This window comes from Balaenoptera borealis (assembly GCF_965194805.1).
Source record: "Balaenoptera borealis genome assembly, chromosome: 2".
NCBI classification, from domain to species: Eukaryota; Metazoa; Chordata; class Mammalia; order Artiodactyla; family Balaenopteridae; genus Balaenoptera; species Balaenoptera borealis.
This window is the reverse complement of record NC_138867.1, coordinates 172,683,504-172,959,493: the sequence shown is the minus strand read 5'-3', so window position 1 is coordinate 172,959,493 and position 275,990 is coordinate 172,683,504. Positions and strand designations below refer to the sequence as shown.

The window sequence follows — 275,990 nt, the reverse complement described above, 5'->3', positions numbered from 1 at the left end:
TGGGCATAAGGACCCCAGCTCCGGAGTCTTTACCTTCTTATTGCCCGGCAGGGCCACACGAGACTCCTTTCCCTTCTTTCTGTCCTCCATCCCCCAAACAAATGTTTGTTAAGCACCTATGTGGCAGGTACTGCTGTTCTAAATACTGGGGCACAGCCATGGCCAAGCGGTCCCCCATTCTTGCCCTCAGGGGCCTTACACTCTGGTGGTTTCAAATCTTCCGCAGCTTCTGGCCTGCTCCTGCTGTGACCAGAGTTCCATGTGACTGTTCTCTGCACCCCATTATTGCTCTGTAATGAGAACCTGTGTCATTTGTGTCCTTGGTCATGGGTGTCCTTGCTCCTGTGAGGGTGTCTCAGGTCTATGGGGTAGTGTGGGGATGTGGACATCTCCACTCCTGAGGAATTCTGTCGCCCCTGCCTCTACCCCTGGGCTGGCTGGGGGTCCTGGCAGGCCAGATAGTGTGGGCAGCTGGGGGCCTCCCCTAGCAGGTAGGCCCCAGGGGGGGTGTGGCCAATCCCTTGATGTGGCCTGAGGACACCCCTCCCCCCTCCCTTGTACCCGCCAGCACTGCATCCACCAGCATCAACGCCATGGCTGCCGTCACTGTGGAGGACCTCATCAAACCTCGGCTGCCGAGTCTGACCCCCCGGAGACTTGTCATCATCTCCAAGGGGCTGTGTGAGTTGGGGGGACCTGGGTGGGGGGCCAGGGCAGCCTCTCCCCGCTGACAGTGCCGTCCCCATCCACTACAGCGCTCATCTACGGCTCGGCCTGTCTCACTGTGGCAGCTCTGTCCTCCCTGCTGGGGGGCGGTGTTCTCGAGGTGAGCCCCGCCCCCCACCCTGCCCTAATCTCCCCAAGAGGTGAGGCAACATCCACGTTGAAATGAGGCTCCGAGAAGGTTATACATGTCAGCGGCAGAACTGAGTTCTGACTGATGCCACAGGCAGGATACTTCCTGCAGCCACCTGGCCAGAAGCGGGGCGGGGGTGGGGGGTGGGGTGGGGGACAGCTAGGAGGGGGAGTGGTGGCCTGGGGGCAAGAAGGGCCTCCTCCTGGCCTGGAGGTGGAACCAAGTTTGTCAAGAGAGAGAATCAGCATCTTTGGGAGAGAGGCAGGCACAAGGAGTCCCCTCCCCTTTGGGGAGTCCCCTCCCCTTTAGGGCACAGAGGAGTCTCAAGGTCCACAGTAGAATTCCCGAGGTCTTCCTTTCCCAGCGGGTAAACTGAGGACAGGAAAGGTGGGAGAGCTCTGCTCTCAGTCTCAACCCCACCCACTCTCCCAGGGCTCCTTCACCATCATGGGAGTCATCAGCGGCCCCCTCCTAGGAGCCTTCATCCTGGGAATGTTCCTCCCCGCCTGCAATACGCTGGTGAGTGGGGGTGAGCGAGGTGAGGGGCTGGGAGTACCCTCCACTGACACTGGGTCCCCCATCAGGGCGTCCTGTCCGGGCTGGCGGTGGGCTTGGCGCTGTCGCTGTGGGTGGCCGTGGGTGCCACTCTGTACCCGCCTAGCGCACAGTCCATGGGGGTCCTGCCTTCATCGGCCGCCGGCTGTGCTGTGCCCTCGGCCAACGCCTCTGGCCTCCTAGACCCGCTTCTCGCCGCCAACGCCTCCAGCAGGGCCTCCAGGTGAGCGAGCAGGTCTGAGCGGGAGGCGTGGCCAGGGAGGGGTCCTTCTGCTGAGTCCCGATAGAGAGGAGGAGCGGGGAGCAGGAAGAAGTGAGGGAATGGCATTCCCAGCAGAGGGGAAAGAAAGTGCAAAGGCTCTGAGACCAGGGTTCAGTTTAATCTTTTTTTTTTTTTTTTTGGCTGCGTTGGGTCTTCGTTGCTGCGGGCAGCTTTCTCTAGTTGTGGCGAGCGGGGGCTACTCTTCGTTGCGGTGCGCGGGCTTCTCGTGGCGGTGGCTTCTCTTGCTGCAGAGCATGGGCTCTAGGTGCGTGGGCTTCAGGAGTTGTGGCTCGCGGGCTTAGTTGCTCCACGGCATGTGGGATCTTCCCGGACCAGGGATCGAACCCGTGTGCCCTGCATTGGCAGGCGGATTCTTAACCACTGCGCCACCAGGGAAGTCCCCCAGGGTTCAGTTTAGTGCATTCCAACTATGGTGAGGTTGGCGTGGATTTAATGGGAGGAGTAAGGATAGGAGATGAGGTCCAGCCAGAGGAATCTGATTCTTTTCTTTCCAAATTGAGATATCATTTACAGACCATAAAATTAGCCGTTTAAAAGGGGTTTTTAGTATATTCCCCTGGTTATACAATCATCACCACTAACTGAAGAACATTTTCATTACCTCAAAAACAAAAACAAGCAAAACAAAAATAGACCACAAAATAAAACTCTGTACACTTTAGCAGTCACTCCCCATTTCCACCTCCCTCTAGCCCCTGGCAACCACTAATCCAGTTTCTGTCGCTATGGATTTGCCTATTCTGGACATTTCATATGAATGAAATTGTACACTATATGGCCTGTTGTCTCTGACTTCCTTCACTCAGCGTGTTTTTAAGGTTCATCCACACTGTAGTGTGTATCAGTGCTTCATTCCTTTTATGGCTGAGTAATATTTCACTGTATGGGTGGATCAATTTTATTTATCCTTTTTTTTTTAACATCTTTATTGGAGTATAATTGCTTTACAATGGTGTGTTAGTTTCTGCTTTATAACAAAGTGAATCAGTTATACATCAGTTGACGGACATTTAGTGATTGTGAACAGTGCTGCTATGAACATTTGTGTACAAGTATTGGTGTAGACATATGTTTTCATTTCTCTTGATATATACCTAGGAGTGGAATTGCTGGATCATATGGTAATTCTATGTTTAACTTTTTGAGGAACCACCAGACTGTTTTCCACAGTGACTTCATCATTTTACATTCCCACCAGCAATGTATGAGTGTTCCAATTTCTCCACATCCTCTCCAATACTTGTTATTTTCACCTTTTAAAAATTCTAGCCATCCTACTGGGTATGAAGTGATATGTCATTGTGGTTTGATTTGTGTTTCCCTAATGACTAATGATGTTGACCATCTTTTCATGTGCTTACTGGCCATATTTATATCTTCTTTGGAGAAATGTCTACTCAGATCCCTTGCTCATTTTTAAACTGGGCCATTTGTCTCTTCATTGTTGAGTTGTAAGTTATATATTCTTTATATCTTTATAATTCTGGGTATTAGATCCTTATCAGATGTATGATGTGCAAATATTTTCTCTCATTCTGTGTGTTGTCTTTCATTCTATTGACAGTATCCTTTGATATACAAAAGTTTTCCATTTTGATGAAGTCCAGTTCATCTATGTTTTCTTTGTTTTGTTTTGTTTGGCTGTGCTACGTGGTTTTTAGGATCTTAGTTCCCTGACCAGGGATTGAACCCCCCGCCCCACCCTCAGCAGTGAAAGCAAGGAGTCCTAACCACTGGACCGCCAGGGAATTCCCTCTGTGTTTTCTTTGGTTGCTTGTGCTTTTGCTATCATATCTAAGAAACTATTGCCAAATCCAAGGTCCTAAAGATTCACAGCTGTTTTCTTCTTAGAGCTTAATTTGGTTTGATTCTGAGGGCAATAGGGGTCCATGCAGGGTGATGAGCAGTAGCAGGAGGTGATCTGAGTTATATATATATTTTTTTTAATGAGGCTTAAGTTACTGTTTCTTTTCTTTTTTTTTTTTTTTATTTATTTGTGGCTGCGTTGGGTCTTCGTCTCTGCGCGAGGGCTTTCTCTAGTTGCGGCGAGCGGGGGCCACTCTTCATCGCGGTGCGCGGGCCTCTCACTATCGCGGCCTCTCTTGTTGCGGAGCACAGGCTCCAGACGCGCAGGCTCAGTAGTTGTGGCTCACGGGCCCAGTTGCTCCGTGGCATGTGGGATCCTCCCAGACCAGGGCTCAAACCCGTGTCCCCTGCATTGGCAGGCAGATTCTCAACCACTGCGCCACCAGGGAAGCCCTGAGTTACATTTTAGTAACGCTCCCTCTGCTTGTGTGTACAGAATGCCTGAGGGTGCTGGTGGGATAGCAGCAGGGAAGGAGAACTGGCACACGTCCAGATGAGCGATAACGGAGGACTGGGCTGGGTCGTGGGAGTGGAGACGGGAAGAAGCAAATGGACTGGGAGTGGATTTTAGACTCATGCTCATCTCTCCCTCCTCCAGCCTCGAAATGGACCCTGATCAACACACCTTGGCTGACAGCTTCTACGGCATTTCCTATCTCTATTATGGTGCCCTGGGCACACTGAGCACCGTGCTATGTGGAGCCCTCGTCAGCTGCCTGACGGGTAAGGAGGGCGTGTGGCATCCTTAGAGGTCATCCTGACCATCCCTCTGCCTCTAGGACCCACCAGACAGGGAGGGAAGGAAGGATCCTTCTGCCAGCCAAGTGGCCATTGCGTGCTAGCCGCATCTACACCCTTTGTGCTGCGTCACCTTCAGGACAACCCTCCACCTCGTGGCACTTGTCCTATTTTGCAAAGGCAGAAACAGAGGCATCCCCTATCCACCTCTCTATTCCCTCTTCGCCCCCAGAAATTAAGTCTTTGCTAGAGGATGTCGGGTAGGGCCACGAGACGCTGTCCCTGGTGCTGATATATCTTCTCATCAAGGCCTTAGCAACTCTGCGCTCCTCCAGGAATTCTGAAGCCCATGGAGAAGTGGAAAGAGATCAAAAGAAATCAATAGTGATAATAGGACCTGTTCTCACTTCCTGAGTCTCAGACTTTACATTCACCCGGCCTTTATTGAGTCTTTCTCTGTTGGGCAATATTCTAGACGATAGGGACATAGGAGTGAACGGAACCATGGGCCAGACCCTCCTGGCCATCCACTGTTGTTCTATTACAACCCCTCACTGTATAGATGAGAAAACTGAAGCCCAGAGAGGGGCAGAGGCTTGCCAGTGTCCCCAGTGGGTCACTATCGGATCTCGGATTGGAAACCATCAGAGCTCTCCCTTCCCCTCCCCAGGGCCTGGTCTCCAGTCCCCGCCCCCCACCCCTCGCTAAATAATTCCATTTTCTCTCTGCCCCCTCAGGCCCCACCAAGCGCAGTGCCCTGGGTCCTGGTCTGCTGTGGTGGGACCTCACACGGCAGACGGCATCTGTGGCCCCTAAGGAAGAAGTGGCCACCCTGGATGACAGCTTGATGAAGGTCAGTCTCAGGGCTGTGCTCCCAGAGTTGGGGGAGGGGCAGTGAAGTGGCTTCGGGTGCTCTGTGTGTGGCCATAACTCAGGGAAGTGACAGGGTGAGTCACCATCTTTGTCTTTCTCAACTTCTCCTTACCTCCAGTGGAAAGGCTCAGTTGGGAGCTAATGTGTCTTCAACACTTTCTATTACCCCCTTTAACAAGCACTGAGCAGAATTCATTTTCATTGTATCTGTTTTTACAATTACTTCCAATCTATGGCAAGTGAAACTGGTTTGTCTTTTGGTGTTGATACAAAGTGTCTCCTGAAAATAAAATTGCTAAATTCAAAAGTGAGTCAACTTAGGAAAAATCTTACATAAGAAACACCACAGGGAGTAGACCAACCTTGGCCAAAGCCGTGTGGTTGCTATTGGAATGTCCTGAGTTTGAGAAACATTGTCCCTGGGGGGTCTGATCCAGGCCTGCTCTTGCTTTGGATTCCCTGTTTCATTCCCTTGTTTATTAAGCACTTGCTGTGTACCCAGACCCGTACTGGCAGGAGCAGAAGAAAGCTAAACCAAGAAAGGAATAGGATCTAAGCGGGTGGTGAAGAGTAGGAAGAAAATAAAGCAGAATACTATGATGGGGACGGCCTCTTGGAAGAGGTGACATTAATAGAGTCCAGAATGAGAAGGAGACAGCCACAGGGAAATCTGAGGGAAGGACATTCTTGGTGGAGGGCACAGCAGGTGCAAAGGGTCTGAGGCCAAAGCAGACTCAACGGTGAGGGCTGGGGAGGGAGGGGATTTGGCTTAAGTGTTTTAAAGCTCCCTCCAGCTGCTGTGGGAAAATATTTATTTTCTTGAAGAACAATATCCATGGAAGCACTGATGGCCTGGGCTGGTGACACGGGCGTGGGGGAGAGAAGTGGATGGAGGTTTTGGAGGCAGAAGGGACAGGACTGACCTATGCACTGGACAAGGGGATATTGTGCAACTCTGCCCAGGTTCTGTCCTCCCAGGCCCTCTGTCCCCAACTGGAGGATATCTGAGCTGACACAGCGGAAGTGGTCTTCATGACAGGGTCTTTCTTCTCTCCTCCCCCCAGGGTGCTGAAGAATTGCCCCCCGGAGCCAAGAGGCCTCCTGACTTCCTGCTCACTGACGAGGACCATCAGCTCTTCCTTGGTCAGAAGGAGATGAATGGAGCTGGCTCCAGGACCCCAGGCAGTGAACATGACAAAGGTCTTGACCTGCGAGAGACAGACCTCTGAGACAGTCAGGGACTGACCGCCTGGGATGGAACCCCAGGGGAGCCAATCCCAGGCCATGAGCCGATGGTCTTGGGCTCCTATTGGCTAGGCCACATCATATGCAAATAAGCTTGGGACTGCACGTCCCTGCCCTATGGGAAGAGGTGAAGCCCCACCTCCAGAAAGTCATTTTATCCTGCCTCCTCCTTCCAGCTGGACCCAAGTCTTAGATGCTGCACCCCTGCCCACTCCCCCAAAACAAGGCCAGATATTTCTCTACCTACAAGAGAAAGATGTTGGAGTCCCCTCTGGACAACATGGGAAATCCCCAGGCCCAACACTGGGGTCTGAGAAAGACCCCAGTTCTTCCCTGGGAAGTATCTGAACCTTAGCAATGATTTTGGAGGTCCTCAGGCCCAACCCCTTGTGCCCACTTCACAGGTAGGGAAACCAAGGCCTGGAAAGGGGCATTGACTTGGCCGAGGTCACAGAACAAACCAGAGACTCATCGAGAGTTGGACACCAGCTCTCCCTCCTTCATCCCTTCCCTGTTTTCCTCCCTTTGGAGGGACAGACGTCACATGGCCTCTGATCTTGTGAGGAGGAGGGGAGGAGAAAGGAGGAATAATGTTTTCAGCCTTCCTTCTGTGCCTGGACACTTTACCCATCTCATCCACTAAGGACCACGAGCCCACTTTACAGAGGAAGAAACTGAGGCTCAGCGAGGTTGCCTGAGGTCGCACAGTGAGTCGGGTCAGGGCAGGGACAGACCTGGGTGCTGCGTGATGCTGAGGCTCCGTTGACGATGTGTTGCTGGTATACAGGCGAGCTCACGCACCAGAGACGCGTCTGACCCTTGGTTGGAGACTTCATCCACGCACATCAAGTAAATGGACTCTTGATGTTCTGTCTTCTCTGAAAAATCATTCTGGCTGTCACCCTAGATCTCCTCAGTCAGATCTGAGTGCAAATCTCTTTATCACTATCCCCGAGCCTATGATGAATAAACCTGAGTATTTAAAGCATCGGAGCAAGGTGATCACTCCCACGCTAGGGTGCATTACACTGCCTTCCCAGACACACAGCTTCTCTCCCCTCCTGACTCCCTCCCAAAGCATCCCCTCCTCACTGCCCTTTGTACACTGTCCCTGCACCAGCCCTTGGGGTTTCTGTGACCCTGAGAGCTGGCTGTACCCACCTTTGCCCACAACTGCCATGGCTCCCATGACCTCCAGGGAAGCGTCCCCTGCTCACCTGGCAGTTGGGGCCCTTATACTAGGTTCAATAGGGTAGCCCCAAAATTCATGTCTACCTGGAAACTCAGAATGTAAGCTTCTTTGAAAATAGGGTCTTGGCAGGTGTGCTTGGTCAAGTTAAGATTAGGCCATACCGGGACTTCCCTGGTGGCGCAGTGGTTGAGAATCCGCCTGCCAGTGCAGGGGACACGGGTTCAAGCCCTGATCCGGGAAGATCCCACATGCCGCAGAGCAACTAAGCCCGTGCACCACAACTACTAAGCCTGCACTCTAGTACCCGCAAGCCGCAACTACTGAGCCCACGTGCCACAACTTCTGAAGCCTGCATGCCTAGAGCCTGTGCTCCGCAACAAAGAGAAGACACCACAATGAGAGGCCCGCACACCACAATGAAGAGTAGCCCCCGCTCGCCGCAACTAGAGAAAGCCCGCGCACAGCAACGAAGACCCAACGCAGCCAAAAAAAAACAAATTAATTAAAAATAAAAATTAGGTCATACTGATTAGAATGGGCCCTGAATCTAATGACTGTGTCCTTAGTAGAAGAGGAGAAAAGACACAGACACACAGGGAGAAAACCACGTGCACAAAGAGGCAGAGATGAGTAACGTACCTACAAGCCAAGGGATGCCAAGGATTGCTGGAGTCACCAGAAGCTGGAAGTGAGGCAGGGGAGGGATTCTATCCTAGGGCCTTCAGAGGAAACACGACCCTGCCAACATCTTGATTTCGAACTTCGGGCCTCCAGTACTGCGAGAAAATTAATTTCTATTGTGTTAAGCTGTGGCAGCCTCAGGAAATGAATATACCCCTCCTGATCTGGCCTCTCTTGACCACTCAGAGACCTGGCCCTCTGTGCAGGCTGTTTTATGGAGACCTTTAGATTTGGACTTAAAAATGACCATCACAGGACTTCCCTGGTGGCACAGTGGTTGACAATCTGCCGGCCAATGCAGGGGACACGGGTTCGAGCCCTGGTCTGGGAAGATCCCACATGCCGTGGAGCAACTAGGCCCGTGAGCCACAACTACTGAGCCTGCGCATCTGGAGCTTGTGCTCCGCAACAAGAGAGGCCATGACAGTGAGAGGCCCGCACACCGCGACGAAGAGTGGCCCCCGCTCGCTGCAACTAGAGAAAGCCCTCGCACAGCCACGAAGACCCAACACAGCCAAAAAAAAAAAAAAAAAAAAAATGACCATCACAAATTTTAAATCAATGACTGAGTAAGGTGGGACCCAGACTTTCGGCTGGTTGATGGTCCTTCCTCAAAGCACAGTTGGGGGTGGGGCAGGGAGCAGGGCTGAGGCTTCCCAGTGCAGGCAGAACAAGCTGGTCTGGCTGCTGTTTTAGAGATCCAGCCATGTTGTCGTGTGTATCGGTAGTTCATCACTTACTATTGCTGAGTAGTACTCCACTATATGGATGGACCACCGTCTGTTCATCCATTCACTAACATTCATGTTATTTCCAGCTTTGGGCTATTACAAATAAAGTTGCTAAAAACATTAGTGTACATGTTTTTGTGTGAACTTACATTTCTCTTGGGTCAATTCTTAGGAATGAAATGACTGGATCCAACGGTAGGTGTATGTTTATTTTAGAAATTGTCAAACTGTTTTCCAAAGTAGTTGACTCATTTTACACTGTCACAAACAATATATGAGTTCCAACTGCTCAACATCCTTGACAGAACTTACATGGTCCATCCTTTTAATTTTGGCCATTCTAGTGTGTGTGGGGTAGTATCTCAATGTGGTATTGATTTATATTTTTCTGATGACTGAAGATTTTGAACATCTTTTCGCTTGCTTGTTATCTATCCATATAGTTTTGACCAAGTGTCATTCAAACCTTTTGCCCAATTCTTAACTGGGTTCTTTATTTTCTTATTGTTGCAAGAATTATTTTTGTATTCTGGATACAAGTTCTTCATTGGTTATAAGCATTGCCAATATTTTCTCCCAAATTGTGTCTTGCCCCTTTAGTTGCTTAATACTGCCTTTGAAATATCAGAATTGTAGTTTTGATTTCCGAAAAATTATAATTTTTTCTTTTCCTCTTTGTGGCAAAAATTACATAAAATAAAAGTCATGATTTTAACCATTTTTTAAATTAATTAATTTATTTTTATATTTATTTTTGGCTGTGTTGGGTCTTTGTTTCTGTGCGAGGACTTTCTCAAGTTGCGGCAAGCGGGGGCCACTCTTCATCGCGGTGCGCCGGCCTCTCACTGTTGCGGCCCCTCCCGTTGCGGAGCACAGGCTCCAGACGCGCAGGCTCAGAAGTTGTGGCTCACGGGCCTAGTTGCTCCGCGGCATGTGGGATCTTCCCAGACCAGGGCTCGAACCCGTGTGCCCTGCATTGGCAGGCAGATTCTCGACCACTGCACCACCAGGGAAGCCCCCATTTTTAAGTGTATAGTTCAGTGGCATTAAGTACATTCACATTGTTGTACAATCACCACCATCCATCTCCAGAACTTTTTACTCATCTGACACTGAAATTCTATACCCATAAATACTAATTCCCAATTCTCCTCTCCCACCAGCCCCTGGTAGCCATCATTCTATTTTATTTTTTGGCTGTGCCATGAAGCTTGCAGGATCTTAGTTCCCCAACCAGGGATCAATCCCGGGCCCCCTGCAGTGGAAGCTTGGAGTTCTAACCACTGGACCGCCAGGGAATTTCCTCACCATTCTATTTTCTTTGTCTATGAATTTGACTATTCTATGGAGCTCATATAAGTGAATCATACATTATTTGTCTTTTTGTGTCTGGCTTATTTCATTTAGCATAATGTCTTCAAAGTTCATTCATGCTGAAGCAGCTGTCAGAATTTCCTTCCATTTAGAGGCTGATTAATATTCCACTGTATGTATATACCACATTTGTTTATCCATTCATCCATCAATAGACTTTTGGATTGTTTCCACCTTTGGGCTATTGTGAATGATACTGCTGTGACTATTGATGTCAAAATATCTGTTCTATATTTGCTTTCAATTCTTTTGGGATTATACCCAGAAGTGGAAAACTGGATCATATGGTAATTTGGTTTAAATTTTTAAATATTGTTTTACATTCCTGTTTTAAATACTATTTAATTTTTAAAATACTGTTTTACATTCCCACCAAATATTAACAGACATAAAGAGAGAAATTGGCAGTAACATAATAATAGTAGGGGATTTTAACACCCCACTTACATCACTGGACAGGTTATCCAATAGAAAATTAATAAGGAAACACTGGCCTTAAATGACACACTAGATCAAATGTGTGTCACACACTAGGACTCCATATATATATATATGGAACATTCCATCCAAAAGCAGCAGAATACACATTTTTTCCAAGTGTGCATGGAAAATTCTCCAGGATAGATTACATGTTAGGCCACAAAACAAGTCCCAGTAAATTTAAGAAAACTGAAATCATGTCAAGCATCTTTTCTGACCACAACACTGTGAGACTAGAAAGCAACTACAAGAAAAAAAAAGAACTGCAAAAAACCACAAACACATGGAGGCTAAACAATATGTTACTAAACAACCAATGGGTCACTGAGGAAATCAAAGAAGAAATTTTAAAATACCTGACAAATAAAAATGAAAACACAATGATCCAAAATCTACGGGATGCAGGAAAAGCAGTTCTAAGAGGGGAGTTTATAGAGATAAAAGCCTATCTCAGGAAACAAGAAAAAGTCAAATAAACAACCTAACTTTACAGGTAAAGGAACTAGAAAAAGAAGAACAAACAAAACCCAAAGTTAGAAGAAGGAAAGAAATTGTAAAGATCAGAGCAGAAATAAATGAAACAGAGACCAAAAAAGCAATAGAAAAGATCAATGAAATTAAGAGCTTGGTTTTGAAAATATAAGCAAAATCAATAAAACTTTAGCCAGACTCATGAAGAAAAGAAGAGAGAGGGCCCAAATCAATAAAATCAGAGATGAAAAAGAAGTTATAACTGACACCACAGAAATACAAAGGATCATAAGATTACTACAAACAATTATACCTCAGTAAAATGGACAACCTGGAAGACATGGGTAAACTCCTAGAAATGTAAAATCTACCAAGACTGAACAAGGAAGAAACAGAAAACATCAACAGATCAATTACCAATAATGAAATTGAATCAGTAATAATAATAATAATAATAAAAACTCCAACAAACAAAAGTGTAGGACCAGATGCCTTCACAGGTGAATTCTACCAAACATTTAGAGAAGAGTTAACACCTATCCTTCTCAAAGTATTCCGAAAAATTTCAGAGGAAAGAATGCTTCCGAACTCATTCTATGAGGTTGGCATCATCCTAATACCCCAACCAGATTAAGATATCACACAAAAAAGAAAATTACAGGCCAATATCACTGATGAACATAGATGCAAAAATCCTCAACAAAAAACTAGTAAACCAAATTCAACGATATGTTAAAAGGATCATACACAATGATCAAGTGGGATTTATCCCAGGGATGCAAGTTTGGTTCAATGTCCACAAATCAATCAATGTAATACACCATATTAACAAACTGAAGAATAAAAATCATATGATCATCTCAATAGATGAAGAAAAAGCTTTTGACAAAATTCAACATCCACTTATAGTAAAAATTCTCCGTGAAGTGAGTATAGAGAGAATATACCTCAACATAATAAAAGCCATATATGATAAGCCCACAGCTAACAACATACTCAATGGTAAAAAGCTGAAAGCATTTCCTCTAAGATCAAGAGCAAGACAAGTATGTCCATTCTCGCTACTTTTATTCTACATAGTATTGGAAGTCCTAGCCACAGCAATCAGATAAGAAAAAAAAAATAAAAGAAATCCAAGTTGGAAAGGAAGAAACAAAAACTGTCACTGTTTGCAGATGACATAATACTCTACATAGAAAATCCTAAAGATGCAAACCAAAAAGTTGCTGGAGCTAATCAATGAATTAGGTAAAGTTGCAGGATATAAAATTAATATACAGAAATCTGTTGCATTTCTATACACTAATAACAAACTATCCAAAAGAGAAATTAAGAAAACAATCCTATTTACCATCACATCAAAAAGAATAAAATAACTAGGAATAAATCTAACTAAGGCTATAAAAGACCTGTACTCAAAAAACTATGACACTGATGAAAGACATTGAAGATGACAAAAACAGATGGAAAGATACACCGTGTTCATGGATTGGAAGAAATTATATTGTTAAAATGACCATACTACCCAAGGCTATCTACAGATTCAATACAACCCGTATCAAAATACCAATAGCATTTTTCATAAAACTAGAACAAATAATTCTAAAATTTGTATAAAAATGCAGAAGACCCTGAATAACAAAAGCAATCTTGAGTAAGAACAGAGCTGGAGGTATCACACTTCCTGACTTCAGGCTATACTACAAAGCTGCAGTAATAAAAACTGTATGGTACTGGCCACAAAAACAGATACATAGATCAATGGAACAGAATAAAGAGCCCAGAAAAACCCCACACATTTATGATCAATTAATCTACAACAAAGGAAGCAAGAATATACAATGGGGAAAAGACAGTCTCTTCAATGAGTGGTGCTGGGAAAATTGGACAGCTACATGTGAAAGAATGAAATTAGGGGCTTCCCTGGTGGTACAGTGGTTAAGAATCTGCCTGCCAATGCAGGGGACACGGGTTCGAGCCCTGGTCCAAAAAGATCCCACATGCCACGGAGCACCACAACAACTGAGCCTGTGCTCTAGAGCCTGCGAGCCACAACTGCTGAGCCTGCATGCCACAACTACTGAAGCCTGTGCTCCTAGAGCCCATGCTCCACAACAAGAGAAGCCACTGTAATGAGAAGCCCACGCACTGCAATGAAGAGTAGCCCCTGCTCGCTGCAACTAGAGAAAAGTCCGTGTGCAGCTACCAAGACCCAACACAGCCAATAATAATAATAATAATAATAATGAATAAAGAATGAAATTAGAATATTTTCTCATGCCATATACAAAAGTAAACTCAAAATAGATTAAAGGCCTAAATTTAAGACTGGAAGCCACAAAATTCCTAGAAGAAAACACAGACAGGACACTCTTTGACATAAATCATAGCAATACTTTTTTGGATCTGTCTCCTAAGGCAAAAGAAACAAAAGCAAATATAGACAAATGGGACCTAATTAAACTTAAAAGTTTTTGCACAGCAAAAGAAACCACTGACAAAATGAAATGACAACCTACTGCATGAGAGAAAATATTTGCAAATGATATGACTGATAAGGGGTTAGTATCCAAAATATACAAAGAGCTCATAAAACTCAATATCAAAAAAAAGACCCAATCAAAAAATGGGCAGCTGACCTGAATAGACATTTTTCCACAGAAGACATACAAATGGCCCCAACAGGCACACAAAAAGATGCTCAAGATGGCTAATCATCAGAGAAATGCAAAGCAAAGCCACGTAGAGATATCACCTCATACCTGTCAGAATGGCTATCATCAAAAAGAACACAAATAACAAATGTCAGAGAGGATATGAAGCAAATGGAACCCTTGTACACCATTGGTGGAACGTAAATTGGTGCAGCCACTATGAAAAACAGTGTGGAGGTTTCTCAAAAAACTAAAAATATAACTACCATATGACCCAGCAATTCCACTGCTGGGTATATATCCAAAGAAGACACAAACACTAATTCAAAAAGATACATGCACCCCAATGTTCATAGTAGCACTATTTACAATAGCTAAGACATGGAAGCAACCTAAATGTCCATCAACAGATGAATGGATAAAGAAGATGTGGTGTATATATACAATGGAATATACTCAGCCATTAAAAAGAATGAAATTTTGCCATTTGCAATAACATGGATGGACCTGGAGGGTATTATGCTTAGTGAAGTAAGTTAGACAGAGATAGACAAATACTGTATGCTATCACTTATATGTAGAATCTAAAAAATAAAACAAGTGAATGAATGAATATAATGAAACAGAAAGATAGTCACAGATATGGAGAACAAACTAGTGGTTACCACTGGGGGGAGGGAATGGGGAGGGGCAAGATAGGGGTAGACAGTTAAGAGGTACAAACTAATATGTATAAAATAAAATAAGGGGCTTCCCTGGTGGCGCAGTGGTTGAGAGTCTGCCTGCCAGTGCAGGGGACACGGGTTCGGGCCCTGGTCTGGGAGGATCCCACATGCCGCAGAGCGACTGGGCCCGTGAGCCACAACTACTGAGCCTGCGCGTCTGGGGCCTGTGCTCCGCAACAGGAGAGGCTGCAATAGTGAGAGGCCCACGCACCGCGATGAAGAGTGGCCCCTGCTCACCGCAACTGGAGAAAGCCCTCGCACAGAAATGAAGACCCAACGCAGCCAAAAATAAATAAATAAATTTAAAAAATAAAAAATAAACTACAAGGATATATTGTATCACAGGGAATATAGCAATATTTTATAGTAATTTAAATGGAGTATAATCTGTAAAAATTTTGAATCACTATGTTGTACACCTGAAACCAATATAATATCGTAAATCAACTATACCCCAATAAGAAAAAAAAGAAATGCAACTGATTTTTGGGTGTTGATTTGCGTCCTGCAAAGTTGTGTTCTGAAACTTTGATAAAATGGTTTATTAGTTCTAACAGTTTTTTACGGAATCTTCAGGGTTTTCTACATATGAGATCATGTCATCTGCCAAAAGAGATAATTTTATTTCTTCCTTTTCAATTTGGATACCTTTGATTTCTTTTTCATGCCTAATTGCTTTGGCTAGAACTTCCAATACTATGTCGATAAAAGTGGCAAAAGCAGACATCCTTGTCTTATTCCTAATAGTAGAGGAAAAGCTTTCAGTCTTTCACCATTGAGTATGATGTGAGCTGTGGGTTTTTCATACATGGTCTTTATTATATTAAGGTAGTTTCCTTCTATTCTTAGTTTGTTGAGTGTTTTTATAACAAAAGTGTGTTGAATTTCATCAAATGCTTTTTTTTCTGCATCATTTGAGGCAATCATGGTTTTTTTTCATTCAGTTTGTTAATGTGGGGCTTCCCTGGTGGTGCAGTGGTTGAGAATCCGCCTGCCAGTGCAGGGGACACGGGTTCGAGCCCTGGTCTGGGAGGATCCCACATGCCGCAGAGTAGCTGGGCCCGTGCACCACAACTGCTGGGCCTGCGCTCCGGGACCCGTGAGCCACAACTCCTGAAGCCCGGGTGCCTAGAGCCCATGCTCTGCAGCAAGAGGGGCCACCGCGATGGGAGGCCCAGGCACCACAATGAAGAGTGGTCCCCGCTCGCTGCAGCTGGAGAGGGCCCACGCGCAGCAACAAAGACCCAACGCAGCCAAAAATAAATAAATAAAATAAATAAATTTTAAAAGAAATTTGTTAATGTGATATATTACATTGATATTTTTGTATGTTGAACTATCCTTGTATTCCAGGAGTAAATCCTGCTTGGTCATGGTGTTTAATTTTTTAATGTGCTGCTGAAATCAATTTGGTAGTATACCATTGAGAATTTTTGCATCAATATTCATAAGAGATATTGGTCTGTAGTGTTCTTTTTTTCTATAGTGTCTTTGTCTGGCTTTGGTATCAAGGTAATGTAATTTTTTTTTTTTTTGATGTTGATGCCTTTTGTGTTCACTCTAAGAAATTTTTGCTCAATTTAAGATCACTAAGGCATTCTCCTTTGTTTCCTTCTAGAAACTACATTTTTTTAAGAGTTAAACTTTTTGTATGAAAAGTTTTCCCATTTCTAATCCCTAGTGAACTACCTTGGCATCTTTTTTTTTTTTTTTTTTTGGCCATGCCCTTCAGCATGTGGGATCTTAGTTCCCCCACCGGGGACCAAACCCGCACCCCCTGCAGTGGAAGCACGGAGTCTTATACACTGGACCATCAGGGAAGTCCCACTGGCATCTTTTTCAAAAAAACAAAAAAAAATCAAGGAGCCAAAATATGGGTGGGGTTATTTCTGGATTCTCTATTTTGGCCAACTGGTCTATTTCTCTATCCCCCAGTTTTGCATCCTCAGCATTACAGGTATTTGGGACTGGACCATTCTTTGTGGCAAGGACTGTCCTGTGCATTGTCGGATATTTAACAGCATCCTTGCCCTTGACTCACCAGATGCCAGGAGCACATCCCCGCCGCACCCCCTCCTCAGTCTTGACAACCAGAAATGTCTCCAGACGTTTCCCAGTATCCCCTGAAGGTGCAAAACCGCCCCTGGGTGAGAACTTCTGGTGTATGCCTATACCAGTACCACCTGTCTTTTTCTTTTTTTGGCTGCATTGCGCAGCATGTGGGATCTTAGTTCCCTGACCAGGGATCGAACTCGTGCCTCCTGCAATGGAAGCACTGAATCTTAACCACTGGACCACCGGGGAAGTCTCCCAGTCCCACCTGTCTTGATTACCATAACTTTATAGTAAGCCTCAGCAAGGCTCAGGGACTCCGAACCTTTGAATGATGCTACTCAACCCTTGTCCAAGGAAATGGGCCAGTGTATGTGGAGAACACAACAGGGCTCAGAAAAGCCATTGAGATTAAAGGAAAAAAAAAAAAAAAAGTAAGAAAATCCAGGTGGTCATCTTGAGAACCTGGCATCCAGGACATGGTGTTTTCAGACGACAGAAAACTAGGCAGGTGATAAAAAGATCAGGGTGGGGCTGCCCAGGACTCAGGTGACAGGAAGAAAAAGGAAGTTGCCCAGTGATATCAATAGTCAGGTCTCACTTAGATTAAAAAATAAAAAAATTAAAAGAGAGAGAGAGAGAGAGAGTTAGTCTGTGCCAGAATTTCTCAGCCTTGGCACTGTGGACATTTTGGGCTGAATACTCCTATGGATTGTAGGGTGTTAAGCAGCACCCTGGCCTTCACTCACTAGAGATCAATAACACCTTCTCCCCCCGCCCCCGCCCCCCGCCGCCCAGTTGTGACAACCAAAGATGTCTCCAGACGTTGCCAGTGTCTGGGGGGGAGCACGGACTCATCCCTGGTTAAGCATGACTATTCTATGCCTCCAAAGAGTCAAGATGATATATGTAAGGTTTCCTTTCCCATAGTGTATATTTGATTTTTAAAGTGAGTAATTTTTATAATCAGAAGAATATTTTGAAATGGTTCACATTTCTTGAGCATACACTATGTGCCAAGCAGTTTACTCACGGTAGAATATTGATGTTTATTTAGCAATGACTCAGTAGTAAGCACTTTTTTTGGTAATTATTTTATTGATTTTTTTAAATCAATAGACTATATTTTAGAGCAGATTTAGGTTTATAGAAAAATTGAGCAGAAATTTCAGAGAGCTTCCATACATCCCACTCTCCCTCAGTTTCCCCTATATTTAACTTTTTTTTTTTTTTTTTGGCCGTGCCGCACGGCTTGTGGGGTATTACTTCCCCAGCCAGTGACTGAACCTGGGCCCTTGGCAGTGAGAGTGAGGAGTCCTAACCACTGGACTACCAGGGAATTCCCTATTTAACTTTCATTAGAACAACTGATTGTGCCAATGTTACAATTGCTGAGTGAATATCGATACATTATTATTAACTCTGAGGTCCACAGTTTACATTAGAGTTGACTCTTTGTGTTGTGCATTTCATGGGTTTGATAAAAGCATCATGTCATCTCTCCATCATTACAGTATCAGACAGAATAGTTTTACTGCACTAAAAATCCTCTGTGTTCCACCTATATTGGACTTGCCTTTAGTCTCTTCATTAGGTTCTATCCATTTTTGTTTGCTTATTCTTTTCGATTTTCTCTAGACGATTGTATCATCTGGTCTCAGTTCTTTTTCTTATCTTATTGCATTAACTAGCACTTCTGCATCAGTATTAAATATTAGCCATGACTGTTAGCAGCCATACCTTGTTCTGGAATATGTCACCTCTTCTGTTTCACCATCCAACACAATGCACATGTTTCCTTTCTAATGACGACCTTTGATCAGACTAATTTCTTCCTATTCCCCATTTACTAAAAACTTTTTAAAAGATTGGAAGTGGTTGCTGAATGTTATCCAATGTTTTTCCAGCACGGTGAGATGATCATTTGATATTTTTCTCCTTTCATCTCTTCATTGAGTAAATGAGGTTTTCTGAGGCTGAATTTTTCTTGCCTCCTTGAAATAATACCTTGCACGCCCCTGGTATGTTGTCCTTTAAAAAGCAGCTGAACTCAATTTGCTAATATTTTATTTAGCATTTTTGCATGCACCCAGGCTCCTGACCCCTTCCTGGCATCTCCATAGCCTGCAGCTGAGCTGCGTCCCACAGGGTACATGGGAGGAGGTACATTGTACATGCTCGGAACATCTGCATGAGTTCAACCCGGTGACTCCAAGCCAGCAGCTCCCTAGCCTCGCTCCCAGAACTGCTCCTCCCCCCCAGCGACCCTGATGCACCCTGGCACCCTAGGAAGCAACCTAGCCTTCTGTTCCTCCTCACCATCTACACCCCCACTCCTGCTGACTTGTTCTCTTAAATGGGGGAAGGGACAGGCCACACAGCTCCCCGCCCCCCTACACACACACCCCAGGGCTGAAGGCGTGTCTCAGTCTCCCCTGCTGATCTTGGCATCTGCAGCTGAGGCCAAGACAGAGGACCCAAATTCTTGTTTGTTCTGGTGCGGTGGGAGAGTTGTCAAGAAGCCAGACTGAGCAGAAGACAGGACCTGGGACAGGAAGTAGGTAAGTTTCCACTGGCGTGGTCACACCTACCTCTTCGCCAGGTCAACTACTTGTGTTACCTTCAGGTTCAGCTGGGTTCAGGTGCACCTGGGGCACAACAGTGCAAGGATGGAGGATCCACCCTTAATTCTGTCCTCCCCAGCGCCAGGTCTCAGACTGGGACTGGGACCTGGGATGCCCCCTAAACCAGAAGCTCCTCAGGAGGCAGCTCACCTCACAGGTCACCACCCACCACACAGTATAGAATCCTGATGAAATTTGCTGCGCAGTCTGCCGCCCCTCTCTGGGTCATCCACATCATTCCCTCCAAATCCTGACCTGACAATGAGTCAGTCAAAGAACAGGTCAAACTCACAGTAGCCCAGCAACACAAAGCCCCTACATAATGAAAAAAGAAAAAAGATCTAAAGAGGGAAAGATTTTCTTTTCCTTTTAAAAAAACTGAATCCTGGATCACATTATTCACATTACCATGAAATCTACTTTTTTCCTTTAAGAGTAAATCATAGGGGCTTCCCTGGTGGCACAGTGGTTAAGAATCTGCCTGCCAATGCAGGGGACACAGGATTGAGCCCTGGTCCAGGAAGATCCCACATGCCGCGGAGCAACTAAGTCTGTGCACCGCAACTACTGAGCCTGAGCTCTGGACCCCACGAGCCACAACTATTGAGCCCACACGCCACAACTACTGAAGCCCGCATGCCCTAGAGCCTGTGCTCCGCAACAAGAGAAGCCACTGCAATGACAAGCCAACGCACCACAACGGAGAGTAGCCCCCGCTCGCCGCAACTAGAGAAAGCCTGTGTGCGGCAACGAAGACCCAATGCAGCCAAAAATAAATAAATAAAATAAATAAAAATAATAATAAAAAAATTATTTTTTTTAAAAAAGAGTAAATCATAGAAATGTTTCATGAGCAGTAATTGTAAATCTTATTCATCTTTTGATTTATAAAAACTTTGGCTTTTTTGGTTACCTTTTATCACACCATATTAGATTTAAAGAGCCAGATTGTTCTGGAAGCCTTGTTACAACAATTTATAGCCCCTCACAGTTACCGTGTTTGATGAAATCAAGAAAAACACAATCAGGGGAGAAATATGAACTTCTCTCTCACCCACTCCCAGCACCCATTGGTCCCCTGATCCCTGTCATTCAAGCTCTGAACCAGCCCCTCTGTCTCTCGTCCCAGCACTCTGTCCTCTACCCTGCCCTCCCCCCACTCCCGAGGGATCTAACACCTACTTCTCTCCCCAGCTCACACACCCTCCATAGATCTTTATTGCCTTGGAACAAAATCTGTCCGACCCCCCTGCTCTCCCTCCTTCCTCCCCTCTTCATCCCGGCCCACAGAGAGGTGGTGAGGACTCTGAATGTAAGGCCAGGGTAGGGTTCAAATCCTGACTTTGCTGTTTACTAGTTAAAGTGACTGGGCAGCTCAGTTTTCCAGAAGCTTCAGTTTTCTGGTGCATAAAAATGGGTGCATGTTCGAAGGGCAGTGTAAAAGCACTGCCCTTGACCGGAGCCATTGCCAGGGTGACCGCAGGGTCTGAGGGGACCCCAGCCCAGGGTTGTTGGTAAAGGTCCATGTTTGATGTAGGGAAAGAGGCACCAGATTGGCCATTATCGGGGCAAAGTGAAAACACACCCGAGGTGTGCAAGGACAGCGGGGAGCCCACAGATTGCATCTATCAGGGAGAAGGGTCAACCCCAGAAAGCAAACAGTGACTTTGTGTCCTCGAGGGGGCTGGTCACATGTTAACGCCTGGTCCCCACCCCAGCCCATTCGGTCATTGACATCCACACGAAGGTGCAGCATATTTGCTGAATTCAGCCCTTGTTCAAACATTTGTTTTCAAGACAAGACGCCTGCAGGGGCCTCATGCCCTTTAGCCAGGGTCGGAGCCCACAGCCGAGGTGGAGGAGGAGCAAGGCACAGGGCCCGGGCTTCACGAGGCTGCACGTGGCTGGACCCATGGGCTTCTCTCCAGGTCTGAGTCTTGCGGCCAGTAGTCCTGTGGTAGGTGAACACGCACCATTCAGAGCCACAGACTCAGGACCTAGAGCTCTCGCCATAAAAAGGAATGAAGTACTGATAGACACTGCAACATGGATGAACCTTTAAACGTCATGCTCAGTGAAAGAAGCCAATCACAAAAAACCACAGGGCGTGTGATTCCATTCATATGAAATGTCCAGAACAGGCAAATCTATACAAACAGAAAGCAGATTGGTGGTTGCCAGGGGCTGCAGAAGGGGGTACGGGGAGAGATTACTAATGGGGCCTGGGTTTCTTTTGGGGTCGTGAAAATATTCTGGAATTAGATAGAGGTGAGGGTTGCACAACATCATGAATGTATTAAATGTCACTGAATTTTACATTGCAATTGGTGAATTTGATGTCATGTGAATTTCACCTCAATAAACAAAAATAAACAAAATAATTTGATTTAAAAAAAAGAATCACAGGGACTTCCCTAGTGGTCCAGTGGCTAAGGTTCCGTGCTCCCAATGCAAGGGGCCCAGTTTCAACACCTGGTCAGGGAACTAGATCCCACATGCCACAACTAAGACCCGCCGCAGCCAAATAAAAAGAATCACAGCCAGCATGGAGAAGTTTGGGGGTTCCTCAACAAATTAAACATAGAATTATCACATGATCCAGCAACACATTTCTGGGTACATACCCAAAAGAATTGAAAGCAAATATCAAACAGATTCTTGCACATTCATGGTCATAGCAGCATTATTCAGAATAGCCAAAAGGGGGAAGCAACCCAGGTGTCCACAGACGGATGAATGGATAAACAACATGCAGTATATCATACAGTGGAATATTAGCCACCCTTAAAAAGGAAGGAAATTCTGACACATGCTACAACATGGATGAACCTCGAGGACATTATGCTACGTATAATAAGCCAATACCAAAAGGATAAATACTCTAAGATTCCACTAATATGAGGTCCCTAGAGTAATCAGATTTATAGAGACAGAAAGTAGAATGGGGGTTGCCAGGGGCTGTAGGGGAGGAAATGGGGAGTTAGCGTTTAACGGGGACAGAGTTGCAGTTTGGGATGATTCAAAATATCTGTGGATGGATAGTGGTGATGGTTTTGCCCAACAGTGTGAATGTACTTAATGTGCCACTGAACTATACACTTAAAAATGGTTAAAATGATACATTTTTTGTTATGTATATTTTAGCCCAATGTAAGAAAAAAAAAGAATCTAGAGTTTTTAAGTGTCAGATTCCTAGAATTTGGGGACTTTAGGGGTAAAAACCTTTCCCTCTAACCACACTCCAGGCTCTGACCATGGCAGGCAGCACCAGCTGTCTGTTGCACCCTCTCCCAGTGGCCTGGGCAGACCTGTCAGGAACTCTGGTTGAACAATGCTAGGTATGTTGGGTTACTGGCTCCTCGTAACCAGGGAGACACACACCATGGGGACCTGTGAGCATCTCAGCCAGAGTTCGAGAAGGGCCTTGTTCTTATATTTGGGTTCAAGGAGGTGTAGTTTTGGGATTTCCCTGGTGGTCCAGTGGTTAAGACTCCATGCTTCCAGTGCAGGGGCCGTGGGTTCAATCCCTGGTTGGGGAACTAAGATCCCACACTCCGTGTGGCACGGCCAAAAAAAAAAAAAAAATTATAACAAGGAGGTGTAGTTTTGCTCTGAATCGGGCACAGACAGAAAGTGGAACAATTCTCTATTTGGGCCTCTTGATTTTTTTTAAATTAATTACTTTATTTTATTTTATTTATTTTATTTTTAGCTGCGTTGGGGCTTCGTTGCTGTGCGCGGGCTTTTCGCTGGTTGCGGAGAGTGGGGCCACTCCTCGTTGCGGTGCGCGGGCTTCTCACTGCGGTGGCTTCACTTGTTGTGGAGCACAGGCTCTAGGCACGCGGGCTTCAGTAGTTGTGGCACGTGGGCTCAGTAGTTGTGGCTCGCAGGCTCTAGAGCACAGGCTCAGTAGTTGTGGCGCACGGGATTAGTTGCTCCGCGGCATGTGGGATCTTCCCAGACCACGGATCGAACCCATGTCCCCTTCATTGACAGGCGGATTCTTAACCACTGCGCCACCAGGGAAGCCCATGGGCCTCTTGATTTTTATCTAGGAGACAGGACGAAAGGCACGAGGCTACTGCTAGTAAGCGTGAGACATGATGGCTGCTCCTGGTAGCCAGGGTGTGTGACTTCTGGCCATAGTTTTGGTTTGCACAGCGTTCTTGTTTTTGTCTGTGCTCAGACATGATTATGAAGAGGTATTTTTTTAATAGATCTTTATTGGAGTATAATTGCTTCACAATACTGTGTTAGTTTCTGTTGTACAACAATGTGAATCAGCCATATGCATACATATGTCCCCATATCCCCACAGGTCACAACAAGTTGCAAAATAGTACAGAGTTGAGTACCCACCACCCAGCTACCTCCAATAGTAACATCTTAGGTAACTTTAGTACATTATCCAAACCAGGAAACTGAGGTTGGCACAGCACAATTAACTAGACTTCAGGCGGTGGGACTCGATTTCAGGCCTCTTGTTTCTATCTTGCTGCTCACAGAATGGCCTCACTTGAGGTTCTGTGACATTGTTGCTAGCCAAGCTGGTAGAGCCAGATCAACTTGCAGCTAACAGCAGTCAGGCTGTGTTTTCTTCTCAGTCCCTCCTTTTGACTAATACACATGAAGTCAGGGTGTGGGACAGTAGTCCATGATATCCAGCACCTCACCCTGCCGAGATCTTGCTGTTCAAGAGGTTATCCAGAAAACGTTGTTGGATGGAGTTAACCCTTCCTGCTCTTTTGTTTGCAGTTGTTGGATCATCTGACAAGACAATTGGCTCTGCAGCAGAATTTAAGACTCTGGACGGGCTATGTTGGCTAACTGCACCATAGCAACACCCAGAAACAAACCCTTTGTTAGTCCTTCTTTTTTCTTAATTAATTTATTTATCTATTTTTGGCTGCGTTGCGTCTTCGTTGCTGCACGTGGGCTTTCTGTAGTTGTGGCGAGCGGGGGCTACTCTTCATTGCGGTGCGCGGGCTTCTCATTGCGGTGGCTTCTCTTGTTGCGGAACGCGGGCTCTAGCCGCGTGGGCTTCAGTAGTTGTGGCGCACGGGCTTAGCTGCTCCGCGGCATGTGGGATCTTCCCGGACCAGGGCTCGAACCTGTGTCCCCTGCATTGGCAGGCGGATTCCCAACCACTGCGCCACCAGGGAAGTCCTCTTTAATAGTCCTTATATTAGCACTATATTAGCTTATTAGGCCCTATATTAGCTATCTACTGATGCGTAACAAATGACCCTAAAACTTAGCAGCAGAAAACAACATTTATCTCACGGTTTCTGTGGGTTAGGAATCTGGGAGTGGCTTAGCTGGCATTGACCTTAAAAATAAAACAGCCAGTTATTTTACCAGCAAAATGGGTTTATGCAGGAATAGCAGAGAATTGCAATTCGGGGCAAGCATGCCATAGCAAAAACTGTAGGCAAGTCCAGCAAACAAAGGATAGGAATGCTATGTTTGGAGAAAAGGGGGAAGTTGGGAGGGGTTGCTTTGAAGGAAAGTCCATTGGAGGACAGTAAGAGTTCAGGGCAGTGATGGCTTCCGGTTGGCTAAGTTGTGACAGTTCCCACTGGCTGGGCTATTGCTGGGCAAGAAGAAAACTCCCTTCTTCCTGCTGGGGCAGTAAAGTAGAGACACTTTCCTGCTGGGAATGCAAGGTAGGTCTCTTCCTGTTGGGATGTGTAATTGACATCAAGTGACAGTGCATGAAAACTCCCCCTTCTGGCCTCCTGACTCCATTTTAAATGAAGTTTCCTTTATTCAGTTTCACACTGGGTACTTGTGGCTTAAGGTCTCTTATGAGGCTGCAGCCAGGGTTGAGGTCAGTTCAAGGCTCCACTGGGGTTAGAGGATCCACTTCCATACTCACTCGCTCCACAGGGCTGCCTCATGACACAGCAGCTGGCTTCCACTAGGATAAGTGTTCCAAGAGAGAACACCCAAGATGGAAGGCACGTTCTGGTCTTTTTTTTTTTTTCCTTAAACACATGGACGTATTTTTCTTATGTAACAAGAAGCCCAGAATCCAGAACTAGTCAGCTCCAGATGCCCTTTCACCTACTCCATGATACCTCAGACTTTTTCTTTTTTGGCTGCCCCATCTTTAGTGTGTCCTCTTTATCCCCAGGCTTGTTGCCTTCTGATTGCAAAATGGCTGCTGCATTGTCCACGTATCACATCTACATTCAAGACAAAAATGCATCTCCCCAGGACTTCCCTAGTGGTCCAGTGGTTAAGAATCCGCCTTCCAATGCAGGGGATGTGGGTTTGATCCCTGGTCTGGGAACTAAGATCCCACATGCCGTGGGGCAAGTAAGCCCACACGCTGCAACTACTGAGCCCACGTGCTCTGGAGCCCATGGGCCACAACTAGATAGAAGCCCAGGCACCACAACGAAAGATCCCGCGTGTTGCAATGAAGATCCCACATGCCACAACTAAGACCCAATGCAGCCAAATATAAATAAATAAATATTTATAAATAAATATATTTTTTTAAATGCATCTCCCTTTTATCAGGATAGAAAAAGCTTTCCTAGAAATCCCCACAGCATACTTCCAGACATGGCCATCCTTACTGCAAAGGAGGCTAGGAATTTGGGGCATAGGAACCCATGGTCTACAAAACCTAATCTTGGAAGTGACATCTCATCACTTTTGCTGTGTGATATTCATTAAATGCAAGTAAGGGAATTCCCTGGTGGTCCAGTGGTTAGGACTCTGCGCTTCCACTGCAGAGGGTCCGGGTTCGATCCCTGGTGAGGGAACTAAGATCCTGCAAACCGTGCAGTATGGCCCCCCCCCCAAAAAATAGCAAGTTAATAAGTCCGGCCCGCTCCAAAGGGAGGGATTTACACAAAGGCATAAAATACCAGATGGTGGGGGATCACTGGGGACAATCTTGAAAGCCTCCCCTTATGGGCCCCAAAGCCAGGAGCCTAGATGACCAAATCCAGGCAAAGGAAACATGCCCCCAATTCAACCTGGGGTCTGTTCTAGAGATCCAAGCCGCTTTTTCTTTTTTCTGGTCACAGGCTGTTCTGCTTGACCTGCAGTATTATCTTGTGTAGCAGGAAGTGTTTGCCAGTAGCATAGACTGCCCTGGGCTGGCTACGACGAGGAAATTGACACTGGCGAAGGAATTTAAACGGGTCTGTGGGACTTCTAGAGCAGAAGCTGGACCTCCTAAGAAGCAGTAATACAGAAAAGGAGAGGTTGAATGGGAACACAAGTACTGTTTACCACAGCAGGCGTGAATCAAACATCAGTCTCTTAAGGGGAGAGCTTTTCTGAGCAGAACGGGGTGTCTCTAAGAGGAACACATTATTATACGTGAGATAACCCAAATATTTGTCTCTACTCTTGATGGGCTGGGTTTGCTGATACAGTTGTAATGACCTCAGCAGAAGCCTTTTGTTGACCTTAGATCAAGATCCAATTTTTACAAAATGATGTTTGGGATTAAGTAGGTGAGGAAAGTGTACATAGTAGGAGGGGCCTATAGAAGGAAATCTACTATATTGGTTTCCTGAGACCGCTGTAACAAAGTTCCACAAATTGGGTGGCTTAAACTGACAGATATTTATTTTGACTTTCTCAGTTTGAAATCAAGGCATCGGCAAGTTGGACCCTTCTGGAGACTCAGAGAGAAAACTGTTCCGTGCCACTCTCCTGGCTTCTGGAGGCTGCCTGCAGTCCTTGGAGTTCCTTGCCTTAGAGCAGCGTCACTCCAACCTCTGCCTCTGTCCTCACGTGGCCTTCTCCCTCTGTATGTCTGTGTCCAAATTGTCCTCTTCTCATAAGGACACCATCATTGCCTTACAGCCCACCTTAATCAAATATGACCTCATTGTAACTTGATTGTATCTGCAAAGAACCTATTTCCAAATAAGGTCGCATTCACAGGTACCAGGGGCTAGGATTTGAATAGGTAGTTTGGGGAGACACAAGTCAACCCTCAACACCTATCTTCTGAATTGTTTAGAAGCATAGCTATTACGTTTTTGTCAGCAGGATCAGGTGGGGAATGAAGATGCAGCAATCAGCTATTATCCGGAAGAGTAGCTGCAGTCTGTGAAACACACACAACAGAGATTTTTTCTTGTTTAAGAGGCAGAAGAAAACCATAGGAGGTCTCTAGTCCAGGATGAAGATGAGAAAGAGCATACTGAGAAAACTTTTAGGCATTTAATAGAGGGTGCCAACATACGATAATACGCAAGATGAACAGGGGGAAAGAAAAGTAAAAAAATGACTGTGGAATCAGAAAATTAATCTTGTCTTCTCGGGAGGAAGTCATCCACAGCTGACGGTTATGTGGTGGGGGGTAGGGGGTGTCAACCTTTAAAATAGCCAGTTATTTTACTAGTGAAATGAGTTTACTAGGGAATGGCAGAGGAATTGCAATTCAGCACGTGCAAGCTATGGCAAATCATACGCAAGTCCAGAGAACAAAGGAGAACATTACTTTACAGAGGAAAGTGGGAAGTTGGTGGGGGAGCGCTGCTTTGAAGGAAAGTCCACTGGAGGAAAGCAAGAAATCAGGGTGGTGACAGTGGTGAGTTGTGGTAGTTTCTCATTGGCTGGGCTGTTGCTGGGCAAAGAAAAAATCTTCCTTCCTCTTGCTGGGGTAGTAGTCTTCTTCCTGCCCAGGAGTGTAAAGTAAGCTGCAACAGAAGGTATGCCTGTGAGAGGGAGAGCTCCCCCTTCAGGGCTTCCTGACTCCATTTTAAATGAGATTTCCCTCTTAATTTTCACAGGGACTTGTCTGTCTACTGCAGCTGTAGGTTTCTAGAGCGTGCCAAGAATCCTCGGTTTAAGGTCTCCCAATGGAATGGATATCCAGTGGTCAGGATAGGATGAACTAACTGTTTTTAATTGGGAAACACAGATCACAGAGCCTGATGAAACTCTTTCCATCAAGACTCAGGGCAGGGACTTCCCTGGCAGTCCACTGGTTAAGACTCCATGCTCCCAGTGCAGGGGTCACGGGTTCGATCCCTGGTTGGGGACCTAAGATCCTGCATGCCGCGCTGCACGGCCAAAAAATAAATTAGAAAAAAAAAAGATTCAAGGGCAAATTTCCTCTCATGACTTTTTCAGAACACTGTCTCTTGAGGTTTCAGGTGATGCTGGGATTGCTTACTGGACAATGTGGAAAAGCAGCTTGCAGTGTCAGTGATACTGTGTGGGCATCCTCCGAGTCGCCTGCAGTATTTAGTCACGTTAGCCTGTGACAGGGTAGACTTCAGGACTGGGAGTGGAACCATCAAATGCATGTCAGACTACTATTTACTCACAATGAGATAACTTGAGGGGTTTGATTTTTAGTGCCAACAAGGCTATTGGCAAGTTTAGACCTTGGAAGATGGGAGATTTCTGAGATCTTTGCTATGTCTTGTTTTAGAATTCCATTAGTTGTTGAAGTCACAATATCCTGGCTCCATTGGGCTAAGTGAAATTTATCAGGAAATGAATCCACCTGTTTCTTTTCTTTTTTAATGTGGTGCCTAGGAAGTATTAAACCCAATCAGTGGCCCACCTTACCTTTATTTCTAACGGACAGCACAGCTCTATAAGATCGCCCCTGAGTCAGGATAATTCTTTTATTTTTTATTTTTTGGCTGCATAAGGTCTTCGTTGTGGCACGCAGTATCTTCGTTGTGGAGCATGGGCTTCTCTCTAGTTGCAGCATGCAGGCTTCTCTCTAGTTGTGGCGTGCGGGTTTTCTCTCTCTAGTTGAGGCGCTCAGGCTCAGTAGTTGTGGCGCACGGGCTTAGTTGCCCCGCAGCATGTGGGATCTTAGTTCCCCGACCAGGGATCAAACCGCATCCCCTGCCCTGAAAGGTGGATTCTGTACCACTGGGCCACCAGGGGAGTCCTGAGTCGGGATAATTCTTTAACATGGGGAGGCAACTGTGGATTCTCCTTCTTTGAGGAGGGAAGGAGGGTGGCAGGGTTTAGAGTGTCACGGTGATGGAGAGTGACACGTGAAGGGGAAAACAGGAATATGTCACAGGAGCTGAGAATGCTGAGTGTTTTCTATCTGAAGCGCAGTCTGCAGGCATGGGGTCCAATTAGCTGAGCGGAGACCCCAGAACCCAGTCACTGAAGCTTCCACAAATCCTGCTGCTGCTGCCCTAGTTCTTACACAAGGTTACTGAATCCTGGCTACTGAATCCAATGAAAGATTGAAATAAACAATGGTGCTGGACGACTCCCATGTGACTGAGTCAAGATCCCTACTGCCTCTCCAGCCCTTTCACTGAACAAAAAGAGAAAAGAATTTGTGGATCTAGAATCCAAGAAACAAATACTTTTGCAGCTGCTTTTTGTAGCAATCTTTGTGCTTCTGCATGGCCATGCTTCTTGTAACCTGAAAAGTATACAATCATTGAAAAGATATTTATCTTAGCACATTTTACATCAGTGCAACCAACGGAGGAATATGGCTCTCTTTTTGTCACTTTTTTAAAAAAATCCTAAATTTGGTAAATGAAAAACCTCTCCTAACAGTTCGGAATTAATTAAAATTTGGAGAATTCTAGACAAACTTTTTTTTAAAATATTTATTTATTTATTTATTTTTGGCTGTGTCGGGTCCTAGTTTCGGCATGTGGGATCTTTCGTTGCAGCGCACAGGCTTCTCTCTAATTGTGGGGGGCTTCTCTGTAGTTCTGGTGCACAGGCTCAGTAGTTGCAGCACAGGCTTAGTTGCCCTGCACGGGCTCCTCTCTAGTTGTGGTGCACGGGCTTAGTTGTCCTGCGGCCTGTGGGATCTTAGCTCGCCAACCAGGGATCGAACCTGCGTCCCCTGCATTGGAAGACGGATTCTTAACCACCGGGCCACCAGGGAAGTCCCCAAGAATTCTAGACAAACTTGATGATACTTTTGTCCTTGCTTCTATAGGTGAAGGAACAAATATCTGTGTTAACCAATGGCAATCTCAGGATGCCCAACGAGAGTTGAGGCATAAAAGACATCTTCAGAGTTGTCTTATTCTGAATTTGGAGACTGAATTTGGGAAAGGTAAAATCATGATGGTTGCTGGAGAAAGGATTTAAGTCATAAAGACAAGAAATATTTTCCCGGCAATAAACAATGGTTATGAGGGACTTAATTTTTTTCAAAAGTAAGGGATCTTTTCAAAAAACAATTTGGGAACATTTCAAAAAGCATAAGAGTTAACAATATTTGGGGGACAAAAGGCAATGTCTGTGCATCTTAACATGAAGTAACAGCCACTTTACAGGGAAAAAAAAGACCCAAATTTGAATTTTCCTCATTGTGTACATTATTCATTAACAATTTGCAGTGCAGTATTTGTTAATATAGCTCTCTATGTGTGTATTTAGGCATACAGGGGTATATGAATATACAAATATATAATAGAGAAATAAAATTTATCATTGTATCAGATAAAACCGTGTGTGTCACATAAAATTTGCCTGCAGACTTCTATAGCCCACTCTCAACACGGGGCACATCTTCCAGCCAAGGTTAGGATCATAATTTTTGGTATGACTTCCTGACTGTGAGTCCCAGGAGACCAGGGACTGTGTCTGTCTCATTCACTGCTGCGCTCCCAGCACAGGCACAGAGTAGACCCTCAATACTTACTTGAGAATGTGAGCATCTAAGAGCTATAGAATGTCAGAACAATAGAAGTCAAGAGTTCTCAGAAATGGGAGCCATGCCCTGTGGCCTGGGAGGTGGCAGAAGTCTCCTTGTAGAAGACTTAACTTGTTCTGGAACGATTCACTTGACCTGCACCCCTCAGATATGTCAACAGACATAAGAGGCTCCCGCCCTCAGGAAGATGTGACAAGCCTGGCTCTTTTTTTAAATTAAAAAAAAAAAAATTTTTTTTTCTTTTTAAAGCCTGGTTCTTTACCAGTAGAAGCTTAACTAGGTGTTGCCTTTGGCACTTTCACCCCTCACCCCATACTGAACAACAATAAATGTTTATGCTGAGCTCCTTCTTCTTGGTGACAAATATTCCAGGTGAAGGGGTTCCATCCTCCAGACAACATAGCCATAGGGGAGACTGAAAATAAACAGGTAAACCAACAAAGCAAGTTGATGCTACGAAGGAAATAAAGAGGGCTGGGGGCGGGGCACCAACTATTGATCCTTGGGGAAGTCAGGGAGGTCTTTCTCAGGAAGGGATATTTGAGCCAAGGCCTGAAAGAAGTGAAGGAGTCGTCCGTGCGAAAAGCTGCGGGCAGAGGGAACAGCACAGGCAAATTCCCTGAGGCAGGGCTGTGTCTGGCAATTGGGAGAAAGGAGGCTGGTGTGGCTGGAGCTGAGAGAGAGTGGGGAAGAGGAGGGAGATGAGATGGGAAGGTGGGGTGAGTCCTGCAGGGCAGGGGGACCCACTCAAGGCTTGAGAGCAGGGGAGGTAAACGATCCGACTCAGTTGCCAGCAGTGTCACTGGGATTGCCTTTTGGAGTATGGACTCCGCGGTCAACCCGTCCTGCCTAAACTGCCCCTAAATCCATGCCCTGCTTCTCTCCGTACAGCCAGGCCCAGTATAATCATTCTCAGGCCCCTAGTACTACCATTTTTACAGATGAGGACACTGAGGCTTAGTAAGTGCAGAAAATCTAAAGTATAGGTGCCTAGGACAAACTGGTCCCCAAAACCTAATTGTTGAATAAAATAAAAGAGCAAGGTGTGTGCGGGGGTGGATAGCAATCCAGGAGGAGGGATTCTGAGTCCTTCGATTACACTTTGGTCAAATTCAACTTCTGGTCTCTCTGAGCCTGTTTCCCCACCTGGACAGCGCGGAGTGTTTTAACTTCTCTGTCCCTTTCTTCTGCTCCCTCCCACTTCAACTTCGCAGGAGGGAGGCAGAGAATGTGGACTAGGAGAGCGTCTTCAAACCACAAAGCGATGTTGAAGGGCCTGACTCTCCCTCAGGCGAAGCGCGTCTAACCACGCGCGGACCGCGGGTTCTGGCGCGCCCTGGCGGCCAAGCAACTCCTGACTGACGCCACCAGACCCACACGTGAAACCGAGGACTCCATTTTTCATCTGGGCAACGGCCATCTTGGTAGAGACAATAGTCCAGATTGTAGTTTCTGTTCTCCTCTCCTGACTAGATAACGTATGAAGTGAGCGCAAGGGATGAGGGTTTATAAAATATTCTCTTCTTTAAGACAAAAAGAAACGGCTAACGCCCTTGTCTTGGACTGGAGCAGCACCTCCTCTACCAAGATGGCGACGGAGCCGAGACGTAATCAGCACGCGCCCCCCTGGGGCTTAGCGCGCAAGCCCTGCGGTGACGGCACGGAGGTGCGACCGGGCCGGCGCCGGGGGAAGGAGGTAGGAGCGGCAGCGGCACGGGCGGAGCCGGGGGGCGGGGGACGGGTGGGCCCAGTGGGGCTGCTGGGCCTGGGACCACCTCCCCGGGAGGGTTGGAGATGGGGTGCTCGGAGACGGAGGCGCTTTTGACCACCGTCTCCAGGGCTCCCGCAGGGGCTGTGCCCATTTCCCGGAGCGGACGATTGAGACCCAGAGGGACAGCGTCGTGCTCGAGGCCACCTATCTCCGGTCCTGCTCCTGAGCAGCTTACAGGCCTGGGGGTGACAGAGCTGGGTACGGACGTCCCTGGCCTCTTGCAGTGGGATCAGGGCTGGGGAGAGGGACGACGGACTGGGGGAGCCTAGAAGGGGTAGCGGGAGGACTTCTTGGAGGAGGCAGCGTTGAGTTTCATCTTTTATTCTCTTTCTTACTTTCACATCCAATCAACCACGAAGGTCTTGATTCCCCCCTAAGTGTACCCACTGCTTAGCCAAAGCCACTCCTTAGACCCCCTGTTTGAGCTCCATGCTTCTGTCTCAATCCTCCAGTTCACCTCCTTACCAACCCCAGAGGGCTCTGACTCTCTCCGCACCTTCCCATCACCCTGGAATACAAATCCCCTCTTCCCAGCCTGCCTCCCCCACACCCCTGGGGGCTTGGATCTCCCCACTCCCTTAAGTCTTTCCTTTGATGTCTCCTTCAGGAAGCCCTTTGACACCCTCTCCCCATCCCTCCCCAGGCTGGGTCAGAAGCCCCCTCCCGACTTCCTCAGCGTCCATATGGCCCCATCACAGCTCTGATCTGGAGTTACCACTCTTATTGTCTATCTCCCAACCAGCCTGGGAGTCCCATTCTGTCAGGAAGCCCATCAGCACTGCCTCTTTCCCCAGCATCCCACACATACTAGGTGTACAGTGCGTGTTTACTGAATGACAAAGTGTATGTGTGTGAGTGTTTATCAGAGGAGAGAAGCTGTCTGTATTAGGCTCTGGCTGCCATAACAAAATACCACCGACTGGGTGGCTTAAGCAACAGATTTATTTGCTCACAATTGTGGAGGCTGGGAAGTCTAAGATCAGAGTGCCAGCCAGTTTGGTTCCAGGTGCAGGCTTTCCTCCTGACTTGCAGATGCGCACCTCCTCACTGTGTCCTCACATGGTGGAGAGAGCAAGCTCTGGTAACTTTTTCTCTTCTTATAGGGACACTAGCTCTACTAGATTAGGGCCCCACTCTTAAGACCTTATTTAACATTTATCACCTCCTCACTGGCCCTCTCTTTTTTTTTTTTTTTTTTTTAAGGATAAGGTACTGTTTTTAAAAGTTAGTTTATTTATATTTTGGCTGCATTGGGTCTTCGTTGCTGCGCGTGAGCTTTCTCTAGTTGTGGCGAGCGGGGGCTACTGTTTGTTGCGGTGCACGGGCTTCTCATTGCTGTGGCTTCTCTTGTTGTGGAGCACAGGCACTAGGCGCGCGGGCTTCAGTAGTTGTGGCACGCGGGCTCAGTAGTTGTGGCTCACAGGCTCTAGAGCACAGGCTCAGTAGCTGTGGTGCACAGGCTTAGTTGCTCCGCGGCATCTAAGAGGGATCTTCCCGGACCAGGGATCGAACCTGTATCCCCTGCATTGGCAGGCGGATTCTTAACCACCGCGCCACCAGGGAAGTCCCAGCCTTGTCTCTAAATACAGTCATATTGAGGGTTAGGGCTTCGACATATAAATTTTGGAGGGACATAAATATTCAGTCCTGGCCTGCAGAGGGGGTCAGAAAAGCCCTATCAGGCTTTGGGATGGAATTGGGGGTCTTAAGCAACACGAGGAGGAGGAGATGCTGGGGCTGAGTCTCTGTGAGTGGGTAGGTTTTCACAGGAGGAGGGGACAGAGGAGGGTGTATCAGGTGAAGGCATAGCAAGAGCAAAGGCTCAGAGGCTGGAGAGGGAAGTGAGTGGGAAGAGAAGTGAGAAGCTGAGTTTGGACACAACACAGAGTGTGAAGTAAATACTGAGGGAACCCTGGAAATAGATGCTTGTTCATTCATTTGCGCAAAACATTTTTTGAGCCCCTACTCTGCAGGGCACTGACTGAAGCAGTCCCAGCCCTGCCCTCATAGAGCTCCCAGCCTGGTGGGGAAGATGGACATTTGTCGAATAATCCTGTAAGTGAACATAGATAGCAACCTAAACAAGTACCTCAGAGAGAAGTTTATGGTCTGAGAGTCAGGGGGTGTGTCAGGGAAGGCTTCCTGAAGGTGGCAACACCTGAGCTGAGCCCTGAAGTTTAAATAGGAATTAACTGGGTAAAAAGAGGAGCAAAAGTGGTGGGCAGAGCAAGTGCAAAGGCCCTGAGGTGGGAACATGCTTTGTAGGCTTGAAAAAAGGCAAGGAGGTTGGTGTGGCTGCTGCTGAGAGAGTGAGGGGGAGATGGAGAGAGAGGTGGCATGTGGGGAGTTTCCTCACCTGACACTTAGACTGTGACCGCCACCCACTTTTTAGTGCTCTTCTGGGGAATCCAGGTGAGGTTTTCTGTTGGGTACATTGTAGATGCTCAGTAATGAATGCTTGATTCAGGGGGCCCAGGAGCAGCTGGGAGAAGTACAGGATCAGGCTGGCATATCCAGCCCCGCCGTGGCAGCTCTTGCATCCTGTGTAGGGAGGGACTGGAATCAACCCCACTTCTCAGATGAGGAAACTGAGGCTTAGGGGAGCATTTCAGCCACGATTGCAGAGCCAGGACTCAACGCTGAGTCTCCTGGGTCCATTAATCTCCCTTACTTTGCCCTGCTCTGCCCCATGGGATTCGCCCCCCAGTCTCAGCCTGGAGGAACTGCCTCTCTGTGTCACGTTAGGGGCACCAGTGGCCTCAGAGACCTGATGCATTGATGTTCCCTGAGAGGCCAGCTGGGACCCTGTGGTGGGGCAATGGTTAGGAGGACGAAGTTGGGACTGAGGGGCTGGGCCTCGGTTGGAATCCGGGCCCCTCCACTAACCCACTCTGTGGCCCTGAGCATGTCACTTACCCTCTCAAGGCCTCAGATTTTTCATCGGTAAAATGGGGAGAAAAGTACCTGGCCTTGCTACTGCCGGGGGATGACATAGTTTAGACTACATCAGTCAGTCAGCATTCCGGTTATTATTGCCCGGCTCCATCTGACTCCAAACCCCTGGCTTTGCCCATTGCACCATCGTAATTCCCTCAGCCCCTCGCCCACCCACATGACAGCATAAATCAGAATGTGTTCATGCCCTGCTCAGAGCCGCCTAACAGTTCCCTGGTGCCCAGAGAATAAAATCCTTGCTCTTTCTCATACCTTCTTGTCAGCCTCACACCCTCCCACTCACTCTCTTCCCTCCCCTTCCCCCTCGCTCACCCACACCGGATTCAGTTGCCTCCATGCAGCCTGTAGCGCATGGCCTCGTTCCTGCCACAGGGTCTTTGCACATCCTGTGCCCTCTGCCCAGAAGTCTCAACCCTTCATCCCCACCAAGCTGCCTCCAACCCATCCTTCAGGTCTCAGCTTGGCTGTCACCTGCCAGGGTTGTGAGAATTCACAAGACGCTATATGTAAAGCATTTAGCCCAGCGTGCATGACTGCTGCAAACAGGAGCTGATAGGGCTCAGAGATGGGAGCCCCCTCCCCCATAAGCCACACAGCTAGGAGGTTGGTGGTGGGGGGTTGCCTGGTGGTCCTGAGTCAGGATGGCCCTACATTCTTTCCCCTTCATTCTCGATGCTGGGCCTACTTCTCCAAGGTTCAGCAAGGGACTGAGCTGAAGATTCTCAGTGGGGAGAGGACAACCAGGAGTGAGGGACATCAGCCCATTTCCCAGATGAGGAAAACTGAGGCCCAGAGAGCTGAAGGCTTGCCCTGACTGCACAGTGCTTATGTCCTCAGTCAGTACTCTGGAGGTGGGGTGATCTTAATTTCTTGGCTTCCCTTCCTCACCTGAAAGGCAGGCTTTGGAGGTGAGACTCCAGGCTCAGCCCTGTGCAACTTAGCCAGGTACCTTGACTTACCCACCTTCAAAAGGGAATAAGGGCAGTCCCCGTGTTTAAGGCTTTGAGAGCATTCGATGTAGTTGGGCCATATAAAATGCTTAGTAAGGGACCGGGTGTGGGGAGGGTGGCACCTCCCATTTGGTGTCATCATTTCCCCAGCACCCAGTATGGGACTCACACAGACCAGATGCCCACTGGACAGCAGCTTTACGATTGTTATAAAATCTCCTGGCTGTGCGAGCCTGGGCTGGATCACTGGGAACAGTTCATGGCAGCTGCTTACCCAGGGGGAGGGGGATTCGGCCTCAGGGCTGTGGGGCCGGGACACTGAGGCCTCATAGCCGGCAGAGTGGGAGGGTCCACACACAGACTGGCCCGTGGGGATCTAGAGCAACATGACTTGTAAGAGCTGAAAAGTAGAAACAACCCACGTGTCCATCATGGACAGATGGATAAACAAAATGTGGCCCATCCCTACAATGGAATATTATTCAGACATAAAAAGGAATGAAGCACTGACATGTTCAAACATGGATGAACCTCGAAAACATGATGCTGAGTGAAAGAAGTCCAGAATAGGCAAATCCATAGAGACAGAAATTAGGTTAGTGGTTGCTGGGGGAGGGGAGGTGGGGAGGGACTGCTCATGGGGATGGGTCTCCTTTGTGGGTGATGGAAATGTTCTGGAACTAGATAGAGGTAATGGTTGCACAACATTGTGAATGTGCTAAATACCACTGAACTGTGCACTTTAAGATGGTTCATTTTGTATTATGTAAAATTCACTTCAGTAGATTTTTTTTTTTAAAAGAGAGATGAATAAATCCAAAGCCCTTGTTTTATAGCCAGAGCTATTGAGGCCCCAAGGGGGTCGTAGCTGCACAGGTGTGAGTCTGGGGCTGCCGAGGGTGGATGCCCCAGAGTCACTGGTCCCTGCCCTCCACTCACAGCGTTCTGAGGGATGCCCAAGAAGTTCCAGGGCGAGAACACTAAATCGGCAGCGGCCCGGGCACGGAGGGCTGAGGCCAAGGCAGCAGCTGATGCCAGGAAGCAGAAGGAGTTGGAGGATGCCTACTGGAAGGATGAGGACAAACACGTCATGAGGAAGGAGCAGCGCAAGGTGGGTGCGCCCTGGGCTCTGCGCCCCACCCGTGGGCAAGGTGGCTGGGCAACACGGTAGAAGGTGGTGAGAAGCCCCTGGGTCTTTGGCCTGAAGGGTGAGGAGTCATTGGACATGGAGCAAGGGCAAGGAGGGAGACAGAAACAGAGGCAAAGGCTCGTGCAAAGGCCCTGGGGTGGCCAGGACTTGCCACATTTAGGGAACGGCAACCCCTCCACGAGCTTGTTTCTCTCCTTCGTGTGATGCCAGGGTTGGTCTAGACTGGTAGGACCTCACTCTGGAGCGATTCTGCACCCAGGGGACACTTGACAACATCTGGAGACATTCTTGGTTGTCACAACTGGCAGCTGGAGGGTGCTACTGGGCAGCTGGTGGGCAGAGGCCCAGGATACTGCTCAACACCTGGCAGCGCACAGGATGGCCCCACAGCAGAGTGAGCCAGCCGGGCTTCAGCAGTGCCGAGGCTGACACGTGCTGATAGATCCTGTTTCTGACCTGCTGACCTGGGGCCTGCAGGCATTTCCGGGTGTTTATAAAAACACAAAAGAGGGCAAGGATGGTTGACTGTCTCCTGTGGGGCCGCAGCGCCACACACACAGTGGGTGCTTAATTGGTGTCTGGGAGTGGTTTAGGGCTGATGCTGACCCTCTTGGCCCAGTAGGTGGCACCAGAAACCATTCTTAGCCTCTTCTAGTCCCCTGGGCTGGTGGGAGGCTCCAGCTGGGACTGTTAAAGGTTCTGGAATAGCAGTGGTGACACACCATCCCTGCATGCCCAGTTCAGGGGGCGCCTGGGCACTTTTGTGAGTTTTTCCCATTGTCTTTCTGTGCAGGTCTGGATCCTGCCTTGTTTTTAGTTGGAATTGAATATCCCTGGTTGCCTCCCCTCAGCGCCCCCAATGTTGCACTGGGTCCATGGAGGTCTTTAAATTTTCTTTTTGACTGCCAACATTTTGACAATATAGGAAAGTTGAAAACCCAAAAGGAAAACTAATGTCTGCCAGGGATCCATTATCTAGACAGAAAAGCCAGAGACTTTTCCACAGTCCCAGAGGCAGCAGCCCAGCCCAGGGCCCCAGGAGCCCTCCCAGGCCTGCATCTTGGGCCTCGGTGTCATCCCCATCCTCTAAATGAGGAAACCAAGGCACAGACAAGGCAGGAAGTCCAGGTCACGGGGCTGTGAGGAGGGGCTGAAGCCAGGCTGGCGCTAGCTGAAGCCAGGGATCTGCCTTCTGGTTTGTGATGAGGTTTGACTAATAGCCTTGCAAGCGTCCATGCCCCAGGGGTGTGGCCCAGGGAGCGTTTGCCTGTCCACTCACCTGTGTAGCACACACCTGGAAGAATGCACAGGGCAGAGGTCCGACAGGCAATAGGGGCCAGACAGGCTCTCAAAGCTACTCGACCCTGTCGCTGTAGCACAAAGCCACCATGTGCAAATAGGCTAAAACTTTACCAAAACAGGTGGAGGGCCAGAGTTTGCCGACCCCTGCTCTCTAGAACATTCCCAGCCCCCATGCCCCTCCCAGGCAGTCCCCCCTCCTGAGTGTTTTACCTGGAGCTATTGATGGTTCTCCTTCCCCATGGGGTGGTTTTCTGGGTTTTGTTTATCCCTCTTTCTGCTGATGGGTGAGGGGGGCCCACAGTCTACACAGCATACCCGGTCCCTCTTTCTTTCCTTATGTGACAGCTGCTTTAAAAAGATACTGTTTTTATGAAAAAGAAACAAATCCACATTTGTTCCAAAACACTAAAAAAAACCCAGCACCTCCCGCCCATGTGACACCAAAGGCTCTTCTCACCCAATGCCATACCCTAAAGGCCATGTCCTCCATTAAATGGGATCGCACAGCCAGATTTCTGCCAGCCGCCAGGCATCAGCCTTGGGCTGGGCCGTAATTCATCGCCTCGCCCAGAGGTTGGCATTTCATTTCCATTTGTTCCATATTAAGCAACTCGGCAATGAGCACCTGACTCTCTGGGTTCCATCTCAATTATTTAGGAGGCTCATTTTTGATGGCTCCAGAATATTCTGTCCGCAGCCTCATCCTTCACCCATCACCAGATGCTGCCAATTGCTAATTGGCCTTTTTAAAAAACTGCGAGCGTCTTTTTCAGAAAAGTCTGCTGAATGTCAAAGTATAAACGCTCATGTTCACGCCTCAGTCCCATGTCCCTAGAGACTAATGGCCCCATTCTGCATGTCCTTCCTGAGATTGGAGCCTTCTGGAATTCATTCACTCATTCATCCAGCACACTTTTACTTAAGCACCTACTGTGTGCTGGGCCAGGGCCTGCCTCCTGCCTCAGGGACTAACCAGATAATCGAAAGACTAGAAAACAGGGATTTGTGGAACACAGGAAAGAGCCGTGTGGTAGAGCAGGACAGGGAGCTAGGAGCTCAGGATGAGCCAGAGTTAATCAGGAAAGGAGGCCGGCAGTGGTGCTCCAGCAGGGTAGAACAGCTAGTGCAAAGGCCGTGAGGCAAGGCCGTGCTGTGGACAGGGTGAACGTGGGCTGTACACGCACCATGCAGTGGTCGGGGAGCCTCAGGAGGACATTACTTCTGACCGATGGGGTAACTGAGACTCAGAGCACGATGGCGCTACCCCAGGCGTCTGACCACAGACATGGGATCCTAGCAGCTGTGCCCAAACAGCCTTGATCTTTAACCGCCACCATCCCTGCCGCCCCCCCCCCCCACGGCTTCTTTCCTATCATGCAGGCAGGTTGGAGGTCAGAGGCCCAGTACGTGTCCTCAGGAACCCCTTTTCTGGGGCACTTAGCCCTGTCACGGGGGGTACTGCAGGCATAGGGACCGTCCCTGAGGCCTGGCGGGCAGATGGCAGAGTTGCAGGCAGTGAGTGGGCAGGTGGGAGTGCCTGCAGTGCAGGGCCCTTTGGGGGTGCTGGGCGGGAGGCGGCAGAATATTCCAAGCCTACGGCCGCACAGCCACACTGCACTACAAAGGAACCAGAGCCTCGCTCTGTCCCTGGAGCAGTGGAGGGGCAGCGGCCAAGGACAAGTCCTACAGGCCACATGTCCCCTCGACCAGCTGGCATCCGGGCCTCCCTGGGGAACCAAGGTGGGATCAGTCCCAGCCCCTGTGACGCTCAGCTGGGAACACTTCGATGGTGCCTCCCAAGGTCTCCTGGCTCATAAAGGCAGAAGCACTGTCCCAGCTGGCAAATGGGTCCAGACCCCAGTGGCTCCTGTCACCTTTGGAATCCAGTACAAACCCCTCCCTATGCCCTTGAGGCTCCCCGTGGTACCACCTCTGCCCTCCCCACGTCTTTGTCCTCAACACTTCTCCTCCTCCCTCCAGCCACACCAGCCTCTGTGCTGTTCCTCTGTCATGCTAGGTGGTTCCTGCCTCAGGACCTTTGCACCCACCGTTCCCACCACTAAGGACTCTCCTCTTCCCCAGCTCTTTTCCTGGCTGGCTCCTCCTCCAGCCCAGGTATCACTTTTTCTTCAAGAGCCACCCACCCACTGCCTTGGCCAAGGTTTCCTGTTGTTCCCTAGTCATATAGGATCGGAGCCCCCAGGTAGGCTCATCGTGCTCCCATCCGTGTCCCCTGCGCCCATCACGGGGTCTAGCACACAGCAAGGCCTCCATCCACACTGGTTGAGATGTAAACTGGACCCCATGCCGGTGGGACGGGGTCCACTCCTGACTCCCAATCCCCCAGGAGGAGAAGGAGAAGCGGCGCCTGGAGCAGCTGGAGCGCAAGAAGGAGGCACAGCGGCTGCTGGAGGAGGAGGACTCGAGGCTTAAGGGCAGCAAGGCCCCGCGAGTGGCCACCTCCAGCAAGGTCACCCGTGCCCAGATTGAGGAGACGCTCCGCCGAGACCATCAGCACAAGGAAGCCCCGGACACAGGTGGGGGCCTCGGCCCACTCTGGAGCTGCCCTTTTACCTGATAAACAATAGGCAGTGGGCCTACCCCCTGGACTGAGTCCAGACCCCCTCCTCACCTCCAGAGAAGCTGCCTGGGCTCTGCAAGGTGAAGGGTGGGTGGGCGGTGTCTCGGCAGGCCTGGCTCTGAGCACGGACGCCATAGGCACACACGTGTGTAATTACTCTGCACCTGACCCTGGCTTGTCTCCCCGGGGTCCCCACAGCTGATGTGGTGCGCCGAGGTGAGGAGGCAGCAGCCACGTATGGAGGTGCCTCCTGAGTAGTGGGCTGCAGGGAAGTTAGTTTGGGGACTGGGCGGGCAGGACTGGCCCATCCCGAAGGCAGGACTGGGCGGGGAGCTCAAGTTGCGTTTCCATCCTCCCCCATCCTTCTCTGCCTGCCTGCCTCCCTCCCGTTCTCCCCTGCTTCTTCCCCTGTGGTGTCTCTCATCTCCATGGAACTCTGCGTCTCTGCTTATTTCTCTCTGTTTCTGGTATGTCTCTGTCCCCCGGCCGCTCCCGCCCCCAGCCGAGAAAGCCAAGAGCCACTTGGAAGTGCCGTTGGAGGAGAATGTGAACCGCCGCTTGCTGGAGGAGGGCAGCGTGGAGGCGCGCACCATCGAGGATGCCATCGCAGTGCTCAGGTACGGGGCAAGGCCTAGGTCTTTGGGGTGGGGCTTGGGGCCCGGAGGGGAGCTTGAGCCTCTGGGGGCGGGGCGGGCCACGCCCCAGCCCCAGCCCCCCCCTTGACGCCTGTGTCTTTACCAGCGTGGCGGAGGAGGCGGCAGACAGACACCCTGAGCGCAGAATGCGGGCGGCATTCACTGCCTTCGAGGAGGCGCAGCTGCCGCGGCTCAAGCAAGAAAACCCCAACATGCGGCTGTCACAGCTGAAGCAGATGCTCAAGAAGGAGTGGCTGCGTTCGCCGGACAACCCCATGAATCAGCGCGCCGTGCCCTTCAACACCCCCAAGTGAGCCTGGAACTGGGGGAGACGCCCCGTGGGCGGTCAGGGTCACGACCCCACACGCCCTTCCGCTGGGTCAGCTCCGAGGGTTACAGAGATGTCTGGGGGTCACGGCGCGTGCCCTGGGGGCTAGGAGGCATCACTGGCCACACCTCCCACCCGAGGGTCCCTGCTCCAGTGACACCCCTCGCCCTTCCCGCACGCGCCAGTGTCCTGGGGCTGAGTGCCCAATAAAGGCAGTCGTTGAGGCAGAGTGTGCATTTGAAGTCTACGTGATGGGGTGGGTGGTGGGAAAGAAGGGCTGGAATGAGGTGGAATGCACAGGCCACAGCCAGAGAAGGGGCCCCCAACCGCGCTCCTGTCCTAGCAGGCTAGCTGAGAGCTGTGCTCGGCTCCCGGCTGGGCCAGTTATCCAGTGAGAGACCTGTACCATCATCCCCGGAAGCCTTGCTGGGGGTAGCTCAGAGAGGTTGAGGCACTGGCTCCAGGTCACACAGCACTTCAGAGGCGGAACTAGAGGAGAGCTGGAGGCGAGTTGTTGGCACCCTGAGATTCTGGTTCAGAGTCAGCAGCCAGGTCACATACTGTGCTTGGGGTCAGGAGATGCAGGCTGCTCTGCTGTTATTCCAACACGGGAGGCATCTGGAATAACAGGGCAGGCTTCCTGGTGGAGGATTTCTTTAGAGCAGGCCTTAGTGGAAGATGAGTCAGTTTCCATCGCAGAGGCAGGGCACTGGACAGGCAAGGGCTTGGAGGCTGGAGTGAGCAGGTGGATCCGGGTAGAAAGGAGTATCCCATCGGAGGCCGAATATCTGGGAAGGGCTGGGTGAGAACTCAACTTGGTTCTGGCTTCCTAGAGCTTAGTTGGCCTCAGGGAGTCAGTAGAGAGGAAGGGTAGCTGGGAGATGGGCCCAAGTGTCTGAGGTGGGGTCCACGCATTTACCAGCCCACTGCCATGGGCTCCCATCCAAGTGACACCCTCCCTGCACTCACAAGCCTGCCCCTGCACCTCTGGCCCCTATCCCCCCTCACTCTCCACCAGGCCCCCAGCTCTGGCCCCACTATCTCCTTGTTCCCAACTTCTCCAGCACAACAGACTTGTTCCCTCTCAGGCCTATGCCAAGAACTCTATTCTCCCAGGTGTCAAGTCTCAGATGCAGATCCTCACAGATGTCCCCAACTCTGTGGGGTCATGGCTGAGCCTAAGGGAGCCAGGCTCTGCCCAGAAGTAGGGAGGTAAAAGTCTTCATGGAGGGAGGGCCTTGAAGGATGGGAGTTCTCCACACAGACAAGGGACAGAAAAGGCTGAAGGGACCACACATGCAAAGGCCTGGAGGTCACAACTTCTGTTCAAGGGGGGGGGGGCATTAATAATTGGGTACAGCTGAAGTGCAGTATGGCAGGTACCTGAAACAATGGTAGCTGACATAAAAAACTAACCAACATATATTGAGCACTGGCTTAGTTTGGGGATTTCCCCAGGAACCAACTCTGAGACAAGGACTAGGGGGCATGTGAGGGATCTAGGATGGACCCCAGGAAGACCCCGTGGGGGTTGAGGGAAGTGAGACAGACGGAAGGAGCCCTACAGGGGGTGCCAATGAGCTGAACCCTCACCAGGGAGGACTGTGAGAAAAATCCATTGTGAGATGCTGTGCGAAGCATCCACTGGATGCTGGGCCCTGGCCTAGCACATGGTAATGTCATTTCACTGAGCCCTGGGGACAGCCCTGTGTTATATTGATCTTCTTTCTGGATGGGAAAACTAAGTCATCTGCCTGTGTCACATAGCCAGGAAGCACCCAGACTGTTGGTGAGCCAGCGGGGTGGAGGTGGGGCCCGGAATTGGGGCTTGGGATGTCAGCTGAATAACGGGTGGAGGAGCCCAGATGGCTCCCCACAAGTGGAGCCATTTGAGCTCCCCCTCTTACCTCTGGGGGCCTTAGGCCAGGGCCTTAATGGGTCTGAGCCTGTTTCCGCCTATATAAAACAGGACTGAAACAGTATCTAACCCTAGGCCATCTCGAGAATCAACGAGATGGTGCCTAGGAAGGCCAGATGCTGAAGAAGAGCTTGGCAAAGGAACCTCCTGCATGGCCACGTTGGGGTATTTGTGGCCGGCGATTAGGGAAGGTCGGGGACCAATGGTGATTAACTGGAGGGAAGAAGCCAGCGGAGCGTGCAGGGCCTTGGACGCCACGCTGAAGAATGGGGCGACGAATGGGACTTCACCCACTTCATGGCGACGGGGAGCCATGGCAGGTGTGTGAGCAGAGAGTAGGAAGAGCACCGGAGCTGCGCGTGGCAAGCTCTGCTGGGGACTTGTAGGGGGACGGCTGGTAGGCCAGAGAATGAAGGTAAAACTCAGGACAGGTGCTGAGAGGGCCGCCTTCATTCCTCACACATAAAGACGACGGTAATAACGACTGTTCTGTTTCAAAGAAAATCCTCTTCTGACGCTTTCTGGCCTCATCCCCGCGGAATCCCAGGCTGGCGCATGCGTGCGGGCAGCAGGGAATCCCCGGCTTCGCCGCAGTGCGCGGGAGGGGGCGTGAGACGGGAGTTCCGTGCGCTCCCAGCCCTCCCCGCGCGCGTTGCCTTGACGACCAGGCGGTGCCGCGGGGACGCCGGACACTCACTGCGCCTGCGCGGGGGTTGTCTCAACGGCGCCAGGGCTTTCCCGTCGTGCGCGAGTCGGGGAGGGAAAGCCGCGCCCGGCACGCATGCGTGGACCCTCGCCCGACCCCCGCCCTGTGGGCCAGGGAATCCTCACCTGCCGCAGTGCGCACTGGGGGCGGGGCGGGGAAACCGGCTCAAACTGGAGTGGGGTTCGCTGAAGCTTGGGCTGGGGAGGGAGCGAGCGCGGGGTCTTCCCCAGGTTCCCGCTCCGGCCCTCGCCGTCGCCTTGGCAACCGGGCGCGCCGGCCGCAGTGCGGGGGCGGCGGCAGCCTCGGGGAAGCCGGGCGGCTCTGCGCCTGCGTGGGGCTCCGCGCCTGAGGCTGGGGTTTCCCTTCGTGCGCCTGAGGGATCGATGCGAGGGGCGGTGTGTGGGGAGGACTGGAGAAGGTGGGCGCCAGGGAAGGGGGTGAGCGCGGAGAGAGGGGCTGTGGGATAGGGGAGGATTGTGGTGGAAAGAGGAGGCGGAGTGGGTGCCGAAGAAGGTAGGGGGAAACGGGAAAGGGTGGGGGTGGTGGGGAGAGGGGTACCGGAGGAGATCGGAGGAGGGGGTAATGAGGGAGAGAGTAGAGGGAGGGGGACAATAGAGGAAAAGGAAGGAAGGGAGGAGGAAGTTGGGGAGCAGTTAAAGGACACGGACAATATGAGGGAAACAAAGAGAAGCTTATTGAAGGGAACACGGTGGGGTGTAGAGGTGACTGGGGGAGAGGACGGACACCTTCAGGACAAAGCAAACCCCAGGTTTGCTGAGCCAGGAAATCCAAGTCTAAGATTTCCAGATTTAGGAAAAAAAAAAAAGGTACGGGACACACCAGTTAAACTTGACTTTCAGTTAAGCAATGAATAATTTTTAAGTATGTCTCATTCCGTGCACTGTTTTTACTGGCAACCCTAATCTTGGTCGGACCACTTCCCTCTCCTCCCTGCCCTCCCCCGCCCCTCCCCCCTCCGCCTGTCCCTTGAGCCTTTCTGAAAGCCGCTGGGACCCCTCAGATGATGCCTTTGTCTCTCACCTCCCTGGTGCCCCACAGCCCTGCATACTGGTGCCCTCCCATGCCATCTCCCATCCTCCTGGCTTCGAACACCACCTTGAGGTGGAGTCCTGGCCAGGCAGTGAAATGCTCAAAGGCATGGCTCCCACAGCACCTTCAGGTTCTCCTACGGGCGCTCGCGCTCTCTCTCTCTCTCTCCCGCCCCCCAGCCCCCCATAGCCCCTCCAAACCCTCTGCCTTGGGGCCTGGCCCTGCTGAGGTGACATAATGTCTCCGCCCATGCCAGCTGCCATCACCTCCTTCTCCCTGAACTTCCTGGGCTCCTTACTCTCAGCCTGCGACCCAGGAAGCTCCTACTCCAGACTCCCCCTCAATCTCTGGGCACATAAGCATATAGTAGATACTCGGAAAAACATTGGAGGGTAGTTTTATGGAGGCAAGTACTGGGGGGAGTACTTGATTTTTCAACACAGGCAGCTGCATTTTTCATCCCTTAGGGGCACACACCCTCTCCAAGCTTTTGTACCCTCCAGCAAAGCAATTATCCTTTTATCCTCCCCTTTGGTTTCAAGAAGTATAAGATAATAAAACATTATGGGAAAGCTAATAACGGGAAAGGTCAGCCCCTGAGAGCCCCTGGAGCTGGGCTGCCCCTCACTGCCTCCCCCTCTCCCCACTTCTCATCTTTGCTTTTCATATTTATTTCCCACTGGAACAAGTCGCACCTCCCGCCTGGCTTCTGCTTAACAGGCCAGAAACTCGGCCCCATGGATCATTTTTCCCAGGAGCATGTTATTCTGGTAACGGGCTAAGCAGTCCTCAGATGGGGAACATTTGAGCCCGATTGTGCTTTTAGTTTCAATGTCCTAGGCGACGCCCCTGCAGAATCAGGCCCTGCATCTTTTGTGCCATGTCCTAGGGGTGCTTTCTGGGGCAGCTCACTGGGCAGAGGGTGATGCCGTCCCTTTATTTGGAGCTGGGTAGCTCCTGGGGTGGTGCTGGATCAGAGTTGGCCCCCTCCTCTCATCAGCCAGGCCCAAGTTGCACCGGGGGCCCCCATTCCCCTGGGGGAAACAGAAGGTGAATAAGTGAACAGACCGCTCCCACCAGGAATGAGGACAGTAACCTAGGATGATGTTGCCAGATAAGGAACGACTCTAGGCAGGAGGTGACATTGGACCGGGCTTCTGAAAGACAGTAAGAGTTGAGGAGAGCCAGGAAAGGGTGATCCTGGAAGAAGGAACAGCAGATGCAAACGCCCCGAGGCTGGACAGGGTGACAGCTGACAGGCTGGGGTAAAGGGCCCCCACGTGGGGGCCGGACCACGTGGCCCTTTCAGGAGGGGGCGAGTCAGGATCCTCCTCTTGGTTCAAGCAGGAGATTGCCTGTAATGTGGGGCAGGACGTGACCAGTCAGTCACATGGGTGAGGATGGAATTCTGTGGCTGCATCACAGAGAAGGGACTGTGGGGAGACACTGGGGACACATGAGCTGCGGGACTGGGAGGGGACGTTCTGGGGGACCCACAGGGCAATTGTGGGTGTTCAAGGGCGGGGGACACCCCAAATGATGCGTGCCCTGCCACCACTGGCTCGCGACTCTCCCTCACACGGGCCTCAGCCTCCCACCAAGGGCTGGAAGCCACCCCCAGGGAGGTGTTGGGTGAGGCCCCTCCTCTGTCGAGTCCCCGCTGTTCCCGCAGCCCTCCCCCTCTCTGCCTCCACAATGCAGACCCCAGAGGCCCCCTGCCGCTTTGTTCTCTTTCCCTCCACACATGGTCACGGTCACGCTGGCGGCTCCCTCTGAGCGCGGCTTACACACATAATGGGAGGGGGGAGAAAGCGTTCCCAGTCGCCCCCGCATCCGCCCCCGCGGTCCGCCTCCCCCAGCCCAGCCCGCACCGCGGAATCCCCGCCTCAGGACCCCGCCCGGGAGAGCATTACCTTTCGCGAGATGCTCGGGGTGGGGAAGGGGGAGGGCTATTTTTAGAATGAATGGAAGAAAAGAGGGGAAAAAAATCAAAACAAAAAAAAAGGATGGAGGCTTGTAGAAGCCTTCTGGCTCCCAAGAGGAAAGCCCCCTCACCCCAGGCCAAGGCAGAAAGGGGTGGGGGCTGTTTCAGAGACGGGGCGGGCGGAGCAGCGGGGGCAGAAGGCGAAGAGGGAGAAGACAGTGGTCTGGGAGGGCGCCGCGCTTCCTGGAGGTAAGGGGGAGAGCTGGAGGAGACCAGGAAGACGTAGCCGGCAGCCCTACAGACTCCTGAGAGCTGTAGGGACCCCAGAGGTGGGCGCTGTCCAATCCAGACACTCCGACAAACAGACTCGGAGAGGGGCCTGGGCAGAGCCAAGGTCATTGGGGGGCTGAGCCCTAGACTCAGTCTCCCATCCCCTAGTGACCCAGACCTCGGGAGCCGCATTGTTCTAATTTGGCAGAGTGACCTTCACAAACCCTGCCATCCAGGCCTCTGCGGTTCATGTTCGGCGGGGTCCCGGAATCGTGCGGGAAGAGAGCGGATATCAGGATATCACTATGCAACAATAACACGGAGAAGTTTTCTGTGGTTTGTTTTCTGACCACCCCGGGTCCCTCCTCCCTCACTGGGACCTTCCAGCCCGGGCAATATCACCAGCTGCTCGAAACCCCCGGGTTCCCCCTGTAACTCCAGGCCCACTCAGGGTATGTGTGTGTGGGGAGGTTAATTGCCTTCTGTCTCCCTGGCCTCTGCTCCTTCCCCGGACCCCGGGAGCGGCCCCCAGAGTGAGGGGGGCAGCCGTATTCTGTGCTGCTGGGTCTCTGGGCCTTGGCCAGAGGCTCCCCCTGTCTGGGTCTCAGTTTCCCCATCTATGAAATGAGCGCCGCGGGGTAGCAGCGGCAGAGGGTCCTCCCGGCTCTTTGAGCATCCTAGGAGATTTGCTGGCACGCCCCTGCGAGGAGGGGGCTTGCGCGAGACCAGAACGGGGATTCCCGCCCCCCACTTCTAGAGCAGCGTGGCGGGGGAGGGGGTCGCGCGGCGGCAGCCTCCGGCTGCCTCTCCCTCTGCGCGGTCGGCGCCCCCTCCCCGGGCGGCAGGGCGGGGCCCAGAACGGCGGGGAGGGGGTCAGCTCTGCGGCGGCGCGCGCACACCCTCCCGGCTCACACGCCCTTGCCCGGCGGTGCACTTGTCTTCGCGCTCGGGCCAGGCGCGGGGGCTCCAGCTGCTGCGGCCGACTCCGGCCGGTGAGTAGGCAGTAGGGGGGTGGGTTACAGGGTGGAGGTCTCAGCGGCGCTCCCCTTCTCCTCGGTGGGAGTATAGGTCTGGGTTTGCCCGACTCGGGGAATTCAAAGGGGGAGCTGCGGGAGGGAAGGAAACCCCTTCCATTCTCCCCCAACACCAAGACCCGAGTCAGCTTCAGGGCCCCCAACCCCTGGAGAAGGGGGCTTCCGCTCCCGGAATTTGGGATGCGGAGACATCCTCCCACGGAGGAGAGGGTGGAGACATGGGCACCCTCCTGCGCCGCCCTCAGTGTGTGTGTGTGGGGGGGAGGACTGGTCCCACTGCCCCTCCCCATTACCTCCCCCTCCCCCAAGGCCTTTCTCTCCCAGTGTGTGGCAGGGATTCCCCCGGCCGGCCTTGCTGCAGAGTGGAAGGGAACCCCCTCCTGCCAGCCTACTGTGCGTCTGAGCGCTTGCTCTTTGGAGCTCACGCTCTTCTCTCTTCCCTAAGCTTCTTCTCCTACCCCCACCCCCATTGACAGGGAGAGAGGCCCAGAGAGGGCTAGCACTTAGCCAAGGTCATGCAGCTGGGCAGGAGCAGAGCCGGGTTTGTGGCTCACTAACCTCAGAACCCAGCGGATGGTGTCAGCTCTAGGGTCCTCCGCTCCCTGCATTTAACCACAGGTGTGAGGGCCCTGTCTGGGGGACCCTGGAACTGGAGGAGGCTTTCTCTCACTCTCCCCAAATCTCTCCGCCCTGCTAGAGGCCCAGACAGGAGTGAATGGAGAAGCCCCACCACCACCACCACCTGGCTCCTTCCTTTTGGCTCCGAGGTCCCTCATGCCCCCTAGCCCCCCTCCCCAAGCCTGACCAAGACCTTGAAGGAAATCCCTGGGGCGTGGGGGGAATTCCAGATGGGCAAGCTGAGCATCGTGAGCCCGTGGAATAATGTCCAGTCTGATTCAACCACCTGCTGGTTGACCTTCTACCATCCCCCTGCCCTACCAGGGCCAGAGTCAACTCCCAAGTCCCCCTGGCTAGAACAGGCAGCCCCTGAGCCATGCAGGCGGCCATTGGCTCCCACCCCAGACGCTGGCAAAAGAAAGGACAGCTGTGATGTTCACAGCCAGCTGAGTTTTCCCTTCAGTCCCATTCTGGGGTCTCCCCCACCCCTCTGCAACATGGGGCTGCCCTGTGTCCCCTTCTGCCCTCTCCTCCAGGGCAAGACCTGGGTACTGTGGTCATATGGGGATTCTGGAGACAGCCCTGTATAGACAGCGAATACTGTGAGGGAGCTACAGTTCCCAGGGCAGCTGCAAAAAGGGGAGGATTTAGGGACGGCCAAGAATAGAGCCAGAGGTTCCTGACTCCTTTATCCTCACACCAGCACATCCTAGCCTCACCCACCCAGCTCTCCCTGTGGTGAAGGAATTGGTGGGGGCGAGGGGGGGGAGAGGAAGACAGGGAGCAGCCTGAGGAAAGGCAGATAGAGCCTTCAGTGTCAGGGGAAGGAGGGGGGCCTCCAGGGAGGGGGCCTGGTATGGGAGGAATGTATCAGCAGAGGTTCACCAAGGGGCATGCGGGAGGCAACAGGGCTCCACTGGACAAACAACGCCACTGATCCTGAGTTTCCCTAAAACTTACAAGGTAACCCAGCTGGTCAGAGTGTAGATCTGTTCTAAAGACCATTGCCGTCTGGGAGCTGTCCGCCGCCTGCCCTCCTGGGGCCCTACTCCACCCCACAACCCATGTCTGGTCCTTACAGGTCAGGGGGGAAAGAAAAGCGGCCACAACCCCCTGCCAGCCAAGTGGTAGCCCAGCGGGACTGAAGGGGACAGGCCGTTTGGTGGTGCCTCATCAGGAAGACCCCTGCACCCGAGGGAGGGTGAGTGAATCGCAAACTCAGGTCACATTTGGGGGTCGGGGGCAGGGGGCCAGGAGTTGGATAGAAAAACTGGTGACTTAAGATAAAAGTGCCAGCCTTTGAAACAATACTAATAATTTAATAATTATTATTATTATAATGACTATGCATTCTAGAGCCCCCCAGAGAGTCACTATCCACTTTCTTTGATCACTGGTGGTGGGGAACCTGCTCAGAGAGGCTCAGTGATCCACCCAGAGTCACACAGCCAGAAGGAGGGAGTTGAACTGGGTTGGAGGGACCCTAACCCCCACAGTCTCCACCACCCAGATCCCGTGGCCTCACTCCCTGGGGACAACCCTTGGGGAGCACCTCCTTTGCTTCTTCTTTCTCCTGCAAATGTTGATGGACATTCTGGCGTCGGCAGTGAGCTGCCGATGTGGAGAGGACAGAAGTGCCAGTCCCAGATGTGTGGGATCATTTAGTCAAGCAACAAAGACTAAGCAGTTGTGGTATGCCGGGCCCGGGACTGGGCACTGGGAACACAGCAAGCACTGAGGCAGGGCCAAATATGCCCTTGTGATATGTGCTGGGAGGAAAATAAAACATGGAGATGTATTAGAGAATGACTGGGGCATAGGGGAGGCTCCTGTAGTTGGGCAGAGGGACCTCTCCAGGGAGCTGACCGTGAGCTAAGACCTGAAAGAGGAGGAGTAGCCAGCCAGGCAAGAGCTGGGAGAGCAGCATACCAGGCAGAGGGAACAGCATGTGCAAAGGTCCTGAGGCGGAAAGAAGCTTGGCATGTCTGAGGAACAGTGAGGAGGCTGGTGTGGCTGGAACAGAATGAGCAAGGAGGAAAGTGAGGGCAGGGGTGTCTGCAGGCAGGGGCTGAGGTGAAGGAGTGGACTGCAGAACACTGGGGAGCCATGGAGTGTGTGTGAGCAGGGGAGAGATATAGTCTGATTTATGATTCTCAAAAGCCCCTGTGGCTTCCGTGGAGAACAGGGACTATTGGGGCAGGAGTGGAAGTGACAGAAGGCCAGAGGGGAGGCCAAAGGGGCATCTGAGTAGTCAGCTGGGCCAGGACCAGGGTGGGGTCTCAGGGATGGAGAAGAGTGGGCAGATTCTGGGACTGAGCTGGCCATGGAGGAAGAACTGTTTGTGGCCAGGTTTCTGCCTCATGCTGAGGGACCATGGGGAGGGAAGGAGGGATTCACTGTGCCTGGGGAAATCTAGGAAGGCATCCTGGAGGAGGTGTTCTTGCTCTTTGAGCTGGGTCTTGAAAGGTAAATAGGAGTTTGCCAGTGGCCAATTGGAGCCATGTCCGGGATCTATTCATACAGACGCCGTGCAGGCCACGGGGAGCCACTGAGCACTAGGAATTAGCAGCAACATGATCATATTTTAGCAAGGAAAGACCCCTCCGGGGGCCTAGCAGAGACTGGACTGGAGCCCGAGAGGTCAGGAAGGAGCTTTTGAAATGGTCCAGGTCATGATCAGGCCAGTAGCAACTGGGAGCATCCAGTCAGCCATCACAGTATGCCTGGCACGTTTAATGGGGATTAGCTCCCTAGCCCCTCCCCCTGCCCTTGGAGGGTCCTCGTTGCCCTGCTGAGGAAACTGAGGTTCAGAGAGGGACAGTCGGTTGTCCATGACCACTGTATGAGTTTCCAGGGGTTGCTGTAATAAATGACTACAAACTGGGTGGCTTAAAACAACAGGAATATATTCTCTCACATTTTGGAGGCCAGCAGTCTGAAATCCAGGTGTTGGCGGGGCCACACTCCCTCTGGAGGCTCTGGGAGAAGTCTCTTCCAGCCTCTGGTGGCACCAGATGTTCCTTGGCTTGTGGCTGCATCACTCCAGTCTCTGCCTTTGTCTTCATGTGGTCTTCTGCCCAGTGTGTGTGTCTGTGTCTTCTCACTTGGTCTTCTTATAAGAACACCAGTCATCGGATTAGCACCCACCCTAATCCAGTATGCCCTCACCTTAATTTAACTGCATCTTCAAAGACCAATAACGTGGCCAAATAAGGTCACATTCTGAGGTCCTGGATGAACTGGAATCTGGGAGAGATACTGTTCAAACCAGAACAGCCATGCAGCAGGGTGCTGTGCTTGACCATCGAGCCTTTGCCCCAGGGCTTATGCCAAGGCAGGGGCCGTAGGGATGGGGACAGAGGGGTGGCCTGGAGCGAATTTAGGTGGACAGGCCTGGGGTCCCATTGGATGTGGGGGACTCTGGGGAGGAAGAGTTAGTCTGGAGCCTTCCAGATCGAGAGTGAGGAGGGAGGGAGGAGAAGTTAAGTGTCTGGAGCAGGGATGCCGCTGCCAGCTGAATGAAAAAGGCAGCCCCAGGGCAGGTCCCCTGGTGGATGTGGCAGGGTCTCCCAGACCTCAGCTGCTTGTGGGAACTCCGTGCTAATGACAAAGCCGATTCCCTGCCTGCGTGTCACCCCCCAGGCTCCCACCTCCTCCTTCAGAGTAGGGACTGAGGGCCCCTCACTGGGCTGCCCGCGGCGAGGACCAGGGCATGCCAGGCCCAGTCCCTTTCCACCCCTCCCTGGCCTCATTTCTGCTGTGAACCATCTGCAAGGGCCAGTTGTGTATATTTATTGATTCAAGGTCTTATCTTGCCCACTGGCCTGAAGCCATGAGTTTGGGGGATTTTGTGTGACTTTGTCCACAAGTATCCCCCGCTTGGGGTGCAAACCCTGCCTACAGGAGGTGCTCAGTAAATGCCGATAGAATAAATGAAGCTTCTCCAGGTCCCTGAATACTGGAGAGCCCAGGAACAAGCCCTCTGTGATGCCTGCCCCAGCTCCCCCCACCGCCCCCCCCGACCTTCCTGTCCCCTTCCTGCCCTCATAGTTCACAGGACACTAGGGGGCTTAACCCTCCATGAGTTCCTCTCTGCTCGGAGTCCTCCCACACACAGCCCTGTGAGTGGGACCCCTGCCCGCCTCTGTGACTCGCCCCACCCTGTTTACTCCTTCTCTCCAGCCCCACTGGTCTCCCTTCTCTTCCTCCAACACACCCTCCTCTGTCTCACCTCAGTGCCTTTGCCCTTGCAGTGCCCTCTGCCTGGTGTACCCTTCTCCAGCTCTTCTGGGGTGGCCCCTTGGCCCCTTTCAAATGTTCTCTTTTCCGAGAGGCCTCCCCTGACCATTGTAGTTAAAGGCTCCCCATCCCCGTTCCTATTTTTCTCAACTTCATGGGATCCTTTTCCAATGCTTTTGTATGGAAGCCTCAGTAGTCCTTTACGTGGAGAGGTTTGTTCCGTTTCTCTAGAAGATCAGCTCCAAGAGGAGCAGGTTTGTATCTGTCTCAGACTCTGCATCCCCAGCACCAGACTTAGAGAAGGAGCTCAGTCGGTATATGAATGAATGGGTGGGTGAATGAATGAATGAATGGGTGGATGAATGAATGAATGAATGAGAGAGTGAGTGAATACCTTCCCCACTCTGCCATCCCCACACTCAAAGGGGACTCAGGGTCCCGCCTCCTTCCAGGCAGTCATTGGTTAGACCCAGGATGGGTCTGAGATTTCTGTGAATGCGCAGCTTGTGGGTGAGGGGGGAGGTGGCCAGTTTGCCCCTCCTCAGGCCACTGCCTCTGGGTCCTTCAGTTCCTGGGAGGTTCTCCCAGGTCTCCTGCACCCAGACCCATGGCAACTGCCCTGAACTTGTGGCCCAGCCCTCGGGCCTCTGGAGGAGGGGCTTTGTGTTTAGCCTCCACCCCCTCACTGGTCTGTAGGTCATTTTCTGGGGCTGAGTCCTGAGGGCCTCCCAGCTGAAGTTCATTTGCATGTTCCTCTGGTCCCTTCCAGCTGACTGTGGGCTGTTGAGAGGCTGTCTGGAATGGAGACTCAGGTATATCCCACCCAGAGCTCCACTTTCATCCACCCCCTACCTTTGTCCACCAATGCCAGCCTTGTCTCAGGGGGGTGAGATTCAAGCAGATAGCATGGCCAGCTTGGGCAGGAGGTGATCGGTCACCAGATTGACTATCAGCTCCTTGAAGAAGGTCCCTGATCCCTCAGGGCAGGTGAGCCCAAAAGGGAAATAGGGATGTTTCCAGAGAGAGAAGGTAGATGCAGAGCCTACAGGGCCTGGGTAGGGGGGGAGGGCTGGAGAAGCCTCTGGGGGCTTGTGGCCCATGCTTTTGTGAATTTCTGGATGTTTACCTGTTGGACTTGAATTCAGAAAGCATCAGATGCTGCAGGGACCCCACAGCAGTCTGTGCAGGCCAGGGTCAACCCGTAGGCACGGTGAGAATGCTTCTCGTCGGGCAGGGACCCATACGGGGGCAGGCTCAGGCTGTCAGGGGATAGGGCATTGAATGCGGCACAAGGATGTGTGCCAGACCCCGAGAGAGATGTGGGCGGCTCCATCACTGTTGTGCTTTAGGAAGAGCCCCCAGTGGCCCAGGCAAGGGAACAGCAAGTGCAAAGGCCTGGAATGAGCTGCGGGGAGTCTGAGGAGGCCTGGGATGGGGGGGCTGGTGAGTGGATGAGTGGGATGCAGGATGGAGCATGGTTGAGAATGCGTCCCTTTAGGGGTCCCACAACCCCACTCCTGGAGCCCCTGTGGATACAGCAGGGTATGGGTGGTCCCCAGGCCTCTACTTCCCACCTATCACAGACCTGTGCACTGTCACCATGGCTAGGCCTTCTTCAGGGTGTCCCCGACAGCCTGGGCTAAAGAACAGGCTCTCGAGAGGAGGGAACAGGAGTCCCATCTGCTGACCCCTGGCCATCACCTGGCTGTGCTCAGCCTCGCCACCATCACTGGCCCATGACACTACCCCCTGCCCAAGCAGCTGTCTGCTCATGTATTCATTCAGCCCAGCTATTTTCTGGGTACCGCAGAAGAAACAAAACAGATCAGCTGCCCTCAGGCAGTGATGAGCAATCAGATGTTCCTGACCTGGTCCAAAGCTCAGGGCCAGGAATAAAACAGATGGGGGACTGGGAGAGAGATGGGGGGAAGCTGCTACCCCCAGGAGCCCCTGGGCTGGGGAGGGCAGAGCCAGACTCAGTGACCCAGGTGACAGGGTGACAGGGTGGGGACAGGGTGAGGCTGAGGTAGTGAGGCTGCCTGGGAAAGGAGGAGGTAAGGGCTCCCCACTTTCCAGTCCCCACGGCTCCTCTGAGCTGCCATTAACATTGAATGAATGTTGCCCAAGGCCATCCTCAGTGCCAGGGGAAAGGGGAACCGTTTGTGGGACCCCCAAAATAGTCTCCTGCTGTTCTGCCATCCTGGCATTGGTTTGGGGAGTTAGGACTGGGGGAGGGGTCTAAGTCTGAGTGGGCTCTCTCCTTCCAAAGAAGATGAACTTTGCCCCAGCAGGCACCCCCTCCACCCCTGGAAGCCCCCATACCCAACTCCGAGGCATCTTCTACTTGCCAACATCCTGCTTCCCACCCCAAGACTCCCCCACACGGAGAGGACTTTGATGAGGTCATTTCAGGAGGGAGATGTCCAGTCACTTTACAAAGTTGTCCCCTCAGCAAGTGCGTGGTGTGATCAGCCCCCAGGCTCGCAAATGTTGAGAGGTGGCTGGAGTTTGGGGACCTGATTTTGGAAAAGGGGTGGTTAGTTCTCAAAGGCTGTCGAGGTCGGGAGTTTTCGTTTCGCTAAGGTCCTCTCCACGGCGCGGGGCAAGGGTGAGTTTGAGGAGGCTCGCTGGGGAGCGAAGGGGGAACCCGGGAAATGAGGGATCTTTAAATAGAGGCGGGGCTTGCGGGGTCGCCGGGGGCGGTGCCAACCCGGGCTCGGCCAATCGGCTGCGCCGCCGGCGTCGCACCGCCCCCTCCTCTCCCTGCCCGGGCGGGCGCTCGCCCCCCAGCCGAGCCCGTGGGCAGGGCGGCGGGGGATGCGCACGCTGCCACCGCCCCCGGCCCCACAGACCCGGGGCCTCGCGGCCGCCCGCTGCTGCCGGCCCCGCCCGCGACCCCGGCCCCGGCCCCTGCCTGGGGGTCCGCGGCCGCGCGGGACCCTCTCCCCTCCAGCCTCGTCCGGCTGCCCAAGACGAGCCCCGCAGGTACTGAGTGGGATGGGCAGGGGCACCCAGGGCGGCATGTCCCGGAGTGAGATGCGGTTTGGGGCAGGGGCTAGGAGGGTTTCCGTGGGGTCCGCAACCCAGGGGATACGGCGACGGGGGCAATGTGTGTATGTGCACTGCCCGAGTGAGTAAAGATTCACGGACCCCCATCCTGGAGGGGGAGGGTACTGGGTTCACTTTGGCGGGGGCAGAGCAGTGAGTCTCCAAACTCCATACATACGGTGGGGGAGCTCTCGGGGTGGAGGCAGTGACCCAGGACTGACTTGGTAATGGGAGGAAGGAGACCCTCACCACTGGCCCCTGTATCCAGCCATTAGGGGCAGCACGGCAGGGGTCGGAAAGCCGGGTCCCCCAGCTCTCCCTGGACAGAGGTCGGGTACCCAGCACAGTGCACTGCTTGGGCTGTCCTGGAGGGTGGGGCCACACATGTGAGCGCTGAAGGCTGGGGGTGAGCCAGAGATGCTGATGGAGATGCATCAGAGTGGAGGGCACTGGGGACAGCAGGCTAGGGCAGGCTAATTGCACCCTGTTGGCTGCTGGCAGGTTCCTGACGGGTGGTGATGGGGGGAATGCCTAAGGGATGGGGCAGTCAGCCAACGACTTGCTGCACCCACTGTCGGGCAGCCCATGGGGTGGAAGGACGAACAGATCCTGTCCACCCTGCAGAGCTAGGGCCCCAAGAGTGCTGGTGGAGGTGTGTCCTAGGGTCCTACCCCACCCTCCGCAGGGACACACAACCCACAATTCACCCACATATCCTAGAAGGTTCTACCATGTGCTGCTCTGGCCATGGTTCCTGGGAGCAGTGGGGTGGGCATTTGCCCCAAGGAGGCTCTGCCTTGGAGACTGATGGGCAGGGGTCACGTTCTCCTGGTCCAGCTCTGAAGGACAGATCACGGTGTTCGGTAGTGTCACCACAACAGGCGTACCCATGGCTGAGTGCTAAGCATTTTCCACATGAGATCTCACTCCATTGTGGCCACCGACCCTGCTGGGATGGCACCGAGACACCCCTTTACTAAAGAGGTAGATGAGGAAGTGGCAGTGACTTCGTCCTGGCTGGAACACCCAAAGGTCCCTCTGCAATCAACCCATCATTTGTAAAAGAGTTCACTCGAGGGCCTTTCAGGTCTGGCCATTTTCTTTCTCTTCCTGTTGGGTGGGACAGTTCGGAGGAGTCAGCCTCCTTGCTCCCTGCTCTCTGCACACCTTCCCCCACTCCTCAAGAGCCCTCCTGGGTCCCCCCGGCCCTGCTCGGCCTACAGGTTTCCCACAGCATCTCGTGGGATGGTACACGAAGGCGGGGTTTTGCTCATCCCCTCACCCCAGCATTCAAGGAACAGAGGTCTTGTGCCCCAGACATATTAGACAATTTGGGGAATTCCAGGAACCCTCAAAACCAAATGCAGCCCATAGGATGTTTGTTGCTTTTTAGAGGAACTCCTTGGAGAACCCAGGGCCTTCACCCAGAAAAACACACCCTTTCATGGATATCCAAACCTTGGCTGGGGTTTCACAGGGACTTCTGGTTCTTTGGGAAATCTCTGAGGGTCCCGGGGACCCCAGCTTTAGGCCCAGGTTGCATTGAGGGAGGGGAAGGTGAATCTGGGGAGGGGTGTGATCTCTTGTCCCCACGGCCCTATGGTCCCACCCAGTCTTTAGAAACGGGCTGCCCCCTTCTCCTGCGGGATTGCAGGCAGGCCACTCTGTCCTTCCATTTCCTATGAGGTCGTGGGAGGGGTGGGACAGTCACCATGCCTGTGTCCTGAGCTCTGTGGCCCCTCAAGGACAGGGCCAGGCTGGCTCCCTTTCCAAACAGCCGCTCATCAAGAGGGACCCAGGCAGATCCTGCCATCCACTGCCCCCAGACTGCACTAACTTAGTCCCTGCCTTTCCTGGCTGTGTGACCTTGGGCAAAGTGCTGAACCTCTCTGAACCTTGTCTCCCCTCTGTAGAATGGGAATAAGAATGCCACCTGCCTTGATGAGTGGCAATAGGGATTAAATGTGGTAATTCTCATCAAGGTCTTGGCCGGCAATAAGCAATAGGTCCGCATTAACAACATAGGCACTAAGAAGGGCCTCCCAGAAGCCACCTGCCGCCTGTTCACATGCCCTACCCCACCCCCTCCCTGCCCAGGGCACGTTAGGACACGGCTGCCAGGCAAGGAGGAGCATGGTGGAAACACGGCTGAATTTGGCCTGTGTGTTGGGCGGCTGAGTCACATCCCCAAATTGCATCTTCATCGGTGCATTTTGGAAGGTCGTTTGCACCGCTCCCACCCGCTTCCAGTCCTGACTTCCAGGCCACCACCTCTCCTGCCTTTGCTCCCCAAGCCCTGGGCAGGGACCTTCTGCACCTTCAGGAGGGAAGATGGGAGGGGTGCCTGAGGTTTCCTTGTGTCTTGGGCGAGGGCAGGGTCTGGGGCCGCTGTGTGTGTCCTGGTGGCAAGCTCTTAGCCCTGCCTAGCAGCTGACAGCCCTTCAGGTGGCAAGCAGGGGCTCTAGCCCAGAGGAGAGTGGCACCTGAGTGCTTGTGAGGACGAAGAGAGAGGTCAGGGCCAAGGTCAGCCTTATAAACTGTGAAGTGCTGGGCCTGCAGGAGATCAGCCCATATAATCTGTGATATCCTGGGACCACATGGGGCCAGCTCTTATAAACTGTGAAGCGTCAGGTCACAGGTGGCCACAGCCTGGTTGGTGAGATGGATGGAAGTGGGACACATTCTAAGACTCATGTTTCTTGTGTTCCTACCATGTGCTGGCACCCTCGTCTGGGGACATGTAGTGAGTGGGACAGATACTGCCTGGGGCAGGGCGCGGCCACAGGCACAGGTGGTTCTGCAATGCATGCGGTGGTGCCCTGGCCAAGGTCACCCATGTCCCGCCTGGCAACATGGCTCATCTTGGCGTGTCCTGATGTGACACTTTCTGAGCCTGTCACCCCCAGGAACATGGCTTCAGGACCAGGGAGGTGTCCTGTCTGTGCATGCAGCCCCCTCTCCCGGGACCCCAGCACATGCCAGCTTGGCCTTTTCCAAGGGGACAACACTTGGCCCACAGCCCACCACTGCGTGGCTTCTTGGGAGAATCCCACAAGGCAGCCTGGTCCAGAATCTGCCTTGTAAGGAGATGGTCCCTTCACCACATGGTACCTCAGTTTCCCCATCTGTACAACTGGCCAAATCCCAAGACCCTCTTCTTGGGGGTGTTGTGAGGATTAAGGAGAAAAATCTGTGCGAAGGACAGAGCCTGGCGTGTAGTAGGTGTTCAGTAAACTCAGGTTGTGGTGGCAGCAGGGGGTGCCTGCAGGGGTGGGGAGTGAGAGAGTGGGCTGGGGGGGGCGGGTGGCAGGGAAGGATCTGGCAAGTTGGGACCCAGGGGATCGGACTCCAGGCAGCCTCATCATGTGCGTGTCATCGTCTTCAAGGTCCTTGCTCTTTCATGTGACGCCACGGGACACTGCCCTGTGCAGGAGCAGGGGGCAGATCAGACAGTCTCCTCCTTGGTAGCCAGTTTCCTTGGTGGGGAAACTGAGTCTGGCCCGAGGTCACAGGACCAGGCCAAGCACGCCTCCCAAGACCCTGTAGAATCAATTCTGGGATTTTAGAGTTAAATCCTGGATTGCTGCTTTGGTCCTGCAATGTGTTTGGAGATCACGGACCTCCCTCCATCTAAGCAGGAGGGAGCTGAGGGTCTCATAGCCACGGCCATGGTCCCCAATTTCCCCCTGGCCGTATCCCGTGACTATGTAAGTGTGTTCAGGCCTTTGGACAGCTCTACGGGAGGAACTGGAGTAGAGTGAGATTAACTTGTCCAAGAGCCTGAAGGTCAGAAGGAGACAAGCCTGGATTGGAACCACCTCCCGGCTGCTCATTTACACGGCCTCTAGTCCTCCCAGGCAAACCAGCCAGCAGATTCCATCTTGAGGCGTTCAGAAGTGTTTATTCAATGCCATCTGTGTGCTAGGCATTGTTCTAGGTACCTGGAGACACAGAAAAGTCAGTGGGCAAAGGTCTGGTAGGAGGGTGTTCCAGGCAGAGGGCACAGCAGGTGCAAAGGCCCTGAGGCAGGACCAAGCTTGCTGGGATCTGGTAATGGGGAGGCCACCGTGGCTGGAAGGGAGTGACTCTGGGGAAAGTGAGAAGGATAAGGTGGGTGAGAGCCAGACCACGGAGGCCTCCTGGACACAGTGAGAAGTTGAGTTTTTATGCAATGGCACTGGAGAGCCATGGGGAGGTTTGGAGCAGAGGAGGGACATAGGCTGACTTGCAGATTTCTGGAGTGGCCAATCCACGTGTCAGCCGCAATCGGTTCCTGGCCCCTCCAGCCTCAGAATGTGCTGGGGTGGGGTCCGTAGCCCTCTGGTCAGTTGCTGAGGCCCTGACATGACCGTGTCCCCCATGCCCTGCAGGTCAGTGCGGGAGCCCAGGTGCTGAGCCATGCCGGGCCCCGGGCGGCCGGCAGCAAGCCCAACCCCAGCACCCACATAGTCATGAACAGCCACAGACACAATGGCTTCGGGGGACGGCCACTGGGTGGCGGGCTGGGTGCCCTGGGCCGAGACCCTCTGGACCCCGAGGCTGGCCACCCGCCACAGCCTCCGAATGGCCCAGGCATCCAGGTGGTGGTAGCCAAGAGTGAGCCGGCCCAGCCCTCACCCGGCAGCCCCCGGGGGCAGCCCCAGGACCAGGAAGAAGAGGAAGATGAGGAGGAGGATGAGGCGGGTAGGCAGAGGGGCTCAGGGAAGCCCCCCAGCGTTGGCCACCGTCTGGGCCACCGGCGGGCGCTCTTTGAGAAGCGGAAGCGTCTCAGTGACTACGCTCTCATCTTCGGCATGTTCGGCATTGTGGTCATGGTGACGGAGACGGAGCTGTCCTGGGGGGTCTACAGCAAGGTAGGCGTGGCCCTTGCCCCTGGCACCCCAGGGAGGCCCTGCTGGTCCCACTGGGCTCCCCGAGACTCCTTGGGCATGGGGTGGGGGGCCACATCAGCCCTAGGAGAGGGAGGGGGGTGGGGGATGCTGAGGGGTCCCTGGAGGTGGGAAGGTGGGGGGCCCTGGGCCTCCTGTTGTGTCCACCCCGTGGGGGCAGCAGGAAGGCTGCAGGTGGGCCCAGAAGGCTCCAGCCCATTCCCTCTGCCCTGCAACAAGAGGCTGCACCTTGGCTGAAGGTGGGGATGGGGCTGCCTCCCAAGGTCAAGGGGGGGGCGCATGGGGGAGCCCCAGAGAAGGGCTGCGCCGAGGAGCAGGGAAAGAGCTTTCCCTTTTTCAAGAGCGGTCAGGACCAGGTTACATGGGTCCCCAAGTGGATGTGAGGACAGAGGGAGATGAGAGCCATGTCAGCCTGTAAACTGGGAAGTGCTACGTCTGCATGAGGTCAGTTTTTGTAAACTGTAAAGTGCTGTACCCATGTGAAGCCAGGCATTATAAGCTGAAGTGCTGGGCCCACCTTGCCCTCAGCCCAGGCCTAAGGAGTAAGGCCCAGAGCTTCACTTTCTGAGTGAAGCCACCAGGTGGGGGGTCAGGAGGGCTGCCTGCCCCGACAGTGTCTGTCCTGCCCTCTCTCTTTGTCCAGGAGTCCCTGTACTCATTTGCACTCAAATGCCTCATCAGCCTCTCCACGGTCATCCTGCTGGGCCTGGTCGTCCTCTACCACGCCCGAGAGATCCAGGTCAGTGCCCAGTGGGGTTGGGGCAGCTCCCCTCCCCGCAGCCACCTGGGACCCCAGCCCACCTGGGACCCCAGCCCTCTAAGACATAAAAGGATCAATAGCCTCTTTATAGTGAAAAAAAAAAAGGACTTCTGTGGAGACACACTGTTTAGATCACTCTAAATTTCCTTGGAATGCATATCTTCATTTTAATTTTCATTGATTCTTTGGTAAAGAAGACCAACAGTGAAGGAGCAGGAGGTGGGCTGGGGTTCTGGTGCACATGGGTTGTTTTCACAGCCCTGGGTCTTCTGAGGTTTTGCAGCCATGGGGTCCAGTGTTTGTAGCACCAGGTTCCTTTTCCTAGTCCATCGGACCCTGTGTTTGAAGGATTTATCATGTGCCAGAGAGTTTATTCTCCTATTTCAAGGGTTGATCAAAACCTGGTCAGGCTCCTGGAGAGCCCAGTTCAGGGCCTGTCAGGCAGGCGTTACCACAGCAGGCTGGCACCAAGGCCTGGGGACACCAAAAGGTGTCAGATGTGGCTCTTGAGTCTGGCCTTTGACCCCTGACCTCAGGGAGCCACGGTATGGCAGGAGATGGGTGTAGGAAAATCCTACCTGGGTCGCACTGTATGCAGACCTGTCAGGGGACACCCAGGGTCTGGCACACAGGAGGGGTCCTTGATCTGGCTGGGGGTTGGGGGAGGGGGACTGTGACCCCTGAACTAAAGGAAGCAGTTCTGAAGATACAGCTGTGGACAACAGTCTGGCAGTTCCTTAAACAGATAAACATGGAGTTACCATATGACCCAGCAATTCCCCTCCTAGTTACACACCCAAGAGAAACAACAACCTACATCCACACAAAAACTGTACATGTATGTTCATAGCAGCATTATTCACAATCGCCAAAAAGTGGAAACAACCCAAATGTCCACTGACTGATGTATGGATAAACAGAATGTGGTCCATCCATACAATGGAATACTATTCAGCCAAATGAAAAAAGAATGAAGCGCTGTGTGTTTGTAGCACCACAGCTGAGTGGCTGAAACAACAGGAATGTATTCTCTCACAGTTCTGGAGGCTGGAAGTCCAAGACCAGGTGCTGGCAGGGTTGGTTTCTCCTGAGGCTCTCTCCTTGGCTTGCAGACGGCCACCTTCTCATTGTGTCCTCACATGGCCTTTGCTCTGTGCTCACACATCCCTGGTATCTCTTCCTCTTCTTATAAAATGACACCAGTCCTGTAGGATTGGGACCCCACTCCTATGACCTCATTTAATCTTAATTATGTCTTTAAAGGCCCTATTTCCAAATACAGTCATACTGGGGGCTAGGGCTTCAACGGATGAATTTTGAGGGGGCAAAGTTCAGTCCATAACACTCCACCCTCTGGCCCACCTTGCAAATCCTTGTCCTTCTCCCATGCAAAATGCACTCATCCCATCCCAACAGCCCCCAAAGTCTTAACTCATTCCAGCGTCAACTCTAAGTCCAAAGTCTCATTTAAATATCGTCTAAATCAGACATGGGTGAGATTCGAGGTACTGTTCCCCCTGAGACAAAATTTTCCTCCAACTGTGACCAGACAAGTTGTGTGCTTCCAAAATACAATGGTGGAATAAGCATAGGATAGACATTCCTGTTCCAGAAGGGAGAAATATGAAAGAAGAAAGGGGTGACAGGTCCTACACTTCTCTCAGACCTAACCAGGCAAATTCCGTTAGATTTGAAGGCTGGAGAATGATCTTCCTCGGCTCAACGCCCCACCTTCCAGGCCCACTGTGGCGGCAGCATTGCCTCGTCGGCCCTGAGTGGTGGCCTTTTGTGACTGCCTTCTTTCACTCAGCTTAATGTTTTCAAGGTCCGTCTACATTGTAGCATGTGTCAATGCTTCATTCCTCTTTATGGCTGAGTAATGTTGCATTGTGTGGAAGGACCACATTTTGTTGATCCATTCATCCATTGATGGACACTTGGGTTGTTTCCACTTTGGGTGCCTGTGAACACCGCTGCTGTGACTGCGTGCACACAAGGACGTGTTGGAACGACTGTTTTCATCTCTCTCGCCTATATACCTATGAATGAGATGGCTGGGTCATTGGTAACTCTGTGTTTGACTTTTGGGGGAACATCTGTGCCACGTTTAGCTTGAGTTGTGGCCGACCCTGAGAACTAGGGAGTTTTGCCTTTGAGGCCATATTTCTTGTAAAAGCCGACGGGGTTTTCGGCCGGGATCTTGCTCCGGGGCCTGGTCTCGTGTCCGAGGCCCACCTCATCCCGCCCGCCTGACCTCTGCAGCTGTTCATGGTGGACAACGGGGCAGACGACTGGCGCATCGCCATGACGTGCGAGCGCGTCTTCCTCATCTCCCTGGAGCTGGCCGTGTGCGCCATCCACCCGGTGCCCGGCCACTACCGCTTCACGTGGACAGCGCGGCTAGCCTTCACGTACGCGCCGGCAGCGGCCGAGGCCGACGTGGACGTGCTGCTGTCTGTGCCCATGTTCCTGCGTCTCTACCTGCTGGGCCGCGTCATGCTGCTGCACAGCAGGATCTTCACGGACGCCTCCAGCCGCAGCATCGGCGCCCTCAACAAGATCACCTTCAACACGCGCTTCGTCATGAAGACGCTCATGACCATCTGCCCGGGCACCGTGCTCCTTGTCTTCAGCATCTCCTCCTGGATCATCGCCGCCTGGACCGTGCGGGTCTGTGAGAGGTGCGCCCCTGACCCCCTGACCCCTGATCCCAGTGACCCTCATGCCCACCCACGACTTTAGTGACCCCAGGGCTCTCCCAGCCGTCACTCTGTCCCCATGACTTCTGACCCTGGTGAACCCCATGCCTACCCACGACTTCAGACATCCAAGGCCTCCCCCCAGCCATCACTCTATCCCCATGATTCTGACCCTGGTGACACCCCCCCCATACCCAGTTCCTGGCCTCAGTGACAGTCCCTCAAGTGCAGCTCCCTCATCCCTGGGACTCCAGCCCTGTGTCCCCACTCCCCTCCAGCCCCTACCCCGCACCCCTCTAGGACCCCACCCCTCTTCCTCCTCCCCCTCCCCCAGGGGCCCCTCCACTGGCCCAACCTCTGGCCCAGGGTGGCGGAGGCAGCAGGAACAGGGACCCCCCCATCCACCTATCCCCCCCCCACAATTTAACCTGCTCTCCTTCTCCCCTCTGCCCGCCCCACCGGACTGTAGGGAAAGCATGTGAGTCCTACCCTCAGCCGAGCTATGTGTGCAGAGCTGCCAGCTGCCCTGCCCGCCAGGAATTTAAGATCAGCTGCCACCAGGGGAGGGAGTGGGGAGGTGAGGCGGGTGGCTGGGACCTGCCCAGAGCCCACAGGGCCCTGGGGAGAGCCTGTCCCAGTGCAGCCAGGCACGTGGGTGTGGGGTCAAGCCCAGGATAGCGGGGGGCAGGCCACTCTTGGGCTGTGTGCACTTGGCATCCCTGGGGTCCTTGTCACCAAGGCGGGGGCAGTGGTGGGGAGAAGAGGGGAGATGAGCTTACTTAGCTCTGGTGCTTTGTCGGGGCAGCTGGCCCCAGGGGGCTCAGACAGCTCCTTCGGAGGGTTAAGTGGGTCTGGGGTGAACGAGAAAACCGTCCAAGCTTTTAAGACCCCCGTAAGGGGTCTGTTCTGAACAGCCTTGGAAGGTGCAGGGCCATCAACCCGACTTATATATGAGGACACTGAGGCTCTGAGGGGCAAAGGGACATCCCTGAGGGCCTAATTCCTGATTGTCTCCAGAAACCCCCAGGGGTTCCAGGAGAAGGAGGGGCCCCACTGGACCTCTCAGGGCATGGGGGTGCCTTGTCTGGGAAGGGGTCTCTCCTGCCTTGTCCCTAGCTGGGGCTGGGACTGGGCTTTCTGGGAGGTTCCTTGGCTGGACCTGCCCCCAGATCCCCAGTCCTCACCCCTTCAAACGCCCCCTCCATGACCCCTGCCTCAGCCTGATGTCGGGCTGATGGGGGTGAGGGCCTAGCTCTTTCTGTCATCAAGGTTTACTGTCTGAGGATCACACAGGGGCTCCTTGGACCCCTAATGTGCCCCCGTGCCAGTTCCCACAGACCTCAGGACTGAGATCTGGGGAGTGGGAGAGGGTGCCTTGCATCAGGCATCCCTGGGGTCCAGGCTGGGTCACTGCAGGGGTGCCTGGGAAGGGTGGGGAATAGGGCAGGGCCCGGGGGGGGCAGCCAATCCTAAATTCTGAGCCCTCTGACACTGCTTGATGCCCTCTCGCCTGCCTCGCTCCACCCCTGTGGCTCTGTCCCACCCCACCTCCTGCATGCCCCCCACTCCCTGGTCCTGGGTGGTCCTGTAGCACCCACCATAGCTCCAGCTGGACCTGGAGCCTCCCCCGATGGCTGATGGGTTCCCCACTCCTCCTGCCTCCTGGGTGTGGAGCCCTGGTCTCCTGAGAGAGACACTAGAAGCTGGTGCAGCTTGGGGCTCACATGCCTCAGTGAAAGATGGGGTTCAGTCCCTGGTCCCCCTTGTCCAGCAAGCAGCCCGGAAGTCCAGGCTGAAGGGGCCTGGAATGGCACCCGACCCTCCAGTGGGGCAGGGACTCTCAAAGCCCAGACCTGCTGGGAAGGCCTCCAACCCTCCTTCCCACCTTTTGGGTTTCCATCTCCTCCTTATCTTGAGCCCCTGACCCCAGCCCCGTCTGCCTGGAACAGCCCTACCCGCCAGCTCCCCCTGCCCTGCCCCTGCGGCCTGGGAAGGAGGGAGTCAGCTGGAAAGGGCTTCCTGACCTCCCAGAGCCGGAGGGGCTTTGCAGGTAGGGGGCTGAGCTGGAGCAGAACCTTGAGCCATCCCCAGACCCAGAGAACCAATCCCTTAGTCCCCCAGCCTGGGCTGACCAGAGGTAGAACCAGTTCATAGCCTGTGTGGCCAGGGTCCCAGGCCCGGCTTTGATTGGGACAAAATCATGTCCTTGCAAAGCCTTGGGGTCTGTACCCCTGAATAACAAAAGTTGAGTCCCAGGCCTCTCCCCAGTGCCAAGCAAGCTGCCCCTTCCCTCCTGACTGCCAGGAGAACCCCAGGCCCGAGGTTGGGGCAACTGCCCTCCACATATTGACTTGCCTAATACTCCCAAGCCCCAGGGTGTGGTCCTCCAGGCTCCTGTCTCCCCGTAGGGTCCTCCTCCCTCCTTGGGACCTTGCTGGCTGGGGAAGTTCTTCCTGGGGTCTGACCTGAATCCTCACCTCTACTTCCTGCCGCTTCTGGTGCCCGTGGCCACCCGCGTTCGCATCTGTCTGTGTGTCTGTCTTTGGGAGGGGGATTGTGTGCACATGCGTGAACACGTGTGCATGCCCCCTCATGTGCGCACGCTCATGTGCGTCACCCACACGTGGACCCCTCTCTGCCCAATAACCAGCAGCTTGGGGGTCAGGTGAAAGGAGAAGGTTGGAAGGGATGCTGGGAAGGAGTGGTTGCCCTGTGCCCTGTGGTACCCTCAGGAGGACCACAGGGCTGCCCCCGGCACTAACCATCCCCCCACCCTGCCCTATAGCGGTGCCCTGGACACTTTGAGCCTCCAGAGTGATCAGCTCCCTGCAGTCAAGGCCCCCATGCAGCCAGGTGGACCCAGGGCCCTGCCTTCCTGGGGGTGTGATGAAGGCAGAGGGACCAGTGTGGATTGACTGGGCCCTCCCTGGCTCCCCCCATCCCCCAGGTATCACGACAAGCAGGAAGTGACCAGCAACTTCCTGGGAGCCATGTGGCTCATCTCCATCACCTTCCTCTCCATCGGCTACGGCGACATGGTGCCCCACACCTACTGCGGGAAGGGCGTGTGCCTGCTCACTGGCATCATGGTAAGGGCGAGGGCCCGTGCACAGCCCCACTGATGGGGAGCTCACGCCGTCTCAAGGTGGACCCGCTCAGAGTTCCTCCCTGTGTCAGCCCACCCCTCCGCCACCCTGCTCCTTCCCTCTGATGTGACACAGAAGACACCCTCAGGCTTCCCGGGGACATCTCCTCTTGGGTTCTTCCAGCCCTAGATATGTAGCTTCCACTGTATTCTCCAGTCCAGATCCTGTGGTCCACTCTGAACCAAGAGTCATTTTTGCCCCTTTATGCTTCGCAGCCTGCTTAATTCACAGCCCTTGGATCCAGGGCAACGGGCTTGATGCCTCTGTGCCTCGGTTTCCGCCACTCCCCCTGCTTGTTGCAAGGACTGAGTCTGTTCATTTATGTGAAATGCCTAGAGCCATGAATGCCTCGGATACCCAGTCAATACCCTCTGAGCCCTGCCATCACGACCCAATTCTCCATCCTTCCCTGACTACTGGGGTGTCCTGAGCACCCCACTGAGCCCCTGGGGTGTAAGGTTTATCTCTTGTGACTCCTGTGGGCCCAGGCAGCACCCCTTCTTCCCTGAAGACTTCTCAAGTCCGCCTGCTTGTATGGGCAAACTTTGGCGTCTGGTGCCTTCTCTTTATCCTGATTTGATCATTAGATTCCCTGCCCATCCCCTCCTTCTGGAACCTTCTTTCTCTCCAAGTTTCTTTCATCTCCACAAGTGCTTTTCCATGTTTTGAATTATGAATTGTTCAACATACAGTAGGGAACTCCTCTCCCCAGCCCCCAATTAGCATGTTCATTTTGATGCCGAAAACTCGGCATCTGTCCACTGGTGCTAAATCAAATCTTGGAGTCAGAGTTTGGGGTGAAGTAGGAAAAAATAGCTGTATTGCTTTGCCAGGCAAAGGGGGACACAGCAGGCTCATGCCCCTCAAAACTGTGTGTCCCAACCCAGGAGGATTTGGTGAGGAGTTTTTTTTTGTTTGTTTGTTTTAAATTTATTTATTTATTCATTTATTTTTGGCTGTGTTGGGTCTTCGTTTCTGTGCGAGGGCTTTCTCTAGTTGTGGCAAGCGGGGGCCACTCTTCATCGCTGTGCGCGGGCCTCTCACTATCGCGGCCTCTCTTGTTGCGGAGCACAGGCTCCAGACGCGCAAGCTCAGTAGTTGTGGCTCACGGGCCTAGTTGCTCCGCGGCATGTGGGATCTTCCAGACCAGGGCCCGAACCTGTGTGCCCTGCATTAGCAGGCAGATTCTCAACCACTGCGCCACCAGGGAAGCCCTGGTGAGGACTTTTATACAATGGTTCATGGACGGAAATGCTGATAAGGCTCAGAGTGTGTGCAGGGCCTGCATTCCTTTAATCTGGCCTCAGGTGATCTCCTGATGAGCTTCTGTGGTTCTTGAGGTTATCAAACTTATGACCTTCTCTCTGGAATGAAGACTGCTTCATCAAATAGTTCATCTTCCATTTGCTGGGGGCCGTAGTTCTGCAGAAGAGCTCAAAGATACTCTTATGTGTATCCCTTAAGGTGGAACCAGGACCCTGCCCCAAGGCTGCACTATGGTTTCTTGGCTACTCCTCCCTTGTCTCTGCATCCCTTCCCTTCCCTTCCCTGATTAGCAACTGTTCGAAAGGCTTCTGTTGCCCAGGAGCCCCACAGGGTCCTGCTCGGTTTCAATTTGTGAAAAAAATCAATGAACACCCACAAGCCAAAGGAAGTCAACCAACCCGATTCCCCCCAGGGTCCGCCCCAGGCCACTTCCTTTTCTTCGTAGAGAGATGCTTTTGTTCTTGCAAAAGTACTATGCCATCCCCACGGTGGTTTCTTTTCCTCCTGCAGAGGGAAGGGCTGTCTTTCCATTGGCTCCTCCCAGCCCCCTTCACTGCATGTAGACTGACCCCGTTGTCACCATCTCCCGAGGCCCATGGCTCTCTCCCCCCTTCACCTCTTGTCCCCTCCTCTTTGGACACAAGCTGGGGGTCCACGTCCTCCTCTGGCCCCCACCGGGGCCTCGCTTCTCCTGGCCAAGCTGACCTAGACCCTCTCTCAGTTAAAAGGCATTATGCCTGTTTGCTTACGTTATTTTTTGAGATTGGAAGGGAAAAAAACTAAAGATCGGCCACAATCCACTCCCCTACCCCCACCCCCGGCAAATGAACTTTACAAACGAAAAAAGAAGAGCTCTCAGATAAGATGATGGCTTTAAACCCAGAAAACCTGCAGCGAAACAGAAAAGCCATGTTCTCTTCTCTGGGATGAGCCTCCTTCCAGAAAATTAGTTCCGTGTTTACCCTGTGGCTCATTCCAGGCCCTCGCCCTGGCACGTGCAGGAATGTTTACACCCAGGGATGTTTTTGCTTTTCTCTGTCACCACACAGCCAGGTATCACACAAAGCCACACGTTGGTCTTTACTCTCTCTCTCTCTCTCTCTCTGTTTTTTTTTTTGGCTGCACCGCATGGCTTGTGGGATCTTAGTTCCCTGACCAAGGATCGAACCTGGGCCCTCGGCAGTGACAGCTCAGAGTCCTAACCACTGGACCACCAGGGAATTCCCCACACATTGGTCTTTTAAGCCACTTTCTAATTCTTCTGTTAGACCTCTCCTCTTCTACCCTTGCCCAAGTGTGTCCCCTCCCAGTCACTGCCCCACGGACTCACCCCCTTCCAATAGCTTATAAAGCACACATTTGCTCATTCTTGAACTTCAAGGCATCCCAGCATGGCCTCCTCTGAACTCAGTGTCTTTTGCTGGATGTGGCATCCATGCTATTGTGCAGAGTCATTGGCTGATCCTTTTCCTGGAGGCATAGTATTCCACATGGAGGTTTCCAGTATGTTTCTTTGCCCCAGTTGACAGGGCTTTTCTTGAACACGGACTCCTGAGTCTTCCCAAGACCTTCGTCCTGGCCAGGAACGCATGATGGGGTCTCCTCAGGGGGCGACTTTGTGCCCACCCTTCCGCATAAATGTTTCCTTCCAGCCGGAAGAAAAACTAGCCATTCCCCTGGCCCTCAGAGGCTGAGCCCAGGTCTCTTCCTTCCTTCCACCCTGGATGCAGTAGCTGCAGGAGGAAGCAGCAGGTGGATGAGGTGCCAAAGACAGCCTCCAGCGCAGGTGGGGAGCCGCCTTCTGGCCCCCTCATTGGCCCCTGCCACCTGCTCCACACCACTCCTGGGGCTGATGACACCTGGATGTCCTGGGCTCCCCGGCTCCTGATTCTCAGTGGCAGAAGGTCCCCCTTCCCTCCCTCCTTCTGCATCACTTTTCACTGCCCCCCACCCCTACCTCTCAGCCTTGCTGTCCCCCTCGGGTCCTCACTCCTGCCCTTTTGTCTCTCAAGTGGCCCCCCAAGTGGGCAAGCAAATCCTCTCTGGCCTCCTTCCCTAGCCGGGAGACTGGCTGCCATTCAGAACATACTGGGGAGGGTGGTTGCTAGAGCAGGGAACCCATCACGGGGGAGATGTCCCCCCACTTTACTTCCCCGCATCCTGGGACCAATACTTTGCCTTTTTCCTCCTGCAGATGCCCCACCACAGGCAGCTGGCCTGACCCTTCTTTCTCGCCACCCTTCTGACCCTACCAGCTGAGTCCCCATTACTGGTCAGCAACATGTCAGCTGGGTCTCTGTCCCCATCATCCAGACCCCAAAGCCTGGATGGAAATGCTTCCAAATCCTCCCACCTCCGTGGGCCTCAGCCCCAAATGTACATGCAGATCCTGCCTGTTTCTTGTCCTTTTTCTTATCTCCAAGCCTCACTTTCCCCGTCTGCCCAATGGGGTTAAGAGTGGTCCTACCTCCCGCAGTTGCTGGGGATCAAATGAACTAATCTATGGCACAGGCTCCCTGGACGTTTGATGGATATTAAGCAAGTGGGGTTGGGAGTCAGTGAACTCAGAAGATGGGATTTGCCAACGCTGCAGGCTTGGAGGGCAAATGTGAGGGGGAGGAACCAGGAGGGCTTCCTGGAGGAAGGAGGGTATCCTACTTGCAACCCATACGAGGTGGACCCTGACGTGCCCCCTTGCCCTCTTCATGCAGGGGGCTGGCTGCACGGCGCTCGTGGTGGCCGTGGTGGCCCGGAAGCTGGAGCTCACCAAGGCAGAGAAACACGTGCACAACTTCATGATGGACACTCAACTCACCAAGCGGGTAAGGACGCCAGCCCCGTCACAGCCACCTCGCCTCCTGGTCCTCAAGGGCAGACCCTCCTCACCTTCTGCACACGTGCCCACGGGTCATGCCACGCTGCCTGTGTGTGCCCAGCCTGCCCTGGGCTGTGCCACCACGTGAGCACCCTTAAGCTGTGCACAGGTGTCCACTTCTGTGCCCAGTCACAGCCCAGTCACGGGCCCCTCAGCAGGAGGCAGGGATTCGTGGTGAGGCAGCCAGATGCAGCTTATAAGCCGGATGAACTCAGCAGGTCAGCTTCTCTGTGTCTCTGTTTCCTCACATATAAAATGAGAGAGATAACCGGCGTGTGTAGATTCACTGAGTTAACATTTGCATAGAAAGGGTACAGAAAGGGTCTGGCCCATGGTGAGTGATGTGTGTTAGGCAGACACATGCGCGCACACACACACAGCACAGATGTGGATGTGTAAACATGGTCCTGACCTACAGTCCCAGGACCCCAGAGGGGCATTTCCAGGAGTTTCTGGAGGTTTCCAGAGCCTTCCATAGTTTTGTGGTACTCTAAGGAACTGTTCTTTCTCTGGCCTCAGGTAAAAAACGCCGCTGCTAATGTTCTCAGGGAGACGTGGCTCATCTACAAACACACCAGGCTGGTGAAAAAGCCAGACCACGCCCGGGTTCGGAAACACCAGCGTAAGTTCCTCCAAGCCATCCATCAGTAAGTCCAACACCTTTCCCACTTGCATTTCTGTGTCCACCTGGCACGGAGGCAGCCCTGGCCCACGGGGAGGAGGCTGCAGACTAGGCCAGACAGCTCGTCATGGCCACATCATGGCCATTCCCATGCCAGGTGGTCAGTTGGTTGGGGCCTGCAGCTTCTGTGCTGGGTGGGATAGTGGGTTGGTCGGAGGGAGGCAGGTGATGGGCCCAGCACTTGTCCAGAACAGTCACCTCTGATAAATCATGCAAACCACCCAACATAGTGGCAGGTAGCATATTTTATTCTCTGGAATAGCCAAAATGACTCTCCCCTTGGACACTGAAGCAATTTCCCCTTTTTGCTTTGGCTTCCAGGAAGCTCAGAATTAAATCTGTGGCCTGATTCATGTGATCATGTGGGATAATTAGAGATTACTTAATTTTCTCTGTTGTCCCTTTTTCCTGAGAATTATTTAATCAAGTCGTTCTCATCTTGGCTGCTCACTGGAGTCACGTGGGGGTGCTTTTTAAAATCCCACAGGCTGGGAATTCCCTGGTGGTCCAGTGGTTAGGACTCCATGCTTTCACTGCTGAGGGTGCTGGTTTGATCCCTGGTTGGGGAACTGAGATCTCGGAAGCTGCACAGCATGGCTGAAAATTAAAAAAAATAAAATAAAATGCCACAGGCCATACCCAACACCAGTTACAGTAGAGTGTGGGATACAACCTGAGCTCAAGTTTAAGTTCCTCAGGTGAGTCCAATGTGCAGCCAGAGTTGGCAGACTTTTTCTGTAAAGGGCCAGATATTAATTATTTCAGTCTTTGTGGGCCAAAATGTCTCTGTCACAGCTACTCTCAACTCTGCTGTTGTAGCAGGAAGACAGCAAGGATGAATGGGTGTAATTATGCCTCTTCTCCAGGAATGGAGTGTGGATCAAACAATTGGGGTGACCAGGTGATTTGCCTGCACCTGCCTGTCACACAGTATTTTCTGAAAATGGGAACTGTTATTGTTGCTGTTATTACCACCCTCAATATGTTCATTTGGTCATTCCACAAGCATTTCCTGCACCAGCTGGTGTGCCAGGCATGGGGGACACAGACATGGCTCTGCTCTGGACCTTGCCCCAAGGGATGTCCCAGAAGGTTCTTTGGGAGAAGTCGGAGGGTAGGAATTGAGGAGAGTTAGGTCTGTGGAGAAGGCACCTGCTCTGTGAGTTACCCGTGTCCCTTTGTTCTGGGGAAGGACTATCTCGCTCACCCTTAGGTCCCCCTGAACACCTCCAAAAAAATAGTGGCCTTATGAGAACAGCTGATGAAATCAAGCAAGTTTGAACTAGGGCCTGAAGGGTGGATGTGATTTGGGTAGGAAACCGAGAGGTGGGCAGGCATACCAGGGAACGTGCACAGTTTGGGCAAAAGCGGGGAGGTGGGAATGAGCACAGTGCCAGGGAGACCAGAGGTACCACCTGCAGGTATGAGGGAGCCACGGCATCTTCTTGAGCTGGAGAGTCCCCATGATGGGAATGCAGTATGAGCAGCCAGTGAAAAGGAAACAGTGGTCTTGGAGAGGACAGACTGAGGAACACAGCATAGGTTTGGGAAGTGTACACATTTCCTAGGGCTACTTTAACAAAAGTACCACAAACTGGGAGGTTTAAAACAGAATTTATGATCTCACTGCTCTGGAGGCCAGAAGTCCAAAATCAAGGTGTCGGCAGGGCCGTTCTCCCTCTGAAGGCATTAGGGGAAGATCTGTTCCAGGCCTCTCTCCTAGCTTTTTTTTTTTTTTTTTAAATTTATTTATTTATGGCTGTGTGGGGTCTTCGTTTCTGTGCGAGGGCTTTCTCTAGTTGTGGCAAGCGGGGGCCACTCTTCATCGCGGTGCGCGGGCCTCTCACTATCGCGGCCTCTCTTGTTGCGGAGCACAGGCTCCAGATGCGCAGGCTCAGTAGTTGTGGCTCACAGGCCCAGTTGCTCCGTGGCATGTGGGATCTTCCCAGACCAGGGCTCGAACCCCTGTCCCCTGCATTGGCAGGCAGACTCTCAACCACTGCGCCACCAGGGAAGCCCCTCTCCTAGCTTTTGGTAGCCTCAGATGCTCCTTGGCTTATAGAAGCATTGCTCCAATCCTCCATCTTCATATGATGTTGTCCCTGTGTCTTCACATTGTCCTCCCTCTGTATGTGTCTGTCCAAATTTCCCCCTTTTTATAAGGACACCAGTTATCTTAACCTAGTTAAATTTGGAAAGACCCTATTTCCAAAGAAGGTCACGTTCTGAGGTTCTGGGGGTTAGGACTTCAATATATCTTCTGGGAGGACACCATTCAACCTGTAACAGGAAGGTTCCAGAGGTGCCAAGGATGACTTGCCCAGGGCAGGCATGTCAGTGGCTCCTTAGCAAGCCTCCGCCAACTTCCAGGGCTGTGGGTGTCTGTATCCACCTCCACTTCTCCAGACCGAGGGCTGGGTCCTCTCAGGGTCCTGGCAACACCCAGCATGGGTGGGCCCCAAGGGGCCTCTCCGAGCATCTATCACATGTGGGCGAGGCCCTGGGAGAGGGTTGAGTTTGGACCAGTGAGGAGGAGAGGAGAGTCCCACCTGGAAAGGTCTCCCTGGGCTGGTTTAGCTACAGAAGGGGTGGAGAGAAGGGGTGAGGACAACACCCCCCAACCCCATAGGCAGCTGTCCAGGGGGCCAAGGTCTCAGAGGCTGAGTGGCAGACGCAGGTGCAAATCCTGCTAGGATGCCAATGGGCACTGGCTTTGCCCCTCTGAGCCTTGACTTCCCCTTCGGGAAATGGTATGGGCATAGTTTTCTGGACTAAATGCCACCTCCAGGGCCAGGAGCTTGGCACAGGCTGGCATACAGTGGGGCTGCAGGGCTGGAGGCAGCTGCATTTGCTGTGAGGCACTGCTGGAGGGAGGGGGCAGAGGGAGGACGCATCCCTGAGGGCTGGTACCACCCCCTCAGAGGCTGGACCTCTCCCTAGAGCAAGGGCAGCTGCCCCTCCGCCGTCCAGGGCCCCCAGCCTGGCCCTGGGGTGGCGCACGTGGGAGGGTTGGGCATGGGCTGCCCAGGTGTGCTGAGGTTAAAATTGCCTTGTGGTTTCTCCCTGCTCCGCCGGGTCCTGCCAGAGCTCAGAAGTAAGTCTCTTCCTGGGGGTTAGTGCATGTGGGCACTGTGGGTGGTGGCTGAACCGCCCTCCAGGCCCTGCTGCCCCCTGCATGCCAGGAGGGAACGGGCTGCAAGGGGGCTAACCTCCAACTTGCCCCTCATCCCCCACTGCATATCCCACAAGGTGACTCTGGATGGGGTGGGTGCATGGAGGACCCCTGACCCCACTGCAGCCTCTGCACAACCCCACCTGCCCACCTGTCCCCCAGGCTCCGGAGTGTGAAGATTGAGCAAGGGAAGCTGAATGACCAGACCAACACGCTCGCAGACCTGGCCAAGGTGAGCAGGGCAGGGTGAGGTGGGGCAGCCCCCTGGGCCAGAAGGAGTTGGTTAGGCCCTCAGAGGAGGATGAGGGGTGTTCAGTAAAGGACAAGGCCCAGCTCCTGCCAGGGAGGGAGGGAGGGACAGGGCTGGTGCCCATAGTATAGACAGGTGACCCAGGCAAGTGATGCAGGGCAGGCAGGGACCAGCCACCAGGGAATACGAGCCCTGTCTGCAGGGGTCCACTGTGACCAGAGGCTCCAGTTGTTAGAGTGATGCCAGAAATCTACATCTGTGTGTAAAATCTTTACTTTTTAACATTGGCAGCTATTTTATCAGCCTTTTTTTTTTTAAATTTCTTGGCCACGCCGTGCGGCGTGTGGGATCTTAGTTCCCTGACCAGGGTTCGAACACACGTCCCCTGCAGTGGAAGTGTGGAGTCTTAACCACTGGACCACCAGGGAAGTCCCAATTTTTGTCAGCCTTTTTTTTTTTTTTTGGCAGCTATTTTACATTTTTAATTAATAGCTAATACAAAGTTTTAATAAGAATATGTAATTAGTGGGCTAAATTGGTGAAGTGGTACTTTCGTATTTAGAAATGTCATCTACATACAAGCTCTAAAATCTAAGAGAAAAACAAATTTCTTTTGCTAGGGTTATAAGTTCAAATTATAGCATCGGAGGAGAAAGCTTATTTGTATAGCAATTAAACATCTTTCAGGAAATTAAAGTTGATTGCAAGAGCTCTGTAAGATCGGTGTGTGTTATAAATGGATCTATTTGTTGGTTCTAATGTCAGGTCCCATCCAATTTCCCGCTTTTTATTCATCCATTAGAAGATACGTCAACTGACTCAACTTCAGTTGGGCAAGCTCTTAGAATATTTGTCACACTCTTCTGAACTCCCTTTTGCCCTTTCATAAATAGTTCATGTGTGAACTATGCTCATTGGCTCCATCTCCTAATCAATTAATCAATCTGAGCCTAATTTAATATTATCTTTAGAAAATGTTAAGTCCTCTCCTATTTTACTACTTATACTCATCACATTTTGGACTCGCTCTCTTCGCCATTAGCAAGAGAATGCAATTTAATTAAATACTAACGGGGGACTTCCCTGGAGGTACAGTGGTTAGGACTCTGCGCTTCCACTGCAGGGGGCAGGGGTTCAATCCCTGGTTGGGGAACTAAGATCCCTCATGCTGCACAGAGTGGCCAAAAAAAATAATAATTATAATAATTTAATACTAACCTATATAAACTTAATTTGAAAGGGAACATTACAGAGGAAAAAACATATTCTAGAACCCTGAAGAAATAATTCAATCGTTAGTACAAAGAACATAATCCTAAGAGCATGTAGAAATCCTTGGCCAACTAATTTGATGTCATATGAGATTACAGCTCCAAATACATATCGAATGCCTTTGAAAAATTCAGGTACTAGATATTATAGTTTGGATTATCCATATCACACTTCCTTCATTAGTACAGATGATTAAAATGTGAATTTATAAAAGTTATTTAAACCTTATAATTACAGCAGTATACTCCTCTCAAAATACATTTAATGAAGGCTTCTTCCAAGTAAGTCTTTCACTGGATTGGATTATAGGGTTTCTAATTTTTTTTAATTTAACGAGGTTAAAATGTTTTCCAATATTAAATTTTAATGCTTTCCGAGGTTGCTGATTTAATTTATATCTCTCCAACAAAAACAAAATATATATTCTAATAAAAATTTAAACCTCAGAGAGGGCCAAAAAAAGAACCATCCAAGGGCTGGTGCCTCCAGATGTTACTCTCTGGCCCGGGGGACTTTGTGACCCCTTGAGGCGGGCTGGGGTGAGGGTCTGCGGCCCTACGGGGGTGGAGCGTGGAGGGTGGGGGGTGGGGGGCGGGCAGAGGCATTTGTTCACCCTCGGATGGGGTTGGCCTACAGTAACAGGAAACGGTGGAAGGCACGGCTCAGGTAAAGGCTTGCGGACCGGAAGGGAGAGGCTGCAGGTACAGTGCGGAAAGAAGGAGCTGTGGGGTGGATGACCTGTCTCCCTCCCACAGATCGAGAGGTTGGAGTGGGGTAGGGTGTGGCACAGCCCCTTCAGCCCTCGCATCTGACGCCCACGACGGGCGGTGAGCTGCGGTCCGTCTGGGGGTCTAGCCTGCGCGGAGCTGGGCTGAGACTCGGAACGGTGGTCTAGCGCCACCTGGTGGCTAGAGCGGCATTTGCACCTAGGGCTGTTTTGCGTGTCCCGCCTACCCCCTGCAACTCCCGGGCCCATCTGGACTGTGGCAGAACCAGCCCCTGCTTGCTGGGTTGTGGGGATCAGTCGAGGTGGCAGGGATGCCCCACCACCTGCTGTAATGTAATTATTGTGTCTGTCGTGTTGCCCGGTCTGTGACAGGGTCAGATTCTTGGGGTCACCTCTCCCCACCCAGACTTCTATCCCCTCCCCAGTCGAATGTGGAAAGCAGGGATAGTTCACAACCGAGCCTCCTCCCCTCGACCGTGTCCCCAGCCTGGAGCAACACCAGTCCAGAATCACCCAAGACCACCCTCTGGCTTTACAGGCCACGCGGCTAGTTCATCCCCTCATGGCAACTCTGGTCACATCCGCTGGGCCCCAAGACCTCCCTTGACATTCCCCTGGACTGCTGGCCCCGAGCCTGGCACTCAAGACCTGTGTCTCCGCTCCCCTCGCCTATTCTCCCAGCACTCCCTGGGGCCCAGCAAGATACCTTCGGTTGGGTTGGGGGTGCGCTCACAGTTGCTCCTCACTTGGGTCCAATTAGTGGGCCCCCACCCAACCGGGGCTGGTCTGCCATCTCTCTGCAACCACCCCTCCCTCTCTCTCACCTGGCCTCTCCTCTCTCCCACCCTCCCTGTCTCTGACAGACCCAGAATGTCATGTACAACCTCATGTCCGAGCTGCACGCCCAGCACGAGGAGCTTGAGGCCCGCCTGGCTGCCCTTGAAAGCCGCCTGGATGCATTGGGCGCCTCCCTGCAGGCCTTGCCGGGTCTCATCGCCCAAGCCATACGCCCGCCTCCACCACCCCTGCCTCCCCGGCCTGGCTCCGGCCCACTGGACCAGGTGGCTCGGAGTCCCCCACACCGACGGCCACCCACGGCCCCTTCAGACTGCGGGTGACGGCTCTGCCTGCCACCAGACTCCTCAATCTTGGCCATCGTGTGGCCGCCACCTCCACGCCACCCAGGAAGCCCTGTACAGTGGCGCCTCTTGGAGTTCAAGGAGCTGAAACCAAGTTGGGCTGATTGAACTGGGGCCCGCCAGACTGTCCAGGCAGAGGGCAGGGCCGTGCGGCAGGCAAGGGCAGGGGCGGGCCACCACCGGCTTCCTCCCTGATTGGAGCTGGGAGAGCCCGGAGCTTCCTCTGGTCCTCTGCCACCCTCAACCCCTGGCTCTCCCCAGGCTCCCGGTGGGTGCGGAGCAGCCAGGAGAGGGGTCCTTGCCAGTTCCAAATAAAGCAGGACCCACCCACTTGCTGCCTGTTGTGCGTGGCTGGGGGACACTCATAATCACAACATGGGAAGTAGATACCCAGCCCTGGGGTTCCAGACCGGATGTGGGGTCAAGGTGAGCCCATCCCCATCCTAGGCAGGTTGTCTCCCAGGCCTGAACTCAATCAGAGACACCTCCCTGAGGACGTCTGCGCCAGTCCCACCTGACACCGATTGAGGGACCCTGCAGAGAGCATGGCCCAGCCCTGGCCTACAGGAGGCAGTGGAGAGTCAGGACGTCCTTCCAGCTGGCTTTGCTGGAGCACCCACTAGGGGCCAGCGGAGCTGTGGGTCATGGTCCAGTGGGGGAAGTGACATGAGTGAGGAGGGCCATTAAGTCTTAGGCGGACATGGATTGAGCACCTGCTGTATACAGGCAATGTAATGTAAATTATCACGCTGACTCTTCACCAGAACCTGACCAGGGTAGGATGGGGAGACTCAGAGAAGTCAAGCCACCTGCCTGGGGCTACAGAGTGAGGAGGGGTGAGCCAGGATTTAAACTCAGGGGTCCATAGGCCAAAGGGAAGAATGGACTTGGTGGAGGGCACTCCATGGGGAGAGGAGTGGTGTGATCCTGGGGTTTGAGGGGCCCCTCTGGGGCAGGATGGAGGGGAAGGTTCTAGACGTAAGTAGAATCAAAAGGTCCCTCCAGGCCTTGAGCTCAGAGTGCTGGAGTCAGGTGGGGGCGGCAGGCAGATGCTGGGCCCTGGGTGGAGAGGGAGGCTAATCTGGGTCCAGCTGAGAGCCCAGACTCTGGCACCCTCCGATAAGGCCATGGGCCACCTGACTGGAAGTGATAGGTGGGGCACAAGAGCAAGAAGGGTCTGGGGAGGTGTCAGTGGGCTGTGGTCAGACGTGAGTTCGAGTCCTGACTCTGACACCGGTGGATGCCCGTAGGCAGTGGCTGCCCCTCTAGGGGCCGCAGTTTCCTCTTCTGTAGGATCGGGTGCCGAAAACAGGGCACGGTGCTCACGCTTGGGAGCACCCAGTCTGACGGAGGAGGCGTAGTAAACACACAGCAGTCACAAACACAGCGACCAGAGCCGTAAAGAAATAAGTCCAGAGCATGACTCTAGTGACATTTGGGCGTGGGTGAGTGGGAGAGCAGATGTGGGGAAGGGCGTTCCTAGCAGCGACAGCCAGTGCAAAGGCCAAGAAGCAAGACTTGGTGTGTTTGCGGAACAACCAGATGGAGGCTGGGGCGGCGCCTGGTCCAAAGGTGCCGTGTACGGGACGAATGAGTCCACACGACAGAGCCCGGTGGCTGCCTCCGCTCCGCGCCAGCCACAACCGCCCCAGCCCGCCTCTGACTCAAAAAAACAGGGCCCGCCCCGCCCTGGGGGTAGCAAAGTCAGCCGCGCGGACACGCGGGCGGCACGTCCCCGGAGGCCCGAGCGCGTCACGGGGCTGACGCGGAGGACCAGGAAGTCCGCCAGCTACGCGCCGGCCGGGACCCGGCGGCGCCCGCACAAAGTTCTCAGAAGCAAGAGAACGCTCGGGGGGCGCCCGGCGCGGCGGAGACCAACGCTGAGACCAGGGAGGGCTGCAGACGCGCCCCAGCTGTGCGCCTGGTGGCCGGGTGCCCGGCGGGCCCGCGCCAGGTGTGGCAGCCCCGCCGTGCGCCCCGGCCCGAGCCATGCGCCCGGGGGGCGTGCGCAGCTTCGCGCTGGAGCTGGCCCGGGACCCGGGCGGCGCGTACCGCGGTGGGGAGCGCCTGTGCGGCCGGGTGCTGCTGGAGACGGCGTCGCCGCTGCGGGTGACAGCTCTCGAGGTGGCGGCGCGCGGCGGGGCGGTCACCCACTGGCTCGAGGGCCGAAGCGTGGGTGTAAATGCGGTGTCCAGCGACTACGCGGCCGCCGAGACATACCTGCGGCGGCGGCAGCTGCTGCTCCGAGGTGAGCCGCTCATCCCCCCCCCCCCACCCCGAGCCAGGATCCCCCGGGACCCTCTACCCAGGTCTGGGCGCCCCTCTCCAAAGCCAGCCTTTCGACTTAGAGGCTGTGTGGTCGGGTGACCCTTCTCAAGAGGTGGAGACCTCCTCCTCAGGGTGTGGACCCTCCTACAGGGTGGGACACCCACCCACCTACCCCCCTCCAAAACCCTCTTTTCCAGGAACTCCTCCTAGGGTCTGGGCGCGCCCCCCCCCCAAGAGCCGGGACGCCCTCGACCTAGAGGCTATGCTGTGGGGAGCCCCCCCCCCATATGGAGTCTGGGGGATCCCTTGGTGGAACTGGGAGTTCCTCCTCTCTGGACTCTAGGATGCCACGTTAGCCCCAGGCCTGGTGTCTCTGATTCCCAGAGAAGGCCCCTGTCTCACGCCCTGCCAGTGCCCCTTACCAGTTTTTACAGGAAGGGTTGTTCGCTGGGTTGGGGGTTCTGGTGGTGTTTGCAGGTGAGCGGGTGGGACTGCATCCCAGGCAGGGAGAAGACTTGGGGTGGGGTCAGATCAGACTGGGAGTCTTAGGTGTTGGGCATGTCCCTACCTTGCTCTGAACCTCAGTCCCCCACCCTCAGGCCATACAGCCAGTCGGGAGCAGAACAGGGCCAACAGAAAGAGTAAGTCTGTGCCCCAGCACTGTGCTATGTGGCTGAGGAGGGTGTTGGTCTCTCTGGGCTGCCCTGGCCACCTCCTCTTGGGGAAGGCAGACCTCACCATACCCATCTGCAAGATGGGTGGAAGCAGGAAGCAGCTCGAACCTGGCTCCCCCCCGCAGCCCCCTTTTTTCCAGCAGTGCACACACTAGATGCTTTGCCTACAGGCTTGCAAACTTGTCCCAACGGCCCCCAGGTGTGGGGGCCTGAGCAGCTGTGGAAACCGAGGCATAGCCGGCAAGGGGTGAGGCAGGAAGGGGCCCTGTAGTCACTTCCCTTTCCCTGTGACTCGAGGGAAATTGGGGCTGGTCTCACCCTACAGTCCTCCTGGTCCCACTCACTGGTAGCTTCCTTAAGATACTGGAGGGGTGAAGCTTGTGGAGTTGCTTTGTGACCTCTAGTGAGGCCCTGCCCCTCTCTGGGCCTCTGGGGACCCATCTGTGAAACGGACTGAGGGCACTGGCTCAGAATGAGCCTTCCTGGGACTACCCTGGCCGTCCAGTGGTTAAGACTCTGGGCTTCCACTGCAGGGGGCGTGGGTTCCATCCCTGGTTGGGGAACTAAGATACCTCGAGCCGAGTGCGGTGTGGCCAAAAAAAAAAAACCAAACCAAACAAAAAACCCAAAAGAGCCTTCCCATCCCCCCAGGGTCACTCCATTTCCCACCTCCTCCTGGGCTTATAGCCTCCTGTCCTCTTTCTAGGCTCTATTTGGCCCCTTATTTCAGCCCCAGAGCCCCCTCCTCCGGGTACCCCCCCCCCCCAGGGTGATCACTCAGTGGACAGCCTCTACCCCTCTCTTCCGGCCTGCCCTTACCCCTATCACTGATTGGTTGTGTCCGTTTATGGCTGCCGCCCGCTGGGTGTGCCTTGGCCTCAGGGGGTCCCGGTGTGGCCTGAGCCAGACTCAAAGGGGATGGCCAAACTAGGGGGTGGGTTCAAGCAGCAGTGCATCCCTCTGTCACCAGAGGGCGCAGGCGCTCCGCAAATTGCGATCAGTCAGCTCCCAACTAGGAAACCGTTGCATGTGGTTCTTCTCCGAGGAGACTGAGGTCCACAGACGGTTTACCGCCCCAAGGGCACACCGCAGCCTTGAATCCGGGGATTCCGTGAGCTTCCCCGGTACTCGGCTCTGTCTGTGAGAGGAAGAGTTAGGCCTAGAGGACAAGTAGGAGTTTGCGGAGGCGGGGGAGGGAGGGCAGGTGCTGAAGGTTTGGAAAGGAACGTCGGGGCAAAAGCGCTGAGGCGCAGCCGACTGGCAGTGTCAGGAGCGGGCTGATGACTCGGGAGAGAGGCTCTGGGAGGGGTCGAGTAGGGGCTACACCGTGATTCATGCACAACCCTCTGAGGTCGGGAATGATTTTCTTCTGGCTCTACAAACGTGGAGACTCAGGCTCCAAATGGTTGTCACTAGCCCGGGTCAGCCAGCTGAGCGGGTTTCAAATCAGAGGAGGGGGCAGTAGGCGCCCGAGTGGAGGGAGGCCCCATCCACTTCTTCCTCCCTCCCCCATTGCACAGGGCGCGGGAAACTGAGGCCCGAGGTAGTTAGTCCTAGGCTCTCAGGGCCTCGATTGGGGCCTGGCTGTTAACACACCCTTCCAGCTCGGGCTGGACGTGCATCGAGTCACGTCTGCAAGTAGCTGGCCGGTTGATGATTAAACCGACGGCAGAATGCTCTTGCTGGATGACCTCAGGCCCGAGTCCTCCAGGCCTCAGTTCTTCCTCTTGACCCCCGGAGTCTGAGAGATACTTGCTCTGTCCCGCAGTGCTTTAGTCTCACCCCAGGGTGCACTAGGGTAAAGGGCAGCGGGTCGCGAGCCTGGGCTGTTGTTATTTTGCTCCACGCGTGGGCGGAGCCACGCCTCTCGGCGCGCCATTGGCGTATTCCTCTCCGGGGGCGGGACCTGCGTCTCGCCCCGCCCCTCCCTGCCGTATAAATGCGGCGCCGGCGCAGGCAGTGAGGAGTTTCTGGCCTGATCAGCGAGTGCGCCTGCGCGCGCCTGGTGGGTTCGCGTTCTCAGGCTGCAGCGTCCGCACCTCGCGCCTCCGCGTCGCGGGTTCGAAGCCAGGGACCGCGCGCCGCGAGTTCGTATCCCAGCCGCGATGCTGTTCGACAAGGTGAAGGCGTTGGTGGTGCAACTGGATGGTGCGAACGCGGGCGCCGAGCCCGTGTTCAGCGGCGGCCAGGCGGTGGCCGGCCGGGTGCTGCTGGAGCTGGCGGGCTCGGCGCGCGTGGGCGCCCTGAAGCTGCGCGCGCGGGGTCGCGCCCACGTACACTGGACCGAGTCGCGCAGCGCAGGCTCGAGCACCGCGTACACGCAGAGCTACAGCGAGCGCGTAGAGGTTGTGAGCCACCGTGCCACACTACTCGCGCCAGGTACCACCTGGGGACCCCTGCACGGCGCGTGCTGCGCGCTCCGGGAGCCCCTCACAGCCACTGAGCCTCCCCTTCTTGCTCCTACCTGCAGACACCGGAGAGATGACAACGCTGCCTCCTGGACGCCATGAGTTCCCATTCAGCTTCCAGCTGCCACCGTAAGTCAAATGGGGTGGAGGATTGCAGGGGAGTCCCTAAGTCTGCAGCCCCTTCCAGGTTTGGGACTCCACTGCTCGGTATCTGGGGACCTCCGAGCCGCAAGACTGTCTCCCGGGGGGGCCCCCCAGGAGTGCCTCGTGTTTCTCATCCCTGTACGTCTTTGGGAATCTCCCACCCGGTTGTCTGTGGATCTCACCCACTGAAGCCCCTTTCCTCCACCCCCAGGACGCTAGTGACTTCATTTGAAGGCAAACATGGCAGCGTCCGATACTGCATCAAAGCCACCCTGCACCGGCCCTGGGTCCCTGCCCGCCGGGCAAGGAAGGTGTTTACTGTTATCGAGCCTGTGGACATCAACACACCGGCTCTGCTGGTGAGCTGCTGCCCTTGGGGAGGTGGGATGGGAGCACCACAGGCAGGGTCCTGGCTATTTGGTGACTGGCTCCTCACTCCCTTCTCAAAGTGGGGGTCACAGCTGAGCCCTGGCAGGGAGGGAGGCAGTGGGGGAGGTAGGCATGGGAATGCCTGTGGAGTCCAGTGGAGCCAGGTGCAAGTCCCAGGGGCACCAGTTGGCTGTGTGTTTCTGGATGAGTGTCTCGCCTTCTCTGAGCCTCCTGTGCCTCCTCCATGAAATGGGACACAGTCAGAGCTTGCAATAATAATGGCTTACTAAGCACTCATTACGCACTAAGTGCTTGGCTTGTTTGCTTGTTTTCAGCTTAATGAGGTGGGTTATATTCCTGGATCCATTTTACAAATAGTTTCTAGAATGTTAAAAAGAAACCAGGATACTAGGCCCTGCCCCAAATCCTCCTTCAGCTGAGGGTGGTTTAGAAGCTTCACGGGGTCTGTGGTTGGCACAGTGGGATGCATTTCATGTCCTTTCCCTCCACCCCACCAGGCCCCTCAAGCGGGAGCTCGGGAGAAGATCGCCCGATCCTGGTACAGTAACCGTGGCCTTGTCTCCCTCTCAGCCAAGATCGACCGCAAGGGCTATACACCAGGTAGCAGGTGGGAGGGGCTGGATTGGGAAGAAGGCCCATGTCAGGGTTGCAGGTGGGGAAACTGAGGCCCTGCCATCCCACCCTACAGGTGAGGTGATCCCCGTCTTCGCTGAGATCGACAACGGCTCCACGCGCCCAGTGCTGCCGCGGGCGGCCGTGGTCCAGACACAGACCTTCATGGCGCGAGGTGCCCGCAAACAGAAACGAGCAGTGGTGGCTAGTCTCTCAGGGGAGCCTGTGGGCCCCGGGCGGCGGGCACTGTGGCAGGGCCGGGCGCTGCGGATCCCTCCTGTGGGTCCCTCTATTCTGCACTGCCGCGTGCTACATGTGGACTACACGCTCAAGGTAGAGTATCCTCGGGGGCTGGGGTGGCTGCGTCTGCTCTGTCCTCCAAGCTGGGGGTCCCCCCGCCCCCCATCAAGGCCTCCTGTAGAAGGAGGGTGTGGCCGAGGCTGCCTGGGCACCCTCTGTCATGGCTCCTTCCTCCAGGTCTGCGTGGACATCCCGGGCTCATCCAAGCTGCTCTTGGAGCTGCCGCTGGTCATCGGCACCATCCCTTTGCATCCTTTCGGCAGCCGCTCGTCCAGCGTGGGCAGCCATGCCAGCTTCCTGCTGGACTGGGGACTGGGGGTCCTGCCAGAGCGACCTGAAGGTGAGCTCTCCATCCTGCTGTGGGGGGCATGGGTGGGCAGGGAGGCAGGTGCCTGGCTGACTCCCTCCCCCAGCCTTGAAGCCCCCATCTGTGAAAGTGCTCAGTAACAGTCGTTGGGAGTATGAAATCCCCCAGGATCCCAATCCAAGGGCACACAGCCCAGCAGCCCCAGAACTGGCACAAGCCAGCTCCCAGCCATCGTCCCCAATTCTGGGGCTCCCCGCCTCCTTTACCAGCCTCACCCACCCCGTCTCTCGATTCCAGCACCTCCCGAGTACTCAGATGTGGTGGCCGACGAGGAGGTGGCAGCCATGGAGCAGAGCCCCTTCCGACTACTGCAGGACACTGACGTGGGTGTTGAAGGCCCCTTCTTTGCCTACATCCAGGAGTTCCGCTACCGCCCACCACCCCTGTACTCTGAGGTGAGCTTAGGGGGTTCAAGAAGCCCCTGTGGCTCTCCAGGCCCTGAGAGCCAAGATGAGGGTGGAGAGCCACAGATGAGTTTTAAGTAATGATGGAACTCCTATACATCCCCATACAGGTGCAAGGGCCTGAACCCACCTTGCACCTTAGTCTGTTCCTAGGTGTCACCCCCGGCCAAGTGGGGGAGTGGAGATGAGGAGGGTGGGGAGGGGTGTTTCTGAGCCTCCAGGGCCTCCTGAGACTTGATGGGATCATTTCCGCCCCCCCGCAGGAGGATCCAAACCCACCCTCAGAGGCCATGAGGCCCCGCTGCATGACCTGCTGAGTGGCAAGTGGAAACTTCAAGGGATGAGGCTGTACACGTGCTTCCAGCCAGCGTGGACATGAGCGAGGAGTGGCTGGATCGAGAGCAGACCAGCCTGACTGCGCTGAAGTTGGGGAAACCGAGTCTCAGAACGGGGCAGGGCCATTCCAACATCACACAGAGTAGAGGAAGAGACTCCCAGTCTGGAGTCTGACATATCTGGACTGGTTCTCATAAGGTATCAAATGCCCACCATAAGATCCGAGAGACTGTTCAACCTGTCTGTGCCAGCCTGTGGTCCCCCAGAAGCCTCCAGTCTGGGAGAGACAGAGCCAGACATAAATACTTCCAGGCCCATAGGACCAGAGGAAGGGACCAAGAGCTGGGAGAGTCCAAAGGGGGAGCAGGAAGGCTTCCTGGAGGAAAGGGCATTTTAGCTGAGGCTTTGGTGCATGAATAAGAGCTCGGAGGGCAGGCAAGCAAGCGGAAGGAAAAGTCGAAGAAGGTCAGAGCTGAGTGATGTTTGGAGACTGCCCCCTTCATCTTAGAACTGGGGCTCAGAGAGCAAGTGCCTCAGTCGAGGCCACACTGCAAGGTCCGGCAGGCGAGAGGGCCCAGGAATGAGGCATTCAGGGAAGCAGGTCATCAGAGCTGTGTGGGGCAACAGGGCAACAGGGGCAGCGACTCCAGCCTTTGAAACCTTTGGAAGCCAGAGATTCCTGGCCCAGGCTAGGCTGCCTGGGGGCCCCTCCAGACACTCCAGGACGTGAGAGCTGCCTGGGTATTGTATGGCCCGAGAAACCCAGGTTCAGAGTGGGACAGACAAGACCGGCTCCATCACTTGCAAAATGAAGATGTGGGGCCCCTTGTTCAAGAATTCAGAATTTCAAGATGGTGACAGCAGAACATTAAACCAGGCTGCGGGGACAGAGGTCAGCCTGGGGTGACACAGCAGGGCCAGTGTGCTTCTTCTGGGCACCCCCTGTGTCCTGGAGGGACAAAACATAATGGGGCAGCTGGACAAGCCCCCAAGTGCAGAGTCCCAGCCCGGGCTGAGGCAGGACCCTCACCTGGGACTCTACATTTCCGTTAAGCCTTAAATTGTTCTCTTTTGTACAGTTATTTTTTAAAAATAAAAGCACGGAGGAAGAGACTGGGCTTAGTGGTTTATTGCCCTCAGGTGCTGAGGAACCTGGGGTGGCCTTGTCCTCCGTCTTGAGTCTGGATCTCAGATGGAATTCCAGGCTGAGGAAGGTTGAGGGGCCCATTGTCCAGAAGGTGAAGGTGAGGCCCAGGGACACATAGGGAGACAGCTCAGGCTGGCGCCGGATGCTTTCCCCTCGTGCAGTAGCAGAGGTTGGGAGCGTGGCCGGTGGAGGGCAGGCAGGGGCCTCACCTGTCCTCACAGAATGGAGATGAGGGGACAGAGGGGTGCCAAAGGCAGGAGGAGCCTGCCTGTCTATGCAGTCTGGGCTGGTTTTGCTTTTACTGTGGTTCAATTCATATACCATTTGAAAGTGTACAATTCCTTAGCATTCCTTTTCAGTGTTGGGGCACCATCACCTCTAGCTAGTTCTAGAACATTTTCATCAGCCCCTAAGGAGATCCTGTCCCCATTAGCAGTCCCTGTTCCCCGTCCCTTAGTGCCAGGCAACCACTAATCTGCTTTCTGTCTCTGGATTTGCCTGTTCTGGATATTTCATGTAGATGGGATCATAGGATACGCGGCTTTTTGTGTCTGGCTTCTTTCGCTTAGCATATTTGGAGGTTCAACCACTTTTGTTGCAGCATGACTCAGTGCTTCAATCCTTTTTATGGCCAAATAATATTCCATTGTGTAGATGAACCACATTTTATTTATCCAGTCATACCCTGTTGATGGACATTTGGGTCGTTTCCACCTCCTAGGGGTTGTGGCTCATGCTGCTGTGGTCGTGCTTGTACGAAGGTTTGTTTGAGTACTCACAGGGCTTTAAGGCAGCCCTAGCGGCGTGGAGGTAGTCATTTTTCTGGAGTTGCAGGTGGAGAAAGTGAGACCAACGGAATGAGGTAACTCGCCCAGGGTCTCACAGTAGGGACTGATGGAGCTGCCACTCAAAACTGCCCCTGGAACTCTGGAATCCATACCCTACAGGCCATGTGACACCCATGTGACACTCCCTGGCAGCCTGGGCTCCACCCCAGACCCTAGGCCACACCCCATTTGGGCGGGGCCCAATTATACCACCCTCTGATAGCCCTGGCTGTGCCTACCAGCCTGCCCAAGGTAGTGAAAATTAACTAGCAGCCCAGAGTGGCCATGGGCAGGGCTGAGGGGCAGGGACAAGGGGTGGACACTGGGAGCTCTGGGGTCAGGCCTTTGCTCTCTGTGTGATGATGGGCCGGTCACTTGTTTCTGAGCCTCAGTTTCTCCATCTGAGACTCTGGAACACCTCCTCTCCACCAGTCTAAATTTGGGCCCTGATTCCCAGTGATTCCTAGTCGTGGGGTTCACCCAGCCTTCCCAGTCCAGCAGCATCCACCCTGGGCCGCTGATACGCCATCAAGCTTGGAGCTTCTCAGACTTGGGGTTCCTTGGGGCCTGGCAGCAGAGAGGAGATGTTCCCTTAACACAGTCACCCAGATCCAAGATGGCAGCCTCAGGAGGGGCTGAGTTTCCCCTCAGCTGGATCGTGGGAGACACAAGATCCCAGTTTCCGGATCCATGTTCCCAAACTAAGAAGAGTCTTAGGTGTTTATTGCATTAGCGGATGCGGGTACAGTTCTATGAAAGGTTCCCCCAGGGGGCTTGGGAGGACAAGCCACCTCATGACCCCAGGACTCCAGCGTCTGCAACTATCTGGAACCTGATCCCTAAAGGAGGCAGATTTTCTGCTTCAGATAAATGACAACCAGGATGGAGCTGGCCCAGGCAGCCCAGAATTTGGGGAACTCCCTGAACATAGAGAGGGGCCCACAGAGTATAGAGAAGGGTGGCCAAATATTCTTCTAAGATAAAATCCCTCCCCTCCTTGGTCCCCTAAGACCACCCACCCACCTCTCCCTCCAGCTCCCCCTCCATCCCTGGCTGCTACTCAAACACCCCAAGCCGGTTCCCACCTCAGAGCCTTCGCACATGCGGTTCCCTCTGCTGAAAGGCTCTTCCCTATAGCTGGCTCCTCTTTACCCACCAGCCTTATCTTATCAGGGACACCCCAACCTAAAGTCACCACCCCTCATCACTCCCTCCCCCATCCCCCTGTCCTACTGTTTTCATAGCCTTCGTCAGTCTCTGAAATTCGTATTTAGATATTCACTTGTTTGTCTGAGACCCTGAGGGTGGGGCTGGGTCAGGGCTGTGTCCCTGGACCCAGCACACAGCAGGTGTGAGTGACTGGAGGGGACTTCCCATCTACTCTGGTGTGAACAAAGACTCTGATGGGGGTGGGAGTGTCACTGCCTCACGCTTTTTCCCAGGACCCCCTAGAATCAGACCTGTCACCCGTTCAGAGTCAATGCCAGTTCTCTGTCTCTCACCACTGTCTTTCTGTCTCTGCCTCTCTCACCATCTTTGCCTCCCCCATCTCCGCCTCACGTTGCTCTCTCACTGTCTCTTTAGCTGTTTCTCTGTCACTGTCTCTCGTATCCTCTATCTCCTCCTGTCTCTGACTTACCATCTCTGCATCTCTGTCTCTCTCGCTCACCATCTCTCTTGGTCACCATCTCTCCGTCTCTCTCAGTCTCTGACTCTTTCACTGTCTCTGTCTCCTGCCCTGGCCGGGCCAAGCCTGGGGCATCGGGTGACAGGCAGGCAGGGCGCCTGCTGCTTGTTTTCTACCCTCACTGGCAGCAAGCCCAGCCGGGCTGCTGTTCAGGAATCCTCCAGCCGCCCTGCTCCAGCCACCAGGCTCAGCCACCACCAGCCTCTCCTCCCAGCACATTCTGTCCTGAGCAGGGAGTGCTGGGGCCTGGCGAGCGGGCGGGCAGATGTGTTCCTGCCCGGCTCCAGTTACAGGACAGCCTGTCCTGGTGGCCCTGCTCCCCACCAGCGCTGCCCCCTGACGCCTCCCCTCCTTGCTCTGGGCTTAGATCTTCCTGAATGGGACCCTCTGCCAGCTCATCCCCACCTCAGGAACTTTGCACCTGCTGAGTCTTCCACCTGGAGCTCCTCTCCCCAGGACGTCTCCCTTGTAGACCTCCCTGTCCCTAGACCAGAGAGTCTCCTCAGTCGGATCTTAGTTCCCCGACCAGGGATCGAACCCGTACCCCCTGCAGTGGAAGCTTGTGGAGTCTTAACCACTGAACCAGCAGGAAGTCCCATATTTATACGTTTGATTTACATGTCTGTTACCCCAGGGCCCCACTATATCCGCAGCACCGGGCACACGCAGTAGGTGCTTGGTGACTATTTTAGAATTGAAGTCTGCCCGAGCCTCCCAGGCTCACACACACGGCTCCCCAACCCCTCAGCCTGCCTGATCTACCCCAGCCTCTGCCTCCTCCTGACCCTGCCGCCCCCCTGCTGTTTCCCATGCCCTCACCGCCCCACCAGGAATCTCCCAGCCCTCCCACCTTTGCCCAGGTAGTTCCCTGCACCACCAGATGCACCTTTGTCCAGCAAGGGGCTGGGTCTGTCTTTTAAGCCTGCTGGGCTCTACACACAGGGCCAGCCATGATGCACACACACGTGCAGAGACACAGAAATGGGCCCGCGAACTCGGGCACACGCAACCCAGAAACCACTAACACAGACCCACATGCCCTCTAACGCCTGTCCAAACAGGTACGACGGCAATGACCGTGCTCATCCCAGCGCTGGGCGCCCATGGCTTGAGGGTCTGTGGGGTGTTCACGTGTGGAGTCCCCCAACTCTGAGGAGGTTATGGCCTCTTTACAGGTGGGGACAGGACGTGGGATTTGAAGCCATGCCAAGGTGTACGCAGTCTTGTCCACACGCGCCTCTGCCCTCGCGCCTCCAACCCGGGAGTCATCCCCCACCTTGTTTTTGATGTTCGGGGAAGGCCAGGAAAGCCCCCAGAAAGCATCAGGCTGGGCAAGGGGCCCAGGAGGAAGTGGTGACTCAGCTGGTGGCCATCAGTGCCTGCCCACGTTGTGCTGCCCCGTCTCGGGGGGAATCACAGAGAGCAACAAGAAAAGATGGGGGAAGGAGGTGCGTGGTAAACAGGACCTCTGAATGGTGGGGGGGGGGTGGGGAGTGCCTGGATGGCCCCTCTGTGCTCCAACACCTCAGCCATGCTGAGCCCAATTCACAGGTGGGGAAACTGAGGCAAAGAGAACAGGTGATTTGGCCCAAGGCCCCCCAGCCAGGATGGAGCAGGCAGGGGATCCCTAAGTCCTTGGTAAAAGGGTCTTGAGGGCACCTACTCTCCCTGAACACCTTTTGGTGGGCAAAAGGAACCAGGTCGGACTTCCCCGGTGGCCAGTGGTTAGGAATCCACCTGCCAATGCAGGGGACACGGGTTCGATCCCTGGTCAGGGAGGATCCCACATGCTGTGGAGCAACTAAGCCCATGAGCCACAACTACTGAAGCCCACGCACCTAGAGCCCGTGCTCCGCAACAAGAGAAGCCACCGCAGTGAGAAGCCCGCGCACCGCAATGAAGAGCGGCCCCGGCTCGCTGCAACTAGAGACAGCCCTCGTGCAGCAACGAAGACCCAACATAGCCAAAAATAAATAAATACATAAAAGAAGAGAAAAGGAGCCAGGTCCACTTCCTGCTTCCAGATGTGGACATGGGACCAGGTCTGGCCAATTAGACCTTTTTCTTACCACAGACCCAGGGACTGGTTCAGGGATGGGCATGTGACTCTGGCTGGGCCAATCACTGTGGGAGTTTGGGGACTCCCTGGAGGTGATGTTAGCGACCATCTTTGCCACCATGACAAGGACAGCAGAACAGAGTCCAGAGGCATTATGGTGGAGTCCACAAATACCCGCCACCCTGTGAAGTCAGGGTGGGGCCAGAGGGAAGGATGAGGGCTGAAGGGTCCTGGGAGGGCTTCCAGGAGGAGAGGACACTGGAGTTGGGGCTTTGATGGATGAAGAGGAGTTCACTGGGGAACTAGAGAAGAGCATTCCAGGCAGAGGGAACAGCCTGTGCAACCCAGCAGACAAAAGAGAGCCAAGCATGTCCTCAGTCATCCCAGTGGCTCTGTGGGGCTGGAGCATAGAGGGGACAGCTGCAGATGTGTTTGTTTATTTGCTCCTGGGCTGGGTCCTCCCCCACCTTCACCAACCCCCAGAGGGTGAGACCAGTTCTGCTTCGTCAGCTGCTGAAGCTTCATTAATGTTTGTGACGTAGGTGGCCCTCCTTTTGGAGACACAGAGGATGGGATGGGTAGAGTGGGTGGTGAATGGGGGGATTGGATTCACGGGGCAGGAGAGCCTGGGGTTGCATGGGCGTGGCCTCAGGAGCCAGGAGGAGCTGGGCCACAGTCCAGGCAGAAAGGGGCAATTCTCTGTCTGTGAATCCTGGACCCCGGGAATGGTGCTCCAGAGGGAGGCAGGCTAGATAGAGCTCAGGGTCTGGACTCCAGGCACCACCTCTTCCTTCCTGTGTGAACTTGGGCTAGTGGCTGTACCTCTCTGAACCTCAGTTTCCTGATCTGGAGTCTGACCACACTGTAGGACAGGGTCAGTACTGGGGTACAGAGGGGGTGCAGGATCTGTGGGGCTAGATGCGGGGGAGGGGTGCTGAGGCAGTAGGGGAAGGGCTGGGCCTGTCCAGAACATTCCATCAACAGTTCCCAGACTCTTTGAAAACAGGAAGCCAGCTCTCAAGGGAGCCCCCAGCAGTGCTTCCTGAGCCTCCTAGTGACTCAGTCTGGGGGGTGTACTCACACACATGTGTGTTTGCAGGCGGCCTGGAAATAGGTGGAGCCACCAGTGTGTGCATGTGTTTGTGTGTCTGCCTTGTCTGCGGAGTTGCCCAGAGGCGCATGCACACAAGCGTTATGTACTTGAAGGTGGTACACATCTCAGTCAATTCAGGAAGCAGATGCGGGCTGGTTGGTGTATTTGCAAGTCTGGGTCCAGCTGTTAGGCTTGGGTGTCTGTCAGCAGTGGGTACTGGTGTGCCCTGGTAAGCACTAACTGGAATATACTGGCTTGTGCAGGCTTGTGCCAGTACGGGCTGACAGATAGGAGCCTATGCGACACCCCCAGGACTCTGAATCCCCAGGTAAGCCCTGATTCAGCTGCCAGTGGTCACTCTAGATTCCATCTCTTCCCTGCTCCAAACCCACTGTGGCTCCTCCTGGTCCCCAAGGCCCTGCATAGCCCCTGTGACTGCTCCGCCCTCCTTTCCTTTCATCTGCCCCTCACACGTCAGCTCCTGGCTCACCTGCCTCCTTGCTGTTCCTGGAGACTGCCAAATATGTTCCTGCCTCAGGGCCTTTGCACCTGCTATGCCAACTGCCAGCCTGCTCTTCCTTCCCCTCCTCTCCATCTCTCAGGCCTCAGGACACTGGCCTTGGGCAAGACACCCGTCTCCTGATTCTGTTGCAACTGTCTTCCTCTCCTTCCCTAAGTCCTGACCACAGGCCCCAGCTTTGGCCACTTCTCTGCATCTTAGGATGGATGAGTGGCCTCACTCTGTAAGCCTCAGTTTATTTTCCTGTAGCCTGGGGCCAATCTTGGTGTGGCCTCACTCACCCAGAGTCACCCGGAAAGTGGAAAAGCCTGGATTCAAACCTGGGCTAGCCTGATCTCATAGGCTTTGTCCTTTCCCATATTAAGTGGGAGACAACCGAGGGTCCAGGACAGTCTAGGGTTACTCAGCCACAGGGACCAAATGGGGCCAAACTGGGGCTTCCTGCAGGTCATGTTCCTGGGATGCCTTTTTCTTGCTCTCAAACTTCTACTCATCCTTCAAAACCCCATCTCCAATGCCCCTTTTCTCTAACCCAGTTCTGACCTCACAGGCTGAGGGCATTTACATCTGGCCATGCCTATCCCCTCCAGACAGGTCAGGGCTGAGGCCTCTCAGGAGCCTAGCATCACCCAGACAGGTATGCAGAACCATGTTTCTCACATGCCAACTTCCTGGAGCTGGCTCAGGCCCCCCTGCCATGCCTGATTCCCAGGAGGTGCCTCCTGCTGGCTTATCACTCTCAGGACCTGCCAAACTCTGTGGTTTAGAAGGGCAGGCAAGACTTTTCCATTCCACCCAGAGGCCCACGTGTTCTGGAAACTCCCTTGCCCAGGCCTTCAACCCCCCTGGCCTTGGCTCACATCAGCTCCGCGCCAGGCTGATTTATCTGTGAAATGGACCCGAAACGTTAGTGCAGTGGGGGTTTTTTGCTGGTGTCTCAGTGCCCCAGCCCCAGGGCAGCCATGGGAGCTATGAAACAAGGCTCAGATCCCGTCCCTTATACACCCTCCCCAAAGCCTGTGACGTCCCATGTGGGCCGGCCCCCACAGCCTCCATCACAACAGATTCAGTCCCACCTCAGGACCTTTGCACTTGCTGTTACTTCTATCCAGAGAGCCCTTCCCTCACTCCTCCCAAGATGCTCACCTTCTCCTCCAGGTCTAAGTTCAAACATCCCTTTCTCTCAGGCCCCTCGGCCTCCTTGACCGAAGCTGCGCTGCCTCATTCCCTCTCTCAGCCCTTCCCTTGTGCTTCTGACAATTCATAATTATGACGTATTGGTGAGTTCATGGTCATCTTCCGCCTCCCCTCTGTAATGGGAGCTCTGAGAGGGCAGGGCTACAGCATGCAGTGAGTGTCCAGTGAACACGCAGTAACAAAGGAGAGTGCAGGAACCTAGAGCATGTCCTCCTAAAGGAGAGCCCCCAGCCTCACCCTGGCCTCCAGCTCCCTGTTGCCGCCCCCCCGCAGAGCCTGCTTGGTGTTTGCGGCGGTGGGGGGGAGTGAAGCAGAAGGTCCTGCTCAGTTATTCACACACTGGCCTCTCATAAAACCCTCCCCATCATGATCCGGAGCCCCCTTTCCTTCCAGACTCCAGGCCTAGAAAGGCCCTTATTTTGAACTCCTCAGCCCATAGCACAAGTGGGAAATCCAGGTCAGGAGAGGTTCCGCCCCCACGTCCAGGCTGAGTGTGCCCTCCCTCTGCTCATAGTCTGGCCATACCTTACCATCACCTTCCAGAGGAAGTCCAGCTCCTCGGTGCAGGGTTCAAGGTCCTGCCCGAGTGTACCAAGATCCTTCTTTTTTCCTTTGCCTAATTCTCAGTCACCGTTTTGGTCTCATCTTGGTTGCATTTCCCAGTATTGACTGTTGACACAGTCTCGGGACACATTAACTGCTGTCAGAGACCAAATAGTCACTGCACCCAGAGTGTCATCACATCACGCTTAATGTGACTCGTACAAAGTAAAGAGATGCTTTGCATGGTATACAAACATCGTGGACCATTGAACTCGCTGTTTGCACAGTATATGAACACCATGGACCACTGACTACTAACAGGATACTAAGCATAGCATAAGGAACAGCCACTGCCTGAGAGTTTAGATCAGGAGTCAACAAACTTTTTCTATAAGTGGCCAGATTATAAATATTCTCAGCTCTGCAGGCCATACAGTGTCTGTTGCAACTAGTCAATTCAGCTCACTTGAAAGCAGCCACAAACAATACTCAAATGAGTGAGCATGGCTGTAACCCAATAAAACTTTATTTGTGGACACTAAAATTTGAATTTCATGTAGTTTTCATGGGTCACAACATGGTCTTCTTTTGGTATGTTTTCAATCATGGAAAAGTGTGGAAGCTGTTTCTAGGTCTGGCCAGAGCTGCAGTTTGCCAGCACCTTGGTGAGGCGCTAGATGGTTAACAAAGTATCAGGATTCATTGTTTACAAAGTATCAGAACTCTGCTTAAAGTGCTTCCAGATCTCCAGCTAAGAAATATTAGGGCAGGTTGATGACTAACAGTGTCTGACCATTGACAAGTTAACAGGTATCAGGACTGGATATTTACAAAGTAGAAGTACAAAGCAGCCGGGATGGCTAATGGGGTGTCAGGATCTGGGTTTAATTTGGACCCAGCCACTGGTCCCAGCACCGTACTGACCAGATGGGGCACTGCTACCCATTCTCAGAACACTGTTTACCAAGTATCCAGTGACGGGGCTGGCGGCAGGGTATCGAGTCACAGGGCAGTCACACTGAGACTCGGGCACTGTGACAACTCTAGACACCAGCTGTTTACAGTGACATGAGACTGGCTGTTTACAGGAGACCAGCCACCCTACTTCCGGATGCCGGAATCCAGATAGTGGGATGGGCTCCTCCTGCTTGCAGAGGGCCCTGGTTCTGGGGACTCCTCTCCTTCAGCTGCTTCCAGCACCAGGAGTGAGAGTGAGGAAAGTGCCTCTGACCCAGGTGAGGTGGGGCTTTTGCTCATTCAAGCCCCACCACGCCTCAGGCTGGGATCTTTGGAGGCAGGAATTGAGCACTGAAGGCAGTGGGTCCCATGGTACCACTTGGATTCTCCATCTGCCCATCCCTGGCTGTGCCACTTCAGGGACATCGATTAACCTCTCTGGGCCTCCGCTTCCTTATCTGTAAAATGGGCACAATGATGGATCAGCATTGCCCGACAAAATACAGGACATCCAGTTAACTTTGACTTTCAGATAAACAATAAAAAAAAATTTTTTTTGTATAAATTTAGACCATGCATCATTTGGGGATATACTTATGCTAAAAAAATGTATTGGTTGCTTATCTGAAATTTGAAGTTAACTGGGTGCCTAGATAGATGTTTATTTGCTAAATCTGACACACACACACCCTTTTTTTTTTTTGGCTGTGCCACATGGCTTGTGGGATCTTTGTTCCCCGACCAGTGATTGAACACAGGGCCATGGCAGTGAAAGCGCCGAGTCCTAACCACTGGACAACCAGGGAATTCCCTGACCCCACTTTGATGAAGCCTCAATCACAGGAGGTTGTGAAGATCCTGAGGGGGATCCCAGGCACAGAGAAAGTGGTACCACTGACGGTTCACCATCCTTGTCTCTCCCAGGAGCTCATGGGGATGGGTAAGTTCTGACAATTGGCTCATAAACACATCTGTCTCTGAGGACCAGAGGCTGGGTAACAAGAATAGTGCCCTTATTCAAGAGTTTTCACTAGAACCATTAGCAAGAGGCTCGGGACCACAGGGGTTCCACAGGAGGGCAGGGGGTCTGAGTTTCTTCATTCACAGTGTGTCCCCAGAACCCAGAGTTTGGCCCGGTGCCCTGCAGGGCTCGGTAAAGAGTTACTGAGTGAATGGCAGATGAGATTCAATAAGTAGTTATGAATTCAGTGATTGATCCCATCACTCTTTATTGAATACTTACTGTATGCCAGGCACCCCAATTCTTGCCTGCCCAGGACTCCCCATCAACGAAGGAGATGGATATTAACCCAGTCATCACCATAAATGCAAAATTATAACTTGGACAGGACCTGCCAAAGGAAGACCCCCCCCTCCCCCCAGTGCTTGGACCCCCAGCATGGAGTCCAGGAGGGCTTTCTGGAGGATGTGATGGAGACCTGGAGGGGGAGATCTGTAAGTGTAAACAGAGGACAGAAAGTTCCAGGCAGAGGGTACAGCATGTGCAAAGGTCCCAGGGTGGGAGGGAACATGATGATTTCAAGAGCTGTTTTCATGCCAGGCCCAGCTCCTCTTGACAATTTACAGTCTCCAATTGTAAATTGGATAGTTGGTAAAGCTAAGTTTATGATGCAGGGCAGGACAGGACAGGACAGGATAGGACATTGTGTCCTGAATCGCCCACACAGAGAAGGATGAAAGCCCCAGCACATCCTCAGCCCTGGCGGGGGTGAGACAAACAGTACCCAGCAACGTCTCTGCCCTGGAATTTCCAGAGTTGCCTGCCTCCCAGATACCCCAGGTATACAGTCCTCTTCCATGATGTCCTGGCCACCTCAGGAGACAGGCTCGGGAGGAATGGGACAGGGCCACAGGCTGCTGGGTGGGGTCAGGAGGCAGAGAGAAGAGCTTCAGGCTGCCCAGCTGGGAAGTCTCAAGGTCAAGAACCAGGGCTGGGGTGGCAACAATAGCAACCACTCTAATAGTAATAGTAGCAGCTAACACCTATGAGTGCCCAGCCAGGCCTTGCTGAGACAGACCTCATTTAACAGCCACAAAAACCCCACCAGGAATGTAAGTTGGTGCAGCCACTGTGGAAAACAGTATGGAGGTTCCTTAAAACAAAACAAAACAGGCTTCCCTGGTGGTGCAGTGGTTGAGAATCTGCCTGCCAATGCAGGGGACACGGGTTCGAGCCCTGGTCTGGGAAGATCCCACATGCCGCGGAGCAACTAGGCCCGTGAGCCACAACTACTGAGCCTGCGCGTCTGGAGCCTGTGCTCCGCAACAAGAGAGGCCGTGATAATGAGAGGCCCGCGCACCGCGATGAAGAGTGGCCCCCACTTGCCGCAACTAGCGAAAGCCCTCACACAGAAACGAAGACCCAACACAGCCAAAAATAAATAAATAAATAAATAAAAATTAAAAAAAAAAATAGACAAAACAAAACAAAACAAAACATAGAGCTACCATGTGATCCAGCAATCCCACTCCTGGGTATATATCCAGAAAAGATGAAAACTAATTTGAAAAGACACATGCGCCCTAATGTTCACAGCAGCACTGTTTACAATAACCAAGACATGGAAACAAGCTAAGTGACCATCAACAGACGATTGGTTTAAGATATATATACACAGTGGACTATTACTCAGCCATAAAAAAGAATGAAATCTTGCCATTTGCAGCAACATGGATGGACCTAGAGAATATTACGCTTAGTGAAGAAAGTCAGAGAAAGACAAATATTATATAATATCACTTACATGTGGAATCTAAAAAATAACACAAATGAATCTATATACAAATGAGGGACTTCCCTGGTGGTCCAGCAGTTAAGACTCCGTGCTCCCAATGCAGGGGGCCTGGGTTTGATCCCTGGTCAGGAAACTAGATCCCGCATACCACAACTAAGAGCCCACATGCCATAACTAAAGATCCCACACGCCTCAGTGAAGATCCCACGTGCCACAACTAAGACCCGGTGCAGCCAAATTAATTAATTAATTTTTTAAAAAATGAAATCAGACTCACAGACATAGAAAACAAACTTATGGTTACCAAATCGGAAAGGGAAGGTGGGAGGGATAAATTAGGAGTATGGGATTTTATGATACAAACTACTCTACATAAAATAGGTAAGAAACAAGGATTTACTGTATAGCACAAGGAACTATACTCAATATCTTGCAATAACCTATAATGGAAAATAATCTGAAAAAAATACATATATATAACTGAATCACTTTGCTGTATACCTGAAACTAACAAAATATTGTAAATCAACTATAATTCAAAAAAAAAAAAGTCCCACTAGGCTGATTCCATAACTATCCCCATTTTACACATAAGGAAACAGGGTCCGGAGGAAGAAGCTGCTGGCCGAGGACTTGTAGTGACCCCAGGATGCAGCAGGTCTTAGTTTCGGTTGCTATGACAAAAATACTAAAGGCTGGGGAGCTTAAACAGCAGAAACTTATTTCTCACAGTTTGGGAGGCTGGGAAGTCCAAGACCAAGGTGCCAGCAGATCTGGAGTCTGGTGAGATCCCACTTCCTGGTTGGCTGCCTTCTTGCTATGTCCTCATGTGGCAGAGAACAGAGAGACGAAACAGGCTCTCTCATGTCTCTTCTTATAAGAGCACTAATCCCATCAGTGGGGGCTCCACCCTCATGAGCTGATCACCTCCCAAACGCCACATCTCCTAAAACCATCACACTGGGGATCGGGATTTCAGTTTATGAATTTTGGGGGACACAAACATTCAGTCTATAGCAACACCCAGCTTCCCTTTTAATCCTCACTTTTGAGGTGAGGAGATGAAAGTCCAGCGTCCAGGACCAAAATTGAAGCCACTGGACCCACTGGGCCATTTGTCTCTAGCCTCAGTAGTACTGGCTGTAAAATGGGACTTTGGCCAACTGTGGATGTCCACAGGTAGACCCTTCATGCCAGGCCCTGGGCCCACTCTGGGCTCAGCTCAAGGGGATTGGGATTGTGGCAGGAGGAACCCCCATCTCCCCTCCAGTTGAATCTGTAACTCTAACTTACTGTATCCAGTGGGAAAAAACAAATGTGCTCACCCAGGATTTATCATTAACTGCATACCTTCAGTCGGGAGGGAATGGCTGTAAAGGGGGACTGATGGAATTTTTGGGGTGATGGAAATATTATATCCAGATTGACAGTTCCAAGACTATGCATTTGTTAAAACTCATCCAACTGTACTCTACTGTATGTGAATTATAACCTAACCAAGCTGACCTTAAAAATAGGTATATGATATTTTATTTCGAGATTGCGGGGAAAAGGCAAATAAGAACAAAATCTAAATGCATTATACAAAGTCCCCTGTTTTGGAAACTTGTGCAAGGAAGAAAAGTGATATCTTAATTATATCTCTTGTAACAGTCTTTATTTTAAAGTCTATTTTGTCTGATATGAGTATTGCTACTCCAGCTTTCTTTTGATTTCCACTTGCATGGAATACCTTTTTCCATCCTCTCACTTTCAGTCTGTATGTGTCTCTAGATCTGAAGTGGGTCTCTTGTAGACAGCATATATACGGGTCTTGTTTTTGTATCTATTCTGCCAGTCTGTGTCTTTTGGTTGGAGCATTTAATCCGTTTACATTTAAGGTAATTATCGATATGTATGTTCTTATTGCCATTTTGTTAAATGTTTTGGATTTGTTTTTGTAGGTCTTTTTTCTTCCTTTCCTCTTTCGTCATTGTTTTCTCTTGTGATTTGATGACTATCTTTCATGTTGTGTTTGGATTCTTTTTCCTTTTATGTGTGCAAATCTATTCTAGATTTTTTTTCATTTGCAGTTACCATGTGATTTTGATACAGCAGTCTATATATATACATGATTGTTTTAAGTTGCTGGTCTCTTAATTTCAAAGGCATTTCCAGTAACCTGCGTTTGTACTCAATATCTTACTATATACTCAAGCTGTCCAGGCGTGCCAGTGAATATTCTTTTTCTCCTTTCAAAATAAAACACAGGGGCTTCCCTGGTGGCGCAGTGGTTGAGAGTCTGCCTGCCAATGCAGGGGACACGGGTTCTAGCCCTGGTCTGGGAAGATCCCACATGCCGCAGAGCGACTGAGCCCGTGGGCCACAACTACTGAGCCTGCGCGTCTGGAGCCTGTGCTCCGCAACAAGAGAGGCCGCGATAGTGAGAGGCCCGCGCACCGCGATGAAGAGTGGCCCCCGCTTGCCGCAACTAGAGAAAGCCCTCGCACAGAAACGAAGACCCAACACAGCCAAAAATAAAATAAATAAATAATTTTTAAAAAATAAAATAAAATAAAACACATCTGTATTTTAAGTTGTGTCAATATCAACATGCTATACATGAAGTATTTGTGAAAGATATGTGAGCATACCATTATATAAACACAGAAAAAAGGTTAAAAAGCAGTTGTTTGGAAATGGAGATATTACAGCTGTCACAGCTGTACAGAGATACTGTCTCAGTTTCCTCATCTGTACTATGGGGGTAATGATACCCCCACCCGCTGTGTGGGTCTGTACTGGGGACTGGGTAGGTTGGGGGTGATGCAGTAGGTACCGTCAGGGTAGGATAAATAAATCTTTGGTTGGATTGAGTATCTTCTGCTCTCTCTGCTGCATTTATTTGTTCTATGCTAACGAAAGTCAACAAAGGCTAGATCGCACATCTCACCATTGTCCAAATGCTCGGGTTGATAATCTGCAAGGCAGGAGCCTTCCCTGCGTGGCCGGGGCCAGCCCGATGAGGCAGCAGTGCTGTCCCAGCCACGCCCCAGTGCACAGCTGCCCCTTGACAAGGTCCAGTCCTGGGGCTGCTTCTATTCTGGAACAGTCTTGGGGGTGGTGAGGAGCCCAGGCCGGTAACCTGAGACTCTGGAGTCCCGGGATAACCAGGAAGTTGGACTCAGGGTGACCAGTGGGGGAGCTCATGACCTGGCAAGGGGACCTGGGGAGGCTGCTTTGGGGACTCAGCAGTGTGGCCCCCAAGGTGGGGGGATGTACAGGGTCAGGGCAAGGTGGCCATAGCCGGTTGGGCCCAGTGTGTGCAATTCTGGCCTCATTGGAAAGTCCAGCCCATCAGCCATTCACTGGAGGTTCAACAAGAGCTCATCCTCCTCAGACTGGAGGCCCCAGGGCAGAAGCAAGGGTTGCAGGGAAGTCAGACAGCGGACCCAATACACCTGTGAGACAGACAGACAGACGGTGGGAGAGAGAGGGAGACACAGAGACAGGAGAGAGATGGAGAGACAGGGAGAGAGATACAGAGAGATAGGGAGAGAGAGAAACAGAGACAGAGAGAGACACAAATAGAGAGACAGAGTTAGTGAGAGACAGGGAGAGAGACACACACAGAGAGAGATAGGGAGAAACAGGACGAGAGAGAGACACAGGAAGAGAGATATGAATGAGAGACAGGGAAAGAGAGACAGAGAGAGACAAGGAGAGACAGAGAGATGAGGAAACAGAGAGAGACAAGGAGGGAGAGAGAGAGAGGGAGAGACAGAGAGACGGAAACAGAGAGAGAGAGAGAAGAAGATGGCGGGGGTGGGGGAAGACAGTGGAGAGACAGAGAAAACAGACACAGAGAGGGAGAGAGAAATAGAGAGACAGGGAGACAGCAGGAGAGACGGGGGTGGGGAGAGACAGAGAGAGCTCTTGGGCCATTAATTCCATCTCCTAGGTCTGGCCCGTGGACCTCCCCCCAACACCAAACCAGACTGGCACCCCTTGGACATACGGATGGGAAAACCAAGATCCCAAGCTCTCAACCTGCAGCTCCAAGGCTGTGACATAGGCCAGGGCCCTCAGCATGGAGAGGTGCAGGTAGGACTCCAAAGGCTGGGGGGCAGGGAATGAAGGGGACCCTCGTTCCTGGTGGGTTTCAGGGGTGATTTTGCTTTCGGAGCCAGGCTTGTCCAGTAAGAAGAATTTCTCCTCTTGGGTGAGAAGCATGACCTTGGGATTAGCATGGACCTAATAAGGTCGAGGAGGGTGGGGTGCCGTGGACATGTGGTGAGTGTAGCCTGGCTCACTGTGAATCTGGGGATGGCCCACAGGTCACTGTGTGTTCTCCACTGCAGGGAGTGTTTGAAAGTTTCCATGACACAGAGCATTTTGAAATGACCTCTGGGCTCCTGAGGCCGATCCCAGGCCTGATGTCCAGGACTGAGGAAAATCTCAGCTCTTCCTAGAGACTGACCCAGAGGCGCCAGAGTGGGGATGCCGAGAAAATTTTGAGAATGACCCGGGCCTGAGATGGAGGCGCCAGACAGCCTCGAGGGGGCGGCTGGGAATTCTGCTCCTGGCATCCTCCCGCCCTCCACCCGGCCCCCGCCACTGCAGGACCACGCGGTGCACCTGCCAGCAGAATGACCCGAGCAGGGACTGCTCCTTCTCGCCCCTAGGGGGGCGCTTGGAATAGAGTGACTCCCACCTACTCCCGCCACGAGCTGCCCCCCTGGGAGATGCTAGTGGAAACCGGGACTCGGGGAGGGAGGGGAAGTGAGAAGTAATGGCCTGAGGTTTTAGGGGACTTGGGGACTCATCTCATTCCCTGAGACAGGGGAACTGGGACTGGCCTTATCTTTGATGTCCCTGAGGAAATGGGCTGGAATCAAAATGACCAGATCTGGGGGCTTCCCTGGTGGCGCAGTGGTTGAGAATCTGCCTGCCAATGCAGGGCACACGGGTTCGAGCCCTGGTCTGGGAAGATCCCACATGCCGCGGAGCAACTGGGCCCATGAGCCACAATTGCTGAGCCTGCGCGTCTGGAGCCTGTGCTCCGCAACAAGAGAGGCCGCAATAGTGAGAGGCCCGCGCACCGCGATGAAGAGTGGCTCCCGCTTGCCACAACTGGACAAAGCCCTCGCACAGAAACGAAGACCCAACACAACCAAAAATAAATAAATAAATAAATAAATAATTAAAAAAAAAAAATACCCTTTAAAAAAAAAAAAAAATGACCAGATCTGGAGAAACCCATTATTTCACCAGGAAAAATCTCTGAACCATGGCTTCCACCAGGAGTGAGAACAGGAGGACAGATAGGCCAAGAGCTTAAAATGAGCTTGACGTGCATCCCAAACCAGGCAGGGGAATATGCCGGCCATGTGAAAGTGGGTCCATCTGAACAGAACAAAACAAAACAAAATTCAGAAAAGAACCAGGCAGAAATCAGAAATACCAGGTAAGAAAAAAAAAACCTCATAGTGGAATCAAGAATGCAGTGGTAAAATGGAAGATCAGATGGAGGGCACCTTGCATCAGGAAAGAGGAATAAATGAAGCTTGGATACTAAGGTACCTTATTATCTCTTAATACAGTGGTTTCTGTTTCCCTGAGGGGTTGAGAACACCAATTGCTTCATTTATTCCTCTTTCCTACCATATGACCCAGCAATCCCACTGCTGGGCATATACCCTGAGAAAACCATAATTCAAAAAGATACACGTACCACAATGTTCACTGCAGCACTATTTACAATTGCCAGGACATGGAAGCTACCAAATGTCCATCAACAGATGAATGGATAAAGAAGATGTAGCATGGGCTTTCCTGGTAGCGCAGTGGTTAAGAATCCACCTGCCAATGCAGGGGACACAGGTTCGAGCCCTGGTCCGGGAAGATCCCACGTGCTGCGGAGCAACTAAGCCCGTGAGCCACAACTACTGAGCCTGCACTCTAGAGCCCGCGAGCCACAACTACTAAAGCCCGCATGCCAAAGCCTGTGCTCCGCAACAAGAGAAGCCACCGCAATGAGAAGCCTGCGCACCACAACGAAGAGCTAATGCAGCCCAAAATAATAAATAAATAACAAATAAATTTTTAAAAAAAAGAAGATGTGGCACATATATACAATGGAATATTACTCAGCCATAAAAAGGAACGAAATTGAGTTATTTGTAGTGAGGTGGATGGACCTGGAGTCTGTCATACAGAGTGAAGTAAGTCAGAAAGAGAAAAACAAATACCGTATGCTAACGCACATGTATGGAATCTAAAAAAATGATAACACACATGTATGGAATCTAAAAAAAATCTACTGAAGAACCTAGTGGCAGGGCAGGAATAAAGATGCAGATGTAGAGAATGGACTTGAGGACATGGGGGTGGGGGGAGGGGAAGGTGGGACAAAATGAGAGAGTAGCATTGACATATATACACTACCAAATGTAAAATGGATGGCTAGTGGGAAGCAGCCCCATAGCACAGGGAGATCAGCTCAATGTTTTGTGACCACCTAGAGGGGTGGGATAGAGAAGATGGGAGGGAGGCTCAAGAAGGAGGGGATATGGGGATATATGTATACTTATAGCTGATTCACTTTGTTGTACAACAGAAACTAACACAACATTGTAAAGCAATTATACTCCAATAAAGATTAAAAGAAAAAAAAGATACTAAGGAAGGGATTTCCCTGGTGGTGCAGTGGTTAAGAATCCGCCTGCCAATGCAGGGGACATGGGTTTGATCCCTGGTCTGGGAAGATCCCACATGCCACGGAGCAACTAAGCCCGTGCACCACATCTACTGAGCCTGCAGTCCAGAGCCCGGGAGCCACAACTACTGAGCCCGCGTGCCACAACTACTGAAGCCCGCGCACCGACAGCCCGTGCTCCACAAGAGAAGCCACTGCAATGAGAAGCCTGCCCACTGCAACGAAGAGTAGTAGCCACGCTAGCTGCAACTAGAGAAAGCCCGCAGGCAGCAGAGACCCAATGCAGCCAAAAATAAATAAATAAATTTATTTTTAAAAGAAAGAAATACTAAGGAAGCAACAGGGATGGTGGATGCACCATACTCACGGACAGGGAGGCTGAGGCTCAAAGGACACTGATTCTTTCCATCTAAAGTTTTATTTATTTATTTAGTTAGTTAGTTAGTTAGTTATGGCTGCGTTGGGTCTTCGTTGCTGCGCGCGGGCTTTCTCTAGTTGCGGCAAGCGGGGGCTACTCTTCGTTGCGGTGCGCGGGCTTCTCATCGTGGTGGCTTCTCTTGTTGTGGAGCACGGGCTCTAGGTGCGCGGGCTTCAGTAGTTGTGGCACGTGGGCTCAGTATTAGTAGCTCGCGGGCTCTAGAGCACAGGCTCTGTAGTTGTGGCGCACGGGCTTAGTTGCTCCGTGGCATGTGGGATCTTCCCGGACCAGGGCTCGAACCCATGTCCCCTACATTGGCAGGTGGATTCTTAACCACTGCACCACCAGAGAAGCCCCTCATCTGACATCTTAACACACCCCAACCAAAGTCACAGCAGGGTTTTTTCCCCGGGAACCTTAAGATGAATCAATTTTTTATCTGGAAAAGCAGAGGGTTGTGAATAACCAGGATGCTTCTGCAGAAGAACAGGGTGCTGTTACCTGTCCTACCAGATATTGGGATCCATTACAAAACCTGTAACTGAGTCAGAGGGGTGTTGGCACAGGGAGAGACACATTAACCAATGGATTGGATTTAAATGCCTACAGACACCCAATGCAGGTCAGGTATTTTGCTCCAAAATGGAGAGGGTCTGTCCCAGCAGTGGGGAGGGGAGACTATCTCATAAAAGGATCTGGGAAGTAAGAGTCCATGCTAAAAACCGTTAAATTGAATCCCTACATCTCACAAAACTCAATTCCATGTGGGTGAAGGGGTTATGTGCAAAAAAAAAAAGCTTGAATAAAGCTTAAATGTCTTGGTAGAAAATATAGGTGAGCAGGACTTCCCTAGTGGCGCAGTAGATAAGACTCTGTGCTCCCAATGCAGGGGGCCTGGGTTCAATCTCTGGTCAGGGGACTAGATCCCACATGCCGTAACTAAGAATTCACGTGCCGCAACTAAGGAGTCCACGAGCTGCAACTAACACCCGGAGAAACCAAATAAATATTAAAAAAAAAAAAAGAAAGAAAGAAAGAAAATATAGGTGATCTTCACTAAGGAAAGACTTCCCCCAAAAGAGCCAACAGGCATTGTATACTACATGAGAAAATATTGACCAATTTGTATATATTAAGATTAAAACTCTTTGTTAATCAAAGTACCTTGAAGAAAGTAAAGAGACAGATTACAAACAAGAGGAAGATATTTGCAATATACTCGACTGACAGAGGAATAGTATTGAACATATATAAAGAACCAAGGAGGAAACCCATGTGGCAAGATGTTCAGAATCGACTGGAGATAAGGAAGATGTAAATCAAAACACAAGTGAGATGCCATTTGATTGACAAAAGCTACAAAATCCAACAAAACCAGTGTTTCCCAAGTCACATATTCATGAGAAACTCAGACTTTCCAACACTTTAGAAAAGCATCTGGAGTTTTTGAGCATTTCAGAGTCCACAACCCACAAACCCCTGAAATCCCCAAAAGAGAAAGACATGCCTCCCTACTCCTGGCCAGAGTGCCCTGGGGGTAGGCACTGCCCTCTCAGGGCTGGGGCACCTGCGGGAAGACAGGGGGATCATTATTCGGGATGAGAGTAGTGTGGAAGTTTCCTGGGGCTACCAAAACAAAGTACCAAGAACTGGGTAGCTTAAAACAACAAAAATTTATTCTTTCACAGTTCTGGAGGCCAGAAGCCTGAGATCAAGGTGCTGGCAGGGCTGGTTCCTTATAGAGGCTCTGTCCAACACCTCTCTCCTGGCTTCTGATGGCTGCTGGAAACCCTTAGCATTCCTTGGTTTATAGCAGCAACATTCCAGGCTCTGCCTCTGTCTTCATATGGCTGTCTCCTCTGTCTCACATCTTCCCCTCCTTTCTCTTATCTTATAGGGACACTTGTCATTGGATTTAAGACCCGTCCTAATCCAGGATGAGCTAATCTTGAGATCCTTACCTTAATTAAATCTGCAAAGAATTTATTTCCAAATAAGTTCCCATTCATTGGTACCAGGTGGACATGTCTTTTGGAGGATAACTGTTCAGCCCACTACAGAAGAGACCCTTGATCCTAAGATCACTCTCTAACACACGGAAGAGTCATCAGCCTGAAGTTCAAAAGCCACGTGCCTGATACTGCAATTCTCGTTCCCTTCTGTGTCCCCAGCTCCCGGCAAGGACCTGGAACACAGCAGACTGGAGGTGATTCCAGAGCAGTGAAATGAGTAGATCTAGGCTCCAACCAGCTAGGTTTAAGTCCTAGCCCTTCAGATCATCAACCTGACCTCTCTGTGCCTCGGTTCTCTGACCTGTAAAGTAGAGCTGATAATACCTGCCCGGAGAGAGTTGAATCGTGGCCCCCCAAAAATCTGCCTACCCAGAACCTCCAAATGTGACCTTATTTGGAACAGGGGTCTTTGCAGATGTAATTGAGGATCTTGAGACAAGATCATCCTAGAGTAGGGTGACCGTAAATCCAATGAGAGGTGTCCTTATAAGAGACAGAAAAGGAGAAGACAAAGAGACAGAGGAGAAGACAGAGACAGAGATTGGAGTGATGCAGCCACAAGCCAAGGAATGCCAGCCACCAGCAGCCAGGAGAGAGGCAAGGGGCAGATTCTCCCTCAGAGCCTCCAGAAGGAACCCACGCTGCCCTCGCCTTGATTTCAGACTTCCGGCCTCCTGAGCTGTCAGAGAATACATTTTTATTGTATTAAGCACCAGGTTTATGGTCACCTGTTACAGCGGTCACAGGCCTATATTGCCTCTAAGGACTGTTAGGATGCTTAAATGAACAATACCTGGTACACAGCCTGATATGCACTTAATTTATGATCACTGGGAGAATAAAATGTGCTAATACAGCAAAGCATGAAGTAAGCATTGGCTATTGATTGAATGAGTGATCGAGGCTAAATGAGGATGAGGAGTCAGTGACTCCCCAGACTGCTGACCCCTGGCCGCCCCCAGGCCCGGCGGTACCCTGCTTCCCCAAGTCAGCAGGTAGTGCGTCCTCTTAGCACAGATAGTGTTCTGCAGGCAGCGGCCCAGCAAACCTCCCAGGCTGCAGCGGGCGGTTGGAGCCGGATGCCATTTGCAAACTGAAACCCAGGCCTGCAGCTTTGGCCACCGAGTTGTGAAAACAGCTGCTGCTGCTTCCTCCCTGTGAGAAAGTCCCCTAGTGAGGCTACGCAGGGGAAGGGCAGGGAGCGTGGAGGGGGCTGACTCCATTCCCGGGGGGGCCTTGGGGAGTGATAGCACCTCTGTGCCTTGGTTTCCCCATCTACATCTGGGCCGCGGGGGCGGGGGGGAAGGGGTGCATGGGGGGGGAGGGGATTGCAAGCTCCAGGTTGGGGAGATTGGACCTGGGGATGCTGAGTAAATCACTTCGCGTCTCTGAGTCTCCGTTTCTCCACCTGTGAACTAGTGAGAAATACACGGCCACCAGAGTAACCACACGCAGTCATGTCTTTCCCTTGGGAGACACAAATCAAGTCCTACGCGCCGCCCCCCCACCCCAGACCCTCCCAGCGTGCCCAGTTGTTTTTGTTTTATTTGGTTTTGTTTTCTTTTGGCCGCACAGCAGTGGGATTTTAGTTCCCTGACCAGGGATAGAACCCGTGTCCCCTGCAGTGGAAGTGGGGAGTCTTAACCACTGTACTGCCAGGGAAGTCCACCGATTGTTTTTAGGGTAAAGACCGTCGCCCTCCCTGTGGCCCCCAAGGCCCCATAAGGTCCAGCCCTGCTGCCCTCCCCCCATCATCTCCTTCCATGGCCTCCTTGCAAACAAGCTCATTCCCAGGTCAGAGCCTTTACCTCTGCCTGGAACCTTCTCATCACAACTCCCACTCTCTCCCTCCCTTCATTCGGGCCTGGGCTCCAATATCACCTCTACCAGGAGGCCCTCCATGACTTCCCAATCTGAAAAGACCCTCCCTCTGCCACATCTGGTCGTGTGTCCCACTTTATCCGTACTGTCCATCTCCTTCCCTGCCTCCAGACCATGAATCCCTCAAGGGCAGGGATGTCTCAATTGTCCCCAGCTGTGTTCCCAGCCACCAGCCCAGGGCCTGGCACACAGTAGGCATGTGATAAATGACTCTTATTATCAGTGTGATTATTTGTGAGCACACTGATTTGACACTGCTGTGAACAAAATCTAGACTCCTGATGGTAGGAGAGGAAGAAAGGGCACGTGGGTGAGAATGGCATTTGAGCCAAGACCTGAAGGAGGTGGGGGAAACATTTGGGTGTCTCAGGGAAGACGGTTCCAGGCAGAGGAACAGCCTGTGCAAAGTCCACAAGGCAAGAAATTGCCAGACTTGTTGGAGGTATTTTGAGGAGGCCTATGTGGCCTGAGCCAGGTAAGAAGGGAAAAGAAATGGGAGCAGTAAGACCAGCAGGGCCTTGTGGCCTCGAGGAAGACTTTGGCTTTTACCTTGAGGGAGGTGGGAGCCATAGAGGGCTCTGGAGGAAGGAAGGATGAGTCTGACTGGTCACTACAGAGTCTATGGGGGATGAGGGCAAAAGTGAGGAGGCCAGGAATGCCTGCTCTGGTCCAGGGATCAAGGACGGGGCTGGACAAGGTGGTGAGGAGGGGTGCGATTTGGGAACAATTTCACTAGTGGATGGGGTGGGGAAGGAAGAGTGTCAGTGATGCCTGTTTGGTCCTGTTTCACAGAGGGAGAACTGAGATGAGGCTCTGGACGCAGAGATATCTGAGTAAAGGAGAGGCTGAAAGGGTCAGTAGGAAGTCAAGAGGCAACCAGGATCTGGGAGGGAGCCTCGTGCCCCACCCCCCACCGGAGTCACCAGGGCGGTCAGTTTGCTTCTGCGCAATTACTGTCCTTCCATCTTTGATTTTATCTCTATAATTTTAATCCTTGTCAGAGGGAGGAGGCTCATCACTCACAGTTGAAGATAGGCCTGACCCTGCTTCACACAGATTCATTCACTTCCCCCAACAAGCCTGAGACAAGGGCACCATCCCCATTTTACAGATGGGCAAACTGAGGCTCCGAGAGGCGAAGTGGTTGTCCAGGTCAATGAGTGGCAGAGGCGAGATGTGAACCCTGAACTTAGGGCTCCAGACCCTGGTCCTGGGACCGCACTTTACTTGAGTTGGGGTGGCCTGGGGGTGCAGACACATACCGTCAAATGTCCCTCCCACCCTGGAATGTATTATTCAGTTCCTGGCTTCAGATGCGGGCTGTGGTGGGAGCCCCCTAGGTGTGCTAAGAATTCCAGTTTCAGTGTTCATGGCCTGTGTTTCTGTGGTTCAAGGATGCATGTATATCATGTGTTTGTCCACTCATTTGCTCATTCATTCCCAGCCACCTTCATGTGCCTGCCTTGTGTGGGAAGATGTCCAAGGCCCCAGTTTGGGAGGGTCTGGGCCCAACATAGATACCCCCAGTTCCACAGGGTCAAGGCTGGCCCAGAGGGAGGTACTCTGAGCTGGGGATCCCCAGGAGTCTGGTAGGTGGTGAGGGATGTTTCCTGAAGAAGGGACCCTCGGACTGAGAAGCGGCTCCCTCCCTGTCCCACCCCCTACACAAAGATGTAAGCCAGGGAGGGTGGGGACACTGTGGGACTTCCTGACCCTGGAGTTTCCTGGGCCTGAGGCCCCACCTCAGACCCCACCCTCTGGTCCCCATTTCCAGCTGGCACCAGGCAGCTGCCAATGCCACTGGGACACGGCCTGGGCCACCTGCCAGATCTGCCACTGGGAAACCAGCTCTGGGAGGTGGGGATGTCACCACCCAGCCCGTCTGGGTGGAACAATAGCGACCATTTACAGGGTAGGCCCAGGGGGGCCACAGGCTGGGGACCAGGGTGACCAGTGACAGCACTGGAGCTGGGGGCTCTGGATGGGATTTTTCATGATGCAGGCCTCAGTTTCCCCATCTAAATAAATGGGGTGGGGGGCAACTCTTGTGTCTTGAGACTGTGGGTTTTGAGCTGCTAGGCTCTCAGGCTTAGAGAGGGATTCTTATGCCATTTGGGTTTTCCAGGCGGCAAGTGAGGGCCCCAAGATGCCTAGATCCCGACCCTGAGGCCACAGCGGGGGGTGGCTGGGGGGAGATTAGGATCTGGGCTTGTCTCAGGGAAATGTGGGCCTAAGACACTGGCCAGGCCTGGGCTGCCCCGGCTGACGCAGGCCTAGTCTGGGAGATCTGGAGGAGGGTTGAGGGAGAGACAGAGGCAGTGAGAGATAGAGAGAGAGAGGGAGAGACAGAGAGAGGTGAGGTGGAGAGAAAAGGGAGAGATGAGACCGAAGAGAAAGGGAGAGAAACAAGAGAGCTGGAGAGACAAAAAGAGACAGACAGAGAGGGAGGTGGGCAGTTAGGGAGACACGGTCGCCCCCACCTGGCAAATCGCGGGAAGCTGGGGATGTAAAAACAGCCAGAGGCGCCCCTACATGGAACAAATCTCTGCGTGCTCTTGAACAAACCGTGACTTGCGTGTTATTGAGGATGATGTTAGGGACAGCTCCCTAAGGTGCGCGCCTCCAGAGCCAGGCACCCGCTTCACCTCTCACAACCCCCAAGGAGGGTTAACCACCCCCGTCCCACCGACGGGGACACTTAGGCTAGAGAGTCCCAGGCTGCACTGCCAGTTGGAGGCCGAGCAGGACTCGGTCAGGATGTGAGAGACGTTTGTCCACCTACTGTGTGACACTCGGTTCGTCCACCTACTGTGTGACACTCGGTTCCTCCAGCCGCCAACCCGAAGGCGCACCCCAGCTGCAGAGGAGAAAACCCGCCCTGCCCCTCCTCCCTGGCCCGCCTCTACTCCCTCTCCGCCCCTCCCCATCCCAGCCCACAGAGTGTTTTTCTTCTCCTCCTGGGTGTTTTGGTTTCAGCAGGAACCGCCTTGCCCGCAGGCGGTTCCCGCCGGGCAGGGTCAGTCCAGGGAGGGGACAGAAGCCAGGAGCAGCTCCGGGGCCGAACCCAGGGCATGACCTCGGCCATCGCCCCAACATGGGGACCAGGCAGGTTCCCTCCTGCTCCCTCCGTATCTTGGTTTCCCCACCTGGAAAGCGGGGCCCTGCTTGGTCGCGGGCCCCCACGTGTGGCCAAGGGGCAGATGCCTCCTGGCGGGGTTTCCCACGTCCGTGCCAAGGTTCCGAGCGCTCCGTTATTAAACATTGATGGAAGCTGCCTAGTGCCTGCCCAAGAGGCCTCCCAGTGCCGGGACATGGTTGGACGCAGATGCCCCAACCCGAGTTAGTGCAGGGTGGCTGGGAGTCGGGGGAGGGGAGGTAGGTCAGGGTCCGCCAGAGGGAGAGGCTGGGGGGCAGGGAGGATGGGGAGAGGGGCCTGCAAGAGGGGGCATCAAACACAAGAATTCTTAGCTATGAGGCCTAACACCCAAGTAACCAAAGGAAAATACATAAATTGGGCTCCAAATTTAAGAGTTTTTTTGACAAAGGACACTTAAGAGAGTGAAAAGACAACCCACAGAACGGCAGAAAACATTTGCAAATCATATATCTGACAAGAGATTGATATCCAGAATATGTAAAGAACTCTCACAACTCAATCAAAGATAAATAACCCAATGAAAAATGGGCAAAAGCCTTGAATGGACATTTCTCCAAAGAAAATGTACAAATGGCCAGTATGCACATGAAAAGATGCTCAGCCTCATTAGTCCTCAGGGAAATGCAAATCAAGACACCATGAGATACCACCTCACACCCACTAGGATGGCCAGACTCAAAAAGTGGGAAATAACAGGTGTTGATGAGAATGTGGGAAAATTGGAGCCCTCACACACTGCTGATGGGAATGGAAAATGTGCAGGCACTCTAGAAAACAATCTGGCAGTTCATCAATCATTTAAACCTAGAATTACAATGTGATCAAACAATTCTACTTCTAAGTATATACCAAGAGAATTGAAAACAGGTGTTCACACTCATGCTTGTACACAATGTTCATAGCAGCACTAGTCACAATCGCCAAAAGGTGGAAATAGCCCAAATGTCCATCAATAGACGAATGGATAAACAAAATGCAGTCCATCCATACAATGGAATATTACTCAGCCATAAAAAGGAATGAAGTGGGAATTCCCTGGCGGTCCAGTGGTTAGGACTCAGCGTTTTCACTGGTAGGGTCCGGGTTCAATTCCTGGTCTGGCAACTAAGATCCTGCAAGCCGCGCGGTGCAGCAATTAAAAAAAGGAATGAAGTTTTGATATGCGCTACAACATGGGTTAACCTCAAACATCAAGAACATCAAGGTGAGTTTCTTCTACAAAAGAACAGACACGAAAGGCCACCTGTTACATGATCCCATTTATATGAAATGTCCAGAACAGGCAGATCCATAGAGACAGAAAGCAGATCAGTGGTTGCCTGGGGCTGGGGGAGGGGGAATGGGAGTGACTGCTCATGGTGCTGGGGTCTCTTTTGGGATGATGGAAATGTTCTGGAACTAGATAGTAATGATGGTTGCACAACGTTGTAAAGTTACTAAATGCCACTGAATTGTTCACTTTAAAAGGGTGAATAGTGTGGTATGCAAACATAGCCTTAAAAAAAAAAAAAAAGTAGGAATGGGCAAAGGTGCACAGTTGGGGGAAGGGCATTTCAGTTCAGGCCAAGGGCCTGGGATCTGCGGGGTGCAGGCTGTGACACGTAAGAAGCTAGGCCAGGCCTGTTCTGTGTCATCTCCTGCAACCACTGTCCCCAGAGGCCCCTGATACCCCAGCCCCATCCTGGTTCAAGGGAAGAGGCAGAGACAACGTGTCTTTGTGACCAAACCACCCAGAGGCTGCTGGAGAGACAGAAGAGGCAGGTATCTGGGGAGGTAAACTGAGGCAGCCTGTCCCCCTGATGGAAACATGCATCCTGACTCATGGTGGGATGAGTCTCTTTCTCAAGAGAGAAAGACTCAGAGGAGAGGAAGTTGAGAGTGGGGGCAAGTGCTCTGGAGAAGCCACCTTACCCATTTTACAGACTGGAACACTGAGGCCAGACAGGCTGAGTCATCTGTTCTGGGCTGAACTGCAGCAGGAAGAATCTTTGAACAACTCACAAATCAGGTCTCTAACTCTTCTGCTCCAGAACGTCCACCCCCACCCCCCTCCAACTTAAGAATAAAACTCTTAGGTCCCCAAGCCCCTGGAGGCTGTGACTTCTATCCGCCCCCCTCACCTACTCCCCGACCACTTCTGCCACAGGGCCTTTGCTCTTGCTGTTCTGGCCTCTCTTCACCATTGGGCCCTAGTACCACCTCTTCCAGGAAGCCCTCCCTCACTCCTGTTCCTCACACTTTGACTTGTCACTCTCCCAGGTTTATTATAACTCTCTTTGTGATGATTAGATTAACATCTGCCTTCCCTACCCAATCAGGAACCCCTCATGCCTGCACCAATTCTGACCTGTTCGGGACAGGAATTGGTATACAGTAGGTGCTCAACACTGATTTCCTGAATCAATGAAGGAATGAAGCTGTGAAAGGGGGTCTACCCCAGTCTTGATTCCTGGAGCTGCTGGGAGGAGCTGAGGGATCAACACTCAGAGGAGCACCAGAATAATGAGTATACAGCAAGTGCTCAATAAACACTGGACCAGGGTTCTGCTAAGTGAGGTTGTCCAACCCATTGAGGTAGGGCCCTCAAGCCAGTGCCCTGAACCCCTTCCTTTTATAGAGATGGACAAGTAGAGGCCCAGAAAATGACCCTTCTGTGGGTAATTTTCTAGCAGCAGAAACAGAACTCAACGTGGCTTTAACAAAAAGAGAACCAGAGTGGTGGGCTTCAGGCATGGCTGGATCCAGGAACTAGGACTCCATCTCTCTGTGTTGCTGTCCTCCCTGCAAGCTTCTCTTCCAGGCAGGCTCAGCCTTCCCCCAGTGGAAGCAGGGTGTTCATTTTTCCCATTCATTTCAGCAAGAATTTCTGGTGGTGCTCAATAAACACCAAACTCCTACCCCTTGGACCCAGGGGGTGAGTTTGCCAACTCCAAGACCACATAACTGGGTCGTGTGCTACCCGTGGGCCCAAGAATGGGATGGCCAGCATGGGGGCATTTAGCTCCCTGGAGGTTCTGCTGTGTATGTGTGTTGGGGATGGGGGAGATGCTGGACTTGAGGTGGGTAGCTCTGAGCCCCTGGGGGTCAGGTCACTCTGGTCTTTCTCATGAGGCTGCTGACCCAGCATCCTCTCCTTCCTGTCCACTTGGTTCTGCCACTGTCCAGGCCTCTTCCTCAGGCTGGAGCCCAGCCCTAAGGAATGAGGAGGGCTGATCTTCAAGGGAGGGCATATCTAGCAGAGGGCGCTTGAGCAAAAGCTGCGAGGTGGCAAATCCAAGGGAGGGAACATTCGCAGAACAGTAAGCAGCACTGTAGCTGGAGCACTCGGACCAATTCTCGTGTTTCCCCATCTAGATGCATAGATGGGGAAACAGAAGACCCCCAAAGGGGAGGGGCCTGGATCTCTCGATTCCCGGCCCTACCGGCTGCCAGACCTCCCTCACCCAGAGGTCCCACCTCCTTTTGCCACAAAATTCAGTGGTACTGGGTTTTAATCTCCACCCCCGCCCTCGTTTAAAACCGGAAAAGTCTGTTTTGGAAACTCTCTGGGAGGTGGGAGGGGGCTGGGCGGACTGGGCCTGGGAGACACGCGCCGCTGCTGCCACCTGGTGGCCATGCGGGGAATCAGAACCAACTCGTTTAAGAATGAGGAGAGGACTTCCCTGGTGGCGCAGTGCTTAAGAAACCGCCTGCCAATGAAGGCCACGAAGGTTTGAGCCCGGGTTCGGGATGCTGCTGAGAAACTAAGCCCGTGTGCCACAACTACTGAGCCTGCGCTCTAGAGCCCACGAGCCACAACTACTGAGCCCACGTGCCACAACGACTGAAGCCCACGTGCCACAAAGACTGAAGTCCACGTGCCTAGAGCCCATGTTCCGCAACAAAGAGAAGCCACCGCAATGAGAAGCCCGCGCATCGCAACGAAGAGTAGCCCCGGGTCGCCCCAACTAGAGAAAGCCCGTGCGCAGCAATGAAGACCCAACGCAGCCAAAAATAAATAAATAAATAAATGTATTTTTTAAAAAATAGAATGAGAGGAGGTCGCGTGGTGAGGGTACGGGAAGCGGGCAGATTCAAGGTGTGTCTGGGGGGCACGGGTCCTGCTGTGGGGCGCTGGGTGTTAGGACCAGGGAAGAACCCCAGGTCCCGGCCTGAGCCCTGGGCAGAGGGGCGGGGCTGGGGGACAACCAAGGCTCCTGTTATTAGCGGTCTCAGCCCCACTGCCCCTTGGGCTGGTCCACCACCCCCACCCCCGCCTCCCAGTCCTAACTTTGCAGAGTTCCAAGTGATCATCTAGCTCTGTCTCCCCCAGATTGGGTTCTCCTGGGGGCACCCAGAGGGAGACATTAATAAATGTGTGGAATGAATAAATTAATTCTCAGGCTCCTATTGGGGGATTTTGAGCAGGACATTCAGGCTTTAGTCAGGGGAAAGATACACATTTATTAAGCCTCAGACACCCGCCCCCCCCCCCCACCAGCAGCTCTCTGAGGTCATTATTATCACCCCCATTTAATTAATTAATTAATTTTTGGAGTTTAGGTGAATTTTATTCTAAATTGGGTCAAAAACTTAACAACAAAACAAGTTAACTATTACATTCAATTTAATTACTGAATCAGTAAGTTTATATTAAAGTCCTTTTTTTTTAAGATTTAATTTTATTTATTTTTGGCTGCATTGGGTCTTCATTGATGCGCGCGGGCTTTCTCTAGTTGTGGCAAGTGGGGGCTACTCTTCGTAGGGGTGCGCGGGCTTCTCCTTGAGGTGGCTTCTCTTGTTGCGGAGCACGGGCTCTAGGCGTGTGCGCTCAGTAGTTGTGGCACACGGGCTTAGTTGCTCCGGGGCATGTGGGATCTTCCCGGACCAGGGATGGAACCCGTGTACCCTGCATTGGCAGGCAGATTCTTATCCACTGCGCCACCAGGGAAGTCCCAGTCCTATCTTTTTAAACCACTCAGTGATTTTTAATATTTAATACAATCAAACCTAATGAAAACTTTTTATATAAACCCTTAAAATTACTGGGAAACTAAAATTTAAATCCCATTCATAACTGCACTGCACCAATAATTGATATGCAATAATCTACATCTTCCCAAAGATGTTGTGGCTTATAGTAAGGTATTTTCTTCCTCTCCACCATAAGTTTACTGAACTTTCTCCTTTGTTTTCAGTTTTTTATTTTCTTCTACAATAGCTTCATATTTCTCTTCCATTTCTGCCAATTCTAGGCAAAGCAGCTCTATTTCTAGATTTTCTGGGGTAGCAGCTCCTAAGCAATGTTTTAAAAAATCCAAAGCACTATTAGGTTTCTCTGGTTCTTCATATAAGACTACCAATACCCTGGTCAGCGTGTCCAGCACCCCCGACTTCTCCAAGTACCTCCAGAACTGATGGGCGGCTTTGTAATGAGCCATAGTGACAGCAGCAGCCGCATTTCCACTTTATTTTTATTTTATTTTATTTTTTCACCCCCATTTTACAGGGGAAGAGTCCGAGGCCAGGGAGGGCCAATGCCCCCCTCAGAATGCTTAGAGCCCCCATTCTTTTCCTCACACCTAGATCCTCCAAGCCTGGAGACCCTGCAATGCAGCCAGGAACTCTGCGCCCAGATTCCCCATCCAATGCTTCTGGGACAGAATGCCCAGCCCAAGACCCTGGGATCAGCCTGAGACCCTTTGGGCCCCCCTCCAGTCTATCCCACACACCCCCAACAGGCCAACAGCGCCCTGCTCCATGGATGCCAGGCCCTGGCCCTGAGTAGCAGCTCCCATTTCATGGCGGTTTCTAGGGTTCCCACCACAGGACATGTGGCAACCAGTGCTGGACAGAGTGGGTGTTGGTGGGGGGGCACTGACGCCAGAGCCTGGGCAGTGGGGATGGGGTCTGAGTCACTCCGCCTGGGTTAGACTCCTGCCTGTGTTGTGTGGCCACAGGCCAGCCACTCACCCTCTCTGAACCTCACTGAGGCTTATTGAAATAGGTTAATAAGACAGTCAGGTACCTCAAGGCGGTTATGGGGATTCAGGGCATCACGTGTCTGGAAAGAACAGGCTGGGTATGCAATAAGCACTTAATAACCAGCTGTCGTGATTGCGATCATTGGTCTTCCTATCTGTAAGAGGAGGCAGATGTTTCTGTTTCTCCCTGGGAACAGAATTTGGGGCTCTGCCTTAGGTCTCCCAGGAGCAGCGGGAGTCCAGCTGCCTGGGCAGGGCTGTCTTCCAGACTGTCCTGCCAGCCAGGCCCCAGAGTCCCAGCCTCAGGGCATCCCTGCACCCATTTCCTGTCCTTCAAGGGCAGCTCCGTGTCCAGGGCTGGCTCAGGGGCACCCAGAGGCAGCTCCATCTTCTCCTTGAGAAGCCCAGCTGTGTCCATGTCAGCTCGCTCTCCTTTGTCCCAGGATATGTTCACCACCAGGGCCTCTTGCTGGGACACCTCCTCCGGGAAGTCTGCCGGGCTGGTCCACTGCCAAACCTGGAGAGGGACGGTGGGGTCAAGGCTGTGGGCAGGGCCCTATTTCTCATCCACACAAGGATGGAGTGGACCAGGTCCCTTCTGGCTTAATTCTCTAAAACCCGAGACCAATTCAAAGATCAGTTGGAAGGTCCCCCCATTTCTCTTTGGAAAATTGCCCCTTCTCTCTTAGTTGATGTGGTTGGGCAGGGCAGTAGCCCCACGCCAGCTCTTGCCATCGGCATGTGATCCTGGCCCAGCCAATCAGAACATTCCTACCCCCTGGTTCTAGTGATAGGCTAAGGAATGGGCATATGACCCAAGCTGGGCCAATCAGTGATGTCCCAGAATTCTGCTCCAGTTAATGGGAAAAATGGATACCCTGATTCCACAGGGGGAAGGCTGAGCCTGCCTGAGATAGAAGCCTGCAGGGAGGATAGCACCACAAAGAGATAGAGTCCTAGTTCCTGGATCCAGCCATGCCTGAAGCCCACCACTCTGGAATTTTTTTCCATCAGGTTCCTTTGTGGAAGTCACTTCAGTTCTGTTTCTGCTACTAGTAAATGACCCACACGAGGTTCCCCTTTGGGTTTCTATTTGCCTGTCTATAAAATTGGGCAGGCTTTTGGAGTTCTTGCACCAGTGGGTTGGGGGAAAGTAAAATGAGTTAATGCATGGCCATTACTCTTCAGAGCCCTGGTCCAGATATGGACCCAATAAACGAGACCTGGAATTAGAAAGGGGGCCCTTACCTGCTTCCCCTGGCTGCCAGAGAACTCAACGGCAGTGCTGGCACAAGGTGTGGGCAGGGGTGGGCACAGGTGCCTTACAGCCCTGGGGAGGGAGGAGAACTGGTCAGTGCTTCTGTTCGTTCTTACTTTTTAATTGTTCTGACTTATTTTTTTCATCTCCATTAGGTTATAATAAGGGGAGTGAGGATGTGGCTAAGGGGTCAGGGGTACGGGAGACTGACAGACCCGGATTGAAATCCCAGCACTGTCCCCACTGCTGGATGCCTGGGCCTGACTATCTGGGCCTCAGTTTCCTCATCTCGAAAGTGGACATAAAAACCTACTTGGGGTGAGCAGTTATTACTATTCTTACTATCTCTATTACAGATCATCTCGGGGGAGGGGGTGCAAGTTACCTGTTCAAGCCGAGGTACCCAAAGATTCCCAGGAGAAGGATGCTCACGAAGCTCCCCAAAGATGTGAGGAAGATGGACAAATTGGACAACTCAGAAACCTGGACTTCTGGAAGCAGAAGAGCTTGGGCTGGGGGAGAGCCACCTCCTGCTTCTCATTGAGGAGGGAGTGGGAGGGGCGGGCCCTCCATCAACTCACTGCTGACCCTGGCATACTGTGAATCCCTCTGTGCCTCAGTTTCCTCCTCTGTGAAGTGGGACCCCGCCTGCCCTGTGACTATAGGATAAAGCCCTGGCACACAATAAGTGCTCAGGACACTGTAGCTCCAAGAGCCTGCAGGTAGGGCCTGTGAGGTTGCTCCCCTGGACCCAGACCAGCACACCGCACACCCAGTCTGACTCACTGGTTCTCTTGGGACCAGATTTCACAAGAAGAACAACAGGCAGGGACCGTGGCAGGAACAGGGATCATTTGGTCTCCAAATCTCTCACTGCCACACCCCCCCAAGACAATGCAGCCCACCTCCTTATGTTTGTGATGAGATACTCATTCATTCATATTCATTCATTCATTCAATAAATAGCCCCCCTGCTCCCTTCCTCTCCCCAGGAGCCCCAAGGCTGGGGGAGGCAGAGCCCACACAGACACCCCCACCCACTCCCAAGGCGTCAGGCCAGGTAGGAGGGGCAGTGGGGTGGTACCCAGAAGGAAGCCTAGAAGGCTTCCTGGAGGAGAGAGCTTTTGGGCTGAGTTTTGAAGGATGAATAGGAGTTTGACAAGGAGACCAAACATTCCAGACAGAGAGGGCTGCAAGGGAAAGGTAGTGTGAGAGAAGGTTCATGAGGGGAAGCTGCAGCGGAGGTGAAGAAGTTGGGAGCAGGTCAGCCTGCGACTTTCTCCTGAGAGGGATGCATGGGGAGCCATGGAAGGATGGAGGGTCAGGGCGGGACTGCTTGCCGACATGTGGGATGGGGCAGTGCATGCTGGGTAAGTACCCAGGCCCGCTCCCTCACTCACCGATGGTGAAGCGCAGGGGCTGGCTCCAGGCGCCCCGCCACTTGGCTGTGTCTGCTCGAACCTGCACCTTGTAGGCTGTGGCAGCCCGCAGGCCCTGGAGGGTGATCTGGGTCTCTGTGGCTTTCACTGACAGCTCTGTGTGCGGGAGGCAGCGTGGGTCCCTAAACCCCCTTTACTCTGGGCTCCACCCTGGGGGTGGGAGTGGGGGCTCACAGACATTTTGCTGAATAATCTTCCCTGAATGCCCCCATTCACATCAAGCTTATTTGGAAAATATTCTTCATCAAAATATTCAGTGAATAATGCTGTTTTTTCTCAAATTCTGACCAATTTGCCCTTCACTCGCTCCTAGCCCACTCCATTCCAGCCGCATCTGCCTTCTCCTCAGAGCTCCCTAAAAGTCACCAGGTTCAATCCCAAACCTCAGGGCCTTTGCACTGGCTGTTTCCCTGGCCTGGCTCACCCTTTCGCCAGATAACTACATGGTTTCCTCCCTCACCTCTTTCCTATCTTTAGGGACAAGGTCAGGGTTAACTTTGTCTAAGTTGTTCCCCGAGTGTCCCCAGCACCTCAGCACAAAGTAGGATCTCAGCAAGTGTCTGTGAAATTGAATGACTTTTAAAAAATAAAGCACCCCATAAAATTCTCTAAAATGAGAATACAGTTGTTGGCTGTCATACAGAAGAAAAATTCCTAGAACCCTAAATCCATATTCATTGTAAATATTCAAGAGGAATATTCTTCAAAAGAAATTTCAGGGAAGTTGGTACATTTGGCCAAATGGGCATTTGGTGCATACATCCTCAGCAATTTGACTTTTGGCCAACTGGTTTTCAGCAAATGGGCTGCTTCCAGCTGTGCCACTGTGAACAAGTCACCGACTCCCATTTGGCCTCATTTATCCCCTCTAAACAACAGAGGGTGACCAAGCTGATGGCAGAATGTCTATGTCTGATGCCGGAGCAGCCCCCGTTCCACCTCCCTCCACCTCCTCCCCCCCTCCCCCCTCTCCCGCCCCTGTGCTGGGCTCGAGGAGGGAAGGCAGGATATAAACCCATGGTCTTGGCGGCCTGGCCTGTTGCTGCAGGAGGTGGATGGGCGAGGCTGTATTCTCGCAAGGCTATGTTACCCAGTGGGGAGGCTGAGGCTCCCAATGTGGGAAATGACAGGAAGTTCCAGCCCTGGTGAGACCTGCCCTGTACATCCTCATTTCTTTCCCTCCTACAGGGCAGGAAGGGGCATCTAACGGAGCTCAAATCCAAGCTTGTTTAACCTTTGGGCAGGTGAATCCCTCTCCAGGCCTCAGTTTCCCCATCTGTGGAATGGAGACAGTCATCCCCGTTCCATGGGAGTTGCCGTCTAAAGGGCCAGTCAAGACCCTTGAGTCCAACTCTATTGTTCCATGGGTGTGAAAACCAAGGCCCAGAGAGGGACAGTGAGGTGCCCAGGGTCACACAGCAAGGCAGAACTCAAGCCCAGAGCCCTTCCTCCCCCAGCCAGGCCTGTGCTGCCTCACCTACCGGATACTTGGTTGCTGGCCTCATCCTGGCAGCGCACAACGTACTCCTTCAGGACGCCGGGGCAGGTGCTCAGCAGAGATGGTGTCCAGTCCACAGACACTGAATCCTGGCTGAGTTTCTTTACAGACACATGTTGTGGGCTCCCGGCCTCTGAGGCTACAACCAACATCCTTTACCACGGTCAGCTCCAAGGGTGCTGGTTGAGTACTTCCTGCCTGCCCAGTCTGCTACTGTCCGGAGACCCAGGGAACCTTGGCCACAGAGTCAGCTGGGTCTGGGTTTGTATCTCAGTTCCACCACTCTTGGTGTCATCACTTCCCCTCTCTGAGCCTCAGTTTCCTTACTATAAAATGGGGCAATGCCTCTCGGGGTATCTTAAGAGTTGACTGAGCTGACTTCTATGTGTCTGGCTTCTGGCCAGGGCCTGATATGCAGTAGGTGCCTCTAAATGGTATTCCCCCTTCCTGATACCCAAGGACACTGCCGAGTCCCCTGGGGAGACCACCCTGCAGGTTTGGGCCACTCACCATTGCCTCCAAAGTGGTAGGTGGACAAGACGGTGGACCACGAGGTGGGCTTCTCTGGGTGTGCAGAGGCAAAGATAGTGATGCGGTAACACTCCTTCTGCCACATTGCCCCAGATCCTTGGCTCAAGCTGTGCGTTGCTAGAAGGATTAGCGAGGGCCAGACCAGTAAATAGATTGTGTCCCCACCTCCGCACCTGTGCCATCTGCCAGGAACTCTTAGAGCACTCCTACCCATGCTTCAAAGCCCTTGCACCAATGTCCCCTCCTCCAGGATTCCGTCCTCATGCCCCTTCCCAACCCATCCCCACCCCCTCCAGCACAGCTCCTACTCTATGGCACCGGGGTGTCTGCATCCAGCTCTGTCTCCCCTGGCTGGGAGCTCTTTGAGGGCCAGGCTGAGGCCGAGGCTTCCTGGGGCCCTGGCCAAGACCACGTCAGAGAGTGAGAGGCTACTTGGGCCATTTGGCACCCTCCCTTTCCCTCCAGAGGCCTCATTAATTTGCCACCTGCATCTTGCTAGCTGCCACCTTTCCTGGCACAGGTGAATGTTTAACAAACACCCTGGGACGTGAGACTTATTACCCGCTGGGGTGCAACCTTCCCAGGGCTGAGCACTGACACCTCAGGATCCCAGCAGGAAGCTCCAGACCTGCATGAGTGGGAGGGTCTGTCTTGGCCTGTCCCCACCTCTGTGTAACCTTGAGCAAGTGGCAAGACCTCTCTGGGCCTCAGACACCCCACGCGGACGATGCCTGTAGGTTTGCGCTGACCAGGAGCTCTAATGGAGGGTGCAGGGCAACCGATATTACGGTACCCATTCCAGCAGGGTCCCGGTCCTGGGGTGCCGTCAGGGTGCAGGTGGCAAGGCTCTCGTCCTGGCCCTGGGGCTGCCACTCAATGCAGTACGTCATGCCCTGGGCCCGGGCTGGCCAATGCATGGTGGTCCTGTTGGCTCCGGTACTGATATTCAGAACCCCTGGTTCTGGAAGAAGACAAGGGAGGCACGTCAGAATAGCTGCCTCGTGCTCCGCCCACAGCCCAAGGCTCCTATAGCCCCATCCCACCCTCTTGACAAGCTCTAACCCCCCAGGGCCAGGAGTGTCTGTATCTGGCTCTGTCTCCCTACGCTGGGGGCTGCCAGGATGGGGGCTGAGCACAGAGGGGACAGCAAGGGCTGTTTGAATGAATCGGGTCCTCCCCCAGCCTGACTGTGGGTTCCCTGCCAGGATGACCACAATCAGTGCTCCCTATGCTGCCACTACTACCCTGTCAGGCTAGTGGGCATCTCCTGGTCCAGCAGCTGCCTGGCCACCCACCACCCACCTTGCCCAGCGGTGGGTGGCTGTGGTGGAGGAGGAGCCTCCCAGCTGGACCAGAGCTCAGAGCCCCGAGGACAGACCCACTCAGCCCCCTGGGCTCATCTCTCCCACTCCCTACAGCAAGGGCACCTGTACCAACCTGAGAGGTGGGTACTGCTTCCAATTCTAAGGACAATAACTATCACTTATTGAGTTCCGACTGTATGCGCCAGGCCAGTGCCGAGCATTTTACAGGCGCCACTTTCCCACAAAGTGGGACCATGATCATCCCAATGATATAAAAACTGAGGCTCGAAGCCGGAGAGCCACCAGCCCAAGGTCACATAGCGAGGTCATGACCCAAACCAGACCAGGAGCTGACCGACTTGCTGCTGTGCCACCCTGGCAAGTGGCTTCATCTGTCTGAGCCTCAGTCATCTCATCTCTGAAATGGGCATGATCATAACAGACCAGCTGGGTGCTCAGCAAGATCAGGACTAAGGTGAAGCGAGCAGGGCACTAATCTCGGGCATGAAATTAAGGAGGCGCCAAAGAACTCAATCACCAAGATCAACACTCTTCTAATGCAATATTTTTCAAAAAAATCAAAACGAACCTAAAAGTATGTACTGAGTACTATTCATGGTTGCCAAACAATGGAAACAGCTCAGATGTCCGTCAGTGGAAAAACAGATAAACAAAATGGGGCCCATCCACACAGTGGAATATTACTCAGCCATAAAAAGGAATGAGGCACTGATGCACGCTACAATGTGGATGAATCTTGAAGACATCAGGCTGAGTGAAAGAAGCCAGACACAAAAGGTCACATAGTATATGATTAATTTCTATGAAATGTCCAGAGCAGGCAAATCCACAGAGACAGAAAGCAGATTGGTGGTTGTCAGGGGTTGGGGGAGGGGGATGGGGAGTGACTGCTAAGGGGGACGGGGTCTCCTTTTGGGCGTGATGAAAAGGTTCTGGAACTAGACAGAGGTGATGGTTGCACAACATTGTGAATGTAATTAATGCACCAAATTGTACTTGTTAAAATGGTTCATTCTGATATGTGAACTTCACCTCAAAAAAATACATATGTTTATATACATACATATAAACCTTAATTTTTAAATTTTAGATTTATTTTTTTGAGGTAACACTGGTTTACAATATTATAATAATAAAAATGTTTCATGTGTACAACATTATATTTGGACTTCTGAATACCCTACTGTGTGCTCACCATGAAAAATTTAGTTTCCATCTGTCACCATACGGTTGATCCCCTTTACCCCTCCCCTCCCCCTGCCTCTTCCCCTCTGGTAACCACTAATCTGTTCTCTATATCTATGTATTAGTTTTGGTTTGTCCATTTATTTATTCAGTTGTTTGTTTGTTTGGTTGGTTGGTTGGTTTTTATATTCCACATCTGAGTGAAATCATAGGGTATTTGTCTTTCTCCAGCTGAATTGTTTCACTAAGCATAATATCCTCAAGGTCCACGCATGTTGTCTCAAATGGCAACATTTCATTCTTTTTTATGGCTGAGTAGTATTTCATTGTATACATGTACCACATCTTTTTTATCCATTCATCCATTGATGGGCACTTAGGTTGTTTCCACATCTTGGCTATTGTGAATAACGCTGCAATGAACATAGGGGTGCATATATCTTTTCCAATTATGTTTTCTTTTTCTTTGGATAAATACCCAGAAGTGGAATTGCTGGATCATATGGTAGTTCTAGTCTTAATTTTCTGAGGAATCTCCATACTGTTTTCCATAGTGGCTGCACCAATTTACATTCCTGTCAACAGTGTATGAAGGTCCCCTTTTATCCACATCATCGCTATTGATTTTTTCATTGTGTATAAATATATGTATATATTTAATATATGTATACATGTATATAAAATGAGCAAAATGTCTAGATTTTAAATAAAGACAGGATCAACCCTGTATTTGCCCGACCCTGCCTTTCTTGCCACACCCTGATCTTGGCCCTGGTCCCAATAAAACTTTATTTACAAAAACAAGTGTTTGGTCTGGGCCACAGTTTGCCAGTGAGAATTTTTTTAACTATTACACTATAACGCTATGCATTTTTTAATGCTATGCATTTTGAATACTGACTTTACACTCTCCTAAATTAGACACCCCATTACATTTTTGTGCCTCACTTGCTTCACCCTAGTCTAGCTGAGGCTCAGAGTACGTGCTCAGCTCCAAGGGGCCCCCCCACTGCCCAGCCAAAGGTACCTGAGTGGGTGTAGGCAGGAATGTGCCATGTCTGGTTGGGACCGGGGCCAAAGCGATTCCGGGAAACGACAGTCAGGTCATAGGCGGCACCCGAGAGGATGAGCTTTTTCTGCAGGCGCAGAGTCCTCGTGGCCTTGGCCTTACATGGGCAGGACAGCATATGCAGGTGGACATGGTAGGTCACCTCCATGCCCGAGTCGGGCCCGAGGCAGCCTTCCGGAAGCTCCAGCTGGGGCAGCTGTTGTGAGTGTGAGAGATGGTTTGTGGGGACCTGAACATGCACGTCGTCCCTGTGGGTTGACATCAGGATGCTGCCCACGAGCACAGGCTCATGCACGGGCCACAGCTGATGACATATGTGAAAATTTTTAAAAAATAGTAAACCTCAGTGCTGGCAAGGCTGCTGGGAAACCGACACATCCACTGCTCATTGGTTTAGGGGGAGGGGGGAGTAATTTGGCAAAACCCACTGAAAGCCAGAGGAAAAAAATATTTCCGTCTTTGGACCCAGTTACCTCGAGCCTGGAAATTTTTCCTAAGAAAAGGAATTCAAATTATAGGAAACCTAGGAAGAGAAGGAGCTTCACTACAGCTTTATCATGCCAGTCCACTGGGGACCTGGCTGAATCAATTATGGTGAAGCCAGGGGTTGAAATGTATGGTGAGTTTGCCCAGACTCAGGCAGGGGATTTCCCCTCTGCGCCTCAGTTTCCTCCTCTGGAAGATGGGTTCATTCGACTGTACTTAATGAGTTGTTTGGGGGACTTCAAAAAAATCATCGCCTATCCAGACCAGCACAGTCAACCCCCTCCTGGCCTTCCAGCTTCCACGTGAGCTCCCCAAAATCTGCTCCCCCAATGGCTGCCAGAGGGAGCCTGTGAACACCTGAGTCCATCCATATCCTTCCTCTGCTCACACACCCTCCATGGCTCCCCATTACCTTCAGAGTTCAACCCACAGTCCTTCCAGTCCCTACCACCTCCACGACTCATCTCCCTCCTTTTAAACACTTCCACTCCAGCCTCTTGTCTCCTTCTCTCTGTCCTCAGGCCACCCCACAGGCCTGCGATGTTCCCATTACCTGCTCATGCAAGGTCACCTGCCTCCTCCCATCCGGGCGGAGCTGCTCCACGGAGAACCTCACCTTGGCCTGTGGGGGGGGTTCTGCAATGAGACAGCAAGACAGTGACACTGGGGGTGGGGCCCTTGCTCACAACGTCCTGCAGACCCTGGATGGGGACCTGGGACCTTTTCCTTCCCTCCCATGAAACACAGGATTCCATGGGTCGTTAAGTAGTCTTCAAAATCTGCAAACATGGAGATCCACTCCACAACAGTGTGAATATACTTAATGCAACTGGCTAAAAATGGTTAAAATGGCAAATTTTATATTATGTCTTTTTTTACTACAATTAAAAAAAAAAAAATCTGAAAACAGCCGTCGGAGTTGTTTCCCAGCAGATATGCACTTGGGTGGGCAGGAGGCAGCTCCAGCTCAAAGGGTAGAGGGACAAATGTTGACAGTCACCCCCCCCCATCTCTCCCTCCCACCCCCACCTGGGGCCACGTCTCCACTCTGGAGCTGCCCTGGCTCCAGCTTCCTGTATCATTTGGGAAAATCTGCCTTCACGACACAGCCACTTGCACCCATCGACTCCTTGTTCGGCTTTCAAAGAACAAAACCCACCAGACTAATTGGAAGGAGAGAAAGACTGATAAATGTTTTCTTTTTATTACGGATTTGCCACATTTTACAAAGTGAAACTTGCCCACTGCCCTGCCACCTTGCACTAATTTTCCCTAATTTCTTCAGCAGCCTTATTTCTAACATCCATCACGTTATTGCTAACACTCACCACCTTATTTCTAATACCACTACCATCTTTCTAACGCCTGTCTCCCTTCCTGTGGTCCAGGGTGCTCTCACCGGGGGGGATGCACACAGGCCTGCTCCAGCTGCTCCAGAGACCTCCGGGGACCCCTGGCCTCAGCCGTCGCCGCAGCTGGAATTCCTGGGCCGTGTCCATCTCCAAGGGGCAGAGGCATGACTCTGGGGAGAAGCAGATCAAACATCAAGCAAAGGGGCTGTCCCAAAGCCAGGAGCACCCAGGGCTTGGCACTGGTCACTTAGCCATCATGCACATATTAAGTTCCAACTGTGTACATGCACTTATTGAGTGTCAACTGTGTACAAGCACTTATTGAGAGCTAATCATGTGCCGGACCCTGGGGACACAGCCAGAATAGGCCAGGTCCTGTGCTCTTGGGGCCTCAAGGATCACCCACTTCTTCTACTGTTTGGAGTTCAAGTCTCAGCAAGGCCACCTACTAGGGATGTGAACTTGGCCAAAGGCTTCACAAGCCCAAGCCTTTGTTTCCTCACCTGTGAAATGGGAATAATCCAATACTGAACTACAGGGAGGCGCAAACAAGCCTACAGAGAATTTAACACTGGGCCTAGCACACAGCGGGTGCCTAATTAATGCTAACTTGCTACTGCTGTCGTTGTCACTATTATTCTCACCGAAGTCAGCATCATCCTGACGTCCACAGTCGCCCTAAAACAAGACCATATTTATACATTGTTTTACATTTGGGTGTTGAAAATTCTAGCTCTTTTGAAATTTTCAACAATTATTTTGCTAAATGCAACATGGAACCCTGGATTGGATCTGAGAACAGAAAGAGAACATTCTTGGAAAAGCGGGTGATAGTCCAAATAAACTCTGGAATTTAGTTCATTGCAAGGGACCAGTGACAGACGGACTTGGCAATGAAAGCCATTAACCTGTGGGGAAGCTGGGTGAAGGTTCTATGTACTTCTTTGTAACTTTTCTGAAAATCTAAGATTATTCCAAAATAAAAAAGTTTTTTTTTTTTTTTTAAAGAATTATTTGGGGGAATTTCCTTGCAGTCCAGTGGTTAGGACTTGGCACTTTCACTTCCGGGGCCCGGGTTCAATCCCTGGTCAGAGAACTAAGATCCCACAAGCCGTGTGTCGAGGCCAAAAATTAAAAAATAAAATAAAATAAAATAATTATTTTAGGAGGCAAAATTATATTTTTATAACTTCCTAAATATATATTTTAAGAGACAAAACCTATCTGTCTGTGGTGTCATGGATGAGGAGAGGCAAGTTTAGGAGCCAGCTAGCCCCACACTCCCCGGCTGATGCTGAGAGGTCCCTGGACATCCTGAGCCTCAGTTTTCTCATCTGCAAAGGGGGGCTGAGAGGGTCCACTGAAGAGTGTGTTAGGGGGCTGGAGATAAAAAGTAAAGAGATGTCCCTCCCCAACGGGAGTCCCATGTCACCTGCCTCTGACTGATCCGAACCCATTCACTTGATGGGAAAACTGAGGCTCAGGGAGGGGCACAACATTTGGAGGGAAGATGGGGCCGAAACTGAGGCAACTCCCTGGACTCAAGATGCTCCCAGGCTGAGGGAGGGGGAGACACCACAATTCAGAAGCTGGTGGGGGGGGGGTCTCTGTCTCTCCCAAACTCCCTGGGGACTTGGTCAGGGCTGAGGTTTCTTGCAAGCCTAGGCTTGCCCTGCCTGCAGGGGACAGAGGGGAGAATAGAGTAGCTGAAGAATGAATGAAGGTCCAAAGAAGACATACAGATGGCCAATAGATACGTGAAAATGTGTTTAACATCACTAATCATCAGGGAAATGCAAATCAAAACCACAGTGAGATCTCATCTCACACCTGTCAGAATGGTTATCATCAAAAAGACGAGAGATAACAATTGTTGGCGAGGATGTGGAGAAAAGGGAACGCTGTGCACTGTTGGTGGGGACGTAAATTGCAGCAGCCACTATGGAAAACAGAGTGCAAGTTCCTCAAAATATTAAAAATAGAGCTACCATATCATCCAGCAATACCACTTCTGAGTACTTATCCAAAGAAAAGCAAAACACTAACTGGAAAAGATACATGCACCTTCATGTTCACTGCAGCATTATTTACAGCAGCCAAGATGTGAAAGCAATCTTAGTGTCCATCGATGGATGAATGGATAAAGAAAATGTGGTACATGTATCAATGGAATATTATTTAGCCATAAAAAGAAGGAAATCCTGCCATTTGCAACATGGATAGTCCTTGACGGCATTATGTTGAGTGAAATAAGTCTGACAGAGAAAGACAAATATTGTATGATCTCACTTACAAGTGAATTTAAAACGAACAAAAAACCAAACTCATAGATACAGAGAACAGAGTAGTGGTTGCCTGAGGTGAGGGATAGCGGGTGGGCGAAATGGGTGAAGGTGGTCAAAAGGTACAAAGTTATCAATATAAAATAAATAAGTCCTGGGGATGTAATGTACAGCATGGTGACTATAGTTAACAATACTGAACTGTATTGTCTGAAAGTTGCTAAGAGAGTAGATCTTAAAAGTTCTCATTACAAGAAGCAAAATCTGGAACATGCCTGTGTGGTGACGGATGTTAAACAGACTTATTGTGGTGATGATTTCACAATGTACACAAATATCAAATCATGTTGTACACTTGAAATTAATATAATTTTGTATGTCAGTTACATCTGAATTAAAAAAGGAGGGACAGGGCTTCCCTGGTGGCGCAGTGGTTGAGAATCTGCCTGCCAATGCAGGGGACACAGGTTCGAGCCCTGGTCTGGGAAGATCCCACATGCCGCGGAGCAACTGGGCCCATGAGCCACAATTGCTGAGCCTGCGCGTCTGGAGCCTGTGCTCCGCAACAAGAGAGGCCGCGATAGTGAGAGGCCCGCGCACCGCGATGAAGAGTGGCCCCCGCTTGCCACAACTGGGGAGAGCCCTCGCACAGAGACGAAGACCCAGCACAGCCATAAATAAATAAATAAATAAAATTAAAAAAAAAAAAAAAAAAAAAGGAGGGACTTCCCTGGCGGTCCAGTTAAGACTCTGTGCTCCCAATGCAGCGGACAAGGGTACAGTCCCTGGTTGGGGAACTAAGACCCCACACGCCACACAGCATGGCCTAAAAAAAAAAAAAAAAAAAAGGAAAGGAGGGAGGGAGGGAGGAATGGTGGAAAGGTAGTTTCCTGAAAGAGGCAGCCCTTGAGCTGGACCCTGAAGGTGGGTTGGATTCACATGTGCTCAGATGGAGAGGAGGGCATGCAGGTGGAAGGAACTGCATATACCAAGGCAAAGAGGCTGGAAATCCAGGCCATGGGCAAAGAATGATGGCCATTCAAAAAGGGGCCAGAGGAAGCATGAGGCAAGTGAGGGAACCTAGGGCCAGCTGAAGATAAGGATGCCTTACTGAGGGTAGTGAGGAGCCATGGAGGGTGTGTGAGCAAGGGAGATCACAATCAGATCTTCATGTCAGAGAGACCCAGAGGCTAAACATGGGTCAAGAGTGGAGGCCAGGTGGGAAGGGTGATAGATACAGAGATTGCAAAACTGATGGAAGAGGTGTGAGGGTGCCCTGTGCCTGTGCAAACCCCTGATCTGGGGAATAAACTCACCAACTTCCACGGGCTGCCAGGTGTCCGGTGCCGGAACTGTACCTCAGCACCATCCTGGTGGGCTGGGGTCTCCCACTTCATGAGCAGCTGCCCCGCTGACCTGGACACCTTGATGTTTCCTGGAGGAGGGTCGTATTTAACTGGAAGCAGAGTTGGGGGTGGGAAAGGGAAGCCGTCATGTGTGTGAGCTGTTGGTCCTGAAAATTCTGGAAAATCTTCCCATGATCCTCTTGGCCCAGAGTAACCCACCAAGCTCCCAAAATTTGAATCAGGGACACCTCTACAGGTCCCATCTAAGCCTGGGGTTCTATGGGTCAAAGAGTTAAGATTTATACACAGGATCCTATTAGTAAAGGTGTCTTTAAAATATTAATGCACATTGCTGGCAAGGCTGTGGTGAGACAGGCACTTTTGTAAATTGCTGATGAGAGGGTAATTAACTGATTCTATTTTTTTCTGAAGGACTATTAGGGAAATCTTACTAACTTTGTAACCTCACTTCAAGAAGCCTGGCCTGAGGAGAGACATCTGTCATGCTTTCTGCACCTCGGTCATACTGTGCCTGATTCTAGCTCAGGGTCTTTGCACTTGCTGTATCCTCTGTCTTGCTGTATCCACACTTCCCCATCTTTATTCCTACTGGATCTTTTTCATCCTTGAGCTGGAGCCCTCCCTGACCTCCCAGCAGTATCTCATCATGTGTAATGATCATGCCTTGTCCATCACCCTACATGAATCTGGGCTCCATGAAGGCAGGGACAGGGTTGGGATTAGGGTGAGGAGAGTGAGGCAAGGTTGTACAAATACAGGGTCAGATCCTGTCTTTATTTGAAGTTCTGGGGAATTCCCTGGCGGTCCAGTGGTTAGGATTCTGCACTTCCACTGCAGGGGGTGTGGGTTCAATCCCTGGTCAGGGAAGTAAGATCCCGCGTGCCATGCAGCGCGGCCAAAAAAAAATCTGATATTTGATTTGTCATGGCTTTTTTTTTTTTTTTCATTAATATTGATTTTTTAAAAATGTTGCATCATGGGACTTCCCATGATGGTCCAGTGGTCAGTACTCCACACTCCCAATTCAGGGGACCTGGGTTCGATCCCTGGTCAGAGAACTAGATCCCACATGCATGCTGCAACTAAGAGTTCGCATGCCGCAACTAAAAGATCCCACATGCTGCAACTAAAAGATCCCGCATTCTGCAACAAAGAACCCTCATGTGGCAACAAAGATCCTGCATGCCACAACTAAGAGCCGGCACAGCCAAATAAGTACATAAATAAATATTCAAAAAGAAAAGTTGCATCATGATATGGTTTATAAATGACTATTGAGGTTTTTTGGCACCCCCATAACATTTTGTGGCCAAGGAGCGTGCCTAATTCATCTCACCCTTGTCCCAGCCCTGTGCTGTGACCTCCATTGGCCTTGCCCACGTCCCCTATGACTGAGCATGGCACACGGTAGCAGTTCAACGAGTATAAACTAAGTGTATGTTATTGATTTGTGAAAACAGATTTTAAAGACCGAACACGGGGGACTTCCCTGGTGGCACAGTGGTTAAGAATCCGCCTGCCAATGCAGGGGACACGGGTCCGATCCCTGGCCCGGGAAGATCCCACATGCCGCAGAGCAACTAAGCCCGTGTGCCACAACTACAGAGCCTGTGTTCTAGAGCCTGCGAGCCACAACTACTGAGCCCGTGTGCTGCAACTACTCAAGCCTGCGCACCTAGAGCCCGTGCTCCACAACAAGAGAAGCCACCGCAATGAGCAGCCCGAGCGCCGCAAGGAAGAGTAGCCCCTACACTCTGCAACTAGAGGAAGCCCGCACACAGCAATGACGACCCAATGCATCAAAAAAAAAAAAAAAAAAAAAAATTATAAGACCCAACAGGGTCTTGGCCACATTACAGTATCAAGGAGAAACTGGAAGCTACCTAAATGTTCATCAGTAGGGGATCAGTAAGGGGACCATGAATGACTCTGCCAGGTCACATGACAGTGTTGGATGTAAAAACAGCTGGCAGTATCCAGCCCCTTGCCAGGGACTCAGAATTCCCCCAGGTCTAGGCTTGGGGACCAGAGGCTTCTCTGGGTGAGGAAGTAGTAGTGGGGAGGAGGAGAACAGGGTGCTGACCTGAGCTGTAGAGGTTCAGGGTAATGTTGGGGGACTTCTCTGTCCAGTTGGCAGCCCGGGATTCCACCCAGAGAGTGACAGCGTGGAGCACGGGTATGCCATCCTGGTCGGAGAACTGCAGCTTGGTGGCTGAGCCCGCGGCAAAGTAGCAGCAGCGCCCAGGCTTGAGGCTGTGGGAAGGAGGGTGTTGGTACTGAGTCTCAGCGGCCACAGCAGATGATGTGCATCACATCCCAGTATCCTTTTCTTCCCCTTTTACTCCCGCTCCCCAGCCTGGGGGTTTCTTAGGGATCAACTTGGGACTAAGGGATTTGGAGGATCCCAGAATCTCCTAACGTGGGCTGCCACAGAGAGAAGGAAGAAATGAATAGATGGATGAGAGAAGGAAGAAATGAATAGATGGATGAATAAGTCACAGGGTGAGGATGAAGGAAGGACCACAGTAACTGCCACCCAAACTGGATACCCACCCATGCTGACCCCACAACACAGATCCCCAACCCTCCCTTCTGACAGGAGAAACTGAGGCCCAGGAAGAGGCAAAGACACTGCCGAGGTCATACATCTGAGAGTAGAGGCAGGGGGTCAGGAGCAAGGGCAGGATTCTCACCAGCATCTCAGGAAGTGGCTGACCCCAGCTACAGGGCCCTCATATTCCCAGGAACATTCATAACCAGCATTGCTGAGTATCCGGTAGCAGTTTAGGTCCCGGGGGCCCGAAGCTAAGCCTGGAGGTTTGAGAACAGACTAGAGTGGGAGGGGGCGGGGTCCCCAAACTGACACACCCCAGGGAGGAATCTTTGTGACACGTATGCAATCCGGTGTCACCTCAGCCTAAAGAGGCTGTGACTTCCAGCACCTTCCTGTGCCCTTCTCGCATGTCTCCTGCCATCTCCCTTGCACCTCCTCCTCCAGCCACTTCAGCCTCCTCACTGGTCCTCAAACACACCAGGCTCACTCCTACCTCAGGACCTTTGCATGTGCTATGCCCTCTGCCTGAAATGTCCTTGCCCCAGATCTTGACATTCCAATTTCTCCTTCTGTGTCACCTCCTCAAGCACTAGGCTATTTGAAGCAGCCCCCTCCCTCTCCATCCCTCACCCTGCTCTGTTTTTTTTCATAGCACGTCATTGTATGCAGGATATGCATTTGTGTGCCTCTTGTCCACCTCCTGCGCTAGGCTGTGACCCCAGGAGGACAGCTGGGCTCGCAGCTGACTCCTTCATGTCTAGAACTGTGTCTGCACGTAGTACGTGCTTGGTAAATATTTCTTGAGCAAAAGAATAGATGAAACGCCTTGCCCAGTGGCAGATTAGTGAGTTTGTTACAAGCATGAATGTTCCAGCAATGCTTGCCTCGGAGCAACTTCAAAATGTTTAACAGCTGCTTAGCCCCACATGCTGACCAATCAGGATGGACACAGACACCAGTCCTGCGACCCTGTTAGGGAGCAGATGAGGCTTACAGAGGTGACTGCTCCAGGACACCTGAGTTTGGTGAGGACAGGCCATCAGGCTGTCGGGTTGGGGCTCCCGAGACCCGTCTTTGGCTGGGCAGGAGGGAGCTGAGGGAGTGGCCGCTAGGGATGGGTCAGTCAGAGTCCAGTACAACCCCTTCCTCCCACGATGGGGAACTGCCCCAGACCTGACTCTGCATCCGGATACGGCGGGTCCTGAAAACAGCACCCCATGGTGCCACAGGCTTCAGCTGCAAAGGCAATGAAGAGATAATGACAGTCTCAGCCTTTCACTGCAGGGGAGGGGGCTTGCCCAGTGACCATCCATGCACCTGCCCACTTTCCCATCCTTGCACCCACCAACCCATCCACCTTCCTATCCATCCATCCATCCATAAATCCATCCATCTGTCCATCCACCCATCCACTCATCTATTCAGCCATCCATCTTTCCACCCACCCACCCATCCATCCATTCATCCATCCTCCCACCCCCTCATCTATCCATACATACACACATCCATCCATCCACCCACCCATCCAGCTCTCGGGCCGTTCCTCTAAAGCAATCCAGGGTCCCCTGTACCTCTCCCTTTTGCTGGTCTCCAGCCCTGCCTGACCTCTAAAAGCCCTGAAACCTTGCTGATCTCCAGTTTACAGAGAGGGAAACTGAGGCACAAAGAAGTTGCCCAAGGTCATGCAACAGCAGAGCTGGGATGAGAGTCCAAACCTAGTCATCCGCTGGGGGCTGGGTCCCTTCCCATTCGATTCCACAAGATGGAGCGAGAGTATGTATATTACATACACTGGGTACATAACACTATATTTTATATATATGTATATTATATATATACTTGGTCTTTATCCCTTCCTTAGCTATTTCTCATTAAACTCTGGGATGTGGGAAAGATTCAGAGCTTCAGCCCACTCCACAGAAGACAAAATTAAGACCAGAGGGGAGATGCCCAAGTCTGACATCAGAATCCATGATTATCCAGCTCACATTTGACAGAGGGAAAGACTGAGGCACAGAGACACAGAAACAACCCTGGGACCCGGGTCCACAGCCCTCCACATACGCACACACAGCCCCCCCGCCCCGGCAAGAAGAGCCGTGACTCCAGGGTAGGGGACTCACCGCCCTGCCGCGGGAGCAGGAGGAGAAGGAGGAGGACCAGCCTGGTCACCCGTTGCCCCATCCGGTCCTCGAAGAGGGCGGCAGCCCCAGACGAGCTTCTGTGCTGCTGGAGAGGCCCCAGCCACCCAGTCCTCACCCAGGAACACATTAAAGCTTAGCAAGAAAAACTAAAAAGAAAAAAAAAAAGTTATGTGTCATGGCCCCTCCCAGAGCAAGTCAAACTAAAAGAGAAACCCAGGAAGTCAGCCTGTGGGTGGTGGCCTCATTCAGACCACAAACACACCCGAGCTCTGGACCCTGAGCCCCAGGTCCGGGGGGTCTTCTCTGCTGGCCCCAGACTGAAGCTGGACACTGGGTGAGAGCCCCATGGGTGGCCTGGGGCTCTGTGCCCTTGGCCAGGTCTCCAGCCCTCTCTGGCCCACTTCTGAGACTTAGGAGCTAAATGGGAGGCCAGGGTCTTCAGACGTCAGAGTTCACTCTCCCAATAAATTGTTATGAAGTGCTTGCTGTAGGCTGGGCCCTCCGAAAATGTCCACCTCCCCATTTCCCGAACTCCAGCCTCAGAGCACCCTGGGTTCCAGGTCTGGAAGAGTCTCCTTGCTTCCTTTAGACTCAACTTTGTCTTTTTTCTGTGTCTTTTTCTCAGCCAGAGGTGGAGAGGTTGGGGGGCAGGGGGGGGGTCTCAGTTTCTGACCCTCTCTCCCCACTGTCAGCAAAGGCCCAAAATGTCCATGGAGAAGAGCTGATTCATGCTACAAAGTGGATGAACCTCCAAAACAACAGGCTGAGTGAAAAAAGTCAGACACAGCAGCCCATATGTTGTATGATTCTATGTATATGAAATGTCTGGAACAGGCAAATCCACAGAGACAGAAGGTAGATTAGTGGTTGTCAGGGGCTGGGGGAGGGGAATGGGGAGTGACTACTCATGGGGATGGGGCTGCATTTTGAGGTGCTGAAAATGTTTTGGAGCTAGACAGAGGCAATTGTTGTACCATATAGTGAATATTCTAAATGTCACTGAACTGTATATATTAAAATGGTTAATTTTATGTTATGTGATTTTCACCTAAAAAAAAACATTCTCGGAGCCCAGGTGGGCAAAGAACAGGGTAAGGGTCTCTCCTGAGGGAAAGCATCTGGGGAAACTGAGGCCCAAGAGGCCAGGAGGAAGCCCTTTCTCTGAGAGCCAGTCCTGAGGGGCAGCTGGGCTGGCCAGGGTCAGGCGCCCAGCAGGCCATGAAGTCAGAGCCATCGGAACAAAGAGGCAGTGTTCTAGGCCTGGCACAGTGGGGACGGGGACCCTGTGACCCTGCACAGAGCAGTCTTCACAGGCAGCAGGGCCCAGGCCAGGCCAGGGGGCGGAGTCGGTTTGAGGCCTGGGGGAGGGTCAGAGACAGAGGGAGACAGCGACATAAAATGGAGAGAAATGTAAAGATAGAAGGGACCACTGGAGATAGGGGTAAACCCATGGCCCCCCTCTCAATGATCCTGAGACCCCCTACCTCAGGTGCCCCATTTCGCAGATGGAGAAACTGAGTCCAGAGACACCCAGACCACTCAGGGCCCCAGCTAGAGGTGAAAACATGGATGCAAATCCTGAGGCAGGACGCCCCCCACAGTGGGGCTGAGCTTTGCACCTTCCAGAGTAAAGCCCATGCTCCAGGGCTACTCCCTACCTCCCACCAACCCCCCTCCCAAAAGTTGGGCCTCCCAGGCCTCAGCTTCCCCATGTGCAAATGGGCTAGAGTGTGGATAAAAGAGGGTTGCTGCCCACCAGACAGCCAGTATGATTTGTCATTCTTTGGGGGCTCTCAGTGGCCTCTGCTCTTGTCACACCTCTTTCCCATCCCCCCAAAGTTAGAGCAGTCACTGGAAAAACATCAAGGTGGGTGGGGCAGGGCTGGACACAGATGCCCCCAGCTCCTTGAGGTCAGGGGCTGGGTGCAGGGAGGGGCAGAGGTTAAGGGGGCCCTGCAGGGGACCAGGGAGGGTTTCCCAGAGTAGGGAGGTCTTGAACTGGCTTTGTAGAATTGAAGGGCATTACCGGCAGAGGTGACAGAAGAGGCAAAAGTTCGGGGGACATGATTTGGGGAACACCAAGATGAACGTGGCAGGTCTGGGGCTCCATGGGAGAGATGAAAATGGTCGGGGGGGCCAAGGCCTTGAGTGCTGGGCTGAAGGGCTGGGCTTTTTCGCAAGAGCTTTTTCCCAAGGAGCTATGGCAGGAATGTGAGTAGGATTCCAGCCACTTGTGAGGTGTTGTTTCTACCCTTTTTGAGGTCACAGTTGGAAGCTCTCCTTGAGGTTCACTGCAGCCCACCTTCCCCGTGCCAAATCTTTGTACACCCACCTCTCTTGGCCTGCCTGCCACCTACTCCAGGAAGCCCTCCCAGCTGCCCTAGAAGCCCAACTGGGATATGTCCCCAGAGCTGTCCCACTTTCAGATACCCCACAAACTGGGGGGAGGGGGAGGCAGGAAGGATAGGGTCATAGGCCCCCCTCCCCAGGAAATGGTAATGGGAGGAACCACAGAACTTCCCCACCCCCTCAGCTTCCGCTTTCTGTGGGAACGGCGGGTAGTGACCTTTAGCCCGAGAAGGGCTGAGCTTCTCTCCATGTGGTCAAGAGACCTGGTGCCCCTGAGGGGCATCTAAGGAGGATCTTGAAGGATGAGTAGGAGTTGGCAAGGAGAAAATCCATGAGTTCATTTAACAAACACATTTATTAATAAGAACATTTTTCACCAATAAGAACATTTTTCATTCACTCAACCAGGACTTTCTGAGGCCTCCAGAGAATCAACTGAGGATGTTTTAAAGAATACATAGTGCTGATCATTTTGTAAGATATAGAAATATCAAATCTATATATTGTGCATCTGGAACTAACGTAATGTTGTAGGTCAATTATAATTCAATTTTTTAAAAAAGAATACATAGGGGGACTTCCCTGGCGGTCCAGCGGCTAAGACTCTGCACCTCCACTGCAGGTGGCAGGGGCTCGATCCCTGGTCGGGGAACTAAGATCCTGCGTGCCGCGCAGTGTGGGGCCCCACCCCCACCCCACAAAAAAAGAATACATAGGTGGGACTTCCCTGGTGGTGCAGTGGTTAAGAATCCATCTGCCAATGCAGGGGACACAGGTTTGATCCCTGGTCCGGGAAGATCCCACATGTCCCAGAGCAACTAAGCCCGTGTGCCACAACCACTGAGCCTGCACTCTAGAGCCCGCGAGCCACAACTACTGAAGCCCGTGCTCCACAATGAGAAGCCACCGCAATGAGAAGCCCGTGCACCATAATGAAGACCCAACACATCCAAAAATAAATAAATAAAATTTTAAAAATAAATAAATATATATATTTATTTTTTTAAAAAAGAAGACATAGGTTACCAAGAAAAGAACTCCTTCATTCACTCTCTGATTACACTCCCTGATACCCCTCATGGAGATATTTGAGGAGGGTTTTGCTGGATGTGTAGAAGTTGGCAAGAAAAAAAATCTATTTATTCATTCAATAAATGTTCTCTGATGCTTCTCAAAGAGAATTTGAAGTGGATTTTGAAGGATAGGTGTTCACCGTGGAAAAATTGCATTCAGTCAGTCCTCCAGTCGGTCAGTCAATAAATGCTCCCTGTTGCCCTTTGAAGAGGTCATTTGGGAAGGAGTTCTGGGAAGAAGTTCTGCAGATAGATCATGGGCTTTTGAGACCGCTCTGGTGGCTTCCCCTCCAGCAGCTCCCCATCTGTCCAGCCCAACCACCTCTGGTACAGGGAACCTCTGTTTCCTCAGGGTTCCAGTCAAAGTCCCAGGGAAGACTCTTATTGGCTGAGCTTGAGTCACATCTCCATCTTTAACCAATCACAGTGGCTGAGATGGATAATGACTCTAGGTCACATGTCCACCCCAGCCTGGATTACAGAACTTTTAGGCAGAACTAGCCAGAGACAGAAAGTTGGCCATGGTAGGGTGTGAGCTTACCATCACCTGGGGTATGCAAGCTCCAGCTGAAGTCCATTTAGTGTAGGGTTATCAGATAAAACACACAACACTCAGTTAAATTAGAATTTCAGATAAATAACACATAGCTTTTTAGTATATCTATGTCCCAGTTATTGCACAGGATATATACTGAAAAAGTATTCATTGTTTATCTGAAATTAAATTTAACCAGGTGTCTGTATTAGTTTGGTAGGGCTGCCATAACAAAGTATCACAGACTGAGTGATTTCAACAACAGAAATTTACTTTATTATAGTTTTGGAGGCTAGAAGTCCAAGATCAAGGTGTCGGCAGGTTTGATTTCTTCCAGGGTCTCTCTCCACGGCTTGAAGATGGTATCTTTTCCCTGTATCTTCACATGGTCTTCCCTTGTACACGTTTGTATACTAATCTCCTCTTATAAAGACACCAGTCATATTGGATTTGGATCTACCCACATGACCTCATTTTACTTTAATTACCTCTTTAAAGGACTTATCTCCAAATACAATCACATTCCGAGGTACTGGGGGTGAGGATTTCAACTTATGAATTTTGGGAGAACGCAATTCAACCCATAACAGTGGCTGCTTTGGAAAACGGTCTGGTAGTTTTTGAGAATATTTAAATGTAGAGTTACCATAGGACCCAGGAATTCCACTCCTAGGTATATACCCAAGAGAATCGAAAGCATATGTCCATACAAAAACTTGTACATGAATGTTCACAGAAGCACTCTTCACAATAGCCAAAAAGTGGGAAAACTCAAATGCCCATTAATGGATGAATGAGTAAACAAAATGTGTCTATCCATGCAATGAAATATTATTCAGCCATTAAAAGGAATGAAGTAGTGGCATTTGCTGCAACGAGAATGAATCTTGAAAACGTCTTACTGAGTGAAAGAAGCCAGACGCAAAAGGCCACATGTTGTATGATTTCATTTATGTGAAATGTCCAGGACAGGCAGATCCACAGAGACAGAAAGATTGGTCTTTAACAGGGACTGGGGGAGGGAGAATGGAGAGTGACTGCTCAGTGGTATAGGGTTTCTTTTGGGGGTGATGAAAGTGTTCCGGAATTAGATAGTGGTGATGATTGCACATCTCTGTGAATATGTTTAAAAACCACAGTATTGTACACTTTAAAAAGGTGAATTTTATGGTAGGTAAATTACATGTCAATTTCAAAACGTGTGTGAGAAAAACAAATTTGGCCTTGGAGTCCTGTATTTTTATGTGCTCAATCTGGCCACCATAACTTGGTGGGACACTACTGTACCTCACAGGCGATTAGCCGGAGACCTTAGCTAGGGTTCCCTCCAATCTGAGAACATACTCTAATGTCCAGGTCGAACAGTTGGTAACCAAGGGACCCTGCAGCTGCAGAGACAGTGGAAGTCCCAGTGAAAGAGAGAATATGGGTGCCATCTTGGGACTTTGGGCTTTTCCCAGCCTCCCTTTCCCTTCTGCAAAGTGAGGCTGAACAATTATCATCAGATACCTGTGAGAGGAGGTCCTCATGAGGCACTTAGTTGGGTGCCCAATTGGCGCTCAGCAAAGGCAGCCATCCTCAAAAAAGAAACTGGTAACTACAGTGGCCGCCTATTCTTGTAAATAAAGTTTTATTGGGACAAGGGCCAGGATTGGAGTGAGGCAAGCAGGCAGGGTCGTGCAAGGGTAGAGTCTGATCCTGTCTTTATTTAAAATGTTGATGTCTAGCTCATCATGCATTTTTGCATTAGTTTCGATTCTTTAAACTATTGTATTAAAATGTTGTGTATCTTCATTACTGACTTTTTTTGTGGGCGCTTCTTAAATTTTGCACAGACATGAGTGCCCCACTCGCCTCACCCCTGTTGTGTGCCCCCCGGGGCGGGGAACATGGATTAACTTTTCTGAGCCTCAGTTTCCTCATTTGCAAAATGGGGATAACTCTCCCTTCTAGGAAGATTCTTTGAAAAATGTTTACTTCTAGGCTCTAGGGGTGGGGCGGGGCCTGAAAGGGCGGGGCAGACTCGCCCGAAGGGGGCGGGCCTTTCGAGACCAGCTCTCGGAGAGGGGCGGGGTCAGGCCTCATCAGCTGACCGGTTTGGCCAACGGCAGGGTGTGGCGGGGCTTGGCAGAATGAGGCGGGGCAGGGCGCAAGCGGGCATTGCGGACTAGCCGGCGATGGACGAGCCGAGCCTCCTGCGGCGCCGTGGGCTCCAGGTGAGGCCCCTGCGCGGGCGGGCAGAGGGCGCTGGCGGAGTGAACCTGCTTGGGTGCCGGGGTCGGGGCTTTGGCGAACCTGCTTGGGTGCCGGGCTCGGGGCTTTGGCGGACCCGGGGAAACTGAGGCGGAGGGAGGTGCGCGCTCCAGCGGCTCCCACTTGTCCACCCGCATCTCAAAGTGCTTTTCGCCTGTTGGGAAGAGGGTATGTCCATTTGACATATGGAGAAACTGAGGCTCCGTGGGAGAAAGGAGCTGAGGATTTCGACTTCTCCACCAGCAGCTCTAATCTAATCATATGAGCAACGACAGCCTTTGAGCGCTCACCATAAGTTCATCTCGTTGTGTCAATACTTTTACTAGTGCTATATTAATATTAATTAATGTGTATTAATACATGCCTCGTGCCTTCGCAGCGCCACCGCAGCCCTGCCTCAGCTCACCCCTAAGGCAAGCTGGGGAGGCTGGGGATGTCAGTCCGCGCTTTCGTCAGATGAGGAAACTGAGGCTGGAGTCTGGGAAAGTCACAAACCCGAGGTCGCACAGCAGGGATTCAGTCCAGCGACCTTAACCAGCTCTCAGGTGCACAAGCCACTGCCAACTGGCTCTGTGGCCTGGGGGGTGGGGTCTGGGGCGTTGGGAGGCACTCTTTCGTCTCTCGACCTCAGCTTCCCCATTCACTAGAAGGACCCTCCTTTTCTGACCTCTGGCCCCGGGTTTGTGTTCGGGAGGCAGCGCCACCAGGAGATAAGAAAAAAAGGCATCAGACCTAGCAGAGGCTGACATTCTAACGCACGTGACCCCGCGGCGGCAACTTCCTTGACCTCTCTGGACCTCAGTGTTCCCATCTGTCCAGTGGGAATTTAGACAATCGAGCCGTTTCCCTCTGGGGCTTAGACCACACCTGTAAGAAGCCACCAGTTGCAAGTGGGGGAACCCGGATTCATCATTTACCCAACAAACATTTATTGAGTGCCTGCTCATCCCCCGGCCCACCCCACCCCCGCCCCTCTGGAGAGGCGGGGATGGGGGGGTTCACCCCTGGAACCGCCCTCCTGGATCTCCCAGCCTATTGTGGGAGACGAATGCCTGAGCAGCAGTGACCCCGCAGAGGTGTCAGCTGCGATGGGGCACGCTCAGGTATCCCTGGAGAAGGCGGCTGAACCGAGGGTTGCTGGGTGGCCTTGGGACAGAGGAAGCAGCCACTGGTGGCAGGGCAGGGGGTAGGTGTTTGGGGAAATGAATGAGGCTGAGAGAAGCTAGAAAGGAGGGGGTGGGGTGGGGAGGTGGGCCCTGAGGCCGAGGAGGGAGGGAAAGGCAGGCCTTGAACCCGGGCTGCGGACTGCGAACTTGTCCGGAGGTGAAGGAAGAGCCACATGTGTTTCGGTTGGGAGTCAGGGAGGGTGTGGGTAGAGCTGCAAGGCAGAGACCCTGAGGACATGCGGGGGTGGGGGAGGGGCCATTGCCAGAGGCAGGAGTGGGGGGCCTGAGCATAGAGGAGGGGGTGCAGCAGGACTGGTTTGCAGTGGGGTGTTGTGGGGAAACAAGCCCCGCCCGGAGCCCCAGATAGATTTGAGCCCTGCCTGCAGCCTCTTAAAATAGAGAAACCGCCTTCGGGTAGGCGAATGGGGGGTGCAGCTGACGTCAGAAACGGGGGGGTTGCTGTTCCATGGGGAAGAGGCACCCATTCCTTGATGACGAGTCCCATGTTACAAACGGGGAAACTGAGGCTCATAGAATCATAGCCTCTGTCCAGGTGTCACAGTGTGTAAGGTGACAGAGGATTTGAACCCAGGCAAGTCTGGCTCTCCCTCCAGCCCAACCCCACACTGGCAGGCCTCCATCCAAGGAGGCGGAGGGGCAAGTAGGGTTTGCCCAGTTGAGTGAGGGCATTCTGTCCATGAACAGCACGTGCAAATGCTCAGAGGTATGCAACCATATGTGTTTATGGGGAAGCTAGAAGCCATTTCTTAGTGCTAGAACTGGGCATGTGAGATGGGACCATCTGCTTCCAGGGCTTCCATAGCCGATTTTGAAGAGGTTAGACTTTCTTTCTAGGGTGATTGGGAGCTATGGAAGGTGATGGAACAGGGGAGGACATGTCAGATCTGAGGGCTTTGAAAGACTCCTCTGGAGCAGGTGGGGGCCAAAAAGGGGGCCAGAAACCAGGAACGCATCTAGAGTAAAGGACCAAGTAGGAGACACAATGAAAATAATTTTTAAAATAACGGTAGAAGTGTAAATAACTGCTCGCATTAAGGGGCATCTACAAATGCTAAGCACTGTGCATGCATTTAGTTCTCCAACAGCCCAAGAGATTATTAGCCTCATTTTTCAGAGGGGAAAACTAAGGCTCAGAGAAGGAAAATAACATCCAGGAAGTCAGGGAGTTGGAATTCTAAGTGGTCTGGCACTTGAGGGTGCAAAGATGTTGAGGGCCTTGGTTTGGGGCATCAGTCACACACTCCTTTAATTGGAGCCCAGAGCGCCCCCAGCCAATCAGGTCAGAGCCAATCAGATATCCTGGAGGGTGATCCTTGCCAAAGGTCAAAGAGTCAATTCATAAAAGCTTGAGGAAGTCAGGTGCTGATTGGCCAGTCCAGACAATAGCTGGGGGTATCCTGGCCAATCTGACTGTGGCAATGCAGGGCATGCGGTTGGCTGAGTACTAGGAGGTTGTAAACAGGACCTGGCTTGGCCTGTGGACCACCAGTTTGCATTGGCTGTGGGTAAGGGGAAGAAGTGGAGACTGGCCCTTTCTGGTTTGGGTTAAGCTCAGTCTTCTGTGTAGCATTTGTAGGCGCCAGTTAACGTAAGCTGTTATTACTAGGACTACTACCACTATTATTTTATCAGTTTTTTCATCATCTCCCACTTGGCCCTTTGCTTAACAAACGACAGAATTTTAAAAGCAGATCCCCAAAGAGAGCATCCAGGGATAGAGAAGGTGGCCAGTCTGTGTCTGGACTTTGTCTCTCCTGCTGCTGGGGAAGCTCCCTGGAAAGTCCATCTGGCATCCTCACGGCCCAGTTCCAACTATTCTCCTCCTCCAGGAAGCCCTCTGGCTGGTGCCATGTGGTCCCTGCTGACCTCTCTCTCTTCGCTCCAGCTGCCAACTTCCCATGAGACTTGGTGCCCACTGGGCTGAGTCCCACCTCCACCCTACTGTTTCCCACTAGCCTGCTAGCCCAGCCTGAAGCCCTCCTCCTGGAACTCTTTTGGCTCCCTTCTCCCTCCAGCCCCTTCTCTTCCTCTGGGTCCCTGCTAATGCCTCCAGTATGGGGGTGTCCATGCCCTACCCTGTCTCCTTCAGAATGTGGGTTCCTCGGGGTGGAGCTGAGGCTTCTGGTGAGGAGGCAGCATCACCCAGCCCAGTCAAGCCCAGAAGAGGATGCCATAAATATTATCTTTAAAGGGCAGTTCCGGGGGGTTAGACCACCCCCACCCCCACGCCCACCCCCACCCCCTTTCTAGGCGGGAGCCACTCCCTGAGGAACAGCTGGCAAAGAGGGGGCTGAAGGCAGAAGCAGATGGCGCAGGGAGCAGAGGGTCCGGGGGTGGTGCCGGGAGAGTTCCATGTGGGCCCAGCATTCCACTGAGCCTTTGTAGGGGGGCTGCTGACCTTCCCTCACCTCTCTGTGCCATTTCACATCTTTTTGTATTTTGGAAGTAAATTAAAATTTGTGGTTAAATTGGTAGTTATTAACCTCACAAAATCATTGTCTGGGCTCCGATTGATCAAAGCTTCCCCCAGCGCCAGGCCCTGAGCCTGCTACTTGATTCCTCCCAGGGCCCTATGTAACTGGACCATTTTCCAAAGGAAGAAACTGAGGCACAGAGGGGTGAGGTTGTTTGGCGGGGGTCACACAGCCCAGATTAGGGAGCCAGACTGGGAACCCAGGACTGTCAGTGTTTTGGAAGGAAATGGCTGGGATGGATGGGGTGTGTGGGGGGCGGCACGTGTGGGCACAGCAAGAACCCCTGAGTTCAGATCCCAGCTCCTCACTCTTTTGCGGGTTAGTAGGGGAGGAGGAAGCTGGCATGAGATCTCATAACAACCGGAGGGGGCCGAAGGAGACCCTAATGGTGGTGGTGGTGGTGGTGGGTCTATGAACATTTGCACAGAATGATAGTGAGCTCTCCATCCCCAGAGGTATTCAAGCAAACAAGGAGACCTCAGGGTGGCACGTGAGCCTACTCCCACCTTGAAGGGCTCTGACTTGATTTTCTGAGCTCAAGGTAGCTGGGGTCCAGCCTCAGGGCGACGCCCCACCCCCGCAGATCCTCCTCTTCCCCTGCCTGGAGACCCTGTTAACCCCTCCCAGCCCTGTCATCCCGAGCCCAGCAGCTTCCGGCCCCCTCCAATTAGCTGCGGGGGCTGATGACATCATTGGTTGCCATGACGAACGCCCAACTCTGGATGTGGGCAGCCCTGGGCCCACCGAGGTAAAAATAGTCGTGCATCCTCCACGCGACCGCCCCAGTGTGTGTGTGTGTGTGTGTGTGTGTGTGTGCGTGTGGTGTCCAGAGACCTGGATTCCCGGCCCTACCTCCGTCGAGAGATGTGGGCAGCTGCTGCCCTCCGCGCCTCAGTTTCCCCACCTGTAAAAAGGCCTCTGCTCCTGATGCGTAGTAGCGGCTCAGTAAATGTGAGTAAAATTTAGCAAGTATTGCGATAGTCTGCGAAGGCCCTTGCTGAGCTCAACAGTAACACAACAACAATAATTTCTGATCATTTTTACCCCGGAACCCTCTTACATTATCTCTAAATTACAGATGGGGAAACCAAAGCACAGGTAGTACCAGTCACTTGGCTCAAGGTTCCACGGCCAGGAAAGAACAGATGATAGATCTGGACCCAGGTCTGAGTGTCCTCAGATTCTAAACTTGTGCTACACAGCCTTTTGAGAATTAAAAAGCCCTCTTGGGCAAGCCACATTTGAGGGTGGACTCTGGGGTCACAGTGGAACCCAAGCACAGGGCTTTCTACCCTATATATGGTGAGGACACCCAGGATTGGTGCAGATCAGCTTGCTGAGCTCTAAAAGAGTCTTCAATAGGGAGTCACTGGTCAGTATCTCCAGCCCCCACCAATGACCAGGACCCAAACCTGCAGAGATTCTGCAGAAGGTGAGCGGGGAATGGCTTTCAGATCTGGGAGGGGACAGGGTGAGGATGACTCAGGAATCTCCCTTTTCTTAATAGATTATTAGTATTTAGCCACTACTGACATACTTCTTTGTAAATATAACTAATTTATTTTAAATAATGATTTTTTTTAAAATGTAAGTAGGGGAGCTGAGAAGTGAGGTAGATTGGGAATCTGAAAGGGCTTCCTAGAGGAAGGGACGCTTGAGCTGAAACCTGAAGGATGAGCTTCAATTGACAAGCACCAGAAGGGAGGGAAAGTGGTCCTGGCAGAAGATACAGCTGATGCAAAGGCCCTGAGGCAGGGTTGAGTCCAGTGTGTGGGGTGAGCAGAAAAGAGGCATTGGTTGGAACAGGGTGGACAAGGGGCCAACTGGTAAATGAGGTGGGTGGAAAGCTAGAGATGTGAAGGATTTGTCTCCTTGAGAATGACCCCTGTTTTCTTTTCAGAAGGAACTGAGCCTACCGCGCCGGGGACGTGGGTGAGTTCACCTGGGACCAGTGGGCTGGATGGGGGCCTGTGGTCCTGGGCACAGATATTTCAGTAGCAGCCTCCAAATTGTGAATTTATTTAATAATTACTACAAAGCTTCTCACCTTGATCCTGCCCCAGTGTTTGCAAAGTACTTCACAGGCACCTCACGTGGCCCTCACCACAAGCTGGGAGGTGAGGTGCAAACCATGCCAGTTTGCAAACGAGGAAACTGAGGTGCATAAGGGTTGCATCACTGGCTCTAAGGCACCCAACTTGAAAAGGTGGCATCCAGAGTCCAGACTGTAGAATTCCAGTCAAGTATCCTGGAACCAGCTTGCATGCCTCCCATGACAGGAAGCTCACTCTATTTTGGGGAACACCGGCAGAAAATCATACACTTCAGGGTCACATTAATGTTCCTGGTGATTGGCATTTTGAGATCCCAAAAGCTCAAAAAACATTTGTTCAGTGCCTTCCCCTGTTTACAGATGGGGAAACCAAAGCCCAGGAGGGGGAGGAGTTTGCCTTGTACTGGTGGTCTGGGGGAGTGTGAGTGCAGACACTCCCTCTTTGGAGGCTGCGTTTGCCTAAGTTGGGGGTGGGAATTCCCTTGCGCCTCGTGAAATCACTCACTCAACAAACATTTTTTTAGGATCTACTGTGTGCTGGGCTCTGTTCCAGGCACAAGGGACACGGTGACAAGTCAATGCTGGACCCTGCCCGTGGAGCTTGCACTCCCTTGGGGAGAGTGATGAAGAGATGTTATACAGGGGAGAAATTAAACAGAGACAGACAGAGGGGGCTGGAGGGTGGCTTTAGCCCTGAAGATGTGGGATCTCATAGAGGAGGTGACATTTGAGACTAGATCTGGAAGAGGAGCAAGAGCCAGGGGGAAAGTGTGGGGGGAACAGCATTCCAGGCAGAGGGAACAGCATGGTCAAAGGTCCTGAGGTGCGAACTAGCTTGGCATTGGAAAAACAGCATGGAGACAGGGGTAGCTGGGGTGAAGTGAGCATAGGGGAGGTGGAGGGAGAGGAGAAGGGTTAGGTCCTGGGGGTTGGATGAGAGTTTGAAATCTGATGGTGGGGCTGGTGTCAGAGTAGCCCCCAAGCCCAGACCATCTCTTGTTGGACTGGGGATAGTGCACCTGGTAGGGAGGGCCCTGAGGACCCCAGTAGGGGCGGGGCTTGGACACTGCCCGGAAGGCGGGCACTGTCCCCAGCCTTTGCCCAGGCTGGGGGCGGGGTAGTGGACCGTGAATCAGTACAAACCACTGAGGGCAAAGTCCTGGGCCACGGAATAGGACAAGGACAAAGACTCCCTGAGGGCTGTCTAGTCTTTGCCACCTGCGGTGTGCCTGACTGGGTCCAACCAGGATTTCAAGGGGGCCATGGCCAGACACAGACAACCCCAAACCTTCGGAGTCTGGGCTGGGCAGGAGGGAGGGTGGGGCTCGGAGCGCCAGGGGTCCACGTGTAGGGAGGAGGCTGGTGGGGCTGAATTAGGATATGAATGAGGGGGATGACTGTCCTGGCAGAGGGAACCCAGGGAAGCCAAGGGCTGGAGGCGTGGTCGGGGCCTCCGGTGTGCGCCGGGATGCTGACACCCGCTGCGGGCGGCCGGGAACGCCTGGGCTGAGCGGCTGCGGGTGGGAGGATTGGGGCGGGGCACGCTCAGATCCGGGGTCCGAGAGACACCGCCCGGGGGCGGGGCTGGGCGGGGCTGGGTGAGCGCGGAGGTACGGCCGCGACCGGGAAGGGGCGGGGCCGGTTGATGGAGCAATAAGTCCGGCAGAGAAGGCAGTGACTGCCCTTCCTTTCCGGCCGTGCAGCTCGGGGCCTCGATACCCGGCCCTCTCGGCGTCCCTGCCCGGGAGGGGTGGCACCGCGGCTCCCGCCTCGCACAATCCGACCTTTGCTGCGGGGCTGTGCCTGCGCGCAGGTGCGGGGCTCCGAGCCCCGCCCCGGGACGGAGAGAGCCCGCCCCACCCCCCACCCCACCCCCCGGCGGCCCAGGCCCCACTCCGCGTCTGTCTCGCCTGCCAGGCGTGCTGTCCCGGCGTCCGCGTCTGTCTGTCTGTCCGATCGCGACACAATCAGGGCTTGGCGGCCACGAAGGGGGCGTCAGTACCCGGTCGCGTAGACGCGGCCCCGGCCTCGGCATGAAGTCCCGCAGGGACAAGCTGCACATCCCGGCGCTGACCCTCGAGTGAGTGCTTGGACCTGGAAGGGGAGATTTGGGGGAACAGGAGCAGGCTGACAACCACCCTTCTTCCGTGTCTCTGTTCAAGTCGCCCCGAGTCGCACCGCCGCCTCCAGGGAGCCCTCCCGGGTCAACGGTCTGGCCCCGCCCTCGCGGCCTGCGCGAGACCTAGTATCCCCGGCCTCAGGCCCCTTCTCCCTAAGGAAACCACAACCCCGGTCCCGTCTCCGGATTCGGCCACACGCAGGGGCCGTTGCCAGGTTCACCGTCCCCGGCCTCTTTCTTTGCAGTCTGTCTCCAAGCAGCCAGAGCCCGTCCTTGCTGAGCCCCAGCAGCCCCTGCAGCCCCTCGCTGGGCCTGCACCCCTGGAGGTAAGTGACAGCGCGCGGGGGCGGGGCTCGGACATCGCCCGGGCACCCCAGAGACTTGGAAGCTGCCCAGACCCAGCTCCCCGCCAAGGTACTGTGGGCTGGTGACATGGACTCTCTGGGCCTCAGTTTACCTCTCCATAAAATGGCACTGTGATCCACACTAGGACCATGATTGGGAAATTCCGTATTCAGTCATAGCCAGCAGGTTCCCCCTTCTGATAGATGGTCAGGGCAAGGCCAGAACTTGAGCTGTTGCCCAAGGACTTCCTCGATACAGGTGCTGGGTTCCCAGCCTGCTCAGGGCCCTGCTGAATTGGCCTGGCCTCCTGTGCTGTGACCCAGCTCAGCTGGCTGGAAAGCTCCTCCCTGTGAATGTATATACATACACACACACACACACACACATTCCTAAGGCTGAGAGTCCACCATTAGAGCCCTGTGCACTGAAGTCAACCAGGCCAAGTGGTATAGGGAGAAAAGAACCAGCTTGACTGAGTGCCCCAAGTGCCTTCTGTCCCCTCTGCAACCCTGGGAGAGAAGCACCCTTTCTGATGCCATTGCCCAGCAGAGGAAACTGAGGCTCAGAGAGGAGACACCAGTTCTCCTGGTTCAGTACGTCTGGGGGCCAAGTCAGGGCCAGCTTTGCCATCAGAGTCTGTTGAGGGTTTGAGCCACTCTCTGCGACTGTGGGGTCTCAGGGTCTTGCCCCTGTATGGGAGAGAACATCAGGGCTATAGTGGGCGCCTCACACAGCTTGGGCAAAAATTCAGGGAGGGGACAGATGTACAGGTCAGTGATGTCTAGAATTTGATGGCCCATCAACCATTTACACCTTAGTATGAAGGAGCTGCTCAGCCTCTTCCCATGGGCCTTTAGTGGGGAGAAGAGAGAACACTTTGGAGCCCACACTGGGAGCTGGGCAACAGGCGGGTACCTTCATTAAGCAGGCATCTACTGTGTGCCAGGTGCTAAGGGCATAGCTGTGAACAAGATGAACATAGTTTCTCCCTCATGAGCCTCTCAGTCAGTCCTCAGGAAGTATGCAATGAACAAGGGAATGGACAAACAAGACACATTCAGACGGAGACTTACTAATGTGGTGTTTGAGCCAAGGCCTGAGCAGAGCTAGGGGAAGGGAAGCACCAAGCAGAGGGAACTGCACATGCAAAGGTCCTGAGGCAGGACCAAGATTTTAAAAGCCCCTGTGGCTACCTTGGGGGAAGAAAGGTTGGCTGGGGACAGGGGACAGGAATGGAGGTGGCAGAGGCAGGGAAGGGGCTGGGGCAACATCTAGGTAGGAGATGGTGGGCCCTGGACCAGGCTGGGGTGTCCAATGGGAGGCAGAGACTGTGTCGCCCCCATTTAGCTGAGGAGAGACTCGGCTTGGGACCTCAGAGTGTGTTGTCCAGAGGCACCCTGAGAGAGAGTGTCAGGCCAGATCTGACTCTGGGTCCTTGGCCTCAACCTCAGGTGAGGACAAGATGAGGGGAGGGACCTGTTGAGAGCAGATAAGCCAGTTTTACCAGGAGGAAATGGAGGCAGAGAGTTTGGGACTCTAGCTGAGTCCACTGGCCCCCTTGCTCGCCACCAGGGGGCAGCAGAGCCCCGTTGACTTGGGCCAGGCAAGGAAATGGGTACCTGCCTCCCCTGCTCCAAGGGGAATAAGCCCACATTTGTCCCCTCAGCCTCCAAGGCCCTGTGGGTCCAGCCCCTGTGATGAACCACCACCACCCCCACCTCGCGTCCTCCCATCCACCTCTCCAGTGCTCACCCTATTCTAGCCGTGCGGCTTCCTGGACTGCCAGAATATAAGCTGGCCAGCCTCAGGGCCTTTGCACTTGCTGTCCCCCCTGCCCAGAGCTCCGCTTTCTCTGTTTACTCCTTTATTCATTTGTCAAGTCTCCATCAAGCTCTCAGATAGGAAGCCTTTCCTGACGAAACCTCCCCGCCCCTGCCCCACCCCACCATAAGGGCCCCCAAGCCCCAGTTGCATCCATTATGCACATCCATTTCCCTCATCCTGACCCCATCGTGGTTGTGATTTCCATGTTTTCTTGTGTGATTCTTGTGTTGTTTTTCTCATCCAAAGGTTTGAGAGCCCCTTGAAAGCCTGACCTGGATCTGTCCTGGTCATCCTATAGCCTCAGGCAGGGCCTGCTATACATCAGGTGCTCAATTAATGCTTGTGGCACAGACAAATGGGAAGCAGCTGGAAGGGCTCTACCTGTGGTGTTGTTGGGGAGCAGTTTGAAGAGAAGGTCATGAGTTGGGCCCATATGGCCAAGGGGACAACAAAGAGGCTGTTCCAGGCAGGAACAGCATTGTCAGAGGCGTGTTCCCTCTGGGACCTTGGACACCAAGGACGGGAAGGATTTGGATTTTCTACTGAGGGCACTGGGAGCCACATAAAGTATGGGGCTTGGAGGGGCGTGGACAGCTCATGGGCAGGTAGGAAGGGCTGGGGTGGCCCTACCAATGTGGGGTCGGAGATGGGGGTCTGTATGTCCACCTAGGGCTTTCCTATTTACACAGTTACTGGCACAAGTAGAGAGAGGCAAAGTCCGAGGCACAGAGTTAGGATTCGAGCTCTAGGAAAGGGATTTACCCAGAAGTGTGAATTTGCTGTAAAATGAGGAGCCGTGGAGGGTGTGTGAGTAGGGGAGGGGCTTGATCTAGTGGGCAAGGGGCTGGCACCAGAGGTCACTTGATCAGCCAGCCTTTCGCGGGAGGTCTTTGCCATGGCCACAGGCCCTCTGGATTGCCAGCTGTAGCCCTGTTCTGCAGAGGAGGAAACAGGCCAGATGGGCGTGGGAGAAGCAGCTGCTGGGGATGCCAACACAGTGGGCATAGTGGGAGGCATGCAGGCAGCACAGGCTGGGGATGATGGGCAGCTCCTTTACTAACTGTGTGCAGAAGTGTCCCAGCACACATGGTGGGGGGAGCTTGTGGACACAGCATGTTAGCCTATGGTGCATGAGACCGTGGCTTCATCCCCACTTGGGTCCCCAGACCTGTGGGACCTCGAATTCCTCCCATGCAGGAGGCTCTGTTTCCTGTATGTGGCGCAGGCGAAACACCTGAGGATCATAGGTGACCTCTCTTATCCTCATCTACACACATGACCCCACAGCAGAGCCTGTTCTTTAGCCTCAGAATAAGTCCAGAATCCACCCACTTTACTCCACAGCCCCACCCTGGTCCAGGCATGTGTCCTCCCCTCCCAGACCCTGTTACAGCCCCTCACTAGCCTCCTGCCGCCTCCACTCCTGCCCCCAACAGCTCCTGTTCCTCATGGCAGACATGGGGGGCGGTGTACAAACATAGACCAGATCACACCCTCCCGCTGCTCACACATCCTCCATGACTCCCTGTTGCTGCTGCAGTAAAACTGCACTCCTCCCTGTAGCCCACAAGGCCCACATGGTGAGTCTTGCTGGCATCTTCCCCTCAGTGCTGCTTCAGGGCCTTTGCATGAGCTGTGCTCCCTGCCTGGGTTGCTCTTTCTGCATGGCTGGCTCCTCTTCCTTCTCAATGTCTCACTGCTGGCTGCAGTGTCACCTCAGAGAGGCCTCCTGGCTAAAGCTGTCCTTTGCCAGCCTTACCCCTGTTCTTTTCCTTCCTCAACTTCAGTGTGTGAAATTAACTTGTTCATTTAATTGTTTCCTGTTCACTCTCTGCCTCCCCTACCAGACTGGGGACTCCTGGGGGCAGGGATTATTTGTGGCCTGCATCCCCAGGTTTCAGTACAAGGGCAGACACACAGTAGGTTGAGTGAATGAGTGGCCAGACATGGGTTGTTTGAGCCCCAGTCTGGGGGGCGTGGAGAGCAGGCCTGGGGAGACACTCAGCAGATATCTGGGCCACAGCGTGTGGGCCACCTGAAGGTGACACTGGGCTTGGAGGGAGCAAGGCAGGGAGTCTGAGAGAGACTTGAGAAGCAAAATGGGTGGCAAGATGGATGGGCAGGCTTAGGGCTACACATCAGGCAGCAATACCCCCTGTACGTCTCAGTTTTCTCAGATGTGGGGTCTGGGCTCCAGGTCAGTCCTGCCTGGGCCAGTTCCCAAAGTGTTGTGTGGCCTGTGGAGGGTCCACCTTCAGGGTGACACTGTCCCTGACTTCCTGGGGCTGTCATGAAAGGAGGAAGCATTAATTCACAGTCTACTGTGTGAGACATTCCATAGTGAAGATGAACTGTACCCCCAGCTCTGTACCAGGCACTTTCTGTGCCGCTGATTTTATTCCATTTTCACAAAGGGACATATGTATATGGGGAACCAGAGGCTTGGAAGTTTGCCTAATGCTAACGTTTATCGAACATTTACCAGGCACTCTTGGGAGGCACAGTGTAATCTTCATGTCAGCCCCATTTTCCTCCCATCTTACAGTTGAGAATACTGAGGCTTGAGAAGTTAACTTTCCCATCATACAGACAGGAAGAGCATATCAGATGCCCTGACTCAGTTTGCTAAACACATCCTCTGTGCCAGTCCAGTGCTGGAAGATGCTGGGACCTCAAGGAGCCCAAGCCTGGGGAAGACAGAGCTGGACAGACACAAGAGAAGACCTCCTGAAGGAGGGGACGCTGGATTTTGCCAGGCAGGAAAGGCATTCCAAGGAGTAGAGCCAGCGTGGGTGCGGTAGCATGAGCTGGGCCAGGCCGCTGAATGGGTCTTGAGTGCCGCACCCAGAAGGGGTTAGCGCCGAGGTAGGGGAGAAAGGGGCGCGATCGGATTTACATTTTGAGGGAAGGGAGCCAACTTCCAAGGCCCTACATCCAGGTACCGCCAACGCCCCGCCCCCGCCGCCCGCAACCCTGGCAACGTCCCGCCCCTCCGCCCGCGGCCATGGCAACGCCACGCCCACCAGCCAGCACGCGGGTTCGCAGGCCTTGCTTCCGCGCCACTCGCCCCACCCCGCCAGGCCAGGCCCCGCCCCCGCGCTGTCCTGGGCGGGGTTCCAGGCCTCGCTCCCGGGCTCGCGCTTCCTCCTCGTCCCCTACCCCCAGCCCCGCGGCGCGCCCCCGCCCCTCACCGCGGGGCTCCCGGGGCAGATCCCGCCGTGAAGGTTCGTGTCCCGCCGCCGCTGGTTGTGCCCCCGCGCCTCTCGGGCCTCTGGCGGCGGCGGCGGCACAAAGGGAAGCAGCATGTCCGATCCTAGCTACTGGACGGCGGTGGCGGCGCCCGGCCACCGGAGCCGCCTGGCCAAGGGCGCGCTGCTGCAGCGCTCCAAGAGGTAGGGGGCTTCGCGCGGGCAAAGGCGCGGCGGCCGACCGAGCAGACACGAGTTGCCAAAAGTGTGTCTCGGCAGCGCAGGGAGGGCCACTGTGTGCGGCGGTAGGGGGAAGTGGGCGGATGCTTTGGGATCCAGGTATCCCCTGGGGTCCCAGGCACCCTCCTTTCACCGCTCCTTACCCAAATTGGGGTGTCTGTCCGCCGGGGTTGCAGCTCAGGTGGTGACAGAAGCAGCAGGGATTTGGGACTGAATCAGGATTCGAACCTGTCCTGTGGGCAGACCTGGGGAGGAGCTTCTTGGAAAAACTGAGGCTGTTTAGTCCCTGGGGCCCAGTCAGCGGAAATGTTGGTTCAGAAGCAAATATTTGCTGCAGGAGGATGGTGTGCTTGTCGGTTATGGGGGGGTGGGAGCAAATCACGGTGTTCTATCCAGAGCAAAGTGGAGTCTCAGTTTCTCCTGGAAGGCAGAGAAGCTAAGTGAGGGCTGTGAGCTTTGCTGGACCTGCGTTGAAATTCCAGCTCAGCCACTGTCAGGCTGTGTGCCTTCAGGCAGCTCCTTAACCTCTCTGTGCTTGAGTGTCTCACCAGTGCTTGGTCGGGGCATTCCCAGAGGGGAGCACAGGCAAAGGCTGGGCGGTGGGACCAGCTGCTGAAGGACCTTGAATGACTAATCCAGGGTTTAAACTCTTCTCCCAGAACGTGGGGAGCCACAGAAGGCTCATGGGCACCTCAGGGATCAGGTGCAGGAAACTGGCCTCAGGCCCCTCTTTTCTGACATAATTGTCACTCTCTGTTGTACCACAGGGCTGGTTATTGAAAAACTAGGCAGCTTCTCAGCGTCCTGGGCCTTCTCCAGGGAGGGCTGAGCACACAGTTGGTGCTCAATAGATGCTCGGGAATTGAACAGATGATGCCCAGTTCCCCTTTGAGATCTCAGATTTGGTTGTTTTCAAGAAAGCCCTGCCAGAGAGCAAGAAGGAGGCTCCCAGTGTTTTTCCCAAATGCTGTTGGAAGTGAAAAATGATGCATTGGGGTGCAGTGTGGGGGTGAGGAGCCGGGTGAGGGGCTGGAAGAGGATGTGGGCTGTCGGATGTGTGTGTGTTGGGGGAGGTGGTGACAGGAAGTTGTGCAGGAACCTGTGGGTTTCACTTTTGCTTTTGCACCTCAGACTAGAGGACAATCTCTGTGGCTGATGACATCTGTGGCCTCAGTTTTCCAGGCTGGGAAATGGGTACAGCTGGTCTCTCCCTCCTTTGGGCTTATTGCTATTGGCAGATGTTGGTGATTTAATTCGCTGGAGAGGCATTGCTTGCTCTCCCACCATGCACCAGGCTCTGTGAGTAATGTCAGGAGAAAGATGACAATATACGTACCTGCCACAATTTACCCAGTGCCAGGCCCAAAGCTGAGCACTGTGTATGCACCTTTGCAAAGTATACAGATGGGGAAACAGGCTCAGCAGAGCAGCTGCACATGGAGCCGTGGATAGGCTGAACCCCTCCTCCGTGCATGTCTTGTCTCCTGAGCCGGTTGCTGACCTCACTCTCCTCTGCCTGCACTGTGCCTTCTGCCTGGGACACCATTCCTGGCCCTGTGAGGCCCGTAGGTGTCATCTCTCCCTCCCTGCGCAGTTCTCCCGCCAAGGCTGGGCTGCGTTGGCGGCTCAGGCTGTGTGGGCTGATGCACTTGTCGAGAGCAATCGGAGCCGTTGCCGGGCGACTGCCGGAGTTGGTGGGGGGGGACCGTGTCGCTCCCAACTTCCCTCTGCCAGGCGGGGGCTGGGGCCAGGGCACGTATGGGAATTACTGGGCAAGGGGGGAGGGCGCCTGGGCCAGGGGTCTGGTGGCCAGGAGGGAGCTGGGATGAAGGGAGGAAAACATGTGGACAAAAGTTCGGCAGAACAGGGACTTCCCTGGTGGTCCGGTGGGTAAGACTCAGCGCTCCCAATGCGGGGGGGGGGGGGGGGGGCCCAGGTTCGATCCCTGGTCAGGGAGCTAGATCCTGCATGCCGCAACTAAAAGATCCCGTGTGCCGCAACGAAGATCCCACGTGCCGAAACTAAGACCCGGTGCAGCCAAAATAAAATAAATAAATAAACAAATAAATATTTTTTTTAAAAAAACATTCTTTGAAAAAAAAAAAAAGTTTGGTAGAACAAGAACAGGATCCAATGTGCAAGATGCTGGCTTTAGGGTTTCCAAGGATCAGATTGGCGTTTTAGGGGGATCTTGGGGAGGGGGTCTGCTCAGAGATTGGAGCAGTGGCCCTGGGAAAAGGTGCATAAAATGGAGTGGGCGCCTGCCTCAACCCACCTGTGGGTTCCAGGATCCTCTCCACCCTCTGCTTTATTCGCCATTGTTCCTGGCAGTGGCCACGATGTGGGCAAGGCTGTGGGGGTGGGATTGTGGAGCAACCTTCCCCCCCCCGCCCCCCCCCACCGGCATTGCATGACATGCAGAACTCCCCCCGCCAGAGATCGAACCCGTGCCCCCTGCATTGGAAGTGTGGAGTCTTAACCACTGGACCGCCGGGGAAGTCCTGGGCGTGGGATTGTGAACACAGAAGCTGGAGAAGCTGGGCCAGGGCCATGACGTTGGAGTGGGGCGGTCCGCCTGGGGAGCAGAGAGAGAGTGGTCGCCCCCAGCTTCCTGTCCTGCCCTGAAGCCGTCACCCGTGTGCTCCCTGTTGAAAATGTGGTCCTCTGACACAGGAGTCCTGGACCTGACCTTGTCCCCACCTCCCCCCCCAACAGCTGCCGCAGCGGGAACCGCAAGAGCCTGGTGGTAGGAACGCCCTCGCCGACCCTTTCCCGGCCCCTGTCACCACTGTCCATCCCAACAGGTGAGCGCGGGGGCAAGCGGGGCGGGGTGGGATTGTCCTGTCTCCACCCCCACTGACTCAGTTCCCCCACCTCCTCCTCAGCAGGCAGCAGCCCCCTGGATAGTCCTCGGAACTTCTCAGCTGCATCTGCTGTCAACTTCCCTTTTGCCCGGAGGTGAGTGGTCTCCGGCTTTGGGGGATGGTGTTGACATGATGGGCGAGGGGACAGGCAGGGGCATGCACTTGGTGGCTGGACCTGCCTCCTCATTAGCCTTTTCCCCACCCCTGGCCTCTGCCCTGCTGTGATCTCTCCTCTGGCTTCCGCCCCTGGCAAATGCACGCATGCACGCACGGTCTCCTGCAGCCACATCCCGAGCACAGACAGGTAATTTCTATGAGCCCTCCGGGAGGGGGAGGCGGAGGGGGTGGCATGGCTTGGTCCAGGAATCACTCATTCACTGAAAGTTGTTAATTCACTTAACAAGAGCTGATGGAGGACCTGTTATGTGCCAGGCACTTAGATGTCACTTATTCATTCAACAACATTTATTCAGTGCCTGCTGGATGCCGTGCCCTACCCTGGGGGCTGAGGAACAGGAGGCTGGACTTTGGCCCTCAGGGAATCCTCAGTCTGGTGGGAGTGGCCAGCGTGTACCCCAGCAGCTGCAACTCAGAGAGCAGCTTTGATGGGGGACGCACTGGCCGCTGGCATCAGGGAAGACTTCCCGGAGGAGGCAGCTGAAGAACAAGGAGAAAACACACAGTGGACTTGCTCACCCTGTATTCCTGTTCTTGGCCTTTTCAGAAGGTCCTTCCTCCAGTGGGGCCAGGATCGGCCAGCCACAGTGCCTGCCCTTGGTCCCCACTAGCTGCAGGGGCCGTGCCTTCCTTCCAACTTCTCATTCTCTCCAGGGCCGACGGCAGAAGATGGTCCCTCGCGTCCCTCCCGTCTTCTGGCTATGGAACCAACACACCCAGCTCCACTGTCTCGGTACCCACAAGTCCTACCTTGGCAGGCAGACAGGGGAGTGCCAGGTTGGGGGTGGGGGAGACACGTCTTTGGGTTTTTTTTTAAGGTGTTGGATAGTTATCCAATCAGCAAACATCCTGGCTGGCCCCTCTGTGCCCCATTTTGGGCAATGTTGGGGCATCCCTGAAAGGACCCAGCCTCAGCCCCAAGGGGCTCCTGGTCCGGGGTACACAGATATCCTCATCCTTGTGTGGTCAGGGAAGGCCTGGTCAGAGGGGGTCTTGGGGCTACCAAGGGAGCAGGTAGGGAAGGCTTCCTGGAAGAGGGGACATCAAAGCTGGAGTTTTGAGGGATGCATAGGAGCCAGGCAGGAGAGTTACCATCTGATGACCAGCAGACAGCCTGAGCCTCGAGGGGTAATGCTGGGGTCCTGGCTGTGGCACTGACCATGAACCCATGGCCCCGATACCCCCTCCTGCCAGTCGAGCTCATCCTCCAGGGAGCACCTCCACCAGCTTCCTTTCCAGCCGACACCGGACGAACTATGCTTCCTGTCCAAGCATTTCCGCAGCTCAGAGAGCATGGCTGATGAGGAGGGCGGCCACCACTCACCTCGCCTTCGGCCCCGCTCCCGCAGCCTCAGGTGGGCCTCAACCTCTGACCCCAGCCCCAGCCCCTCCCTGGGCTGACTTTGGGACCCACATTGCGGCTCCTCCTCCCCCTTTGGTCCTGACCATGCACAAGCCTGGCCTCTGGCCCTTGGCCCTCAGACCTGACTCAGCTGCCTTTCCCTGGGCTGTGTTTTGGGTCCCATGTCATAAGCCAGTTGTCCCCTCCTTCAGCCCTGGACGCACAACAGGGGCCTTCGACAATGAGATCGTCATGATGAATCACGTGTACCGGGAGAGATTCCCCAAGGTGGGCAGCGCCTGGCGGCTAGACCAGCCCCAGCTCCCCTTCATGTTGCTGTCCCTCCAGTGGCACCTGCTGTCTTCCTGGCTGCGTCCCCCCATCTGTCCATTTCTGTTTTTCCCTAATTCTGTGTCTCAAACTCCCCCCTCCCCCACCCACACCTATACACGTTGCTTCTTCTCCTCCAATCTTTGGACCCCATCGTCATATCTTCTCTCTCTCCCGCCCCCATCTGCGCATGTCGCTCCCCAGCCCCGTCCAATGACCAGGTCACCCTGTCTCCCCTGCTCCCCGCCCAGGCCACAGCACAGATGGAGGGCCGTCTGCAGGAGTTTCTGGCCACCTTCTCACCCGGCGCCCAGCTGGCACTGGCTGACGGCGTCCTGGGTTTCATCCACCACCAAATCATCGAGCTGGCCCGCGACTGCCTGGCCAAGTCTGGAGAGGCTCTTGTCACCTCCCGCTACTTCCTGGAGATGCAGGAGAAGCTGGAGAGGCTGCTGCAGGATGTACGTGGGGGCAGGGGAGCGCAGGGTTTAGGGGTTCCCAGGCAGGGCAGGGCAGGACCAAGGGCCTGCGGATGACGCTACAGCATCTGCCCCCAGGCCCATGAGCGCTCAGACAGTGAGGAAGTTGGCTTCATCGTCCAGCTTGTCCGGAAGCTGCTGATCATCATCTCGCGGCCAGCGAGGCTCCTCGAGTGCCTGGTGAGTGTCTTGGCACGTGGCCAGGTGCCGGGCTGAGTCCAGGCACCCAACAGTCCTGCCGAGATACAAGAGACAGGCCCCATCGTATAGGACTTTGAGAGGAATGCTGGGGGCTGCCAGGCTGCGGCGGGCTTCCCAGAGGAGGGGCCGGGAGCTAAGATCCCGGGGACGAGTTGGAGCCACTGGTGAGGATGCTTCAGACAGAGGGAGCGGCGTGTGCAAAGGCCTGCAGGTGGGACCAGGCCTCGGCTGATCAACCCCTCTGCACCCCCAGGAGTTTGACCCTGAGGAGTTTTACCACCTGCTGGAGGCTGCCGAGGGCCAGGCCCGCGAGGGCCAGGGCATCAAGACGGACCTGCCGCAGTACATCATTGGGCAGCTGGGCCTGGCTAAGGACCCCCTCCAGGGTGAGCTTGGGGTGGGGCAGAAAGAAGAAACTGGGGCGAGATTGCGGTGGAGCCGGGATTCCAACCCATGCCCATCTGACTCCAGAGCCACCACACTGTCCTTCCTCTCTCTTTGGCCCTGTCCTCAGCCACCTGCAAGGCATATTATGGGGAAAGTGCCCAGGATTCCGGGGTAAGGTGGCCACAAGTTGGAGCCCCTGACCTGCCAAGTCCTCAAATGCTAAGTCAAGTTGGGCCAGGGTGCCAGGGGACCACCTTTAGCAGTGGCATTCACGTTGTCCTGTGAATTCACAAAGCACTTTCCCAGTTTCATCCTACTGTGGCCCGGGAAGTGGGACCTGGGAAGTGGGAATCAGACGGGGCAGCCCATGGGCACGACCGAGGTGGTCGAGAGCCCCCCAGCCAGGACAGGGGAACAACCGAGACATGGTGCTAGGGGAGCATTGAACTTGAACCTGGCCTGGTCCAGGGGTGGTTGGGGGAGCTCTGGGAAGGGAGGATATTCAGGCTGGGGCCTGGAGGATGGAAAGGTGTGCAGATTTAGGGGAGAGAGAAAATGAACTGGGCAGGGGGAATGGTGAAGGCAAAGGTCCTGAGGTGGGTCTGTGTCTGGCGTGTTGGAAGAGCAGCAAGGAAAGGGGTGTGGCTGAGGAAGGAGGGGAGCTGGGGGGAGGCGCCGGGGTCAGCAGGGACCAGCCGCAGTGGCCAGCGTCCGCTGGGATTGGGCTGCCATTGTCCCCATTTAAAGCTGGAGAGACTGAGGCTCCAGGCAGATGAGATTGAGCTGAGGTTCAGGCCCATGTGTGCCCAAGGCCAGATCGCCCGTGGACTAGCCGTGTGGCTGCAGCCAACCTCTTTTCTGTCTCATGAAGATGACGCAGGCGGCACTGTGGGTGGGCCCGGGTGTCAGAGGAAACACGAAGTGGCCAGGCAGGCAGGTGGCAGCTGAGGCTGCGGGGGCAGATCATCTACCCAGCACCGCGCAGTGGGCCCACTGACAGTGGGACAGGCCGGCTGCATTTGAACCCGGGCCTCCCTCACCCTGAGGCTCCACTGCCCCATCTTAGCCCTGCTCTGTGACCGCAAGACACTGTCTTCGTGGCCACCGTCACTGCTGATGTTCACCAACTGCACACTCCCACCCGGGGCCGCCCCTCTGCTAAGCCCCAGGGCTGGAAACTAAGGGGGCTCCCCTGGACCATGCCCTGAGCTGAGGAGGATGTTAGGAGCCATCACCCAGAGGGGTGGCGTCACGGCCGGTGTTCACAGGCCCAAGACTTGGGGCCAGGGTTCAAGGTAGGCTGAGCATTCGGAGCCTGGGCTTCCCACTGGCCCTTCTAGAAGGTTCCTTAGTCATTGTTCAGTCCAGCCTCCTGGGTTTGACCGACACCTGGACGCAGTAGGGGCTGAATGACAGCATCGTGGGAGCTGGTCAGGGGAGGCACCATTTCCCCAGCCCAGGATGAGCCCTGGAGGCCTCTGGAAGTCTCTGGGTGGTGGAGGGGCAGGGCTCAGAAACTCCATTTGAGGCTCCTCCCTCACTTTACAGAGATGGTGCCTCTGAGTCACCTTGATGACAGTGGAGGACAGCCCCCAGCACCGGAGTCCCCAGAAGTAAGACGCAGAGCTTTGGCGGCCCCACCTGTCTTGTTCTTTTGACAGTAGACCAGGTGGCCATGAGAAGGGCTGGGTTTGCTGTTTGCTGAGGTTTTGCATATAGCAGGTGCTTAATGAACGCCTGTGACTTTGGGGGGGATGGTGGGGGCAGGTGAGTTTGCCCTGCCATGGAGGTTGGGCAGGGCAGGGTTGGAGGGGGCACTGGAAAGGGGAGCTTTGCAGAATGTGTAGGAGTTTTCTGGAAGGAGGGCATGCATGGCTTAAGCAAAAGCTCAAACTCGGAAGCTGAGTTTGAGAAGTTTGTATAGGAGAAGAAGTAGCATCAGGTGCCAGGACCAGCAGTTGGGACTTGGGGGCAGGAAGAACACAGCCTGCTCTGCGGTGGGGCAGGACCCTGACCCCTCTTGCCATCGCCCCCCAGAGTCGTGCCCTGGTCGGCCCTTCACGGAGGAAGCCCTGTGAGAGCGACTTCGAGACTATCAAACTCATTAGCAATGGGGCCTACGGGTGAGTCCTTGGGTACCCCATAGACCTGTTTCTCAGATGCCCATGGGGATGGCTGAAACCCACACAGTCCCTGAGTGTGCAGACAGGGAAACTGAGGCCTGAAGAGGGAAGTGGAGGCACAAAACAGCAGGGGCATGGCCTTGGAAGGGCTTGTCCGTGATCTAGGTCCTTACTTGCCCCAGGTGTTTGGGGTTCTAGGAATTTGGGGACTGAGCAAGGAAAAAGATGGCCACACGATGGCAGTAGCGTGCGCCATGCATTCTTTAAGTGCCGCTTTGACGGATTTGCTTTGGGGGAGGGGGGATTGGGAGCGGGGAGGAGTCCCTCACAGCATAAGACCGTTGTGGGGTCTGGGACGGAGGGGGGCTTGCAGAGGAGGCTTCTGTGTCCGCAGCACAGTGGGGAGTCTCTGGGTCAGAGAGCTCCACAGGGCAGGAGCAGCTTGGGGTCTTTAGTAGCCCCAGCGTTTATCTTATCTACAAGGTATGCAAAACCAGCAGGCTCTAAATGGCTAAAAATCTGCTTATTTGACTTGTAATTAAAGCAATCTGAGTGTGTGCCAGCGGGGCTTTTGAGCTAGTGGGTCTCAGTCGGCTGTGAAGAAATAAACAACCTAGGGGTCATCTTTGGCTCTTTATATGACACCAGGGAGAGTGGCTTAAACCCACGGGGTGGCTGCTTTGGGAGAAGGGAGGGCCGGGTAAAGAAAACAGGTGTCCCGGGTGGAGGGCACAGCACAGGCAAAGGCACGGCGGGTTGGGTTCTGGACCCAAGTCGGGTCCCAGTGCTTGCTGGGACCTGGATCTCGGGCCTCAGCGAGCCCGGCTCCGCCCCCCCTGCCCCAGGGCCGTCTACCTGGTGCGGCACCGGGAAACGAGGCAGCGCTTTGCCATCAAGAAGATCAACAAGCAGAACCTGATCCTTCGCAACCAGATCCAGCAGGTCTTCGTGGAGCGCGACATCCTCACCTTCGCTGAGAACCCGTTTGTGGTCAGCATGTTCTGCTCGTTCGAGACCCGGCGCCACTTGTGCATGGTTATGGAGTATGTGGAAGGTGCGGTCACTGGGGCTTGCATGCCTCCACAGCAATGGAGAGCTTACTCCTTATCCAGAAGAAATACCTTACCCCTCCTTTGATCAAGCCCGCAGTCTGCTCTGTCCTCCATGGGGTCCCAGCCTCAGGGAGTTGGAACTGGGGGATCCCAAAGAGAAATGTGAGGGCAGGACCCTAGGGTATAGGGGTCAGATGGACAGCCTAGGCAGGAGGGACTGGTGGTCAGAGGCCTAGAGACTAGAGCAAGAGCAGCGAAGGGAGGGAGGCGTGCGTCACAAGGACTAGGAGGGTTGGGGACCAGGGTGAGGAGTTGTGGGATCAGGTTTGCAGTTCAGGAAAGAGCAGGGCCTTCAGGTAAGTGCAGGACGTGCATTTACCAAGGTGCTGCCAGGTGAGGAGAGGAAGCATGCACTTAGGAGGCACCAGCTGTGTACAAGGGAAGGGACTGTGCACTTAACAGAGCTGCTGCCCTGCCAGGGGAAAATCAGAAGGCAGGGTCTGCCTATCCTCCCGCCCCTCCCAGTTCCCCACCCCAATTCAGGACAGATTGGAGACACTTTGCAGAAGGTGGGGAGGGCACATAGGCACAAGTCTGGGCATGGCTGTAGAGCCGAGGGCCTCTGTGAGCACGTCCACCCCTCTGCAGGCGGCGACTGTGCCACGCTCCTAAAGAACATGGGCCCGCTGCCCGTGGATATGGCCCGCATGTACTTCGCCGAGACGGTGCTCGCGCTGGAGTACCTGCACAACTATGGCATCGTGCACAGGGACCTCAAGCCGGACAAGTGAGTGGCCCCGGCTCTCAGGGGGCGGGGCTCAGAGTAGCCTGGGGGCGGGGCCTCTGAGTGGGTCTGGGGCTGCTCAGGAGCCCCACCATCTAGATTCTGCTGGCATCATGGGCCCGCTGCTGGTAGAAAGCAGGGATCTTGGCAATGTTGAGCACCTGGTGTGTACCGAAGAGAGCAGGTATTTAATAGGCGCCTGCTGTGTGCAGGGGAAGGACAGTGCACTTATCGAGGTGCTGGCCAGGCAAAGTGAGGGGGCACAGACTGGACAGGGGAAGGGACCATGCACTCACAGAGCTGCTGCCACACAAGGGAAGTGAACATGCACTTATAAGGCACCAGCTATATACAAAGAGCGGGGACATGCACTTTGCAAGACCTTATGTGTAGAGAAAGGGACTGCATGTCTTGAGCTCCTGCTGTGTATTAGTGCAGGGAAGAAAGAGAGTCCTAGGGTGTTTATTTTATCCTAGCTTCTAGTAAGCACCTACTGAGTGCCCGGTGCTCTCTGGGTGACTGAAAAACGCAAGTGTGAGTGTGAATAATCCCTCATGCTTTGTAACCCTTTCATAATTTTCAAAGCACTCTTCCCTACATTAGTTGAGCACCTCCTGTGTACAGAGGAAAGGGCTGTTCTTACATCAAGTGCCCTTTGAATACCAGGCAAGAAGTGTGAGTTTCTCAGGTACTTGCCATGTGGAGGTGTGGACATAAGCGTTAAGAGTCTGCATGTTTTCAGGGCATCTTGTAGTTTGCAAGTGGCTTAGAAAACAAAGCACCTGTATTTGGCACCTTCTGTATACCTGGGCCTGTGCTCACCGTTTTAAGGAACCCAGACGGCGGTATAACTAACTTCTCACACACTGATGACCCTTTTGAGTTTATAAAGCACATTTTTTAGCTGGTGTGTATTTATTGGGCACCAGCTGTGTAAAAGTGATCAGAACAACAGTTATTAGGCAATGACTGTGTGTCAGTCCCCGAACACTGCAGCTGTTTTTTTATAAAGTTTTTATGTTGAGGTCAGCATGCATTGAGCACCTACTGTGTGCCAGGGACATGGGTCCCTTTCTCCAATGGAGGTACTTGCTATGTGGAGGTGTGAACATAAGCCTTAAGAGCCCTGCATGTTTTCAGGGCATCTTGTTGTTTGCGAGTGGCTTAGAAAACAAAGCAAATGTGTGTTGGCACCTGCTGTGTACCTGGGCCTCTGTGCTCGAAGCTTTAAGGCTGCTTGCTTTGTGCCCATCGGGCCTCTGTGGGATCATCCTGGAGTGGGATCTACCAAGTGTCCCCAAGGCAGAATCTGCCCCTCCCAAGCTCAGGACCCTCATCTGAAAAACGGGGTGGGAAGGTGCGGCCCTGGAGGGTTCAGGGATACATGGTAGGTGTGTAAGTTTTAAAAAACTGGTGCGCCCATGAGGGGCACAAATATTTCTGTACACAGCAGGTGCTAAAGACATGTTCACTTAACAATAGGTGCTTACAAAGTGTTCAGTTTGTTAAAATCGTGGATGCACGTACAAGAATATGCTGTAGATCCCCCCCAGGAGGTGTTCACGAAACGTTTTAACGCCCAGTGGGGACATGCTGTGATTCTCAGGAACTTAATTTTTGCACAGCGGAGTATACAGCAGGTGCTCAAGAGCAACACCAGATGCACCCAGTTGGTGCACAGAGATGTTTGCCAAATTTGTAATATTGCCCAGGACCCGTTGGTTCTTTCAGTAATGTGATCATGCACAGGCAGTGCTTTCTGATCCATGGAGGGGTCGGGCCGCCTCCTGTAGGACCAAGTTCTGGGTGGGCGAGGGGGCGGGGGCAGCCTAAGCAGCTCGGGCCCCCCAGCCCTGAGCGCACCACCCGCCTGCCCACAGCCTGCTCATCACCTCGCTCGGCCACATCAAGCTAACTGACTTCGGCCTGTCTAAGATCGGGCTCATGAGTATGGCCACCAACCTCTACGAGGGCCACATCGAGAAGGACACTCGGGAGTTCGTGGACAAGCAGGTGGGCGGGGCTGCCTCCCTCTGCCTGAAGCCTGAGCCCAGGACATGGGGAGACATTGCAGCAAAAAAGGAGAAAATAAACTATCCCTGTAATTCTACCCACACTTTCTTCCCTGGCTGGGGGCGGTCTTTCATTTCCCTGTCCCACCTGGCCCAGGTGTGCGGGACGCCTGAGTACATCGCCCCCGAGGTGATCTTCCGCCAGGGCTACGGGAAGCCAGTGGACTGGTGGGCCATGGGCGTCGTCCTCTACGAATTCCTGGTGGGCTGCGTGCCATTCTTCGGAGATACCCCTGAGGAACTCTTTGGCCAGGTGGTCAGTGGTGCGTTCCCCCTGCCCTGTAGCCCCAGGTTTAAGTCTCAGCCCCACTTTGGCTCTGGTCGGTGGTTCCCCTGCCTTTGCTGGGGAGGGGAGCAGGCCCACTTGTGGATTGGGCACCTGTGGCGTGCCCGGCCCCAGCTGAGCCCTGGGGACACAGCCAAGGGCGAGACGGACAGTAAGAGAGATAAATAAGCAAATTACAGAGCAGTCAGAGGCAAAAAATACCGAGGAGGGAAGGAAGCAGGAAGAAGGGAGGGGGCGGGGGGGGGGCGGGTGGTAGGGGTGCTATATTAAATAGAGAGTCACACAGGGCCACACTGGGGTGACATGTGGGCAAAGACTTAAAGGAGCGAGAGGGAGCCACAGAGATGGATGAAGGGAAGGTGCTCAGGGCAGAGGGCACAGCCAGAACAAAGGCTGTATGGGACCAAGCCTGGTATGCTGAAGGAGCAGAGGAGGCTGATGGCTTGGAGCATAGAAAGGGGAGGTAGTAGGAGGTGCTAGGAAGCGCTGTCCCCAGTCCCTCATTCCCTCCTCTCATTTTAGACGAGATCATGTGGCCAGAGGGGGACGAAGCCCTTCCAGCTGACGCCCAGGACCTCATCACCAGGCTGCTCCGACAGAGCCCCCTGGACCGTCTGGGCACTGGTACGTAGGTGTGGGTGGGGCCCAGGTGGGTGGAATGGGGGCTGGGGTAAACAAGAGCTCTATTTGAGAGGCTGCATAGAGGAGGGGGACTTGAAACTGGGGTTTTGAAGGATGCATAGGAGCTCACCAAGAACTAGCATAAGACTTTGAAGAGTAGCAGGTAGCTGGGTCTGGTTCAGACAAGGGGCACTGAGGCTGTGTATATGAGCCTGCCAGGTTGCCATGGGCTTTGTCCTATGGTCCCCAAGGCCCAGCCCAGTGGATCCCACTGTCCCAAGTTTCCCCAGCCACCAAAATAGTGATTAAGGGATTATTTAATATTCATGCAGCCACCCATTATGTGGCCACTACAGATCACATTTAGGATGAAGCTTGGCCACTGGAGAGGACTATGGGGGCTGAGGTTGGGGAACAGGATACAGTCAGCTCTGCTTCATGCAGTCAGCTCTGCTCCATGGGGTAGAAACATGTGGAAAAAGCCCCCTCCTAAGGTTCTGGGGTTTCTCCAGGTGATGGGATCTCAGAATCCAGCAGAGGGAAGAACAGGGCCTGGGTTCTAGCCCTAGCTTGGTTCCCCTATGGGCTCTTAAAGGATGGCTCGTTTCCCCTCCTATCTTTCTGGTTCTGTGTTGGCCAAGTTTGTGTTCATAATTGGCCCAGGGGGCCATGGGGGGTGGGGACCAGCAGGGCTCAGCCATGCATGTCTGCAGGAGGCACCCACGAAGTAAAGCAGCACCCTTTCTTCTGGACACTGGACTGGGCGGGGCTTCTGCGACACAAGGCCGAGTTCGTGCCGCAGCTTGAAGCTGAGGACGACACCAGCTACTTCGACAGTAAGCAGGGGTCCAGGAGGCAGGCTGTGCTGTCCCACGATCTCCTGGGGTGGTGAGGGGTATCTAACAGGGTCTCCACCCCAGCTTGGTGCCTCGCCCTGTGCCTGGAGCTTCCAACTTCCTGAGCTTTCCAAGAAGCTGGGGCATGTCTGCTGGCTGCCCCCCTGCCTGGGTTTCCTATGCGTCTGAGCTCAGGAGGCTGTCGCACCACCTTGGGTTGCGGGAGGGGAAACCAAGGCACTGAGTGTGGCAGCCCTCGCCTGGGGGTCCCCCAGCAGGTTCAGCCTCCTGAGTGTCAGCCCTGACCAGGCATGGAGCCCTGCCTGTCATACAGGAGGGTGGGGTGCTTCGCTCAGCTTTGCTGGAGGGGGTCCCCTCAAGCACTTCAGGTGAGCTCAGACAAATCTCCTTCTCCCCACTCGGGGCTCTGGCCAAACACAGAGTAAATGCCCTCGGCTTCCAGTGCCTCCTCCAGAACTTGATGTGTGATCTCGGGCATGTCAGAGGTCCTCTCTGAGCATCTGTTTCCTTTTCTGTAAGATGAGGAACATCCTTTATGTTTGAGATGCACAATTTTACCTAACTCTGGGTAACCCATCTTAAGGGTGAGGAAACTGAGACACAAGAATTCCCATCCACAGTCCCACAGCTTTTAGGAACACAACTGGGATTTATTCCCAGATACTAAATCTGCTGCCCAAGCCTCCTCTGGTCCTTAAACATACCAAGCCTGGTCCCACCACAAAGCCTTTGCCCTGACAGTGTCTCCCCACCTGGGAGGCCCTCCCCACATCACCCCACAGCCCCTGTGTCCACCTCCCAGCATCAGGTGGGCTGCACATGCCTTTCCCTCCCACAGCGCGCTCAGAGCGTTACCGTCACCTGGGCTCTGAAGATGACGAGACAAATGATGAGGAGTCATCCACGGAGATCCCCCAGTTCTCATCCTGTTCCCACCGGTTCAGCAAGGTGAGCCTGGGCCCTGGATGTAGCTAGTGCTCAGGAAACAGGGCAAGATGTTTGGGGGGGGTTTTCTTTTTTTTTTTTATTGTAGTGAAATACATGTAACATAAAATAGACTATTTTAGCCATTTTAAACTGTACATACAATTCAGTGACATTTGGTACATTCACAATGTTGTGCAACCATCACCTGTATCTAGTTCCAGAACATTTCCATCCTCCCCAAAGGGCAACCTTGTACCCGGCTGCAGTCACTCCTCGTTTCCCCCTCCCCCGCTCCCCAGCAACCACTAATCTGCTTTCTGTCTCTATGCATTTACCTGTTCTGGACATTTCACATACATAGAATCATACGCTATGTGGGACCACTGGGGAATTCCCTGTGTCTGGCTTCTGAAGGTTGATCCACATGGTAGCATGTGTCAGTGCTTCATTCCTTGTTATGGCTGAATAATATTCCATTATATGGTTGGACCATATTTTGTTTTATCCACTCATCAATTGATGGACATTTGGGTTGTTTCCACTTTGAGGCAATTGTGAATAGACCTGCTATGCTGGGTGTTATATTATAGCCTCATCAGCTTAACTTGAGTTCCTTCCTTTGTTTATAATTTGATTTAAAAACCTGCACTGCTTATGGGTCTGGGCCCCAGGCAGGAAACCCCAGCTGTGGCCCCTTGGTAGCCAGGCCGCTCTGAGCCTCAGTTTCTTCACCTGTACAGTGGGCTAAAGACTCTACGTCTTTAGAGATGTGGTAAGTAAGGATCTGAGGAAGTGACTCAGGGAAGTGTCAGGCATGTAGGAAACACTCAACTAAGCCATCCCCCATGAATGTGGTTGTTGTTACTGTTTTTTTGTTTCTGTTTTTTTTTTTTTTTTTTTGATGTGGACCATTTTTTTTTTTTCAGGTACTATCAGAATTTATTGAAGGGCTTCTTAATCTAGGGTTTGTGAACTTGCATGGGAATAAATTACATCTTTATTTTCACTAATCTCGAACTGAAATTTGGCATGTTTTCCAATTGTAATATAAGCAACAAATCACAGTAATATTAGCATGACCTTGACTTTGTCACCAATACAAATCATGGATTTTTCACATCACACTGGAGTCGTTGCAAAATATCTTTCAAGTTCAAAACTACTTCAAAATTATGGTGCTTATAAGACCTGCTAGATCTTGTTATTTAATGCATTACTAAAGAGGCACGTATAGTACCATATTGCTGGTTTAAAAAATATTCTAATATTATTTTAATATATTTTTAATATATTTAATATATTTATATTTAAATATTTAATATAATATAAATATAATATAAATATAAATATTTATAATTAATATATTTAATATATTTAATATATTTTAATATAATCAGCCTCGCTGACCTATTTCATTTGATGCATTTAAAAATACTACTCTGAGAAGAGATCTGTAGGTGTCACCAGTTTGCCAAAGGGGCTCATGTACAGAAATACATGCTTGTCATGATGGTAGCAACTCCTCCTCAGAAGCCTCAGGGGCCAGAGCTCTGCCCAGAACTCTCCTTCGGCTGTGGACCATTTTTTAAAGTCTTTATTGAATTTGTTTCAATATTGCTTCTGTTTTATGTTTTGGTTTTTTTGGCTGCGAGGCATGTGGGATCTCAGCTCCCTGACCACGGATTGAACCCACACCCCCTGCATTGGAAGGCGAAGTCTTAACCACTGGACTGCCAGGGAAGTCCCGTTACTGTTATTTTTAATTGCTTCCCAGGTCTACAGCAGCTCTGAGTTCCTGGCCGCCCAGCCCACCCCAACCTTTGCTGAACGGAGCTTCAGTGAGGACCGGGAGGAAGGGTGGGAGCGCAGCAGTGAGGGGGACTATGGGCGCCGGCTGAGCATCACCGAGGTCCGGTAGGTGGGCTGGGGAGTATAAGCAGATCCAGCTTCCAAACCTGCTGGGAGGTGGAGCCACAAAGTCTTAACATTGGAAAGAGCTTCCCAGTGGCCCAGTAGAAAAGGGTAAAACATATTGGCCAGCCTGTCAGACCCCTGCCAACCTGGCCCCTATCATCACTCCCTTTGGCTTTGCATTCCTAACCACACTAAACCTAAAGCAGCCATGTACCGTCACACTGCTAGGCTTTTGCTTGCGCTGTTTCCTCTGCCCAGAATACCCTTTGCTCATGAAGTCCCTTTCATCTTTCAATGTCCAAACTCACAGAAATAATCAATGTCTGCTAGAGGATGGGCGTTGGAAGCTGGGTTTTAAAGATTGAATAGGAGTTCTCTGGGCAGTCACAGAGGACAGAGCAGCAGAGGGAGCTCACCTTATATTTACAAATTACCTCTGAATCTAGGCTGAGAGTTAAGATATGGTCACTAGGGGAAACTGGGTGTCCTGGGGTGAGGGCACCTGGCAGGTGTGACTCAGGCTCTTCCCTGCTACAGGCTGAGGTCCTGCACATCCTCCGGTTCCTCCTGCCACTTATCCTTTTCCCAGCCTGAGCGGGGCCCTAGCCCATCTTTCCTGAACACCATCAACCTGGACACGATGCCCAAATTTGCCTTCTCATCAGAGGATGAGGGAGCCGGCCCAGCTCCTGTGGGCCCCAAAAGGCCCATCTTCATTCTAGGGGAGCCCGACCCACCCCCAGCAGCCACCCCAGTGATGCCCAAGCCCTCAAGCCTTTCTGGTAGGTGGAGTCCAGGGTGGGAGGGATGGTGTCATGGAGAGTTTCCCACAGGAGGGACTATCTGAGATGGGTTTTGAAGGATGAGTAGGAGTTCTCTAGAGACAACATTCACTTGTGTAACAAAGGCCTCAGTCTGAGGGTGATACCCCCCAGCTTCATTGGATTAGGACGGGAGAGAGGAATTGAACTGGGGAGCTCCAAGAGTGGGAGTTAGGAATCTGACTGGGGTGAGGGGAAGGCTTCTTGAAGTAGGGGACTTGAAGAGTGGAGCTTCCCAGGGAGAGCAGTGAAAGAAAGGTGTGCAGGAAGAGGGAACGCCTGAACAAAGGCCAGGAGGCTGGACTGTGTACACACTGACCAGGGAAGAAGGGGCTTTGCCTTCTGAGGGCAGAGGGGGCAAGTGGTGAGATGGAGGAGGGGCAGACTGACCCCCTGACCCTGCTGATCCCCGTAGCTGACACAGCTGCCCTCAGCCACGCACGCCTACGAAGCAACAGTACCGGTGCACGACACTCTACGCCGAGGGCCCTGGATGCCAGCCGGGGCCGCCGCCTTGGGGGCCCAAGAGACTCAGCCCCTGAGAAATCCAGGACCTCCCCCAGCGGGGGTCGCGTGCCCAAGTCAGCCTCAGTGTCTGCCCTGTCGCTCATCATCACGGCAGGTGACGCCCACGGCCCAGCCTCGTCTTTGCTTGTCTGTCCATGTCCATTTTAACCATGGAGTGGGGGCTGCTTTGGCCAGCGGGAGCTAGAGGGGGTCCCTCCAGGTGATGTGTCCCTGGGCACAAAGCTCCCAGGGCTGCTCTTCGGGGCTGAGCCCAGGAGACGGGAAGCAGCTGGGGGACTGGCATTCCTGGCAGCAGGCACTACATGTGCAAAGGCCTGGAGGGGAAGGGGGAGGGTGTTTGGGGCATTGGAGCGGCAGCAAAGCAGCCAGAGTGATCAGTGTGGGGACTTCCCTGGTGGTCCAGTGGTTAAGACTCTGAGCTTCCACTGCAGGGGGCATAGGTTCGATCCCTGGTCCAGGAACTAAGATCCCACATGCTGCGCCGTGCGGCCAAAAAACAAAAACAAAAACAAAAACAAACCGATTGATCAGTGTGGAGGGAGGGGAAGGTGCCTTGTGAGGGGACCCACAAGGGAGTGACCCCCCTCCCTGAACCTCATCCCTGCAGATGACGGCAGCGGCGGCCCCCTCATGAGCCCCCTGTCCCCACGCTCAGTGTCCTCAAACCCGTCGTCCCGTGACTCCTCTCCAAGCCGAGACCCTTCCCCCGTGTGTGGCAGCCTGCGGCCCCCCATCGTCATCCACAGCTCGGGCAAGAAGTACGGCTTCAGCCTGCGGGCAATCCGCGTCTACATGGGTGACAGTGACATCTACACCGTGCACCATGTCGTGTGGGTGAGTTGGCCCTGGGATGGGCGGAAACAGCCAGACCTGGTTTGAGTCCCAGCTCTGCCCTGGCAAGGTGCTTCCCTTTTGGAGCTGCATTTGTTAGTCTTGGAAAGCAGGCGAGTACTCATTGCCTATGAGGTTTTGGAGCCCAGGGCAGGGAACTGATGCCACCTGTGTCTTAATGGTCCTTGTCAGTTATGGGGAGAGGATTAGGCGAGAGGGATGGAGACCTCAAGTGGGCACAAAGCTCCCGCACAGTGGGTGTTTTGTCCTCCCTCCCCCAGCCCAGGACCTGTCCCTTCCCCACTGGTCTCTGAAAGGTCTGGGAAACCAGGCAGTGTGAAAGGCAGCAGCTTGCTGGGGGCCTGTAGCTGACTCAGCTGGGCTGGGGTCTCTAGCTCTGGGGCCCAGGCCACTGACCCCGCCATCTGCCCCCACCCCCAGAATGTGGAGGAGGGAAGCCCTGCCCAGGAGGCAGGCCTGCGGGCCGGGGACCTCATCACCCACATCAACGGGGAGTCGGTCCTGGGCCTGGTGCACATGGACGTCGTGGAGCTACTGCTGAAGGTGCAGGCCCCCAACCCCACCCCCGCCTCCATCGCAGAGCCTCCACCCCCTGTCCATCCTCAGGGCCCCTGGATCTCCCAACACTGCCCACCTTCTGGGCTGCTCCTGTGACCCCCATCCCCACCCCTTGGCCTCAGCTCCCGATTCTGTGTGGTTCTCCCCGTCCAACCATACCATTCCGCATTCGGCCCTGCATGCCCCGTCCCCTCTGCCTCAGAGCCACTCCTCCAGGAAGCCCTTCCTGCCCCCTGGGTGCCCCTTCTCCTGACCTTCCCTCTGGCCCACCCTGACTCTGTGGGGCTGGGGGTATCTGTACCATCTTTGCCTCCTGCCCCCCTCAGACCACGGGTCCTCAGGGGCTGAGGCCTAGAGGCGGGGAGGTGGGCACAGGTGAGGAGGCAGACCCCTAGTTGGATAGCTCCTGGGACCAGTGGGTGGGTAGATGGCTCATTGGATGGATGGACAGATGGCAGACATCCATCTTTGGCCCAGTGAGTGGTGGGGTCATTAGGTAAGAAACAGGTGGTTAGGATCCGGGGCTTCCGATGGATGAGTAGATGGGTGGGTGGGTGCATGGACGGCTCGTTGGATGGAAGGCACACAGGCGACCCCTTGCCATCCCTCCTGCAGAGTGGCAACAAGATTGCCCTTCGGACCACGCCCCTGGAGAACACCTCCATCAAGGTGGGCCCCGCACGGAAGAATGTGACCAAGGGCCGCATGGCACGCAGGAACAAGCGGAGCCGAAGGCGGGAGACGCAGGACCGGTGAGCGGTGGGCTGGCTGCCGGGGAGGGTTGATGCAGGACCTGTGGCATGTTTGGGCAGCCCGGGCCGCTGGGGGCAGGGGTTCTGAAGAATCTGGGTTTCTAACCCCCAGGCGGAAGTCGCTCTTCAAGAAGATCTCAAAACAGTCATCCGTGCTGCACACCAGCCGCAGCTTCTCTTCCGGCCTCCACCACTCCCTGTCATCCAGCGAGAGCCTCCCGGGCTCACCCACCCACAGCCTCTCCCCCAGCCCCACCACACCCTGCTGCAGCCCGGCTCCCGATGCCCCAGCAGGTGGGTGCACCCGCCAGGACCACCCTGGGAAGAACGGCCCCTTAGGGCTGCGGTGGTGAGCCCAGCGGGGGAGTGAGCAGAGTTGGGAGGCTGGAATGACCTGATGTGTGACAGCCTCAAAGGCAGTCTGGGATGGGCAGGGAAGGGTGTGCCCAGCAGAAGGAACATCATGAACAAAGGGGATCCAGACAGGAGAGATGTGAAAGCTAGAGGGAGGCTAGGGAGAGGGGATTGGGGGATGGATCAAGCCGAAGAGCTGGGCTTAAATTGGGGGGCAGTAGGGAGCCATGGAGGGTGAGCCAGAGAGGGCATGGAAAGATTGTTCTGGAGCAGGAAAGGATGGTGACTTGGCCCAACCCTGAGGGTCCCCAGTCTGTGAGAGACAGCCAGAGATGGACACCCCTAGTCCCACTGGGTTAGCATCAGACTAGAGACAGTCTGGGGCAATCCACAGAGGCAGGGAAGGCTTCCTGGAGGAGAGCCCCCAGGAAGCCCTCCCTGCCTTCTGGGGACCCCAACTGCTATCTCTCCCTCTGGCCTACCCTGACCTCATGGGGCTGGGGGTATCTGTGCCATCTTTGTCTTTCTCAGATCAGGCATCCTCAGGGGCTGAGGCCTAGGGGTAGGGAGTGGACAAAGGCAGAGGCAGGGCCCTTACTGGATAACTTCCAGAACCAGTGGGTGGATGGCTCATGGGGTGGATAGATGGACGGTGGGCAGGTACCTTTGGCTGAATGATTCAGTGAGTCATTTAGGTGAGAAGTGGGTGAAGAGGAGCTAGGGCTTTGATGGATGAGTAGGAGTCCACCAGATCTAAGCCAAAGGAAGAGCCTGTTCAAACAAAGGAAAAACCAGGCCTGATGGGTGGCCACAGGGAACAGTGTGGGCTTTTGGCAGTCAGTCTTAGGGCCCCACCTCGAGGCTGGCACATTGAGGCTGGTGGCCCTGACCCTCCCCTGTCACCCACAGACACAGTGTCTCCACCCAGCGCATCCCCAAGCTCCAGCAGCCCTGCATCTCCGGCTGCCGCTGGCCACACCCGACCCAGCTCCCTGCATGGCTTGGCCACCAAGCTTGGGCCACCCCGCCCCAAAGCTGGCCGCCGCAAGTCCACCAGCAGCATCCCGCCCTCCCCGCTGGCCTGCCCGCCCGTGTCAGCGCCCCCACCCCGCTCACCCTCGCCCCTGCCAGGGCATCCGCCTGTGCCTGCCCGGTCCCCAAGGCTGCGCCGAGGCCAGTCGGCTGACAAGCTGGGTACAGGTGAGCGGCTCGACGGGGAGCTGGGGCGCCGCAGCCGCGGGCCAGACTCCGAGCTGGTGGTCATGCGGCGGCTGCACCTGTCCGAGCGCCGAGACTCCTTCAAGAAGCAGGAGGCTGTGCAGGAGGTGAGCTTTGACGAACCACCTGAGGAGGCCACTGGGCCACCCACCTTGGTGCCGCAGATCGCCGTGGAGGGCGCTGAGGCTGTGCCAGGAGCCCTTGGACCCTATGAGAAAGACTAATCCCCCCTACCTAGCCTCTCCCTGGCCTGGAAGTCAACCCATTTTTTGTGGAATGTGTTTTCCATAAATTGACAGCTGGATGGAGACTGAGCCACCAGCCTCTGACACCTGGAAGATGAGAAGCGATCGCGTTTCTTGCTGGAAGGTGCCTCCCTCATGTTCTGGAGCCGATCAATCCGGGGGCCATAGGGGCAGGCAAGGGAGACTAGGGTGGCATTGTAAATAGCAGCAAATCCCTGCAGCTAATTTATTACGTTTTATAAGCGATAGCCAGACTGAGCCGCCACTGTTAAGGCGGCTGCCCAGGTCTTGTCCCATGCACTTGGGACCCATCTGTAGACCCTGCCCCCTGGGCTGAGAAGGAAGCACTTTGGACAAGTCAATGTGTGTTCGTGTTTTATGGTTTTTCTGAACTTTTAAAGCTTTTTTGTGTTACTTGATCCCATCCCTGACTCAGGACCCACAGATTTGAAGGGATGCAGCCAAGCTTACCTGTCCAGGCCCAGTTTGGATGACTTGGAGATTCCGTAAACAATTCCCCTCCACCACAAAACAAAGTAATCTTGATGATGGACTGGATTCTGAAGGCTACTTCCCACCATCATAGCCTCCATCCCTAGGCCAGCCTTGCTAGAGTCTGCCTCCAGTCCTATAGGCTTAGGAGGTGTGGGAATTGGGGCTTTGATATATGAGTAGAAGTTCACCAGATCTAGGCAGAGGGGTCACCCGCATCACAAGCAGACACTGATGCCCCAGGAGGCAGAGGCCTCACAGGACACTGCCAGGGTAGGAGAAGAATGTCCACCCTGGACAAGATTTTTTGTGTTTGATGCCCACCAGGGTGAGAACTTGACCATGATGTGTCTGTAACAGCCCCTGGGGGGTGCCATCGATATGCCAGAGCCTTGTAGGGATGAAATTCGAGTGAGAAAAATCCAACTGGGGGGCAGTGAGGCCCAAGTTGGAATCTTGGCTTCACTGTTTGGCTCTGGGAAAATGACTTCCCCACTCTGTGCCTCAGTTTCCTTGTGTTTACAAAACAAATCCCAATGACTATTTATTAAGCACCTACTGTATGCCAAGCGCTTTTACTTGTGGCTTTTCCCTCAGCCAACCTTGAGAAGGCTGGAGGTGGTGTCGTCATCCCCATTTTACAGACAAATAACTAAGGCCTGGCAAGGCGTGGAAACTTGCCCCCACCATTGCCTGGCAAGAGTCATGCAGCCAGGCCCTGTCCTGAGCATTGTAGTCAAGGGAGCTTGAATGGAGAATCTGTTGTCAGATATAGCCGACTGCAACTCCAGATCTCTCCCCTGTAATGCTGTGTGACCCACTGGGCATCTCAGAGTCTCCATTTCCCATTCAGAGGTGGCCAGCAAGATCACCGTACCCCACAATGGTGAGGGCACTTTCCAGGCACTGCAGCCCACTCTGTGTTCTCTCTGGAGACATCTGCGTAGCACTGCCTGGTGTTGGAACTAGATCAAGGCTGTGCATGACTTGCTCCCGCCTTCCATCCCGGAGCTGACGGTGAATAAAAGCCCACATTTACAAAGAAGAGGTCCAATGTCTGGATTTGTGAGGGGCCAAGAAAAGGTTAAGGGAAGAGTGGGGTGGGGGGCGGGATGAAAACAGATCCTTGGCTCAAAGTCACTTGAAGTGGGTTTTGAAGGCTGCTGGGACTTCACTGTTGAGATTCTTCCTGATGCCTTCTCTGGTCCTGGCCTCCTGCTGTCCTCTCTGAATTGAGTACCCATCGTGGGCTCTGTCCTTAGAAGCTTCATCCAGACACCCGTCTGGGGCTCTGAAGCTGTGTTAATAAATAAATAAACCATCTTTGTGCCCTTTTTTAACCGGCTGTGCCCTAAAGTTCCCCTCGCCACCACTGGAACCCAACCCAGCCCGAGCGCGTTCGGTTACTTCCGAAGCGCTCCGTAGGTCGGAAACCTTTGGCCACGCCCCGTTTCCGAGTGTCTTCGGCTATCTCCGGAAAAGTCCGCATCTGGACAGGCTTTGGACTAGTTCTCCCTACCCGAGAGAGTTAGTTCAGCTGTTTCCGGACGCTCTGGGCTACCACGGAAACCCCGGCTTTCAACCCCGGCTCCTTCTCGGCTCTCAGCTTGTTTCCTGAAAAGCGCAGCTTTCTGTCTGAGCCCCTCCCCCCAACTCTGCCGCATCCATTTCCTGAGTTCTGGGCCACCTCACTCGCCCTCTGGAGCCGTCCATGCTTCGGCAGTTTCCGGAAGCTGGTGGTCGCCTCTAGATCTAAGTTCGCAGGGCCTCATTTGGGACCGAGCACCCTTGGTTTTTTCCAGAAACTTTCCGAAGTCTCGGGGCCCAGCCTCTGTTCTGCCGGTCCAGGGGGAGCGCGCTCGGTCATTTCCGGAATCGCTCGGGCATCTCTGAGTCCAGCCGAGCCTAGCCGAGCTCAGCCTCGGAATTATTCATCTGACCCGATTATGTTCGGCTGTTTCCGGAAATGATCGGCTATCTCGGGGCGCCCCCACCCCCACCCCCGTTACCCTCCAGTCCCGCGGGAGTACGTTCGGCTCTTTCCGGAAGCATTCGAGCGTTCCCAAGCTCCGCCTCGGCCTCGTTGCACCCTCCCGGCCCGAATACGCTCGGCCGTTTCCGCCGGGGGCGGGCCCGACCATTCGGAACCTCGGCGGCGGCGGCGGAGGTGGGGATCCCGCGGCTGCGGCGACGGCGGCCGCGGTAGAGCCACGGGTCTGGCTCGGCTCTGCGTGACGGCGGCCGCGGCAGCAGCGGTGGCGGCCGCGACCAGGTAAGTCCGGGTTGGTCCGCGTGGCAGGCCGGTCTGGGGGTTCGGTCAGATGCGGGGCGCCCAGGCAGAGTGTGGGGCCACGGTGGAAGCCAGAATGCGAGCAGGGCTGCATCGGGCCCCGCGGGAACTGGGGGCCGCAGGGAGCGGGAGGCCCCTGGCTCGACCTGGCTGCGTTGCAGCCTTCCCCGGACGATGGGGGTGGAACGGGGGACCCTAGGCAGAGATAAGGGGTTGGAGCTGCGGCCCTGAATTGAGGGAGGCCCTGCTGGAAGTGGAGCATTGAGCAGTAATGAGGGGCGCCCAGGCATTGTGTGGGGCATAGTGGGGTGCAAGACGGTAGAGGGTCGACTCCACTTCCGGCCCCTGGGCCGGGCTGCGGGGTCCACGCAGGCCCGAGTGCGCGTCTGCACACGCGTGAGCGCGCAGGCCCTGAGTCCAGCCGCCAAGACCCCAGCCAGGCCTGGCCTCTCCACCCGCCTCTTGGATTCGGGGAGCGCTGGTTCCCAGGCGCGCACACCGGGGCGTGTGCAAACGTGTGCTCAGCTGGGCGCGGAGGCGGGCAGGCAAGCGGATTTAGGCGGTTTCCTGGACGTCCCCCTCGCTGGGCCTCAGTTTCCCCACCTGTAGAGTGGGGGTACAGGGGCCAGGGAGCGGGTAAGTTGGGGCGTCCTGGAATGTGGAGCTTGTGCCCCCAGCTCGGACACGTCTTGCTGCTCCCGTGGTCGAGGGATACAGTCTGACCCTCTGCCTGGCACTCGAGGGCCCTGCGTGGTCTGCGGCTTTCTTAAAGCCACCCTGAACTCTTGGCAAGCATTTCTTGCTGTCAAGTCTTTGCCTGTACTATTTCCTCTGGCCAGTGCCCCCTCCTCTCCTCTGTGAGGACCTGCCCCTAGGAAAAGCACCGCCTACCACCCCCCAACCTCTCTGGAGGACTGAACCTGCAGGGCTGAGATTGAGAATGTGTCTGTGCTGGGCTGTGTCTCCCTGAGACTGGGGGCTCCTAAGGGGTGATCATTGCCCCTGCATCCAGCAGCCTCCCTCTTGGCAGTTGCAGTGCCCTCCTTCCCTCCACCCTTTACTGGCTCCATGTCTACCCTGGAGCTAAGGTCCTCTTGGCCTCCCACCACCCCCCTTCTGTTTTGAGTACCTACTGTGGGCACCAAACTGAGCAATGTCTGGACACCGCCCCCCCCCATTCCCTCCTCCCCCGCAGAGATCAGAGATCCATTTGTTTGGACTCACCTCTAGACCTTTGCCTGTGCTGGGGCCTCTGCTTGTACCTCCTTTCCTACCGCCTTTTGCCCCTGACGCCTCCTTCTGTGCTCAGCTGGCTCAGTCTCTCCTTGGGGCTCCCACAGCACCCTGAGCATCGCCCATTACACCCTACCCACTCTGGGTATAACTATCTGTCATGTGGCTGCTGCCTCCTCTCATCTATCCTGGGCCTTGTGAAGTTGGACGGATCTGAGTTTTTGAGTCCTGGCATCCTGGCCCATTGAGTTGTCCAACAAAGTCCTCCCTGCTCTGAGCCTCAGATTTCCCATCTCTAACAGGGATGATGAAGAGCTTGTTTACTGAGCATGCAATATGCCCGGGGCAGATTCTTTGGAGCTCTGCCCCCAACAACCCCAAAGGAGGTCTATTATTGTACCCATTTTACAGCTGGGGAAACTGAGGGGACAGGGACTGGCCCCCCCATTACCCAATGAGTCAGGGGATTCTAACCTGGTGTTTGGGCCCATCTCTGAGTTGGGGGTGGCAGGAGTCCAAACTGGCTGATGCTGCCCTGCCCCTCTCCCCCTAGGTCGGTGTCCCGAGCCGAGCATGGTGACAGCCTGTGCCCTCGGCCCCCTCGCCTGGCGCAGCTGGAAGAGCCGCCAGCCTCGGGAGCCGATGGCCCCCCACGTGAGGGAGTGAGCGGCCCAGCCCAGCCCTACGGATTGAGGGGGGACGCAGCGGCTGAGTGACCTGAGATCACGCTGCTGCCGCCCCCCTCCCACCAGTTGACGAATGGTGGACCGAGCAACGAGTGACCCTTGTCAGGGTCGTGGAACAATGGTGGGAAGCAAGGCGTGAGCATCCCCTGTGGTCACCTGTAACTTCCTGGTGGAAATAGAGGTCTGAGTCCCCAAGCCCACCCAGCGGACCCTCCTGGCCCCCACCCCAGGCTGATGGGGCCACTGGGGCCCCGAGCAGCCACCTGACCATCCATACCCCACCCTGCCCAGCCATGGCTGGCGCCGAGGGCTTCCAATACCGTGCGTTGTACCCGTTCCGCCGGGAGCGGCCGGAGGACCTGGAGCTGCTGCCGGGCGACGTGCTGGTGGTGAGCAGGGCAGCCCTGCAGGCGCTGGGCGTGGCCGAGGGCAGCGAGCGCTGCCCACAGAGCGTGGGCTGGATGCCTGGCCTCAATGAGCGTACACGGCAGCGCGGCGACTTCCCTGGCACCTATGTTGAGTTCCTAGGGCCTGTGACCCTGGCCCGGCCTGGGCCTCGCCCACGTGGCCCACGCCCACTGCCTGCCAGGCCCCGAGATGGGCCCCCTGAGCCAGGTGAGCAACAGGTAGGGCCCCTGGCAGGGCTGGGGAAAAGGGGGAGTGCCCTCAGACCCTCAGTATCCTCTTCTCTCCCATGAGGCAATGGTGCTTCTTCCAGGAGAGGAGGAATAAGGACATTTGGTTGGTCGGCAAGTGTTCATTACACTGCCGTCAAGGGCTGGATGCAGTTCATGGCACTGGGCACCGAGTGGTGGACACAAGGCCTGGCCCTGCCCTCATGGGGCTTCTGGTTCAAGAAGTGATGAGAACGTGATTAGGTGATGACAGATGCTGTGAGGAGGGAGCCTCTCAGGAGAGATGGGGGTAAAGGGCTCCGGGCAGCAGGTACAGCGAGGACAGAAGCCCTGAGGTGGGAATGTCATGACGGGTTCAGGGAACAAGCCATCAGGTGGAGCGGAGTGAGGAAAGGGGCAGGGTCCTCACCTCAAGGACTTCGTGTGATTGATTTTGAGGACAATAGGGAGTGTCCAGTAAGATTCAGGGGCTCAATTTAGCTTCATCTTGTGGTTTGCAGACAGAATCCCTTGAGGAACCCCCTTTGTTGTAACCCTAATTTTCCCGTTTCCAAAATGAAGAGAGCCAAAAAGCCCAAAGAAGGTGGGCTACTCAGTCGAGGCCACGCAGCACAGTGACGTGTGAGGACCCTACATCCCTCCCCAAAGAGACCCTCGGCCATCCCTACTTCCAAAGAGTATCCTGGGAGTGGAGAATCAGGGCACTGAACGTACGCTGCAATTGCTGCGTGCTGGGCTGTATGCTGGGCAGGGCGTGTGGCTTCCAACCAGGGAAACCGAGGCTCAGCTTGTGGGGAGGAGGCTAATGAGTGCTGAGCGCCCGGCATGGTCTGCTCCGACCCTCACAGCCGCCCAGTGAGGCCCTGTGTACAGATGTGGAGACCAAGGTGCAAGGGGGTTGAACCACTCGCTCAGGGGCAGTCACCCAGTGAAGGCCAAAGCCCCTGGGAGGCACCGTGGCCCCACCCGACGGCCTGCCTGGTTTTGTGCCCGAGGGACACTGATGCCCAAAGAGGGTCAGGCCAGGGTCCCACAGCGTGGGGTGGAATGGCGGGGTGCTGAGGCAGCATGGTTGCTGGCTTGGGCTTTGCAGCATCTGGCGTCTCCAGGGCCAGTGCCTGCGTCCCGCCTCGGCCTAGAGGAGCAGGAGGAGGCCCCATCCGGGCTCCCAGCCAGAATCTGCCTCTCCCCCTGGTAACAGCCGCCTCCCTCCTGCGCCTGGCCTGGGTCCAGACACCACACACATCCCCGCTCCAGGCGGCCACCCCGCCCCACCCTCCAAATCTTCCAGGACTATATGACATCAGCTAGGACCAGCCCTCTCCAGGCCTCAGTTTCCTCATCTGGAAATGGGGGGTACTAGTCCTTTTGTTCAAGCCCTGACCCTCCGGGATCCTGGGACCACCAGGCAGCAGGCTGCAGCTGCCTTCCCTCCATTCAGCTCCACGCAGGGAGCTGCGTGCCAAACCCTGATGTCACCTGCGCCCCCGTCTGGCTGTGCACCCACGGGGAGGTTGCTCCCTCCCTGAGCCTCAGTTCCTCATCCGTAAAATGGGGATAATGCCTATCCTGATGGGACCTCCCTCCATGCTTTGCAAACTGGTCACAGGCAAATTTCAAAGTTGAATTTCAGAGTCCCCCTACCAGCTGGGATGTCACCCACCTCCCCTTGTTCGCTCACTTTTTTTTTTTTTTTTTTGCATTTTTGACACAGCTGGGCCTTTCTTCAGCTCAAGGCACCACCTGGCCCATCACTCAGGGAGGCCCCGCAGGCCCCGGCTTGCTCCTGCTGTGTGCCAGGGCGTCCCCGCCAAGGGCCAAAGCTGCATCAAATGGTGGCTGTGCAGGCAGAGTGCGCCTGAGCACAAAAGGCTGGGTGGGGCAGAAACATGGGGCTGGGGGGGGCGGGGTTGGGACACGGAAGGAGGTCAGCATTTTTAAAAGGGGGGAATTTTTTTTTTTTTTTAAGCAAAATGACTTAGAAAATGGAGAAAGGTCCTTGGAATGAGGTGTTCTGATCCAGCTGGGGTATTTTCCTTTTACTCTCTTCAACCACTTTGTTGTTCCCACTGAGAAAGGAGAGATGATGCCATCGACCAGTTTCTCAGTTGAGGAATCTGAGGCACAGAGAGGGTGGGTCCTGTGCCTGAGGTTGCACAGCAAGCAATGGCAGAGCCCTAAACCTGCTGTATGGGCGTCCTGTGGCTGCTGTAATGAACTACCACAAACCGGTGGCCTCAAACAACAGGAGTTTATTCTCTCATGGTTCCGGAGACCAGAAGTCCAAAATCAAGGTGTGGGCAGGGCTGTGCTCTGTCCAGAGGCTTTAAGGGAGGATCTTTCCTTGCTTCTTCCAGCTTCTGGGGGCTCCAGGTGTACCTTGGCTTGTGGCCACATCACCCCAATCTCTGCCTCTCCCTTCGTATGGCCTTCTCTTATAAAGACACCAGTCATTGGATTTAGGGATCTCATCTTGAAATCTTTAATTATATCCGCAAAGACCCTATTTCCAAGTAAGGTCACAGTCACAGGTACCAGAGATTAGGAAGTGGACATACCATTTGGGAGGACACTAGTCAGCCAACTATAGCTGGCCTGTGTAGTTGGGTGAATTGATATTTTAATCTAGAAAATCGTTTCCCGCTAATTCAGCCCTCCCAGCCCCACCAGCTGGGCCTTCTTTCCCCCCCTAGAGTGGTGGTCCAGATGCCAGGCACTTGGGCTGAGATGCAGCAGGCAAAGAGAGGGACCGGGGTCCTTCTAGGGACCCTGCCAACATTCTGTCCCCTCCTGCCAGGCCTCACACTCCCTGACCTACCCGAGCAGTTCTCCCCACCTGATGTGGCTCCCCCTATCCTGGTGAAACTTGTGGAGGCCATTGAGCGGACAGGTGAGCCTCGGCCTGGCTGCAACCCCTGGATTCTGCTTGCTTACCTCTGGTGATGGGCAACTCATCTCCTTCACAGGGCTGCTGGGTTCACTCTGTATGGGAAGAGGCTGAGTCTGGATGTTCTGGGCCTCCATGTTGAGTTGGGAAAGGAGTAACTCCCGGGGGGAATGTAGACCCCATCATTGCATGTGCCATGCCCTCTGCCACCATTTCCCTCCCCTCGCCCTGTTCTTACCTCTGGGAGGTTAGCAGCCACCCCAGACCCCACACGGGGGTCGAGGCAGCGTTTGAGGGCTGGCCTTGCCACGTGGGGTGGCGCTAACCTACCCCATCCCCTTCCCCACAGGGCTAGACAGCTACAGGCCTGAGGCACCTGCCGCGCGCACAGGTGAGGGAAAGCTTCAGTGGGCAAGAGTGGGAGAGGAACCTGCCCCGGACGGATGATGTCCCCTCCCTGCGCCCGCCTTGGATCGATGTATCCCCTTTGCACCCGCAGACTGGTCGCTGAGCGATATGGAGCAGTGGGACGCTGCAGCCCTGACTGATGGCGTGAAGGGCTTCCTGCTGGCGCTGCCCGCACCCCTTGTGACACCCGAGGCCGCGGCTGAGGCACACCGAGCCCTGCGGGGTGAGTCTGGCGGGAAGCCCGGACTGGGGAGGGCGCTGGGGCGGGCGGGTGCCGGCCCTGGCTCACCCTCCCCTGGCCGTCTGTCCGCAGAGGTCGCGGGGCCCGTGGGGCCGGCGCTGGAGCCCCCGACGCTGCCGCTGCACAGCGCGCTCACACTGCGCTTCCTGCTCCAGCACCTGGGCCGGGTGGCCCGGCGCGCCCCAGCCCTGGGCCCAGCTGTGCGTGCCCTGAGCGCCGCCTTTGGGCCGCTGCTTCTGCGGGCGCCGTCGCCTCCGCCGCCGCCAGGGGGCGCGCCCGACGGGTGAGAGGCCTGGGGAGGCGGGGCTGAGCCGGAGCAAAAAGGGGTGGGTCTTTAGATGGAGGAAGGGCTGGAGACGTAGCCAGGGCGGGGGTCTAGACGATGAGAAAGGAGTATGGACGGGGCCCAGCGGGGAAGAGGCCAGAGCTGTCATGATGGGCGAGCTAGGAAAGATAACAAGGGGTGGGACTTGAGGTCCAGGAAGACTCTAGCAGGGCTTGGGACAAGGTGATGGGGCCTAGACCGGAGGGCAGGCACTTGAGTGGTGTCTGTACCTTCCTTCACATGCTGACTCCTGTTGTTTGTTGTATGAATACTTATTGGGCGCTAACTGCATATGCATAAACAGTAGTGGGTCTCCCACACCAGCCTGCGTCACCTACTCTTCTTCCCCTCACATGCTTTCACATAGACCCCCCGCCAGACGCGCAAGCACATGCAGGGCCCTGTGCACACCAGGCCCTACCCAGCGCTCACCACACGTCCCTTCCCTGTAGGACTGAGGCTACCCCCGACTTCCCTGCGCTACTGGTGGAGAAGTTGCTTCAGGAACATCTGGAGGAACAGGAGATTGCGCCCCCAGGTGACCTCCACCCCCTTGTATTAGCTCCTATCGTTGGGGACCAAGAATGCTGACTCGGAGCCCTGCCAGTATCCGCAGGCTTGGTTGCAATGGGAGCTGGCCACAGTATACAGTTGGTGCTCAGTGTGCATTTGTTTTCCTGTCCCCCAGCACTGCCACCAAAACCCCCCAAGGCAAAGCCAGCCCCCACAGGCCTGGTCAATGGGGGCAACCCGCCCTCCCTGCAGGATGCTGAGTGGTACTGGGGTGACATCTCCAGGTAGGGTTGTGGGGTGGAGCCACATGGTGGGCAAAGCCTGAGGGGTCGGGTCTCCCAGTGGGCAGCCCCAGTCCTGGCTGTCTCCACAGGGAGGAGGTAAACGAGAAACTGCGGGACACACCTGATGGCACCTTTCTGGTCCGAGATGCATCTAGCAAGATCCAGGGGGAGTACACGCTGACCCTCAGGTGGGGGCCTGTCCCTTCAGGGAGACCAGGGGTGAGCGTTGGGAGGGAGAACACCCAGGTCAGAGGACTGGGGGTCGCACAGCCAGTGGGACGTTGCTGGGTCTGCAGATGCTGCTGGTCGCTGACATCCCCTCTCACCCGCCCCTAGGAAAGGTGGAAACAACAAGCTGATCAAGGTCTTCCACCGAGACGGGCACTATGGCTTTTCGGAGCCACTCACCTTCTGCTCTGTTGTGGACCTCATCACCCACTACCGCCACGAGTCGCTGGCTCAGTACAACGCCAAGCTGGACACGCGACTCCTCTACCCGGTGTCCAAGTACCAGCAGGTGCAGGGCTGGGGTGGGAGCTGGGGGCGGGGGTGGGTGGTGCCTGGCCGGGCCTGGGCCTGTTTCCCAGGTAGCTTCCCTGACAGCACCGGCTATCCCCAGGACCAGATCGTCAAGGAGGATAGTGTGGAAGCAGTGGGCGCCCAGCTCAAGGTCTACCACCAGCAGTACCAGGACAAGAGCCGCGAGTATGACCAGCTCTACGAGGAGTACACACGCACCTCCCAGGTACCGCGGGCCAGCGCACCCCGGGAGACCCAGGCACGGAAGGGCAGTGCCAAGGCCACAGGGACAGACGTCCACTTCTAGGTCACAGCAGGCTCTTACAACCAGGGACCACCCTAAAAACATAGAAATCAATGTATGTGTTTCTAAAAAAAACAAAACAGATGAAGAGGCACCAACCAGCCTCCCAGGAGCGGCTGAGCTGTGGGAGATGTCTTGGTTGAGCCTCTGGGCCTCAGTCTCCCCATCTGGAAACTGGAACCGTGAGTCTTAATTACTTCTCCATCCCCTTCAACCTGGATGTTATTCAAAATGATGATAACCGCCTGACGAAGAGTTGCCTAAGACAAAGGGTCAAGAGGTCATGGAAAAGAGCAGTGTCTTTTAAAAACAGGGAAGTGGGGGGAGGTTTTATTACTCAAAGACTGTGTTAATAAATTTCTCTTGTAAGTTGAGATGCAACTTATTCAGATTGAACATCCATCTCAAGCAGGGAATTTCTCTGTCTCCCCTGTAGTCGCTGAGCAATTTCTGTCTTGTCCCCTTTCTAGTGATGGGTCACCTGAGGTTCTAAGTGGACAAGATACCTGTCTGGGATCAATTAGGAACATCATGACCGTGGAAATGGCTTAGGCCCCCTGAGCCTCAGTTTCCCCATTAATAGTTCTGACTTTGTAAGAGGCTGTTGGGAGGTTTTATGAGATGATGCATGGAAGGTGCTTGGTGCAGCATCTACTCTGAGAAGGAGCCCCATGAATTGTAGCAACTAGATTTATCATTAATTCTCAGCCGTGCTCACAGACCCAGGTATTTTTTAAGGTGCCTAAAGGAGGATCTAAAGGAAGAGGGGGTTTGGGGAGTGTGGGATTTGAAGGCTGAATAAGAGTTCGTTTGGTGAAGGAGAGGCTAGAGGAACGATGCACGCGGTGGAGGGAACAGCTTGAGCAAAGTCTCCATATCAGGTTGGGATCTGCCTTTATCCCTCCTGAGGGACTTGCGGGGAGTCCCAGGAGGTGCTCAGATTTACTCCCTCCTCCAGGAACTGCAGATGAAGCGCACAGCCATCGAGGCCTTCAATGAGACTATCAAGATCTTTGAAGAGCAGGGCCAGACACAGGAGAAGTGCAGCAAGGAATATCTGGAGCGCTTCCGGCGTGAGGGCAATGAGAAAGAGATGCAGAGGTGAGTCTGGTTCCTCTGCCCTACCCTACCGCACCTTCATCTGACACAGCGCAAGTGGGGAAAGAAAGGAAACAGAAGGGGCAGCCTGGGTTTCAGGGGAAGAGAGGGTCGGTTGAAATGGTTTTGAAGGATGAATAGGAGTTTGCCAGAAAGAGCAATCAGGGAAACAGCATGTCCAAAGGCTTAGATACTGGAAGCCATCTGAGGCCTCTGAGCCACTCCTCCTACAGGATCCTGCTGAACTCAGAGCGACTTAAGTCTCGCATTGCTGAGATCCACGAGAGCCGCACAAAGCTGGAACAGGAGCTGCGGGCACAGGCCTCCGACAACCGAGAGATTGACAAGCGCATGAACAGCCTCAAGCCAGACCTCATGCAGCTGCGCAAGATCAGAGACCAGTACCTCGTGTGAGTGCCTGGCTCTGTGCTCACCCGTGGATCCCCCCGTTAGTGCAGGGGCACCTGGCGAGGTGACCTCTGCATGCATCTCACTCTTGCTTTCTCCACCAGCTAGCCCCACCTAGTCTCCTAGCCCCCTCGTCTGTCCACCAGCCCCTTCCCTCTCGATCAGGCCCCTCCCATCCCCCTCAGAAGGGCTCCCTGTGCGGTGGCCTCAGCCTCAATTGTGGAATGGGAACACTGCTCTCACGAGGCCGGGCCACTGGGAGCCTCCGACAGGGTCCACTCCATGAATGCCAACTGTGCAGCTCAGCACACGGTGCCCAGCCTGAGCCCAGGATCCCTCCTCTGCCCACTGACCCACTGAGGACTTCATCAGCGGCTTCCTTCTTCCGCCTGGGTCTTTGACGCTCATGTGCACCTGTTGTGTGCCAAGCACCCTGCACACGTTAGCTCACTTGGTCCTTTCAGAGTCCTTTGTAAAGCTGCCCTGTGCAAAGGCGCACCACTGTGCAGTCCCCGGGACTGAGCCTCTGATAGTGATAAGACCTTGCCATGATGGCACAATCCAGGGTCTCAAAAAGTGTTAACAGAAACATAATAAATAGGGGGGTTCCCTGGCAGAGCTTGGGGAGTCCATCTGGGTTCAAGTGGTCCTTGGCCAGGCCAAGGCTGACCCCTTGTGGCAACCAGGGGTATCACACCCAGAACCTGCACTTGTCAGCCCTTGCCTCCAGGCAGGCTGGCCTGGCCCATGGTGGCTCACCCTGCCTGTGTTGCAGCTGCTGTTCCCCTACCAGCGGAGCAGCAGGAGCCCACCTTTCCTCTTCCCCCCAGGTGGCTCACTCAGAAAGGTGCCCGGCAGAAGAAAATCAATGAATGGTTGGGGATCAAGAACGAGACTGAGGAGTGAGTGACCACTTGGTTGGGGGGGGGAGGGGTTGTCCCAGGGGAGGGGCCGTTTTTGGTGGGCTTTGCAGAATGAGTAGGAGTTCACCACGGAGGGAGAGTTGTCCAGGTGGCAGGGGGACCTTGGAGGCTGACGAGTAAGTGACCAGGGCTCCTCCTTGCCTCCCCCGCAGCCACTACTCACTGATGGAGGATGAAGATGATCTCCCCCACCATGAGGAACGCACGTGGTATGTAGGCAAGATCAACCGCACCCAAGCTGAGGAAATGCTGAGTGGCAAGCGGGATGGCACCTTCCTCATCCGTGAAAGCAGCCAGCGGGGCTGCTATGCCTGTTCTGTGGTGTGAGTGCCTGGCGAGGGAACGGAGAGTGGACTGAAGGTGGGGAGGAGGGATCCGCCCATTCCTTCCGAGAGCTCTCATTGAGTGCCAACTGTATGTTAGGCCTCGGGAAGACAGTCCGGAAGAAGCCCTAGATTCTTGGGGACAGGGGAGGAAGCTGGAACAGTATCAAAGCAGGAGATTGCGGGGTCTGGACCGGGTCGGCATCCAGCATCCAGGAAATGGGGAGATGTGGGTGCCAGGCAGGGTCACCCGACAGGAGTTGGGGGACGGGGCTGGGAGAGCCCGGTGGGGGCCCATCTAACCCACCCCTTCGCCTGCACCCACAGGGTGGACGGTGACACCAAGCACTGCGTCATCTACCGCACCGCCACGGGCTTTGGCTTCGCAGAACCCTACAACTTGTACGGGTCACTGAAGGAGCTGGTGCTGCACTACCAGCACGCCTCGCTGGTGCAGCACAACGACGCGCTCACCGTCACGCTTGCCCATCCTGTGCGCGCCCCGGGCCCCGGGCCCCCACCTGCCACCCGCTGAGCTCTGAGCAGGAGAACTGGCCCGGCTGGGGTGGCAGCTACATCCGCGGTCTCCATCTTTTTGAACCTGTCTCTTCTTTCTTGGGTTTTCTCCATCTCTCTCGTCTTTGTGAATTTCTCCAGGTCTATCTGTTTTTCTCTTCATCTCTCTGCAATTCTGTCTCTCTCAGGTTCTCCTCCGTGTCTGCCTGTCTCTCCATGTCTCTTTCTCTTGAGTCTCTATCCGTCTCCCGCTGTCACACTTCGTCTCTTTCTAGCTCCATCTGTCTGTCCTCTCTTTCCCTCTTGGTCTCTGTCCCTCTATGTATCTGTGGTGGGGGTCCCGCCTCCCCCACTCCATCCCCCTTCCCCCACCAGTACTGCCCTCCCTGCAGCTCTGGCCACCCACACCCCTGTGCCCTGCCCCTGACAGGCCCCCGGGGTCCCCAAAGCCCCACCTTGGCTGCACCTGCCATGTTTACAGAGGCCTCCGGGCTGTGCGGCCCTGACCTGGGTACCCCGATTTTTAAGCCATAGACCTGGGATCAGGGCAGGAAGGAACTTCGCTTGGCCACTTCCAGGAACCTCATCCATGACATTTGGGGCCAGGCGGGACCTGCCCCACAGACCCCAACTTCCCCTTCAAATCCTGAAGTGAAACCCGGTTAACACCATGACGGGGCTGCTGCCAAGAAGTAACCCCAAAAAAGAAAATAAGTAAAAATAAACTCATGAGCTGACCCCAGGCCTCCCAGGAACTGAGGCCACCAGCACCTCTTGGGCAGCTGACACGCAGCGCTGCCCACAGCACCTCTACGCGATGCAGACTCAAGGCTTCTTCTCAATCATGTCGGGCTCTGATTTTATTTTTCCTCGACTGTACGTAAAGCCCTCTTTTCTCTCCTCTTTTGGGACGAGAGCCCTGGTTTTCTACGCCGCCCACGGACCCCCATCCCACCCCACCTCCTGCCTGCCTGGCCAGGCTGGCAGGCGGGTTTTGTATGGTACGTTGATACTGATGTGGATATAAAACATTGAACTTGATGGATGCTTCTGTCTTTGGTGACAGGCTTCTTTAGCTCCGGGCTGCCAAACGAGGGCTGACAACCCCTGCCTCCTCCCCACCTCCACCCCCAACCCCAGTTTATTTTTTTTATTTACTTATTTTTTATTTTATTTTATTTATTTTTTGCCTGCGTTGGGTCTTCGTTGCTGCGTGCGGGCTTTCTCTAGTTGCGGCGAGCGGGGCCTGCTCTTCGTTGTGGTGTGTGGGCTTCAGTAGTTGTGACTCGCGGGCTCCAGAGCACAGGCTCAGTAGTTGTGGCGCACGGGCTTTGTTGCTCCGCGGCATGTGGGATCTTACTGGACCAGGGCTCAAACCTGTGTCCCCTGCATCGGCAGGCGGATTCTTAACCACTGCGCCACCAGGGAAGTCCCCCAACCCCAGTTTAGATGCTCACGTCCAGAGAAGTTGAGAGACCCACCAACGTCACACAGCAGAGAGGCTCAGACCCCAAGCTCTGCCCCACACCCTGGCCTGCTGGGGGGACCCCAGGCAGACCCTGGCCCAGCTCCTCCCTGGCCCCCAAGTTGGAGTTGGAGTTCCAGCAATCAGCCACCAGCCCTACCCTCCAGAAAGTCACCTCCCCTCTGATGTGCAGCTTCATTGCCAGGCAGGCTCAATAGTCACAACCCCTCCCGTGACACCCAGAGGAGTCTTCAGTGCCAGCCCCTCCCTGCTGACCTTCCACTGACCCCCTCTCCACACCTGTCCCTGACGCCAGCTGCCATGTCCCAGGGGACACTGAGCTGGGTCCTCATGCTGTCTTTAACGTAGATTCATGTTCACCATCTTCCCCCTCCCCAAGGTCCCTGCCACTCTACCCTCCCCTCTCACACCCCCAGGGCTGGGAACCTTCTGACCTTTCTTCTCCCCGCACAGCACCTGTCAGGATCCAAACACGCCTGAGGCAGCCCCAGGTGGATGAAGGAACCAGGCTGCCTCTGACCCATCTCTCCACTGGGCTCTCAGAGGGACAGGACTTGCTTCCCTTGGCCTCAGAGCTCTGGTCCTTCCCAAGCACTGTCCCCGCTGAGTGGTCAGTCAGGAGGCGCCCCATAAATAACTCCAGCCCGGACTCTGCCCCCACTGTGGTCTTCACCCACTGCATGGGTGGACGCAGGGTAAAGCTCACCTTCTCAGTCCCATGAGTCCAGCCGGGTGGAGCCTGGGGGCACAAGAGAACGGCCCACAGAGCCTCTAGCCGGTCCCCACACTCAGTCAACTGTGTTTTCTCAGAGACGTCGCCTCCCCTCTCTGATCCTGTTTCCTCTTACCAAGTAGGGTCAGTAGTTTCTATCCCTGCCCCCAGTGGACACCTCTGAGGGTTCCACAATCAAATGGGTGAGGTTACATTTATGAATTCCTCCAATAGGGCTAGTGTTTAATAACCACCGGAAAAATAGTAGCAATTATATTTATTGCTATTTCTTCTGTCCTGCCCAGTACAGGACCGAGCACACACTAGTTCCCCAAAGCTGTGTTGCTTAGTCTTGCAGGTTTCACAAAGGAAGTGGGTTTTGTTCAGGGTTCAGAGGAATGGGGTGGGGGTTCATCCAGCAGTGGAGACTTCAGGGGAACCCCAGCTCCCAAACCTGCTGCTGTGAATGTGGCCACGCGGGCCACGGTTTCCCCAGAACTGAAGCGGGACACGGGCTGTGGAGCCGAGGACTGGGCCGTCTTCCGGCCCACGGGTGAGCATTTTCTCTGGGGGGGATCTGAGTCTGTGTCGTGTCAAGGCCTTGAAGTCTGAACGTCTCGGTTACTTCCCCCAACACTACCAGCCGCCAAGCCCTTATCTGGGCTATTCTCCCTGCCCTCACTGCTGTCCCGTCAACACCTCCCCAGGCTCACCTGTGTCACCTCCACACCCAGCCTGGGGCAACTCTCCCTCTGCTCTGAGCCCCCCATGGTAGCTTTATTCCCCAAACCTCACTTCTCCCGTTTTACAGAATGAGTTGAGGCTTCATCACTTGAGATGCCCACACCGTCCCAGAGCAAACGTGGGTTTGGCTGATTCCTGTGGGTTTGGGTCCTACGGGGCCAATCCCCCGCCCCCGCTCCACGTACAGAGTACAGGCTTCAGGTAATAATGACTGCTCCAACCCGGGCCTCTCTTCTGACAAGGGCGCTGGCTGAGGGCAGGGATGCCCCCCTCCTCAAGCCTTTGGACGGTGGAAAGAAGGAACACCAGCTTTTTTCTCTCCCCACCCCCCAGCCAGGGGTGAGGGAGCCAAGAGAAGGGATCCCCTCCCTGCGCTGGCTTCTGCTTTCTGGCCCAGCTGTGGCCAAGCCTGAGTCAGCCCCACGGGACCACGCTGGTGGATCTGGAGCGTCTGGGCTCTGGAGCCTGAGAGGGGGAGGGGGTGGAGGTTGAGAATTAGGGGGGTCCGGGCCAGGCTAGGGGAAAGGGCCCGGGCTGCTCAGCTCCTGCCCGCTCCCAGGCCAGGGATCACCTCTCATCGGAGCATGGTGTGGGGAGGCGGGGTCCCCGGGCTAGGACCAGGGGCCTGGAGCACCCTGGCGGCCCCCAGAGGGATCCGTGGACCCATAGAGACCCTCCTATCTCTTGGTCTCTCCGTGTCTCTGTCTCTAAGCCCCCACCTATCCTCCGCTCAAGGTGCTCAAGCCCCAGCCTCACAGGACTGGACGGGGCTGATTACGGGGAAGTGTCGGGGAAGATCGAAGGGCAGCACGTTGTTCAGGAGATTGGGAGCCCAGCACCTGGCGGGCTGTGGAATGCGGGTGGGGTCGGGGTGGAAAGAAAGACCCAGAGAGAGAGAGAGAGAAAAGTAGAGATCCCTAGAGACATCATGCCCCGGCCCCCGAGAGGCGTGTGCACCTGGAGGCGGGCCCGGCCTGGGGGCTGGGCCACCGCCTGGTTAAAGGCGGCTTCTTCCCCGGGACGCTGCTCCCGCCGTCGCACGTTCGCCCCCACTGTGATGGCCTCGTCGCCTCTCCTGCTGTTCCTGCCTCTCCTGCTGCTGCTGGAGGTCGCCGCTGCGGCGCGGGCGTCCCCGCTGGAAATACTCCCCGAGGGGGCGGCCCCCTGCGAGGTAGAGAAGGCGACGCGGCGGGCGGGCTGGCGGGGACCAGCGCCCAGGCGAGGTGCCCGCGGCTCCTCCCGCTCCCCAGACTTCGACGGGGACGACCGGGGTGTGGAGGGGACGCTGCCCGGGTCGGTGCCGGCCGCCCCCCCACCCCACCCCCGCTTCAATCCTTACACTTTGGCCATACTTCCCTTTACCTTTTGCTTCCCTAACTGGAGTCTGAGTCGCTCAGCTGTCCCCCCACCCCATCCTCCCGCAACTCCCCCCGCCCCCCCAGGGTGCATTGAGCACCTACTGTGTACATCTGGAGCAGGAATCAGAGTCTCCTCTTTTAGGCCAGGGGAAGCCCAGACTAGCTAAGCGGCCTGCGCGTGGCCACCGCATTCATTAGGGGCTCCTTATTGGGTGCATTTCGGTCGGGGAAGAGCTCGCGTGCTCCTGGTGCAGAGGAAGCAGATGCCCTGGAGGCTGAACGACTCGCTCACAGATGCGACAGTCCGCCGCCCCTCAGCTGTAGTCGGAAGTCAACACCTATTAGGCGCCGCCTCTGCAGTAGCCTTGGGAGGGGTTCAGTGGGCCCGTGGAGAGGAAGAATAAATGAGTCAGCGGGTATGTAGGGCCTTGCTCAGTTCAGGGCGAAGGCTCTAGGGATGAAGTGGAAACGAATGAGCCTGCCTTAGTGGTATGCCTCACGAGAAGGCAGGACTGAGAAGGCAGGATTGACGGCAGAGACCAGAAACGTGCATGCCTTGAATTCTTACTGCATGGCGTGCCCCTGGGTGAGGAGTTTCACCTCACCTGGAGGAAGAAAGCAAGACTTGTGCATTCATTAACTGCCTACTGTTTGCAAATCTTTGTCACATCCATTCTGCAGACAGACTGATATTTAGGAATATTTAGGAATGCCGTTAAGCCTCAGAGTCAGGATTCCACCTGGCAAGGTCCGGAAGAAGTGTGAGATGGAGCACCTACTGTTTGCAGCTCCCTTCCTGCAAGAGAACCAAGCAGAGCTGCATTTGAATCACATCCCTTCCTTCCATGCAGGCCGGTGAGCTGTGCCTGCAGGCGCCCCTCCGGAAGTCTGACCCTCCGCCCATCAACGTGAGCCTCTACTATGAGTCACTGTGCCCCGGCTGCCGGTACTTCCTGATCCGAGAGCTCTTCCCGACGTGGCTGATGGTCTGGGAAATCCTCAATGTCACGCTGGTGCCCTACGGAAACGCTCAGGTGCGTGGGTGTGGGGGAAACTGAGGCCTGTGGCCAGGGGAAGGGGGTCTGGGCCGGGAGGCAGCCAGCACTCACCCCACTGCTTCTCAGGAACAGAACATCAGCGGCAGGTGGGAGTTCACGTGCCAGCACGGCGAGCAGGAGTGCAAGCTTAACAAGGTGGAGGTGAGCAGCCCCCAGAGTTCCCGAGTTGGGGGCACGAGGCTGGGGAGACTGCCCACGATAAGGAAAATGAAATCAAGACTCAGAAGGGATAGACTGCAGCCAGCTCCGTCCCTTGCCTGTGTGCCTTCATTCTCCACTTTATTAGTGGACACTCGTGGTTATTCCCGGAGTGGTCTTGGGGTGCTCTGGGCCACCCTCACATCCTTGCCTGCCCCCACCCCCACCCCAGGCCTGCCTGTTGGACCAGCTGGAGAGGAGCGCGGCCTTCCTGACCATTGTCTGCCTAGAAGAAATGGATGACATGGAGAAAAATCTGAAGCCGGTGAGCAATGCCCCTCACTCAGCCTGGGTTGGAGGGCCCTGGCCTTCCTGCATCCAGACAGACCCAGGTTCAAGTGCTGGCCACGACTACCACTCTCCGTGCAGCCCCAGGAAAACAGCCTCCCCTCTCGAAGCCTCGATCTCTGAATCGAGAGAACGAAGATCTTCTGGGGACGTGGGTAGATCAGGGAGGGCTTCCTGGACAAGATGCCTCCGAGCTGGGCTCGGACGAACAGGAATGTGAAGGGACACAGGTGGTGATCCTTCTCTGGGGTAAGGAGATGACAGGACAGGCCCACTTAACTCCCTGGCGGGTTATGAAAAAGAACTCCCAAAGGAGTGACCCATCTGCCCTGATTGTTTATTCATTCATCAAACATCTGGGCCACCCAAGAGTCCTGAGCCACCCTGAGACACCTCCAGGCCCTGCAGAGTCATTGTATGGAGTGCAAAGGATGAGGGAACACCCAGGAGACTCAGGGGAAGGGGAAGGAAAAGTGCTCCTGGCAGAGGGAAGAGCAAGTACGGATGCTCTCAGGAAAATAAAACACTATAGGGGTCGGGCTGCGGGTCTGGTCTTATGGGAGACAGGAGCAGCCTGAGCCCCTACCTTGGGGGCCTCCACTCAGGCATGTATTAAGCACCCATTGTTTATGGGCATTGCTGCATCCCTGTGAACCCAACTGTCTCCTGTTGCTAGTGAGGAAACAAAAGCTTGGCTTGGGGTGTGGGGTGGTGCTAGTGGGAGGACCGTTGGGGAGATAACAGGGAGGAAGCTGAGACAGCACCCCAGCTGGCCAGCTCCCCCTCTGCCCTCAGTGCCTGCAGATCTATGCTCCAAAGGTGTCCCCTGACTCCATCATGGAGTGTGCCACAGGGGACCGTGGCATGCAGCTCTTGCACATCAATGCCCAGCTCACGGACGCTCTGCAGCCACCCCACGAGTATGTGCCCTGGGTCGTCGTCAATGGGGTAAGAACTCTTGCAGCCCTCAGGTCATCCCCCAGGCAGGGACCGGGTTGATGGATGTGACCACTGGGCTGGGAGGCAGGAGGCAGGGGCCAGACTTGGGGCCATTTGCAGCCCCTTCTGGGCCAAGCACGGGTTGGTTGGGGCAGGTGGGACTTAAGACCTCCTGTCTTGCTTGTGCAGAAACCCATGAAAGAGAAGGACCAGCTCTTACGCCTCGTCTGCCAGTTATACCAGGTAAGCTAGACAGGGAACAGAGGGATTCAGCTGGTGGGGGCAGGGTCTCCTTTCAGGACCCCAACTCCTGGCCATCTCCTCCAGGGCGAGAAGCCGGATGTCTGCCAACTCATAGCCAGTTCCCACAAGGAAGTCTGCTTCAAGTGATGGCCGGTGCCCTGGGAGGGAACTGATGCAGGAAGAACAAGATCCCACCTGCGCTCATTTTTTGATCCCTGAGTCAGCAGCCACTACTTATCATCCAGATAATTTCTACACATTCCACGAAGCCGAGACTCAAAATTCTGCCCTGAGATCAAGAATCTTGCCCCACTGAGAACGGTGCTACACTGAAACTAGTTCAATAAACACTTCTGGATGTTGTGATTCATTTGTTAAGTCAGCAAATCCCCTTTTCCTGGATCTGCACAATGCTGGAACCCCTGAGAAGCCCCCTGTCCAGGGGATGCAGAGCCAGACAGACATCCCTAGTCCCATGGGGGCAGGGATGGGCTAGAGGGGGAGGCACCAGCACTAGAGAACCCAGAGGAGGAGTGAACGTTCTGCATAGGGAGGAGGGTCATTGGGACTGGGGTTTTGAAGGGTGACTAGGAGTTCATTAGGCAGAATATGTATTTATTAATTCAGCAAACATCCCTAGCTACCCCTTTTTGTTGCCTCACATTGGGTGTTATGGGTTAAGCCAGAGAATGGTAACTGGAGCCAGGCAAGGCCAGAGGATGGGGCAGGGACCTTGTCTGGGGAGTCTGAAAGAATATGTTCACTGGGGGGAAATCATGGTGTTTCAGGGAATGGGAACCAGTGTAAAAAGGCCCAGATAGCAGCAAAATCCGGAGTTAGAATGGCAGGCTGAGGAACTTCCCTGGTGGCACAGTGGGAATCTGCCTGCCAATGCAGGGGACAAGGGTTCGATCCCGACCCGGGAAGATCCCACATGCCACAGAGCAACTAAGCCCGTGTGCCACAACTACTGAGCCTGAGCTCTAGAGCCCGTGAGCCACAACTACTGAAGACCACGTGCCTAGAGCCCGTACTTCGTAACAACAGAAGCCACCGCAATAAGAAGCCCATGCACCGCAACGAAGAGTAGCCCCTGCTCACCACAACTAGAGAAAGCCCATGCACAGCAATGAAGCTCCAATGCAGCCAAAGGAAAAAAAAAAAAAAAAAAAAGAATGCCAGGCTGAGGCACCTAAGAACAACAGGGCATGTTACAGGATAATTTTCAAAGAAAGGAAAAATCGTGATTCTCATACTGATGTAAAATGAATCCATGTTAAAGATTTTATTTAATTCATGATTAATTAGGGAAACAGGTCAGATATTCAAAGAACAGATGGATTTATAGGTCAGGAATATTGAAATGATTGTGCAAAACCGACTTTTTCACAGGGGCAGGGGATGGGAGAGCTCTTCCTTTTTTTCCCACCCAGCTTTATGTTTTTCTAATTTTAATACAGTTGACCCTTGAACAACATGGGCTTGAACTGCATGGGTCCACTTCTACACGAATTTCTTTCACTAAATATGTACTATAGTCCTACATGATCCATGGTTGGTGTGTGTGGTGAGAATGCTTAAGATCTATTTGCTTAGTAACTTTCAAGTGTACAATACAGTGCTGTTAACTATAGCAACCATGCTGTACCTTAGATCCTCAGGACTTACTATCTTACGGTGAAAGTTGTACCCTTTGACCAACATCTTCCCATTCCTTCCCTCCCCACCAGCCCCTGAAAACCAACGTTCTTCTGTTTCTATGAGCTTGGCTATTTTATTTATTTATTTATTTATTTATAAAAATGGATGTTTATTTTTTTAATAAATTTATTTTATTTATTTATTTTAGGCTGCATTGGGTCTTCATTGCTGCACGTGGTCTTTCTCTAGTTGCGGCGAGCAGGGGCTACTCTTCGCTGCAGTGCACGGGCTTCTCATTGCGGTGGCTTCAACTTCAACTACGACTACTAGGCACGCAGGCTTCAGTAGTTGTGGCTCGCGGGCTCTAGAGCACAGGCTCAGTAGTTGTGGCACACGGGCTCAGTTGCTCCGCAGCATGTGGGATCTTCCCAGACTAGGCCTCGAACCCATGTCCCCTGCATTGGCAGGCAGATTCTTAACCACTGAGCCACCAGGGAAGCCCGAGCTTGGCTATTTTAGATTCCACATATAAACTAAATCATAATTTGTCTTTCACTGTCTGTCTAATTTCACAGCATAACGCCCCCCAGGTTCATCCATGGTGCCACAAGTAGCAGGATTTCCTTCTTTTTTTTTTAATGACTGAATGATATTTGAGCTGTGCCTTTTGTTAAAAATAGTCTCAGGACTTCCCTGGTGGCACAGTGGTTAAGAATCCACCTGCCAATGCAGGGGACACGGGTTCGAGCCCTGGTCCGGGAAGATCCCACATACCGCAGAGCAACTAAGCCTGTGCGCCACAACTACTGAGCCCTCAGGCCACAACTACTGAAGCCCACATGCCCTAGAGCCCGTGATCCTCGACAAGAGAAGCCACCACAATGAGAAGACGGCGTACCGCAGTGAAGAATAGCCCCCGCTCTCCACAACTAGAGAAACCCCACATGCAGCAACGAAGACCCAACTCAGCCAAAAAAATAAAAATAAAAAATAAAATAAAATCTCAAAGAAAGTCCTTCCTTGACAGGTCTCATGGGATTTGCCCTGATTATTTTACACAGGTGCAGCAGGAGTTCAGTTTGCTTTACTGCAAGTTTCTGTAAAGAATCTCAGGGTGGACTTCTAAAAGCCTCTATCATTTGTTAACTGGAGATAACTCGAGTTTCACCTGCAGTTTCATCTGTGCCTTTTGGTGAATTTCTCTCTTCTTTGATGTCCCCAAAGTATGGCAAGGATCTTGGTTGGCCAGGCTGGACCTGTAGGGCTGACCCTCAAGTCAGGGACAGGCCAGTTTTCCTGTGAGGGTTTTGTAAGCACTGGCTCCCAAAAGTCCAACTTAGTTTCTTGAAAATGGCTGGTGAAATTGTATCTGGAAACAGTCTGTCTTCCAGGAGGTGGAGCTTAATTCCACCCCCTCACTCTAGCCCTAAGAGTGGACTGGATTTTGGAACTCAATTCCAAAGAGTAGGGAAAGGGAGAAATGGTAACCTGACAGTGGAGTAGAAACACCGGGCAGACGTCCCTTAATCACGTGAGCCAGGTGAGCCTCACGTGATCCTGGTTAACATCATGTGATCCGAGTTAGCGTCACCGGGGTAAATCATGTGATATCACATGCACCATCTGATGCAAGGAGGACACCACCTCTGTGGGATTCTCCCTAAAGACCCAGAACCCCAGTCTAACCACAAGAAAACAGCACCCAAACCAAGATGGAGGGACATTCTACAAAATGTCCCACCGGTCCTCTTCAAAAGTGTAAAGGTCATGAAAAACAAGAAAAAACCCTGAAAGAATCACAGACCAGAGGAGCCTAAGGAGAGGGGATGACTAAACGCAATGTGGTGGGATTGTGGCCAAGTTCACATTTGAACGAATAACTGGAATTAGGATTGATAATGCTGTCCTGTGGTTCCCTAACATCAGCCAATGCACCTTCAGGAATCTGCCACATAGAAATGTATCACAGGGACTTCCCTAGTGGTCCAGTGCTTTAAGAATCTGCCTTCCAATTCAGGGGATGGGAGTTCGATGCCTGGTCGGGGAACTAAGATCCCACATGCTGCGGGGCAACTAAGCCCGCGCAACACAACTACTGAGCCCACGCTCCCTGGAGCCCACACACCACAACGAAAGATCCCACGAGCTGCAACTAAGACCCAAACGCAGCCAAAAATAAAATAAACAAATAAATAAATACTAAAAAAAAATTTTTTTAAAGAAATGTATCACAGAGCTAAAAAATACAACCAACTAGTGAATGCAACAAAAAAGCAGAGTGGCATGGACATATATACACTACCAAACGTAAAATAGCTAGCTAGTGGGAAGCAGCCGCATAACACAGGGAGATCAGCTCCGTGCTTTGTGACCACCTAGAGGGGTGGGATAGGGAGGGTGGGAGGGAGAGGCAAGAGGGAGAAGATATGGGGATATATGTATATGTATAACTGATTCACTTTGTTATGAAGCAGAAACTGACATACAATTGTAAAGGAATTATTCTCCAATAAAGATGTTAAAAAAAAAAAAAAGAAACAGACCTCACAGATACAGAGAAGAAGCTAGTGGTTACCAGTGGGGAGGGGGAGGGGAGAGGGGCAATATAGGGGTAGGGAATTAAGAGGTACAGACTATTAGGTATAAAATAAGCTACAAGGATATATTCTACAACACGGGGACTATAGCCAATATTTTTTTTTTTTTTTTTTTTTTTTAATTTATGGCTGTGTTGGGTCTTCGTTTCCGTGCGAGGGCTTTCTCCAGCTGCGGCAAATGGGGGCCTTCTTCATCGCGGTGCGCGGGCCTCTCACTACCGCGGCCTCTCTTGTTGTGGAGCACAGGCTCCAGACCCGCAGGCTCAGCAATTGTGGCTCACGGGCCTAGTTGCTCCGCGGCATGTGGGATCCTCCCAGACCAGGGCTTGAACCTGTGTCCCCTGCATTGGCAGGCAGATTCTCAACTACTGCGACACCAGGGAAGCCCATCCAATATTTTTTTTTTAATTTAATTTTATTTATTTTATTTTTGGCTGCGTTGGGTCTTTGTTGCTGCACGTGGGCTTTTCTCTGGTTGTGGCGAGCGGGGGCTGCTCTTCGTTGCAGTGTGCGGGCTTCTCATTGCGGTGGCTTCCCTTGTTGCGGAGCACGGGCTCTAGGCGCGCAGGCTTCAGTAGTTGTGGCATGCAGGCTCAGTAGTTGTGGCTCGCGGGCTCTAGAGCGCAGGCTCAGTAGTTGTGGCGCATCGGCTTAGTTGTTTCGTGGCATGTGGGATCTTCCCGGACCAGGGCTCGAACCCGTGTCACCTGCATTGGCAGGCAGATTCTTAACCACTGTGCCACCAGAGAAGCCCAATTTTTAAAAAAATATTTATTTATTTATTTTGTTGCACCAGGTCTTAGTTGTGGCAGGTGGGCTCCTTAGTTGTGGCACGCAAACTCTTAGTTGTGGCATGCATGTGGGATCTAGTTCCCTGACCAGGGATCGAACCCAGGCCCCCTGCATTGGGAGCAGGGAGTCTTATCCACTGAGCTGCCAGGGAAGTCCCACCAATATTTTATAATAACTACAAATGGAGTATAACCTTTAAAAGTTGCGAATCACTATACTGTATACCTATAACTTACATAATATTATACAACTATACTTCAATTTAAAAAAAAGAAATGTATCACAGTGAGGGCACTAACCAAGCTCCTTTTTAATTAACTGACTAGGGTACTTATGCCTACAAAATCCCTTCTAAAAATTAACACACCACTATAAATCAACTATAGTTCAGTAAAATAAGTTTTTAAAAAATCCCTTCTAAAATACAACATAATGTCATATTTGCATGTTATCATATTCACAAGTTCTACCTACACTTGAGGAGGATGTACTGATGTACATCTGAGGCAGAAATCTTGGGGCCATATCTTAGAATCCTGCCTCTCACACCTCCTGGTGTAGAAAAATACAACATACACAGTGAGAAGTAAAGGCCTCTCTGAATTACAGACCTATAGGTAGGCAGACAGAGTTTAGTGGCTCCAATTCTAAAATTTCAACCATGGTTCAAAAGGAAACACAGTGTAGGGGAAATAAAATTTAGAATTTGATTTTGGGAAGTTTGTCCAAAATGTCAAAGATTTGAACACTAGGTTAAATAAGCTCACAAATTATTATGAAACAATACTTAGTTACCTATTTAACCAAAGTGACAATAAAAGATTTTATAGGCAAATACAGTAACATAATAAAAGAAAAAGCTCCAGCTCTTTTAATTTTGAGACGACTCAGTTCTCCTAATTAGAGACTTGATAAAGACAACATTTTGATAAAACAGAATCTTTGTTTTCTATATGAATTACTTAACAGGTAAAGAAAAATCTTTTACAATAATCCAAGAAAATGTTATTCTTTTAACAGAGAAAGAAAGTCAAATTCTAGTTTTGCATAGTCACATTATTGATATTAAAGCTCATTGTTGATAACCAACAGGGACCTACTGTATGGCACAGGGAACTATACTCAATATCTTGTAATAACCTATAATGAAAAAGAATCTAAAAAAGAATAGATAGGTATATATGTATGTATAACTGAATCACTTTGCTGTACACCTGCAACTAATGCAACATTGTAAATCAACTATATTTCAATAAAAATTTTTTTTTAAATAAAGCTCATTTTAAAAATTCTTATAATAATCCATTTAATTTTTGCCAATTTGACCACACAAGATAAGATTTCCTCTTTCTCCCTCTCCAACTTTCTAAATCCATTTAGGTTTTTCTCCTTTATTTTCCTCTTTTGTATTTTGAAACAATCACTAAATACGCTTAAACAGGGACAAAATTACTCTTCTTTTTCCTTCCTAAGAACGCATCCTTGGTCTTCCCTGGTGGCACAGTGGTTAAGAATCCGCCTGCCAATGCAGGGGACAAGGGTTCAATCACTGGTCCGGGAAGATATCACATGCCGTGGAGCAACTAAGCCCGAGTGCCACAACTACTGAGCCTGTGCTCCACAACTACTGAAGCCCACGCGCCTAGAGCCTGTGCTCCACAACGAGAAACCACCGCAATGAGAAGCCCGCGCACCGCAACGAAGAGTAGTCCCCGCTCACTGCAACTAGAGAAAGCCCATGCACAGCAACGAAGACCCAACGCAGCCAAAAATAAATAAATTAAATTAAATACTTGCTAATTAAAAAAAAAAAGAGCGCATCCTTCATACCTCATACTTTTTCCTGCAGAAACACATCTTATTTTCCTTGCACACTTCACATACAGAGTTTTTTTTCTGTACCTTTATTATTCCTAGCAGTTTCATTTACTTACATTGATTATAATTCATAACCCTAAGTTCCAGTGAAAACTAGGAAGCAAGCAATTGTAAACTGCCTGTGGCCTTACCAACATTTATACCAACATTCTATAGTAGATTAGCAAATTTATGAATACATCATTTCATAATTTCTAGAGGCATATGCTTCCTTATAATACAGTTTTTTGATGTGGCAAAGGACGTGTTTACTAACGGAAACATCATTAGTCCCTTTGTAAAAATTAAGAAGCCAACAAGATAAACTTATGTTTAGTGATTAATATTTTAGTATTTTCTCATATTTGAAAATTGTCTACATATTCAATGAATATCCACCATTTCACTTACCTTAGTATAAGGTTTCAATTTTCCAAAATGATTCTGGAAACTATTTTTAAGGAGACATTACAAAACAAAATTATTGTTGAGAAGTTCACTTATAAACTTTTATCCCATTTACGTTTATTACTTAACTTGTTTTTAACAATTATGCTTAAATTACTCATGAAAATTTCATGACTCATTAAATAGCTAGCCATAATCTTGTTATTGTTGATAAATCAAGCAAGTATCAAAAATCACAGAAGCAAAGAGTGTAAAAAGTGAAATATATGACCTCCTTTATTTTAAAATTTACTGTCGTGCTTGATATACATCAAGCAATTCACTTTTATTGTCTGTTTTGTTCTTAGTTTGAATTTACAGTTTTATAATCTAAACATCTAGTAGAGACAACCAGTTTGTTTGACTAATCAACTTACGTAAGCACTTTTTTTTAAGACAATTAAATAGAGCTCTTTTACAAGTTAATTTTTAGCAATACTTCCCAGAGGCAGAAGAATATCACATGTATATAGACAAACATAAACATAGAGACAGAAGCAAACAGAGATCTTATAACTTTTATTTTTAAATTTTAGCCATGAGACAGGTACAAGAATTTTAAACTCATTATTGAAGAAAAAAAAAGTTGGATCCAAAGTGTGTTTCTGGCAGAGGGAACAAGTTACTAATATTTGTGAAGAAGCCTTTTTAAACTTTTTTTCTTGCCAGTGTATTTCCAAACAGCCCTCTGAGTACATAGTTCCATTTTAGCTTAGGAAAGAAGAAGGCCTTGAAAATAGTTCCAATCAGGCTCTGAATATGTCTCCAATAAAGCCAATTTCTGACATAGAGTTCCTTTAAAAAAAAATCCTTTCAATATCTTATCATCAGGTTTCAGCCCAAACAGTAAATTTTCCCGGCAGTATTGAACTCCCTTTTTATTTTTTAACTTCTTTTTTTTAACCAAAAGCATACCTATTCCAAGTGATTCAAAACCAAAACCAATCAGCCTTCTATGACTGAACCATGGATGCATGAGGGGTCCCCAAAGAGGGTGCAAAAAATGCAGCTCTCTCAAGATCCAGAGCCACTCCCAAAGATGGCCAAAAGAGAGAAAGACTTAGACAATTCCCCTCAGAGGCTGGCAACAGTGGTCCAGTGGTCGGTAGGACCCTAGCCACAAATGGGGTGCAACCCACATTTCTTTCTGGCCATCTACATATTCTCAGGGCTCTCACCTGATGATTGGACATGTAGGACCAAAACCGGCATGCCCTAGCAGACAGAAAGCCAAGCCAAGCTCTCGGCACACAAGTCTCTGGCTGAGACTGACACACAAGACAGATTAACAGGGGAAAAGCATAAAAAATTTATTTACATGTACGTGGGAGTCTTCGCAAGAAAAATTAAGACCCAAAGACTTGTTATTTACTAGGTTGAACAGAGCGTCAACTGCAGAAAAGCAACTAAAATACATAGGGAGACTAAAGGAAGATAAGAGTCATCTCAACAAGACCTGTTTGTACAGATTTCTCTCAGCTTCGACTCCCTGTCTCTGGGGATAAGAGGGTTTCTTCCTCCCAGTAGAGGGAGGGCACCTTTGCCATGGGAATTTTATTTCCTGCTTTCAGTAAGAAAAAGGAAAGACCAAGAGCCCTTCTTGCATCTTGCAGTCTTATTAATGCCTTTAACTCAAAATAATCAATCTGCCAGAGCAGCATATTTTGGGGTGGCATGTTCTGAAAACTCCTTCAACAGAAACACCCAAAATCACAGGTCTAGACAGCAAAAGCTGTTCCTCCTGGTGGGCACTAAATTCTTAATGGATCCTCCACTGCTTTTCAGCCAGTAAAGCAGTAATCCATTGATAGAGATTGCCAAATGGTCAGACCATAAAGACAAATTCCCAGTCCCTGATGCCTCTAATGCTGGTGACATTATCCATCATAAAAGCATCAAAAACAAGGCACCTATCTAGAGAGAGGAAAACACAGATGAGAAAAATAGAGAATCAGCAAGATTCTCTTACCTCTTGAAGTTGCCAGGGCTTCAGCCACCATGAAATGCACTTCTCTGCTGAAAAAGTTTACCTGACTCTGTTTCGTGAATCATAATTTGACTTTTCCCCCTCTTTTAACCATTTTGGAGGTTTTCCACCAAAATGCAGTAAAATCTGGAACCTGGAATACCAGGCTGAGTTACTTGAGAGCAATAGGAAGTGTTGAAGGATAATTTTCCCAAAAGAGGTAAAAATCACGACTCTCATACAGAAATAAAAATGAGCATGTGTTAAAAATTGTTAACTCGTTGTTAATAAAGGCAACTGATCAGGCGTTAAACCCATTTCAAAGAAGAACCAAACAGACAAAACAAGCACAGTAAAATGAATGTGCAAATGAAGGCAAAAAAATTGGGGGTGGGCATCTCTCCACTTGGCAGAATTCATTTGCATGTCTATAGGGAAGAATTATTTTTCCCTGTTATCAGTTATAACCACAGGGTTTATAAAATATCTCCCATAGAATCAAAATCAGAAAACCCTGAAGGGTGTCCTCTAACAAAGAGGAGAAAAATTTTTTTTTGTAAAGAGTCAAATAGTAAATAGTTTAGTTTTTGCAGACCATACAATCTTTGTTGCAACTGCTCATTGTAATGAGAGTAGACAATAAAGAAACAAATGGGCATGACCGTGTTCCAACATAGCTTTATTTAAGGATTCGGAAATTTGAATTTCATATAATTTTCACATGTCCCAGAATATTATTTCGATTTTTTTCACCGACCAATTAAAAAAGGTAAGAGAATTCTTAGCTCGCGAGCCTCACCAAAACCGGCGCCGACAGGATTTGGCCCACAGGCGACAGTTTGCGACACCCTGCTCCTGTAGGTAACGCATAGATTCCCATTGAAACTCACATTTTCCCCTCCAGGAACACAGGAAATAACATGGTGATAAAACTGTCCCTGCAGCAACACAAAGTTGCTGTGAAATCTTAATGCACATCCTGTGCCCAGAACAGTGCCTAACGTTTTAATTATTCTTTTTTTTAATTTTTGGCTGTGTTGGGTCTTCGTTTCTGTGCGAGGGTTTTCTCTAACTGAGGCAAGTGGGGGCCCCTCTTCATCGCGGTGTGCGGGCCTCTCACTATCGCGGCCTCTCTTGTTGCGGAGCACAGGCTCCAGACACGCAGGCTCAGTAGCTGTGGCTCACGGGCCTAGCTGCTCCGCGGCATGTGGGATCTTCCCAGACCAGGGCTTGAACCCACGTCCCCTGAATTGGCAGACAGATTCTCAACCACTGCGCCACCAGGGAAGCCCTAATTATATTATTCTTGAACTGAGGTCAGATACCCAGCAGTAGTCTGGACCAAGGTCAACGTCTACACAAGAATCCCAGCGGCCTGCGCGCGCCGCAAAACTGTAGCGCCGCCCCCACTTTCTCGAGTCTCTGCGGGATTGGACTTCCGCCCCGGTAGTCATGGCCACAGTCCGATTCCCCCTTTCAGGAATTCCGGGAGAATCTGGAAATCTGGAGGGCAACTACAAGAGAGAACTCGGTGGAGTTGTTCAAGATTGGCCATCTCAATGCGGGAGGCAGGACGACAGTCAGTGATTTGCCAGCCTAACGATAGTCAGCGAGGCTCTCCGATTGGCCAGTGCAGTACTGGGCAGGCAAATAAGGGTGTGGCGACGGTTACCCATAGGCCAGAGCAGATAGGGGCGGGAAAACGAGGTTAGAACGACAGCAATTGGCATGCGCGGTGTGACGCGAAGCCTATTTGCGATTGGCCCGTAAGGCGCGGAAGGCGGTGTGCGGCTTCGTTCGGCAGTTAGCCTCTAGAGGAAATGCCGATTTTTGATTGGCTAATACCTCTCGGGGCGGGCAAAGTGAAGAGACAAGCGGTCGGTGATTGGCTGCAGCGACTTGGGGAAGGCGTGCAAATCACGAAGGCAGCGTGCGATTGGGTAGCACGGCGCGAGGCGGGCATCCGGGACGCGGGGTGACTGGAGATTGGCCGGCATGGGCAGGGCGGCCGGGTGTGCCAGTTCCTAGGTCCCGGCAGGCGATGGTGTCCGGCGGCTGGTGCTGGCTGCGCGGCCTTTGGGCCGCGGGGCAGCCCCTGTTCCAAGGCCGTGCGTTGCTCGTCACCAACACGCTGGGCTGCGGCGCTCTCATGGCGGCCGGGGATGGAGCTCGCCAGTCCTGGGAGATCCGCGCCCGGCCCGGCCAGAAGTTTGACCCTCGGCGCTCAGGTGAGGGGGCGAGTGCTGCTGGCCTTTGACCCCAGAGGATCTTTGGCCCCAACCTCAATTCGGAGACCTGTGACCCGGACCCGCGTGCCGTGACCCATGACCCGAGACCTCAGTCCCTGACAAGACCCTTGACCTCAGCGTGCACCCTAGACAGCCCCTCCCCGATCTCTGCCCCCTCCCCCTTCGGGGGTCTTCCTCCCCTACCATACGTGGGGTTTCTGTTCGCTCCCATCCTGAGGGTCAGGTCCCCGCCCAGCCCCTGGTCTGCTTCCCCCTCCCTTGCACTGAGAAACCTAGCGTTGAGCACAGGATGCTGCACCCGGGGTAGTCAAGGGCGCAGCGTCTGGCCCCAGCCAGCCTAGGATCGCGCCCTGGTCCCACACTTCCCTACCCGCTGTGCCTCTGTTTCCTCCTCTGGAAAGCGGGGCGGTGGTAGAACCCTCTGCCACGGTGGTGAGGGAATGCGGGAAGAAAATGCAAACGCAACTCTTGGAATGGTACGTGGCAGTGGTGCTAGTAATGGGTTGGGCTCCGGGAGGGTGTCAGGCTTACCCAGGTCTTAGACAGGGAGAGAGTGAATTGGGGGCTTTGCTGGCCTAACATGGACCCCCTGACTCTTGGACCGCCCACAGCGAGCATGTTTGCAGTGGGCTGCAGCATGGGCCCTTTCCTGCACTACTGGTACCTCTGGCTGGACCGCCTGCTCCCTGCATCTGGCTTCCGTGGCCTCCCAAACGTCCTCAGGAAGGTCCTTGTCGACCAACTGGTGGCTTCTCCCATGCTGGGCGTCTGGTACTTCTTGGGTAAGGAGCCCCGTGAGCTTGGGCTTTGCCCCTCATAAGTCGGGAGGGACAGAGCCAGCTTTGTGTTAAGGATGTGGAGACCCATTACTGATGCACCTCCTGAAGGCTGGGGTACAGTGGTGATAGGCAGACCCAGTGGAGGCAAGTGTGAATGGCAGAATTACAGACAATGACGCTAAATGTAGGAAGGATGAAGACAGTGTCTGATGGGGCTGCCCTGGACGGTGGTTGGGAGAACTTCCCAAAGGAGAAGACACTCAGCTGAGACTTGAAGAAGGAGCCAGCAGGCAGGGGGAACAGCCCATGCAAAGGCTCTGAGGCTGGAGGAAGGGGAGCTGAGACTGACGGTGACAGGGCACAATCATCCTAGGACCGGTAATAAAATAGCCCCAGCCACAACAAGGGTGTGTGGCGTACCCATCCGTCAGGGTACGCGATTATTCACGACAGACCTCTCTCCTCTCACCTCTCTCCGACTTGTTCTGTTGTTTACCCACCCTACCCACCCTGCTGTGCTGCCCTTCCCACTGCAAGGCTTTTAAGTGTCCTGTTTCCTCTGCCTGAGACACTGTTCCTCAGGGGTCCAACCCCACCCGCTCTACCGTCGTACTCCGTACTCCCCAGCCTCTGACACTCTGATTTCTTGGTTTCCTTCCTAGGCCTTGGCTGCCTGGAGGGCCAGACCCTGGGCGAGAGCTGCCAGGAGCTGCGGGACAAGTTCTGGGAATTCTACAAGGTGGGCGTGCCCTCCCAGGCCCCGCCTGTCCATCTCCGCCCCCTTGCATCTGTCCCTCCTCTCCCTTTCGCAGGCACCCCCTTTCAAAGCCCCACCTCTCACAGCCACCCGGCCCCACCCAGGTCCCTCCCGGCCCCGCCTCTCACTGCATTCCACCCCTCCCCGTAGGCTGACTGGTGCGTGTGGCCTGCTGCGCAGCTGGTGAATTTCCTCTTCGTGCCCCCCAAGTTCCGAGTCACCTACATCAACGGCCTGACGCTGGGCTGGGACACATACCTCTCCTATCTGAAATACCGGGTAAGTGCAGTGGGCAGACCAAGTACCCAGGGGACTCCTGGGGGGCCACATGTGTGAGCCCCAAATGGCAGTACAACTACGCTCCAGGGTGCGGGCCTCCTGTGCCCACGACAACCTGCACCCCATGGTGGGTGGGTGGGTTGCTGATCACCAGCGGGGTGAAGACCAAGCCCATATCTTCTGTCTGATGTGACCTCGGCCAGGTCCCTGCCACATCTGTCCGGCAAGGCTGACCCCAGCCCGGGTGGAGGAGGGTTCAGTGAGGAGTCCAGAGGGATGAATAGTGCCTATAACCAGATCCTCTTGTGTGGACAGATCCCAGGCCCCCCAGCGCCCCCAGGCTGTGTGGCCCTGGGCACTGAGCTGCCCCACACTGCCACCACATGCCAGACAGGGCAAGACTGACCCTCAGCTGACCAGCTGCCTCGGCAGGAAGTGGAACAGACTGCTGGGCCCAGTCCTAGGCCCACCCTGATTCCTAGGCATCCGGTTGGGCTGCCCCTTCCAAGCCCACTGCCGGGCCTCTGTTTCTCCATCTGGAACACAACCATGAAGATGGACCGTCATCCCCCAACCCTTCTGGGAGAGCCTCAAGTGACTGGTGACAGATGTTCCATCCTCAGCAGTGGGCCTCAGCCAGCCAGCTAGTACCAAGCCCTCAACACTCCTGCGGGCTGGGCTCTGGGACCAAGGTGGGGACATCGCCCATACCCTTGGAGCAGGGCCCCCAGAATTTTGAGCCTTGGGTGGGGCTGGATAGCCTCCAGTCTCATCCTCTGTTCGTGGACTATGGAAGTACAGAGAATTAAATTCTTTGTAATTGAAAATCTTGTGGATGAGCAAAGCCAGCACTGGCAGGCCGGCGCTCATAGGGACACCGTGTCGTCCATTCACTTTATTGGGTGTGTGTAGTGTTGTCATGACATCTCCTGGGGGGACTGGGGGGCATGTTTGACACTCATGACATCAGAACAGGTCAGGTGGGAGGCGGTGTCCCAGGGTGGTGAATATCCACAGCAGCCCCCGCCCCCCTCCAAAAAAAGGTACAACCTTGGGGGCGAGGAGCCAGGCGGGCCATTTCCTGGCTCTGACCCACCCCGTGGTCCACGTCGAGATGCCTGCAGCCACCTGGACCTACCGTGTCACAGCCAGGGGGCTGGCAGGTCTGGCTACCTTGCATCACGCAACCAGACTGCCCTGGGGTGTCATCCGGCCCCCTATTCAAAACTGTTAACTGTTGATGGGGGTGAATTTATAAAAAGGTGGGCTCTGGAGAGAAGGGTGAGTGGTGAGTTCACGGGGCCACGACACGCCACTGCAGAGCGGGAACAGGGCTGTATGTACAGGGTGGGGCACGGAGCAGGTGGGGTGCCCGAGCCCCTGGGGGACACCTCCAATAAATAAATAAATAAATAGCTACGATAATAAATAGGGTGATGGGCTAAATCAGGGCAGGGGACTCACGCCCATGGCCAGTAGGGGCCCTGGCTCAGGCCCAGGGGGCGGGCAGGGGGCGGGGCCAGGATGGGGCGGGGCAGCTCTCAGCAGGCGCAGTCCTGGTGGGGGGGCGCCTGCTGGTCCGTGAGCTGTGGGCCCTGCTTGGTGCCCGTGACTGCAGGATCGGCTGTGTCCAATGATTCGGACATCTTCTCGCAGATGACATCCACCAGCCGCTCAAAGGTCTGCTTGACATTAATGTTGTCCTTGGCGCTTGCCTCAAAGAACTCGAACCCTGTGGTCGGGGAAGGGAGGGGTGAGGACCCTGATCCCCCCACGCCCGGAGACACTTTTCCGAGGGCAGGTAACACCTGGAGATTCCCAGTGCCAACTGCACGTTAAAGGCACTGACAGGTCCCTTGGGGAAGCAACACTGGACTGAGTCAGCCTTTATTTCCTGCACTCCTTTTTTCACCCTAAAACTGTCCCCTCTCATTGTCCCCAGAGCCCTGGTAAGACCCACTTCCCTGCTTCCACCATACAGCCCAGCCCTGGCCCTGGCGGCATCTGACATTCAGATCCCAGGCCTTCCCCTGCTCACACACTCTCCATGGCTCCCTATTGCCCTCTGAAAAGTCTGGCTCCTCAGCTCGTGCTTCAGGTCCTGCAAGATCAGCCATATTTCCTCCAAGTGACCCTCATGTTCCAGTCACGTAAAACTGTTTGCCAAAAGGATCTTTCCCACGTCTGGCCTTTGCCCACACTGTTTCTTCTGTCTGAAAGACCACCCTTTTTCTTCAAGTACCAGATCCAAGGCCCACTTCCAGGAAAACTTACCTGTGCCAGGCAGAGTCTGGCTCCCCCAGCTGAGGTCCCTCCCTCTCTCACAAAGCTGGAGGCCTCTCAGGGGCCCAGCAACACCCAGCACAAGGCTGGGCAGCGAGAGTATCAGAATGAATCAGAAACTTCCTGCAGAGTGAACTCCTAAGCATCCATCAAGACTCACCTCAAGGGGCTTCCCTGGTAGCGCAGTGGTTAAGAATCCGCCTGCTAATGCAGGGGACACGGGTTCGAGCCCTGGTCAGGGAAGATCCCACATGCTGCGGAGCAACTAAGCCTGTGCGCCACAACTACTGAGCCTGTGCTCTAGAGCCTGCAAGCCACCACTACTGAGCCCGCGTGCCTAGAGCCCGTGCTCCGCAATAAGAGAAGCCACTGCAATGAGAAGCCCGCGCACCGCAACGAAGAGTAGCCCCCACTTGCTGCAACTAGAGAAAGCCCGTGCGCAGCAATGAAGACCCAATGCAGCCAAAAATAAATAAATAAAATTAATTAATTAAAAAAAAAAAAAGACTCACCTCAAATGGCCCCTGGATCAAGGCCAGCTTGCAGAAAGTATGAATCATCTGGATTCGAATCCACGCCCCATCCTGGCTTTGCTGTGAGACTTTGGGTGTGTCTCCTCCCCTTTCGGGGCCTCAGTGTCCCTTTCTTAGCCTGTGGGTGTCCAGCCTCGCTGGGTACTCACCCAGGTGGTCAGCCAGCTGCCGACCGCGTTCCGATGACACCACCCGCTCATCCTCCATGTCACACTTGTTCCCCACCAGCAGCACCTGGGCATTGTCCCATGAGTAGGTCTTGATCTGGGTTGACCTGGAGGAGGTGGTGACAGAGGAGGGTTAGGGCTTGGAGAATCTGAGCTCCGCCCCCCTCTCCCCCTTCTCCCCGTCCTCACCCCACTCCAGCCCGCACCTCCCATTAATTCTTGAGGGAGGCAGGCTCGGTCCTCCTCCCCGTCTTTGTCCTGCCAGGAACACTCTCTGCAGGTGTCTGCTCCCACAGTTCACTGCTCTTGGGAGGTCCTCTTTCAAGCAGCTTTTCCCATCCTTCCCAGATCCCCCCACCCCCAGAGAAGAATTCTCGCTCTTAAAACAAATTCAGACATTTTCTCAAAATTTATCATTACTCTAGTCAGAAAATGTAAATGTTTATATCCTCTAACCTATGCAAACTGTCTTCATATTTTCTGTCCCAGATTTTTTTTTTCCTATATGTTTACAGTTTCATTTTTCCACCTGAAACCTTGTTTCCCATTATTTTGAGCTGATGCCACACTGTTTCAATGATTATAGATTGAAAGCAGGGCTGGGACCCCAATATTGTTATTTACATTTCTGCCAAGCGGCTGGGGCTCCCTGATCTCTGCCTGTACCCCAGGCTTTACACCAAGCCTAGCTCAGAAGACCATCTGCGAGCAGGTGGGGGCACGCTCACCAGTCCTGCACCGCATTGAAGGACTCCTCGTTGGTGATGTCGTACATGAGGATGAAGCCCATGGCGCCCCGGTAGTAGGCTGTCGTGATGGTCCGGTACCGCTCTTGCCCCGCCGTGTCCTGGGGAAGAAGAGACAGGGTGTCAGAGAGGACACACACGGAAACTCTTCAGAGTGGGTATGAACTCTGAGATGGTCAAGTCCAGCCCCCTCGAGGCCCAGAGGAGCAGGGACTTGCCCAGAGGCACAGTGGGTCAGGGAGAGTGAGCTGGCTGCCTGCACTGGGAATGTGGTACCCAGTCATCCTAAGGTACCTACAGGATCGTTCCCTCATTCATTCAATACACGTGTACCTGTGCCACACCCTGTGCTGGGCACTGGGGACACAGCTGTAAACAAAATGGACCAAAATCACTGCCCTTGTGAAACTGACAATCCAGTGCAGGAAACAGACAATAAACCCGTGAAAAGGTAGAAAATGTATCGTCAGAGGGTGTCGAGGACTGAGGAGAAAAAAGCCCGACAAGGATGGGCAGCGTGGGCTGCCTTCAATTTTAAAACTTGAAGGATGAGGGAGGGAGCCGTGTGGGGATCAGAGGAAGGACAGTCTAGGCAGAAGGCACAGCCCGGGCAAATGCCCTGAAGTGGGACTGCATTTGGTACGTTTGAGGAACAATGAAGAGGCTGAGACAGAGATGGAAGGAGACAGATGAGATGGGGTATCAACGGAGGCAGACCAGGCAGGGTCTGGCTGCGGGGAGGGGTGCAGGTTTTACCCGGAGTGAGGTGGGAGCCGTGGAAGGACTGGGAGCAGGGAACGAACAGTTCTGACTTGGGATGTAGCAGGCTTCCTCAGGCCTCGGAGGCGTTGAGGGAAGTGGCCAGAAGACCCTGACGGAGGAGCCTGCTCCTGTCCCAGGGAATGAGGTTGGGGGTCAAGATCTCTCTGAAACCTGATACAGACACACATGGAGGAACTTGAACATGGGGAAACTGAGGCACCAAGCAAATGATGCATCTGATGATGTCAGGCTCAGGAGAGGACCCAGCATTTGCTCCTTCCCCACCCCTGAAGAGCACTGATTAGGCACTGATGGAAGAACAGGGGCACTCTCTTCAGTGCCTCCAGCCCCTTGTACACAGTAAGTGCTTGATAAATGCCCAGTGTGTAATGAATGAATCTAGACAGGAAAGAAATAGGCAAAGCTGGGGCTGCTATTCTCGGTAGGGAGAGTGATGAAGCCAGAATCCCCCCAGCTGGACCCACCCAGATCTGCAGCTTGATCCTCTTATCGTTTCGGTAGATGGTCTTGACCTTGAAGTCGATGCCTACAGTGCTGACAAAGGCAGGCGTGAAGGAGTCGTCTGCGTAGCGGAAGAGGAAAGACGTCTTGCCCACGCTGCTATTTCCAATGATGAGGATCTTGAACATGTAGTCGAAGTTCTGGTCCGAGGACTCCTTCTGCCCATAGCGAGAGTCTGTGGCGGATGCCATCTGGGGGTGCGGGTCGTAGGCAAGCGTGAGGGATCTCCCTCCATCCCCAAACACCCAAGCCCAGGCTCAGGATGGAGAGCTCCCAGAGAGGGATGGAGATTACCCTTATCCCATCAGGAGCCCCAGTACTAACGGTGGGGCCCACGGCAGAGGGCGGGCCATGACCTTGAAAGGCCCGAGGTTTCAGGGGAGAACCTCAGAGCGAAGGGGATGGAGACACCCCTGCAGGCCCCTCCAGCAGGCCTGCTCCCCAGGTCCGGCTGTAATCTAAGCACTACAGCTGCGCCTGGAGGGGTGACTACGGCCGGCCCCGCCCCCCATCAATCATTCATTTTCCTCAGAACTGAGCCACGCGGGCGCACGTGCACACGCGTGTATGGTACCGCGGGGACGCGTGTCCGCAGTCCTCCTCCCAGACTCCCAGGCTGGGAGAGCTTGGGCTGAGACAGCTACATCACGTGATAGGAGCGGGGCGTGCACACGCTCACGTGCACACAGCAGGGCACACACAGACACGCTCGTGCATATCTGAGCGTCTAACACACTCGGTGCACGGGACAGAGCCTGTCTGCACACCGACATGCATATACAAATGTGCAAACCCACCCGTGCGCACTGCGTCCTCCACCCATGCAGCCGAGTACACTTCACCCACACGGACACGCATCTTCGCGCACATATGCACATTGCTGTGCACGCACACGCACAGTCCACGCGTCTCCCTCCACATGCCTGCAACACGCACAAACTTGGATCGGGACCTCCAAGGGGTCACACGAGAATACCCTGGTACACAAGCAAGGGTACACACAGATCCTCCCGCACAGGCGGGCGCGCACACGCGTGTGCACACCACGCGCACGCGCACGCGCACGCACGGAGCCTCCCGCGCGCACAGCTTCCCGCAAGGCACTCGTCTCGTCTCCCCTCCCCCTCCGCCGCAGAGCCGGGGGTGGAGGGATGGGGGTGGGGGTGAGGATAGGGCAGGTAGAGGGAGCCGGGGCCCTACCCCAACCCAGGCTCGCGACCGCCGCATCCTTCCCCTCATTTAACGCCGGCCAACTTCGTCCCCCTACCCCAGCCCATCAGTCAAATGAAGGTTATGTAGGTGTTCCGAGAGGGAGCGCACCGGACCGTCCGGGAGCTCACCTTGCCCTGCACTGATGCGGCGGCGACCCTAGCGGCAGCGACTTTTTTGGCAGCGGCGGTGACAGGGCCCCCAGCGCGCTGATGTGGGGCTGCGTGGCAGCGGAGGCGACGGTAGCGGCTCAGGCCCCTGCAGTCCGCGGTGACGTCCTGCAAAGAGAGGGGAGGAGCTTCACATGCAGATGCGGTCGTGACGCCATTCTGGGGAGGAGCCACAGATGGGGATGTGGTCCACGGTCTCACACAGAGCCGGGAGGGGCGGGGCTCTCACGCAGATTGACGCGAGAATGGGGCGGGGCCCAGAGAGCGCATCCAGTAGCTAGCAGAAGCGGTGCGGGAGGGGCGGAATCGCCTGCCGGCTCCGCCTCTCTTCAGCGCTAGGGAGGCGGGGCTGCGCGACGCCTTCTCATTGGCTTAAGTCCTCGAGCGACGGGCAAAGTAGCCAATTGTCACTCCCTCCTCCTGTCCAATGACGGTTCCCGAGCGGTTGAAGGGGCGAGAGGTTGAGGCCTGGGCTGAGCCTGGGTCTTCTTGGGGTGTTCCACTTCCCCGCCCCCATGCACTCAGGTCGGAGACTCAGCAGGTCCCCTTTCAGTCCAGGGTGCTGTGACCTCTCCTTAAACGCTCCCTATTCCCAATTTCAGAAAAGAGGAACAGAGGTTCGAGAAGATGCTCCACGTCTCCTATTTATTGGGTTCAACATAAGTAGAAAAGAAGAAAAAGCGGAAATAGGGGTCAAGATAGACTCCGTCTAATTTCAGCTGTAAGACCCCCAAAAGAGGTTGGGCTAGTAGATGCTCCACCCTGTTTCTGAGATGAAGAAAGAAGAAATTGGGATCAAGAGAGTCACCCTTCCCCACCAATTTCCAGAAAAAAGGAAGGGGCTAACGAACGCTCCAGGAACTCCTTTCCTTCCTGCTCCCCATTTTCCAGAGAAAAATTCAACGAAATGGCGGAAGTAGGGCAGAAAGACGGCCTGTCCCCTAAACTCGCAAAGTCTGCGGTAAAAAACCTGGGAAACAGGGAGGATACGAGCGAGGTTCAAAGACCCAACAATAAAGACAAGGGGTGGGAGATGCTTTACTCCTCCCTGGTTCCTGAGTTTAAAAAGACAGGGACAGAGAGTCCTCCCTCCTCCATCCTGGCAAAATGACTCAGAGATGGAGACTTTGGGGTCCAAGGTGACCCGTCACATCCATCTTCATGTGAAAAAGTCAGAATTGGGAGAGGGGAGGAAGAACGAGACCTTGGCCTCCATTCCAGGTCTCTGCCCTCCGCCCCAACTCCGGTCCCCACACCCGGCAGGGGGCGTGTGGCCCCAGGAAAATTCTCATCTCCCTGATTCCTCCTCAGGAGACGAGGGGCGGGGCTTGTCTTTTTTATAAAAAGCTCGCCAGCTGCAGAGGCGCCTAGAAACCAGAATAACTTAGCGCCTGGAGGCCGCCCACGCCCCCTACCCCCGCCCCCAGCGCCCCGGAAGTGCGGAGACGTCCCTCCAGCTCTCCTTGCAGTTGGGAAATCTATTTTTTTCTAAGGATAACATTTTTGTCCCTCCTCTTCACTCAGACTATAAAAGTATCACAAACCCACTGCGGAGAACTGGGAAGATTCAGAAAAAGATAATGAATAAATATAAATCCACCTCCAATCTCTCCCCACGGGAAGACCAGCAGTCGAGTTCCCGCTTTGGGGTGGGGGATTGGGGGGGGGCGGAGCTCCAGGAGCTGCCCAGGTGGAGGGGAGGGCGTGCGAGGCAGCTAGGCTCCCTGACCTCCCAAATGCATGCTTCCGGCTTTGTACGTGGGTGTCGATCGGAAACACGCACTTATTTTTTTCCCAAAGGGTAAAAGCCCACATCAATGTATACCAGCTTCTGCACAAAGGATTTTGTATTTTATTTTATTTATGTATTTATTCATTTATTTATTTGGCTGCGTTGGGTCTTCGTTGCTGCACACGTACTTTCTCTAGTTCCGGCGAGCAGGGGCTACTCTTCGTTGCGGTGCGCGAGCTTCTCATTGCGGTGGCTTCTCTTGTTGCGGAGCACGGGCTCTAGGCGCGCGGGCTTCAGTAGTTGTGGCACACGGGCTCAGTAGTTGTGGCTCGTGGGCTCTAGAGCACAGGCTCAGTAGTTGTGGCGCACGGGCTTAGTTGCTCCGCGGCATGTGGAATCTTCCCGGACCAGGGCTCGAACCCGTGTCCCCTGCATTGGCAGGCGAATTCTTAACCACTGCGCCACCAGGGAAGTCCCAGGATTTTGTATTTTAAAATAAAAATAATGGAAGGATTTATTGTTAAGAATCAGCATAAGGCTCTGGAATTAGGATGGTTGAATTGGAGGTGGGGACTACAGACTTGAGGGGAGGTGTCCTGTGTGGTCCGAGCAACAGAGCTGGGTAGCAGAAGGGCCCCAAACCCTCTCAGATCCCATTCCACTACCTCATCTTTCTCCTCCGGTGAGTCATTCCCTCTTCGAGGTTCCAGGTGCAACCTTGCCTCAGGGCCTTTGCACCTGTTGTGTCCTCTTCCCCAGGTATTTCCCCAGCTCTTTCTGTGCCTGGCTCTCTCATCCCCTTCAGATCTCCAATCAACACCCACCTTCCTCCAGAAGTTCTGATTTCACCATGTCACCTCCTATCATGTCACCATAGTTCTCCTTCCTGACACATCCCCATTAGAAATGATCATGTTGACTTATTTATCCAATAGCCAGCTGTGAGCTTTGAAAGTCGGTGATCGGTGTCCCCAGCACCTACACCTTTGGACACAGTAGGTGCCCTGTGATGGTATGACATGAATGAATGAACAAATGAATGATTAGAAGGAGCGTGACTTTGGCCACTGAGGTTAGGGACGACCTCTCTGAGGAAGTGACATTTGAGCAGGAATCTGAAGGAGGAGAATGAGCTGGCCACTGGGAGAAGTGGGGGAACAGTGCTCCAGACAGCAGGAACAGCAAGTGCAAAGGCCCTGAGGCTGGAACTCACTAAACAAGCTCGAGGGACAACCCCTCTCCAGCTCTGTGAGGAAGGGGGGCCAGGCAACATTTTCCCCCTCAACAGAGGGCAAACCGAGGCCCTACGAGTCACCCTAGGAGTTCACAAGGGCTGAAAGTTCCCAGGGGCCCTAAAGATCTTCTCCCACCCTCCTCTTTGGGTCTAGAGTGGGCCACAAAGGCAAGGACTATGTCCCTCAGGAAGGACCCTAAACAGGAGAAAATGGGAGACCTGGAGCATGTGAGTGACTTCTCCCTCATACCCTCTGTGGGCCTCAGTTTCTATACGTGTGAAGAAAGAGCTCAGGACATGCTTTCCTCAAACAATACCTGTTGTTACAATTCTGTGAGCCTCACAAAGAACACATTTTACCTGCGAAATGACAAAGGCTCGGGGAGGTTAAGAGATTTGTTGACGTTCTCAAAGTCCATCTCTGGGGAACTCTGAAGATCACAGTCTGGAGAGGGTGGTAGACATGAAGCAAAGACTCCCAGAGAGCTTCCACCAGTGCCAGCCTGGGGTGGGAGGGGGAGGGTCAGGAAGGACTTCCTGGAGAAGGGGATGCTGAGCTGAGACCCAAAGGGTGAGGATGAGGGAGAGAAGTATTCCAGGTAGGGGGGCACAGCATGTGCCAAGGGCCTGAGGTGGGACTGTGCTTGGGGTGTTAAAAAACCAGTGTGGGTAGTGTGCAGTCAGTAAGAGGGAGGAATACCTGTGGCCCAAAATGAAGGGGGACATATGAGTGTTCTTATGAATGGGTAGAGAAAAAAACAGAGGGAAATAAGGTGAAATGCTGAAGGCAGATGATCTGTGGGTGAGGTTACAGCAGAATTTTATTTTCGTCTTTACATGTTTCCATTATTTTCGGATTCTCTACAGCGACATGTATTACTTGCAAGGGGAAAATGATAAAAAATATATATAAATAAAAATCCCATAAATCTCTGCCTTTTAAAAATCCCATAAGTCTCTGCCTTTTAAAAGTGTGGAAGGAAATGCACCAAGTTCATGATCCAGCTGCCCTTTAATTCTCCCTCTGTGGAATTTGATCATTAATTGTGATGACGATGACTCATCAATGGAATGAAATTATTAATGAAATTATTTAGGAATGAAGCCTGCTGTTCTTGAAGCCAGGGGCTGCTGTGATGACTTGTGCCATGTATAAGTCATCAGACACGCGGGGAGGGAGGCTAGGGGGTGGGGGATGTGGTGGGATGGGGGGATACTGAGGCCTCCGGAAGCGGGAATTGAATCTGAGACTTGAGCACAGAGCCGCCTCACCTGCTCTGCGCCAGGCCCGCACCCTCAGGGTGAACTCAACCAAGCTGGGCGCGGGAGAGACTTCTGGCAAAGCGAGGAAGGGCCCCGAAATCGCCCCGCCTCCCTGCTGTGCCTCCAGCCACCAGAGGGCGCCGCTGGCTAACGTGTGACCCCACCTACAGGGCCTTGAGCCCTCAGGTCACAGGACCTCTCCGCTCCTGTTTCCCCATCCGTGAAATGGGCACGGTACTAATTATGGGTGATAGAGTTTATTTAACCCCAGAGAATGCCCCCTATTTCTAAGATATTTCAGGGAGGTCACAAACACCACCCTCCAACCAAAGTTTACCCAAGTACTAAGGATCAGGCCATGGAGGGGAAACTGAGGCCCAGAAGGGGCTGTGACTCGCAAGAAAGCATCAGAGGCCTCCTTTTCCCTATGGGGAATCTGAGACAGCCTCAGAATCAGAAGATGGAGAGAACTTCCGTGGGGGAGAAGTCTGTGCTTTTGTTGCTGTTCTAGAGAGGGAGAAAGTATAAGGGAGCCAGGAGGGGGTCCTGGGACCAGGGAGAACTAGGATCCTTAGACCTGAAGACAGAAACCACAGCAACTTAAAGCAACAGCCAGTGCACAAGCAATGAAGGTTAAATCAGTCTTCAGAGACAGTTCCTGACACACAGCCCTCTCTTTCATGGCCCCTATCACCCCCCACCAGAGCTCCAGAGCCAGAATTGGGTCTGGATGAAGCTTTGGTGCTGAGAATTCTCCCATTCAAGTTCTTGTTCTCTTGTAATGAGCTGCCTTGCAGATGAAGGGGAGGTGTCTAGGGGAGGGGGCATCTCCTTGAGGCTGACTCCCCACCTCCTTGTGCAGGGCTACCCCACAGGCACATAACAGGCACAGGCCTGGCACACAGTAGGTGCCCGGTAAATATTGGATAAAGAATGAAAGAATAAAGTGATGGACGTGGCTGAAGAGTGACCACTGGAGAAGATAGACAAGGGGCCTGGCAGATACTCCCTTTCTACACCAGGGGTTGAAGTCCAGGAGGGAGAACTCAAGGGCCCTGGAAGAGGCTGCTCCCAGCCCAGCTCCTTGGAGAGCTCTCTCAGCTGAGCTCAGGGTCAGCGTGGACCCCGCCAGGTGCCTCCAATTCAACCCTGAGAACTGTCTGTAGCTAAAAGCCTGATTGTCTCCCTCAGTGGGTGCGGAAGGCAAAGCAGGGGCCACTTGGGACCTCTTCCTGGAAAGTCCACCCACCCATCAGGGGCCACTAGGTGCCCAAAGGCTCAGCCATCACATTGCCCTCATGGTCCACACAGGGCTTGCCCATGGTCCTCTGGTTGTCCAGGTATAGGGCCCCAGGGTCTGGGCTGGCCTCAGGGGACAGGAGCTCAGTGTCAGGTGACCCTGAGGCCTTCCCACCCAATGCTCCCTCCTCCTCTCCCTCCTCCTCTTCTGCCTCCTGCAGAGTCAGCTGAAACTGGAATCTGTCGGGATCACCCTGCTTGGGGCTGGTGGGGTCCACAGGGCTGCGGGGGATCTTGCTCTGGTACCACTCGCGGTTGTCCTCCAGAGTGTCCAGCAGGTCCTGTGCATCTGGGTGTACCAGGTCAGCCCACGTCTCCCACAGTGGGTGGGCAATGTAGTCAATGAAACCCACCTGTGGGGTGATACAGAGTTGGGGGATAGAGGTTGCTGGGTGGTGGGTTACCATGGGACCTAGACCCAGTCCAGCCCCCAGACCTTTGCCCAGGTTGTTCCCTCTGCCTGGAATGCCATTTCCCAACTCCTACACATCCTTCGAAACGCTCTTCAAATAACCCCTCCTCTTGGAAGACTCCTCTGCCCCTTTTGGGCTCCCCCAACCCCTAAGTCTTTCCCTCTACCTCAGCCCTGACTCCTCAGAGCTGGATGAATGTGTCCCCCAGACTAGGAGCACCTCAAGAATCTCCTATGTCACTCAGAACAGATACTTCCAAACTCCACAAGTGAGTGAAGATCTCTCTTCCGGCAGCCCAGAGGGAATACAGCCCAGGCCTGACTCTGCACAGCCCAGTGCAGACCCTTAGGCCACATCCCCTCATTTGCCAGCCAGGGGTCAAGCCAGGACTCGTGGGGTCAGCTCAGCCACTCCTTTCCCTCCCACCTCCCCAGTGCCCACCAGCTCGGCTCAGTCACCCTCAGACCTGGGACTTCTCCACCGAGGCCGTGTGCTTATCGCACATGGGGCTGATGTCCAGGCCTGATTCGCGCTCACGGTCGCCCTGCTGGAAGAACTCAGCCATGATGCGGTCTGTCCACTGGCGGTAGAGCGGCAGCGGCTTGGTGGGGTTGCTGAGGTCGGCACAGTGCACCAGGCTCTGCAAGACCTGGTGAGACCGAGGCTCGGGAGGGCTCAGGCCAGGCCACCCCAGGCCTGGTACCCGCCCCAGAGGCTGGCGCCATGGACATACCCATCTTACAGGTGGGGAAACTGAGGCTGGGCAGGGGAAAGGGTGGCTAAGGCACAGCCACGCGACCGTATGTGCCTCCATTTCTTCAAGTTGGGCACGCAGTTGGCACTTCATAAATGCAGCTGAACGAGAGTGTGGAAACCAAGACCTTAGGGCTGGCCCAGTCACACACCTGGATGTGGTCGGAGTAGTTGTCTAGCAGCAAGACTCCAAGGCTTGTCACCTTCTTGGTCTCCACCATGGTCTTGAGGTCAGCCAGGATGTTCATGTGTTTGGACATGTCTGTGGCCAGCACCTGGGGGAAGGTGAAGGAGGATGGCAGGTATGAGGATAGCGCCTGCCCCACCCCCACTCCCCACCTCCCAGATGCCACACCCACTTGGATCCTCAGCCCTCTGAGCCTCAGTATCCTCATCTGTCAAATGGGGGCGTGTATCAAGATTTGCTGTAAACCCAGCTCACAAGAGAAGCTGAGTCAATAGTCTCTTCTCCAAGGTTGCTGGGCTTGTGGGGTGCATCCCACATGTGGGACAGGGCATGAGGGAGGGATATTAGACCTGGGGGTTGACATGAAACATGCCTGAAGCCCAGCAGATGACTTGGCCAGTGCAAAGGCCCTGAAGCTGAATAAGCTGAGGAACATAGAGGAGAGAGTTGTGGCTAGAGCAAACGAGTGCAGGAGCAACATGGGAGCAAGTGAGAGTGACAAGAGTGGGGAGGGCCTCAGGGAGGAGTGGGGGATTTATCCAGAGGGCCGTGGGAGCCACAGGTGGACTCAGTGCTCCCCAAACCTTCCTGTGGCTGCTGCGTGCCCGGGAAGGCTGTTTTCAGCCACCGGAAGGGAAGTTCAGCTCTGAGCATAGCTGCTTAAAATTCATTTAGCTGGACCCATGCGGACCCAGCCCAGGGATGACCCACGGGCTTCTTTGACAATCAGACAGAAGTCTCAAAACTTCTCCCCAGGGGACTTCCCTGGTGGTCCAGCAGTTAAGACTCCATGTTCCCAATGCAGGGGGCCCCGGGTTCGATCCCTGGTCAGGGAACTAGATCCCTCATGCCGCAACTAAGAGCCCGCATGCCACAGCTAAAGATCCCATACGCCACAACTAAAGATCCTGCACGCCGCAACGAAGATCCTGCACGCTGCAATGAAGATCCCTCGTGCGGCAACTAAGACCCGGCACAGCCAAATAAATAAAAATAAATAAATAAATATTTTTAAAAAAATACTTCTCCCCTAACCTCCCATCTGGCCCAAATGATGCTTCCACTGGGAGTGCCCACTGCCCAGAGCCCCCACTCTACCTCAGCAAACTTTTAGTTCCTCTTCACTTGGAGCCTGGTTTCCTCTGAGCCCTCCCCACATGCTGTTCCCTCTGCTGGGAACACTCCTCCCCACCCCATGGTCCTCTACACACTCTTCCGGCCCTGACTTCAGTGTTCCCTCCTGGGGAAGCCCTCCTCAACCTTGAGCATCTCTCCATCACAGTTCTGTCTACAGGTCCCCCATCATGGCTCTGCTGTGGGTCCCCCATCATGGCTCCCACCTATGTGCCCATCTCCCCCACAGACTGTGAGTTTCATAAAGGCCAGAATTCTAATGGTCATTGTCACAGGACAAGCACAATAGATGCTCAATAAATGCTTGTTAAATAAGTGAATTGATGCATAAGAACCCAAAACATACTGGTGTCTCCCAGCTTGAAAAATATCAAATGCACAGACTTAAGGGTCAGAAAAGTTGTACCTGAAACCCCAGAAAGTTTCCACATCATTTGCACGTGAATCACATCCAAGACCTGATTAGCCTGACCAAGGGCCTAGTCACCCCTACCCAAGGCTTGGACAGTCATCGCCCCATCTTACAGACCAGGAAGCTTGGACTCAGAATGGGGACATGCCCTGGTCCAACTGAACCCCCAGCCATACCAAGATCGCCCCACCCCATCCATCGTTGTTGTCTCACCATGTCGATGACCATCCTGCGCAGACTCAGCCGCTGCTTGATGGTGAGGTTCTGGAAGATGTCACAGTTCTCTGCCTGCAGCAGCTTGAAGCCCACAGCCAGGTGGTGGTTCTCCAGCATGGAGGTATCATTGTACATAAGTGCAAGCTCTGAGTCTGTAGGGGAGGTGGAGCACCTCAAGAACTGCCTGCCCAACCTACTCCACCCAAAGGCCGGTTCTGTAAATTCTCGGTAAACTCCTACTCATGCATTGAAGCCCCAACTCCAATGCCCCCTCCTCCAGGAAGCCTTCTAGGACCCTGTCTCTCCCCATGGCCCTGCCCTGACTCTGTGGGGGGGGGGGCGGCATCTGTGTTCAGCTCTACCTCCTCGAGACTGGTGACTCCTTGGGGACTTGGCATGGCAGGAGACAGTGCTGAGTGCTGGTTGAATGAACTACCAAGTCTTTGTCTTATTAGACCCTGGGATCCTCAAGTGAGAGGGCTCCACTCTTATCTCCAGCTCTCCAGGGATGTATATAAGAGGTACCCAATAATTGCTTGTTGACTGAGTTTTTCTGACACCACAAAGGATCCTAAACTTTAAAATCTCAGTGGGCCCAAATCAGCTCTGCCACATTTGTTATTCTCTCATTTATTGAGTGTCTACTGTATATCTGGGTCTGCTCTCAGCACCTAAGGGAGGGAAGATTGTGGCAGTCATTTCACAAACAGGGAGACTCAGAGCAGGAATGGGACCAACTAACATCACTTGATTGACAGGTGGTGGCAGGGCCCAGCCCCCTAACTCACTGGTGTTAATGAGAAACTGATTGGAGACCCCAGGATGATCCACATCATGGATGGCGCTTGCAAAGATGGCAGCCAGGACTTCCAGGTCTGTGAACACGGCCTGAGTGGGCACGGAGCATAAGAGGTGAGGGGTAGGCTCTCTGTGCCCTGCACGCACCAGGGCTGCCTGCAGCTGTAGGGCCCTACCTCGAGCGCAGGTGTGGCCAGCAGCACATGTGTAGACTGGGCCACGTCAGCGGCGTGTAGGCTATTGTGGTAGGCCACATCGTTGTGGTAGTGACCCTCCAGTGTCAGTAGGTAGGTGGCAAGTGTGTCGGCTGGGATCCGAAATGTCTTGAGCAGGTCCCGTTCCTGGTCCATCACAGGGCCCCAGTCAGGGCCTCGGCCTCTGGGTGGCAGCACACACTATTCCTATGCCTTCTCTCCTTCTGAACCCCTATCCATCTCTCAAGTGCCCTCTCTTCCAGGATGCCCTCCCTGCTCTCCATCTGAACTCCCTTGGTCTCTGTCCTTCCCCTCTGGCTCATCTCTGACCCCACAGTTGTTCCCTAAAGACTGGGTCCCTTCAGGCCTGGCCCAAGGCTGAGGCTTGAGTCTTGTTGCCAATCAGCAGTGAACTTTTAAACCTAACAAATGCCTATCTATCCTTCAATGCCCCTGCTCAAATGACCCCATTCAGGGATGTTAGGGAGGATTTGAAGAATGTGTGTCCCATGAGGTCCTGAGGTAGGAAGGAGTGAAGGAAACACAAGGGTATTAGAAGCCAAGGGCAGGGGAGGTACCTGAAAGATGCTGAACATGATAGCTGTGAGGGGCCGGTTCTCACTTAGCTCTGCCACCTTGAACACATCAAGCCCCCACTTCTTGGTGTCTTCCAGCTCCTAAAATGTGAAGGACTGGAGCTTAACTGCAGCCCAACTTCCCCAGACTCTGGAGCCTCAACCCCCATCCCCAGGCCTCAGGTCCTACTTTGAGCCCCACCTGGTCAGTATATAGGTGGGCAAACTGAGGCCCAAAATAGGGTAGCCACACAGAGCCAGGTTTCAAACCTGGGTCTCAGCATTCCTATTGTAAACCCACCTTGGCCAGTTGCCCCTCCTGATCAGTCTGGACCCCAAAGCGTGGGACAGTGGCTGCAGAAAGGCTGGTACTGTGGGGGAGTCCACGCAGGCCGCTGATCTGGGACATGGGACTTGGGGGCTCCGTGGGGGTCACCCTGGGCAACTCCACCTCAGTCTGCTGGTCTGTAGATGGGGCAGGGTAGGGCTCAGAGAAGTCAATTCACCTGCTAGGGTTGGCCTGCTTGGCCTCAAGTACTGGACCTTGCCAAGCCTCAAGATCAACCTATTTCCTTTTTACCTGGACCAAAGTAATCTCAGAGTAAAGTCTTTTCTGGCCTGTAGATACCCTTCTCCTCTGTTCAAGGTTGATCTCAGTGACCTCTTCTGCTGGACATGGCCCCTGGACACCTGGAGCTTAGTATTTTTCCCAAAACAGTCAAATGTCCTTTCCGTCTCCCAAGCTGGAGACCCAGCTCTGTGGTTCCCTCTATCTCCTCCTTGGCAAACTTCTACTCATGCTTCAAAACCCTAACTTTAATGTCCCCTTCCTCCTGGAAGATCCTCCTGTCCCTCCCTCTGGTCCAGCCCTGCCTCATGGGACTGGGGGTGTCTGTGTCTGCTTCTATCTTCCTCAGTTGAGGTCTGTAGCAGAAGTCTTTCTTTCCCTTCCCTCTTCTTATCTCTGTAATGTGGCCTAGTCAGTGACCCACCATAGCTCACCCAGGAAGGTTTGGGATATGTACTCAGACACTTGGTTCCCAGAGCGGCTGGCTTCAGACAGGTGAGTCAACTCCCGGTTCAGCATCCACTTGAACTGCAGGGGAAGGTGATGTCAGTGATGATGGGGGCACTGTGGACATAGGCAAGTGATCTCAGTTATCTGGCCCTACTAACCTTGTTGGAGGCCATCTCCCCCACCGAGTGCCGCGCCTGCAGTGTCTCCAGCTGATCCAAACACCAATCCAGCTCGTCCAGTGTCTCCAAAGCCAGCGTCTGCCCAGTGTCCTCTGGGGGCCAAGCTGGTCAGGGGCCTGCCCCACCCCCACTTGGGAACCCTGTGCCCCTCCTGCTCCCATCTCTGCATCTGGACCCTGGATCCCTTCCCAATGAGAATGGGGCCACTCAGGACCCCAGGATCTCCGCAACCCCAAGGGTGTTTGGGCGGGGGGATGGCGGGGTGGGGTTGGGGGGTAGGTTTATAATTAGCACAGCCTAAGGATTCATGGGCTGGGGAGGTCCCCATAGAGAGGAAGTTCACAGCTGTCCCACAGTGGAAGGAGGGGATAGGAGCAGGCGCATTACCTGTTGGTGGAGGTGGCTGACTGCCAGATGGGGTGTTCCCGACGCATGCCTGCCTGCAGTACAATCGGCTCAGGAGCGGCCTGCCCCACCCATAGGGCCCCGCCCCCAAGACCTCGTGGCCCCGGCCCCTCCTCCCCTTCCCCCCATCCCCGAATTGCCAGCCGCGCCCCTTCCGCCCGTGCCCCGCCTCTGCTTCGCCCACCTTGTCTTCTGATCCCGCCCCTCTCCGCCAGGCCCTGCCCTTCTCTCCGCAAGGCCCCGCCCCCGCCCCCGCCCCGCCCCCTGCGTACTTGGCTGCTCCGCGGCCTTGCAGGTGGGCAAGGGACGCAACGTTGCTCCGAACCGTCCTCAGACTGGCCAGGACCTGCGAGGGGGAGCGGTCAGCGTTGGGAAGGAGGGGTCGGCTCTACCTGCCCGGCACACGGGAGAAGGAAGAGGTGGGCACCCACCTGGGCAAAGGGTGTCACAATCACGTCTTCTCCGTGTCTGCGGGGAGACCAGACGTAGAAGGGCGGTCAGAAGGAGCCCTCCCACACGTTCCCATCTTCCAGTTTTTTGTGGGGGGGTTTTTTGTTGTTGTTTTTTCTTCCTTTTTGCGCCACGTGGCATGCGGGATCTTAGTTATTGAACCCGTGCCCCCTGCAGTGGAAGCGCGGAGTCTTAAGCACTGGACCACCAGGGAAGTCCCGCATCTTTCAGCTTTTACCCACACTGTGCCCTCAGCTGAGTGCATCCTCCTGCCCCGACTCCCTCCTTTGGGTGTCTTCCTAGTAGTTCCTGGACTCCCCTCACCTGACTCTTCTCTGAAAGCAGCCACAGCCCCTCTGACCAATCACTCACTTTATCCCCATCTCACAAATGGAGAATCTGAGTCCCAGGGGCAATAGGGGTCTTAGTAGAGGCAGGAAATTATGGCTACCAGGGAGCTCAAATCAAAGTGTATGTTCGGTTGCTGTTAATTGGCCTTAATGTCACTGGATTGCCACCCAACCCCAGCCTAAAGTGAGGCACAGAGGATCACTGGATATCATTCTCGGCATGTCCGACTGAACAAGCAAATAAGCAAACTCCTACATAAACTTTAAAGCCCACGTCAAACGGTCATTTGAAGGAGGTGTGCTGAATGGAGGAATAAAGGAAGGAAGGAAGTAGAAAGCAGTATTATCCCCCAGCCTCAGACTCACAGGTCGCTAGCCACAGAGGAGTTCCGGGACATGGTCTTGGACGAGAGTTCGTAGTCACTGTCTGAGCGGTACAGGAAGGACTCCCGCCTCTGGCTGTGCTGGGCAGAGGCTTGGATGACCCGGCCAAGGCCAGACCCGGCCTGAGGGTCCAGGGCGCTTCTTCTGCATGAGAGCCCATTTTCCAGGTCCAAGCTGAAGGAAAAGGAGTCATAGTCAGAGCCGAGGGTCCTGGCATATGGCTGCTGGGTCATGGCCTATATCAGTTTTGTCACATCCTCCCTGGGGCCACGCGGTGGGCTGGGCAGGAGTGGCCTGCAGCTTGTCCATCTGTCCCACGGTCACACCCCCACTCAGGGACACCGCGCCCCTCACGCCTCCATCTCCACCTCTGTACCCCAGAGTCTTTTCCACTGGGACTAATCTGGACTCCAGGACATGAGTTTCGGATCTGTCTCCAAGTGGCTGTTGTGACCATGGGTAGGTCTCAGCTTTTCTATGGACATCAACAACTTTGTTTCTAATATGGGTGTGGTAGACTTCATCCCCAGGGTGCTTTTAGGGAGTTACAACCGAGCACCTGTGGAGAGCGACAGGGCTACCGTATTACTAAGGACTAAACTGAGGTCCAGGTCGCAGGGTAAGTTCATGGAGATTGAAAACGACTTCCTGGGCTTTCCTCTCTGGAGGGGACCTGGGTCCCGCCTAGACGGGGCACACGCGAAGGCTCCTCACAGCCAGGAGAGGCCCCCATCCCCAGCCAGCTTTGGCTACGCCCTGGACCACCTGCCCCCTTACCCCAGCTCCAGGTCCCCACCCTCAGCCCATATGGCCCTGCCCCAATCTCACCAACCACGCCTCCAGCTCGCTCTGGCCCTATCCTTAGCTCCCCAGTTCTTCTGCTTTATTTTTGGCCTGAACGCTCTGCCTGTTCTCTTCCACCTCTGGGCCTTTGCACAGAATGTGTCCTCTCCCCAGAGCACCGTCCTCCTCCTGTTCCAGGCAATCCCCAATCGTCCCTCCCATCTCTCAGCCCCGTCTCTCCCTCCAGCCACACCCTGACGGAATAAGGGGGATCTACGACTCTCCCCCTTGGAGTCAGAGGTCAGAGAAAGAGTGGCAGGGGGCTAGAACAGAAGTGTGGGAGGGGGAGTTAGCAACCAGGGAGAGGGGCTGCAAGTGGGTCACAGGTTTCTGAGAAGGGAGCGGGCAGGAAAGACGGAGACAGGAAGACCCCAGGGGCCGCCCCTAGACACGCCCCTCCTGGCCGAGGGCCAGTGTCCACCTGGTCCCCCTCCAGGTCACCCCATCCCCGTCCACGGATGGGATCGGCGCCTGCCGGAAGACTCCGAACAGGGAATTCGGCTCAGACCGGGTTGGGGGTGGGGAATTCGTCAGGATTCTGTCCGGTTCAGCTGGATTCGGTCCGGCTCCGTCAAGTACGGCCAGGTTTGACTAAGCTGGGTCTGATCATTACAGGATTGGACCTCTTCCCCTGAGTTCTGTCGGGTGAGTTCTGTAGAATTCGCTACAACCGACCGCATTCGGGTAGGTTCGGATGCGTTCGGGCGTGTTCGGTAGCGCCAGGTTTTCGAGAAAGTCCGGGTGGCGCTCGGGCTAGGTCGGGCATATTCGGCTTAGTCCGGCCTCACTCGGGTGTTCGGCTATGTCCGACCGCTCTCGGTCTGTTCGGGTTCTGGGGCTCCTGGAGAAGCCCCTAAAGTCCAGCGTTTCTGAGTTCCCGCTTCGTGACGTCACCCGGAGGGGCGGGACTTCTTAGCGCTTACCCGGCCTCCGAGTGTGCCGGGTGACTGGAGGAGAGACACTCTTGGGGGCGGGCTAGTGGCGGTGGATACCCTAAACCTGTGCTCAGAGGGGGAGGCCTGGGAGTGGCTACCACCTACCCCTCCCTCTCATCTCCCCAAAAGTTCTGGGAAAAGCACACCTATGGATGAATAGGGAAACTGAGGCCGGGAGAGGCCACAGCGTGCTGGGTTCGAATCCAAGTAGCGAGCACGGAGAGTTAAGGGCTGAGCCGGGGTTTTGTCGCTGCGGGGGAAGCTGTTTTTCTTTCTGCTCTAAACTTAGCCGAGAGCTGCGGGGTCAGGCCGTGGTTCCATGACGCGGGCAGCGGGGAGGAGCTCGCACCGACTGTGGGAACGGCGTGTCTGTCCATCGGTTAGACAGGTAAACTGAAGCACAGGGGCCTCGGAGAGACCTGCCCTCGCCCAGCCTCACGCCCTTGACGTCCTTGACGCCCCTGTGCTCACTCCGGAGCCCTCGGCGGGGACCCCTCTTCGCAAGCTTCTGGTGCCCTGGGGGCGCTCTCCCGGACCCGGGACCCCAGTCTCGGCCTGAAGTGGCGCCATCAGGGACCACGGTCACGACTGCCCCCCTCTCCACCAGCTGCCACTGGCCGTGTGACCTTGGAGAAGGGACCTTTAGTCTCTGAGCCGCAAGATACCAAATTACCAAGTGCGAAAACCGCACGAGCCAAGCGCAAGGTACGAGACCCAGTCGGCGCCCACCAGCCCCACCTCCAACCCCAGCCTCTGCCCTGCGACCCACGATGTGACAGTCGCTTCCTGAAGGGCCGGAATTCAAACCTAAAGCGGTGGAACGAGTCCTTGGAGAACGCAACCGAGTGGGGCTGCGCAGAGGCGGCGCTCTGCGCGGGTGCGCAACAAGCTCTCTTACACCGCGAACACCCTGCCTCAAAGGCCTCCATCAAATCACGTCTTCCTCCGCGAACATCGAGGGCTTAGTGTGAGGCCACCAGGCCATCCCGTTGCTGGCGCCAGAACGGATGGCGGGGGCAGGCCGAGGGGAGGAGTGACCCTCTTCCCAACACCTCCAGGACTCTCAGCCCGCCTGCCCCGGGTTGGCGAGGGTCAGAAGGAGACGTGAGCCTCAGCCCGTCCTGCTCCAGGCCGCACAGCTGGAGAGGGACAGACGGCTGGTCCCCTGGGCGTGTGTCCAGGCGGTGGGTGGAGGGAAACAGAGATGGAGAGAGACAGTCATCAACTAAAAGAGACAGAGATAAGACAGAGGGAGAGAGATACCGAGAAAGGGCAAAGGGGCAGAGCCGTTATGCCCTGACCCCCAACCTGGCCCCAGCTGTCCTTGACTCTGCCCTTCCCACCTCCAGCCCGACGGTTCCCATGACCCCTGCGAGGCCCACTGTCTCGCCTCACCACAGCGGATGGGCCACGGTGAAGCGCCGCTGCAGGCGGATGCTCTGGTTCACCAGGAGCTTCCTGAAGAGCCCGGGGGAGCCGCGCGGGGAGCCCCGTGGGGAGCTGGGCACAGGGGCCGGGGCGGGCGCAGGGGGGCCCTGCATCGCCAAGACCGCGTGGAGGCTGGACGGAGTGCAGGCTGCGCGGGACCTTTTCTGGACAACCACGGGGGCGGGGCCCGGCAGGGAGAGGGCAGGAGACGCACCCGCCCCGCCTTCGCCGCAGGACCGCTCAGGGACGCCCTCACCGGGACAAATGGAGAAACCGAGGCCCTTAGCTAGACGGGACACTCTCTGCTTCCCCTTTGGGGGAGCCCAGAAACCGCATCTTATACCACTTCCCTCTGCCACCATGTCCCCCAGTAGTGCAGCTTGCTCAGCTGATAACTCGGCTGAAAAGAGATACAGAAGTCAAAAAAGGAAGTGCTCTCCATTATCAGGGAGTCACCGAGACACAGAGTTTGCTGAGGGGCTGCCCAGATCCCACACAGTGTTTGCAATACCCCTCTACCCATTTTCCAGATGGAGAAACTGAGGACTGAGCCACCAAGGGGCTGCTCAGAAACTACAAACCCTTAATCCTTTGTCAGGTGGGGAGCTGAGGCTTGGAGAAAAGTGGTAACAGTCGCAAGTCTTCACTGCAAGGCAGCTCCCCCTCTTCCTGTCCCCCTCCACAAGTCCCCACATGACCTCCACCTGCTCTGACATTCCCCAGGCCCTGTCTCTGGATCGTTTCCCCTCTCCTGCTGTCTCTACTGGACAAACATCCGCACTCTACTCCTGCCAGGCCTTCCGGTCCTGTGAAGCTTCAGCTGCCACCGCCCACCCCAGGAAGGACCCTTGGAAAGGGAAGCCTTGCCCCTGGTATCAGGGGGGCTGTTCAGGGGTCTGTACCAGCTGGCCTACCCTCAGAATGCTGGGGTTGGGTGGTCTTGCCCCATTCTTCAGAAAAGGAAACCAAGTCTCAGAGAATGTCACACTTGGGGACAAGACCCAGAACACCCACCTCTCAGGCAGAAGCCACCAAGGCCCAGGGAGGCTGGGCCTCCCAGCTGAGGCCACACAGAAGCTATGGGCCTGACTGTGTCCTGCTGTGGGATAACAAGCCCCCTGCCTGGGCCTTGGCCCAGGGGACTGCACTAGTTTTGGGAGCCCCAGACAAATGCCACCCAGGTTTCTGGCAATCCTGGGGGGATGCGAGATACTATTTCGGGAGATCAGGGCTTCAGTGGTGAGACCCTGACCCTCCCCTGACATGTCAATCATACTATGGTCCCCGTTGTATAGATGAGAAAATGGAGGCTCACAGAGGAGTCACACTGGGGCCCAGGAGGACAAAGAGTCTCAAGGGTCTGGCTGGGAACCCCCTTCTGTCCCCGTGGCCCTGCAACCGGACACCTGGTGGGAATCAGACTCTCTGTCCCCAAGACAAAAATACCATCTGTAGCTGCTGGGGCTAGGCCTAATTATAGCTGGTCCCCAGGGGATAGAGGCCGCCAGGATCAGTGGAGAGACTGGGGCTGGGTCCAAGGAGCCTTGACACCACCTCAGCCCCATGGGGGAGACTCACAGTGTTCTCATATCCCCAAGGAGAGACTGAGACACAGAGAGGTGCAGTCCTTCTCCTGAATTCACAAACATAAAATGGAAGGTTAAGGCTAAACACATGGGTACGAACTGAGCACTCCTTGCTCTCCCGGTGCTGAGCCAAGGGCTGTGCATGTAAAAGTCATTTTATTTTTGGAGCAACTCTATAAAGTGGGGACTAGTATTCCCATTTTGTGGATGGGGAAACCGAGGCACAGAGAGGTGTGCTCCTTGCCTGAGGTCATTCAAGCCTAGGTTAGCAGCCTCCCCAGCCTCTCCCACTTAATGCTTAAATGGCTCCATCTCCTCTGCAGTCCCAGGTGCTACTCTGACATTAATGCTTTATTAGTAGTTTTAAAATTAATGTTTCATTAATAGATTCAACTTTAAATACTTTATAACCAGTTTTAACGGTAATGCATTATCAGTAACTTTTTGGATGGAGAAACTGAGCCACAGAGCCAAGATTCAGCATTCAAAACCTGGCCTGCCTGACCCTGAGAGATGACCCCAAGCTTCGCCCAGGAAGGGGCAGAGGCCAAAGGAGGGGTTGACATGACTTTGTCTCACCCTAACTTTGTCCCTGCATGCTATGTGACCTGAGGAGGTGCCCAGCAGTCTCTAGTGCCCTTAACACTTCGGTGTCTCAATTTCCCCTATATGAGCCTCTTCCCTGGGCAAGCACTTGTCTCCTCTGCCACCAGGTGGCCCCCGTGAGACAGGAGGTGGGTGCTATTACACCCATTTTATGGACAAGTATACAGGGGTCTGGAGAGGAGAGATGACTTGCCCAAGTCCGCCTGAAGAATCTAGTTATCTTTTTTTTTTCGAATTAAAAAAAAAAATTTTGGCCACACTCCAGGGCATGTGGGATCTTAGTTTCCTGACCACGTATCAAACCCACACCCCCTGTATCAGAAGCACAGAGTCTTAACCACTGGACAACCAGGAAAGTCTCCCTTTGAAGAATCTAGATAGAGAGAGGAGGGTGGAGGCTGAGTCACATGTGCAGATGATCACATGGGTCAGATCTCACCCTACTCTGCTCCAGATCCTCCTGTGGCTCCCCATTGCCCTCACTTCTGAATCCACACCTCCCAGGACACCTGTGTGGCCTCACTCCTGCCTGCCTCCCCCACACACTCCTCTTGGCTCACTCTGCTTCAGCTTCATCATCCCCTCCCCGCTTGCTGTTTTTCAAAGCATCCAGGCTCATTCTTATCCCATGCCCTTGCCTGAAGGCTCTTCCCCTGCTAACTTTTTTTAAAAATTTATTTATTTGGTTGCACCGGGTCCTAAGTTGTGGCTCACGGGCTCCTTAGTTGTGGCATGCGAACTCTGAGTTGTGGCATGCATGTGGGATCTAGTTCCCTGACCAGGGATCGAACCCAGGCCCCCTGAACTGGAAGTGCGGAGTCTTAACCACTGCGCCACCAGGGAAGTCCCCCCTGCTAACTTTTTTGTCTTTCAGGTCACAGTTGAAGCATCACCCCCTGCAGGAAGCCCTCCGTGACCAGCCAAGTAAATAAATATTCTCAGAGCACCCCCCTCTCATTGGTACAATTTCACATTTACTGTCCTGATTATTTGATCTGTGTCTGCCTCACCTGCCAGCCCCTTGAGGGCAGGACCAGGTCTGCCTTGCTCCCAGTTGTGCCCTCAGTGCCCAGCACTCAGTAGGTGCTCAGTAAATGTTTGTGAGATGAATAAGAGCCTCCCCTCCCACCCTCCAGCCACACTGATCTGTGTTCATATCCTCATATATCTGATCCTCTTGAGTCTGATGCTTTGCACATTCCGTTCCTTCTGCTTGGCATACCCTTCCCTGCACTCCTCCCGGCTGACTTCTCTTTACCCTTCAGGCTAAGCTTAGATGTCACTTCTTCCGAGCAGTCCTTCCTCACCCCCTACCTCCAAGAGCTGGGTCAGAAGCCTCCTCTGGGCCCCACGGCACCCTGCTCTCTCTCCATCACAGCACAGATCACTCTGTGTTGTCTCCAGCTGGTATGAGTCTGTCTCTACCTTTAGCCTATGAGCACCTGCTTGCCCTTGGGCTGTGGCCCCAGTACAGGGCCTGGCACATGGTAGCTGCTAAATAAATGCTTGCTGAACAAGATGCTCAGACCCTCCCAGACCCATGTGATCCACCTGGGGTAGTGGGGAGGCGGGCCACAGCTGAGGACTATGCTCTGGCACAGGACGCTCATGACAGAATGCAGAAATTATGAGTTTGTGTTTGCATCTCACTGATGACACTGAGGCTCAGGGAAGCACCACTGCTTGCTTGGCAGTGCACAGAACATTGGCCTTGAACCCAGCTTCCCTGAAGGCTGAGCCTCTCCCAGCACATCAGCATGTATATGCATGGGCGGGACACACACACACACTCACAGGCACACAACCCACCACTCCTGCCTTCCAGAGCCACGTGGCTCTCCCTCGAGATGGGCCCAAACCTAGTCTCTGTTTGTTCTTTCTTGAAGATGGAAAATCATGAGTCACTGGGAGAGAGGGGAGGAGGAGCTGAGGGCTGGAGGGTGGAGGCAAGGGGCCTGCTGGGTCACCTGGGAAAGCTCCAACCCTTCTGGGCTGTGGGGCCCTTCTGCCCCAGACACCAGCCAGGGCCGCTGGAGGGCCAGGCTGGGGTGTTAGGCCAGGCTTTTTGATCAAGAAGCCTGTGGCCCCGGGAGGTCCAGGGACCAAGGCAAGAGAAAAGTCCAGAGAGGAAAGCGACTCACCCAAGGTCACTCAGCCTGGCCTCAAACCCAGGGCTCTAGGTCTGGCCTGATTTAGCTCCCCTTCCCATCCAAGGAGGGCCTGGGACTCCTGGACCCTGCTCTTTGGTGGCACTGAGGCCCCTCTGACCCCACTAAGGCCCCTGTTTTTCTGTGTTTCTATTCTGTCTTTGTCTTATTCTGCCCCCTTCCCTCAGTTTATATGAAACGGGAGCAGCCCCTCCCCCACCTCTGCTCCCCTCTTCTCCACCTCATTCTTGTGTGGAAGAAACATCCTGTGCTCAGGCTCCCCAAGAGGCTTCCCTCTGACATCAGCGGACACGTGAGTGTGTGTGTGTGTGTGTGTGTGTGGACACGCCGCAGAGGAGGCTCCTCCCCCAGCACAGCAGACAGCCTGCCCTGGCCCTCTCATATACCCAACCCAAGCTCCCCTGAAATGCTTGCCGTGGCCATAAACCCACAAACACCCGAGGACACTCCAGGGTCTGGAGGGCCTTTGGACACCCAACTGGATCAGAGCGAGGACAGTCGTGCCCAGCCACACACACAGGGGCACCACAAGGGGAAACAGCCAAGCACGTAGGTAACTGGTATACACACACCTGAACACATTCCATCACCCACAGAGACACAGCCAGCTGTGGACACTCACACAACAGATAGCACACACGGGGTCGCAACTGCTCAGACTCACACGCATTCGCATGCAACGGCACTTGGGCACACCAGGTCACACAGACCCATACGCAATCATGGCACTACCACCTCCCACCTCCACCATCCTCTAAAGCGCCAGCCTCAGCCAAGAGGCAGAGACCCCCGCCCCTGGAAAAGCAAAGACCCTCCCCTACTCCCGCCAGGCCCTGCGCGCCCCTCCCCCACTCCGCGGGAGGGCCCTGCCCCCGCCCACCTACCGCCTGTGGAAGGAGGAGGGCCAGGAGCGCCGCGACTTCTCGAGCGCCGGCCGCGGGCTCAGGTCCCGCTCCCTGCGGCCCACAGACTTGTCCGGGTCTGAGTGGAAGCGCCGCTGGATGCGGATGGGGTGCCGGGGCTGCCGCCACAGGTGCTTCGGAGCCCTGGCTATGCCTTGGCAGCTGCGAGCGCGGTTCAGCTCGCGGGGTGCCTCTACCCCTTCTTGGACCCCCGGGGTCTCCATGCGACCGAGCCGGGGAGCAGGCAGAGAGCAGGGCGCGGGAGCGGTCCCCGGGAGCGAAGTGTCTGAGCCCGGGTCCGGCCAGAGCCGGGGGTGGAGGAGCTGTCCGCGCCGGCGGTGCTGAGGCGGGAGAAGGTAGAAACAGGGGCTCTCAAGGTGGGGCTGACATCAAGGAGCTGTCCTCGTTGAGATGGTGCTGAAGGATAGATAGCAGGGGAAGAAGAACTTGCGGGTGAGGGTTGAAGACAGGGTGTGGGGAGATCCCCAGCGCCAAGAATGGCCTGACGTCCCCTCTAGTGCTGAACGAAATAGGGGCAAGACACGGACTTGGAGTGAAGACAGAAATTATCCTCCCGGTTGCTGCTGAATGGAGAGCGGGAAAACAGGGGCTCTGGAGACCCCCAACACCAAGGCACTGCCCCGACTCCTGATGCCGAAAGGAAAGAAGGTAGTAGATGCAGGAGCTCCGGGTGGCTGAGACAGAGAGGAGCTGTCTGCAACCTGTCGGTTCTGAAAGGCAGGGCAGGAAGACAGACAGGGGTTCAGGAGAACCTTCAGACCAGGGTGCCGACTGCCCAGGAGGTGCTGAAAGCAGTGGTGGGTCCTCAACCCTCCCCCATGACTGTAGCAAAGACGAGTCTGGAAGCAGAGTCAAGGGCTCTGGTCTTCAGTGGTAGGCACAGATGGCAGTCTCTCTGCTCAGGAAGGTAGGCTTAGCGGTTCAGCCCCAGATGGGGTCTCTTTGGGACCTTAAAACCCCCATACATGAAGGGCAGGAATCCGGGAAGTAAAGAGAGATGGGGGAGGGCTGTGGCAGGGCTCTCCAATGCCTGGGATGGGCACACAGAAGCTGCCTCTGGTTGGGATTGCCAACAGTGGGGGTGGGTAGAGAGGGGCACTCTTTTATAGCCACACCGACACTCAGATCCTCAGCAGAAATGGCAGGATCTCATTCGCCCTGTGACGCCCTGGGTCCCACCTCACAGTCACAATTGCTGCCCTCAAATCCCAGGCCTGCCCCTCCCTTCCACAGTGCTAGAAACTCAAGGCCCTGACCACAAGACATTCTAATCTCAGGGGTAATTTCCTGGGAAGTGGCAAAGGGAGGGCGAGAATATTTTCTATCATCATGGTTAACAGAAGTAGACATGGACAAGAGCAGGGCTGAGAAGGTGGGTGTGGCTGGGGAAGGGAAGCATTTGCAGCCATTTGGTGCAGCAGATTTGGGAGAGGAAGAGCCCCGATCTTTTCAGAGAGCTCACAAGGACATCTCAAGGATATTTCCCATGAAGACTGTCTACCCTCTACTCCAGTTGTGTCCCCAAGTTGGAGGAATGGGAAATGCTTGGGCCAGGGAGTCAAGCAGACCGAGCTCCAGCCCCAGTACTACCACACCTTGCTGGGTGATGCAAAACAAATTGCTTCTCTCTGTCCATTACATATGGCTCAGTCCCCTGTCCTCCAAAGCTGACAGTGGGAGACAACTTGGTCCAGTGGTGGGACATGTGGGCTCTGTCACTGGCTGGCTGTCACTTTCCCTCCACAAACCTGTTTTCTATTCCAGAAAATGGGAATAATGATGGTATTCCCACCTCTTGGCATTGTTGCAAGGATGAAAAGAAATGTCACATGTGAAGGGTCAAAGACCAGGAGCTGCCCATACCAGTGCCCCCTCTCTCTTACCCCTTGCTGGTGTCCACCAATGCCTGATGTGTCTACTTCATAAATAACCTACTTCTCTCTAGCCCATGGCTCCTGTCCTGGTCCAGGCACCACTTTCTCCTGCCCAGAACTGCCCAGGCCTCTTCGTTGGGCTCCAGCTATTTCCACTCCTGCTCCTGACTGTTCTGCCTACAGCAGTCGCAGGGAATTTTTTTAAATGCCAATCTCGATCCCCTGAAAACCCACCCATGTCTCCCCATTACACCCCATGAAGTCTTGTGTGGTCAAGCCCCTGCCCACCTCCCCAGGCTCCCCTCCTACCCTCCAGCCGTAGTGACCCATGTTCAACTCCTCATGCGTCTGATACTCTTGAGTCCAAGACTTTGCACATTCTGTTTCTTCTAATTGGCACACACTTCCCTGTGCTCCTCCTGGTTGGCTTCTTTTCATCCTTTAGGCTAAGCCTAGATGTCAATTCTTCCAACCAGCCCTTCCTCCCCCCCCCACCCCCCAGCGCTGGGTCAGAAGCCTCCTCTGGGTTTCCATATTGCCCTGATCTCTCCAGCTAGTATGAGTCTATCTCCACCATCCCCCTGTGAACACCTACTTGCCCATGGCTGTGTTCCCAGTACAGGGCCTGGCTCACAGTAGGTGCTTAATAAATGCTTGCTGAACAAGTTAAAGAAAGGTTCAGCTAGACAAAGTACTCTCCCTCTCCTGGGACAGGCCCTCTTGATCCCCACATGCCTCCTCACCTGCCTGGGGCCAGGCTGTGGCTTTGCTCATTCCCTCCAGCCTCGATGTTGAACACCACACAGGCACTGGGCTCCAAGTCTCCAGTGGTCCCGAGACGGCTCGACAGTGGTGGCAGCAATGGGGTCCCTGAGAAGCACCTCCGGATGACACCACTGCCAAGGGGGTTCATGGGGGCCAAGCCAGAATCCGCCGACTCCCAGACTGACTGGGGAGAGAGTGACAAAATATGAGCAAGTTCCCAGGCCTGGGGCCTCTCAGGGACCCTGGGGACCATGAGACTCTGAGACACCCTCACCTAGATTCCTGGACTGACCCGGAGAGTTGTATCTCAGTCCTACTTATTCCCTAAGTGAATTTCCTTCTCTGAGCCACAGTTTCCTCATCTATGAAATGGGGATGTGGATCTCAACTTTGCAGGATATGAATAGGGCCCGGCCCACAGTAGGCTTTGCAAAAATATTTATTTATCAATCAATTAATACACAGTATATTCATTGTTTATAACATTATATAATATATTGCTATTTATTATAATAATAGTCACTGTAATTGTATTCTAGCATATTATATTATTTATTAAAATATAAAAATAAGGTATGCAATAAGTAAACAAGTGAATAATGACAGTACCAATAGCTAATCTTTCTTGTACACTCGCTCCACATAGGTGGTGTTCTAAGCATCCCTCATGGGTTAGCTCACAAGAACACAATGAGGCCATTTTATACAATTATCCTCATTGTACAAACAAGAAAGCCGAGGCTCAGAAGTTAAGTAACTTGCCCAAGGTTGCAGTTGGCAAGTAAATGGTGGAGATGGGATTCCGGATTCTGAGCTTTGGTGACTCATTTCTTGAAGGAAGGACTTTACAGGAAAAATTAAATGAGATAGTGTTTGCAAGCATGTGCTGGGTAAACACTTGGGACATTTAAAGATCAAACAGAATCGGGATGAGAATCGGGGGATCAGCCCAACAGATCTGGATTCAACCCATGCCATGTGGTTTAGGCCAAGAATGCCTCAGTTTCCCCATCTGTGAACCAGTGATGCAATCCAAACAGATTCCTTGGGGTTGTTGATAATAAAAGGATTCGGCTGGCACGGGCCAGTTGTAGGCTGGGAGCTGTCCGCAGTGCTGACCCCAGGAAGTGGCACCAAAACTGGAACCCACAGCCATGGGGGTAGGAGTGGGAGCCAAAGGAACAAACATGGGAGAGGCAGAACTCAGAGCCAGCCTTCTCCTGCTCTGCGCCTGCACCTCACAAGTGAGCCCATCTCCACCATCAGACTCAACATTCAGCTGGGGAAACTGAGGTCCAAGACCACAAGGCTGATCAGGGAAGAGCCAGGGTAAGGGGGGTGAGGAAGAAGATGAGAGAAGGGGACATCAGTTGAACGTCTACTATGTTTATTTCCTTCCTTATGAGGTGGATCTTCTTATTCCCATATCACACAGGAGGATGTTAAAGCTCAGAGAGGAAATGACCTGCTGAGGGTCACACAGCTGGGGGTGGCTCATTTCCCCCCCCCCCTTCAGATCTTTGCACGAATCTGCTCCTCCTAGGACCTAGGATACCTGACTCTTTCCTGACACACACCCCATTTGAGCACTACCGTCACCACCCTCCCCCAGGGGCGCCTGAATTCTAATGCAGAAATCGAAGTGTTCCATCCTAGGCCTCCCCGGGGAGGATTCCTGGCAGCTGGGAGGGTGTGCAGGGACAGCTGAGGGTGGGGTGTGTGGAGACAGTGGGCCCCTCCCAGAGCAGGAGGCCCACTGAGATGTCAGCTGTCTGTTTTCTTCTTGAGGAAACTGAGCTCCAGATGGGAAAACCACTTGCCCACATTTATATTCATTCATTTATTCATTCAGTACAAAAAGATAGTTCGTATGGCGCTAGAAAGAAAATTAAACCATGTTAGGGCCTGGAGAGTGATTGGGCGAGGGGCCAGTAATATTGCTCAGGTGTAGTTAGGGGCCCTTCTGAGGAGATGACTTTGAGCTGAGACTGGAAAGAGGAGAAGGAGCTGGCCAGGAGAGAACTAGGAAAATAGCATACCTGGCAGAGGGAACAGAATGTGCAAAGGCCCCGAAGTGGGAACAAGCTGGTGTGGTTTGATGAACAGCGAGGGGAGGCTGGAGTGGAGTGTGGGGAGGTGGGTTGGTGGGGAATTGATGTGGGGCCTCAGGGGTGGTTCTGGGAGTGGACTGAGAGCTTTCAAGAGATGCCACTTGCAGGACTTTCTTGGCGGCGTAGTGGTTAAGAATCTGCCTGCCAATGCAGGGGACATGAGTTCAAGCTCTGGTCCGGGAAGATCCCACATGCCGCGGAGCAACTAAGCCCGTGTGCCACAACTACTGAGCCTCTGCTCTAGAGCCCGCAAGCCACTACTACTGAGCCCATGTGCCACAACTACTGAAGCCCACGCGCCTAGAGCCCGTGCTCAACAAGAGAACAAGAGAAGTCACCGCAGTGAGAAGCCCGCGCACCATAACGAAGAGTAGCCCCCAGTCGCCGCAACTAGAGAAAGCCTGCACGCAGCAACGAAGACCCAACGCAGCCAAAAATAAATAAGTAAATAAATAAACACCAATGAGTTTTTTTAAAATAAATTTATTTATTTTATTTATTTAGTTTTTGGCTGTGTTGGGTCTTCATTGCTGTGCATGGGCTTTCTGTAGTTGTGGCAAGCGGGGGCTATTCTTTGTTGTGGTGCACGGGTTTCTCATTGCGGTGGCTTCTCTTCTCTTGTTGCAGAGCATGAGGTCTAGGCACGCGGGCTTCAGTAGTTGTGGCATGTGGGCTCAGCAGTTGCGGCTCGCGGGCTCTAGAGCTCAGGCTCAGTAGTTGTGGCGCACGGGCTCAGTTGCTCCGTGGCATGTGGGATCTTCCCAGACCAGGGCTCGAGCCCGTGTGCCTTACATTGGCAGGCGGATTCTTAACCACTGCACCACCAGGGAAGCCCCCGATGAGTTTTTAAAAATTAAAAAAAAAAGAGATACACTTGCTTTATGATTTTAAGAAGTCTCCTGTGTCTGCATCAGGGATCACTGGGGAAGGATAGAGGCTGGGGCAGCACCTGGGTGGGACATGGGCCAGGGTGGGGCCCATGAGTGGATGCGGGACATGTTTTGGTGGCTGAGAGATGGGCCATGGCCATAGGGTGTTCAAGGAGATTCAAGGGCAACTCGTGATTATGATGGGTGACTTGTCACACAGTTCTCTGGATGAGTGGGGCCACCATGACCTAGATGGGGAAGATTTGGGAGGAAGCATCACAATCTGGTGAATTCAGGTTCCACATGGCCCCCAGGGGGAGCCAGAGGAGGCAGCTTGATGTTTGGGTCTGGGCTTGTGGGGGGCCTGGCTGGTTTTGGGGTGAAACAGACAAGACAGGCCCTGTGGGGAGCAGTCGACAGCATCTGCAGGGGGTTGGGTGGTGGGTTCTTCAGCAAGCCCCGACTCCCAGGACCTAGCCCGGCTGCTCCTCCCCCGGGGTGGTGTAAGGTAAGGATGGGGGCTCTCAGAGCTGCAGGTGGGGGAGGGGAGGGTCCTCCGGGCCTCTCAGCTGCAGCGTTAATCAACCTGCCACTCCAGACTAATTGCCTTCCTCCTTGAGAGTCTGGAGTGGGGACAGAAGGCCTGGCGGGAGGCCCTGGGTGGGGAAGGGATTGCGGGGAGGCTGAGAAGCTGTCTTTTGATTTGTCCATCTCTCCTGTCTCTGAAATCCTGATATCAGCTAGCTCTGGCTGCGACCCCAAGTCCTGCCTCTAAGACAAACCCTAAATCTGTCCCTTGACTGATCCTAACCCTCCCGTGGCCTCCAGCACCCCTAGATCACAATCCACACCCCTCACCGCAGCCCCCCAAGACCCCACGTGCCCTAGTCCCTGCCCTCCACCACCTCTCACCTTCCTCTTCTCCCCTCACTCAACCTGCCTCAGCCTCACCAGCCTTGTCGTAGCTGCTCCTTATACCTGCCTCAGGGCCTTTGCACAGGCTGTGCCTTCTGTAGGAAATTCCCTTCCCCCAGCTCTCCCCGTGGCTGGCTGCTTGTTTTCATCCATTCTTCAGCTCAAAAGTCACCTCCTCAGAGAAGCCCTCCCTGCCCAGCCTGGGCAGCCTCACTCACATTCACCCACCTCCAGAGGTTATCTTGGTTTAATTTCTGTCTGCCCAGCCTGTGAGCCTCCATGTTCCCAGGCCCAGCACAGTTGGCGCTCCACGTGCAAGTGGAATGACTGATGCTGTAAACTGAGTGTTTGGGGGAGCATAATGTGGTCCCCACTTTGCAGAGGAGGAAGGTGCGACTTGGAGAGGGAGCCAGCTGCCAGGGTTCACTGGGGCTGCCTGGTCACACACCACATGAAAGAGGAGGGCCAGGGATTGTCCTGGGCGGCTGGAGCAGTTGGGGGCTCAGCTCAATGGCAGGGGTTCAGAGCACAGACAAGGGTCCCAAAGACTCAGGTTCAAATCTTGCTCAACCATTCACCTTAAGGGAGAGGTAGCCTCTCTGGGCCTCAGTTTCCTCATCTGTAAACTGGGGCTACCCTTATCTTTCTCCTCCTCCCGCAGACAGCTGGGGCGTGGCTAAATGAGTTAAAGCGTGTGGGACCTTGCCTGTTGCCGGGGACCACCTCATCCTGACTTCTCTCCGGCCACAAAATTTTAGCCCCCCCCCTTTTTTTACACAAGCATATAGAGTCCCAGAGAAGTTACCAGCCACTCAGGCATCAGCCTGGGATTCAAATCCAGCTTCTGCCCAGTTCCGCACTCACTACTGTCTTTTTCCCCTGCCTCAGTTTCCCTGCCCCGAATGTCTGGCCTCACACCCTCCCCACCCTGGACTGAGGGCATCCAGGCCCCCTTCCCTTGGGCAATCAAAAACCTTGCATCCAGACCCAAGGGGTCCCTAGTGCCCTCCCTCCCCCATGCCCCCCACCCCGGTCCCCTGCTCCCAAAAGCAATGGCTGCAGCCCTGGGCTGGATACTTGGATCGAGTCTTAGTGGTCTTTATGGGCCTCAGTTCCCCCATCTGTAAGTGGGTTTCCAGGCAGCTCTGGGTGTTTCCAAGTACTGGGACCCCCCCTCCCCTATGGCCTGGACAAGGGCACCCCACCTCAGCCGCAGCCCGCTCCCCACGGCTCACCTCGTTTAGCGGGAAGGAGAGCGCTGTTCTGCTGCGCCGCATGGCAGCACGAGGTGTCTCTGAACCTGGGGAGGTGGACGTGAGACCTCTGGGCTCTGAGAGCCCTGCTATACTCCTGTGAGAGCCCCCCCAGACAGGTGGCCCACTCCCATACCCCGCATCCTCTCTTGGAGCCCGCAGATACTCAATCAAGGTAACCTGGGCCAGACCACAGGCACCAGTGTGGGGCAACCACCCGGCCCTCTGCAGGGGCCTCCGTCGAAGGGCAGTGGGCTCGGTGCCCAGACATACTCCCCAAGCCCCCTCCCAACTCCCTGCCCAAGTCAGCAGCTTTGGAACATCAGGACCCTCAGGAAGAAGTCCCCTGGCCCCATGGGAGATCCATTTAGCTCCCAGCCAAGCTCTGGAGGGTGCAGGGACCCCAGCCCACTGCTTGAGAACCCCCCAAACTCACACCAGCTCTGCGAGGCCTGGGCAGGCCTGACGCTCACTGCCACCACTGAGTCCTGCCTGAGTCCTGTGACCTCGCAGGGAGCGGGGGAGGGGAGGACTTAGCCTGCCCAAGAGGCGGCCCAGGGTCCCCGCCCAAGTGGAGCCCCTTAACTGTCTGAGCGCCAGGTCTGAGCAGGACACACCCACATACTACCCTCAGGACCCAGCCGGGAGGTGGGGGGCAGAGCGACTGGGAGGGTGTGAGGGTGTCACCAAGAAGGTGTGAGAGAGAGTGGCCAGGAGCGCGTGACCACGTGTGTTTGTGGGGGGAGCCGGGGGGGGGGGGAGGGGGAGAGGCGGGCCCAGAGTGGGCAGGTGTTAAGTTGAATTGTTCTTGTGTTTGCTTATGAGAGAGGGAGGGAGCCAGAGAGAGAAGAGGAGAGAGAGACGGGGAGAGAGATGGAGAGAGACAGAAAGATGGAGACAGAGACAGAGAAAGAGAGCAGAGAGACAGAGAGTCAGAGAGAGGTGCAGTTTTGAGGTCAGAATAGGAGGATTTTACCAGCTTGGGGTCTGGGACATGGGCTTCACAGCCAGAGCCCATGAGGTATGTCTTCAAGAGTCTGAAGATGGCCTTCGGGAGGTCCCTGGAGGCTCCGGGAAAGTTGCCCACCATGCTCTGCTGCCCCAGGCAGATTGATGACCCTCTCTGGTCCTCTGGTCAACACCCTCTCTACAAACAGTGGAGGCTGGAGCTGCAGCAGGAACCTGGGGCCCCCAGGAGGGGCTGTGGGGTGAGGAGGGCTGTGGCCAGGGGAAAAAGATTCATGTGGCATTGCCACCTCCCAAGCTGCCATGAGTTAATGTTTCACCAGACCTGCTGCCTGCCTGGGAGGCCCTGCTGTCCCCTCTGCCCCAAGAATCATCAGAGCATGACCCTCCCCTGGGCGGGCTTCACCTCGATGTGCTGGGTGACTTTGACCCCCAGCCTCTCTGACCACCCATCTCACTGTGGGTTAAACTCAGCCTTGAGGGGGCAGCTCCAGGCCTGAGTCATGGCCAAGGCACACGGTCAAGACCCAGCCTGGAGCCTCCGTGTCCCAATCTGCTAGAGAAGCCTGGAAAGTCCCTGGGGGTGGAGTGGGTAGAAGGAAGAACCCACAGACCCACCAGGGTCCCCAGTCCCAGGCCTGCCCCTCCCCAAACTCGGTTTTCCCTCCTGTACAATGGGAGGGAAGAGAGTGGACGCCCATGCTCAGACCCTGGGAAACAGGACTGAGGCAATGGGAGTCAAGGAGAGAGGGCATTTTGACTCCCTGTTCTCTGCATGCTTCTGGCCCTTTCCAGCGTCTAAGCCTTTGCACAGGCTGTCCCTGCCGATCTGCCCTCCTAAAGGCTTGAAAGAAGACCGGTCGGATTCTGGAACTTGCTGGCTGGAGACTCCCCCATGGTGTTCTGGCTAAAACTCACACTTCTTCCCATAGCCCACCTCGTGCCCCACAGATCCCTCCCTCACCCAGCTCTGACCCTGCTCATCTCTTTGTTGTTTCCCAAACACCCCTAGTTTTTCCTACCACAGGGCGTTTGTACTTGCCGTGCCTGCTTCCTGGGACACCTTCCCTGGTTTCCCCCAGGATGGCTCCTTCGCCCTTTCAGGTCTTGGCACAAATATCACCTTCCAGGGACTTCGCTGGGTGGTCCAGTGGTTAGGACTCTGCGCTCTCACTGCCGAAGGCCCGGGTTCAATCCCTGGTCAGGGAACTAAGATCCCACAAGCCACGTGGTGCACCTTCCAGAGAGACCTCCCTACCCTCTCTGCAAACCTGTACACATGGGACCCTGGGATCCAGCCACAACCCCAATCTGTGACTTTCTGGCCCTCAGCCATCTGAAATTATGTCACTTGATCCCCTGGCTGTTGTCAGTCTTTCCCCTTGAGACTGTTGGCTCCATAAGGGTGGAGAAATGGTCCCCACTGTGACCCCAGCACATAGTACGCACTCAAGAATGTTTGTCAAATGAATCCATGATTCAGGATGCCTCAGAGGAACAGCAGGGGCTTTATTCCCACAAGCCTTGCCCCTCTCCAGACACCCCAGTCCCATCCAAGCCCCCCATCCCAGCCTCTTGAGGATCACTCCAGTGTGTGATAGGCAGAAGCTGACCTTCGGCTCACAAGCCCCTGAAGGAGGAACACACACAAGAGGTTATTCAGGCACCAGTGGGCTTTGCAGCAGGGGCCTGCCCTGCTTGGGAGGGCAATCCCCCCAGCCTAGCCTCCCCCCACCCCCATGGATACCTCATCCAGCTTCTGGAACTCAGACACGCCTGTGTGGCAGCACCTCACGGCCATTATCACACATCCGATGAGCAAAACAGACACCAGCAGACACACGGCCACCACCACACCTGGGTTCCTGTGCAACTCGGGGGCCCCAGTGTCACCTGGAGGGGAGCTCTGAGTCAGCCCTAGACCCCATCCCTTCTAAGGCAGAGACACCCACCAGGGCCCAGTGCCTTTTAAGTCCCCTCTCAGGAAGCTGTGCTTAATTCCCTCTCCAGTATCTGCTGTAACCATTTTTTCAAGCACATTTTTATCCTTTTACTTTTGTTTTTCTTGTTTTTCTTTTCTTTTCTTTTCTTTTTTCTTTTTCTTTTGAATATATTTGTGTACAAGCAATCAATTTTGTTCACTGTGTTTCCACAGCTATTGTTGGCCACTTCTGGGAGTTCTTGCAAAGTGAAAGAAATGATCCAACCTAGAACTCTGTTCCCAAATGCAGGGACTTTCTGAGGATACGTGCAAAATTTGACACTTCGTGAAGATGGTTTATATCCTGTGACTTTAAGCAAAATGTTATTACGCTTCATGTTTGCACTCTTCTTTGCATGTTTTGGAGACAATGTATTATTTTGAATGACAGATTTTTCTAGACCCTCTGAAAATGCTTGGCCTCTATTGGACCCCTGGGGCCCTGTATGATCACACCCTGCAACTTCCCCACCCTCACTGCCCCCCACTAGCCCCATTCCAGCCATCTCAGTCTTCCTCAGATGCACCAGGCACAGTCCTACCTCAGGGCTTTTGCACTTGCTGTGCTCACTGCCTGGGCTGTTCTCCCCCTACCTACCTGCGTGGCTCCCTCCTTTGCCTCCTTCAAACCAAGACCTTGGCTGAATAGTCTTTAAAAATTTTCAAATCCTTTGCACTCACATTCCAACCCCTTATCCTGCTCTACTTTGTTCTTTTATAAACAAATATGTAATTTACTTATAACCTGTCTCCCAACATAACTGTGTCTCACAGGGCCCGACACAGGATAGGTGCTTAATAAAATGTGCTTGGAATGAAGAAAGTCTGAAGAGGTTTAGGTGATGCTGGGGTGGGAGACGAGGCCCTTCCCAGCATATTCTTGGGACTGTGTCTCCCTCTCGTGGTCAATCTCAGAACTGCACCCTGGTATCCACAACCATCCCCCATCTGCCCAAATGTCCCAATACTCACCAAGGTCAGAGGCCACGGATGTCCCGTCAGTGGTGGCTGAGGACACGGAGGAAGGCACCGTGCTGGGATTGGGGTGAGTGGGGCTCCGATGCAGGGTGGTCAAGGAGATGGAACTCAGGGGGCTAGAGTGGGAGGTGAGGGTGTGCTCTGAACTGGGAGAGCCAGAGCTGGAGTGGGTGACTGTCTCTGCTTGTGAGGAGGTGGGCTGCATGGTGGAGGTTGCCTCTGAATTTGAGGGGGTTATGGAATCTGCCTCTGAACTAGGGGTGCTAGGGTGGGGGATGGAGCCTCTCTCTGTGCTCTCTTGGCTGTTGAGGTTTTCCACTGAAGTAGGGGAGGGGTGGCTGGAGGGAGAAGTCAGAGGATTGGAAGTCAAGCCCTCCATCTCTGAGGCTGCAACACCTGAAAAGAAAACACCATTGGGGTGCAGGGAGGAGATGATTAGGAACAAGGGCTTGTGACCCTGGCCCAGACTCCCCTCTGGATGCCTCTTTCCCTATTATGTCAGAGAGACGACGCCCAGCACTTAGGGAGACTTGGAGGATTTAGTGCACCACGTGAGTGCTCAGTGGGAAACTGAGGTGCCCTTGTCTGAATTTCCTTATCTGAACTCCCACAGCCAGGGTTCCAGTTCAGGGTGGACCCTCCCTGCCCCCTACTCTTGCTTCAGGGGTCTAGAAATCTCTGGATATAGGGAATGGTTGCAACCCAAGCAGCATGCTGAGCAACTCTTTTAAACCTTCTGGGACTCAGATTCCTTGTCTGTAAAATGGACATCACAGGAAGTCAGAGTCTCTGAGAGCTCACGCAGGTCTGGTACAAGGTGATGTTTGACGGCAGAGATCCACCTCTGAGCTCCCAAGGAGGATCAGCCCTAATCTCCTTCCCCAGGTACCTGGAAGGTCCCCATGGCTAAACTCAGAGTTTTATTGGGGGCACAGAGGCCTGGGTTCTAAGACTCTGGAACCCCCACTACCTTGCTCCAGCTGCTCCCTAGCTTCTACCCCATCCTAGACACGGAGCCCAGGGACCAGGCTGAGGGTGGGTAAAGATTTCATGGGCTGCCCCCCACAATTACTTCCTTCCCAGTTCCAGGCTGCTGGGCACCTTAACTGCTTGCAAGTTCATTCATCAACCACTCCCTGCCCCACCCCATCTGCTCTGCCCTGGACCAATCTTTGTGCTTCCTCCCCTGCCTCACCCCCAAGCAGCAGAAATGCGGAAATAATATCTGGCACTGGCCCCAGCAGGGGGCAAGGTCCACATGCAGACCCTGTTTCTCTGTCCAGTTTCCCAGGCCCTGCGGGGATGACAGATGAGTCTAGAAGAGGCATGGTGCACTGGCCTGACTTCATCCCCATTTTACTGGTGGGGAACTGAGGCTCATAATGGTAGAGAGTCTGGCCCCAGGTGACTGGAAAATGGGAAGAAGGCCCCTCAAAGACCTCCAAGGAGTCAAGGACTAAGAGTTCAGCCTCCCCAAAATGCCTCCCACCATTATTTGAGGAGGAATACAGATGACAAGAGGTTTCTGCTGAAATGAAGATGACTCAGGGGCCACAGTGGATCCCAAGCCAAGCTAGACCTCTGAGGAGTTGAACTTCTAAAGCAAACTGAGGAAAACTAGTGGGCCTGCAAGGAGGAGGTTGTTGAGGACATAAACTCTACTGAGTGCCTGGCACAGAGCAGGCACTCACGAGCTGCTGGAGAGTTGACCAGAAGGTAAAATGGGGCTGTTTCTATGCACTGTGCCAGGAGTTTGCTTTGCCCAGAGACTCCTAGACCAGGAGACTGGCATGAGCCAAGTCAACTGGTTCTAATCTGGGTCTGGCACATGCTGGGAGACTCAGCTTGCCTGAGCCTCAGTTTCCAGAGCTATGAAATGGGGATAAATGTGGTGACTTCTGAGTGAAGCCCTTGTCTGCTATAAGAGTCTCCCGTGTGGTGGCCTCCACTCTGATATTCCAGGTTTGGGGCTGGGACATGGGTCAGAGAGAGCGATGACTTCTCCACCCTGGGAACTGTCTTATAGGGAAGTAAAAAGAAATTAAGTCAGGGGCCAGGAACTTCTCCTGGGAGCCATAGATGCTCAGTGACCAGGAAGTGAGCCCTTCTCCCGCCCGCACCCCCATGGTCCTGGGGACCTCACACTTCTCCCTTTGGGGTCTGGCTAAGAAAAACTGAGATTTGAAACGGAACCTCAAACTGGGTATGAGGCATTCACCAGCCTCTCGCTGGTTCAGGTTATGCTGGGGTGGCGGAACTGGCAGTCTCAGGGCTGGGGCGGGGGGTGGAAGGGTGGTGGTGCTCCCACTGTTCTCACGACCTCCCCACCTTGCTTCTGGGAGAAGGAGCAGCCCTTTTGGGGGGAGGGAGGGATGGAGTGGCAGAGCAGCGTGGTCTAAGGGAGGAGTCCAGATGCCAGGTGTGTGGCTAGGCCATATGCCCCCTCCAGCTTCCTGGAAGCTGGATCTCCTTCTTACTTGTTCTTACCTGTAGAGGTGACACTGGTAGCTCCGGAACTCCCACCAGATTTCAGCAGCAGCGCCAGAGCCAGCAAGCAGCACCAGAGCCGCAGAAGCGGCTGCGGCAGCTGGGAGCCCGCCATTCCTGCGTGGGGAGGGGGGACTGCGGGCTCCGCACAGGTGTGTGGCCAGGTGCCTGTTCTTTACACCTGTGCGCCCCCTGCTGGCGGCGCGCGGAGCTGCTCAGGGGCGAGGCGGAGGCAGGGCTTCCGGACGCAGGGCCTCTGGGGGGCGCTACGGTTCACCAGGGGCGACATTCCTGACCCCCCTCTCCACTTGGACCCCTCCACCTCTCCTAACAAACCCTCCTGATTCATGACCCTGAAGTCTTTACACTCTGCCTATCCCCTCAGGACACCCTCTGCCCCTTCTAGTTCCCCCTGGAACCCCCATCTCTCTGTGCCCCCTCTATGGCTGCGCCAAACCCACGCTGTCACCCCCCTCTACCCCTCCTCTTGGCCAGGCTGCCCCCTCTGGGGGCTCCGAGCCCCCTCTCTCCCTCTCTGCCCTGTCCCTGATCCCACCAGCTGGGGATGTCTGTGTACGGCTCTCTCTCACCCAGATCGGGGCCCCTTGGGGGTGGGCCTAGCATCCCCCCAAATCTGGATGTGGCTGGAACCCTCTAGTATTTCCTGAATGAGGCACCCATGCATGCACCTGTAGGATTTTCCAGGGCCAAGGGACTCACGGTGGCCATTCTAGGCCAGGTCCCCAGACACTGGCTTCTGGAGTACTTCCATCTGGAACCGACTGGATGCTGCCCTGCTAGCCGTGGATGAATATGATGGTACACATGAGGCCACGCTGGCAGCCCTGACCTCCGGGAAAGGCTTGGGGTCCCCATCCCAGCCACAGACCCTAGGTGCCAACTGCATGGTTGGAAGTTTGGGGCCCCTCCTGTCCAGGATGTTCCAGATCCCTCTCATTTTCCCTCGCACCATGCCCGAGACACCCCCGTAAGCACAGGTAGACCAAGACCCAGACTGTGGAGGGCTTTATTCATTAGACTCAGAGAGCCACATGGCTCCTCCCCTGGTGTTCCCCCACTGGTAAGCCAAGGTCCTAGACACCTGGCCACTGCGTGTGCTGTGAGTTGTCCCACGCTGCTGGTCCCAAGAGCGCATCCGTGGTGAGAGAGGCCCGGGTGCAATGGCCGCGCCAGGTGGCTTGAAGCATCTTGGCTGCTAACTGCTGCTGCTTCAGCCGGCAGCGTACAGTGAAGCCCCTCCAGGCTGACTGGATGGCCGTGGCTGCCTTGTTCTGGTGATGGGGTTGCTGGGGGCTCCGGGGGTTTGACCGGGTGGTGCAGCCCCGTGGCATGCCGGCCTGGCCTGCAGCACCCTGACCCGTGCCATGCACCACCCGGATGGGCTGGGTATGGCCGCACATGTGGCATGTGCGGGAGCTGGAACCCACAAGCATCACCGCGCTGGGTGGGCTCCCCAGCCCGGAGCTCAGTGACTGGCAGAGACTACAGACTTGTAGCCGGCAGGACTGAAAGCAGCGGTGGTCAGACGTTGTCCTGGCCCCGCTGCCCATCTCAGCCCACATGCCTGGGAGCAGCATCTGCTGGGTGCAGCTCCGGCGGATGCAGAAGCCTCGCCACGCAGCCTGGATGATTGTGGCAGCTCTGCAGAGCCGGGCCAGGTCCCGCCGTACACAGTAGCCACGCCAGGCAGCCTGGATGGTGATGGCCCACTGATGCCACACCTTGATGGTACGGCGCACCAGGAAGCCACGTGTACACGCCTGGATAATGCCCACCGCATGGATGATTATCTTCTCCGCAGCCTGCACCGACGCCACCAGCTCCCCCGGCCGTCTGGGATCCACCGCCGCCATGACATCCCACGGCACAGTGCTCCTGGCTGGCTCCCACGTGCCGCCAGGGACCGCAGTGCTGTTCCTGGGCCCGACCGCTACACTGGGGACGGCAGAGTTCCACGCTTGGCCGCCAGACACGCCAGCGTCCTCAGGACCCTGGAGTACAGCGGGAGTCAGGGATGCCCCGTGACTGTCTGCAGGAGCCCGGAGCTAAGGGAATTCCGAGACACCAGCGGCGACTCCTGGTTAAAAAGGGGCCGCCGGGAACCACTCGGTGAAGACTCATAGCCCAGAGACACCCTCCGAACCCCCGGATTCAGCCTAGGGATGACCGTCCCTTGTGCCACCTCACCAGTGTGGATTATTGGCGTTATGGCCAGCGGTGCACCTGTGGAATGTTTAGGAACTTCCTGTGAGGACCTGGGGGCGTCCTGCTCCTGATGGGCGGGCACAGTCCCAGCCACAGAATTGTCTGGCATTTGTGGGAAGGGACATCATGCATGGCCCTGAAGGATTTTCTAGGGCCAAGGGACTCATGGGCATCCTGAATCAGACCCCCAGACACTGGCTTCTGGAGCGCGCGGGGGATGGCTTCCTTCTGGAGCCCTTTGGATGCCACCCCTCTAACCAGGGGTGGATGAAGTGGCACATGTGAGGCCACGCTGGTGGCCCCTGACTTCCGGGAAGTGCTTGGGGTCCCCATCCCAGCCACAGACCCTGGGCGTAAACCGGTTGCCATAGTACTGCCATGGGTCAGCTTGGGTGACCCTGAGGTGACAGTAGAAGCCATCATCCCATGGGAATGGCTCCGGGACATGTGAGCCACCGAGGGGCTCTGGGGCATAATGTGAGCCTCCAAAGCCTTTTGATAAGCCGAGGGGCTCCGGGGCACAACATAAACCACGGAGGGGCTCCGGGGTACAGTGTGAGACACTGACGTCTGTTGATGAGCAAAAGTGCCCTTGACAGACCCTGTCTGCACACCGGGGACCCCACTAGCAGCCACAAGGTGGGAACTGGGGGCCCCCCAATTGCTGGCTGACCTCTGATGCAGAGTTGGGGTGCCACCACTGGCCATGGAGTGCTTGGCAAAACTCGGGGACCGGGGAGGGACAGAGGCCATGCCACCAGTCATAGACATAGCTTGGCTGGGAGACACCTCCTCCAAGAGCGGCATTTGGTCTTTGGGAAGAGTCTCATCCTCTGCAGGGAATTCTTGACTGTGGTCGATATCAGTTGCCAGGGGACTATGGGATATCCACGGGGTTGCCTCAAGGACCTCGGACTCCCATTTGGATATGGACCCCTGGGGCAAAGCCTTGTCCAGGTCCTCTGGCTTCATCACAGTCTGGTGGCCCGTGGTCTCTCAAATGGCATCATCCCAAGAGCTTGGCTCAACTGTGAGGCTCTTTGCAGAACCGTAGGCACTTGGTACACTCCCTTGGCTGTGCCATTAGCTTCCTGGAGATGAGCTTGCGCCAGGCCAGGGATACGGGATGCCTGGAAGGAGGCTGTGGACGCTTCTCCTGCCAGGGCTCCGTGATATGGGCGAGGAGAGATCTCAGTCAGCATGGACCCCTGGGGAAGGCTCTGGGCCACGCCTCCAACTGTGGAGGGTGGACCAGCTGTACTAGCCATGGACTCCAGAACTAGGTTCTGATCCAGTCCCCCAGGCATAGATGCTGGGTCCACACTAGAGGCCACAGGACAAGGAGGGATACTTGAGCCCACCCCACTTGCCGCTGAACCTAGGAGCAGGCTTGGAGCAGTTAGACTAGCTGAGGGTCTTACAGAGAGACCTTGCCTCTTCCCACCAGCAAGGGATGCTGCAATCAGACTGGGGGACACTGCAGTCGTGACAGAACTCAGAGGTAGGGTTCTGGCCTTGCCACTGGCCCCAGAACCTGGAGGAAGGCCCTGGCCCATGCCACTGATCATGGACCCTGGGGAAAGGCCCTGGCCCATGCCACTGATCACGGACCCTGGGGGAAGGGTCTGAACCACCCCACTGACCATATGACCTGGTGGAAGGCTGGGAGCCACACAACTCATCGTGGACCCTTGAGGAAGGCTCTGGCCCACACCCCTGATCACGGACCCTGGGGAAAGACTAGGGGTCATGCCACCGGCCATAGTACCTAGGGCCACAGTTGTGGTCATCCTACTGGCTACAGAACCTGGCACCACACCACTGGCCATGCCCATCCCAGGCTCCTGGCTGACAGCATCTGCTTGTTGGTAACTGGATTTGGAGATTGTAAACACAGAAGGACACTGTTGGTCCAAAGATATTGGGAGATCGACATTGACCTGAGATATGCCGGGGCCCACATTGGTGAGGGAAAACTTGGATGAACTCACATCCAATCCACCAGGCACTGAAGCCGGAGAGAAGCCAGGTCCCGCCTCTGAGACTGGTTCATGAATCAAGGGGGCACCAGCCACAGAAGCCCAGGATGTAATGGGGGCCATGCCCCTGGTCACCTGAGATTGGCTTGGGCCCATACCAGTCACCACACTTCTCCACCCCATACTCCCCGACATGCCAGGGGACATAGGTACCCAAGACATACTTAGGAACATGCCAGCAGCCAAAGTCCCCTGAGGCACATTTGGGACCATGCCAGCAGCCATGGTGTCCTGGGACATGCTTGTAGCCATGCCCCTGAGCAGAATCCCCTGAGATATACTGGTTCCCTGGCCCAGACAAGAGTCCTCTCCACTGGCCGCAGATGCCTGGTAGAGACTTGGAACTGAAACAGTGACAGCAGATTGTTCAGTTATGCTTGGCTGCCTCCCACTGATACTGGATGGCTGATGAAATCCAAGGGCCACCTTGCTGAACTCAGGGGCCTGGGGATTTGGGGTCACCCCACTAACCATCAGAGGATCTTGACATGGGTCCACCCTAGTAGACACAGTTGGCTGGCTCAGACCCCGGACCACGCTGTTAGCCACTGATGGATACGGTGCACATGAGGTGACCTCAATGGCAAAAGATGAATGACACTGACTGGGAGCCACTGCATTCACCCTTGATGACAGTAGATTTGAACCCACCCTACGGGCCCAACTTGGCTGACAGAGTGCACAACCCATACCACTGATCACAGATGGCTGGGCCAGGCTGGGGGCCACCCCAATGGTCAAAGATGGTTGGCCTAGGCTGGGGGCCACCCCAATGGTCAAAGATGGTTGGCCTAGGCTGGGGGCCACCCCAATGGTCAAAGATGGTTGGCCTAGGCTGGGGGCCACCCCAATGGTCAAAGATGGTTGGCCTAGGCTGGGGGCCACCCCAATGGTCAAAGATGGTTGGCCTAGGCTGGGGGCCACCCCAATGGTCAAAGATGGTTGGCCTAGGCGAGGGGCCACCCCAATGGTCAAAGATGGTTGGCCTAGGCGAGGGGCCACCCCAATGGTCAAAGATGGTTGGCCTAGGCTGGGGGCCACCCCAATGGTCAAAGATGGTTGGCCTAGGCTGGGGGCCACCCCAATGGTCAAAGATGGTTGGCCTAGGCTGGGGGCCACCCCAATGGTCAAAGATGGTTGGCCTAGGCTGGGGGCCACCCCAATGGTCAAAGATGGTTGGCCTAGGCTGGGGGCCACCCCAATGGTCAAAGATGGTTGGCCTAGGCTGGGGGCCACCCCAATGGTCAAAGATGGTTGGCCTAGGCTGGGGGCCACCCCAATGGTCAAAGATGGTTGGCCTAGGCTGGGGGCCACCCCAATGGTCAAAGATGGTTGGCCTAGGCTGGGGGCCACCCCAATGGTCAAAGATGGTTGGCCTAGGCTGGGGGCCACCCCAATGGTCAAAGATGGTTGGCCTAGGCTGGGGGCCACCCCAATGGTCAAAGATGGTTGGCCTAGGCTGGGGGCCACCCCAATGGTCAAAGATGGTTGGCCTAGGCGAGGGGCCACCCCAATGGTCAAAGATGGTTGGCCTAGGCGAGGGGCCACCCCAATGGTCAAAGATGGTTGGCCTAGGCTGGGGGCCACCCCAATGGTCAAAGATGGTTGGCCTAGGCGAGGGGCCACCCCAATGGTCAAAGATGGTTGGCCTAGGCGAGGGGCCACCCCAATGGTCAAAGATGGTTGGCCTAGGCTGGGGGCCACCCCAATGGTCAAAGATGGTTGGCCTAGGCTGGGGGCCACCCCAATGGTCAAAGATGGTTGGCCTAGGCGAGGGGCCACCCCAATGGTCAAAGATGGTTGGCCTAGGCTAGGGGCCACCCCAATGGTCATAGATGACTGGGCTAGACTGGGGGCCACCCCACCAACCCTACATGTCTGGCCTAGGTTGGGGGTCATCACATCAGTCATAGGTGACTGGCTTGGGCTAGGGGCCCTGCCACCAGTCACAGGCAGCTGGGCTAGGCTCAGGGCCACCCCACTGGTCACAGGTGGCTGGGCTAGGCTGGGGGTCCCCCTACAAGTCACAGGCGGCTGGGCTAAGCTAGGGGCCACCCCACTGTTCACAGGTGGCTGGGCAAGGCTGGGGGCCACCCCAGTGGTCATAGATGGCTGGGCTAGGCCCAGGGCCACCCCACCAGTCACAGATGGTTGGGCTAAGCTGGGGGCCACCACACCGGCCATGGATGGCTGGGCTAGGCTGAGGGCCACCCTACAGACCATCAATGGCTGTGCAAAGCTGGGGACCACCCCATCAGTCACCAATGGCTGAGCTAGGCTAGGGGCCACCCTATTGGTCCTGGATGTCTGGCTTAGGCTGGGGGTTATCTTACTGGCCTTAGATGGAAAGCTTAGGATGGGAGTCATCTTACTGGCCACAGATGGCTCAGATAGGCTGGCGATCACTTTACTGGCCATAGAGAGCTGGTCTGGGTTTGGGGTGACCTTACTGGCTACTGTAGGCTGGGATAGGCATGGGGTCAACCTACTGGCCACAGATGGCCGCCAATAGACCATAGGGACCACATTACTCAAAGACAGACTTCTGGTCAACCCAGTCCTATAGGGTTTCTGGGACAAGCTCTCCTTCAGATTCATGGAGCTTTGGCCTGAGGACATATCTCCCTCATCATCTGAGCCCCAGTGGACACTCAAGGTCATGCGACTGGCCACTGAACTGTGATGCAGAATGGGGATCAGTTCTGAGGCTGCAGAAGACTGCTCGTGGAGGTTTGGGGTCATGTGCCTATGGCCTGCTCTCTCAGTCTCTTCCATATTCCCAGGTCCCTGGGACCTCTCCACAGGCGCCCCGGAGAGGAGAGGATCTAGATGAAGGTCCCTGTCCAAGCTGGCTTCCCAGGACTCCTCCTCCACCAGGTCAACAGCGGTCATGCTGGCCACAGACTTGGTGGAAAGGCTGAGTGAACCGCAGCTGCGCAGTGAGCTCTGGGAATTGCTCATATTGGGGCCATAGTCTGTGGAGCCCTGGGAGAAGCTTCTGGCCAGGTCACTGTCTGGACCCTGTGGCAAAGTGGACACCAGTTCATTAAGTATATGGCTAGTCATCAGCTCCTGTGGGCAGTGAACACTGGAAATGGTACCCCGTGTTTGATTTTTCTCCTGCCCAGGGATGGCGGTACGGGGAAGGGTGGGTGCCAGCCTATTGCCTGGGGAGGCTTGGAACAGACTGGGATCAACCTGAGTCTTGAGTGCCCAGCGATGACCAGGAGCCGGGCCGGAGATCTGGGGTTATGACACAGGCCTTGGGGGCCTGTGGTTGTGCTTTGTTCACCGTGGAGGCATGTGGTGGACTTGGGGTCACCTTGTTGGTCATCTCCCTAGTGCCCATGGAGGCTCATTTATGACTTGGGGACCGAGTTCTCTGCATGGTCTCCTCAGGGACCATAGATGGCTGTTGCGGACCTCTGGCCACTGAGGGTCGACACACACCAGGAGGTACCCTGCTGACCCCGGAGGGTTGACACCCGCAAGCCGACCCCCCATAGGCGGCGGCACACTGGTGGGAGTGGGTGCCCCTCCCACGACCTGTAGTGCCGGGAAGCTTGCCCGGTGCCACCACCCTGCCCTCCCCCGATGACACCCATGGACGTGAGGCCACCCTGCTGACCTCGTGTGGATTGTGGGCGCTTGGGGTCGTGCTGCCACTGGCCAGTGATGGCCGGCTCATGCTTGGGCCCACGCCATTGGCAATGAGTGGCTGCCATAGACTGGGGGGCGGCTGCTGGTGGGGCGAGTTGGGCAAATTGGGGTCCACATCACTCACCATGGGACTGAGATCTGATGCCAGTTCACTAGCCCTTGGGTGCAGGCACACATCTGCCTCACGGACCTTGGGGGTCAAGTACAGATTTAGGGTGTCTCTGCTGGGTCCCATCTCCTGTGACAGAGTGGGGTCCAGGGCAGCAATCAGGGGATACTGATGAATGGTCAAGGGGTCAAGGAGTCCAGCAGTCAAGGAGGCGCCCACAGAGACCACCGATGAGCAGGGTGACCCCCCCGAGCATGGCCCCATCCCCCACCTCTTCCAAGAGCCTGGAGGGCCAGCTTGTGATGAAACCCTCCCAGGCCCCACCCCAGGGAACCCTGACCTTGCTGGGCTGTAGCCTCATGGGGCCCAGGGTGGGCCCCCATGCAGCCGACGGGCTCCCCCTGCAGTCCACCTCCACTGGGGTCGGCATCGCGGTCACCCTGCTTCCCGCCGTTTTCGCGGCAGCCTTGGGGAGGACGACTCCAGACCTCAGGGCCGCCTGAGGAAAAGACTGGCTGAGGACTGCGCCCAGCTCACCCTGACACAGGGCCTGGTTCAAGGTGGTCCGCTCCTCCTCCGTCAGCGCCTTGCTGAGCACGTCCGCCAGTCTGCCCTGAATGGCCTTAGTGAGCTCCGCCCGCAGCTCGCCCCGGGACAGGGCGCAGGACAGGCTGGTGGCCAGCTTGCCCCAGGACAGCGCCTTCACCAGCGCCGTGCCCAGGATGCCCTGGGGCAGGGCCTTGGCCATCGTGGCTCCCGAGACCTCTTTGGACAGGGCCTGGTTCAGGGCCGCCCTCACGTCCCCCTGGGAGAGGGCTTTTGCCAGCAGGGCGCGGAGGTTCTCCTGGGAGCCCAGCAGGGCAGCCAGCTCGGCACACAGGGAAGCGAGCTGGGAGGGCGGCGCTGGGCTGGTTGTCGACGGCTGGGCCCAGGCGGCCCCCCTGTCCCCCCAGGATTCGACATGGCACGTGGTGTGTCCAGCAGAGGCCAGCAGAGGCACCAGCACGTTCTGGGTCTCAGAGGCCCCCTGGCGTGGGCCCTGGGTGGCCTGGCCCTGCACGTAGCTGTGGGACAGGAGCTGGGTCAGTCTGTCCTCTGGCTTGGCTCGGGGCAGAGCGCCGATGTGCTGGCGGGGCTGGGTGGAGGCCTTGAACTCGACTAGGAGCGGTTGGGACTGGGTCTTGCTGCTGAGCTCAGTGGCCTGGCGGGCTGCGTGGAGGCTCTTGGCTGTTTCTGTGGCCAGATGTGCCTGGGACTGTGCCTGGGTCAGCTTGGTGGGCAGATGTGCCTGGGACTGCACCTTGGACAGACACATGCCCAGATGTGATTGGGCTAGGGCTGTGGTCAGCTCAGGGGGTGGATGTCCTTGGGACGGGCCCTTGGTCAGCTTGGTAGAAACATGTGCCTGGGACAGGGGCTTGGTCAGCTCGGCCAGCAGACGTGCCTGGGGCGAGCCTGTGGTTGAACACGGGGCCGGTTGTGCCCGAGGCAGACATGTACCCAGATGTGCCACAGCTGTTTCTATAGGCTCACATACCTGGGGTAGGGCCTTCACGACGTCCGTCCTCAGGTGTGCCTGCTTGTTCCCGTCCTCAGCCACTTTTGCCCAGGACGAAACCACGGGCACTTCCATGGCCACACTGATGCTAGATGCTGTTTCCGTTTTCACCCGTTTCTGGGAGAAGGCCTTGATTTTCTCACCTTCCGAAGGAGGCCTGGCTGGAGCCTTGGGATCCCCAGCCCCCAGATGTGATGGGGGGAAGCATTTCACTTTTCCCTCAGTCAAGTATGAGTGGGATGAGACCTTGGTCACCCCTGCTGCCTGCCTCGCGTTCACCACAGCCTTGGCCTTCGGTCCACTTAGACACGTGTGGGATGAGGTGTCGGGAATTCCAGCTGCCGCCGCTGCTGAAGATGAAGGTTTGAGATTTCCAGCTGCTGGAGGGGGCAGGCACAGGGTCCTGAGGATGGTGGCTACCGAGCGTAACTGAGCTGGGGTCTTGGTTACCATGGCCGCCAGGCGTGTCTGGGCAGGAGGAGCTTTGGTCACCGAGACGCCTTGGAGTGTCTGATGAGATGGGGTCTTGGCCACCGTGGCCGCCTGACACGTCCGCAGTGGGGTCTTGGTCACCGTGGCTGCCGGGCGCACCTGGGGCGGGGTCTTGGCCGTCACGGGCACTGCACACGTCTGGGGCGGGGCCTTGGTCATTGTGGCTGCAGGGCGTGTCTGCGTTGGAGACTTGCTCATCGAGGGCAACAGGCATAACTGGGGTGGGATCTTGGCCATCGTGGCTGCTGGTCGTGTCTGGGGTGAAGTGCTGGTCATCGAGGTTGATGGTCTCATTTGAGCTGAGGTCTTGGTCACTGGGGTCGCTGGGCAGGGCTGGGGTGGGGTTTTGGTTATTGTTACCACGGGCACTGGGCACGGCTGGGATTGGATCCTGCTCATCATGGCCGCCAGGCACGACTGGAGTGGAGTCTTGGTCCCCGTGGCTTGTGGGCACGTCTGGGGGGGGGCCTTGGTCACTGGGGATGCAGGGTGCACCTGGCGTGGGGTCTTGGTTATTGTCACTGTTGTCGCTGGGCACGGCTGGAGTGGGGTCTTGGTCATTGTGGCTGCCGGGCATGTCTGGGCTGGGCTTTTGGTCATCGGGGCCGCTGGGTACATCTGGAGTGCGGTCTTGGTCGTTGTCATTGTGGGCACCGGCTGGGGTGGGGTCTTGGTTATCACAGGTGCTGGGCCTGTCTGTGGTGGCCCTTCGAGGACCGCTGCTTCCATGTGGGCCTGGGTCTGGATCTTGAGTTGTCCTTGAACTGCCTGGGCACACCTTCCGGGTGGTGGTGGCCCTGGGGCTCCTGCCTTGTTGGCTCTGGCAGTTACTTGCTTGGTCTTCATCGTGTCCCCCTCTACGTGGACAAGGCAGGCATTTCTGACGGTTCTTGTCAGCAGGCATGGGCGGCACTTCGCCTCTAGACTCACAGGACACGGAAGTCTGATGGCAACGGTCTGGTGTGGAAGGAAGGCGACGCTGGGGCCTCCGACAGAGCACGTACCCGGCTGTGACATGCCCTGGGACTGCAGCAGGGCCAGCTGGTGGGTATAAGCGGCCAGGCTGTTGGAGGAAGGAAACTGGGTCTCCTTGCTCACCATGGTGGGCTGGGCCAGAAGGGACTTGCCCTCTTCCGGATGCTGGAACCGCACCTGCTGGGGCGGGCGGTAAGGGATGTCCCCCTCCTCCACCTTCACTTTTTTCTCCACCGTCTTGCCAGACTGGAGGAGGCACCTGGTGTTGAAGCGTCGCCAGGCCTCCTGGATGGCCTTGGCCACCATCATCTGAGAGATTAGCTTCTGCCGGAGCCGGTAGCCCCTCCATTTGGCTTGGATGAGGGTGGCTGCGTGGGACAGCATCATGTCCATTTCGTCCACCAGGACATTCTTGAAGGCCTGGCTCTCCACCACAGCCCGGAGGCGTGGGATACGATGAGTCACCATCTTGTCCTTGCCCGGCTGTTGCAGAAGGGTCTCCTTGGATGCAGGTGGCTCATGCTGGGGTTGTGGACGCAGTGTCCCCGCTTTGCCTTGGAGATTGCGGACGGGCTGATAGGAGCTCTGTCCACTGAGTGACACCTGTAGCTGTGGATGCGGTGTCCCCACTTTGTCTTGGAGATTGGGAACGGGCTGATAGGGGCTCTGCCCACTGGGTGACATCTGTAGCTGTGGACCCAGTGTCCCAGCTTTGCCTTGGAGATTGCGGACGGGCTGATAGGGGCTCTGCCCACTGGATGACACTTGTAGCTGTGTTGCTTGCTGCATTGTCTTGGTTCCTAGGTGGCTCAGCTCTGCCTGTGGGGGGGTTATAGGAAGGTGGTCAGGGAGAGGCGTAATGTACACACGAGGCCTCCTGGCTGGGGGGGGTACTCACCCCAGAACCTACATCTTCTTGCTCCTGGCACCTTGCAATCTTCCTGCTCTCCTTTGCAGGCCCTCTCTCTCCCAGCCACATGCCCAGGTGGCCTTTGGTACCCGTGTCTCCCTCATCATCCTGTGGCTACTTCAACATCAGCACACAGGGCACGTTCTCACCTGAATGTCTGACCACCTATCTGCTTTTCGACCTTCTTCTGTATCTGGAACATACTGTGAGTACAGCACTGATCACAGTATTTTGGAAATATCCTGTTTGTGTGTGCATGAGCCTGGTGTTATTATTTGCTTTTCTCCATCGACTGTGAGTTCCTAGAGGGCGGGAACCAAGTCTGAGTCATTTCTGTGGCCCTATCTCAGTCACAGGGCTTGGCTCCACGTTTTGAACAGGTATTGGCTGGGTGGCTAGCTTGACCAGTAAGTGAGTGGGTGAGTGGATTGAAAGTTGGATGGATAAATGGTCGCATGGCTAGATACTGAATGGATAAATCAGTGGACGAATGAATGCTGGATGGGTTGGAGGAATGGATGAAGGGTAGGGTTGCAAATGGATGAGTAAATGAAGTTGATGAATGAATTGATGAACAGATAAGTAAATAAGGAAATGGACACATGGATGGATGGATGAACGGATGGATGAGCGAGTAAACAGATAAATGGATGGATGTGTGGGTGGATGGAGGAATGGATGGTTGGAGGAATGGATGGATGGATAGATGAGTAGGTGGGTGGATGGATAAATGTGTGGATGGGTGGGTGGGTGGCGGGATATATGGATAAATGGAGGGAGGGAAGATAGATGAGTGGGCAGAAGGATGGATGAAATCTGAGTAGATAAATGTGTGTGTGAATGAAGAAAGCTGAAGGAATTGGTAAAGAGATCAATGAATAGAAGGTGGATTGATGAATGGCTGGATGGATCAGTGAATGAATGGGGGATAACATAGATGATGGATAGATCAATGACATATGGAAGGGTGGTAGAGGGAAGAATGAGGGGATGACTGGCTTTCAGAAGTACCTTGATGCAGAGAGAGTTCAGACACTGTCAAGCAGCCCTGATGTATAACCTGGAGCATAAGACACTTACTTTGCAGAAGTACCCCCTTCTGGCTGGACCAGCCAGACTTCATACCTTGGAGGGTCATAGAGCTGGAGGAAAAGCAGGAAGAGAAGGTGCAATCTGAGAAGCCAGCTTGCAAGAGGAAGCAGCCTTCAGCACTTCATCCCATGCATTGTGCAGCAACACTGCCCTGGGCTGGCTCTGTCCCCGAGACCAAAACGAAAAGAGATGTTAAAAGCAAAAAAAACTAAATTATCTTAAAAAAAAAACAAACTTTTTTTTTTTTTCTCTTTGCAAATCTCGCTCATTCAGAGGTAAAACTAGAGAAATACCAGTTAGGCCAAAGGGTAGGATAAAGCCATCATCAAAAATTGGCACTTTTGGGCTTCCCTGGTGGCGCAGTGGTTAAGAATCCGCCTGCCAATGCAGGGGACACGGGTTCGAGCCCTGGTCCGGGAAGATCCCACATGCCGCGGAGCAACTAAGCCCGTGCGCCACAGCTACTGAGTCTGCGCTCTAGAGCCCACGTGCCACAACTACTGAGCCCACATGCCACAGCTACTGAAGCCCATGTGCCTAGAGCCCGTGCTCCAGAACAAGAGAAGCCATCGCAGTGAGACGCCTGCGCACCACAATGAAGAGTTGCCCGCTGCTCGCTGCAACTAGAGAAAAGCCCACGTGCAGTAACTAAGACCCAATGCAGCCAAAAATAAATAACTTAATTATTTTTTTTAAAAATTGGCACTTCTGCCACAATTGTCAGTGAATCTCCTCCACACACATGTTTTTGGGTTTTAAAAAAAAACCAAAAAGATGAATGTGCAAGGAAGTCTATTCCAGTGGTTTTTTTTTTTTAATTTTTATTGAAATATAGTTGATTTACAATGCTGTCTTAGTTTCAGGTGTATAGAGAAGTGATTCAGTTATATATACATAAATGTATATACATATATACATATATATTCTTTTTTTACATTCTCTTCCATTATAGGTTATTACAAGGTATTCAGTATAGTTCCCTGTGCTATACTGTAGGCCCTTGTTGGTTATCTATTTTACATATATCCAGTGCTATTTTGTACCTAAAAACAAAACTGGAAATAACCAAAAAGGTGATTGCTAGGGGGCAGTTACAAGCGCATAAAGAAAAGTACTCAAGGATGTTCATCACTATATTTTTTAGAAGAGTCAGAACTGAAAACAACCCACATGGTGGTTTAAATTAATCAGTTGAACATTCGTACAGTGGTATGCTATCCAGCCATTAGAAATGCTGTCCAGACCCACAAGAATGGCTAAAATTTAAAAGGTGAATATGTCACAACCACTTGCAGAAACGATCCATATCTTGAAGGGAACTCAACAATTCCACCCTGACAAATATACTCAAGAGGTCCAAGTGTTTATACTCACCCCAAACCAGAAACCATCCAAATGCCCATCAACAGAATAATGAATATCAAGTGTATATTCATCAATATATTAATATGAACGAATAGAAATAGAAATACTGACTTATTTATACCCGTTCAACACATCAATGATAATGAGGTCAACACTATAGAGAAATCTCACATACATTGTTTTGAGTGAAAGAAGCTGAACATAAAAGAGGACAGATTGGTTATTCCAATTATAGGACATTTAAAAAGGAACAGAAGAAATTAAGGTCTGCTAATAAAAGTCTGGACAGTGGGATTGCCCTTGTGGTGGGGTGACTGGGAGGGGACATGAGGGGGTTTGGGAGACCAGTCACGTCGGTTTCTTCGGATTGTGAAAATCTGACCTGGGGTCTTTTCTCTCTGCATCACCTTCATATAGAGGCCAAAATACTCTTAAGTGATGTTGAGGAATATGTAATGAGGTAAGCAAATAATCAGAGCATAATCTTAAATGAAAAATGCAAGTTGCAAACCACAGGCACCATAGGACGTGACTTTTTAAAAAACAGCCCAGGGGACTTCCCTGGTGGCACAGTGGTTAAGAATCTGCCTGCCAATACAGGGGACACAGGTTCGAGCCCTGCTCTGGGAAGATACCACATGCCGCGGAGCAACTAAGCCCGTGAGCCACAACTACTGAGCCCATGTGCCACAACTACTGAAGCCCACGCACCTAGAGCCCATGCTCCACAACAAGAGAAGGCACCGCAACAAGAAGCCCACACACTACAACAAAGAGTAGCTCCCGCTCGCCACAACTAGAGAAAGCCTGCACACAGCAACGAAGACCGAACGCAGCCTAAATTAATTAATTAATTAATTAATTTAAAAAATAATAATAAAAAATAAAAAACAGCCCAGGACTTCCCTGGTGGCACAGTGGTTAAGAATCTGCCTGTTGGGGCTTCCCTGGTGGCGCAGTGGTTAAGAATCCGCCTGCCAATGCAGGGGACACGGGTTCGAGCCCTGGTCCGGGAAGACCCCACATGCCGCAGAGCAACTAAGCTCGTGCGCCACAGCTACTGAGCCTGCGCTCTAGAGCCCGTGAGCCACAACTACTGAGCCCAAGTGCCACAACTACTGAAGCCCATGCGCCTAGAGCCCGTGCTCCACAACAAGAGAAGCCACCACAAGGAGAAGCCTGCGCACCGCAATGAAGAGTAGCCCCCGCTCGCCGCAACTAGAGAAAGCCCGCACACAGCAACAAAGACCCAACACAGCCAAAAATAAATAAATAAAATAAATAAATTTATAAAAAAAAAAAAAAAAAAAAGAATCTGCCTGCCAATGCAGGGGACACGGGTTCAATCCCTGGTCCAGGAAGATCCCACATGCCGCGGAGCAACTAAGCCTGTGAGCCACAACTACTGAGCCTGCACTCTAGAGCCTGCGAGCCACAACTACTGAGCCAGCGTGCCACAACTACTGAAGCCTGCGCGCCTAGAGCCCATGATCCGCAGCAAGAGGCCACCGCAGTGAGAAGCCCACGCACCGCAACGAAGAGTAGCCCCTGCTCACTGCAACTAGAGAAAGCCCGCACGCAGCAACGAAGACCCAGCGCAGCCAAAAGGAAACTCTAATGTGGTTTCCTAGAGCTGAGGGAGTATCCCAAAGGAAGGGCAAATTTGGAAGAGGTTAAACTCCCTTGGAGAAGATGTGGTTTGACCCACCAGATGGCAGAGATATTTGCTGGTTTGGCCAGACCGAAGCAGGGCTGGAGTTGCCAGGCAAGCAAAAGGCCACCTCCTGAAGTGCACGTGGAGGAACAGGTGATCAGTAACTGGTGATATGAGCACACATCAGGAGTCCAGTTGCTGGTGGGGACAGAAGGCCTGCAGAGTGTGTGGGCTACCGGGGGGGCTTTGGGTTTTGAGTCAAGAAGGCTACAGAAAGATTTTCACCAGGTCATGTCTGCAAAGTCGCAAAGGGATGACGTTGTAGACCCATTAGTGGGGCAGGTTCACCAGGAATCTTCACACCTCTACCACTGACACTTCCTGCAATGTTTCACCAGTACCCTCTACTGAGAAAGATTAACATTACACTGACTTGAAAGGAGACAATGAAAGGAACTCCTTGGTATATTACAGAGTAATGGACATATTGAAAGGTACATTTGGAGGCAAGATGTAATAAATTGAGAACTGATGTGCACCTTAAGTGATGAAAGAACAAAAAAACCTGCCAACTGATAATTATATATCTAGTGAAAATGTCCTTTGAGAGTAAAGTTAAAGACATTTTACAGAAAACAGAAGCTGGTCCTCCGTGAGTTGCATCATTTTTTTTTTTTTTTTTTTTGGCTGCGTTGGGTCTTCATTGCTGCGTGCGGGCTTTCTCTAGTTGCGGCGAGCGGGGGCTACTCTTCGTTGCCGTGCACGGGCTTCTCATTGCGGTGGCTTCTCTTGTTGCTGAGCACAGGCTCTAGGCGCACAGGCTTCAGTAGCTGTGGCACGCGGGCTCTGCAGTCGTGGCTCGCGGGCTCTAGAGCTCAGGCTCAGTAGTTGTAGCACACAGGCTTAGTTGCTCCGTGGCATGTGGGATCTTCCCAGACCAGGGCTCGAACCCGTGTCCCCTGCATAGGCAGGCGGATTCTTAACCATTGCACCACCAGGGAAATCCTTGACTTGCATCTTGAATTGCTGCCCTTTTTTGGTCAATTTACCCCTTGGGAAGTCCTGCAAGCCAGAATAGAGATGACTGTATGACACAAAGCATCACTGAAATTTTTCAAAATGGATAGGCTTTGTGGAATTCCCCCCCTCAATGTGGGGTTGGTGGGCTAGGTACTCAAAGAAATCTCATGCACACCTTTCTCTGTAGACTCTATGAAATAATAGCCGCCAACGGAGATACTCAGAGATTTCAAGCTGCGTAAAAAGGTTTTAAACTCCTCAGAAACAAAAGTGGTTCTGTAAGTAGTATGCAAAGAATGAGAATCAATTCTGCCTCAGAGAGGAAGTAAAAGAAGCAAGATGATCAATATCTTGTAATAAACTCTAATGGGAAAGAAACTAAAAAAGAATATATATATATATGAATCACTTTGCTGAAATTAACACATTATAAGTCAACTATACTTTGATACGAAAGAAAGGGAGAGAGAAAGAGAAAGAAAGAAAGAAAGAAAGAGAAGCAAGATGATACCTGACTGGTCATCTCTGCTTGGTCCAAAATGTGCAAAGAACCTGGTTTATGTGGCTTGTGTAGCTCCTATGCCCTGAGAGATGCTCTGTGCCCAGACGGCAGTCATGGGTGATTACCTCCATGATTACCATGCTAACTGGAGAGCAAGGGCTGTACTGCTGTGTCGCCAGCTCTATTGCCAGCTTGGCACATAATCAACCAACACAGATTGCTTGTTGAGTAAGTACTTGTTGATGTGTCTTGTTATTAATCAGTTAGAGGGTCTGATGCCACCATACCTTCTCAGATGTGTCCCTTTAGCTTCCTAAGAATCTAGGGGTAGGGGATTAAGAGGTACAAACTATTATGTACAAAATAATCTACAAGGATGTATTATATAGCACAGGGAACATAGCCAATATTTTATAATAACTATACATGAAGCATAACTTTTAAAAATTGTGAATCACTATACTGTATACCTATAACTTATTTAATATTGTACATCAACTATACTTCAATAAAAAAATTTTTTGGAAAAAAAAAATAAATAAAGACATTCTCAGGTAAAAGAAAACTAAAAGAATTTGTCACCTGCACACCTGCATTACAATAAATGCTACTAAGAAAGTTCTTCAAGCTGAAGGAGATTTACACTTGAGGGAAACAGATCTTTGGGGAGAAATGAAGAACACATAAGAGATGATGATAAATACCTCATAAATAGGAAAGACTATTATTTTCCTCTTTTAAAGAACACA

At 53.8% G+C, this 275,990-nt stretch overlaps 14 protein-coding genes and 2 long non-coding RNA genes across 44 annotated transcripts in view; 9 read left to right on the top strand and 7 right to left on the bottom strand.

The window, feature by feature from the left end:
• The window catches only part of SLC5A5 (solute carrier family 5 member 5), a 15,197-nt gene extending 7,793 nt beyond the window's left edge, over positions 1–7,404 (top strand). For both annotated transcript variants that reach the window (XM_082378846.1, XM_082378845.1), the window contains 7 exons: positions 569–681; positions 756–826; positions 1,289–1,375; positions 1,441–1,634; positions 4,159–4,283; positions 5,036–5,151; positions 6,236–7,404. In XM_082378846.1, coding sequence (XP_082234972.1) covers positions 569–681; positions 756–826; positions 1,289–1,375; positions 1,441–1,634; positions 4,159–4,283; positions 5,036–5,151; positions 6,236–6,400 — 871 coding nt within the window. In that variant the 3' untranslated portion in view covers positions 6,401–7,404. The remainder of the gene's footprint in view (positions 1–568; positions 682–755; positions 827–1,288; positions 1,376–1,440; positions 1,635–4,158; positions 4,284–5,035; positions 5,152–6,235) is intronic.
• Positions 7,405–32,650: 25,246 nt separating this feature from the next.
• CCDC124 (coiled-coil domain containing 124) lies at positions 32,651–42,942 on the top strand. 3 transcript variants are annotated; one of them, XM_082378848.1, is made up of 6 exons: positions 32,702–32,737; positions 32,880–33,010; positions 37,659–37,828; positions 41,517–41,706; positions 42,253–42,367; positions 42,492–42,942. In XM_082378848.1, the coding sequence occupies exons 3-6, from the start codon at positions 37,670–37,672 to the stop codon at positions 42,697–42,699; spliced, it is 672 nt and encodes a 223-aa protein (XP_082234974.1). In that variant the 5' UTR covers positions 32,702–32,737; positions 32,880–33,010; positions 37,659–37,669; the 3' UTR covers positions 42,700–42,942. The 3 variants fall into 3 exon arrangements, with proteins under 3 accessions (XP_082234973.1, XP_082234974.1, XP_082234975.1); XM_082378847.1 differs by lacking the exon at positions 32,880–33,010 and having other exon boundaries at positions 32,651–32,737; XM_082378849.1 differs by lacking the exons at positions 32,702–32,737; positions 32,880–33,010 and adding an exon at positions 34,845–34,867.
• Positions 42,943–51,338: 8,396 nt separating this feature from the next.
• KCNN1 (potassium calcium-activated channel subfamily N member 1) lies at positions 51,339–80,730 on the top strand. 4 transcript variants are annotated; one of them, XM_082381532.1, is made up of 9 exons: positions 51,339–51,434; positions 61,891–62,373; positions 63,053–63,148; positions 65,432–65,850; positions 68,816–68,957; positions 72,992–73,102; positions 73,675–73,802; positions 77,172–77,241; positions 80,122–80,730. In XM_082381532.1, the coding sequence occupies exons 2-9, from the start codon at positions 61,972–61,974 to the stop codon at positions 80,374–80,376; spliced, it is 1,623 nt and encodes a 540-aa protein (XP_082237658.1). In that variant the 5' UTR covers positions 51,339–51,434; positions 61,891–61,971; the 3' UTR covers positions 80,377–80,730. The 4 variants fall into 4 exon arrangements, 3 of the variants coding, with proteins under 3 accessions (XP_082237658.1, XP_082237659.1, XP_082237657.1); XR_014241744.1 differs by lacking the exon at positions 51,339–51,434 and adding an exon at positions 57,215–57,457 and having other exon boundaries at positions 73,675–73,777; positions 80,122–80,250; XM_082381531.1 differs by lacking the exon at positions 51,339–51,434 and adding an exon at positions 57,236–57,457.
• Positions 80,731–82,131: 1,401 nt separating this feature from the next.
• ARRDC2 (arrestin domain containing 2) lies at positions 82,132–89,413 on the top strand. Of its 2 annotated transcripts, XM_082381535.1 has the most exons (9): positions 82,132–82,645; positions 85,428–85,718; positions 85,810–85,876; positions 86,103–86,250; positions 86,779–86,881; positions 86,970–87,226; positions 87,371–87,533; positions 87,798–87,955; positions 88,228–89,413. In XM_082381535.1, exons 1-9 carry the CDS (start codon positions 82,387–82,389, stop codon positions 88,279–88,281), a joined length of 1,500 nt encoding a protein of 499 aa, XP_082237661.1. In that variant the 5' UTR covers positions 82,132–82,386; the 3' UTR covers positions 88,282–89,413. The 2 variants fall into 2 exon arrangements, with proteins under 2 accessions (XP_082237661.1, XP_082237660.1); XM_082381534.1 differs by lacking the exon at positions 85,428–85,718 and having other exon boundaries at positions 82,138–82,645.
• Positions 88,303–99,676, bottom strand: LOC309624020. Its single transcript, XR_014241745.1, has 2 exons — positions 91,914–99,676; positions 88,303–90,841 (listed from the first exon to the last, which is right to left on the bottom strand). It is a non-coding gene; the product is annotated as an uncharacterized lncRNA (long non-coding RNA).
• A 19,332-nt stretch (positions 99,677–119,008) lies between these two features.
• IL12RB1 (interleukin 12 receptor subunit beta 1) lies at positions 119,009–141,016 on the bottom strand. Its single transcript, XM_082381399.1, has 16 exons — positions 139,684–141,016; positions 138,734–138,796; positions 137,700–137,817; positions 137,090–137,259; positions 134,956–135,095; positions 132,002–132,035; positions 131,405–131,527; positions 130,559–130,641; positions 129,478–129,715; positions 126,734–126,901; positions 125,920–126,057; positions 125,393–125,548; positions 123,873–124,007; positions 122,858–122,963; positions 122,463–122,544; positions 119,009–121,731 (listed from the first exon to the last, which is right to left on the bottom strand). The coding sequence occupies exons 1-16, from the start codon at positions 139,829–139,831 to the stop codon at positions 121,366–121,368; spliced, it is 2,268 nt and encodes a 755-aa protein (XP_082237525.1). The 5' UTR covers positions 139,832–141,016; the 3' UTR covers positions 119,009–121,365.
• A 4,822-nt stretch (positions 141,017–145,838) lies between these two features.
• MAST3 (microtubule associated serine/threonine kinase 3) lies at positions 145,839–182,625 on the top strand (the record flags this gene model as incomplete). 16 transcript variants are annotated; one of them, XM_082381285.1, is made up of 29 exons in its annotated part: positions 145,839–145,877; positions 151,476–151,507; positions 153,993–154,073; positions 162,060–162,148; positions 162,230–162,302; positions 162,492–162,512; positions 163,040–163,118; positions 163,580–163,740; positions 163,940–164,015; positions 164,309–164,518; positions 164,615–164,716; positions 164,991–165,123; positions 166,673–166,737; positions 167,162–167,247; positions 168,093–168,301; positions 168,948–169,086; positions 170,964–171,096; positions 171,253–171,418; positions 171,964–172,065; positions 172,776–172,898; positions 173,758–173,867; positions 175,621–175,760; positions 176,298–176,542; positions 176,997–177,203; positions 177,717–177,943; positions 178,382–178,504; positions 179,135–179,271; positions 179,384–179,565; positions 180,535–182,625. In XM_082381285.1, the coding sequence occupies 29 exons, from the start codon at positions 145,839–145,841 to the stop codon at positions 181,065–181,067; spliced, it is 4,023 nt and encodes a 1,340-aa protein (XP_082237411.1). In that variant the 3' UTR covers positions 181,068–182,625. The 16 variants fall into 16 exon arrangements, with proteins under 16 accessions (XP_082237411.1, XP_082237420.1, XP_082237418.1 ...); XM_082381294.1 differs by lacking the exon at positions 153,993–154,073 and having other exon boundaries at positions 162,233–162,302; XM_082381292.1 differs by lacking the exon at positions 153,993–154,073.
• Positions 182,626–183,704: 1,079 nt separating this feature from the next.
• PIK3R2 (phosphoinositide-3-kinase regulatory subunit 2) lies at positions 183,705–196,214 on the top strand. Of its 2 annotated transcripts, XM_082381347.1 has the most exons (16): positions 183,705–183,852; positions 185,657–186,404; positions 189,222–189,314; positions 189,661–189,702; positions 189,811–189,942; positions 190,033–190,243; positions 190,738–190,823; positions 190,974–191,082; positions 191,172–191,270; positions 191,419–191,599; positions 191,702–191,827; positions 192,864–193,006; positions 193,237–193,413; positions 194,242–194,313; positions 194,487–194,657; positions 194,985–196,214. In XM_082381347.1, the coding sequence occupies exons 2-16, from the start codon at positions 186,083–186,085 to the stop codon at positions 195,190–195,192; spliced, it is 2,172 nt and encodes a 723-aa protein (XP_082237473.1). In that variant the 5' UTR covers positions 183,705–183,852; positions 185,657–186,082; the 3' UTR covers positions 195,193–196,214. The 2 variants fall into 2 exon arrangements, with proteins under 2 accessions (XP_082237473.1, XP_082237474.1); XM_082381348.1 differs by lacking the exon at positions 189,222–189,314.
• Positions 196,215–198,579: 2,365 nt separating this feature from the next.
• Positions 198,580–202,565, top strand: IFI30 (IFI30 lysosomal thiol reductase). Its single transcript, XM_082381380.1, has 7 exons — positions 198,580–199,286; positions 200,325–200,507; positions 200,598–200,672; positions 200,902–200,994; positions 201,813–201,965; positions 202,146–202,199; positions 202,284–202,565. Exons 1-7 carry the CDS (start codon positions 199,044–199,046, stop codon positions 202,344–202,346), a joined length of 864 nt encoding a protein of 287 aa, XP_082237506.1. The 5' UTR covers positions 198,580–199,043; the 3' UTR covers positions 202,347–202,565.
• Positions 202,566–213,463: 10,898 nt separating this feature from the next.
• On the top strand, positions 213,464–216,390 carry MPV17L2 (MPV17 mitochondrial inner membrane protein like 2). Its single transcript, XM_082381388.1, has 5 exons — positions 213,464–213,727; positions 214,360–214,530; positions 215,190–215,266; positions 215,435–215,563; positions 215,879–216,390. Exons 1-5 carry the CDS (start codon positions 213,541–213,543, stop codon positions 215,966–215,968), a joined length of 654 nt encoding a protein of 217 aa, XP_082237514.1. The 5' UTR covers positions 213,464–213,540; the 3' UTR covers positions 215,969–216,390.
• Positions 216,391–216,443: 53 nt separating this feature from the next.
• Positions 216,444–222,081, bottom strand: RAB3A (RAB3A, member RAS oncogene family). Its single transcript, XM_082381387.1, has 5 exons — positions 221,917–222,081; positions 220,540–220,767; positions 219,275–219,393; positions 218,529–218,653; positions 216,444–217,295 (listed from the first exon to the last, which is right to left on the bottom strand). The coding sequence occupies exons 2-5, from the start codon at positions 220,765–220,767 to the stop codon at positions 217,105–217,107; spliced, it is 663 nt and encodes a 220-aa protein (XP_082237513.1). The 5' UTR covers positions 221,917–222,081; the 3' UTR covers positions 216,444–217,104.
• A 3,879-nt stretch (positions 222,082–225,960) lies between these two features.
• On the bottom strand, positions 225,961–253,304 carry PDE4C (phosphodiesterase 4C). Of its 6 annotated transcripts, none has more exons than XM_082381330.1 (17): positions 252,204–253,304; positions 251,210–251,274; positions 246,058–246,263; positions 234,934–235,125; positions 234,199–234,235; positions 234,040–234,113; positions 233,750–233,802; positions 233,342–233,454; positions 233,168–233,261; positions 232,467–232,630; positions 232,169–232,267; positions 231,573–231,737; positions 231,387–231,486; positions 230,596–230,750; positions 228,802–228,924; positions 228,363–228,545; positions 225,961–227,836 (listed from the first exon to the last, which is right to left on the bottom strand). In XM_082381330.1, exons 2-17 carry the CDS (start codon positions 251,249–251,251, stop codon positions 227,447–227,449), a joined length of 2,190 nt encoding a protein of 729 aa, XP_082237456.1. In that variant the 5' UTR covers positions 251,252–251,274; positions 252,204–253,304; the 3' UTR covers positions 225,961–227,446. The 6 variants fall into 6 exon arrangements, with proteins under 6 accessions (XP_082237456.1, XP_082237455.1, XP_082237454.1 ...); XM_082381329.1 differs by lacking the exon at positions 252,204–253,304 and adding an exon at positions 251,664–251,860; XM_082381328.1 differs by lacking the exons at positions 251,210–251,274; positions 252,204–253,304 and having other exon boundaries at positions 246,058–247,007.
• A 378-nt stretch (positions 253,305–253,682) lies between these two features.
• Positions 253,683–257,820, bottom strand: CIST1 (colon, intestine and stomach enriched 1). Its single transcript, XM_082381386.1, has 4 exons — positions 257,640–257,820; positions 255,147–255,548; positions 253,941–254,086; positions 253,683–253,823 (listed from the first exon to the last, which is right to left on the bottom strand). Exons 1-4 carry the CDS (start codon positions 257,752–257,754, stop codon positions 253,776–253,778), a joined length of 711 nt encoding a protein of 236 aa, XP_082237512.1. The 5' UTR covers positions 257,755–257,820; the 3' UTR covers positions 253,683–253,775.
• On the top strand, positions 255,558–273,376 carry LOC309623961. The gene is made up of 2 exons (XR_014241722.1): positions 255,558–256,868; positions 269,656–273,376. It is a non-coding gene; the product is annotated as an uncharacterized lncRNA (long non-coding RNA).
• Positions 258,653–269,487, bottom strand: IQCN (IQ motif containing N; the record flags this gene model as incomplete). The annotated part of the gene is given in 4 exon segments (XM_082379610.1): positions 258,653–259,651; positions 266,014–269,349; positions 269,351–269,388; positions 269,454–269,487. Coding segments are annotated over 4 exon segments (4,326 nt in total). The 3' UTR covers positions 258,653–258,733.
• On the bottom strand, positions 263,664–265,843 carry LOC309623935 (uncharacterized protein). The gene is made up of 2 exons (XM_082381368.1): positions 263,755–265,843; positions 263,664–263,714 (listed from the first exon to the last, which is right to left on the bottom strand). Exons 1-2 carry the CDS (start codon positions 264,968–264,970, stop codon positions 263,710–263,712), a joined length of 1,221 nt encoding a protein of 406 aa, XP_082237494.1. The 5' UTR covers positions 264,971–265,843; the 3' UTR covers positions 263,664–263,709.
• Positions 273,377–275,990: the final 2,614 nt, after the last annotated feature.

Bases quoted from the DNA above. Each gene is read 5' to 3' on its own strand.
- CCDC124 (XM_082378847.1), top strand. From the start codon at position 37,670: ATGCCCAAGAAGTTCCAGGGCGAGAACACTAAATCGGCAGCGGCCCGG. The intron at 37,829-41,516 runs GTGGGTGCGCCC...CCAATCCCCCAG, and splicing joins TGAGGAAGGAGCAGCGCAAG to GAGGAGAAGGAGAAGCGGCG. The intron at 41,707-42,252 runs GTGGGGGCCTCG...TCCCGCCCCCAG, and splicing joins CAAGGAAGCCCCGGACACAG to CCGAGAAAGCCAAGAGCCAC.
- KCNN1 (XM_082381531.1), top strand. From the start codon at position 57,290: ATGCGCACGCTGCCACCGCCCCCGGCCCCACAGACCCGGGGCCTCGCG. The intron at 65,851-68,815 runs GTGCGCCCCTGA...CCCATCCCCCAG, and splicing joins ACCGTGCGGGTCTGTGAGAG to GTATCACGACAAGCAGGAAG. The intron at 77,242-80,121 runs GTGAGCAGGGCA...TGTCTCTGACAG, and splicing joins CGCTCGCAGACCTGGCCAAG to ACCCAGAATGTCATGTACAA.
- ARRDC2 (XM_082381535.1), top strand. From the start codon at position 82,387: ATGCGCCCGGGGGGCGTGCGCAGCTTCGCGCTGGAGCTGGCCCGGGAC. The intron at 85,877-86,102 runs GTAAGTCAAATG...CTCCACCCCCAG, and splicing joins TTCAGCTTCCAGCTGCCACC to GACGCTAGTGACTTCATTTG. The intron at 87,534-87,797 runs GTGAGCTCTCCA...TCTCGATTCCAG, and splicing joins CCTGCCAGAGCGACCTGAAG to CACCTCCCGAGTACTCAGAT.
- IL12RB1 (XM_082381399.1), bottom strand. From the start codon at position 139,831: ATGTGTTCCTGGGTGAGGACTGGGTGGCTGGGGCCTCTCCAGCAGCAC. The intron at 126,058-126,733 runs GTACCGTAATAT...TAATCCTTCTAG, and splicing joins CCGGGACCCTGCTGGAATGG to CAACGCACAGCTTGAGCCAA. The intron at 124,008-125,392 runs GTAGGTGAGGCA...TCCCGCACACAG, and splicing joins GGCCAGCAACCAAGTATCCG to AGCTGTCAGTGAAAGCCACA.
- PIK3R2 (XM_082381347.1), top strand. From the start codon at position 186,083: ATGGCTGGCGCCGAGGGCTTCCAATACCGTGCGTTGTACCCGTTCCGC. The intron at 186,405-189,221 runs GTGAGCAACAGG...CCCTCCTGCCAG, and splicing joins AGATGGGCCCCCTGAGCCAG to GCCTCACACTCCCTGACCTA. The intron at 194,314-194,486 runs GTGAGTGACCAC...CCTCCCCCGCAG, and splicing joins ATCAAGAACGAGACTGAGGA to CCACTACTCACTGATGGAGG.
- IFI30 (XM_082381380.1), top strand. From the start codon at position 199,044: ATGCCCCGGCCCCCGAGAGGCGTGTGCACCTGGAGGCGGGCCCGGCCT. The intron at 201,966-202,145 runs GTAAGAACTCTT...TTGCTTGTGCAG, and splicing joins CCTGGGTCGTCGTCAATGGG to AAACCCATGAAAGAGAAGGA. The intron at 202,200-202,283 runs GTAAGCTAGACA...CATCTCCTCCAG, and splicing joins TCGTCTGCCAGTTATACCAG to GGCGAGAAGCCGGATGTCTG.
- MPV17L2 (XM_082381388.1), top strand. From the start codon at position 213,541: ATGGTGTCCGGCGGCTGGTGCTGGCTGCGCGGCCTTTGGGCCGCGGGG. The intron at 214,531-215,189 runs GTAAGGAGCCCC...TTTCCTTCCTAG, and splicing joins GGGCGTCTGGTACTTCTTGG to GCCTTGGCTGCCTGGAGGGC. The intron at 215,267-215,434 runs GTGGGCGTGCCC...CCCTCCCCGTAG, and splicing joins AGTTCTGGGAATTCTACAAG to GCTGACTGGTGCGTGTGGCC.
- RAB3A (XM_082381387.1), bottom strand. From the start codon at position 220,767: ATGGCATCCGCCACAGACTCTCGCTATGGGCAGAAGGAGTCCTCGGAC. The intron at 219,394-220,539 runs GTGGGTCCAGCT...CTTCTTCCCCAG, and splicing joins GGATCAAGCTGCAGATCTGG to GACACGGCGGGGCAAGAGCG. The intron at 218,654-219,274 runs GTGAGCGTGCCC...CACCTCCTCCAG, and splicing joins TTCAATGCGGTGCAGGACTG to GTCAACCCAGATCAAGACCT.
- PDE4C (XM_082381326.1), bottom strand. From the start codon at position 238,519: ATGGTGGCAGAGGGAAGTGGTATAAGATGCGGTTTCTGGGCTCCCCCA. The intron at 233,803-234,039 runs GTACGCAGGGGG...ATTGTACTGCAG, and splicing joins CAAGGCCGCGGAGCAGCCAA to GCAGGCATGCGTCGGGAACA. The intron at 230,751-231,386 runs GTGAGTTAGGGG...CCTCCCCTACAG, and splicing joins TCAGTTTCTCATTAACACCA to ACTCAGAGCTTGCACTTATG.
- CIST1 (XM_082381386.1), bottom strand. From the start codon at position 257,754: ATGGCGGGCTCCCAGCTGCCGCAGCCGCTTCTGCGGCTCTGGTGCTGC. The intron at 255,549-257,639 runs GTAAGAACAAGT...TTTTCTTTTCAG, and splicing joins TACCAGTGTCACCTCTACAG to GTGTTGCAGCCTCAGAGATG. The intron at 253,824-253,940 runs GTATCCATGGGG...TTCCTCCTTCAG, and splicing joins AGTTCCAGAAGCTGGATGAG to GGGCTTGTGAGCCGAAGGTC.
- LOC309623935 (XM_082381368.1), bottom strand. From the start codon at position 264,970: ATGACTAGCCATATACTTAATGAACTGGTGTCCACTTTGCCACAGGGT.